The sequence below is a fragment of the Stegostoma tigrinum genome, chromosome 16 (assembly GCF_030684315.1).
Source record: "Stegostoma tigrinum isolate sSteTig4 chromosome 16, sSteTig4.hap1, whole genome shotgun sequence".
NCBI classification, from domain to species: domain Eukaryota; kingdom Metazoa; phylum Chordata; class Chondrichthyes; order Orectolobiformes; family Stegostomatidae; genus Stegostoma; species Stegostoma tigrinum.
Genome location: NC_081369.1, coordinates 30,644,841 through 30,933,198, shown reverse-complemented (window position 1 = coordinate 30,933,198; position 288,358 = coordinate 30,644,841). Strand labels below are relative to the sequence as shown.

Genomic DNA, 288,358 nt, shown 5'->3' with positions numbered 1-288,358 from the left:
TCAATTCATAAGTAGTGGAACAATAAAATAAATATGGAAAAAGTAAACACAGTGGTTAAGATGGACATGAGACACATGCCAACGTTATGGAGCATAGATATCTCTCAGCTGTGAAATGTACCTAGCTCATAATACCAAAAGTTTGTCTTGTAAAGCAATGATTCATTTTTAGGATATGTGCTAAAGCAGGACACTGCCACAGAAAAGCAAAAGCCAAAGAATTATCCACACAGAGGGATAAATGAGGTAGAACAATCTCCAATAGAAGACAAACATAAAACTTTCAGATGATAAATCACTACCCCGGATCAAAGCTTTAGGGAAGTTGACACTTCTGACAAAGGGAAACTATGGGAGTCCCAAGTTAGATACAAAAGCTTTAGTTGACAAAATACCATTTCTAACCAACAGAAGCTCAACTATACAGTCCAAGAAGGGTTATATTTACCATTAGAGGTATATTACAAGCAACTCTCCAACATAGGGGATGTCAAATACTGGGGTTAGAAAATCTGATGCCATATCAAAAGGAATGACTCCCTGATCCATAGTATTCACACCTCCATAGTATTCATTGAATTGTTTTAATTCTACCATTTTGCTTACATTACATTATTACTCTCTTTTAAAATAACTCAAGAAGACCTGTTTGTTTGTGTCTTCTACACTCACACCATCTAAGAAGTTAAGCACAAAGTGAATTAGCAAGCATACTATTAAATAAAAATCTGTTCTAGTCAATCAAGATGTGGGAAGTCCACAGCTTGTCTGATACATCCTCCTCATAACTCTAGCACATGTTCTGTGGTAACACTGCAAACCACACTGGGGCCTGGAAGTTCCTAGCTGTTTTTCTTGGGCTTATATAGGGAAAACCTCAGTTACTCCCAACGTTGTAGAAAGGAGCAACACAGGTGTACAAGAAATCCTAAGTGCATATTATATCACGTATTGATGCAGTTATTGCAACTGCAGATTCAAAACATCCATTAAAATAGAAAGTTGATAAGTTCCTTCCTATTGCTAACATTGCTCATATAAGATGATGTACCACAGAGTCACAGCAATTTGCTGGATCTCATTTGGATCACCTACACTGGTTAGAGAAGAACATGCCAGATACCTTTTCACTAAATTGATCCCAAGACATTTTAGCATTTTTCTCACTTGTCCAAAAACCTATGTAACTATGAAAATTGAATTGCTTTAAAGCTTTAATGTCGCATGTGCTCAAATGGGTGCAATGAAAAGTTTAGAAGTTGCCACTTATAGCACCATCTTATGTACAAGGTACCTAAGTCCAAATTCTTCAGCACAAGTGGATGCAAATCATGATACTCAATCATGGCACATTTCTATGGGACAGACTCAATGTTTCAGCCAGCCCTTTTTTCTACCCTTTCAAATGGTTCTATGCCCTGATATTGAATTTAATGTAATATTAACACACTGCCTGCTTCTGTGCTTTGAGACACATGCCCCTGATAAAAGCTAAATCCTTTGATCAGACACTATACTGTATTTGAGCTGTATTACCAGTTAGATACAGGGAGATCCCTGGAATATGCTTCCAAGCACATTGAAGTGGCTATTATCACAGCAAGGTCATGTAGGAAAATGTGGATTTGTCCATTTTGGTATGGAAAACAAAAGATCAGATTATTTAAATGGAGAAAAACTGCAGAAGGCTGCATCACAAAGGGACTTGGGGGTACTTGAAATACAGAAAGCTAACACAGCATTGCAACAGGTAATCAGGAAGGCTAATGGAAAGTAGGCCCTTACTTCAAGGAGGTTGGGGTATAAGAGTAGGGAAGTCTTACTGCAACTACACAAAGTGTTGATGAAACTAAATCAGCAATAAAGTGAGTAGTAGTGGTCCTTTCCATTAATAAAAGCTATTAGTTCATTGGAGACAGCGGAGAGAATTTCACTGGATATATCCCCATTCTGGAGGAATTTTCTGATGAGCAAAGGTTATAAATAGGTTGGAACTCTACTTACTAGAGTTTAGAATAATGAGAGGTGACCTCTTTGAAACATGTAGGATTCTTAAGGGGATTGAAAGGGTAAATGCTGACAGAGTATTTCCCCTCATGGGAGAGTTGAGGACCAAAAGACATAGTCTCAGAATAAAGGGGCACCAATTTAGATTGAGATGAGGAGGAATTTCTTCTCTCAGAGTGTTGTGAGGTTTTAGAACTCCTTACCACATTGAAATTTGAGGGAAGAGTCCTGATGTATAACTTAGGCTGAGATAGATTCTTGATCGGTAGGATATCAAACATTATAGGGAAAACAGAGGAAAATGGATGAGGAATGTTGGATCAACCACTATTCAATTGAATGATGGAACAGGCTTGAGGGGCCAAATGGCCTACTTTTGTTCCTATTAAGAAATAGGAACAGAAGTAGGCCATCTAGCTCCTCAAGTCTACTCCATCACTTAATTCAATGATTGTTGATCCAACATTCCTCTCATCCACTTTTCTGTGCTTTCCCCGTAACATTTGATACACTGCAGTGTAGGGAATATTTGCTGCGCAACATTGAGCAAGCAGATGTAGACTGTTTACATTTGCACTCACTGTGACTATTATACCTATGCAGAGTGCACTGTGGTTGGCACTGCTGGCTCACTGCGCCAAGGACCTGGGTTTGAATTGAGCTTCGGGTTGCTGCCAGTGGAGTTTGCACATTCTCCCCATGTCTGCATGGGTTTCCTCTGGGTGCTCCAGTTTCCTCTCACAGTCCAAAAGTGTGCAGGTTAGTTGTTTCGGCAATACTAAATTGCTCCATAATGTCCAGGGATGTGTAGGTTAGGTGGATAAGCCGTGGTAAATATGGAGTTACAGGGGTGGGTCTGGATGGGATGCTCTTTGGAGGGTCAGTGTGGACTTGGTGGGCTGACTGGCCTGCTTTCATACTGTAGGGATTCTATGATTCTACATGTGAAACAAAAACAGAACATGCTGGAGGAACTCAGCAGTTCTGGCAGCATTTGAAGGTACAGTAACTGATTCAGCACTTTGAGCCCAAACAATTTCATCAGAAGTAATTCTCCACTTGTTTTTATTTCACACCTCCTACTGAAGCTTGTTTTGTTCTGGGATGAAGACGAACTTGAATGACTTCATGTTTCATGCAGCTTATTTAAGATAGAGGTCTCATTCATGAATTACCTGAATACTACGGGAGATTTGTGAGAAAGTTTCTGATCTAACTGTGTTCTGTCAGCCATTTAGTGGCAGATGTAAATTTGCCTTTGCCTTGTAGTCAGAAAGCACATATTCCTAGGTAGCCGGCAGTCACAAGCACTTACAAAGATTCCAAGTGGAATTTTGAATTTTGACACCTGAAACACACATCCACATTGTAAACTAATTTGTCTAAAGTAGTAGTCATTGAGTCTTTGTGCTTCTGCCCACCCCTGTCAATTTACACAATGAGAATTTTTTTTATGATTATCAGGGTGACTCTCAGGAATGCAATTTTCTGGCTGCTGCTATGAGGCAAAAACCTTGAAGTTGTCAAGCTCCAGTTTTGCTGCAGCAGTTAGCTCTTTCCCCTGTTTCTAATTGCCAATGTTTTTATATTTTAGTTTCATATTCCTACCTTTTCTGCCTCCCCTTGATACCCTTTGAACGACCCACTTGGGAAAGCATGTTGATTCACAGACTGCCACTGCTCCCAAGGTCACCCCAAAACTTAACAATTTAATCAAAGTTTTCAAAGTCCACCACTATACCTGCCTGATGGATACAGATTAATAGAAAACGTTTTTCAGGTTCCTGTACTTAACAAGGAGAATTGTTTGTCACAAACAAATAATTCCTGGCTGCAGATGAGTAAAACTATGAACTAAAATCATATAAATCTACCTGTTGAAACTTTAAACCCCTTTTAAAACCTTTACACACACACATGCACAGATTAACAAAAATGTTGGTGAGACAAACAAGAGGCAGGAAGAACAAAGTAGACCAGGCAGCATCTTGAGGAAAGGAACAGTCAATGTTTCAGGACCTGAAGAAGGGTAATACCGAAAACATTGACTGATCCTTTCCTGCAGATGCTGCCTGACCTGCAGTGTTCTTCCAGCCTCCCAATTGTCTACCTTGGATTCCAGCATCTGCAGCTTCTTTGTCTCTAAAAATGTTGGTGATATGAGTGGAGAAGAAAACACCAGGGAAACACAACTCAATAGCACCAGTCTGCAAGCTTCAACAACATGCTCATTACCAAGACCTTCTGTTCCCCAATCTCCTTGCTTAAAAGTTCTTCCAATTTTTTTGATGAAGGCAAAGGAACTTACCCTTTAATTGTTCAGTTCCACCATCACTGATTAGAGACAAGAGCTTAGAGAATAATTGATAGTGTCCAAGCTCAAGTTACAGTGTTGAAAATATATAGAGGCAGACCCAGATTCTTCAACACTGGGGATCTTCCGTCTCTGCATCATACAGATACGCCACTGTTTATTTTTCCAGGAGTCAAGCCAAGAATTGTCATCAGGTGGATGACTTCTGGCTTCCATAACTGATCTTTTGTTGGTTGAAACTCACTCTGTGCACATCCCTTGGTAACCTGGTTCCTTATCTTTCTTCCCTTGTTGCTGGCAAAGCAACAGTGTAAACACAACTCTAAACCAGCTCAAGGAAATGGATTTTTTTAAGAGCACAAAAATTCCTCCCACAGTCATTTCACCATTTCAATCCGCAACCAAAACTGAAGAAATTTTTTTTTTAAATGAAGTCTAAGCACCCATAGCTAGCAAAAATCTGTTAAGCTCAACCTCAAATATTTCAAGTGTTGGTTAACATTGACTCTGCAGGGTTGGTTTCACTATAAAAAATAATGAGTTGACTGTCACAATAAGCCCCATTTCAGATAAACAAAACGCTGACAACCCTTTGACGCACTATAATCCACTATTCTGTCTTTCTTTGTGTGCGGATGCAGCATTGGACTGTTTAGTCACCACTAGTTACATAACTCCAGAGAAGAAGAAAGTCTTCCAGATTTTCAAGGGACTCTCTAAGTTTTCCACTGAGTAAGTTTAACATGTGTATTCATAGCCAACAGCCATTATTGAACTATCTTAATTAACACAGAAGAAAGGGAATGGCACTCTAATGCTACGATCTGATCTTGCAATACAATATATTTCCTTCCCAACTAAAAATGTAAAATGGTGCATGTACAAAAATTCTCAGAAAAATATATGACTAAATCAACTGTAATTATACTTGAAAATATAACAGTTTGAATTGCATTCTTATAGTTACTGTATCCAGAACCAAAGCCCGCATGTCTGATACTACCAGAATAATTTACATGTAAAAATAAATGTTTGTTCTTAATACTAATATGTGTTTAATAAAAATATTATAATTTGACAAGAAACAACAACAATAACACTTTATTACCAGTTCTAAGGATGGGTCACTGGACCCAAAACATTAACTCTGATTTCTTTCCACAGATGCTGCCAGATCTGCTGGGCTTTTCCAAAAATTTCTGTTTCTGTTTCTGATTTACAGCATCTGCAGTTCTTTTGGTCTTTAACAATTTATTTCTTTCTACTTCCTCTATACTTCCAGTTGGTCTACCTAGCTATTTTCTCTTTCTGCCTGGATTTTTCCCTCCATTCCAATTAGCTTGAGACTGATCTCAAAACATCATTAATTGCTTCAAATCTGAATTTATATTTTTAATTACTAACTCCACTTAATGTTGGTTCTGTGATATTGATTAATTTTTCTTAATGAAAGGCCCCAACACAGTCTGGAACAAGAAGGAAAAATTGCTGTTGAAACTCAGCAGGTATGCACTAACTGCGGGGAGAAAGCAGACTTAATGTTTTGAATCCAATGACTCTTCAATAGAAGAGGAATCTGGAATACTGGGAAACTTTGAGGATCTTTCTGATTTTCAGTCTCTTACTGATTTTCACTGACATCAATAATTCCAGCAAGCTATAAATTGCAAAGCAATCTTGCACACCCGCAATAGTTTTTTTGACAACTTTGGTATTGGGCATAGTTTCAACATTTGTCCACTCTAACTGATCAAATCTAAATACTCTTTCCTTACTACTTCAAAGAAATTGACCTGTACTCATTCCCACTGTTTTCCTATGTTTGTCTTGGGATTGAGGGAACATTGATTGGATCATTTCTAATTATGAGACACACTCGACAACTTTTGACTAATTCTTCTGTGTAACTTTAGATCCCAAAAATAGCTTCTTGCTATTTCTTTCATATGGACTATCCCTGTGTTCATCTAACAATCTCTCTCTTAACATCGGCAACGTAATGGCTCTTAATCCTCCTAGAAGGCAGCCTTAATCTACTACTCAGTTCACTTCTACATTAACAGAAACTCCTGCAATTTCTCATCATCACATTGATTAGGTCAGCTATTCTAACATAATTGAGCTCTTCAATAAGCATCATTCCCTTACACATTTCTGCATTAATTTCTGTGGCAATTGTGAATGTAGAATAATTCACAGATAACTCAATGGTTAGGAATGAATCGATCTTCACACAAAATCCCAAAGGAATGAAGTGATCTGCTGACTTATCATATTTAATATCATACTGATATAAATTCTATCATTTATCCCTCCTTGCTCAAAGTGCTCTCTTTGCACTTCCTCAATGACAGTTGTACTCTTACTGATTCCTTACGTATCTGACTTATATTTTCTTCAAGTGAATTCCACCCATTAAAAGCACAGCTGAGGTCCTTACAAATTTAACCTGCAGCAGTTCAAAAAGGTAGCTTATCACCACCTAAACAAGGGCATTTAGGGATGGGCAATAGTTCCTGTCTCAGCCAGTGGTGCCCACATCTTGTGAATAAATAAAAAATATTGTTTCTCAGAGTCATTCAACAGTCAAAAGTCTTTCACGATCGAGAATAGCCTCGCCTTGTTAACTTTTTAAGTTTGAAAAACTCTAGCATAATAATTTAAAAACTCTTCTTTTAAGTTTCAATGACTAGTGATTCTTACTTTAGTTTTTGAATTATCACCATGTCTTTCAGAAACATCAGAATGGCAGTAACTTGTTATTTTCAGCCTTAATTGCCAACCAAATTTATGGAACAATAACTGAACGAGCAAATAAAAGGAAACACTAAATCTTCAAATAAGAAAACTAATAAAAGCTCTGTACTGACTCATATTTTATAGTATATAGTCAGACGTTTATGTTCACTCGGATGAATCTGGTTAACTGGTTCTCAAAGGTATTATTCAGAACTCGCTTCATAGATTTCAGATCAATACAAAGATGATGGAGAAAATTTGAAAGTTTCGCTACATTAACCTAAAAATTGACAAACAAATGACCAGACTTTCAAGCCAGTATCACTGGTCACTATACGTTTGAGTCCTATTGTTACTTTTGAGTGGAAAGCCTGCTATCAATAAATTTATTGAAGATGTTGTCATGGCAACTGAGCAATAAATCCTACTTTATGCTCATACTGACATTTTTTTGCTGAAATGCTTTACAGGTGGAAATTTGTTAGTGTCCCGATCATTTTGAAACAAGGTCTATTCATTTTTCATGTTAGAATTGTGTTAGCGATAGAAGAAAGGTTCTCAGGGTACTCATATCCTCATATCCATCAAAGAATCCTCAAGAGATTGTGTGCTTTCTTGCCAAATACCAAATAAAGTGGAGCACCCAGAGAATGAAAGATAGTTTGATTTTTTTTAATTGCTTAGAACTTGAATAAGTGGCGTTGTTTAAAACAAAGTAAAATTTCATTTTGTCCATTTTCTGTACAATATCATAGTATATTGTTTATTATAAATGAAGGGCATCCTCAAATCCTAGAACACAAGCTGCACTTCCCTTTGGGTTTTATGTTCAGAGCTGTTTGTGCATTTCAAAGTCATTTGAATTTTAATTCTCAATGGTCCAGAGCTACATGTTTGCACTGGTTTTATGAATTTGATTCCATAAATTACTGCATGGTACAGATAAGGACAGTCGTGAATATATTGTGTTTTAATAGTCATTCATCCATAATTATTTCAATTCATATCCTGGTTGCATTTGCTTATATTGAAATCAGGCTTTTTGCTATAAATGGTAAATGTTGCCAAAACATTTAGTTATTGTATTACTTTAAGACAACCTAGCCTTCTGTAATCTATGGAGCAGATGAAAGTTAATACTCAGAGATTTTATAGGCAGGTCCATAATACCATTCGCAGCAGTTCAGTAAAGGGTTAGGGCGGGGCTGTTGAGAGCCCTTCATCCAGCCAGAGATGTAGCTGGTGAAAAGTCCAACACAAAGGCAATGAACCAGCTGGAAAAAGTAGGGTCATTTTGCCTCTGAATGTTGGAGTGAGCACAGGGGGCACAATGCTCACAGTGACACTAATTCCTTCTCTTCACGTAGCTAACCTTATGAATGAGTCCTGGCCGAATCAAAAAGCATCTAGAGAGATTGGAGATAGCAGTTGAGGCTGCGAGAATTAGGTAGCGAACTTAGCTGGAGGTTGCAGCAGTGACTCAAAATCCCAGGCTAACAAGCCAGGGTGTGTTACGACTAACCTCCCAGAGTGAGCATGTGTCTCCTCTCCTATGTGATGGGTCTGGGAGACCCGTAGCTCATACTGTTAATATTGCAGGTCATCAGCAACTAATGTGTGTTGACTCTGGCTCCATCATTGGTCATAACCTCTGCGCAGACTCCATGAAAGTCTCACCATGAATCCTGACAGTGTTCAATACTGGAATTCTTTGCCATCAAATTAAATATAGATGAAATCTGAGTCTCTGCCAAAGACAAAAACAAAGGATCAGGTTGAAATCTGAACACTATTGCAATTGTTAACGCAAAAAAGGGCCACCTGGCCTTAAATAGTGCAGGAAAAAGTGGTGCCCCCCGTGATTCCAGCTAGTGCTGGAACACTGTTGAAAATGCTTATACCTCTGTATCACCTCTCCAGTGTTAGTGAAGCGAGGTCAATGTGTAATACCACTCAGGACAGAACAAGGATAGAGGCAGAAGGGGCGAATGAAAGATATACCAGCACAGTTAGAGAAAAGGCCACAACCCTGTGCAAATCCTTTTCCCCCAGAAAATAAAGACATTTTAAAAATCAGTGTGTAGATTTTACCTGCCATTCATTCAAGAAATTTTTAGAAAAGGGCATCAGTCGCAGCTCTTACAGACACAAAAGGAATCGAAATTGAGTTGAAAAAGTGCTTTTGAATATCCTATGAATAGGTAGGTATGTTTCGTTCTCTAAAATGTGAATCAGCTGAAATCAGCAGACATCCAATTTGAACTCAGAATTTGAAAACTGCCTTAAAGAGAAAATTGGTAAACAGAAGAGATATTCTGTTCCAGAGATAGTAAAGTGCTGATGCTGGAGAATCTGACATAACTCGGTGTGAAGCTTGATGAACACAGCAGGCCATGCATCATCAGAGGAGCAGGAAAGTTGACATTTTTTCAGAAAATATGATTTACAACTTTCTTCACCCTTTGTCTTTCTTATGAGGACTTTAAGTCCTTCTGTCTCTATTTATTTCAGAATCCCCTTCCCCTCCCCCATTTCTGAAGAAGGGTCCAGACCCGAAACGTCAGCTTTCCTGCTCCTCTAATGCTGCTCAGCCTGCTACGTTCATCCAGCTCTACACCTTGTTATATCTAAGCGTCATTTTTGTCCAGTTACGTAGAGCGTTTTACTGTGCAAGGTCTAGCAAATTTTCTCATGCAGTTATCCCAAACTGCCTCATCAAATAGTTGCCTTGCCTCATTCGTCTGATAGCAGCCAGATTCTCCTACTCAATGTCTCAAAGTAATTGAAAGTACACTCCACTTTCAGGATTTCCCAGACTGCTTGGCCATATTTCAATAGTCAAACACTGGCAGTCCAAGTCTGCCTGGCTCTTGGAGAGATTAGCAAGAAACCTGCCATGGCAGATGGTGAAATTTGAATTCAATACAAATATAGAACTAAGAGTCTAAAGATGACCATGCAACCATTGTTGACACTTGGGATAAAAGCATTTGATTCATTAATATTCTTGAGGGAGGGAAGCTGGCATCCTAACCTCGTCTAGTCTACAAGTGGCTTCAGACCCTCAACAATGCGGTTGACTCTTAACTGCACACTGGCCAATTATGGATGGACAATAAATGCTAACCTTATCAGCGATGCTCACATCCCTTGAATGAATAAAAACACAGCCTTGAAAAACAAGGGAAAGTTGGCACTTTGCAGACAGGGACCTGGAGGTCCTAGTGGATGTGTGGCATAGAGAAGGAATATCCTTTTTCTCCAGGGCTGGTGAGGAGGTTCCAGTCAGATCCCCCCAGTTTGATCTGAGTTTGCTACCACAGCCACTGCACCATAAGAAGGTCAATGACCTTCTCTGCTCTCCAGGGTTAGTGCCATCATCTTCTGTCTACTACCTTACACTCACTCTACTTCTGCTACTGCGCACCCTTCCCACCAAGGCTCATGTTCTATCATTTTCACAACAGCGTGCAGCATCTTGCATCACTTGCTGTCACTCACTCAACCCCCAATACCACTAGCTCTGCATGCCCTCTGTGCTGCTGACTCATTCACACATGAAAACTCAATCCTTTTCCACCATTTGCATTCATATTAACAGCTATGCCACCCACTTTCATCTCGGTCAATCTTCTCTTCATTCATTTCAGGTGGAAATGACCCATAATTGGGCCAAAATTGCCAGAACATGGTCGGGTGTCCAACACACAACTCCTCACTGCCTTTCGGGGATGGATTTGGCCACAATCAAGAGGGCAGTGCTGAGAAGCCTCTAAGGCAGAGATCACAGCTTCCTCACAGAACACACTTGTAAGGCTGCACCCTGCAACACTCCACCAGGTCAGATACTGACACCTCCATGTGAAGTTAAAGATAATCCTGTGAGTATTAATGATGCAAGATTAGATAGAAATGAGGGTGAAAAAGCATGATAATCCCTGTCAAAAGGCCTCTCATCATTCACTGGTGGGAATCTTGTCTCAATATCCAGGACATGGTTGGAAAATGCAAAGACTTGGTCTTGACAACATGCAGGGGTCTGGCTCAACTTCTCACCTAATTTTTCCAAATGTCTGGCCCTAGCTCACATTATTCATGCGCTGGGCCTCGGTTTCATAACCTTTTATATGCAACTTATGATTTTCCAAATATTCTGCATTGATTAGTTCCCCTTTATCCGTGGCACTTGTTAAACCCCTCAGGAACTCGAAGTTTTTCAAACATGATTCCTTTTTCACAAAAAAAGTGATTTTGCCTGATTGTATTATGATTCTCCAAATACCCTACTATTTCCACATTTGGATTCCAGAATTTTCCCAATGACAGAATTTAGACAAACAAACCTCTAATTTCTTGCCTTCTGATTCCCTTCTTTTTGAAATAAGTCATTACATTTTTGTATGTCCAATCTGATGCATCCTTTCTAGAATCTTGGGAGTTTTGTAAGACGACAACCTTAATGCATCCATTATCTTTGCAGTCACTTTGAGTCATAGAGTTGTTTGGAATGGAAACTGTCTCTTCGATCCAACTCATCCATACTGGCCAGATCTCCTAAATTAATCTAGTCCTATTTGCCAGCATTTGGCCCATATACCCCTAAATCCTTATTATTCATGTACTCAACCGGATGCCTTTTAAATGTAGTATTTGTGCCACCACTTCCTCTGGCAGTTCATTCCATACATGCACCACCCTCTGCCTCATGGGTCCCCTTTCAATCTTTCCACTCTCACCTTAAACCTATACCCTGTAATTTTGCACTCCCCAGCCCTGGGAGAAAGACATTGATTATTCAACTTATCTGAAGACTATTACATTGGTGGGCTTGTCAGTCTTTAATCCCATTACTTTGCCTAATACTTTTCTCCCTAGTGATCGGTATTCTTTCAAGTTCCTCCCTCCTTTCTCCTCTTGATTTTCCACGATAATTGGGATGCCTTTAGTCTCCTCCTGTGAAGACATTCACAAAATATTTCTATCATTTTCTCATTTACCACTATAATTAAGATTTAATATGTGTTTAATCTAAGCAAGAGTTCATTTTCTCCACACACACTCCCAGTGGAATAATTGTGTAACCTTGAGTTCATATTGGCCCAAGTTTGCCTGTTGTCAGCTTTCACTGTTACTATTCTTCTGAAACTGACAAAAGTGTTTGTGTATTAGTGCTGAGAAACATTAAAAATTCAGAAACTTCTTTTTTGTCATTTCCAAGGTCCATTGTTTTTGTGTTTTCAAAAACTATGGACTGAACTGAGAAGAAAAAGATTTCAGATCTTCTCCCAGCCCAGAAGGTGTCTGTTCTCTGCAGTCAGAAATTCACTTTAAACCTGAATTAAACTAATTACTTTTCCTGCAGCAGTTGCTGGAAGCTAAAACTTTTGAATTGATAAATCAGAGTTACTTTCTAAGTAATAAAATGTGAAGCTGGATGAACACAGCAGGCCAAGCAGCATCTCAGGAGCACAAAAGCTGACGTTTCGGGCCTAGACCCTTCATCAGAGAGGGGGATGGGGAGAGGGAACTGGAATAAATAGGGAGAGAGGGGGAGGCGGACCAAAGATGGAGAGTAAAGAAGATAGGTGGAGAGAGTATAGGTGGGGAGGTAGGGAGGGGATAGGTCAGTCCAGGGAAGACGGACAGGTCAAGGAGGTGGGATGAGGTTAGTAGGTAGATGGGGGTGCGGCTTGGGGTGGGAGGAAGGGATGGGTGAGAGGAAGAACCGGTTAGGGAGGCAGAGACAGGTTGGACTGGTTTTGCAATGCAGTGGGTGGGGGGGAAGAGCTGGGCTGGTTGTGTGGTGCAGTGGGGGGAGGGGAGATTTTGAAACTGGTGAAGTCCACATTGATACCATTAGGCTGCAGGGTTCCCAGGCGGAATATGAGTTGCTGTTCCTGCAACCTTCGGGTGGCATCATTGTGGCAGTGCAGGAGGCCCATGATGGACATGTCATCTAGAGAATGGGAGGGGGAGTGGAAATGGTTTGCGACTGGGAGGTGCAGTTGTTTGTTGCGAACTGAGCGGAGGTGTTCTGCAAAGCGGTCTCCAAGCCTCTGCTTGGTTTCCCCAATGTAGAGGAAGCCACATCGGGTACAGTGGATGCAGTATACCACATTGGCAGATGTGCAGGTGAACCTCTGCTTAATGTGGAATGTCATCTTGGGGCCTGGGATAGGGATGAGGGAGGAAGTGTGGGGGCAAGTGTAGCATTTCCTGCGGTTGCAGGGGAAGGTGCCGGGTGTGGTGGGGTTGGAGGGCAGTGTGGAGCGAACAAGGGAGTCACGGAGAGAGTGGTCTCTCCGGAAAGCAGACAGGGGTGGGGATGGAAAAATGTCTTGGGTGGTGGGTGGTTACTTTCTAAGTAAATCAGCTACTCTGCACTTCTTAAAAATTGGTAGCAGCTTCCACAGCAAGACATCTGAACAACAAGTGTCTGGCCAGCTATTGAAAGATCATCGCTACATCAGATCAGATGAGCAAAAACCATTGCATTGACTTTCCAATTTTGCGATCTCCACCAATAATCTATTTTCCCTATTTGCTTGTCTCTATGTGTTTGGGGGTGTGGGGCTGTGCTTTATAACGGGATTTGAGTTTTAGTTACTTGTACGAAATAATCATTGTTAGTTATTACAGAAACCTGATCAGTGCTTTCTATCGACCTTTTTATCAACCAGGTAAATTGGGGTACACCACACACTTTAAGAAATGACTTGAACATATGCCACAGCTCCAGGAATAATTGAATTCAATTTATGCAGTGTTACCCCAGTGGGAGTAACAGAGTCTAACCTCTTACTTGGGGTGCTGTATTGCTCTATACTCTACACTCAGAATGATTCACTGAACTGAGCAGCACTGTGGCTCAGTGGTTAGCACTGCTGACTCACAGCACCAGGAATTCAGGTTCAGTTGTAGTCTCGGGTGACTGGGTGGAGTTCACATATTATACCTGTGTCTGCTTCAGTTTCCTCCAGATGCTCTGGTTTCCTCCTATATTCCAAGGATGTGAATGGTAGGTTAATTGGCCATGCTAAATTGCACATATGTCCAGGGATGTGCAGTTTAGTTGGATTAGCCATGGGAAATGCAGTGTTGCAAGGATGGGGTGGGGGGAGGGTCTGGATAAGATTCTCTTCAAAGGGTCAGTGTGGACATGATGGACTGAATGGCCTATTTCCACACTGTGGGCATTCTTTTGATGAAAGCTTCCACTTTAAAACAGAGATATATTTGCAAAAATGCTTTCATTACAATTATATCATAAATTGGTGTTTGTCACTCTATGCTAAACCACATTTAGGAGAGAGATCATTGCTAATATGCCTAGTGTCAACAACTATTATTCTTACTATAAAAACCACCGAAAAAGTTAAAACTTGGTCAAAGAAATGTAAGCAAATTCTTAATGACATTCTATGCTATTTAATTACAACAGAGCAACCTTTTATCCTAAAAATCTAATTTAATTGTGGAACTTTGAATTTTAATGCAGTTATAAAAAAAATCCACCTATTTCATTTTTTAAAATTAGATATGTATCTCAGCTTCCATTAATTCGACGTGTATCTTATTTTTTTAATTTGTTCCCTGTTAAATGGTCTAAAAGGTGAAGCCTAATCAATACTTTAAACTTGCTGGTTTTCTCTCTCTGAGGAATATTCAGTGTCATTAGCTGCTTAATCTGCTTGATGACACCATTGCTGGATGCTTGGAAATACCCTTGACTTGGTGGCAGACTCAAGCTAACATCTGGAAAGATGAAATCCCTGCTTTAGAGATTACTAGACCTTGGTGTGTGATTTTCTTGAGGTCAGTAACAAGTACCATGACTTCAGCATTGTTACCACTAGACCTGTTTCAGGTGAATGCAAACACCTGACCATTGTAAAAAAGACACCATGTCCCACATCATATTCCAAATATTTAAATGAATGGTCAGAAAATAAGTGTACGAGTGGATTTTGTGTGGCTGGGCAGGGAGGCTCACAATGTAGGAAGCTGAAAATTACTTCAGCTAACGATCTCAAAGAATTATCCAGTTTTAAAAGCAGCTAACATGTGTTAGTAATGTTGTGCAGCAGCTTTCCATGTAACATTAAAGCCTGTGACATTTTCTGTGAATGTCACTGTTTATTAACTTCTCAGAACATACATCCAATTGCATAGTCAGATGTTACTTCAGTATTACTTCCACAGTACATGATTTCTATATCCTGATATTTGCAAAACAGCAAAAAGAGTAAAAAGAATTAAAAATGAAAAGCTATGGACTAAGATTTTTATACATGTTGCTCAATGGTACAGGTGAAACCTTGAACATTTTAGAACACTGTAGCTGAACATAGAAAGATGACACAAAAGAGATCATTTTCAAAAAAAAATGGATTGATTTGAAAACCATTTAACACATACATCTTCTGACCAATTGATTTCAAACCCCCCTAAGCGATTTGTGCGGACTGCAGAAATTTGTTTTGAACACCAGCTCATTGCTCACAGCTGGATCTCTGCTCAGGTCAATAATCTATTATTACTGTTTAGAGATACTTTAATCTTAAAAGAGATTACTTGAAATGCCAGACCAACATTGATTTAAAGCTGTTCTTTCCATGAATTGCTAATAAACAAAAATCACTAATTAAGGGAAGTAGTACACTGCAATCAGCATTTAAACTTTTTTTATAAAAATCTTTAGTTGAAGTATTATTCTGTAATTATTTTTCATTTGAATAAGGAAGATTAAAGTTTGTAAATTTTAGATTCCTTAGCAGCAAAAATGTAACAAAAGCTATCTTATAAGATGGGTCCCCATGCTGCCGACTTTGAAAAATATCTGCCTATATTTCCCATTTTAGGACTGAGTTGGGTATGGGTTGGATGACGAAATTGCTCAGAACACTCAGGAAAAACCAAGGAAGTCACCAGCTCCTAACATGAGCTGGGCAGAAACCCCTCCTTGGGCACCAATACTGTACACAAAAATTCAAAGGTCATTTCTCCACCACTCACCCCTCACATTCTACAGATACTCCCACAAGCTTCTCATTCCCCATCCATGCCACCTAATGTCCGCTATCCATCCACATGGCTCCTCATTTCCTCTAAGCAAGTTTAGTGCCTACCTCAACCCATTTTCCTTTTCCTTTACAAATCATGAAAACACAGAAGATCCAAAGTATTCAAGACACAAGAGTAAAAATAAAGCTCTAGAACTTAAACTCCTGTATTGGAGACTATGATGGATTGAGAAAAGCAGACTCTTTCATTAAAAAAAAACATGTTTTAGCTGGTTTTGGCTACGTCAGCATTTCTTGGTATTTCTTAGTACAACTTGACACCTCTTGGCATGCTGACACCTCTCGACAGCTCTCAACATATCTTGACAGCTCTTGACATTTTGTGATATTTACTGACAACTCTTGTCACTACTCAACAGCTCCTGGACACTTCTTGATAGCTGTTGCAAGTCTTGACTAGTTGAGAAGTTTGAAGGGATTTATGTGGCTTTTTCACACAATCCTCTCCTGAGTCAACATTCCCAAAGGGCTTTTGACCCCCACAAAGGGTCTCTGGGGCTACCCCTCAAGGATACCTGACACACTCCCTTTCCTCGAAAAAGATCCCAGTTCTTCACCCCTACAAAGGATCAATGAATCAAACTCCCAGTGTGATCTTTCACTGTAATCACAGGGGTGCTTCCAAGGGATAACTATGTTATGCAAAAGAATTGCACTGAGAGCAAACCTACTTTTACTTAATCTAAACTCTGAGTTTAGACACTGGGGACTCCAGAATCTATTTAGAGTCATAGACTCACAGAGTCATAGAGCATGGACACAGACCCTTTGGTCCAACTTATCCATGTCAACCAGGTTTCTCAAACTAAACCAGTCCCATTTGCCTGCATTTGGCCTATTTCCCTTATTAATGTAATTGTCTAAATGTCTTTTAAATATTGTACTTGTATTGGTTGTACTACTTCCTCTGGCAGCATGTTCCATATACACACCACCCTCTGTGTGAAAAGGTTCCCCTCAGGTCCCTTTAAAATTTTTCCACACAACTTAAACCTTTGCCCTTTAGGTTTGAACTCCCCTACCCTAGGGAAAAGACTTTGGCTACTCACCTTACCTATGCACCTCATAATTTTATAAACCTCTGTAAGGTGAATGAATTATTTATTGTCACTTGTATTTAACAAATAAATACAGTGAAAAGTGTAATATTTAAGTGGGGGCAAATGATCATTTAACAGCTAGCTGCCTCCTTGAACCTTGCATATGTGAACTCCATTTCCATGTCTATGATTATTATAAATTTTTGTTTTGGGGTGGAACGTAGGATTTTGAACACCTTCTGACATTCTTGCTATGGCAGAGCTGGTTTCCATCATGGTGAAAACATGAGCCATAGTCAAGTCTGTGATCAGAGATAATGGGAACTGCAGATGCTGGAGAATCCGAGATAACAAAGTGTGGAGCTGGATGAACTCGGCAGGCCAAGCAGCATCTGTGTTCATCCAGCTCCACACTTTGTTATTCCATAGTCAAGTTTGTTATGCTCTAAAAGTATAAGACTCCGCATGAACAATTTTTGGGCGAAATAGTTTGCCTGTAATGGGCAGATTTTAGGCAGTCTGAAGCACAATTTAGATTTTCCTCTGGTTTGCATTTACTTGACTAGTCCAATTTGCTTGAAATTTGACAAATCCATGTAAAAGAATGAGGAATTCTAAGCATGTGTTTGTAACTCATGTGTAACTCAAGGATCTTCAACCAGGTTTAAAAAGAAAACCTGTTCACAAAACTGGCCACAAACCATGATCAAAGTAGCAAATATCGAGCTAGTTTTCATTGATTATATCCACTTGTGACCAGTCAAGAGGCTCTTTGAGTTAAGCTATTCATTTGTTTTGGCACAAATGCACTGGTAAGGCATGTTTTAAAAGATTTGTATTACTCAATAACAATTAATGTGCTAAAATAATCTGACTAGGGTACACAAGTGAAACTAGTAAAAGTTACAGTATAGCTTTTGAATGTTAATGCTAGCAATTTAAAATCAGATTGTTTACAGGTGGTGAACTATTATTAAAGATTGCTTTTGGTGGTGGACCCAATATCAGTGTACTAATAAAACTGCAACACATTTTCATTTTCACTTCATTTTAAATTCACCAATTAAAATTGTTTAATGCCGGCAAAAACAAGTGAACCAGCTATGTTCTATTTCAGTGTGCTTGTGCTGTCAATCAAAGACCTTGCATTTTTGATAAAAACTGAAAGAACTACAGATGCTGTAAATCAGAAAGACAAACACAAGCTTCTGGAAAAGCTCAGCAGGTCTGGCAGCATCTGTAAAGAGAAATCAAAGTTAACATTTTGGGTCAGTTGAGCCTTCCTCTGAACTAAAAGTAGCTATGAAAACGTTGGTTTATATGTAGAAGGCAGGGTGGGGGAAGGGAATAAGAAGCAAACAAAAAGTAGGGATAGAGCCGAAAGAGAGAGAAGAACAGTTGGACAGACAAAGGAGTTGGTAACAATCTGCCTGGGAAGGTGAATAGCAGTTTTTGTTTTGTTTCACCTCATTCTTTTACAAGACGTGAATATTGTTGGCAGGTCGATCATTTGTTGCCCATTCATGACTGCCCTTTGGAAATTGTTAGTCATTAGCCTTCTTGATTCTCTGCAGTATTCAAATTCAAATTCCACCACCTGCCTTGGCGAGTTTCTTGCTAAAGTCTATACAACCAGGGCAGCTCTGGACTGTGAATGCTAGACCATAAAATATGATGGAGAGTCCAGGATATCTTGAAAGTGGAGAGTACTTCCAGCTGCATGAAGTAGGAGAATCTGACTTTCATCAGCTGAGTCAGGCATGGTATCTGTTTGACGGAGGCAGTTTGGGATGATTACACATGAAAATTTGCTAGGCCTTGTGCAGTAAAACCCTCCATGTAACTGGACAAAAATGATATTTTGCCAATTTCTGGTAAAATTCAGCGAAAGTCAAAATAAATGGATTGTTCTGATGTTGGTCAACTTTATATAGTAGAGTGGCACAGGGCTCAGTGTCAGTGATTCATGACTCAGATGAGGTATAATCAAACTCATGTGAACTGATTAGTCAGGGCAAAGAGAGCTAAGAGGAAAATGGTGGCTCAGTGATCATGGGGGGGCAGAGCCGCAGGGAGCAGCTGTCAGCTCAGTGAAACTGAAATGTTAGTCTGCTCCATGAAGCTGGCAAGTGAGCCGTCACTGGAGCATTCAGAGTTTGAGTCCTGTTGGCTCACCAAGCATGCAGGAAGTAGAAGCCTGTGGAACTATGAGGTAAATTGGAGCTGCTGTCAAAAGGTAATCAGTGGCCAAATCTTTGAAGGAACAGGAGCAGCGATATTCCCATGAGAAAGACAAATGTTGAAGGATTTTGTACCTCATGGTGATCAATAACTGACTGGACTGCTGATTTAGTTAGCACAATTGGCCTCAGTTATATCTGCTGTTGATTGTAAGTGGCTTATGAATTCCTTGTTGTGGCTGAGATTGGAGGGCTATAGTTTTTCCTCTTCTAGAGTTCCTCCTCCACTGACCACACAAATTGTAAATTTAGCCCAGGTGGTGGTGTGACCAATTCTATAGGCCTCAAATGCGCCAGGTTCAGTATTAAGGTAAAGCTGGCCAGGATTCTTTAGTCAATCACAAATAGTTAGTTCATTGGCAAAATAAATTTATTCAAACAAAGATGTGAAGATTGTTGCCAAACATTTTGGATTGTGCAAATGTATTTCTCCCATTGTTTTTAAAATCTAACATAGACACATGTCTGAGGATAAACAAATATATGAACACTCTGCTGAAAGTTAATTTAAAAGTACTTTGACCAGGTAATAGTTAAACTGATGAAAGAAAAGATAACTCACAGATCATCTCAAATAATTATCTGACTCTGAAGTTTTTTTTCCTTTATTCATTCACAGGATGAGGGCAACACTGGCTAGGCAGCATTTATTGCCCAGAGGGCAGTTCAGAGTCAACCACATTGCTGTGGGTCTGGAGTCACAAATAGGCCAAACCAGGTAAGGATGGCAGTTTCCTTCCCTCAAGGACATTAGTGAACCAAATGGGCTTTTCCTGACAATCAATTTATGGTAATCATTAGAGTTTTAATTTCAGATATTGATGGAATTCAAATTCCACCATCTGCCATGGTGGGATTTGAACCCAGGTCCCCAGAACATTACCTGGGTCTCTGGATTAACAGTTCAGCAATAATAGCACTAGGCCATTGCCTAAACATACAGGCTACCACACTGGGGGTGACTTCCTGGCTGAATTGCTGGAGATGGAGGTGAAGACACCCATGAATCCTTTCCAGGGATCCTAAGTAAGTGGTAAAAATGACTTCAGGTTTAATATTTATATCACACAATTTGCTGAGAGCAGATGCAAAAGGGGAGAGAAAGGGAGCAATGGGCTATGCTTCTTGAGCAGTTCTCGAACTCTCTCTTAGAGTGGCCCAAAATACAATAGCCTTATCACAATCAGGATAAAGGAATGAGAAGAAAGAGATGAGAAGAAATTTCTTCTCCCAAAGAACCATGAGGTTTTGGAATTCTGTACCTGGGAGCAATGGAGGCTGGGTCATTGAGTACATTCAGGCTGAAATGCCAGACCATTGATCTGCGAAGGAATCAACCATTACAGTCAGCAGGTAAATAAATAGAGTTGAGGTCAATCAAATTGGATATGATACAACTGAATGATGGAACAGACTCAAGGGAGCAACTGGTCCACTACTGTTGCTTTTCTTTTTATATCTTCTTAAATTCCTTAAAAGTGACTCTGCACCAGTGTATGACTGCACTCAATTGTTGACCGCATGGACGTACCTAATATAATTTTAAATGTACCATTCTCTCGCCACCAAATGCCTGTTACAATCATTTACCATTCAGTACTTCTGCACTACATGTTGAACAATACATCAATTCCTTACACTTTTCTCCAGTTTTAATGTCCTTGTCTCTGAACAAAAATTCAAACACAGCTTGAGGTCAAGCATATAACATGAAATGTTATTGCATTTCGAACCAACTAAGATACCATCTTTCCATTGAGTCTGGAATTCGCTCCATCATCTGTTTGTTACAGTAGTGCAGATGTAAGGTATATTGCATCCAGTTTTTGGCATCTCCCTTTCAAGTAGATGTGACAACATGAAAGAAAGTACCGAAAAGACTCACCTAAATTCTTTAAAGGATGTGGATATTCAGCTACATCAATAGAAAAGAAAATTGAAAGGAGATGTTATATAGGGATTCAAAATCATAAAAGGGTCTTGACAGGATAGGTTGGAAAAATTTCATCCCAATGGCAGAAGGATTGAGAACAAGAGGGTGCAGATTTAAGGTAATTGTCAAAAGAAATAATGAAAACACGGAGGAAAAAAACTCACTCATAGAAAATAGAGCATTACAGCACAGTCCAGGCCCTTCGGCCCTCGATGTTGTGCCGACGTATCATACCGATCTCAAGCCCATCTAACCTACACTATTTCGTGTACGTCCATATGCTTATCCAATGACGACTTAAATGTACCTAAAGTTGGCGAATCTACTAGCGTTGCAGGCAAAGCGTTCCATTCCCTTACTACTCTCTGAGTAAAGAAACTACCTCTGACATCTGTCCTATATCTTTCACCCCTCAATTTAAAGCTATGCCCCCTCATGCTCACCGTCACCATCCTAGGAAAAAGGCTCTCCCCATCCACCCTATCTCACCCTCTGATTATTTTATCCGTCTCAATTAAGTCACCTCTCAACCTTCTTCTCTCTAATGAAAACAGCCTCAAGTCCCTCAGCCTTTCCTCGTAAGACCTTCCCTCCATACCAGGCAACATCCTAGTAAATCTCCTCTGCACCCTTTCCAAAGCTTCCACATCCTTCTTATAATGCGATGACCAGAACTGTTCGCAATATTCAAAGTGCAGCTGCACCAGAGTTTTGTACAGCTTCACCATAACCTCTTGGTTCCAGAACTCGATCCCTCTGTTAATAAAAGCTAAAACACTGTATGCCTTCTTAACAGCCCTGTCAACCTGGGTGGCAACTTTCAAGGATCTGTGTACATGGACACCGAGATCTCTCTGCTCATCTACACTACTAAGAATCTTACCATTAGCCCTGTACTTTGCATTCCAGTTACTCCTACCAAAGTGCATCACCTCACGCTTGTCTGCATTAAACTCCAATTGCCACCTCTCAGGCCAGCTCTGCAGCTTATCTATGTCTCTCTGCAACCTACAGCATCCTTCGTCACTATCCACAACTCCACCGACCTTAGTGTCATCTGCAAATTTATTAACCCATCCTTCTACGCCCTCATCCAGGTCATTTATAAAAATGACAAACAGCAGTGGACCCAACACCGACCCTTGCAGTACACCACTAGTAACTGGTCTCCAGGATGAACATTTCCCATCAACTACCACCCTCTGTCTTCTTTCAGCAAGTCAATTTCCGATCCAAACTGCTACATCTCCCACAATTCCATTCCTCCGCATTTTGTACAATAGCCTATTGTGGGGAACCTCATCGAATGCCTTGCTGAAATCCATATACACCACATCAACCAGTTTACTCTCATCTACCTGTTTGGTCACCTTCTCAAAGAACTCAATAAGGTTTGTGAGGCACGACCTTCCCTTCACAAAACCATGCTGACTATCCCTAATCAATTTATTCTTTTCTAGATGATTATAAATCCTATCCCTTATAACCTTTTCCAACACTTTACCAACAACTGAGGTAAGGCTCACTGGTCTATAATTACCAGGGTTGTCTCTACTCCCCTTCTTCAACAAGGGAACCACATTTGCTATCCTCCAGTCATCTGGCACTATTCCTGTAGACAATGACGAGTTAAAGACCAATGCCAAAGGCTCGGCAATCTCCTCCCTGGCTTCCCAGAGGATCCTACGATAAATCCCATCCGGCCCAGGGGACTTATCTATCTTCACCCTCTGAAGGATTTCTAATACCTCTTCCTTGTGAACCTCAATCCCACCTAGTCTAGTAGCCTGTATCTCAGTATTCTCCTCGACAACATTGTCATTTTCTAGAGTGAATACTGTCAAAAAATATTCATTTAGTGCTTCCCCATCTCCTCCAACTCCACACACAACTTACCACTACTATCCTTGATTGGGCCTCATCTTACTTTCGTCATTCTTTTATTCCTTAAATACCTATAGAAAGCCTTAGGGTTTACCCTGATCCTATCCGCCAACAGCTTCTCATGTCTCCTCCTGGCTCTTCTGAGCTCTCTCTTTAGGTCTTTCCTGGTTACCTTGTAGCCCTCAAGTGCCCTAACTGAGCCTTCACATCTCATCCTAACATAAGCCTTCTTCTTCCTCTTGACCAGAGATTCCACCTCCTTTGTAAACCACGGCTCCCACACTCTACAGCTTCCTCCCTGCCTGACAGGTACATATTTATCTAGGACACACAGGAGCTATTCCTTGAATAAGCTCTACATTTCTAATGTGCCCATCCCCTGCAGTTTCCTTCCCCATCCTATGGTCTCTAAATCTTGCCTAATCTCATCGTAATTGCCTTTCCCCCAGCTATAAATCTTACCCAGTGGTGTACACCTATCCCTTTCCATCACTAAAGTAAACATAACAGAATTGTGATCGCTATCACCAAAATGCTCACCTACTTCCAAATCTAACACCTGGCCAGGCTCATTACCCAGTACTAAATCTAATGTGGCTTCACCCCTTGTTGGCCTATCTATATACTGTGTCAGGAAGCCCTCCTGCACACACTGGACAAAAACTGACCCATCTATCGTACTCGAACTATAGTGTTCCCAGTCAATATTTGAAAAGTTGAAGTCCCCCATGACAACTACCCTGTCTCTCTCACTCCTATCGAGATTCACTCAGCGAGTATTTGGAATGTTGAATGCACTTCCTGAGTAGTACAGCCAGCTTCGACTGAGGCAATGGGATTCACATACATACAAAATTATTTTAAAAACACAAAAGGACGCTGCTACGTTAAGAAATGTGCACATTTGTTGTGTCATTTTGGTCAAGTGTTTTTTATTTGTCATCCTTTCTATTGTTCAATAAAACCCATTCTGAATTATGTGCAAGTCAGAAGAGGTAACAGCCAACAGCTCATTTACAAGGCAAGTAATATAGCACAGAATACATTTACCGAATGACTTTGGATCAGAAGCAAAATCAGGCAATGGACTGGAAATTTGCTATAAACAGATTGTACTTCTTTCAACAAGTAATTGGTATTTCTTTATGATTGTATCAAGCTCCACATACAATGAGGATTCTAGTGGTACAAGAACAAATTATGGAAATGATAAACTACACTTTTAGAATAACTTGGAACAAAACAGTGACAAAGTATTTGGTAACAGCAGACGTTGAATATCAAGAACCCTTCTGCTGGGAGCTCAGGTCATGGAGATAACTCGATATATCCCTCGCAGCTTGCCAGTTAAAGGAGGGAGTGGTTTGCACATGGTGAATGCCATGGTTCTGACTTCAAGACCATCTGCTCTGAATCATGGGTGCAACAGTTTCTATCCCATTGGCCTGCACCATAAAGAGAGATTGCACAGTTCTTCCCATGTACATACCCACCAACCATTTTCTCTGCAGTGCTCCTTTATCTGAGCGATCTTGTCTTCTGAGGAGCTCATGTCATCTGCTGTACTTCTTGAGAAAGGCACAAAAAAGTGGGGCCATGGTGAATTGGGGGAAGAAAAACAAGACCCTGTGCAGCTCATAAAAGATTGTATACTGAGGGGCAAGTGGGTTGCAAGAAAGATTGCATCCATTTAAACCATCACCTTCAATGCTTTCAAACCTCCTGCTCAACACTGTCTCTTTTACAGCCATTCCAATGCTGATAAGCACTATCTTTTCTCAGATGCTGCTCTCTATGATTGTTAGACAACTTGTGTTGTAGGAAAGTGAGAAATGTGTCAGCAACTGTGGTGAAATCTGATGTCGTGATTAAATAGTTAGCAATATATGTAGTCTGAGAGGCCAGTATAAGGCTTACAACATTGCTATGTTTGTAAGGATGAAGTGAAAACCTGAATGTAAGGTATAGGTTGAGGTTGCTAGATATTGTTGATAGGTACGTGAAGCTGGGCAATGAATAAGTCATCTGTGAGCTAGAGGATCATTTGTAAGTGTGCGTCATTTGAAGTTGCCTCACTTCCAACACTTCTCTCAGGTCATTGAATTTCTTTGTGTGATGCACCCAAGTCTTCCAAGTTAAACTGGTACAGTCAAGGTAAAGGGAGATGGGCAGAAAAATGGTGTTGAGGTGCAAGACATTGATCACAGTTGATAATGCTCTTCCACTGCCTTCTTGGTTCTAACTGGAGAGCATCCTTGCTTTCTGTAGATAGGGAAATTTTCTACCCTATCCACTGTCTGACCTTCAGTGCCACACTGGAGAAACAGCGTCATTATCTATCCTACTGCACCATTTTTCAGTGAAACTCAGACATTCATCCTTTATTATTTCAAGCACCTCCTGCAATGAGAACTTCCCCTTTAAGAGATTCCAGCTAGTTTTAAGGAGCCAATAGTTAGTGTGATAATTCCTCTAAAGCCAGTGGGGAATCATTAATTAATCTCCCCTTGGAGCTCATTCAGTATGGGTTCCTTTGGAAACAGGCACTGGCCTTACTGGTTGGAACTCACCTCCTGAGTCTTTTGTAAAGCAGACCCAGGGATTGGCCAGCAGGACTATCTGTCCTGGGCTGGGACTAGCCAATGTATGCCTCGCGTGGAGTCCCTATTTTGGTGTTCAACAATAAAAGATGTTCCTTTCAGTCAGTCTTCCTGAACTATTACCGTTAGCTTACCTGTCATAAACTTGGGTTCCTCCTAAAGCATGCAGCCACTCAACACTTAGCACTGGATGCATGCTACACTCATAGAAATGATCAGATAGCAGAAAGTTTGAATGTAAAAACATCAGCTTCAGTTCATTGAATGAATCTGGAATAGCTGTGGAATCAGCATTGCCAGAAATGAAACTATTGGATTCTTATCTTTAAAGAATCTGATTTGCTCATGGCTTTTAGGGAAGTAAGTTTCTCATCTATATGTGTTCTGTGCTATATTTGACTCAGAGTTTACAGCAATGAGGTTGACTTTCAGCCACCTTATGACATGGTCTGGCAAAGCCAGACAGTTGTCAAAATGACAAATCACCATTCCTCCTTGGGGGCATTAAGGGACAAATAAATGATGCTGCCAGTGATGTTTGCAGTGCGTGAATGATTGAAAAGAAGGGATTTCTTTTTGCATTACTTTTTGGATGTGAGCATTGCTGGCAAGGTTGGAATTTGTGGCTTATCCTTGATTGCCCTTAAGATCAGGAACAGGCCATAACATTCCACGAGCCTGCTCACCAATTAAAAATTAAAAAGATCAGACCTGATCTTGCACCTCAACACCACACTCCTGCCCATTTCCCTTTACTTTGACTATAGCAGTGTCCAAAAATCTATCGCTGTCAGTCTTGAACTTCCACAATAATTAAGCAAACACATATCCCCATGGGGTAGAGAATTCCATTAATTTGAGAACATTATTAAGGTCCTTTGCCTCTGTTCCGGGTTCGATCATCTTTACAACAAACTTTTAATGGCCTAAACACACAGAGATGTTTTTCACAGGTTTCCTGTTCACAGAAAACTTTTAAACAGAAATTTACTCTAAGATGCTAATTATCAATTGCAATAAAATGGAGGTTGCCAGGAAGTCACAGATTAAGGAGTTCATTGTATTTCCTCAAACTGCAAAATTCATTTCTCCAAATCCTTATTATTTTTATTTAAAGTGAAAGCTGTGCTTAAATCTTTTCACAAGAAATATGCTAAGTTGTCTGCTGCAAAAAGTGCCAGAAGGCATTTGCACTAATCAATTTTGCACTATGTCATATGCTTTTTGTTTTGTTATTCCGCACTCAGAGTAATAACTACGCTATATATACACTAACAAATTTGCCACAAGTCAAAATCAATTTTCTATTGTGAATTATTGTGGAACATTCTATTTGTAAGGAAAGTTGCCGACAGGTGCCTTCAATGCAGTATCATTCCAAATCTCACTATTTTCCCCAACGCAGTAGTACTAAGCTTTGCAAATGCAATATGCTGTTTCTGGACTGTGAGCACAAAACTCAAAGACAGCACAAAATGGTACAATTATGAAACAGACTGAAAAGGCTCAAATTTAATAGCTAATGATTGATACTGAATGAGCTGGTGATTTCTCAACCTGCCTACAAGGATCATTGCCATTAAATTTAGAAAATTCAACACAAATTAATAATGTACAACAATTGTACACACCAATGGAATGGAAAACGCTGATTTTCTTTGGGAATCAGTTTCCTTTGATGTGAGGAATAGTAATTTGTGCTGATTAAAATTAAAACACTTTGCAGAAAAAGGAACATCCTAAAATTTACATCAAATTTTACTTTTTAACATGTCAAGGTCATACTTGACAGCAGAACTGAAATTTCCTTGCATCCAAAGAACATTGCACCTCAGCCCCAAAGGAGCTGTGTCCATCCCAGCAGGCTGAAGGACTAGACGCCAACTCGAGGCTGTTTCGATGTGAACTTGTAGCTCACTAGGGATAATTGTACAGCAGCCTGAGGGCCAACTTGTCCTGGCTGCACTTGTAACAGCCTAGAGTCACTATGCCCTTTAACAAAACCTGAAGTAACCCATGACTTTCCAAGGTACTCACAATACTGAAGTTTTACTTTTTATTAGTACAGCTTTGGCCTAATTATTGTGCGACGTGCAATTATGCAATTGTCGTAAAATAAGATTTTTATCAGGCATTTGCCAATTTTTAATAATGATATAATGTTTTGCAGGGCACAATGTGCATCAGCTAGCTCCAAATCTTCCTGGTCTTTTCTGTCTCCAACTCTGGTGAACACCTCGAAACTGATACCTATTTCAAGCCCACCGACTCCCACAGCTACCTAGACACCTCCTCTCACCCACCTTCCTGCAAGAATACAATCCGCTATTCCCAATTCCTCTGCCTCGGGCGCATCTGCTCCCAAGGTGAGGCGCTCCACTCCCAGACATCCCAGATGTCCTCGTTTTCCAAGGACCGCAACCTCCCCCCGTCAGTGTTCGAAGAACGCCCTCGATCACATCTCTTGCGTTCCACTCACCTCAGCCTCACATCCCCTCCACGCCCTTGTCCTCATGTATCACCCCATTATCTGAATTCAATGCTTCATTCTCCGCCACCTGCAATCTGACCCCACTACAAAGGAAATATTCCCTCCCTACCCTTATCTGCCTTCTGAAGGGACCACTCTCTCTGTGACTCCCTTGTCTGCTCCACACTCCCTACCAGCCCCACCACCTCCAGCACCTTTCCCTGCAACCGCAGGAGGTGCCACACCTGTCTCTACACCTCTTCCCTCACCTCCATCCCCAGCCCCAAAAAGACCTTCCATATTAAACAGATCTTCACCTGCACATCCACTATTGTGGTCTATTGTGTCCACTGTTCCTGATGTGGCCTCCTCTAAATTGGTGAGACAAAGTGGAGGCTCAGAGACCACTTTTTAGAGCAACTACTCTCGGTTCGCGACAAACGACAACACCTCCCAGTTGCGAACCACTTCAACTCCCTCTCCCACTCCCTGGATGGCATGTCCATCCTGGGCCTCCTCCAGTGCCACAACGATGCCACTTGGAAAGTGGAGGAACAGCACCTCATATTCTTCCTTGGAACCGTATAACCCAATGGTCTCAATGTAGGCTTTACTAGCTTCGAAATCTCCCCACCCCCAGCCTCATCCCAAGATCAGCTCCCCTTCTTGCCCCTGATTCCTTGACTTATCTGTCTTCCCTCCCACCTATCCGCTCCCCCCCCCCCACCTCACTGGCCAATCCCCACCACTGCCTGCCTGCACTCACCTTTACTAGCTCCTTGATCTGCCCACTCTGCTCCTCTCACCTCACTGACCAATCCCCACCCCTATAAACCTACACTCACCTTTACTAGCTTCATCCCTGCCTCCTTGGCCAGTCCGTCTTCTCTCCCACCTATCCACTCCATTACCTATCTGCTATCACCGTGAACGCCCCCCCCCCCGTCTTTCTATTTATTTCAGAGACCCCGTCCCCTCCCCCATTTCTGAAGAAGGGTCCCGACCCAAAATATCAACTTTCCTGCTCCTCTGATGCTGCCTGGCCTGCTGTGTTCCTCCAGCTCCACGATGTGTTATCCAAACTTAATGCACTAGAGCATCATGTCTTTAGTAATGATTTTACATGCTTCCAAATGAGGTGCAAAAGTGCCGAATTCTATTTAATTATTTTTGATGTATTACAATAGAAAAAATAAGTGTTAAAAATATTAGCTGCTGTAGAAGTCTGTACCTTGTGCATCTCTTGGTTTTCCTCCTTTCTTCACTGCAATCTCACTCTTCTCCTTTTGATACCCAAGAAGACCCTGGAAAATGACCAGCAAGGTATGAAAAATAAAAAGATGGAACGAAATGATGAAGATGAAACCCATCATTCACTCTCACAGCCACCAGCTTACCCTGTGAACAATGCAAAGTGGAACACAGTTGTAGAATCTACACACAGTGAGACACCAGTCAGGGGAAGGGGCTCCCAGGTAACAATATACCTCTGAGTGATAATTACACAGAAATTCTGCTACTGAAGAATTTTAGAGGGGCAGCCTAGAGAAAAAGAACTGATGGGTATACATACTGAAATGCATGGTACCTCAAATGGACTGTGCAAAAGTTAGAAGTCACCAGCAAGGACCATAAAGGACTGTGGCAGCAAACTTGCATAAGTTTGTGTAGAGTTTGGAACTCATCATGTCCTGTACAGAAGTGCTGTCCAAATCCACTAGCAGATGTGTGCACCCAAACATGATGTATTGTCTGATGACAAATGTGTAAGGTTGAGCAAAAATCCCGAATAGCTTATGGACATGTGCTGAAGGCAGAAGCTGTGGAAATTATATTATGTTGGATTAAAGTCAATGGGACTCCAGAAACCGGGGCCGCAACTGAGCCAGGAAGAGGCTGGCAAGGACAGACTGGGAAATACACAAACCCAGGGGCAGATGTCTGGAACAGGGGCTAGCTAAGTGAAACCAAAGGAAACACCTCCATTCATGCCTCAGCTAAAACAATGCAAGCCAGTCTATAGGAAATAAACAACCTCTACCATTTCACATAACAAGGTGTAGAGCTGGATGAACACATCAGGCCAGGCAACATCAGAGGAGCAAGAAAGCTAACGTTTCAGGTCTGGGCCCTTCTTCAGAAATGAGGGAGGGGCAGGGGAATAAATAGAGAGAGAGGGGAAGGCAATGATGGAAGGCGGATAAAGGAGCAGATAGGTGGGAGAAGATGATGGACAGGTCAAGGAGGCAGGGATGGAGCCAATAAGGGTGAGTGTAGGCAGGGAGTTAGGATGGGGGTTGGTCAACTGAGGGAAGATGGACAGATCAATGAGATGGCGATGAGGTTGGTATGTAGGAGGTAGGGGTGGGGGTTGGTCAGTGAGGTGGGCGGAGGAGATAGGTGGGAGAAAAGACGGACAGGACAAGGACGGGGGAGGAGTTGAGCTGGTTTTGGGATGAGGTCGGGGTGGAGGTGGGGGTTTGTCAGTGAGGTGGGAAGAGTGAATAAGTGGGAGAAGAGATGGACAGGTCAAGAGGTGGGGACAAGCTGGGCTGGATTTAGGATGTGGTAGGAGGGGAGATTTTGAAGCTTGTGAAGTCCACATTGATACCATTGGGCTGCAGGGTTCCCAAGCAAAATATGAGGTGCTGCCCTGCAGCCTTTGGGTGGCATCATTGTGGCACTGGAGGAGGCCCAGGATGGACATGTCATTCAAGGAGTCTGATGGAGAGTTGAAGTGGTTTGCAACTGGGAGGTGCAGTCGTTTGTCATGAACCAAGCGTAGGCGTCTGCTTGGTTTCCCTGATGTAGAGGAGGTCACATCAGGATCAGCGGATACATTATCAGATGTGCAGGTGAATTGGACCTGGGATGGGGGTGAGGAGGAGGTGTAGGGGCAGGTGTAGCACTTCCTGTGGTTGCAGGGAAAAGTGCCAGGGTGTTGGGGCTAGTGGGGAGTGTGGAGGGACATGGGAGTCACGGAGAGAGTGGTCCCTCCTGAGGGCAGATACGGGTGGGGAGGGAAAAATGTCCTTGGTGGTGGGGTCAGATTGCAGGTGGCGGAAGTGGCAGGGAATGATGCATTGAATCTGGAGGTTGGTGGGGTGGTATGTGAAGATGAGGGGGTTTCTGTTTTTGTTGTTATTGCAGGGAGGGGGTGTGAGGGATGAGTTGCGGAAAACGTGATAGATGCGTTCGACGGCATCTCTCTCCTTCCTGGATATCTCTGTTTCCATCTCTGGCAACCACCTCGAAACCGATATGTATTTCAAACCTATCGATTCCCACACTTCCTCTCACCCACCTTCCTGCAAAAATGTCATCTCCTATTCCCAATTCCTTTGCATCCGTTGCATCTGCTCCCAGGATGAGGCATACCAGTCCCGGATATATCAGATGGCCTCATTTTTCAAGGACCACAACATCCGCACCTAAGTGGTTGAAAACGCCCTCGACCGTATCCCTACTACGGACCCTAAGAGCAAAGACAATTTTCCTTTCCCACCTTTACCTGTCTTCCAGTGGGATCGCTCTCTCCATGAATCCCTCGTCCGCTCAACACCCCCCACTAGTCCCACCACCCCCAGCACTCATCCATGGGTCACCACTCAGGCAGCAGCCCCAAGCTGTGGAGAACCCCCAGGGGAAGCTACAATCCCACAAGCTGTGGGCAACAAAGACCCTCCCAGGCCAGGTCAGCCCACCTACAGCTTGGGACTCGGGAGGTGCCCAAAGGTGGGGACACCGTGGTCTCCAGGGGCAGAAAGCCAGGCAGCAGCCCTGGGACGGGGACAACCCCTAGGAAAGGCCACAGGCTAGGCAGCAGCCACAGCCAGTGAGGATGTGCTGGGGGACTGACTGATGGGGTCAGCCAAGACACCATCAGGCGAGGTCAGCCGGCCCATAGTTTGGGACACGGGAGGACCCACTGTGAGAAAAGGGAGAAAACTGAGGATAACCCTCTGAACCCCAAAACCAGAGATGCCCTGGTCCCCTGTACACTGGTTGACTAGAGGCCACAGAGGCACAGAACCATCAGATTGTTGCCTGGTCTCTCAGAAGTAGGTGGCATTGTACAGTTTCAATGTATATAGTTCTGAGTAGGTTTCTTTTTAGAGCTAAGGATTAAGTGATTTGGAGGACATGGGCTATTTTAATATGTTCAGGACTGTCAAATGGACGAGGCTTTCGTTGCTGGGTTGTCCAAACAGAAGGGGTGCGGCAGCCCCAATGGTAAGGGGGATATTTCACTAGATGTGTGTCCTGCCACCCCCAGGGGACCAGGGTACAGTTTAGTATTCTGAGGGCAAATAGGGTCACTGGACCATCGACCTCCCTTCCACTAAAGTTTAAAATGAAGTCTCACCAGAATGATGCCCAGAGGAGACAGGGCCACTGCTGGAGATGCTACAAAAGTTTCCACAAGCTAGAATTTGGAGAACACAAATCAAACTGTCATGTACACACCAAATGCATTAGGGGACACTAATCGATTAGGAGAAGCAATTGGAGGGCACAGTATCGAGCCCATAGACCCTGACCTGAGAGAGAGTATATAAGAGGCCGGAGGGGTGTGTGTGTGTGAGTGTGTGTGAGACAGAGAGAGAGAGAGAGATTGTGTTCCTGGAGGGGACTTTTGATGGGTATGCATTTTGTTTATCCTGTACAAAGACAACACATATAGAACTTCACATTCCTAAATTAAGTCCAATATCAGAACCAGGGATCTGGGGGTAATTCGAATCACCTAAAAACCAGCAGATGTCTGATCACAAACCAGAATCCCTACAATGCCTTCACCCATTCGAAATGCAGGAAGTCATCTGTACTGTAAAAGCTCAGAATGAAGCCAGGCAATCATAGTCTCCTGCAAAGAATACTCAGACCAGTGTGCAAAGAGTTTCACAATTTTCCAACAATACTTCCTCCATCATGTTACTTGGGGCACTTAAGCATGTCCCAGGAAGTGTAAGTAGGAAAATAGGACACAAACCTTCCAGCCACTGCCAACCTGTCAGCTCAGACTCCACTCCCTAAGCCAAAACGATCCAGCTCAAAGCTGGACCTTCTAGCAATAGAGCTGAGGGAAGACACCTTAATAGATCACCTGCGATCATCCCCGAAAATCAATTCCAGGGTGGCTAGCTGATTTTGTTCAGAATATTACATGGTTTTATTCATAAAGTTGTTTTGGAATATGTGTTTTATGTTAGTTTGTATTTCATCCACTGTGGCCAAGAGGATGATGCCCTGCAGGACCTCAGAACAAAGGTCGGGTCACCGCCTGATGGTGAGTAAAACATTGAGATTGTGTTCACAAGTACCATAATCAATGAGGTTATAACAAACAAACTCCTGTCAGTTACTCCCTCTGTTCATCCTCCTGCTCCATTTCTCCTGCCCCTTCTCTTCCTTTACCTCAAACCTTCCTTGCCAAATTCTCCGCTGCTAACCGGGCTGTGCTCTCACAATGACAGGATTCAGAAAACCATGAGAGATTGTAACAAATATACTGCTGAACCCTTCAGAGGAAGCCGGTACTCAACCACCTACTAATGGGATGTCTTGTGGGAGAATGGTTCTCACTACATACGGTCAAACAATGTTGGTTTCAGTTGTGGATCATAGCAGAGCCATGGAGAATAATCATGTGCCCTGGCTCTTCTCCTGTGTCTGAGCCCCTTCATCTCCCCATTCCCCAGTTAACCCTCCTCCTCAATCATGCATGTTACAATGGCACAGTGACTCAGTGGTCAGCACTGATGCCTCACAGCACCAGAGACCCAAGTTCAATTCGATTCCACCCTCGGGCGACTGTCTGTGTGGAGTTTGCACATTCTCCCTGTGTCTGTGTGGGTTTCCTTCCTCCCACAGTCAAAAGATGTGCAAGCTAGGTGGATTGGTGAAGCTAAATTCTCCATGGATGTGTACGTAATGTGAATTGGGCATGGGAAAATGCAGAGTTACAGAGACACGGGTGGGATGCTCTTCAGAGAGTCAGTGTGGACTCGACTGGCTGAAAGACCTACTTCCACACTGTAAGGACCCTATGATCTATGTGTTTTTTCCCCTTTTAATATTCCCCAATCAATTCACAAAATGACTACAGAAATTTCCTAGTAAAATTATGTGTTTTACCAACATATGGTCATAAATATCATTCAATATGTGCAACATTGGTCATTAATACAGGGAGCACCAAAAACATAATGTAAAATGTTAGTTTGTGTACACGTTATAGATGACTCCACCATGGATATTAAGCAGAGGGCACAAATTTTACTTCAGCAACAATGTTGCTTATTCGACAAGAAAACGTTCCATTAGCTTATACCATTTTGCAGATGATATTATTACCTAATTAACTGAAGAAGGGTCACCATACTCGAAATATTGACTCTCCTTTCTCTCTACAAATGAACAAAGAACAACATAGCCCAGGAAAAGGCCCATTGGCCCTCCAAACCTGTACCGACACATTTCGCCCTTTCATACTAAAACGGTCTTCCCTTACAAAATCCTTATCCCCTATTCCCTTCCTGTTCATGTATTTGTTCAGATGCTTCTTGAATGCCACTATTGTGTCTGCTTCCACCGTCTCCTCTGGCAGTATGTTCCAGGCGCTCACCATTTTGTGTGGGAAACTTGCCTTGCACATCCCTTTTAAACTTCACCACCATGCCTCCGCGCTCCCGCCACCCCCTGTCCCGCAACCCCACCCCACATCTTGAACCTGCATCCCCTTGTAATTGACCCCTCCACCCTGGGAAAAGTCTCATACTTTCCACTCTATCCACATCATTCACAATCTTATAAACTCTTTTCAGGTCCCCTTATCCTCTTGCATTCCAGTGAAAACAAACCCAGTCTATCCAGAGATAGTAAGAACCGCAGATACCAGTCTATCTATTTTTTTTTGTAGCTAAAATTCCCTATACAAGGCAACATCCTGGTAAACCTTATCTGTACCCTCTCCAAAGTAACCAGACCCTTCAGATAGTGTGGTGACCAAAATTATGCAATATTCTCAGTGTAGTCTAACCAAAGTTCTATAAAGCTGCAACATAACTTGCCTATCCTCATAGACAATGTCCCTTCCAATGAGGGCAAGCATGCCATATGCCTTTTTCCCAACATTATCTACGTGCACTGCCATCTTCAGTGATCTATGGACATGCACACCCAGATCCCTCTGCATATCAATACTCCTAAGTGTTGTGTCATTTGCTGTATAACTTCCACCTGTACTGACCTTCCAAAATGCATCACCTCATCATCTTTGTTTGGATTAAATTCCATCTGTCACATCTCTGCCCATGCCTCCTACAGATCTATATCCTGCTGTCTCCTCTGACAGTTGTCCTAGTGATCCACAACTCCACCAATCTTTGTATTGTCCGCAAACCTACTAATTAGACTAGCTGTGTTTCCTCATTTCCCATCATTTATGTACACCACGAACAGCAGTGGTCGCAACACTGACCCCGAGTCCCAGAACACCACTGGTCACAAACCTCCTCGAAAAAGCATCCTTCCACTTCTTCCCTCTACCTCCTATGACTAAGCCAGTTCTGTATCCATCTTGCTAGCTCGCCCCTGATGCCATATGACTTTACCCTTTGTACCAGTCTGCCACGAGATCTTGTCAAAGGTTTGATTGAAGTCCATGTGGACAACATCAGCCATGTTTCCCTCATCAATCATCTTTGTCACCATCTCAAAAAACTCAATCAAGTTAGTGAGGTACAACCTCCCCCACACAAAACCATGCTGTCTGTCCCTAATAAGTCCGTATGCTTCTAAATGTGTATGGATCTTGCCGCTGAGAATTTTTCCAATAATTTCCTTACCACTGACATGGGACTCACAGGCCTATTATTTCCAGAATTATCCCTGTTACCCTTCTTAAACAATAGGACAACATTGGCTACTCTCCAGACCTCTGGGACCTCACCTGTGGCCAAAGAGGAATAAAAGATGTCGGTCAATGCTCCAGCAATTTATTCTCTTTCCTCCCTCAATATTCTGGGATAGATCCTATCAGGCCCTGGGGACTTAACTACCCTAATGCTTTTTAAGATGGATAACACTTCTTCCTTTTTAATAGCAACTTGGCTTACAAATGTAACATTCCCTTCCCTGAGATCACCTTCCACCAATTCCTTCTTGTTGGTGAATACTGACACAAAGTATTATTTTAGGATCTTACCTACCTCTTCCGGCTCCACACATAGATTCCCTTCTTTGTCTTTGAGTGGGCCAACCCTTTCCCTAGCTACCCTCTTGCTTTTTATAAATGTATAAAAAAAACTTGGGATACTCCTTAACCCTGTTTGCTAATGACTTTTGATGACTTTTTAGTCCTTCTAATTCCTTGTTTAAGTTGTTTCCTACTTTCTTTATACACTTTAAGGGCTTCATCGCTCACATCCTCCTAGACCTTACATATGCTTCCTTTTACTTTCTGACGAAGGTCATAACAGCACTGATCATGCAAGGTTCACGTAACTTGCCATACCAGCCCGTCATTCTCGCAGGAACATGCTGCTCCTGAACTTTTATCAACTGTCATTTGAAATACTCCCACATGTCCAATATAGATTTACCTTCAAACAGCCACCTCCAATCAGAATTCTCCAGTTCCTGCCTAATATTGTTGTAATTTACCTCTCCCCAATTTAAAGCCTATACCCAAGCACTGCTGTTATCCCTATCCATGAGTATCTTAAAACTCACTATATTATGGTCAATACTCCCAAAATGCTCCCCCACTGAAACTTCACTCACCTGGCCAGGCTCATTTCCCAAAACCGGGTCCAGTATAATTCCTCCCCTGGTTGGACTGTTTATATATTGTGTCAAGAATCCCTCCTGAATGGTCCTTACAATTTTTGCCCTATCTAAGCCCCTAGCATGTAGAGTCCCAGTTAATATAGGGGAAGTTAAAATCACCTACCACAACAACCCTGCTGTGTTTATATCTTTCCAAAATCTGTCCACATATTCTCTCCTCTATCTCCCACTGGCTGTTGGGAGGCCTGTAGTTTACCCCCAGCATTGTGATTTCACCTATCCTATTCCTTAATTTTCCCCATTTGCCTTGCTGCATGTGTCCTTTGATGTATCCTGCCTTGGTACAGCTGTGAGATACTCCTTTACCAGTAATACAACTCCCCTGGCCCTTTTACATCCCTTTCTATCACACCTGAAACATCTAAATCCTGGGATATTCAGCTGCCAGTCCTGTCCCCCTTTTATCCAGGTCTCTGTAATCACAATAAGGTCATAGGTCCAAGTGCTAACCAAAGCTCTTTGTTCATCTACCTTGCTTAATATACTTCTTGCATTGAAAAACATGCATTTTAGATCACCTCCCCTGCTCTTTTCAGTGTTTCTCTGCCTGTTCTTGTTCTAACGAATGTTTGCCTTGATTTCTACCTCTCCCTCAATTTACGCATCTACTACCCTACTGCCCTCTTTCACATCCCCCTGCCACACTAGCTTAAATCCCAATAAACGACTCTACCAAGTGTTCTCCCAAGAACATCTGTCCTGGTCCTGCCTAGGCGTAACCTAGTCAGTTGGTACAGGTCCCACCTCCTCCAGAACTGGTCTCAATGCCACACGAATCTAAAAGCCCCTCCCACAATTTTTTCAGCCACGTGTTCATCCTATATATTGTACTGTTTCTACTTTGGCTAGCTCATGGCATTGGTAGTAGTTCTGAGGTGACTACCTTTGAGGTGCTACATTTCAACTTCCTAGTTCTCTATATTCTGTTTTTAGGTTTAAAACCAAAGGGATGAGATCCTATGTCATTACCACAACCACTGGCTGTTAGGTCCTCCCTCTTCAGAATGTTCTGCAGCTATTCTGACACATCCAAGTCCCTAGGACCAGGGAGGCAATACACCATGCTGGACTCCTGTTTGCGGCCAGAACTGCTGAGTTTCTGCTTTTGTTTCAGACCTTTAGCGTCAACAATTCTTTGTTTTATTTTAGCCTAATTAACATTAAACATACACAGGAAAATACTGGGAGAATGATTCAATACCTGTATTTGCAACCCAGATAAACTGTACAGGGTCCTAGAAGATTTTGTCTTGCTGGGCTCATAATATTTTACTGTTTGATTACTTCATTCATTGGATTCTATTTTATCAGAAAAGTCACAGGGTAGAAAGATTAACTGGCTCCTGGACAACAAGTTGCAATAGTTGAATAACATAGTGAAGACCTATCAGTGAGAGGCCTTGGAATCTGTTGATGATTATCAGGTCACCTGTGATCTCACTGAATGGCAAAGCAAACTCGATGGGCTGAATAGCTTACTTCTGTTCCTGGGTATTATGGGGCTCTCGAGGATCTCTATATGTTACAAATTGACAAAGAACCAGAGGAAAAGGACTGAATTGTTTACTATTCTACCTGAGTTTTCTTGATCAGCAAGTCTGAAGGCTACTAATTATTGCTTCTCCCTGCACACAAATGTCTTATACACACAATTTTATCCCGTTTTTCAAAAGCATGAAGTTCTTATTTAAGCACTAATATAGAATGCAATAACAGGTAAATTGATACAAGAACAAAATTGAAATCAATGGAAAAGACTCTTGAGAATCTAACGCAGTGTAAAAAGGTTCCTGACTCATTGAGTCCGTTAAGCACTCCTGTGCTGGCAGGTTCACTCCTGAAAGCTTGGTCTCATTCTAGGCCCTATTCTTATGACAGTTTCATTTCTTTAGTCATCACTTTAAATGTGTGCCAATGTACATTCCTTTCCTGCATTCAGTAAGATTGCTGTAGATGGACAGAATCAACCCTTTTGATCCATATCGAGCCACTCATCCTGCTTTCGCAAATATCATCAATGTGATTCAGATTTTTTTTTCTGGATTTGGGTCTTCAGATCACCACAAAACAGAAAAGAGTTTGGAAGTGACACTTATGCCACAGTGGCTTCTGGGGATAAGGAGCTTGAACATACATTTATGAAAAGCAAGATTTTCTACTCAAAAGTCAAATATGGTAATATTTAGGAGACCCATCTTCTTACTTCACAAGCAACTCCAATCGTGTAACCCTCTCAAAAGTATCCAGTCAGATAAAGCCAGGATTTAGAAGTGTAACCGTGGTATGTAGCGCCCAAATGGAGACTGAGGGTATTGCAGTTCTATTTGGATAAGGGTCCCCAAGTGGGACAGAGTGCATTCACAATACATTCAGCTGCACACAGTCATTATTCATTTGTAGACTTCTACTTATTATCCAAGACCCTAGTATCTTCTTTTGTTGCACTGGGAGTTGATTTGATTAATGCTTCAAAATTCTGCTGTCAGATGGCTGAACCTTTCCGTGCTACCTTCAAAGGAAAATGCAATGAAGAGAAGGAAGCTGGGTGGTTTTACAAGCCAGCAGTAAAATATACATACATTTAAAGTACAACTTCACTCATCAATTTGAATTTGACAAAAATCACAAGAAATGAACAACATAACATGATAAATTGTTAAACAACATGTTATTCAAATCTTAGAAAGAAACCTAAGGATAGATTTATTGATATGAATTCAGTTCTTGTGTTTCAGTGTCATCAATCATCCCTGTAAACGATATAAGTATCTTATTTAAAAGGGAGTTAACTCATACATTTTACTTGTAGAATAATGAGAGTAGGAGTCAAACAACAAAATGCCCCTTGACCTCAACTGGCAAAACATACATACAAAAAATGAATATGCAATACAAGTCATTTTCAATCAGACACTTTCTTGAATTTAAAGAAGGTAATCTGTCCATATTCCTTATGGGTTTGTAATTTTCACTCAAATTCACAACACTCCTTACGCTTTGAATTCTGCACCCTTCCGTCCTCTAAATCTAAGTCAATTTTTACACCAAATTCACAACCTCTTCAGCTTGCCATCTTATGTGTTTTCTCTACAGCACAACCAGTGACCACTGGCTTACCAAATCACTAAATCCTTCACCTAGCTAACTACTTCCCTACAATTACATGCCTCCCATCTGTTATACCCTCATTTCCCTGACACCATTGGTTACTAGATCTTTTTTGATGTAAGACCATACTCTGAAATACCTTATCGTAACCACATCACTGTTGCTCCTTTTATACCTCCCTGTGAGTTTTTTGCTTTGGATAAATTTTGGGGCCATTTTCCCAATCTCTACTTGTTGATTCAACATCTAGTTACATTTTTTAAGCCTCTGTTGAGCAATTTGGAGGGTTATTCTGCACTTCGTAAATGCAAATATCTTTGTTTTACTTTCCCAAGATTTTTGTAGCAAACGATCAAAATCCTCAGGTGTGACACAATTGCACAAAATTGTTCAGTGAGTTGAAATGAGAAAAAAAAAACAAAAAAGGAATTTAACTTCCCTGATTACCATTAACAGAATGTATGAAAATGATGATGTGTTTATCATGATCGTGAAAGGAAGAGAGTAAGAGAAGCAATACAGCTAGGCAGACAGTTACAGAACCACAGAAAGCTAAGTTTCAAATGCTCTACCAATTTTTGTGTCATCATGCAACTCAATAAAAATGTGCTTGAAAACATTTCCAAGTGGATTAAACTGTGGAAACGGTTGATGAATTACAAAAGGTAATTAGCAAAAATATGTTCATCGGGAAAAGATCTTGCCAGTCATCCAAATTCTCCCAACCAAAATCACTAACACATCCACCAACGCCACCAGTCTCACATAGGCGGCTTGATTTAATGGAAATAGTTAGAGGTCCTACTCTAGAAAGGCAATATTTGCTTAAACCTTAGAAAATAAGAAAATAAATGGGACAGAAGAACAAAGGAACCATACAACATAGATGAACATATTGTTACAAACAGCTTGCAAATTAGAAAAATGTTACAAAGAACTGGAATTCAATCTTTGGGTAGAGAATTCAAAAGCATTGAAGTCTTATTGAACAAGGGAATATTTCCATTTGTAGATAAATCCAAAACTGAGCTATAAATACAGGAGTTACTAATAAATCCAGCAAGGAGGCAAGGTGTACTTTTTAAAACTCACAGTGTGGTTAGAATGCAGAACTCGCAACAAAATTTTATCGAGGAAAACAGCTCAGATGCTTTTGAAAGGAGATTAGATGAGTGCATGGGAAATAAAAGGAATAGAACAGCTCATATGAGGCCAATGGAATGGCAGGAATCTCAAGTAGACATCCCAAAAACCAACACAGATTGGGTAGGCCAAATGTCATATTTCTGATGCATATTTTAATGAAATTTTAAGTAATAATAAAGTACAATCACATTAACTGAAATAGATGTACACCTGACGAGAGAACTTGTGCTAGATCCAGCTCGTTCTCACTTACTTCAAATTATTTACAATGTCTAAACAAAAAATGCCACATCACACTTAAATGTAGCACTACTTATCTATCCATGCTAAATCAAGTAACTTACATCAGTAAGAGACAAAGCATGCAGCTTTCTAAATCCTTATTGAAATGATATTCCAATAACTGTCTTACCAGCAGTGCTGAAAGGGAAAGGGATGTAACAAAGTAAAAATTAGGTTTCAACAACTGCGTACTCATATTTAAAATCAAATGCAACCCACACTGATTTATCTTCTAAAGATATTTTACAGATACCTTTTGCATGAATTGGTGAATTTTATATTGATGAATATAGATGGGAAATGTGTGTCAAACTTTTCCACATGCAGAACTCTGTCCACAAGTTATTTCTGTGGAAATTGACAGGATTTGGGAAGCACTTTGAATACAGATTAATTCTCAAAAATCCTTGACTTAATTTCTAAAAGGCAGCAGCTCCAGCCCAACGTAAAATGTTTGCAGAAAACACCTTTGTAATGTAGGTTACAGATCGCTCCGTTCTGAATCTAAAGGACACAGTTTGGACCTGGAGGAAAGACAAGGCTGATCCACACCAACATGTGACTGCGTGGAATCGTCTGGACTCCAGTAAAGCAAAAACAAAAGATTTCTTCCTGGTTTAGAGCTTTCAAGCATCTGGTGTGGAACCTCTCCAATTGTTATTTTACCGCAATTAACATCAACCATTTAAATTTTGTTTGACAGCCCTGTCGGAAAAGCACACAGTCCTCGATCACTTGTCAAATTCCAATATAGTAAGGTCAGGATATCAGAAGTTACTCAGGGTGATGATGTGGATCCAACATGATACACCATGAAGTTTATGGCTCAGAATTTTCATTCTGCACATAAGAGAAAAAGCTTTCCTTGTCTCTGCAGGCAATTTGTGGACTAACCTAGCTTCTCTTTGACTATACGTGACTGCTTTCTGACTGTGTCAGAGATAATGGGAACTGCAGATGCGGGAGAATCCAAGATAATAAAATGTGAAGCTGGATGAACACAACAGGCCAAGCAGCATCTCAGGAGCACAAAAGCTGACGTTTCGGGCCTAGACCCTTCATCAGAGAGGGGGATGGGGTGAGGGTTCTGGAATAAATAGGGAGAGAGGGGGAGGCGGACCGAAGATGGAGAGAAAAGAAGATAGGTGGAGAGAGTATAGGTGGGGAAGTAGGGAGGGGATAGGTCAGTCCAGGGAAGACGGACAGGTCAAGGAGGTGGGATGAGGTTAGTAAGTAGGAAATGGAGGTGCGGCTTGGGGTGGGAGGAAGGGATGGGCACCACACAACCAGCCCAGCTCTCTCCCTCCACCCACTGCATCCCAAAACCAGACCAGCCTGTCTCTGCTTCCCTAACCTGTTCTTCCTCTCACCCATCCCTTCCTCCCACCCCAAGCCGCACCTCCATTTCCTACCTACTAACCTCATCCCACCTCCATGACCTGTCCATCTTCCCTGGACTGACCTATCCCCTCCCTACCTCCCCACCTATACTCTCTCCACCTATCTTCTTTTCTCTCCATCTTCAGTCCCCCTCCCCCTCTCTCCCTATTTATTCCAGAACCCTCTCCCCATTCCCCCTCTCTGATGAAGGGTCTAGGCCCAAAACGTCAGCTTTTGTGCTCCTGAGATGCTGCTGGGCCTGCTGTGTTCATCCAGCTCCACACTTTGTTATCTTGCTTTCTGACTGTAGCAGGTTTCTGCAATGAAACAAACACAGAGAGGTTGGAGAAACTCAACCTGTCTGGCAACATCTGTGAAGAGAGAAAGAGTTAGCCTTTTGAATCCAGTATGACGAGTTCATCTACACTGTCGTATACAGTACTGTTCCCTGTAAGCACCTCTCTCACAAGGACAGACTATTTTGTGCTTTCTTCACAGTCTCTCGCACATGATTAATGTCATTGTTACATCATGACATACATCAGCATCTCACAATTGTGCATGTAATGGGAAAGGATACAAACACTTTTAACTGCTTCATCAAGTATCCTCACTCCACTATAAGGTCAGCAGAGGGATTTTTGGCAATGGTTAGATCATATTTGGTGACTCCTCAGGTGATGAAGCAGTTCCTGCTAACAGGCAAGGTGACCAGCACAACATTCACGTGGGTGCCAGATTATTAATACCTTTAATAATAAAAGATCTAACCATCAAATCCTGTCATTCAAATGACATTATCATCACTGAATTCCTCCAACATCAACATCCTGAGTGCTAGCACTGACCAGAAATATAATTGATTCAGTTAAAAATTCACTGGCTACAACAGCGAAGTCAGTGGTTGGGAATTCTGCTGTGTAAAACTCACTTCCTGACTTCCTATTACCTGTCTATCATCTATAAAAGACAAACCAGGAGTGCGTTAGAATATTTTCCACTTGCCAGTTCCATCAAGAAATTCAACACCATCCTTCATAAAGTAACCCACTTAATCGATTTCAACATTAACCAGTCAACATAGCAATGGGTACATTTACATTCTGAAACTCACCATGGCTCTTTCGACAGCACCTTCCAAACCCACAGACTATACTATCTAGAAGAGGGCATCCTCTCCCAGACCTGCGAAGGACCTCTCCTGTTTTTTATCCTCCGCAGGATTCACAGACTAAACATACAGTTCTACCCAGCTTTACTGGACACCAAAAGCCGTAAGTACAACAAACTCACTGGTTCCTGCCACCTTAAACAGGATTCCTCCACCTCCCAAATCCCCAGCCTGACCCTGCACCTCCCCAACAATGCACCCACCGCCATGGCTGTGTGTGGGGTGTGTGTGTGGGGTGGTTTGGGTCTGGGAGAGATGATCTTTGGAGGGTTGGTGTGTGCCAAATGGTCTCTTTCCTTACTGTAGACATTATCTACCATGAGGCCACAGCCGGTCAACCCACTGATGATGTCAAATCTGCCACTGCCAGGCACACCACTTCCGGGATCGCGAACACGACCACTGCTGTGGCCACCGCCTCCACGTCTACTACTTATACCACCAACACCACCATCACCGCTGCTGCTGCCGCCCACCCCGCTCCGCCCATGGTCGCCGATGCCGCATCGCCCACCGCAGACGCCAACGCATCTCCACCCACCGCCAGACGCTACTCCACCCGCTGTCAACGCAACCCCTCCCACTGCCAGCTACCCCAGAGAAGATAGCCACACTGGGCCCTGCCGCATCTTCACCATCCCCCCAGGCCTCCCACTGAGTGAGGACGAACGGTCAGTCCTAAGCAAGGGGCTCACCTTTGTCCCCCTACAACCACACATCAACGAATACCAGTCACGTTTGGACATAGAGCAGTTTTTCCGCCGCCATCGCCTCCACGCTTACTTCTTCAACCGGGAACCTAACCCTCCCTCCACTGACCCCTTCACCCGCTTCCAACACAAGTCCTCCTTCTGGACACCACCCCCAGGCCTCCTAACCTCCCTTGACCTCTTCATCTTCAACTGCCGTCGAGACATTAACCTCCTCCACCTCTCCACCCCGCTCACCCACTCCAACCTCTCCCCTGCAGAACGGGCAGCCCTCGCTCCTCCGCTCCAACCCCAACCTCACCATCAAACCCGCAGACAAGGGTGGCGCAGTGGTAGTATGGTGCACTGACCTTTACATTGCTGAGGCCAGACGCCAACTCTCCGACACCACCTCCTACCGTTCCCTGGATCATGGCCCCACCCCCGAGCACCAAACCATCATCTCCCAAACCATCCATGACCTCATCACCTCAGGTGACCACCCACCCACAGCCTCCAACCTCATTGTTCCCCAACCCCGCACAGCCCGTTTCTATCTCCTTTCCAAAATCCACAAACCCACCTTCCCTGGTCGACCCATTGTCTCAGCCTGTTCCTGCCCCACCGAACTCATCTCCACCTATCTGGACTCCATTTTCTCCCCCTTGGTCCAGGAACTCCCTACCTACATCCGTGACATCACCCAAGCCCTCCACCTCCTCCAGAACTTCCAATTCCCCGGTCCCCAACACCCCATTTTCACCATGGATGCCCAGTCCCTATACACCTGCATTCCCCATGCAGATGGCCTTAAGGCCCTCTGCTTCTTCCTGTCCCGCAGACCTGACCAATCCCCCTCCACTGACACCCTCATCTGCCTAGCCAAACTTGTCCTCACCCTCAACAACTTCCCTTCGATTCCTCCCACTTCCTATAAGGTAGGGGGTGGCCATGGGTACCCGCATGGGCCCAAGCTATGCCTGCCTCTTTGTAGGTTATGTGGAACTGTCCATCTTCCACACCTACACACGCCCCAAACCCCACCTCTTCCTCTGTTACATTGATGACTGTATCGGCGCCACCTCATGTTCCCAAGAGGAGCTCGAACAGTTCATTCATTTCACCAACACCTTCCACCCTAACCTCAAGTTCACCTGGGCCATCTCCAACACATGCCTCACCTTCCTCGACCTTTCTGTCTCCATCTCGGGCAACCACCTACAAACTGATGTCCATTTCAAGCCCACTGACTCCCACAGCTACCTAGAATACATCTCCTCCCACCCACCTTCCTGCAAAAATTCCATCCAGTATTCCCAATTCCTTCACCTCTGCCACATCTGCTCCCAGGGTGAGGCATTCCACTCCTGCACATCCCAGATGTCCTTGTTCCTCAAGGGCCGCAACATACCCCCCGCCATCTACAATCTGACCCCACCACCCAGGGCATTTTTCCCACCCCACCCTTGTCTGCCTTCTGGAGAGACCAATCTCTCCTCGACTCCCTTGTTCACTCCACACTCCCCTCCAACCCCACCACACCCACTCTTTTCCCTGCAACCGCAGGAAGTGCTACACCTGCCCCCACACCTCCTCCCTCACCCCCATCCCAGACCCCAAGACTTTCCACATCAAGCAGATGTTCACCTGCACATCCGCCAATGTGGTATACTGCATCCGCTGTACACGGTGTGGCTTCCTCTACATTGGGGGAACCAAGCGGAGGCTTGGGGACTGCTTTGCAGAACACCTACGCTCGGTTTGGAGTAAACAACTGCACCTCCCAGTCACGAACCATTTCAACTCCCCCTCCCAATCCTTAGATGACATCATGGGCCTCCTGCAGTGTCATAATGATGCCACCCGAAGGTTGCAGGAACAGCAACTCATATTCCACTTGGGAAACCTGCAGCCCAATGGTATCAATGTGGATTTCACCAACTTCAATATCTCCCCTCCCCCACTGCATCCCAAAACCAGCCCAGCTCGTCCCCGCCTCCCTAACCTGTTCTTCCTCTCACCTATCCCTTCCTCCCACCCCAAGCCACACCTCCATTTCCTACCTACTAACCTCATCCCACCCCCTTGACCTGTCCGTCCTTCCTGGACAGACCTATCCCCTCCCTATCTATATTCTCCTCTCCACCTATCTTTAGTCCGCCTCCCCCTCTCTCCCTATTTATTTCGGAATCCTCTCCTCATCCCCCTTTTCTGATGAAAGGTCTAGGCCCAAAATGTCAACTTTTGTGCTCCTGAGATGCTGCTTGGCCTGCTGTGTTCATTCAGCTCCACACTTTGTTATCTTGGTGCAGTTGGTATGCTCCATTGCAAGTTCCTCTCCAATCCCAGCACACAGATTAGCTGGAAATTGCCAAGGTGGGGGGGGGGTGGTTAAACCTCCTCCACCATTAATTATTCTGCATCTGGAGCTCTCCAAGAATGTCCCAACTCCTGGTCAGTCAAGTACTTGGTGAGTTCTGACTCCCTTATCTGAAGCTACACAGGAAACATTACTGGGATAAAAAGTTGCACTAACTCTAATGCTAAAACTGACTCCTGCACGGTGGCTCAGTGGTTAGCACTGCTGCCTTACACTGCCAGGGACCTGGGTTTGATTCCCCCTCGGGCAACTGTCTGTGTGGAGTTTGCACATTCTCCGTGTGTCTAGTGAGTTTCCTCCCACAATTCAAAGATGTGCAGGTTAGTTGGATTGGCTATGGTAAATTGCTCAGTGTTCAGGGATGTGTCAATTAGGTGGACTTAGGGATGCTCTGAGGGTCAGTGTGGACTCGTTGGACTGATCACAAGTTTTCTGGACTCCTTCCACCACCCACCAACTCAACTTCACTATGCCACTCCTGTGGCCTAACATCCTACACTTTCACCCATTTACCTGGTAATCCTACCCCTTACCCATCTGGAACTCTACCCTGTTACACAGCTGGCACCATACTCACACTTAACTTCTCTCTGTAGCAGGTTAAAGGACTATCAAACCCAGAACATCGCGATTATTTTTGTAAATATGGACACAGCTTGTCCTCCAATGTTGAATCCGCATTGTGCTGAAAGGCACCCAGATCAAGTACGCTATACGGTTCTTCAGGCCTCATGATCCAGTAAGAGGGAACAAAGTGGTCATCCCCCTGTGATGTTGCTGCTCAGAAGCTTTGGTCCATTATTCTATTTATTTCAGGATACTTCAACAATAGTTTAATTTTTAATCGTCCTTGAATTTTCAAGTTGGACACACAATGGCCATTTGTATTACATACAAATGTTAGAATGTAATCATTTCTAAAGCAAAAAGTAATGACAGTAAATGTGGGAAAGGACTACTTTTAACTCTATACCCACTTTTACTCTTAAAAGCTGAATTAAAACACTTTAATATGTCAAAACATAAAGAATTAATACGAATGTGAATTCAAACTTTGTGTGTGGTCTTGAAGATTCACGTACGCATACAGGAAAAGGTTTAGCACCTTGACTTGAGGGTGTCTTGGTCCTGATTACAAGTAAAGTGTAACATGTGACTTCCCCCACGCAGGCTCATTCTAGGTTCTTTAGTACAGCAAAAGAGAACAAGCTGACACAAAAGCAAAAATACTCATCTGCAAATGCAAGAATTATCTTCCAGATTTACAATAAAAGTATGCAAAGCAATGTGGACAGAAATGATAGTTTTTATTGTTACTTGTTGTTTTCCATTCTGCTGTCATTTCCTGTCCTACCGATGGTTATTTTCTGCTAGTTCTGCTGTTCTTTGTCTTTTCACCATTTCCGGCTCTATGGCCCAGTCATCTTCATTACAGTTTCCCACTAACAGCCTCTAATTTATGTTGGTCATTTTGATTTTTGACAGTGTACAACATGGACAATTTTGGTTTTATTTAATAAACAAGAAAGCAGAAACTACTACACTGAGCAATTCCCTCTGTCAGTGATTATAGATATGCTTGGGAGGTAAGATCAATTAGTTTTGCCCCTACACTGCCTTCTGCTTGCCATAATACAATATTAACTCAGAACAATCACAGCTCAGCCAGCCAACGTAACTGACCTTTAGTGATAGGCGACCTATAACCTCTGACATGCAATACTTCATCTCTAAGTCAAGGGCTTTGTTTTTTTTTTGAAATGTCAGAATGCATTGAACCTGAATGCCTTTGTTTTCCAAAGTCATTCATATTTAAAGAGGAATCATCCAGAAACTAGTTTAAAATGCCTCTCCTATTTTCCGCTCAAAAGAGTTGTCGATAAAAATTCTGGCAGCTGCTGGATCCTTCACTGTTGGGCAGGACAGAGCTTAGTTCTTTAATTAATTATCCAAGCTTCACAATAAGATAGTTTGTATGGTTGTGTAAGTTACAGGCCCAAAAGCAAAATAACAATAATGTCAGAAATCTGGAGCAAAGACAGAAAATTCTGAAATCACTCAAGAAGTCAGCAGGATCTAAGTTGGTGGGCTAGGACATGGGTTAGCGGTATGTTTTCCAGCCACCCTAAAGCACATCTGAACCATAATAATATCCAAAAATGGGCCTTTGCCCATCCCTCCTGGCATTTTACTAAAAGCAAGGAATCTACTGCAACGTAGGGAGACATGGCCTCTTCCCATTGGGCTCTGCATGGGAGGTTTCCTTTACTGGGCATACCATAGACCTTTGGAGGTACCCTGTGGTAGAAATGGACACACTGCTGGCAATGCCAGCATCTTCATAACCCTCCTGGCCTCCGCTTGTCTATCTTTGATGCTACAGCCATCAATAAATGGCCTAATGTTGCAGCTACAGACATTGGAACAGCCACTGCTAGCAGTGATATTGCTGAGGCTGTTGAGCTGAAAGTCCTCTTTGATTGAGTCAGCTCAGCAGCTCCTTGGCGTGGGCCATAGGGATCACAGCATCAATGACAGCTACTTAATTGGCCATCACTGGCTGAAGCTGAATTCCTTCACTCACACACCAAATAGGACTTTAAACATGCTCATAAATTCAGCACCGAGTTAATACACGTTAACAAGTTCTGATAGGTCTACAGTCATCTACCTGAAATATTGTTTATCATCCCATATATACCACCAGATCTGCTTGGTTTTCTAGTACTTTCCGATTTTATCTTTGTGCAGTGTATCTGATTTAAAATATCACTCTTCAGGCTTCAACTTCAAAAGTAACTATTTATTATACATGAATAAAATACTACCTCACCACATTATCGTTGACCAAGAGAAGCAGGTAAGGTGAGGACCCCATAATAAGAAACTGCTGGAGATTTTCATGTTTGGGAGACCTCTATATATAAAGAAAATCAGTATTAGGGACCCTCGTTTACTACTGCTCAAAAAATATTTTCTTTCATGAGGAGGTGGTGTCCTATGGACTCAGGCTTTATGGTAAAGCTCCGCTTTAAAATGTTGATGATTATTCTATTAAAGCACATGGGATTGGGGTAGTGCACTGAGATAGATAGAGAACTGATTGGCAATCAGGAAATGAAGGATAGGAAGAAACAAGTCATTTTCTGAGTGGCAATCAGTAACCAGCGCAGCACCACAGATTCAGTGTTTGTACTCCAACTATTCATAATTTGTGTTACTGATTTAGGTGAGGCAACTAAATGTGACATCTCCATGTTTGCGGACTACACAACAGTAGGTTGTGAGGTGAACTGTAAGGGGGATGCAGAGATGCTTCAGGGTGATTTCAGCAAGTGAGTGGGCAAATACATTGCAGATGAAATAGAATGTGGATAAATGTGAGATTACCCACTTGAGGCAGCAAAAACAGGAAAACAGATTATCTGAATGACAATAAAAGTGCAACAATGCTTGGGTGTCCTTGTACACCAGTGACTGAAAATAAGCACACAGGTGCAAGAGGCAGTGAAAACAACCAATAGCATGTTAGTCTCCATAGTGAGGAGATCCAAGTACAGGAAGATGGAGGGCTTGCCTCAGTTATACAGGGTTTTGGTGAGAACACAACTGGGAGTATTGTATGTAATTTTAGTTTCCTTATTTGAGGAACAATAGTCTGGCTATAAAGGGAATGCAATGAAGGCCTTCTACACTGATTGCTGCAATGGCAGAAGAGATACTGGATTTATAACGAAGGTGATATGGGAGTCCTATAGAAACCTATAAAACTCTAATAAGACCTAAACAGGGTACATGCAAGGAGGATGCTCCTGAGGACCAGGGAGCCCAGAGTCAGGGGTCACAGACTGAATTTACAGGCCATTTCAAAGTGAGATGAGAAATTTCTTCACGTACTGGTGAGCCTGTAGAAATCTTTGTCATAGAAAGACACTGAATTTTTCAAGAAGTTAGACATAGATTTTAGAGCTAAAGGAATCTTAGGATATGGAGCAAAAGTGAAAATCTGGCTGAAGGCACCTATGGTGATGCAACTGCAGAAATGCACGAGAATACCACTATTAGCACTAGATAGCATTGATAACTCATCTAGAAAAATCAAAGTAATCGACCTTTATCTTGATGTTCATCATGTGAAGCTAGTTCCCTTCAATCATTCACTTGTTCTTGAATGTTATTTTCCAAGGCATGAATGTACATGTTGAATGGGGAGTCATTTGATCTGATGTTTAATCCAGAAGCTGTTCAAAACCTTATAAATTGTTCTTTCCAAAACTGTCAATTTGATGATCTAATTGATTAATCAATGTTTTTATTTGTTTTTTTTGTAGGAAAAATTGATATAGCTAAATTATTAATATGCATTTAAATATGTTAATTAAGCACTGAACAGCTTCTTGATTCATATTGTACTCTTCATTGAGTAAAGTTGTCAAATTTATGCTATTTTAAAGGTTGCATTAAAAAAGTAGAGTTGTTAAAGTTTCTGCTACTTAAATGCTATTTTCAATATAAAGTTGTTTTCCTTTATCAATAAAGGGGTCTTCAGAAAGAAGACATCTATTTTCAAAATGCTGAATGATTTCCCAAAGATCTGTGGGGAGACTTGGGTGGCTTCTACAATAAGATTCATTTTTTGTTTAACTTTAACAAAGATATCTGCAGTGACATCATTGGTGGCAACATTTTTCCTGCATTTGAGATACTTTTGTACCAAAGTCAATATCATTGCACTCTTTCCTTATCCAACATCTTGTATTTTAATCAATAAAATTGATATAACTTATTTGCCCAATGCAACTTTGAATTTGTTTTTTTTAAACAGACAAAATAATCAAGATTTCACTAACTCTAATACTTCAAACTGGAATTTTTTTTTAAAACTCCCCATTCTTTTCTAACCAACATACTTGAGAACTATATCTGAAGAATTATTTTTGCCAACTTTTAACTTTGATGTAATAAATAATTCAGAAATTTATTAACTCAATATAGGAAGTCATAACTGTGGACTTCAACTTTGATTTTCAAGTGAAAACTAACAACTTTTATACCTCTTCCCTAAAGGGAACAAATTTGCATGTGCGCCTGTTTGATAATCTGCTCTTCTTGGGTATTAAGGGAACAAATCTTAATTTAACAGCTAGTGGGCATTTACTGTTATCATTACTTTTTAAAAGACATGTTTGCCTTGTTATTGCTTGCAATAGTTTTTCATTTTGAAACAGATTGTTCTGGGGACTTCTCTGGAAGAGTTTCTGTTTAAAGATGCATTTATCACAGCTGCTGTTCAGCTCTCTGGCTTTTCTTCGATAAAGATGCTTTCCTCCTAAGAGATATTCCAGATCACAGCAGCTGTAGACAGTCAAACTGGCTAACAACAAACTTGAACATCTGACTAGCTCTTGCCAGAGTCTGACAGCAAGCCAACTGCCTGAGACAAATCTTTCCTGATCAACTGCCTTTACAAAAAACTAATCTAAAATGTTACTTTTATTTTAGCTGGCTCCTTGAAAACTGCATTGTGCTAAACAAGATATACTGATTCACGGTGGCTAATACACACAGGTTTTAAAAGATTTTTCTTTCACAAGGGTACAGATAGATGGATACTCACACACGTACATTTATATACACATCTAAAACACAAACTCATTTAGTGACTATTACAAGATATTTCAGCATGGGGAAAAATACAGTTCTGATAATACTGTTCTTCGACACAGCAAAATTGCTGGGTTCACCAAGATAGAAACTGGCAAATTATTTGTGGTTGAAACATTCTTTTACTTTCCATTTTATTTACAACTATACAATTCAATACACTTAAATTGTCTGAATAATGTTAGACAATCTTATTTTATGAAAGACACAGATGAGATTAAAAGTTATAAATTTCCGTGTTTCATTTTCTGATAGTATCTGCATCTTTTCTAAATGAAAATTTAAAGAAATAAGAAATAAAACAAAAACCAACAACACTTTCATTAAAACTGGAAAAAAAGTGTTATTTAACAATTTTGAAACATCTGTCCACAGAGATTAACATAAACCTCTGTATTCGTGTTACATTGTACAGTTTCTATTGCTCAAAGACGCTGGCTATCGTGTTGGAAGGTCACCCACTGGAATCATCTGAAAGGCCAGATCACATTTGCATAATTTTAGCATATTCAACAGGCACTAATCCAAGATGGGTTGGGCAAGGTAACTGTGATAGGTGTTCATGCAGCCATAAATGTTCCTATAAACATGGGGGTACCAACAGTGAATGGAAAGCATTCTTCCTTGACTTGGTCCCATAAACAATAATGGCACTGCTTTCTTGTTGCTGCAAGGGCAACATCGATGAAGCCAAAATATATCGAAAATGCACTGTATTCTTTGGTACTTGAAACTAGTGTTCTACAAACAGCATAGGACCCAGGCAGCTGCATCTTAATTTAGCAATGTCATTTTTTTTTCATATTCTCAAAGACCATCAGATCCCAGATACACAGTAGGCTAAGTGACAGGAAACAGACAGCAACACTGAACAGTTGTTTACCAGACTGGGAGAAAGGGATCTATCCAACAGTCTGCAAAGAATCCCTGGTGATAAGTGCCAAAATCTTGATGGGCAGAATGGCCAAAAGGTGACACAGGTAAAAATGTAATATGTTGCGAGTGGCTACAATCCAGAATCTACTGCCTGAGAGAGAGATTAGGGCAGATTCGACCACAGATTTCGAAAGAGAACTAGACAAATAACTGAAGAGAAAATATCCAGGATTATATGAAAAGAGCAGGGAAGCGAGAGAGCTAGCATAACACAATGTGACAAAAAGACTCTGCTATAGCCATTGTTGGTTATCCATCAACTATCATCATTGTTTTGATTCGATTTCACAGCCATAAGTAATTATGTTCCGATTTTTAAGTTTGTTTTAAAACTAATTCATGTAATGGCTCATAAATTATCTATGCAATAGATGGTCTTGTTTAAATTTGTTGTGCCCACTAGCTGCAGAATTTCTAGCCGAACCTCAGTGAATTTTCAACCAATACCAATTTTTAGAATAAGTTTCAGCTGTGGGTCTTCTGTCTTATATCATCAATTTTTCTTGCATTTCTTTTCCAAGAGAATCCAACAAATCTTATATTCCAAGCAGGAATATTTGTAACAACAGTCCTCCTGATACAAGCTCCAGTTGTTGAAGTGACAACAGAACATATTACAACAAATCTTAGTTAATATCATGGCACTAGAATGGGAGGGGACCATGAGGAAAGGTGACCAGCATCACAGGAAAAGTATGACTGTGATAAAGCATTTGCTTTCCAATCATTCTGATGTTACTCAACATGTTTTTAATTCTTCATTCCCTCTTCCCCATTCCTATTTATTTCCAACAAGTGAGTTGATGAGAAGTCAGACAATCTCTCAATCTGAACTTGTTCCCACCTATACTCTTCCAATGCCTTGCCCTCCACGTTCTTTTTATTAATTAAAGAACTAAAATTAGAACAAGGAAAGATAGTCTTGAGTAATAGGAGGATCAGAGTTTGAAACATTAACTGTTTGCTTTTCACAAATGCTGCCAGACCTGCTGAGCTTTTCCAGCAATTTCTGTTTTTGTTTGTATTCTGTCCACTTGCCTCTTTCTATCCGCTACATATTGGTGTTAGAAATTGAATTCTTTACCTTAAGATGCAAACCATTAGGACATCTTTTCTAACTAAATAAACCATAGCTGAAATAATTAATCTGCTTCAAAATTCACTGTATTTTCTTTTGAAACATGAAAAAATGTTTCCATGTAAAAAGACGATTTGTGGCATTCTCCAAACGCAAAAGAAAATTATTACCGGCATGTAATCCATGCGCGTATTTGTTTTCATATTCTTAAACATACGGTTAAGCAAAAAAGTCAAACTGAATGAAACCAATAAAATGTGCTTTGATTCAGATAATGAGAGAAGGAAATGGAGCAGAAACTACTGGCATACAAAAGGAGATGATTAGTAGTTTCTTATAGGGGTCTGCGAGATCTGGGTTGTAGCGAGATGCATGGGAGAATCCAGCAATTTATGCAACCAGGCCAATCTCAACAACAGTAGCAACTCACACCATGTTTTATGTTTTTCACAAGTGGCATGGCGAGTTTCTCACTATGCAGCAACAAGTTGCTAATTGACAGGGATTATTAATTGTTAATTCCCAAAAAGGGTCACTTGACCCAAAACATTAACTGATTTCTCTCCACAGACGTTGCCAAACCTGCTGAGCTTTTCTAGCACCTTCTATTTTGTCTCTGATTTACAGCATTCGCAGTTCTTTCAGTTTTTAATCAAAATATTACAATCTGTTAAACCCATAAAGGAAATGTAACATTTATCACAAAATAACAAAAATCATTGCTTGTAATATAAATAACAAATTTACATTACAATTAGTTCGTTAAAAGTTCAGTGTAACTATGCTTTGTTTGGTATAAGGGTTTCAGTAATGAAATCAACAAACATTTCTCAATAATTACAACAAGGCTGTGGTAAGGCCTGAAAACATTGAAAATGTACTGCTATGAGAATGTTAAAGTTGTACTGACAATGCAAATTAAATAAGCTCCATCTGCAAATACAGCTCAAATATTTCTCACCTTCATCCTGTTTTACTTCACAATAAAATACATTTCAAACATAGTAAAATAGGTACTGATCCAGTATTAATGAAAAGTTACATGATTTCACCGAGTGAAATTATCAAGTTTTTTTTAATTCAACAGTGATGTTTGAATGTTCTTATAAAGCAAGTACATTAAAGCAGCATTTTCTTACATAAATAACGCTCCATTATCTATTTTCTACTGAAGATAGCTGTTTTGATTGGAGTGAAACCATAAATGAGGAAAGATTCAAGTTCAGAGTACATAATTATGCAAATAAATGGAGAGAAATTAATGACGTTGCAGTAAAAGATTGTATCTGCAAAATATTTCATTAAGTTTTGGCTTCTTGACTACATCAGGACATTTGGATAGGTTGAGGGGTGATTAGGAAAGGGAAGAAGAGCACCAAGTAAGATATTCCTGAAATTAGCACATTAGTTTAATATTTGGAATCAACAGTTCCAAATACTGGTATGGAAAAATGATGAGTACTACACATAATCCCACTACAAATCTTGCTTTTAAGTGTTATATTTTATACAGCTAACTGAAGTGCAACAAATTAAGTCTCTTTCTGCAGTTTATGGAAATGTCTTCTTAACTTATCGTCAACACTATACAATTCATTGGCAATAAATCAGCTATAATTGCATTGCATTTGAACACAGGTTCCGAGTTGGGCCAATGACAAACTTGATTAAGCACATTAGCTAGTGAAAACACCTTTAGAAGATAGAATTGCCAAAAAGGAATTCCATCAATTCTTCCTTTCATCTGCCAAGCATTGCGATTTTGCCATCGTACATAGACAACTTTAAGCTGGTGAAAAATATTAAGTTATACAGTTGCTTCAAAAAATATGTACAAATGTAATTCACACATCAAGGTTTATATACTACATTGGAGTTAGGAGTACACAATTCCAAAGCTTCCTTTACCGTTTTTCTTAAAGTGATTACTCACAATGGATAGAAACATTTCTTGTGACATTATGTCATCAATCACCCCAGCATCTAGCATCTCATTTAGTCTGCTCCTGGACTGTTCCCTCTTTGTTGCAGAAGTGGAAATTAGTTCACTTGTTATAACTTCATCACATTCAGCAGCATCAGAAGGATTCAATGCTACGGCTTGTTCACATTTGCTAGAACTACACTCAATTAATAAAGGTGGTACATTTTGCATTTCACAAAAGTCAGAATTTAATTCTGAATTATTTTCATTGACATTGTTGTGTGGATTCTCTTTTTGTTCTGTATCGCCTAAAAAATAAAGAGAGTCAGGAGATAAATACTCAGATTTTGTATTTTTTTTGTATAATTTTCTGGTTTCAATTAAAACTGGCAACTGTCATATGTTATTAATTTACTTCTATTTTACTGAGCTGTCTTTCATAATAGTTTATAAGTGTGCTTAGTAATACTTCAAGTTTTTTTTCAGACAAAACAGAATTTTTTTTCCACTAATATTCAATTTCCATAAAAACAACTTGGCTTTGGGTAAAAGGGGAAAATCTCACTAAAGTACAACTAAAGAAAATTTCAAACTCTCAAATATTCTGCAAAGATGTACTATTGTAGTAGAATAATTAGTGATTGCACAGTAACTCTGTAAACCTTTGATTGAGAGAGACCAATTTAAAATATACATTTGTATTTAAAGTGTAGGCAATGGCAAGCCTATCCATATTTGCATCTAAAAGACAGCGGACAGCCAACGTGAACTCTTCTGGTGATGTTCATAAAATCATGTTGGGTATGCAGTTCCAGTCAAGGGTCATATTATCAAATTGACATTTGGCATACAAGGAAGATTCAGGCCAAATGCAAAATGAAAGGTCAGGAAAGTAGTTGGTAGCAGAGAGTCAGTACAAAAACAGGTTGACAGCTGATAGAAGAGAAAATCCAAATTTTCAAATAATCATATTAAAAGTTAAAGGAGCTGATAACAGACAAAAATATATATCTATTGGTGGAAATAAAATACACTAAATGAGTTATCTGCCTCTGTGGCCATCAGGGAACAGGATATTAATAAAGCTATGGTACACAAGGAAGATACGAGGCTGCTGGATGAGATTAAAAAAATAGACAAAATGTAACAACTTAAAAGGCTGTGAAGTGAATAAATCATCTGGTCTTCTCAATTGATGAAGGAAGGAAGGTTAAAAATTGCAGAGATGCTGACCGCAATCTTCAAATTCTCCTTAGATGCCAGGTAGAGTCAAAGAACTGGAGCATTCCAAGTATTATACCCTTATTCAAAAGGGAAGAAGAACCCGATAGTTACAAGCAAAGATAAAATTAACCACCCTTTGCGCAAACATACACAAGTAAAATGAGACACAAAGATTTATTATGAGTAAATACATATTGAACAGTTGGATTTGCATTATTTTTGATGAGGTAACAGAACAGGTAGATGAAGACAATGCAGTTTATGCACCGGTAGTGGAGTCAATGTACTCACGTATTTTCAAATGTTTTGTAACTGAGTACCATATGTTAGGTTTGTTACTAAAAGTCTGTGAGATTAAAGGGATAGCAACATTCTGCCACATGTGAGTGACGAAATAACCATTACGAACAAGACAGAATCTAATTATCTTCCCCGAAATTCAACAAAATTATTACTAACCCCAACCCACAATCAACATCCTGGGATTAACCATTGCCCAGAAACTGAAGTGGATGAGCCATGCGAATACTGCGGCTACAAGAGCATGTCAGAAGCTGGGAAATCAGAAACAAGTTAGTTATCTCATGTCACTTGCCTGGACAAGTGCGGTTTCAATGACAAAAAGCTCAACAACATCCAGGACAAAACACCCCACCTAACATTTTAAAAATTCATGCCCACCAACACATAGTGGCAAGTGTGTATCACGTACAAGTTGCACTACAACAACTCACCAAGGATCCTTAGATGGCATCTTCCAAACAGATGACCACAATTATACAGAAGGGCAAGGGTAGCACGTACACAATATGTGCAAGTTCCCCTCTAAGCCATATAGCATCCTCACTTGCAACTATATCACAATTCGTGCACTGTCACTCATTAAGGTCCTGGAATCCTCTTTCAAAACAGCACAGTTGACATCCTAGTATCAGACCAAATGCAGAAGTGCAAGAAGATAGCTCACCATCACCTATCTTTTCAAGGGCAATGAGTGATAAGCAATAAATGCTAGCCTAACTAGTAAGACCTGTACACTGAAAAAAATTGACAAAACATAGATAGAAAACAAAGTGGTGATAAATGAATGTTCTTCACACTAGAGGGAGGAATACTGGAGTTTATCAAGGTCAATACTAAAATGTCTGCTGTTTGTGACGTACAGACATGGTTGGATGGGAGGTGAGGAGGGTGCAAATATAGCATCAGAAAGTAAAATTAATCTGTAGTCTGCTTTCAGTAGCCATTGTGTTGATAATAGTCTGATCCATTTTACAGATGGAAAACAAATTCTCATGTTCAAATGGTCATTTCTTAGTGTTTACGCATGAAGGCTTTATTTATGATTGATCAGTCCTGGTTGATATGTTATCTTAGTACTGTTGTACATAGAAATAGACTTGTTCAATGATCAGAGTGCAAATCAAGCATGAACAGAAAAGTGAACAGGTCTTTTCCTGAACATATAAAGGAGGGAAATCCTCGAACGTTTCCACCTTTCCTGCGTAAATCAAACGCACTTAACTTTTTAAAAATATTTCACACTGCTAGCCGAAAGATGACTCACTATAGATTTAAAGTGTACAAACTACATAGTATTAATGGCACAGAAACAGACCAAATGTGTTTACATTCCACTTGAGCTACCTCCCATCATTTAACTCGATCAGCATTTTTCTTGCAACCTCATTCAGATCACAAGTAACAAAATTAAGTTAACCAATTTACAAGAATTATTTTCACTTACCTGTTTGTGCTGTGATTGCAAAAGGAATTTTCTTTTTTGGAATGTGTATTGCAAATTTGGCCAGTGTGATGCCGTAGTCTTCATGGTTATGAATCAGATTGTTCATCATTGTTATTTTTGGTACATCGTATAGTTCCTCCATAAAATTCTGCAATAAAATATCCAGTACAAATGACATGGCATTCTATGGCACCATTTCAACTAGTTCCAGGACACTTTTATGCTCATTGTAAAATACCTTTATCAAGCATTATGCATAGGTAGGCATCTCTCATTCCCTCCTCCACAAAATTATTTAAAAGGCCAACCAGCAAGCACAGAGATTACAATGTAGTTACTACACCCAATGGAAGTGATGCAGACAACATGTGAAACATTATGGTACCTGCCAGATCGTCTCCATGAGTCCAGCATGCTCAGTCCTATAAACGTCAATGGTTGCATGCTAACAATGGATCTCACTTCATGTGAAGCTCATAACAATTAAAGGCTACTTACACACAACAGGAACAGCAGCAAAGAAGCAGGAGAGAAAGGCATGGCTACTTGGCCTCAATGCTTGGGCCATACAGTGATCAACATTATTGGCATGGTAGTCACTGAGGCCAGGGCAACTGATGTCACAGAAGCCATCTAGGATGACTTCACTCCTGCTTTATGCAAATTGCCCTTCTTCATACAATCTACCATACTGTACAAGCTGCAAATACTTTTGCGCACCTTCGCTGGCTCAGCTTTTGTTTTACCTATTTCTCATTTGAGAATTGTATTGCAGTTTATTTTCCATACAAAGCATTACATAAATGAAAGCTGCTATTGTTAAATTACTAATTTTCTTAAGTACATTTGGGCTTACCTTAATACGTATTCCCTCCTTGCAGTGATGTATGTCATTGCCAAAAAGCTCACATGTACTGCTCGGATAAATTTCAAGTCCTGCCCCCTGTTAAATAACACAACACTTTAACAGACGGAAGATTAAATCTTCTGTGCAGATCAACTGTTTTTCCCATTAATTCTCTCTCATAAAAGATATTTCCAAAGCATTAAGAAATTTTACACATTTGCTGCAATCGTTAACGTACATACGGTTTTCCAAATTTCTAAGTTTAGAGCTTTAAAGCTCACTACACTTAATTTTTGTGATGTCAAAATACATCAGCAATGAACATCACCAGCTAAGTGGTTCATTTTCTCGTATGTCATTAACATCATCCAGTTTTTGTTTGTTTGTTGGAAAAATATTTCCATAACCAAGTGTGTTATTCAAGATGACACAGGGTAGAGCTGGAGGAACAGGGCAGGCCAGGCAGCATCAGAGCAGCAGGAAAGTTGACGTTTCAGGTTGGACCCTTCTTCAGAAATGGGCCCAGTTTCAAAATGTCAAAATTCCTGCTCCTCTGTTGCTGCCTGATCTGCTGTGCTCCTCCAGTTCCACACTGTGTTGCCCCGGACGCCACCCTCTGCAGTTCTTCCTATCTCTTGTGTGTTATTCTGTTGTTTTTTAATCTTTAATTTAACTATTGAAACAATACTATGCACTCAACAGTTGATTTTATTAGAGTTAACTCAGACGATGGGAGAAGGGAAGGAAGAGGAACTGCTGTAAATTTCCAAAATTTCTCAGGCTTCTCTGATTCAAAAAACCTGGGAAAAATAATCAAGTAGTAATTAGGCATAATTTCAAAAAACACCCATTCCCTCCTAAAGAGTTATTAAAATTGAACAGAGAAGTAGTACACTTTATGGCCAAAAATAATGATGCCAGGAGCCAAAGTATTTTTCTGACAACCTATATAGGGTTATATAGTGAATAATTGTGAAAATCTGCATCTTAATTATTTCAAAGGTGCAATTCACTGTTCGCAGGATCACAATGAATGCTTTGTGGTTGATAAAGCTGTACTTATTTTTCTACAGAGATGTGCTAAATAGATGCACCTGTAATTTAAGATTAGATTTTAATCCTTCTCTGAAACAATTATTTTTTCCCCCAAGATAGCTTTTATTAATGCTGGTTTAAGTATTCAGTTTCATCATGTCAACCAGATTATGACGATTCCTTCAAAATCATTATCAAGTCAATCACCGGCTACATTAAATATGAAAACTACAAAGACTAACTGAAAGTCTGTTAGAAATTATACTTCAATAAGTTTCTGCAACTTGCATGTGCCAAGCTGATATCCATAGTTAGAAAAACTGTCTTAAGATTTTCCCCAGGAAATTCAATAATCTTCAAAAATTTGATCTTTTTGTTTGAAAAAAAAATGGAAAATGCTGCCAAAACATACAAGTGTAACAAATGACAATATAGTCAGAGAAAAAGACGGTATTTTCACTTGGAAGTGAAACTGCTAGATAGCTCTGACTACATCAAGATCATCAGGAATTTCCTGTAATACTGAATGGATTTTTTGTCTTCTAGATAGAGTGTGGAATGCTTGTGTATGTAATAATGCCAAAAATGGAATTGGCAGGCACAATAGGCTTGACAATCTTTACAGATTAAAAATTCTAACTTGAGAATATTCATACACAATGCCTTAAACACAATATTTAATGCGCTTAGCTCAAATTGTATATTATCTAAGAAAACTAAAGATTACAATTACGAACATTTTAATTACAAACATTCTGCAACTTTACATGTTAAACTGCATTTTTTTATAGTAAATCAATTTTAAAGATTATATTCAGCACAAGGTACACACTGCAGTTACAAAACTGTTATCTTTAGTAATAAAAACCGCAGAGAAAATAAAGCCACGTTTTTAAAGAGGTGCTTGCTTCTTTTGGAGGAACATTTCCTGGAGTGTTCTAATTTTTAAACGACACAGATAAATCAATTATACAATGTTCATTTTGAGCACTTTCAGAAAAACCCATTTCAATTTCTGTTTCTATTCTAAATATGTCAGGTCCGGAATTTTGTTGATCTTGCTACAGTATAATTAAGGCAAGAGAAAACAAACTAAGGTCCAGACATAGACTGAGAAGCAATTTGTAAGAAACTATTTTAAGCCAAATGCTTTTGGTTATTGATCGGCAATTCAGACAGAATAAGCATCAAATCAGATCAAATACTGTGCTAAATTCCTTATGGAGCATGACTGGGTTACATTGGTTATGATAAATTTGATTAAAGTAAAATGTAACTAGAGCAGAGATAATTAAGTATGTCTAAATTTTAGTCTTATTATGGTCCTGTATAAAGTACTGAAACACATTATGACTACAAAGGTAAGTATACTAGACATAAAAATGAAAAAAAGAAATACATTGTGTAACAAAGAGAAAAATCAGCATTGATAATCACTGTTCCACCATCCATTTGAAGAATAACTAAAAAAAACTTGAAAGGCAACAAAATAACATTTCAATTTTGGTTCTCTCTACGTCATAGCCTATTATAACATTAGAGTGATTTTTTGCACCAATTATTTATACTTTATTTCCAGTAGCTTACCAACACTAAATTCAATGTTAGTTGTGTTTTCAAGAAGTAAATTCCAGTTGCTTACTAGATCTACTTCTTTGAAAAGTATGTACATATTTTAAATTCAAATCTTTCAAAGAAATGGCCACAAGAATACAATTTCACTTATCCAGGTTTCCCTATATAATTTTAATGCCAAAAGAACAGGCAACATTATTCCTTAGTATTCATCAGCTCTGAAATCAGCCACTGGAAAGTTCACAATTATATCATTTGATGATACAGCCAGATGGAAGAAAGAAAGCACATTTAAAACATACTTGTCTATATCTCACTAGCCACAGCAAGTTGACTACACCCTCTTAGATCATGTCCAGTGTGTACAACAATATAACTAAGTGTGCTAAATGGGAAAAGTAAACGATTTTTGAAAAGCACAGAAAGTGTATTTCCTGATTAAATTTTCTAAAGACGTGGCATTTCTATACATTTTAAACTAGTCTGTTAAGGAAACTGATAGATTCAGATCAAATTCAGACCAAAACTGTGTCCTTCTATTGTGCGTAAATTAGATATTCTGTCTTCTCATTATGCCAAAAAATCCCACAAAATTAAAAAGCACGAGATTATCACCCCAATCCAGTATTTCTGTAGTTCTGAAGATGTGCCATTAAACTATACCTTTGCTCCATATAGGTCACAATTTTTCATATGCAATTTTGCTGATGTTCTTAATACAACTCCTGTAGTGTCACACTGGAATACACAATTCTCCAGAACAGCCTGGCCCTTACGAACACCTGAAGAGTTTTTTAAAAAAGTAATCAAAAAAATTGTATATGTTTTTCCACTTTATTCTATAGCCTAAATTAAAGAACAAATAATTGAATTTACATAGATTGATTAGATAGCAGTGAATAACTGAGATGTAGTTTGCTCATAAAACAAATAAGACTAACCACGAGAAATTTGTCAGTATAAAAATTGAGATCTTTAGCACATAGCAAAGATTCTATGAAAACAAAACAGATATTCTTCCAATATTCAATTGTCAAAGCTTGTAATATCATAGCAAAGAACTTCAGTGTAGGTACAGAAGTGAGTTTGCCTGACACCCAATGTAACTGTTCATTTTCGATATATGTTGGTGAGTCTACAGTCAGAATTATAGAATCTTACAGTACAGAAAGAGGATATTTGGCACATCATGTCTATGATGTACCTTTGATAAAAGCTGTCTGCTCTAATCCCCTATCCCAGTATTTTCTCCATAACTCTGCAAATCATTCATTTTCATCTAATTTGTTTTATGTGAACACTTGGACAGCTTAAAATGAGAATAGTAATCAATCTGCAACACCATTCATATACGTGAAAATCACCACTTCACATCTAACCTTGAAGTCAATACTTCAAAACACAGCACAATGAAGTCTCACAAATTTGTCCATGTACATTATATGTACAGATTTTTATTTCTGATGCATTGAAATATCACAGAATTTTAGGATAAATAGATAAGTGATAAGATTACTTGCGATTGTCTACTAATTCATGCTTGATTTATTTTAGAAGAAAACAATTAGCAGCACCATAATTTATTGCAATATCAACAAAAACAATAATAATTGGCATGCTTCAATATATTTTCTACAAGCAACAACAAAACCACACAAGTTGTTCATGTACTACTGGTTGACAGAACTTTGGTTCTCAAGTGCTACAATCGCCCAGTAAGTGGTCTCCAAGGATATGTTTGTATCAGTTCTCAAGTGCCAAAGTGCTTAATATCACTCCCATGCAAAACCATTAATCAATGCCCAAATTGCTCAGCACACTACAAAAATGGATTGTTTTTAGGGTATCACTTTCTACATTCAGGTACTTAAAAATCAAAGAAGAAATTGTTAATATGTGAATAAACAGTACTTGCATTGTGTTGCCATTGTCTTACCAGACCATAGGGCTGCTCTCTCATTAGAGAGAATATACTGGTGGTGTTTTAACCTGAGGGCTGCCAGACCTGACAAGGGGAGAGGTGGAGGAGGAGCCTTCATGGTAACCCCAGCCAGTGATGGGAATTGAACCACACTGCTGGCATCACACTGCTTCACAAACCAGTAAACACTAACTTGACAGTGAAAACTCTTTATATACTTATATGAAGAAACATTGAGTTTTAAATATGAATTTAATTCAGGCAAAATGTAATGCTTTTCAATAAAAGAAATTGATCTTTTTTATGAATAAATAATTGTCATAAACTCAAACTTTGGTCATTTTTCTTTAAAGAATTGGGAAGATTAAGGAGGACAATGTTTAACTATGCTGGGTCAATGGCCATCTCCAAAACAAAAAATTTCTAATTATCTCCCTTTGCATTCAATTGTATTAGCAATGTAGACTTCCCAATCAGCAACACCCTGTGGGTTGATATTGGCTAGAAATACAGTGACTATAAAGGACACATCAGGAGTCAGGAATTCTGCACCAATAATCTCATGACTCACCAAAGGCTGGCCACCATATTAATATAATGTGTACAGAGAGAGAGACAAGTTAAATGTCAACATATAACATAATAGCATATAATATGGAGAAATATGAGGTTATTTGCTTTCCAATTGTAGAAAAGAATAGTTTCTTAAAGTGTGCAAAACTTTTAATTCTGGATGTTCATGGTAACTTTAGTGTATCTGTACAAGGAACAAAGTTAGCCTACAGGCACAGCAAGCAACTCGGAAGGCAAGTAACACATTGGGTTCTATTGCGAGGGTCTGTAGTACAAGTCTTGCTACAATTAATTGGACTTTGATGAGCACTGGGTTTCACGTAGTCGGTGAGTGTCGATCTTTGAGTCCATGTTGACCCAGGCTTATGGTTACTTAGAATGATACATCACAAGCACACAACTCCTAACTTAATCACACGGTCTTAGTAAATTTTTTTTATACTCTGTTGAACAACCAAACCTAACAGGAGATAATAATTTTGTTCAACTGGATAATCTAGTTAACTAGTGATAGACCCTTAAAGCAGCACTGTAACTAACCCAAATTTTAAAGGCAAACTTAAATTAAAATTGGAGGAATATCTTGGGAGAAGATAATGCACTTAAACCCCTTGGATGCCAACAATAATGGAAGGCCTTAAGGATGCCAGTGGACACCACATACTATCTTTTCCAGGGATACCCAGACACAGATGTAACTTCAAAAGGGAGGTAAGCAGCTGGGTCTCGCAAACCCCTCAACAGCCTGCTACTTGACCTTTCAATGGCCAGCTTGACAAAGCCCAGGAGCAGACTTTTAAGGTTGTCCCCAACATCCCCAGCCCTGCAAGTGTCTTTTTTTTTTAAAAAAGACAGTATTCTTTAACAAACTTACTTGGACATATGACACAACTATGATTTGTGGGACTTGAACCTGGATCTTCTAGACCAGAGGGAGGGACGTTGCCATTGCAGTACAAGAGCCCATAATTTGATTTCTTCTTTTATATTTGCACAGCTGTTCCCAGACAGCAGCTGAATCTTTGCTACAATGGCACTGTTTCAGATCACGCAGAAAATGCCTGGTCAGTTCATATTAATTCCATTCTGTTGTTGTTACGGCATATCTGACCTTATGAATGAATATGTGGATAGACTGGATAAACAACAGTGACACCCAAATACACTCACTGTCTAACACTCAAGGTATTGGAGATAAGGCACATTTAAAGCATAGAGATGAGATTGTGTACAAAGAAATAATTTTCCTCTATCAACCTGACGAGTCTCGAAGTATTGAAGGCATGAGAATAGTGGAACATTTATGATGAAGTACAAGAAAGCATGACAAATAAAGAATGCATAACTAAGTTGAATTGCAATAAAGAAGTGGTTTCTAATAATAATTCATTTAAATTTGTAAAAGCATAGGAATATAAAAGTTATTGTAAAGTACCTTATTCTTACAGATTTCTGTACTTTAGCCAATGCAGCAGTCAACAGTACTATACTTACATAGAATGCCCTCTGTAGCACCGTGTTGAATAAATTTCAAATTGGATATTTTTAAACAATTGGCAGTGCAAGCGACAAAGGCATCTCCTTTACCTTCCTTCTCCAGCACAATGTCATCAGGAAGCCCATATCCTAGACAGAGGAAGAAACTATGTAATGATTTTGTGGACAACAAGCTGCAACAGACTTGTTGGATATTAACAGTCTCTATGATGCTAACAGACAATGCACAAAATGATTTAGATTTTTTATGGTGACAAAGCATTGGTGGAAGTCCAAAATCTCTAGTTCACTTTATTCCTTAAAATCTAACTTTTTAAAACGCTAAGCCACTTTGCTCCATTTCTCTAGATAACTGAGGCAAACTTCCTCTTCATATCCTGCCTTGCCCCCTAAACTTCCATCTTACTGGAATTCCTCTCCCATCTACCTTCACGTGTTCTATCCAAGGGACCAACTTCCTTCACACCCCCTTCCCAATCAAACAGTATTTCCAGTAAACTACTGAACATCCAACTTCCTTTCTTAGTTTCCCTGTAGCTAATATTACTGTGCTCTTCTTTGTGGAATTGTCCTTTCTTTCCTTCAAATTTGCTTTCATCACATCATTGTTCTTAAAAGCATCCACTGACCAAAGTTTTCCAAACCATTACAATAACTTTTTATTCTTAAGTCAGTGTTGTTCTGCTGTCTCTCAAATCCACATCATTTTCTCCAAACCAAAAATGTTTGAATCACTGCAAGCAGGTTTCTACCCTTGCAAGAGGGCTGAAATAGCTTTCAACCCCAAATTCAGAAAGATGAACTATCCTTCTTTGTTTTTCTCAAATTATATATAGTGTTTAACGCTGCTGACCTCGCCACCATAAGAAAAATTAGAGGGAATGGGGAACTGCACAGTCTGGTTCCATTCATATTCAGGTGAAACCAGGAAATCAATTCCAGTGGATGCTTTGCCTCCTACTACAGTTAAGTTTGATGCCCCCAAGGATCTATTCGTGACTCATCATATTTATCATCAACATGTTATCTTTCAGCGACATCCTCTGAAAACACTGAGTTTTTTTACATGTATGCTAACGATAGCCAACTCTACCTCAACACCTTTCGAAATCCCTGTGTCTCTAAATTGTCAAATTACTTTGAGACATTCAGTACTGGATGAAAAAAAAATTCTTCCGGTTATATACTGGGAAAACAGAAACCATTGCCTTTGGTTCCCATCATAACCTCTGTTTCACCTCACCACTTTATAATTATGGTGCGTTGTTCTGGTCTTCATTGGCAGTGGAACAGTGAGCTATCAGCTCACTCATCAGCTTATATTTTTCTAGAGGAAACAGCTCAATATAACTAAAATCAACTACTTCTGGCATTATTCTATTTCATCTTTTTTGAGTATTTTCCACTTTTTCCAAATTATGTTTAAAATACGGAGCCCGGAGCTGACCGCAATACTTCAAAAGCGTAGTCTAATCAGAACTTACACACAATTTTTCCATATTTATGTTTATGACTAACATTCTTGAAAAATATAATTATCTTATTTTATATATCAAATTATCTACTCCTGCTGAGTTTTATAATCTTGTGCCTATATGGAAAGATAAAAGAATATTAAATATCAGAATACAGACTCCAGAAGATCCCTAAATCTAATAACCCAACAGAAAAACTGCTATTAAGTCTTCATTTGCCCAACATGTGCTATTCCCAATTCAGGCAGGCACTTGCATTTCTTTTCTTTGAAGTTCTGTTCTTTATTGCACTTCTCAAAATTCAACCGAAAGGATTTGTGCTTTGCCTTTCCCTCATTGCTTGATCATGTTAAATAAGGCTCCATCTCATCATGTAGTCATATGCGCGTTGGCTACCATTTGGACATCCTGGTCCATTGTTTTGCTTCTTATAACTTCCGCCAGCAATACACAGTGCTTTTGTCTCTAACTTCTACCCTCTCAATATTGTTCATATTTGGTTGTGCTTTGTTGAATGAAACTAGCAGATATATAAAACTTCAGTAATTCATTTGAAATGCTATCAGACAGTTGGAAAGAGATTTAATGAAGCGCAACATCTTGCAATTCTTTCACATCTTCAGAACTCTATTCTACAGTGTCCTGAATTTGCATTAGGCAAACAAAGAAAGGAATAATTCATAATTTTAATTATAAGCATGCACAAGATTAAAAAGAGTTAGCTATATTAAACCATGACTCTTATACGAGTTGGTTAATGTGGTCTTGCATTGACATACCAGGTTTACAGATAAGAAAGCCAGTGTAAAGAATGTAAGTTTACATTTTATCCTTGGAGTACCTACCTTCTACTTGAATGGAATCAGCTATGCTGAAGTAGCCATTCACATAGTAATGGCCAGGACAGATAACAACAACATCTCCTTCAAAACAGGCATTTACTGCTAGAAGTGGATCACTGTGAAACTAAGACAAAAAGTAGCTAAAGTAAAACACTTGCTCCTATTTCAAGGGCATACATTTCATATTTATAAAATAATTTCCTGTAGAAGAAATTTTTAGACTCAGGAGTTGAAAAAAGGATCATAGTTGTATAATTCTTCATTTCAATGTTAACTATACACATGTCCACTGAACTGCATAACTTCAGTTAATGATCACAGGAACCACCACTGAGAGCTTGTTGAATATTTCATGCAAAGAGTTATCGGCATATTTCCTGGAAAATAATTGTGAGGTTCAAGTTTTAAAACTGCACCAGTTAACACAAATGTTTCCTAAATCTTAAACTGACTTGATCATGATGCCACATTAACGAATTTTATATTACACAAGTTTAAATAAAAACTTGAGAATAGCCAAGACAAATCTCAATCAGATTGGCTCCTTTTGCAGTACTATCAGAAGTTTGCAGGTTTAACTCAATTACACAAAGCTCAAAATCTACCTGGCACTCCACTGCAGTACACATTATCAGAGATATCCTTTTGCACATGTTAAACACAAATCCAATCAGCTCATTCCAGGGTTTCTGTTGGACCTAAGAATGCAATTCCTGGTTTAGGTTACTCCCTCACTGAATAACAAGCACTGCCATTATTCAAGACCAGAAACACCATATATAGCAACAGACCACAGCACATATAAAGTAATCAACTCTGGTGAATAAAACAGCTAATTTTTCGTCATGCCATATTTTGTAAAAGGATTACAAATTTGTCCACCCTGCAATTCTTCTGAAAGTAATGGAGTCAACTAACATTTCATACATTAATGTTGTGAAAAATCATTACCTCGAGTACATGCTCCTGAGTCACACAGTCCGGGTTTAGTTTCTCCCTCAGCAGAGACTGCAGCAGAGTAACAGTCACAGAATTTGAAACTACATGAATAACGTTTTCACCTGAGGGACGAGGTCCTTTAGCCTGCTTTGCTGGGAACCCAAAGCCATCCTGACATAGCACATACCTAAAAATAAATGCTCAGTTATTGGTGTTCGCAGCTAGGATTAGAGTTTCAGATTTTTAACAGCTTTAGCCAAATTTCTCCCAATCTTCAGTCATCTCAGTACAGGACATTCTGTAGGAGATCCTCCAGGCAATATTTTAGGCACAATGAGCTTCAGCTGCTTCAATGATGCTTACCTTTTTATATTCTCAGAAATACTACCGGCATTTTAAAATATTGAAATCAAAGATCACTTCAGACTTGTGTTTTAAATCTCATCTTCTACAGGATACACGTCTATATAATGGTCTTCAATTTAGACAAATGAATATGGTACAAAATGTAGACAAAGAAAAAACCCGAATTTTACAATGGTAAATGGTGAAACAATCAAAGTTGCGATCATGAATTCAGAAAAACTGACAATTTTGGGAAACCGTGCACATGCATAGACATCTAGAATTATCTTCTGATTTATTCATGCCTGTGGTTCTTACTGATCATTTTTGATACCCTTGAAAAGGTGTTTTTAGATTAGATTAGATTAGATTAGATTACCTACAGTGTGGAAACAGGCCCTTCGGCCCAACAAGTCCATACTGTCCCTTGAAGCATCCCACCCGGACCCACACACCCCTGAACATTGTGGACAATTTAGTACGGCCGATCCACCGAGCCTATGCATCCTTTGACTGTGGGAGGAAATCGGAGCACCTGGAGGAAACCCACGCAGACATGGGGGGAATGTGCAAACTCCACACAGACAGTCGCCCAAGGCTGGAATTGAACCTGGGTCTCTGGTGCTGTGAGGCTGTAGTGCTAACCACTGAGACACCATGCTGCCCTGTTGCTCAGTTTGCTTCTTAAACTACTGCTAACAATGTGGTATAGGTACACTCAGTGCTATTGGAGACAGGGAGCTTGTAGGAACAACAAAACATTTCAAAGTCAGACAAGAGACTTAGAAGGAAACTTGTAGGTGATGGTGATGGCATTTCTATGCACCTAGTGCCATTCTACTAAATAGCAGAGGTCACAGGTTTGAAAAATGCTTTGGAAGGAGCCTTGAGAAGTTGCTGCAATGCATCTTGTAGATACTGCACGGTGTAAAAATGGTGGTGAAAATTAACTTTTAGGGTGCTGGATGGGTACCAAACAAGTTAAAAAGCAGCCCACTTCACAAGAGTTACAGGAGCAGCAGTCATTAAGTGGAAAGTATACCATCACCAATGAGATTCTACATTTGACGTTGCCACAGACTGGAATCTCAATCAAAATGAAAAAAATCACTTTAAACACTGAGTCTAACAAAAATCTTTTGAAAAAGATACACCTTGTTTAATGAACTGCAGCTGGTGTTATAACTGCATACTAACTTCAAAATGATTGCTCAACACCCTTGCTGATTTAAAAAAGCTAATTTTATACTGGCAGAATATCAAATTTCTCCATGATGAGTCAAAATTTCATGTATTTTTACTAATTTCTTCTAACATTTACAGGAATATTTTAACTTCCAAATCCAATCACTTATTTTGTATGACAATTTAAATTAGGTGAAGGATGAAGTACTTTTAAAATTCCAGATTTGTCATTTGAGAATATTTCAACATGATTGCCTGTTTACTGTAAACCTGCAGCTCCATTGGACTTGGCAAGAGATTTAACCTACCATCTGGAAAAGGGAAAGGCTGCACCAGACATAGGTAAATCTTTGTCAGCAACATTCTTAGAGGTCTGTGGCATGCTCTGCCGCTTCACTGGTGACTGCAAAATCTAGCCTTTTGCTACAAAACTGTTGAACTTTGGTAAGAAGAAAGTAAATAGGTGATTTATATAAAAAAAACCTTCCATTAATTTTAACATGTAATAGAAAAGGCATTGTTTGTAAACAGAAGAGAAACCAAGTATTAATTACCTATAAAATGGGGTCTCCATTACTCGAAGTTTATACTTAAGTTTCTCCAATTGTTCACAAAGTTGAACTCCTTCCACCATGGAAACATTATTCAGTTCAGATTCTGATGCTGAATCACTACCAGATATATTCTCTCTCACTTTTACAAATTCCTTATACGTCTCCTCACACTGGGACAACAGCCGATTATATTCAGCAACAAGATCGGCAGGTACACGATCTTCAAGAATATCATAGTACCTGAATTCAAAAGACAAAAGTGGATGCTTTCTCCAGTAAAACTGTATCCTTAATTTCATAACCAGTACAGGCACACTTCCCTTTATACAAGCGATAAGGGTACTGTTGAACTCATCTTACAATTTGTTTAGTAGGATTACAGATGATTTTGACATCGTGAAAATATTCACGGATATGGATTCATTCAGACTCAATTCTGGTGTAATCTCCGAAACCTAATTAGTTGCAGATGAAAAGAGTAGAGAACAACAGACTACTGTGAATTCCAGAACATTATCACAATCCAATCATTGATAGATTCACCAGTTCAATATTGTCAAGCAAAGATCAAAGTTCAAAGTTCAGTTTGCTTACAGCACCATCTGGTGTCATGAATCAAACACTGCTATCCCAAAACAAGCATTGAAAATGAACAGTGAAATAAAGGATTATTTTACCCAGACTTGGGCAGAATAAGAAACAATTTTTAACCTGAGCAGGATTTCATGAAATACAGGATACAATTATGAAGATCATATAGTCACAATTCACTAGACCATCTAATTTCATTGACAGTTGCATCTTAAGTAAAATTGAACAAGATTTAAAAGATGAAGACAACAAAGAATATGCAAGGGCTATCAACAATGTTCTCTCTAAACTGCACGTCTGAGGATTTGTGAAGATCGGCTGTGCAGATGGCACTAAAATTAGTCAATAATATTAGAAAATACAAAAGCAAAGTACTGTGGATTGTGCAAATCTGAAATTTAAAAAATGCTGAAAATACTCAACCAGTCAGGCAGCATCTACTGACAGAGTAACCAAGTTACACTTCAGATTCATGACTTGTTGAGTATTTCCAGCACTTAATTTCAAAACATTTATACACTGCATCTCAATGCTTTTTACCACATGAAATAAGTGATAAATGGAGTTTCTACAGAACGTTAGCGTCAATCTCATCCTTAACATTTGCTCCATGCTTTTAATAGACCACTACAGATGGAATTTTAAAGGTTCATAAGATTATTTTCTGACAACATGATATTCTGATGTGCTGACATTAGGGCAGAAGGGAAGTTATCCAACATTCCAGAGAATACATATTTGAACACAGTAAACCTGTGATTTCTATTAAAATGGTGGCAGGGCTTAAAGAAATGCCACTACATTTCTAGGAAACACTGTTCTAACTTCATCACCGAATAAGTGAAAATTACATTAACCCTAGAAATGCTGAATGAACTCTAAATATTCCGGAAATTTTCAAAACTTGACCGTGTCAAACTTTGGCAAACCATACTAACAGTTTTAATCTTGGTTCACAACATCTGACAAAATAATCAAAATCATCTTCATCATCTTCATCCCAGCTTCTCCAGATGTGTAGAAAGAAAAATCTACAAAACATGAATATGAAGCAATTTATACTAATTGCAACCAACTGCAAAAATAGTAAAAACACACATGAACTTATTTATATCAGATGTACTGAAAACAATCAAAATTTACCATATAGAGCAGCCAGTGAAATCATTCTTTAAAATCTCAACTAATTATTGAGCAAATGTGGCTAGCAAGAGTTACAGGAAAAAGCTTTCTCAGCAACTTTTCTTCAGTCGTGAGGTGTCTGCTTTGAACAAGCTCTAACATAAAAGCTGGTGCACCTGCTCTGAATCAATTGATCATTTCTAACTTATCAAAAACCAAACAAAATCCATTGTGAAATGAAAGCTACAAATTGGTCACCTAAACAAATGCAAGATTTAAAATAGGGTTGAAAAGTTGGAAAATATCCTAGGAAGCTTCAGCCACCAGATGTAATTTTATAAAATAATTGACAATCAATTATGTTCCACAACTTTAAGTTGCAACTTGTGCAATGCAGAACTGAACAGATGCTTCAATTTCTACATTGTGTTAATGCAATAAAGACCATTGACTGTATAAATCAGTTATATTTCTCGGCCAGAACATTTGCACTAAGCAGTGCTCTTGAGTGTATAGTGATAAATCAACAAAACCATCAATACCCCCATTGAAATGGATAGCATCTTCTCGAGTCCACACATGCTGAATAAAGCAGAAATCTAGAGGTTTTTCTATAGGGTACACCATTGATGCACTATCCTAACCAGAATGCAACACAAAACCTTGCTGAATGAGGTTTAATTGGGTTTTTAATAGCATACTAGCATCTAACTTCTGCTGAATACTTCTTTAAACAGAAGAAAAAATTTGAGACTATAGAAAATTTTATATAAAATTTTTATACAAGCCTCTGAATCTAATCATTTATTTTGTTAACTAAAGATTAATGTTAAAAAAGTGAAGGATATGGAAGGCTTCCTGATTTAATGCAGATTAATACCAGTATCACTGTCATAGCATGCCAAAGCATCCCCTTGATTTAGAATTTCCTAGAATTAGGTTTTCATCCTGCTGTTCGATTTTTGTTTCCTTCACCCTTAAGCAAAGAACCATGCTTCATAATTGAACAAATACTCAAACAAAATTAAAATCCTGCTTGTGTTACAGGTCAACAAACTAGAGCTAATGTCTAACAGCAGCAGTATGTCTAGCAGTAACAATACAAACCACAACAGGGAATGTTATCAAACATAAATCAGCTGTCTGAATCCATACGATTTTTTAAAAATTTCAAAAACAATCAAAATTTATTACCGAAGATGTTCAATGGCAAGAGCAGTTTGATCAAACTCTCCTGACTCATCAGACACCACATATAGTTCTTGCAAAGGCACCAAGTGCTTTTTTGCCTCGAGAAAACTTTCCATTGCTTCTGCATCAAGAGGATATGCTTCAGACTCATAAAGGAATGGTTCGCTTAACTTTACCACAGCTTTGTGACTTGAAGTCTCCACATCGGTCACCTGAAATTATAGGGAGTTTTCTTTTCAAAAATAGAACAAACTCAATGTATGATGTCACTTTTTTCAGTTTAATTAACAAAATTTCAATAACTGGTGCTTTTGAAAAATACTTGTTGCAAGACACAAGTGTCTTTTAAGCAAGTTTACAATGACTGCTACCAGAACAAAATGATGGACAGGATAGTTGGCAAAAATCACAGAATATGTCCCCTGTTGTGAGGCAAGTCAAAAATTTGGTTTGGCTACATAAAGTCAGAAAATGCTGGAAACATGCAACACATACAGTAGCATCTGTGGAAGGAGGAACCAAGTTTTTCAGTCTGCAACTTTTCTAACATTTTCAATGAAAAAGGATATTGTAATGGCATGAGTAAAAGTAAGCAAAAGAAAGACCAGAGAAAATTAGAAAAGGCAAAAATCAACAGACATCATCTGAGGAAAGAGGATCTGAAGTTGTTGAATAGCCTACTGGACTTAATTTCATGACGTATCAAACAGAAATCTAGTTTCTGTTGAGCTACACTGCTCTCATATAGGAGACAAAGGGCAGAGTTGGGCAGAGAATTAAAACAACAATCAACTGGAAACTCATGATTGAAAACTAAATGATTCCACAAAGCGGTCAAAAAGTTGTGTTTGCCTTCCCCCATAACAAGGAAATCACATGACAAATTTTCAACACAGTGCACTAAAATTGAAGGAAATACAAGGAAATTGCTGTTTCATTAGGAAACATTGTGGACCAGGTGGGAAAGGTTTAGATTAAAAAAAGTAAATATTGTACTTTCAAAGCGTGCACGGGATGGTGTAGTAGATAGTATGGTACAAATAGGTTTGTGTTCTTGACAGAAAGTAGTACACACCCATGTCAATAAGCATCAATAATTCATTATTTAACACAACCTTGTGCAAGAGGTGCAAAAGAGGACATCTCTGAAATACTATTCAGTCAGATCCCAGCTCCACATGATCTGATATTATGAAGAAAGAGGTCCTTACCATATGCTCAGTAGAGCTTAAAAAAAGTTAACGTTTCATTCCACATTCTCCAATACACCCAAGTTCTTTCTTAATACCTCTTTTAATTATTAATACTTGACTCAGTATTTCCACCATCAGATTCCCTCACCCAGTCTCCACCGCATGAGGCAATCTCCAACAGTATTTCAACTTTTTATGGGCCAGACCAAACCCCCTCAAAATACAAGAAAGCTTAGACCCTACCTTTTTCCTTATTTTAAAGGCAAGTGCTAGATTTTGCATTTCAAATGTAATTTGATTGGTCAAACTCAGTCTTGAAGGAAAACACACTTTATTCATACACTACAGCTAAAACACAACAAAATAAAGAAACTGGAATAATCTAGCTTTGCTGCAAAATTAAAGGCAGAACAATAGGTTATTTAATTACTAAACAGTAACTGTGCCAATTTAGTAACATCACAAACACACTCTTGGCAAAGGTAAATTCAGTAAAATAGACTGTCTCATGTAATTCTAGCAGCAGGAAGAGAACCACAGCTTTTAGCTGCAACAGAGGAAGGAATAAGAGTTTCCACATCCAGCTTCAAGATCTCAGCAACTGCTACTAAGAGCTAAATCTAAAAAAAAATCCTAGTTCTGTGGGAGCTTGACCTCACCCATTCAGACTGCTTCTATTACTCCAACTTTTGAAAGAAAACTCCTAGGCCTCTCATGATGTTTACTTTATTGGCTTTGGAGCAGACTGCTCAAAGCCTCCTTAACTTTTCTTCATAAAAAAAAAACAACAGGACAAAATACACCTCAAAACCATAGTATCGTCTCAAACTCTCAGAGCACATTTGCAACATAAATGCTCTATTATTTCTTCCCTGAAGATTAATACATTGGAGGAGTAGGATGGCAGCTTCACACAACAGCTGACTCCTGAGTTGTGACATTATGCTGACTTGAATGCAACAGCAATTAACAAAAGAAAAATGGATTCAAAAGGCAAACCTCCAATACTCAATATATCATGACTACTTGATGAGGAAGGCCTTACATGGAAACATATATCCATATCTGCTTCTGCATTGGACACTGCAGAAGAATTTATGCAGCACCCTGAACAGATGAAGCATTTTTAGCTTCTAAAGAAGAACTTACACAGCTGTGTTATCTGTAGCTACTTGCTGAAGGAGCTGTTATACAAATGCACACACAGTACATTGCCTAGGAGTGTTTTTGAGATAGGAAACCTCACAATCTTTAAAAAGTACATGGTTGGCCCCCTGAAATGTTGTAAAATTTAAGACTAAGGGTCAAGTGCTGGAAAATAAGGCTTGTGCAGATTTAGAATACTTGTTTTTGGTCAACACAGACTCAATGGGTCAAAGGGCCTCTTCTGTACCGTATGATTCTTTGAATCATCATCTCTGTGCTGGACCAGTCTGCAACGGCATCTCTTGCTGAGAACTGCCAGTAGGTGGGCTTAGTTCAGCAGTCTATTTCAGGTTTTTCAGTTGAATCTTTATACGCTCGAGCATCATTTCATGCAAGCTTTATGCATCTCTATGGCACTCCCAAGTTCCAGAACACTGCAGTTTATTCCTCTGCCACTTTACTGAGAAAAAAAACATTTTGAGTCTCATCAGTAAGCCATGGAAGTACTTGATCACAGACTGTGGCTGCTACTTATAAGCAGTAACAATTGCTGCACATTCAATATTGGCTGCATTCAACTTGGACTAAACTGTATCCCCTTGTCTAGACAGATTTTCACTAGCTATTTGTAATTATTGAACTACCTCTTGTTTGGCTCCTTCCGAGATTTGAAGTTACGTGTGAATGTATCAAGTTCATCTTGAAGTTCTTAACACATTGCAAAGATGTTGCATACTGCTGATTTCTGCTAATAGAAGTTGCGTACTACTATCCATCCTTCCTGAAGCTTGAATGCTTATGAAGCTATTGAAACTACATGGCCTCAGTCATGATCAGTTTCTATCTCCACAGTTGTGGCTGATCACCTTTGGCCTTGATGCTTTTTCTTCCTACTGTTCATAGCCTCTCAAAGAAGACCCTAACACTCTTCCTGTAGCCCTAGAGGTGGAATTTCTTTAGTGAAGGTTGATTCCCAGCATACTATGTTAATTTCAGTGTCTTCTGCAATTGCTAACTGATTCGAAGTCACACAAGCAGCTCTGCTGAATAACAGGAATAATGATTGGAAATGACATACGAAGTATTAGTGATTTAATCAGTGATTATAGCAAAATTTAACTTGTTTCTGTTCTCTCCGATTTTAAGATCTCCTGTTCCCCAAAACTGAATGGAAGACGTAATTTTCAGTGTCATATGTGGTGTTGCATCTGAAAGAATGCAAATGCTTGCCATGCTGGGCTTGAAATGCATGGTAGTGTGGGCATAAAGCAATGAAGCTCAGATTGAAATTTCAAGATCAGAGAATAGAAGGTCAAAGGGAATAGTAAAAACATGGCAAGTGGTGAGCTTAGAACAAAGGAATGAAGTCAAAAGAGAATGAAGTAGAGTGTGCGCCCAGCTGGATACTGACACACACAGCTGTTGAAGCTCAGTGATCCTTAATGCTTGAGAATAAAAGCTGCATTTTCTTGTTGCATTCGTCAGTATATTCTCAAAAATACCAAATTTAAAATTATCACAATGATTTAAAGTACAGCAGGGAATGCTGTTAGTCGCCTCCTATTGGCTGAGGGGTTGCTATGAAGAAAGCAACAGGGAACTACAGGCTCCTCAAGCTCTTGGGATAATTAAATAAAGGCATAAGGCTTAAGTACATTCCTTTCATTTGCAGATAATGGGTCCTTATGTGATGCTACATGCAATGAATGTGATCTCAGGAAGGTGGCAAGAGCAACAAGCCAAGAAGCACTGAATATCCTTTTATTTGTAATTATAATGGATCAGAAAAATGAAGGGTGGAATTTCTGATGGAATCCACATGGAATAAGTCAAAGCTAGAGCCAGGTGCTGCGCAAGAGATCTTCCTGCGAAAATGAGTTTTGGTGGATACCTGATCAAAGCTATTTAGGGAGAGGACATGGCCTAGTGTAATTATCACTGGATCATTGATCCGGAGACCAAAGTAACGTTCTGCGGACCAGGGTTTGAATCCTGCCACGACAGGAGGTGGAATTTAAATTCAGTAAAAATATCTGGAATTAAGAATCCATTGTCGATTGTTGGAAAAACCCATCTAGTTCACTAATCTCCTTTAGTGAAGGAAACTACATCCTTACCTGGTCTGGCCTACATGTGACTCCAGACCCACAGCAATGTGGTTGATTCTAAACTGCGCTCTGGGCAATTGTGGATGGACAATAAATGCTACCTAGCCAACGATGTCCTCATCCCGTTAATGATTATAAAAAAGAAGAAATGATGATCAGGATAGAAATCAAAATTCCTAATTTTTTTTCTTACAAATGGAAATGATTTTCTCCGTCTATTGAGCAAAAGGAACAAGACGATTTAAAATACAAAAGGAAAACCGCGTTCTTAGCCAAATTCCTAACCTCTTTCCAGAGGTTGGGATTCTGCTGTCCAGAAAATTTCAGGGTTCCAAGTTCAACAACAATATTTTCAAATGCAAAATAAATACATAAATTGACCAAGCAGCATGATTGGATGACAATCAGGCAGCCATGAGTAAACCAAAAGCAGAGCATTGAAACCAAGGGCCCTATGATAAGGCAAGTGACAACCATGATTAGGCTTGCAATTGATTGGAGAGCACGTAGCAAGAGGGGTTCCAGGCTGACACGTACAGGCAACTATAAACAGCATCAAATTTTCTGACGATGTGTCTTGAGACATCGGTAGAAATTATTGAGACCAGAATACTTTGTGCTCTTCTGGTATTACTTTGACCAGGAGAATACCTCTGCTGAAGCTCCTCCAGTTAATAACAAAAGTAACCTGCATCTACTTCCACGCCCGCTTGGCTTGGCTCGGCTCGGAACTTGGCTGTTAACCAAGGCTTCCCCTGCCAATCTGTTGCCATGTGACAGGCTGGCACCTCTGTCAGGATTCTGCTTCTCACCATTGATCAATACCAGCATCTCAATACCAGCTATGGTGAAATATTGCACGAGGATTCCCTATTTTAAACGAGTTGGCCAGCCTATGTATTAGACCTCATGACTCCCAGTGTGCATGCTAGCTGAACCCATTCCTATCCAAGACACTGCGTCCCCTGCACTTGCCAACGGAAAATTCAAAAACTACTCCTTGGAAGCTGACTAACGAACTCAGAATACTTAAAGGGGAGGTATTCAGGTTTTTGAGTCTACTCCCTTTAAAAAAAATTGTATTGTGTTCCTCAACCCTGTAGGAATGCAATATTCAAGTTATGCCTACACTCACCCCCATCCCCACCAGCATTTGAAAATTCAGCCATGGGAAATAGTGAACCAGTGATTTAAATAGCTTTAGTCTCTAGTTAGTCAAATTTAGACAAGTTTTTTTTGGTGTCTGAAGAAAGCTTGAAATACAAAAGGTCATACAGAAGTATTAAGGTCAGCAATTTAAAACTGACAATGGCTCAACATAGATCTAAATCAGCAAATAACGTTTGTACCTTCCTCAAGGTACACCCAAAACATCGCACGTTAAATCAGTATAACCAAGGGGTTGAAGACCAAAGATCGTGCAGAACACATGGTACGTGTTTGTGCAGTACTGCAAGCAGTAGTTAATGTCACCTACATTTATTTAACAGAGACATATACCTTAACAAGGACTTCAAACATATCATTGGACCAGAGTGCTTGCCATCCATATGGTTCGAGGACCTTCTCCAAGTATTCTGCAATGAAATTTTTCACTTCCGATGGTTTACTATCACCTATGTGTTGAAAATCATGAACAGTTAATCCTCAATTACTTTAACATAACATTCCAATCAAAAATTTTACTTAATATTCTGCAAAATGAGTTCAACACAAAAAATATGCAACAAAATGATAGATGCCATTGAGAATGATTTCCATGGATATTGTATTATCTGTTCTATTATAGATATCACCCTAATAAAAAAAGTCTTATTCACTTCACAATTTTAAAAGTTAACTCCATAAACCTAACAATGCAAGCAGAAAAAATAGCTTTGCATTATTTTTTCTAGGTCTAAACTCCCAATTATGTCAAGGACATAAAGTGTCTCTTCCATTTACTTGTGGAATCAATACACATTCCTGTGGCACAGCAATCAACAGTGGGACAGGGCTGAACTGACCACAGAACAAAAAAGCATGAAGAGATATAATGGAAGGAATATCGGGTGACACTCCAGTATGTCACAGCATTTAATGCAAACTGTCTGTCTGTCTGCCTGTCTGCCAGGAAAGCTACGAAGCATCAGGAATCCAGCAGTCGTATCTCAATGAGAACCACATTCTACAGAACACTGAGTGGATGCCATCAATATGTGCAAACTTGCATGCCATCACTTTCGCCATGAACTCCAGGTGGAAATGAGAAAATAAGCTTGGGGTTGGCGTTAGTCTGCACATGTGCCATGTCAGTTATGTAGTCTAGATGTACCTTTCCAGGGAGGAAGACTGGCTTCCTCTTCTATCTGGGGTTGCTCTCCCAGTGGCTCCAGCCCCTCTGCCACTGACATCAGTGTCTACAGTGGCTTCAGGGATAGGAAAAGGTCTGTAATCTAGGCAGGGCCCACCAAGCCTCAGGCAGTTAGAGGCCTCTCCTGTCCCAGAAGTCACTGTCAGCAGCAAGCACAGAGGGTGTACTAAGTAGAAATCAAGGAGAACTAGCTCAAATTGAAGTTCACAGATGAATGAAGCCTCTGAATATTAAGCCTTGCATTGGTTGTGCACTTAATAAAGAATTAATGCATTTCACACTACATCTTTCAATTCTTACTGCATTCGGTACTTCTGTGAACCCCTCTCTCTCTCCCTCTAAAGAGACAGACTATGTCATATGTACTAAATGCTGATATACAATGAGCACTAGGGCGCAGTAACAGAAAATGGGCCGCAACTGGGCTGAAGAAAGGTAAAACTTTAGACCCATCAGATTAGGAGGACTGAATTTCTCAAACACATCTTACTTCACATTGCCTGTGGTCCCCAGAGTCGAATACCTTGCAATGAAGGAACTACAATCCATGAGATCCTTATTGCTCAACACTTCCTCCCTTTCTACAGCAGCTTTTGTACTGTGGACAAAGAGCCAGGACACTGAATGATTTACGTAACGTGGCATTCTGAAAGACTCCACCAAATCAATCAAGGCATCTGAACTACTTCTTTAGAAGTCCTTTTGATGTTCTCTCCAGTTACCCCACAGTTTGTTGTACTTTCCCTCAGCAATAGATGTGCGATTCCACATCTGAGTAAGTAGCTATGTCCCAGTATCCATTCTTGAAGGCATGCAGGGACCAGATAAGCTGTGACACCTGGAGCTGCTGAAGCATGTAGGTCTTACTTCCCAAGAAATATCCACACATCAAAAGGATCCTTTCATAGTGATCACAGTTTTACAATCAAGACGCTGGAAGCCTTCATGTTAAAAAGGCAGCTTGCTGCTCGGCGAGCACCTTGAGGGTCATCTGCACACAGTCACTCAAATTGTGCAACTGGAGGTATCCAGCAATGAGTCTATCAGCTTGAATGTCTGGACTGGTGTGGAAGCAGTGGTCTCAAAAGTGTTTTGGTGACCATCTTGATGCATTGATGCAGTTTAGACGGCAAGATCTTACACCAATCTCCTGTTGATAACTGGAATGACCTGGTAACACAGAAGTTAAATGCCATTGTGATCGTCAGCACCACTGACAGGTAGTTCCAATTCCGACAGGCACAAGCTTACCATACAGGTTGCGACACCAGCAACAGCCTCCCCGAAGTGGCACAATCTGCAGAGGCACTGGTTCTCCAACATCCAAACATAATTAAGCCACAGATGGTAGACCTTTTTGAAGCTGTAGCCTCTTCTTTACACAGAAGGCTGTGTGTGTGGGGTCCTCTGCACTTTTCTGTTTATTGGCCTGATGACGGCACCCTGCCACCTCTGCTTTAACGTCTCACTCTACTTCACCTCTTCAAGAAGGGCTCCAAATCCTTAGAGGGGGGCAATGGAGGTGGTCAGTCAGCTTACAATGACATTTTCCCCACCAACATATTTTTCTGTTCTAGTGCCAAGGGCCTGATGGAATGCCTCCACAATTCTGGGTCCTTTTCCTCTTCTTGGCTTTATATGCTACTGCTCTTGCTGCTCCAACCACTCTGTTACACCATGCTCGCTCTTGCAATGACTGCAAGATGAAACCTGTGCCAAATTCCTACTAGCTTGTTACTTCCTTTTATCAGATGTCACTTTGAAGCCTCTATGTACTGTTACTAAACTGCCAGTGGAAAATCATTCTGCCATCTCTAGCCTGGCTTGTATCCCTGTGCATGTATTAATTCTATTACCAAAGCTAAATATTTTTGAGCGTCTGCATTTTCTAAACTTCTCATTTTCAAGATCTGGATTTATGTTACAATATCACTATCATTCTATTCTACTTATAGCAATATATAATTATATTTAGAAACATTATTTTTTAAAAAAAACTAACCCAAGATGTAATCCTGGTAGGCCCTGTATCGCTCATAATAGGTGAGGTGAGTTGTCTCAATAACTTCCGGAAATTTGGTTGCTCCGGGATTCAACAAATTCTCCTTTTCAGGGCTGTCATGACTGCCCTTAATTTCCACTTGATCTTGAAATACAGTCAGATATAAAATGAATAACATTTGTTGTCAAGCACAATTCCTACACAATTCAAACAGAAGCCCTGATAACAAAGTGTGGAGCTGGATGAACACAGCAGGCCAAGCACCATCTTAGAAGCATATGTTCCTAAGATGCTGCTTGGCCAGCTGTCTTCATCCAGCTCCACAATTTGTTGTCTTGGATTCTCCAGCATTTGCAGTTCCCATTATCTCAAATAGAAGCCCTGTTTAGCTAGTTTCAGTTTTAAATACAATATTACGATATGGTTGTTCTCATGGTATTTAGCTACAGAATTTGCAACAAATCAGGTAGTGCATAAGAGATAACAAAGTGTGGAGCTGGATGAACACAGCAGGCCAAGCAGCATCTTAGGAGCACAAAAGCTGACGTTTCAGGCCTAGACCCTTCTTAGTGCATAAGAGTTACTTTGAAGAATAGCTGATTGAACCTTACAAGATCAACTAGCAAAATACTGCAGACCATAATTCACAAGTTTGAGCTGGTGAGGGCTTTCAAGAACAGAACAATATTTGAAAAAAATCATCAAAATACACAATTGTTTATAAAGAGTGTAAAGCATTATATGTAACATTCCTACAGTTATTATTGCAAAAAATATGGTTTCCTTGAGCTACAGAACTGCGCCATTGAGCTATTGACAGTTCAAATCCTGTCAGACAAGTTGTGAACTTGAATTTTTAAAATATGGTAGTTTAGAGGCTAGCACCATATAACGAGCACGAAACTTACAGGGTTTGTAACTGTCTAATTTGTTGATAGAAGCCTTCAGGCTGGGGAACCTGAACCCTGACCCAACCCTGCTAGACACCATTACACCGTCAATGCACACATTTTACTCTTTAGGATGTCAAGGGATGGGAATAAATACATTCACTTCAATATCCCAAGGAACAAATATAACAAGAAAACACCAAGGGACGGAGAATAGGGCAGCTGTGCCCTCCTCCCGGTGCAGAGAGCCCGGGTCGGGGGTGTCGAGGTCTACTCCTCCCGCCCTCACCTTCTCCGGGTACCGTCGGATCCGCCAGCGCCACCACTATTGCTGCCTCGACCATTCCGTGTATCGAGCCTAACTCCCCGAGGCCGAGGCCGATGCCGATGCCGATAGTAACCGCAGGCCTAGTCTCCTCTGACAGTTACAACGAGCTCCCAATTCAAATTCTGCCGCTTGTTTTTCTTAATTGGTTGTGCTGGCGGCAAGAGCGGCAGCTGACCGAGAGTATCAACACAGTGTCCCGTGCGGCCAGGAAGAGTATCAGCAGGCTGCAAACTGGAGAAGCGATCGCAACCTCAAAGCCAGAAGGTGTGACAGCGCCTCCACGGCAAGGAGGAGTGACAGCATCCCAAAAGCCGGGAGGAGTGACAGCCCATGCCCAGGCATCCAGTCAGAAGTGACAGAAAGTCATGGAGTACAACAAAGTAAGTGACACTTACTAGTGTAAGATCGAATAGATTAACTCTTCTCCCTCCAATTTAAAAGAATGCAATATGAACTCATTAAATTATATAATATTTCAAAGGGGTTTGATGCTGAGATGATATTTTTCTGGCTTTGACGTCTCAGTCTGGAACTGAGATTTGGAGTCTCAGAATAAAGTAGCAGCAATTGATGAGAATTTTTCCACTCAGAGTTAAGAATCTTAGGAATTCGAGAGATTTGAGTACCAAGCGTTCAGTAAATAAAGAATTTTCTTTTAAATACTGGGGGAATTAAGAGAGATGGGGTCAGTGTGGGACACTACAATCAGACATGAAAATCAGCCAGGATCTTTATGAATGGCAAAACAGGCAAAAGGAATCAAAAGGCACATTCCAGTTTTTTTTAATGTCCTGAGAACAATTGTGTTTGAACACCATTATTTCTAAGTTGACCTCAGAGTCACATGTCCTTCTGATTTTGTATATCACCATTTCTCATTGCGGCTGGGCCAATATCCTAGAAATTCTTATTTCAGAGCATAGTGGAGACATTACAGGACTTGAAAGATAAGGCAAACCACCACATTTCAAGAACAAAAAATAATGGAAAATAAACTCTGCCACAGTGTCAACTATATCCAAAGACTTTTTTTTAAAAAAAAGGAGTCTTCATTTTATATCTTCTGCAGTTTCAGTAGGTTTTATGTTGCCTTTTCAACTTACAGTTTCTTTGAGCAAAACAATGCCATGATCACACAAGGTGAAGGACACGTATTTTGCAAATTCCATATACATACACAATATTAAAAAACACTTCTAATTATCAATATATGGGTAAGTTGTAGAGTCGTAGTGTCATACAGCTTGGAAATAGGCCTTTCAGTCCAACTTGTCCATGCCAACCAAGTTTCCCAAATTAAACTGATCTCACTTGCCTGCATTCGGCCCATATCCCTCTCGGCCCGAAACAACAGCTTTCCTGTTCCTCTGATGCTGCTTGGCCTGCAATGTTCATGCAGTTCTACACCTTGTCATCCCTCCAAACCATTCCTATTTATGTACTTATCCAAATGTCTTTTAACTAGTAACTCTACCTGCATCCACCACTTTCTCTGGCAGTTCGTTTCACAAACTACTCTGTGTAAAAAATGTCACCCTCATTTTCTTTTTAAATCCTTCTCCTCTTTCCTGAAAAATACACCCCTGGTTTTGAATTCCCCCATTGTAGGGAAAAGACACTTTCTACATACTTTTTCTACACCCTTCATGATTTTATAAACTTCAATAAGGTCACCCCTCAATCCCCAATGCTCCAGTGAAAAATGTCCTAGCCTATCTTTATAACTCAAATCTTCCATTCCCAGTGCCACAAACCATTTACAAAATATAAAAGTTAGTTTGAAAATGACACATGTATCCATTAATCTCTGTGCTCACAAAAACTAACATTTTTGAGTGAAAATTACTTATCCTAAGGATATACCTACATTGAGTTTGTAGACTTGCTTGCCGAGCCAGCGTGTTTGATTGCAAACGTTTTGTCACCCTGCTAGGTAACATCATCAGTGCACCTCTGATGAAGCATTGGTGTTCCGTCCCACTTGTTATTTATGTGCCTCAGTTTGCTGGGCTGTTTGGCTTCACTTCTGGTTCTGTTTTTCAGTGGTTTGTATATCAGGTTCAGTTCAATGTGTTTGTTGCTGGAGTTCTGGTTGGAATACCAGGCCTCCAGGAATTTCCTGGCATGTCTCTGTTTATCATGTGCTACTATTGATGTGTTGTCCCAGTTGAATTCATGTCCTTCTTTGTCCACGTGTATTCGGGCCAATGAGAATTGGTCGTGTCTCTTGGTGACTCATTGGTGTTCATGTATCCTTATTGTCAGTTTCCTTCCAGTTTGGCCTATGTAATGTTTCTCTAGTCCTTGGAGAGTATTTTGTATTATATTAGTTTCAATGGTTTCGGGTAAGGGATCCTTTACGTTGCTGGGGTGTCGCAGGGTGGTTGTTGGTTTGTGGGCTACCTGATACCTAGGGGTCTGAGAAGTCTTATGGTCATCTCTGACATGTCCCTGATGTACACTAGGGTGACAAGTGTGTCTGGCCATGTTGTGTCCTTTTGTTGTGATCATCCGTGGAGGTAATAGCGAGTTGTACTTTTTGGATATCCATTCTTTTTAAAAACTCCGTATAAGTGCCCTGTTCCAATTTGTGCAATTCCAGGTTGCTACAGTGTGTTGTGGCTTATTTGAATAATGTCCTGATGCAACTCCGTTTGAGTGTTGGAGTCGTTGTAATTAGGTATCTGGTCTGTATGTGTGGTCTTTCTTTATACAAGTCACAATCCACCATTATCTCCGCAGCAGACTACAACAAGGAGACACAACACGACCGAACACACTAGTCACCCTACCATGCATCAGGGGCATATCAGTGATGACCACAAGACTACTCATACCCCTAGATATCAGAGCAGCCAGCAAATCAATAACCACCCTGCGACAGCTTCTGATGAACGAAAAGGATCCCATACCCACAACTATTAGAACTGATGTAATATACAGAATACCATGCAACGACTGTGAGAAACACTACATGTGCCACACTGGAAGAAAACTGACAATAAGGATACACTAGCATCAACTAGCTACTAACAGACACAACCAATTCTCACTGGTCTCAATACACACAGACAAAGAACACAGATTCAACTGGGACAACACATTGATAACAGTACAAGCCGAACAGAGATATGCTGGAGAATTCCTGGAGGCTTGGCATTCCAACTGGAACACCATCAACAAACACATTGAACTGGATCCAATTTATAAACTACTGAAAAACAGAACCAGAAGTGATGCCAACCATCTTAGCAAACCTATGAATAACAAGCAGGACAGAACACCAATGCTTCACCAGAGGTGCACTGACGATGTTACCTAGTAGGGTGACGAAATGTCTGCAATCAAATACACCAAGACTTGGTGAGCAAGTCTACAACCTCATCCACAACCCGAGCTACAAATCTCAAATACTTTAGACCATTATTGGTTGAGAAGATGATGATTGGATCAAATGTCTCTGCGTTAGTGCCTCAAAGGGGAACAATCGTAGTCTCAAAAGAAGTGATTGGAGAAGTACTAACAGAATTAGGAATGTAAATCTGGGCAGCCACCATTTATACATGGGCTAAACTTATTACTGTCTTTGTATTTTAAATAGGTGGATTATTCCAACCTCCAGCTCAGACAACAGCTGGACCTTCAAACTGAAATGTGTCTAAAATAAAGCTCATAAAACAGGTCAATGTATTGTTTCCTGATGAATCCATGATGGTAAAAGCAAATCAGATTATGCTTTGGATAGTATTTCCAAAGTTCTGGGAGGCAGTTTTATATTTGTTGAACTAATGAATCATAGAAATTTATGGCACAGAAGAAAATCATTCAGCCCATCATGTTTGTGCCAGAAAAAGTACTGTCAAGGCTACTCTCAGATACCAACTGTGAGTACATATCCACATACTCTTTAAATACAACGAGAGTTTCTGCCTCTACCACCCTTTCTTGAAAATTAGTTCCAGACACCCATCATCCTCTGATCAAAAAGATTTCTCCTCAACTTCCTCTAATCTTCTCATGAATTACTTTAAGCTATCCCCCCACAAGATATTGACCTCTCTGGTAAATGACTGTCCAGGCTTTACGGGACCCTCATAATTTTATAAACCTCAATCCAAACCTTCCCTCAGTCTCCTCTGTTCTAAAGAAAGGCTCTCTTTAACCAGTTATTTGCTATTGCTAAAGTTTACCAACCAGGGCAAAGTACTCATAAACTGCATCTTTAATACCATTTGGGGAATCACTTAATGAAATAGAATGACTGAAACCATACACTGTTTTGTGCGCTGAACTAGCATTTTATATAATCCCAATGTAACCTTCCAGCTTGTATATTCAATACCTTGACAAAGACAGGAAATTGTCTCACATGCTTTTTTACCTACCTTATTAACCGTTCCAGGCATCAGTTACTGGATGACTGGTTTGCGATGCAAGATGACACCAACAGTGTGGGTTCATTTCCCACACCAGCTGAGGTTATCACAAAGGACTCTACTTCTCAGTGTCTCCCCTCATCCAAGATATGGTGAGCCTCAGGTTAAACCACATCAGTTGTCTCTTTCTGATGAGAGAGCAGCCCTATTTCTGGTAAGACTATGGTGTCTTTACCCTTTATTTACCCTCCAGACATTTTCAGGGATCTGTAAACATACACTGTAAGGTCTCTCTACACTTCCCAGTATTGTCATGACCACAGATCATAACCTTGGATAATTATGGATAGATTGAAGTTTAATTCCAACATTTTTTGTTTTTAAAGAGAATTAATACAGCCAAGATGACTGCTGATATTAATTCAGTGGCTGTCTGGAGAGAAATTCTTGAGTGCCACTCTTACAGAGTCAGGGAAACTTCAGACAAAAAAGTCTAAAAAGGAGCAGATGACGAGAGGCTAACTACTGAACCTGTTCTGAGCAGGCCATTTCCTGCATATCTGTTTGCATTTTACCCTTTCAGCAATAATATGCGAAACATAGGGTTAAAAGTGAATTTCAATCCTGATGTGTGTGACAGTGGCCTGACATCCTAGTGGTTTGGTGTCACATATACTACTAAGGTCATTGCCTGAGAACAGTCATTAGGTATCACTGCACTGTCAAGAAAGAAAAGGAAAAGATACTTCTTTCACTCTGAGTGCGACTAGTGAGCTACTGATTGGAACCAAGACAAGAGAATGTCAACCTGCAAAGCCACAAATCTTGAAATCAATTCTTCAGTGACCGAAGTGAATATTACTGGTGACATTCACTGTAATGGCCACAACATTCTAATCTCCACTCTTCAAAAATGACTAAGCGACTGATGCAGTTATGTTTCAACTACCACTTTTTTTTTTCCTCCAACTCACTTATTCTTAATCTGTGTATATGTCTGTTGCATTATAACTTTATTCTCACATTTAATAAATAATAAATTCCCTTTCTTGCTAACTCAAGAAAGCCCAGTTAAATTGGCTCCTTTTATGCCAAAATTATTTTGGTCTGGTAGAAAGGTATCCACAAGAACAGGATTTGTTTGAAATTGATTCTTAAGACCAAACAAGGCCGAGGGCGAGGAGGAGCAAATAACTAAAGAAGAGGCAGAATTTCATGTAAAATATTGTGCAGAAATTATACATTGCACTTTGGACCATGAAAGGTGAGAAAGTATCCATATTGTCCCGGAAGTAGTAAGAAAACTCTACCTTAGATGCAGAAGGCATGAAAACACTAAGAAATACAAGGAACACCACCTTTATGGTTAAGAAAGTCAGGCAAATCCTAAAAAAAATGGGAAAACCCAATAACCAAGAGATACAGTATTACACAGAACTAGAATTTACAAGTCTTTAACAGTAATGCACATACAGAACAGCATTTAATAGAATTAAAAGCTTTATTGAAGAATTTAATAAAGTATTGCAGTAACACTGAACTTAAAGAATGGCAAAGAAAATGCACCACAGTTTTAAAAGACTGGCAAAACAAATTATTACAATATTGTTGTAGTGCAGGATCCAGCAAACTTTACAAAAACAAATTTTAACAATATTGATTGAATGTAAGAACACAATAGATACAGATCTAAACAGCATTTCGCTAATAAGAATTAATCACATTAAGAGATGAAATGGAAAATGAATAGCACTTTGGAACAGTAAGTCTTATAGGCACCAGGAATGGCCAGTGATGACAAAACAATGTTATATCTGTAATATTGTAAGCCACTTCCAGAAGATGTGTCAAAGTAGGGCAGAGTTACCAAACTGCAAAGAAGGAGGCTATACACGTAAAGAACTCCAAATTTAGAGGATTAGGGGTGATGTAATTGAGGTCTTCAGGTCATTAATTGGGAAAGACAGGATAGATAAATTATTTCCAGTGGTTGAAGATTCTAGAATCGGGGAGCATTGTCTAAGAGTTAGGTCATTCAGGAAAGATGTTAGAAAGCACTTTCACACAAAGAGTAGAAAAGGTTTGGAACTAACTTTCTCAAATGGCAGCTGATGCTAATTTAATTGTTAAATTTAAATCTGACATAGACAAATGTTTATTTAGCAAGGGTATCAAGGGATACAGGCCCAAGGCAGTCATATGGAGTTAGGCCACAAATTAGCCATGATCTTTTGAATAGCGGAGCAGGCTCCAGGGACTGATTGTCCCTAAATGGTTAGGCAAAGGAACAGGAGTAGGCCAATCTCCTGTTGAACAGATAATCAACATATTTATAAGGGAAGTTGCAATCCCAAATGATTCAGTTTTCAAACAACCTATTGTGTCAATGGACATTCTATTATTTTTCAACTGGATACAAATGAAAATGTCACTATCCTATCAGACCAGTTAACACAGCTGAACAATCAGAAGATATACCAACAGAGGGTGAAACTACATGGCATAAATAGAATAACAGTCAAGAGCACAGCATACTGCAAGATATTCTATAAAGCAATACACGCAAGAGAGCTTAAAATCTGTATATAGCTCGCAGTCAACAATCTTCATGTTGGAGCCTGAATGCATATTTTGATGTCAGCTTTCTCTGTAGATTTGAAGGAGTGTGACTACAATCCTGAGATCAACTGGCACAGAAAAAACAAACCTATCAATCAAGAGGTCATTTGGTGCCCAAGATCTCACTGGATTCCCAAGACTTATGGTAGAATCCAAAAAGAAAAGCAACTGTTGAGATCAACATCCTACAGCAGAGAAGTGATCCCTATCTCAGAATCAGGGGCAGCGGTCCTCAAGCAGAAGACCTACCTTTCTGCCAAGTACAAAGGTAGTGTGTTCTGGGAAAACTGTGAAACATCCAAACTACCTCCATCTGAGACTCAGGGCTTTACAGGGAAGATTGGTTTAAATGCAGTATAGCTATATAGACAATTATGAGGACAAAGGCTTGTGAGATGTTGTGTAAAATAATGGCTCTAAAGGAGTTAAATGTTGGAGCTGTGTTAGCTTCCTCACTCTGATGATGACACAATCTTTGGATTGAGACAGTGAGACTGACACTAACCTTCGTAGGGAGCAGATATATTTGTATAGATCCCGACAGTCCCTTCTAATTATACTTGACTAATAACATCCAAGGTACTGACTACCATGATGGGGTGCACTGCTGCCTCAAGGTACCATGGATCCCGGTTGGATTCCACCTTTGGGAGACTGTGTGTAAAGTTTGCACATTCTCTCCATTTCTGTCTGGGTTTTCTCCAGGTGCACCAGTTTCTTCCCACAGTCCAAAGATGTGCAAATTCAGTGAATTAGCTATGCCAAATTGTCCATAGCGTCCAGGGACATTCCAGCTGTATGAATTAGCCATGGGAAATGCAGATTTAAAGGGATACGACAGGGGGATTTGCCTAGATGGACTGTCCTTTGGCGGGTCAGTGTGGGGCTAAATAGCCTGCTTTTACACTGTACAGATTCTATGATTCTAACAAGTAATAAACCATTTGTTAACTAAGATAAGCACCTCTGTTTCAACTCACCGCACATCTATCATTAATAATTAAAACAGATCCCAGATGCAGCACTTATGTAAAAATAATTTATTTATTGGGTATGAATATTATTGGTTAGGCCACCATTTATCACCTGCCCCTTAATTACCCAGAGGGCAGAAAAAAGTCACCTGTAGGTCTAGAGTCACATACAGGCCAGACCAGGAAGGACAGTAAATTTCTTTCCTTAAAGGGCATTAACCAGATATTTTCTTACGCTAATTGAAATGGTTACGTGGTCATCATTTGGCTAGCTTTTTTATTCTAGATTTTTTATTATTGAATTCAAATTTTGGCATCTGCCATTGTGGGATTTGACCTTATGTCCCTAGAACATTAGCCTGGAGTCCTAGGTTACCGATCCAGTCCACATGCTGTTTCTTGCCCCTTACGTTGGACAAAATGAACCACATGGGCTATAATGAGAAATATGGCAGAGTTACATGAAAAATCCAGTGAGAATTATGTTAACATTGGCAGCGACTCTCTGCATCTTTTCTGCAGGGTCAGACTCGTTCAGCACAGAAACCGACTGTTAGGTCCTACTCGTGTGCTGAACAGATATCCTAAACTGATCTAGTCCCATTTGAAAGTATTTAACCAATGTCCATCTAAACCCTTTCTGTGCATGTACAAATGCCTTTTAAATGTCACAATTGTACCCACCTCCACCACCTCCTCTGACAGCTCGTTCCATGCACACACAACCGTCTGTGACAACATTACCCCTCAGGCCTTTTATAAAATCTTTCCCCTCACCTTAAGCCTATGCTTTCTAGTTTTGGACTCCCCTAACCTCAGAAAAGGCCTTAGTTATTCTCTTTATCCAAGCCCATCATGATTTTATAAACCTATATAAAAGTTACCCCTCAGCCTCCGATGTTCCAAGGAAAAAAATCCTAGCCTCTTCAGCCTTTCCCTGTAGCTCAAACTCTCTAATTCTGGCAACAGCATTGTCAATCTCTCTGAACCCTTTCAACTTTACTAAAATTCTGGGCATTGAGGCAAGGAGTGGCAATTTGCCTATTGCGGGGAATTATTGCTTGTTAAAGACATTAAGTACACATTTTGCCTCATCAATATGAGTTTCCTATCCTACCACGCACCACAAGCTGAGAATGTTGACAATGGAAGACAGAGCAGGTACCTGGTGCCTTCAGCTTGCCAAAAAGGTATTATTCAGCTCAGAGTTCCAAGCAGGCCAACTGCCTGAAAACTCCAATCAGAAATAATTGAATAGGACACTGATTCAATGTTGTTAGTTTTTGAAACTGGGACCATTGAGGCACAGCAAGGATGCAAGATGAACAGAGAAGGTATAAACAAAGGATAGTTTGTGGCAGAAAACTACCTCAACCAACCTTAGCCTATGCTACACACTGGCACGGTTGTCATATACCATGAGGTGCCGTCAGTGGGAATATTACAATCTAAGGTGATTCTTCACTGCAGTTCTGAGGGAAAATATTGTCATCGTAGGTGTTGTCTTTGGAGGGATGAGACATTAAACCAAGGAACCATTTTCCAACAAGATGGGCAAGGCAAGATTGCTTTCAAATATTTGAAGAACTGAGGTGTGTGAGGCTAATATTCACCCCTCAACCAACATAGAAAAACAAATTACCTGATCATGATTCTCAGTGCTCTGAGAGATCTTGCGGTGTGAAGATTAGCTGTGTTTCTGAAAATACTCGAAAAAAAATACACAATTGGCCACAAAGCAATTTGGAGATTGAGAAAAGCTCGACATAAATGAAAAACCTCTCTGTCCCTCTCCAAGTAAAAGTCCATTGCAGAAAGACGATGTTCAGTCTTTGAGGACTTGCTGTTCAATTGCAGCAATTGAACTTCTCATTTAAGTGAATTATTTTTCCAGAACACATCAGACATAGGTCCAGCTTTTCAAAATTGATGTTAATTAAAATGTCTTCACAATGAAAAAAAAATTAGAACAATGAAAAGGTCAGATTGTAATGATTATTTCCCTCCTTAATCTGCATAAGTGATACTTTCAAAGACCATTATAACTACACTTTCACCAATTTCCACAGGGAAACTAATTTTGAGGAAGCCAACAGAAATCAAAAAACCACAATGCATTTATCCACCTCCATATCTCCATGATTCAAATCTCATGAATAAAAAGAAGCTAATTAATTAACCAGGTGTTGATATGATTCACTGTCACAATCACGCATTTTTGTTGGACTAATGAATATTTTTCAATGTATTCACAGTCTAATTACAAAAAGCTACTTTGGAGGTTGCACCAACTTCAACACTCATGCTTTTCACTGCCACATGTTATTTGGTAATTTGGTGGACTGCTGTATAGAATTGCATGAATATTTATAATTTAGATGTGGAAAAAGGTAATCTTTTGATTCTATCTAGGTTTTATTATCTGACTAAACATTTTATGGTCAAACTTTCAGAAGATGTTCAACAAAAAACATGACTTGTCAGCACAGGCTTGAGGAGAACTATTCATAGATCCCAGTGTTTAAACAAATTTAAAAAGTGGCTAATTAACACAATAAAGCCAATGATATTGCAGTGTGTGACATTACTTAAAGGGGTATTACATCCTATCCAACTTGGCACAATGGAGATTTTTCAAACAAGTCAAAACAACTACTATATTACGTATTTTCATATTGGCAGTTCCCTGGTTATGGCTTGACAGACAAAAATGGAACCAGGATAGTATAATATGGCAATGGTTGCAGATCCGATACACAGGAAGCTCAACACCATTAAGGACAAAAAAGCCTGCTTGATTAGTATCCTAACATATTCAACCTTCGTTCCTTCCACCTCCAACAGTGGCAGCAGAAGGCACCTTCTACACAAATCACTGCAACAACTCTGAGGTTGAGACACCACCATTGGAACCCACATTTTCAACGAGAAGGCCAACAGATACAAGCCACACCATCTGACTTGTAATTATGTTGCAGTTTCTCCACTGTCACTAGGTCAAATTCTAGAATACACCCTCTTGTAGGTGTACTTGAATCATAGATTGCAGCAGTTTGAGGAAGCAGCTCATAACAGTCTTAAGGGCAATTAGGAATAGGTAGTGATGTACACATAAATAGAAAAATTCCAAGTCAGCTAGATGGCAGAGAGACATATGGGGAACTGGTATGATGAACCAACAAAGGCTGCAAACACAGGTCAAAGGTGAAGAGGAATAATTTTCCTTTGTTACAATCATATCAAAATCACAGTTAACAACCCCCACAAGAGCTTTCTTTGATGCTTGGCAGGTAAGAAGTCACCATCATCCAACCAGACCACAGAGCTTCTCTGTCATTAGAAACACAGCTGGTGGTGGTTTAACCTGAGGATCACCATATCTCCAGCAAGGGGAGGGGTCAGGAAGGAAAGTCGTTCATGGTAACCTCAGCCAGTGCAGGAATTGAGCCTAAGCTGTTGGTATAACTATACAACGCAAATCAGCTGTTGGTTAACTCAGTTGGCTGCACATGTGTAGCAGGAGAGGATGGTTGACTGGTGGTATGGAGATATTCTCAGAATAATATCTCAATCTCAGAATGAAGGGGTGCCAATTTAAGCCTGAGAAAAGAAGGAATTTCATCTGAGGGTTGAGTTCCTCCAGAACTCATTGCAGAGCGCTAAGAGGGCCGAATCCTTGTGTATGTTGAAAGCAGAGCTAGATTGATTTCTTGATCAGTATGGTTACCAGGATTTTGGGAAAAGGACAGGTCCATGGATGTGAGGAATGTTGCATCAGCCATCATCCTAACGAATAGCAAAGCAGGCTTGAGAGCAGAACAGTCTTCTCCTTTTCCTATTTCTAATGGTTTTGCAAGTTTCTGTAATGGAATACTGAGAAAGTGGGGCATGAGGTTTGGAGGAAACACATTCAAGGACTTGAGGGAAGAGAAATTGGGGATGGCCCAACTGTTTCCATACTTTGCCAGTGAGGCCACAAGGATATCACTGAAGAGTTTCCTCTGTGCACCTGGGATGTGCCTCTTGTTTTGGAGCTGGGAGTGGAGCACCTGTTTGGGGAGTCTCATGTTGGTCATGCGGACATGCCCAGTCCATCACAGCTGATCAAGGGTGGTCAGTGATTTGAAAACACTGAAGAGGGAGGAGAGGGTTCCTGTTTTTGGAGGAGTTATTCTAATGGTCCCATTCATGAGGCAGCTGTTTTGATGAGGTAAGAAATGGCTACTTCAATTAAGTTGAAGCTTCAGTTTGGGAAAATTCAGATGCAACCCCAATTCCAGATCTGGGAATTCATACCCTGGGTCTATCTTATACAACATCAGATTGTCAGGCATCAAGTATATCCCAGTTACAGTTAGCCAACTCAGTGTGGAATTTTCAACCCTGGGAATCAGAGATAGCAAATAAAAATTTTAAAATAGGCTTAAACAAAGAGGGTAAATCAAATTGTGAAACTAACTTGGCTATTCAGGGTCTAGGTAGTGCTGCTATAGACTAATATTATTTGCACATAATCTTCAGATTTATAAATACAGATTTGCTGCATGCATTGTGTGCAGTATTTAAAACAAACTCCCAGAAGTGGAACATGCAATCAATTCCATGTCCACTCTAATTAATAAATGTTTAAGATTTTCACCTCAAGTGTTTATGTTGCATACATTGGCTTACTGAAGTGACATCATCTTAACTGTTAATGTTCTTAATCACCATTTATGCTGAATGTTTGTACAATGTTGTACAAAAGTCACTTTGTTTATTAGCCTATTTTGCAAGAGGTTTAACGCAGATCTAAAAATTAGGACTTTGTTATGAAGTCCGAGTAACGTTTGGGTCACTTAAATCTTGATGTAATACAAACAGTAACTGCTACATCACCTAACTCTGCAATAAAATGTACTGGCTCTTCTCCCTGCAGAAGGTGTTTACAGCAATAGCTGTGTAGGATGATAGTCAATTATTTTGAACATCAACTTACCAGCATAAGAAAACAGGCATGTCAATTTAAATATTGTTTAGGAAATTAAGTGTGTTGTGGCTTTGAATAGATAAGACATTAGACAAATTTTAATTTTGCACCCAAGACAGAATCCAAATAACCCATGTCAACACAAATACAGGAGAGTAGAGTATTGTAAAGGGATGCAGTCACATCACAGTTTGAGAAAGAGAGAGAAGGAAGTGCTGAATACCAAAAAAGAGAAATTCTTAAGAGGCAATACTGAAAATTTTAATCCCTTGCTGCAGGGCACTTAGTCAAAACAATTATAATCTGTTTCCAAACTATGGAAGAGCGAGCCCTAAATACTATGGCACTTGAAGCTACACTTCATGGGCAGAAATCCCAATTGTTCAAATATGGACAGATTGTTAAAGTTTGCTTGAGGTGTTGAAACCCTTTCAGGGTATGACGACCAACTAAGTTCAGATGCATGGAAATAGAGAGCGCCCTAAATGGGCAGACAGGAAGCATGGACGATAATTGGACATCAGCACCAGTTCTGCTCGTCTCACTCTTCACATCAGTCTCTGTAGCCATCTTCCTGGTATGTCTTTCATTCATATTTGGTCTTAATCTCAGCTTTAAAATTTCCAATACAGGTTTTCTTACGGAGTTGAAAAAGTATACTGATCAACCAAGTAAATATAATCTGTCTACCATAAAATCGCTATAACATTAATTCTCACTTCTTTAATTGCAGACACTATTCTGCCAAGTGGCATCCAACCACAGTTTAGGCAGAGTATTGTAAAATATTCAGCATGCATTCCTTCAATTTTTTTTTGAAGTTCCATTTCCCAGCACCTTAAAAAGGTATTGATGCAATTAGGCCATAAGATACACTGCTTTCAGTGAATTACTGTTGGACAATTCTCATCATCCTGCTAATCAAGACTTCTCTACCTTTAAAACGTGCAAGTCTCTCACCTAGCTCACCTGCTTGACTGATGTAGAGTACAAAGCACATTCCAAAAGTGTGCCATTCCAAGTGTGTTGCAGCCTCATGTATCTTTTTGCGTTTCAGTTTCACATTAGTTTCCTCTTGCCCTACACCATCAAGAGCAGCTTTGATGGAAATATCACCATTAGAAAAATTTCTATTAATAATGAACTGTTTTGAAAAGCAAAGTACAATGAACACTGAATACTTGGTCAAGCATTTTAATAGGTTTCTTGTTGAATACATTGACCATAATACTCCAGTTAATTTACAAAGGAATTATAAAGCTTACAAGTATGTTACAGTGATTTCAAAAAGTATACTTCATTTCTCAAATTGGGAAATGAATACATGCTTGGTTGCAAGGATACATGTGTACAAATACATCATAAACCTCTGAATACAGCAAACACCACCCTTTTATCAACTTAGCAGCTCAAGATTTTACATGAAGTATGTTATGTGCCTACTTTTAGGAATGATCTTTACAACTACTATAGAATTCAACATTACTGCTACACCTACAGCATAATGAGAAGTAAGCATTCTAGAGAAGCAATATCAATACCTAAAATGAACAATGCAACAGTTTTCACAGATTAAGGAAAATGACTGACAAACGTAAAACAATTAGGGCATAAGATACACTGCTTTCAGTGAATTAATGTTGGACAATTCTCATCATCCTGCTAATCAAGACTTCTCTACCTTTAAGATGTGCAAGAAGTCTCTCACCTAGCTCATCTGCTTGACTGATGTACAGTACAATGCACATTCCAAAAGTGTGCCATTTGTAGACAGTCAGACAATTAGAAAGCTTTAAACAAAAAAAATGTTCTTCAGGTCAAACCTATGCATTGCTTTAATTTGAGAGTCTAGCTTCCAATTTTACAAATGGTTCTCAATGAGCAACTTGAATTGGCTATGGGAAAAAATACACCTTCAGAGAAAAAGATAGGTACAAAATGCTAAACAATGCATGTTGTTAATCCAGGAGTGTAGAAACTGGTCAATTCACCACTTGTCCTAGAAAGGTTGATTTAACACACTAGGGTATATTAATTGTTGTTTTTGGAATCTCAAGCTACAGATTTTCTCCCTTTAGTGATATGCCATTTGCTATTTTGTCAAAATAATTATGACAAAGCAGAACTTCCTTCTCTCTTTTAGGTGGCAAACAGATTAGAAAAGCCAGCAAATAGCTGGGTTATGAATTGTCACACAGGAGGTGCATTAAACAGATTTACTGGAATTAAGGACACTATGTAAAATGGCTGCAATTAAAAAAAAAAATCACCACAAAGAACCTCACATCTGTTAGTGTAATGCATAGCTTGAAAGACAACCTCTATAATTTGACAATCCATACGAAAGCTGGACTTGTTACAAATGGATTAACACTTTTTCCCCCAATCAATCCTTCAGAATGGAGAAGGAGAAGATTCGCATAGCTCTCGACTATTGCAAAGTTCAACCACATTTTCTTTCAGGAGGATGCTCAAGAAAGATAGAAATGAATTTCTATTCAGCTGCATGCATATTTAAAAAAGTTAGTCAAAACAGCAGCTATACTGTAAATATTTTGCCACGTTGATGTTTTCCAATTACATGTTAAAGAAAGGGTACACTTCATGGTACTTCCCTTCCCTGTTTTCTCAACTCTAAAGAGTAAACAGCTTTTAAGTTATGATCAAATTAGTCAAGTCATCTTCCAGTAACCCACCCAAGCGTGCAATGATTGTGTGCGGGCATCCATGGTGAACTTAAGTTGTTATCTGGCTACAGAAGCATCAAATTCCTTGCACTCAAGTCCAAAGAGATGCGCTTCCAGCAGAGATAATAGATAGTTACTTAAATCAGGACACATGGTCTTACTTTCATTTCCTTAATCTTCCATGCCTCAGTTAAACAGCAGAATTTTGACAATTGGTCATGTAAGGAAGTAACCGAACAAACCATTCATATTCTTGATCTGTACACTTACACACTGGGAAGAATTTGTAGAATTTGGGGATTTTGCACCAGTTAATTAGCTTTTACAATATTCTGTGCATGACAAAATAAACCAAACTTGAAAATTTGCAAGTTGAAAGTTCAGTGTGAACTTGCACGTTCTTAAATTTTAATACTACTTTAAAATTAACTTGGTTTCTTGGATAATAAAAAGCTGTGAAAGGTTCACCAAATTCTGTTTTAGATATCATACATATTTGTGTCCAGTAAAAAGTTGAGGCAAAATACTTGAACTGTTCTTAATTAACAGAATGAGGCAAACTTTAGCTAATTTTGCAAGTAAAAAGATCAAGTTAATTTAATGCCAGTTTCAGAACTTTGTCCTGAGCTACAGTACACTAATCTCGATTGGCTAATTTGTTTCACATATTACAATACATTTTGTAAAGTAGGTAAAATGTTACAAATCTTTTAACAGCATATCCAATGAGGGTTAATTTTTATCATTTTAGCTTAGTGTGGTACAGTCAGCGATTTCTGGATTCCCAAGAGAATTTAAATATTATGAACGATTGAGTCCAATTAACAACATAGAAAGTTTGCTTCTAACGTACTAAATACAAATTTAAATAGTAACCTTTGCGTGTTAACTGTGCCCATGTAATTTCTAGCTTTATAATTAACTGAAATTTGTCAATTATAAAATCAGATGGTTATAGCATATGAGGTAATTGGACCTGTTAGCCTACTCCTATATGATCTAATCTGCATACTCACTTCCTTGAAACAATTACTGTTCTATCCAACAGGATATTTTGTAACTTCCATCTTCAACAGAAAAGATTTCATGAGCAAATACGCAGCTGAAATAAAATACTGGCTTTCAAATTAATTGGCTCGAACAAAATGTGGTGAATTGCTAGAGGTTTGCTGAAACAGCTAATTTTCAAATCAGATATAGGGATTTTACATAAGACTGAAAGACAATTTAGTTTATAAAACAGATTAGTGTGATCACTTTCTGCTCAAATCGAACTGTGTACATTAAGGTAAATACAAGTCATACTGTGGAAGATAAGACAAACAATCTCTCTTAAATGACATTAAGTTTTTTAATATCACTGGCTTAAATCAAAGGAAAGTCTTCCTTGAAAGTAGTACTGGTCAATAGATAGGATATTTTATTTATAATACATTTCAATGGCATTCCTATTGTCTTGGCATGTCTAAAAGGCACATTCTATAACCATCCACTACAGAAAAGGAGATGTAATAGGGATTTTGTTTTCTGGAATCTTTATAACTTGTGTGGTGCTGAGCTACAAGACAAGACCTTCATAAATTGGTCCATCAGCTTCAGGTGATTCTCTCCTCAGACGCAGATGCTCCAGTGTGTTGTGAAAATGTTTGTTAATTTGCTCAGTTTCTTCACTGGATTCCAAGTTTGGGAGATCTTCCCTTATTTTTTGAATAAGCTGATTTAAAACTTGAATAGTCACCTGCAAATGAAAGTTTAAGGGAAAGTGTGTAATATTTACATTAACTTTATCCCCCCTTTAATGCTGCACATGCAAATATGTCCAGCTGAGATAACAGCCACATTCAGAAAGGAGCATCAGGCAAACAATTGGATGATATCACCAAGGTAACAGGTAAATATGTGGAAAGATGCATGGTTTGATTCAAGATTGCATAGAGAAAAAATGTACAGTAATAGAAACCATTGTTAGGGATGCTCAGACTATAGTTACATAGTTCAGAACAAGGCAACCTGACTGAATTGGAGGATAATGTTAAATTCAGCTGCATTAACAGTTGTGCAGAGGTCAAAAAAGTCAAAAAATGCAATGTCTTACTGGACTTGAGGTGTTTTAATGTTTAGGTAGGGCAGAAATTATTGCATCAAGTTCAAACTATACTGTTCACATGAAATTCAAAATATCTTCTCAAAATCATTCTGATCCTCGTCTTTAATCATCTCGTGCAATCTTCATGGTGTTCATTTTCAATACATTCATCAAGTACATTTTGTAAAGGCTAAAAATGACATGTATACAACTTGTTTCATTGTCAAATCTCAAAAGGGTTTTGAGATTGGGGGGAACTAGTAAAAGGAATAGAAGATTAACAACGGTGACTGAAGATTGCATTGAAAAGGGTTGATGGGAGGAAAGAGCAGTATCTCAAAACATTAGGTCTCCCATGTGTAGTGGCCTTGAAACACCTAACACAGGCATCCATCATTCAAATAGGAATCAAAAAACGTGACTATCCAGAAATGATGCGAACAGGGAAAGTGGTGGTGGTAATCACAACTAACATGATCCTGTGGATTTCAGGTGAGTTTACTGGATGGGGATCCCGAACAGGAATCATGACTATTGTCCGCTGAAAAATGTGAAGTAACCAAAACCAATTGTTAACTATGTATGCCCCACCTTCATATTGTTCTGACTAGAAAGGAACACGCAACAGGCTTGTCTGCATGTCATGAAAGAAAGTTAAGTGTTGCTGTGTAAAAAAAATTTGAACCGAAAGAGGTCTATGACTGGACAAAAAAAATACTCTTGCTCCCTAATATCATCTTGGGCAGATTTACACCAAGCAGTTTTATTTTCACAGCTTATGACTTTGCCCATCTATTTTCTTCGCTGTATCAACACTTTTTAAAAAAATGCAAAGCCTGGTCATTAAACCCATACACTGTTTTTAGATAAATATTTATGTAGCAAACTTTACTGCTCACTCCATGAGAACTATTCGGATCTGAAGGAAGTCAAATTATTTTAATGTTTTCTACTTAAAACATTAGTGTAATTTCTATTTTCAATGCTGAAGGGCCTGTGAGAACTTTCCAGCAAACGTAGTCCAAAATATGCAAAGCTGTCTCATTATGATAGATGCTATCAATTGAGCACAGACCTTTAAAAACAATACTCACTTAGCTCATTTGACTTATAAGCGGAGAAGTCATCTATTTTGAAAAAAGCCTACACATGCACGCAGATTTGTAGTAAAGTGTGCTTAAAGGCAACTGTCAAAGTAAATAATGCAATAATCACGAGTTGAAGCTTACCGCCTCATTTTCTTTTTCATAAAAGTATATGTATCGATTAAGAATTTCAGTGAAGAGCTGTACTTGTAGTGACGGATCCATGCACTGGTTGGCTATTTTCAAAGCCTTTTTAAGGCATTCCATCACTCTCTTGCCGTCATGAATCTTTGAGGAGAAAATGGAAATTAAACAATTCAATGTGTTCAATTAAGCATCCAAAAACACAAAAGAAATAGTTCAATATATGATCACCGTGCCCTTAGGTTATCCCAAAAGGAATATACATGGAGCACTTCATAATTAGAATATTTATTCTAAGAACAATTTCCTAATATTTCCAAGGTAGAGATTTTAGGAAGTTACATCGTTCAGCCTACACCCATATCACAAATTTAATCACCAATATCAGCAAAGTACACAACATATTCTGGACATAGTGAAATACAAATTTACTGATATGTAGGGCACAAAATCAAATTTCTTAAATGCAGCTCCAGTTTTATGCACCACAGTATTACAATTGCATCTTGAAAAGATGCAAGTGGTGAACAACAATATTATCAGCATTCCAATGCAACTTGAAAATTCAAATTGTTGCATCGTATGGCGACATCAAGGGCAAAACTTATGCCTTCTGAATATGCAGTCAAACTGAATACTCCTTCACTATTTAGATATTACTTATTTTGTAGAAAATAAATCCAGTATTTAATGCAAAAATATAAAATGTTGAAAAGTGAAGTCAGTCTTAGCAATATTTACAATTTTACAGCAAGCTCTTACAACAAGTTAATAAACACAAACAAAAGCCTGATTACATTTAAGGAGTTTATTGATGGCTAAACATTTAAGTCCTTACCTCCTCTCCATTCTTATCAGTATTCCGCCCAGACCAAAATAAATGAGCACAGATGCTAACAGCACGACACTGATCTGGCTTCTTAAGCAACTTTGAAGCAGCTAGTGCACATTGTGTCCTCAAAGGCTCGTGGTTCTCTTCACTGAAGCATTTCATGCGCTCAAATGTCCCAATTATCAATGTAATGGCTGCTAGCTGTGCCTTGGAATCACTGATTTCATCTTCATACAGAGAGAATGCCTAGAAAATTTGTTTCAGTGAAGTGTCATAATCACAAGACTTGGCATGACAGATTCAGAAAGCAGGCTTCAGTATAAAATTACACAATTGTGGCAAAAGCTGGTGTGTTACAATTGTACCAAACAATGTGGGAATTGAGACATGCAGGAGGAAAAGTCAAATATTAATGACTCATTTTATAATAAAACAGTAACCAAAAACTTTGGATCTTATGGTGAGAATTTCTTCCATTTGAACACCTTAAAAATTTCTGCCACACAAAAATGTTAATTCTTACCTGTGACATAAACTCATAAGCCACAGTTTCATGGTTCTCAAATCCAATATCCCCAGCTGCAAGTGCTCCCTGAAGAAACAGACGGAGAGGCAACTCTGCAAGTTCTGCTTTAATTAGGGCACTGATAGTCTGGTGGGCAAAAGAAAATATCTTCTGGCATTTCTTTTCCCATTTTTCGTCCTAGAAGATAGAATAAATAAAGAGCTCAAATTAAGAGGAACTTTGCAGCTAGTTTTTTAAAAAACAGTTTGTTGACTCAACACAGGTCACATTAATAAAATGTTTGGCATAAACTGCAATTAAACTGGCATTAGTCAATCTAATTTTACTTAATGGACTCAGATGAGTTGACTCAAATTCTCAGTATCAATCTGACCAAATTTGGAGCAAGAGCTGATATTGCCTCAAAGAGATACAAATCTTTAATTTGCTTTTATTTTCATACCAAAATGATTTCTTAGAAGAAAGGAAAGAAGGCAGAGAAGCTTCAGAAATTCCAAAGAATAGCGCACACACAGGTGAAAAATCAATACTACAGTGGTCAGGAGCATATAGAAAAAGTCAAAAACAAAACAAGTGAATATTTTGGGTGGAGGATCAGGTGCATAGTGGAAAAGATTCAGCAGGTAGGTTGTGTTGAGTCCCTGCTGAGGGTGGAACCAGTTCTTCGAGGAATCTGAAGACAAGGACTTAAATAGTTCAGGGATGATGATCCAATTCAATGTCAAGGCAGAGCAACATGGCTGACAAGCCAGAACGCATGCAGCATTTTAAACATCAAGATTTTATACAGTATGAAGGACTAAAGGCTGGCAAGGAAAACAATAAAGTAATTAAGCCAGTAGTGTAAAGTGCAGCTATTGAGATTTCTGGAGCAAAAGAATTGTGAAAGGGATAGAAACTTATACATTATCAGCCAGATGGAGAAGATGTGATCTGAAACCAAGTTCCCAGTTGAATAGAATATGATGGATGCCAGTCTGGTTGAGATGGAGGCAGATACCAGCGGGGGCGGGGGGAATCACTGAAAAATTTACTCAAGATGCAATTGGGACCAAATCTAATAAATGTAGATATACCCGTCAAACAGTGGCTGAACACATCTTAACTGCATCAGGTTAAATTAAGAGCCAACAGTGTATTCATATTGCATCAACCTGTGTAAAATAACTGGTGTCAAAGCAAAGCAATGTATGAACTATAAATGTCAACGTATTTACCAATGCAAGTCAGATTTTGAATTAACTTATAATGAACATGAATTCAGATCATGGAATCAAGTAAAATGCTTTGGCATGAATGTTTAGAGTGCCACCCAAATTCATTTATCACGTGCCACATGAAACAGTAAAAGGAAGCTGGACAAATGCAGGTCAGGCAGCACAGAAGCAGAAAGTGAAAGTTTCAGGCCAAAACCCTTTGTCAGGGCAGTCTGGATGCTGTGTGACCTACTGTGTTTGCCCAGCTCCATATTTATTGAATCACTAACAGTCTCCATTAACAACTATTCACCCATCCAGCCTGATAGCTTACAACTCCTTTGTCTGTCCAACTGTGTCTCTGTCCTCTCTCTCTCTCTCTCTCTCTCTCTCTCGGCTCTATCCTATAGTTCACCCTCTACCCCACACAACTCCTATTTTCTGCATATAAACTGACATTTTCCCAGTTGTGATAAAGGGTCACTGGACCAGAAACGTTAACTTTTTCCCTTCAGATGCTGCCACACCTGCTGAGCTTTTCCAGCAACTTTGTTTTTGTCCATGTTTATTGTCTCTGGCTTCCAGCAACTACAGTCCTTACTGTGTTCTGAAACAGTAAAGCTTTTTTGATATGGTTCCACATGGTAGACTAATTAGTAAAGTTAGATTATAAGGGATTCAGGGTGAGTTTGCTAACTGGATACAAAATTAGTTTGACAGTAGAAGACAGAGGGTGGTGAAGGGTTTTTTTGGACTGGAGGCCTGTGATAGAGTGGAAATGCCAATCAGCCATGATTAAATGGCAGAGTGGACTCAAATGACCTTACTTCCACTCCTATGTCTTATGGTCTCATGAGTGGCATTCCACAGGTATCAGTGCTGGATCCACTTTTGTCTGTCATTTACATAAACAATTTGGATGAGAATCTAGGAGACATGGTTACTAAGTTTGCAGATAATATCAAGATTGGTGGTGTAGTGAACAGTGAAAAAAGGTTATCTAAGATTTAAAAGAAATCTTCAATCAGTTCAGTGGAGTCTGGAGTGGCAGATGGAGTTTAATTTGGCTAAAAGCAAGGTATTGCATTTTTGGTAAAACGAAAGGGTAGGATTTACACAATTATGGTAGGGTCCTGGGTAGCGTTGTAGAACAGTGTGTGTCAGGTGTTCAAGTATATACCTGTGATGCATATCACAAAGTAGAGAGGGTTGTTAAGAAAGCATTTAGCATGTGTGCCTTCATTGCTCAGACTTGAGTATAGGAATTGGGATGTCATGTTGAGGTTGTACAGGACATTGAAGCAGCCACTTTTGCAAACATTTTGTACCGTTCTCGTTACCCTGCTGTAGGTAAAATATTTTTAAATTGGAGGGGGTGCAGAAAAGACTTACCAGGATGTTGCTGGAATGGAGAGTTTGAGTTAGGAGAGGCTGAACACAGAAGGTTGAGGGGTGACATTATAGATGTTTATAAAAAGGACAGAAGGGGCATAGATAAGGTGAACAGAAAAAGTCTTTTTCCTAGGGTGGGGGAACTAAACAAACTGCCAGAGGAAGTGGTAGATACAGGCACAGTTACAACATTTAAAAGACATCTGGACAAGTACATGAATTGAAAAGGTTCAGAGGGCCAAACACAAGTAAATAGGACAAGTTTAGTTTGGGAAACTTGGTCATGGATGAGTTAGACCAGAGGGTCTGTTGCCATGCTGTATGACTTCATGATTTGTATTACTCACGACCAACATTAAAAAGTAAAATCAATTTCAATGCTCATTTTGAAAGATGAACGTTTTATAAAAGTATAAACAAGCTTAAACTCAGCTACTAACACAAACATTTTTGCAGCACAAGTTTTAATAAAATGATATTTTTAAGGTAAGTTGATCCTTAACTTTCAGCAGATCAGGGAGAACTTCTATTGGATGTTCACCTTAGTTGAACACCACTTGTGGATGGATTACACAAAGATAAAGCAATTCTTGCAATAAAATTCTCTATTTGTACTCAAAGTCACTACACAGAATGAAAGCCCACTTACAGAAAAGTTAAAGCTAAATGCAGGCCACTAAATAAAACAAATTTAAATTGCAACTCAACAGTAAATATCAATCCAGTTCACAATTTTTAACCTCATTTTTGCAATGGAAATTGTGCAACAATTTTATACTTATTTTGCCTCATCTAACACAACCATCTTTGCTGCCATTGGTGAAGGTGGTCATTACAGCAAGTGAACTGAAAAGGTAGGAAACACTAATGCTATACAGCGAAGAAATTTGAGTGACAAACTCTTCAATGCGGATACATAGAAAACGCTCAACTTATTACACCTGTGCCAGATTATTTTTGGATTGCTTTAAGAATAATCAGGGTCCTGTAAACAAGAACTACAAAAGTCTCCCATGTTTCTCTATACTTCCCCTTTAAGAAAATAACCACATTTAGTATCATCTGCAATTATTAACCTCTTTTCATCCCCCCCCACCCCCGAGGTATTCTATATTGATCTTTCATCACAAACTCTCAACTCGAAAGGTTTTGATAGATAATCTACAACACCTTTTATAATTACAACATTAAAACTTCTTTTATCTTATCTACTCCAGTGAAGATAGTCTCTCACTAACTGTGGTTTGCTTTTCCTACCACTATCCAAGAAAATCTACACAAAATGCATGGTTTTTTTTAAATTAAAAACTATTGAGGTCATTTTTAAAATTTTGAGATTGTACTCCAAGTCTAAGCACTCAAATATGCATTGAATAATTAGACTCCCCACCCCAACTAGATTGATATGAAAAAAATCATTTCAAGCAATATTATAAACACCTAGACCTTCAACTTTTAAATCAAAATGATCAAGGTCATTTATAATCTGGACCTGATGGTCACAAACAGAATAATATCAACAGGTTCTGATAATTCAACAGTAGAAAAGATCCATTCTTCTCATTAATAATAAAAATTAAACACTTATTAAAAGCTTCCAGCTTACCACTTTTGAATTTTCTTTGTAGCAGAAGGCCAGCTGGTAGGCAGAAAAAACCAATGGTGGCAAAGTGAAACGAATCCTTTGATTCCCCCCAGCACCAAAGTGTTTTCTGGCAGTGTTTAAGATCTGGTTAAAGAAAGATGACATGAAACAAAAGCAAAAAATCACTAAGAAATACACTTTCATTTCAAACACAAATATACAACACTTCCTTTGTAGAGATTATTTAATCTGAAGCCATATATCAAGTTTGCACACAATTGTGGGAATGGTAGCAAATTTCCATCAATTTTTGATGGCAAGAGCTTTTGTAGTGACCAAATAGAGTAAGAAGCCTCTAGAATTTAGGCCAAATGAGATCCAATAATCAGATATAATTAAATTTAAACACACAAGTACTTCTATTAACATAAATCTGTTTTAACATACAAGTAGTGTCCCTTCCATTTCCATATCAGTCCTTATGAAAAAGCACTTCTTTAAAAGACATGCAATGTTCAACATTATATATTCAAGCCTCCATTCTTCCTTTGATCAGGAAATTGGAGCACTGGGACAATTTGCTGCAAACATGTAACATAATTAGCACATCCATGCCCTCACTATAGTGCAGACATTCCAGGATATTACAACAAATGGCATGCCACGACATACGTAATGCCAGAACTTGCAGGGTCTTCTGCAGTCCTCCACAAACATTTTTCACACCATCTAAGGATCTAATTACCACAGCTCCATTCTACAACAAAATTGTGCTCTCTGAATTAATGGGGCCATGATTGCCACAGAGATACTGAGAGAATTACAGAATGGCACTGATGGCTTGTTGCAACTACAGTCACTTTGTTTATATTAAGAAGCAACTGTTACCATCCTAAATTGCTTTATCCAGTTTAGGGTAACCGGCACACACATTTCTGGAATGTGTAATCTGCTGGTTTTACATTGAAAATTACTATGTGTGGGTTTTTTTTGGCAGTTTCAGATATTAACCGTCTGCAAAGCAAATATAACTTATTCATGTCAATGTACACATTTACATCTTGTTAAAATCCAAGCAGTAAATCGAGAACAGAGTCTGCCGGTCAACTCATGTTAAGAAACAAAACACTGGTTTCTGATTACCAGCAACTGCAGTGAACAGAAATGCTGTACCATAAAAATCAGTCAGGCAGCATCTGTGGGGAAGAACAGAATTAACATTCAAGTAGATGACCAGAGCTCCAGCTTGGATGAAAGGTCTGGAATATGTCTCTTCACAAGTATTACCTGGTTTGATCAGTATTTTTAGCATTTTTTTTGTACACTGAGGACTAAAAGACACTGGTTTCTTTGTAGAAACTCAACATGAAGGTAACAGTCACTGTTCCAACTAATAAACTAACTAGATTTACTTGAAAATAATCCTCTCGACAGGTCAGCTCCTTCTACTGTGAGTTTGCAGTCTTTTCTCCCCATCTAGTCAACCTTTAAACATTTTAAAATTTTCCATGCTGCAGCAGATACTGATCATTTTGATTACTGCCTTCTCTGCTCTTGAAGATTGTGTCACATTCTAATCAACTTCACTAACAAATTAAGGCACACATTTGCACCAATGAAACAGAAATCAAACTGCTTCACTGACAGCATTCATTAGTATTAATATTGGCTTTTACTCAGCATCGACCAAATTGAATCTTAAACAGCTTTAAATAGATCTCACTGTAACAGCATTAGTCAAGTTACTTTTCACACTACAAATGTAGACAGACAGTCTTCAGCGTTGTAAAGAAGATACCCTCAAGAAAGCCAAAGGGAATGCTGTGCTTTAAGGATGTCTTCAGATGTACTATCTTAATTTCAAAATGTAAATTCTCTCAGCTTTCAACAAGTAAAAAAGTTACAGCATCAGCTGCATGGATTTTAGCCTTGCACTGAAATTTTATTTGTTGAGTGACCTGTTATGATCAAGAAGAAACTGTGTACTTCTGTTACTTAAGCAGTATGAACTTTGATACTGTGGACTGACTGAAATAAGCAAATGGGTGACAATGAGTCACTATCGAAAGCAATAAATGACCAGGTTCAAAATTCAACTTAGCAGGATTTTGTTGTTTCTTTAAAAGAAATCATTAACTTGGAGGCCAATTATTTGCAGCATTTATCCAAAAACATCACAATGAATAACTTTATGGAGTGCAAACTTGTTATCTTGGTAGTGCTAACATATTCCTCAACATTAGTTCGGCAAAATTAATGGACTATGTCTCAACATTTCACATTTAGAATAATACATACTTCGAATTGGGTTAAACTGTAAAACAATCAAATAGGTCAGATAAAGCAATTTACTTTTAGCTTAAATTCACCTGTTGTGTTATATATTACACAACCTCGTCAGTCCACTACTTTTACTTCATGTCAAAACTCAACATATTTCTCAAAACAAAGATATTACACATGGCTCAGATTCAATAGAGAGGAAAATATGGAAGGGAAAGAACTACAAACATCTAATAACACACCGAATTTTCCATCCTTTAAACTGATGGGGATGGATAGGCATTGACAACATAAGCAATTTCCCTTTCCGACGCAACCACACTTCCCTTTGGGATCTACTCAAGACTCAACGCCAAGGCAGTAAAGACAAAAATTTTACCTTACTGATTTGTCAGTAGACAAAATAATCAGACATAACATACTCACCCCCACATTTTTGTACGTATTTTCCATTTTACCAGCGAGCTCTGTAAGCCTTGCACTTTAAGACCACATTTATGCAGTGCAAACATTCAAGACTAGGTTTTGAACAATCAGCATCCTAGGAATATGGGAGCTGAGAAGAAATGGCTCAAGATGCTTTTGTATACTATCAGCTGGCTTCAGACAGCATGGGGTGCTCTTCCAAAAAAAAAATTCCATTATTCAGCAACGGACAGGCTTTGGTTCAGGCAGTCCAACAGGCAGAAGCAATTTGGCTAATTGCTCTGTTCCCAATGCTAGATATTTCACAATTCTGTGAACTGTCAAGTTTAGGCACACAAGTTTTCATAATCCCGTTTGGAACGTCCCTTGGTGAAATCTTGCACTAATTTTACACAAACGAGTGACTGTTGGAAAGTTTTTAAACAAAACCACTGAGAAGTTGCACGTTGGTATTATCTTCATGCTTATGAATATTAACTCAGTTCAGGATTTCCAAGTCCTAATGACAATTCCATAGCATCGTGATCAAAAACTCCAAACTACCTAGTTACACCAGGACAGTGAATCTCATAGCTCAACAACCAAATGCTAGTATCAAAATTGGTTTGTCAGAACTTAGAATTCCTGACAAAGAAAAAAGTCATGGCAAGAACATCAAAAAAGGGACACTTATTTTGAGAGATAAATGGAAGTAAAATATTTGCCATAAATGTCTCAAAACCAAAAGCAAAATCTTTTCATTTACTTACAAAAGGAAAGAATAAGACCTAAAGCCATCAAGTTAACATACCAGATACTGTTGGTCAGGATCTTCAGATTGAAATAAATGAATAAATCTACCAACAAGACTTTGCTCTTCAGCAAAATCTTCTGGGTCAGGATCTTCTGCTGGCTGATCTGGTTGATCCTGAATCAATGTTGACACCAGGTTCAGTATTGCATCAACCTGTGTAAGGAAAATGGCATCTATGAAAACACCACCACTCGACAATGGTACACAAAGTCTCAATTAATATGCAAAACCACCACTGGCCAAAAACACTCAATTCTGCAAGTACTCAGATCAAACAACATCTGCATAGTGAAAATTACTTGATCAATCTGAAACATTAGCTCAGTCTTTCCATCCATAGATGCTGAGAGACCTGTTGAGTATTTCCAGCATCCATATTATTTTCTTGGCTAGATGATCCAATGCATCACTGAGAATCATCATTTTGCCTTCTCTGAAAAACGTAGCATCACCCCTCAGATACAGGAATAGTCTATGCCTAAATGCAGCAAGACCTGGGCAATATCCAGCTTTGAGATGAAAAAATAGCAAGTAATATTCATATCACACAAGTGTCAGGCAACTACCATCTTCAACAAGAGACAGTATACCCATTGCTCCCTGATATTCAATCATTGCTGAATCTATCAATACCAAGGGTTACTATTGACTACAAACTGAACTAGACAAGTAGCTACAGAATTTACATGACAACAGTAGAGTCTAGAAATCTTGTAGTAACACACCTCCTGACTCCCTAAAACTTGTCCATTGTCAAGTCAGGAGTGCAATGAAATCAATGAAATACTCCCACTTGCCTGGATGACTGCAACTCCAACAAAATAAGACGCTTGACACCAAAAAGAAAGCAGCCCATTTCACGGGCACCCCATTCACAAAAGGTACCTCTCAAAAGGTTAAGTCGTAAGCTAACAGCCCAGCATTGCAGGGTGTAGATCAGCATGAATAGAGAATTGGGAGGAAACATGTGGGGAATAAGGGGTTCTTCTCCAGGATGGCAATCTGTGACCAATGGGATTCAATCAGGATCAGTGCTGGGATTGCAACTGTTTACAATATATTAAATGACTTGGAGAAAGGAAGTGAGTGTAATGTAACTAAATTTGTACGCAACAAAAAAGGTGAAAAGGCTGGTTGTAAGAGGGATATAAACACATTGATAGGTTAAGTGGGCAAAAAGTTGGCAAATGGACTTGCATGTGGAGAAAATGTGAAGAGAGATGTTCATTTCAGAAGATAAGAACAGAGCATTGTTTAAATGAAGAACAAACAAAAAGCTGGAAAACGAACTGACATGTGCATGAAACACAAAGCTAGCACACAGGTGCAGCAGGGAATCAATAAGGCTAATGGAATGATGGCTCTTATTTCAAGGGGATAGAGTGTAAGACTGGGGAAATTTTACTGCAACTGGATCAGCCCATTGTCCTATTGAGCCCTAAACTTATCGAAGCTTGATAGGTTGAATGGTCTACTCCTGTTTCTATTTATGGTCTTCATTCCCTTCAGTTCCACATTAGCAGTGACGTGCACCATCTACAAAATGTACCGACGAAATTAATCAAGGCTCTTTTAGACAGCATCTTCCAAACCCACAAAGACAATAGACAAGGAAAGCAGATACATGGGAACACCATGACGTTCAAGCTCCCCGCCAAGCTACTCACTCACTATCCCAACTTTTAATTAAATCACTGTTCCTTCAGGGTCATTTGGCCGTAATTGTACTTTTCGTAATTCACTGAATCCCTACAGTGTGGAAACAGGCCCTTTGGCCCAACAAGTCCACAATGGCCCTCGGAGCATCCCACCCAGACCCACCCCACGATAACCCAACTAATCTACACAGCCCTGAATACTATGGGCAATTTAGCATGACCAATCCATCTAGCCTGCACATCTTTGGAACGTAGGATGAAACTGGAGCACCCAGAGGAAACCCACGCAGACACGGGGAGAATGCACAAACTCCACAAAGACAGTTGCCTGAGGGTGGAACCGAACCTAGGTCCCTAACGCTGTGAAGCAGCAGTGCTAACTACTGAGCCTCTGCGCCACCCCTAATACTGAAATATTTTTTTTTCCCACAATCTTAGGTTAACAGGCATAACTGAAGAAATTAGTTTCTTTTAATGCACTTTAAAAATATTTATTGCTTTATCAAATCTAAAGATTTAGAATTTATATACAGCTTTACAGAACACAATGATAACTCTGATAACTCTCAAAACAATAAATACCTTTGAACCACAACCTTTTAGAGAAAGCCTTTTAATCAAAATTCAGAGTGAAGGCAACTCTGAAAGTTTCAATAGGGGAAAAAAGTGCATTTGCAGTTGATTATGTTAAATCATTATGTGTTGGCTTTTCAAAGCAAAAACAGAGTGCAGTGGAACAATAAAGGAAGTAATGAATAATCTCATGTAAATTAAGTTCTCCAGCCCTTTGACACTTTACATATTTTTCCTCAACTTAAAATGCACCCCCCGCCGCAACCAGCTCTGAGGTGAGAAATTCTTTGCTATGCAAATTAATTTGGAAAGATAGCTAACTGCCTTGGAGGATATTGTTGTTAATACACTTTGGATAATCAGTTTTTGAAAATATTAATCACATTAGGAATTTTCAAAATTGTAAAGCATAGTGTGGTAAATATGCCACAAGCATTTTTTTATTCAAGTGACTGTTTAGAAACATCAATCCAATTTGGATTGCAAAGACAAAAATAAGCAGCTTTGGGAAAGTTGTGAACAAGGTTTTAAAGTACAAGAGGACCAGATTGTTCACCTAACTTCGTCAAAAATTGTACAGCACCAGTATTTCAAGTTAATTTCTTAAACTTTTGGACGGAATGCTATATCCAAAGTACACCTTTCCTAAAAACCCAACATGCCTTATGGTTTTTGCATTACCTGCTTTTGTCATTATTTTAATACTATGATAGATGAAGTGGATCCTGTTAAAGATAGCAGAGTACATGCATGAAATCTTACCTGCTCTTGTCCAATTATTTCAGTATTGTACTCAAGCGCATTGCTTAGTATATAACAGCTCATATTTTTGCGTGACTCGTAGTCAAAGTATTCAAACAAAGGATGGAAGTGTTTCAATTTCAATACAGTCAGGATGTTGTTGTAAGTGTCAATGGGAATCTTTAAAAGCCGAGTTAACTCTTTAGAAACTGCACTGCTAGTTGCGATACTAAATGTGGTGGGGAAAGAAAACAGAAAATTTGATAATGCATTCTTCCATAGCTTTTGAAAGTGAGCATTTTAAAAACACTCAAGTACAGTTGAAAATACAAAGTTGTGACACAGCAATTCCCAACTTACAATAAAAGCATATTTATAAAAGTGAAAGCAAGTACGTACTGTTCGAGATTAAGCTTGTTGAAGATCTCTACAGTTGTTTCAAGAACTTTATCAACATAGTCCACCCTTTCAGGGTAGCATTTCATGGCCAGATTGATAAGAGATACTTGCAAAGATACCACATCTTCAGATGGCATATCTTGTCTTGACTGAAAGTATAAATCAGAACAAACAAGTCTTCTTACCAAATCTTATTTTGAAATTTTTTTAGTAAGTTGACTGTTGATGTTAACAAGAACGGTTAATACTGGAACTAAAGAATTTTAGACAAAGGAAAATTTAAAATAATCTGACAAACTACTTCAATCACAAAATATTAACCATCCTGTTGATCAAGGTATTACATTTCTCTTCCTAATTTAAACAGTGAACAAGGCATTTGGTGAAATAAAGGCATAGAATTTCACATTAGGTATAGCTATCACTTTCCTTAATGCAATTCCCAAGCATGTAACACTGCAAGACAAGCCACCACCTGTGAAAAAAGCTCCACAACTTGTGCATGCAAGGACAAGGCTCATACTAGTACCACACAAGTACATTGAACATTGTGGTCAAATCAGGGTAAAAAGGGAATTTTACTTGACATCGTTCATCTTGGAGTTGGTAATGCCTAGCATTAGTGGCAAGAACATATTGTACACCTCATTGCAATTGAGCAACAGACGTTCACAGTAAAGAAAATGATCACACCCAGCAAATCCAAAGTGCTCTTTGAGTAGATCAAAATTAATCCCACTACATCCTAACACCCTTGTATCTTAGAGTGTCAAATATTCTCCAATTTTCTCAGAGGATAGGAATGGCTTATCTCAAGCAGTGCCGATGGCAAAGGATTCGATATTTTACAATATATCAATAAGTTATAAATGCAGTAAAATATTACAAGGCAAAAATTAGCACCAAGTCTAAAAAAACTATTAGAAATCAGTACTTAAAGCTAAATCAGAAGTTGATTTTTAAAGAGATCTTAAAAGAGGAGAGAAAGATGGAAAGGAGAGAGGGGCAGAAATCTGGGCTTAGGAGCCCAGATAGCAAAATGTGGCTGTCAGCTATGACAAAAGGAAGTGTGGGATTGCTGAAACAGTCTGAATTGGAGAGCTGGCAGAGTGGAAAGCGTGGGTGGGATGTTCTTTGCAAGGTCAGTACAGACTCAATGGGTCTAAATGTCCTGCTTCTGCGCTGAAGAGTTCTTTGATAATGAGACTGAATTTTAAGTAAAGCCTGAAAGAAAGAACAGTGGATCTAAGTCTAATATTTTAAACTCAAAAGGGGAAAACTAAGTGGACATGAAAACTGAGTTAGTTGGAATTAATTGGAAAGTAAGGAGACAGAGCAATGGAAATGCAGTGGCAAACATTTAAAGGTTATGTATCAGAATACTCAAAAAATAAACACATATTCCTGCTATAAATGGTGATTCAAGGAGAAGACACACCGTCCATCGTTGAATAAAGTCATTGAGGAAAGCATCAGACTTAACGAAACAGGAAAATATTGCATAAAAATGGAGAAATCTTATGACACAGAATATAAAGAACAGAGGAGAATGACAAAAGCTAATCAGGATTGAGGATTTTAAGTGCAAGAGGAAACTAGCTAGAAATGTTAAACAGATAGCAAGAGTTTCCACAAGGACTTGAAAAGAGCGCGAAGTTGGCCCATTAAGGAGTGAGAATGGGGAGTAAATAGTGGATGAAAAAAAAAAGTGCACAAAATGAATAAATATTTTGCACGTGTCTTTCCCAGACTTGCCAAGATACAAAAACTGTTTTTAGTGATAGCTGTAAATCTAGAAATGGAAGGAAGAGGGGAAACTTGATGAAATTACAAAATCACTAGTGATGCAAACTGATGGAGCTACCAATTGAAATCTCTGGGTCCTGATGGACTTCATCCTTGTGATCATGATCTGCATTTATCATCCTTTCTGGAAATGGGACGTTCTACAATACAACACTTTTGCATAAGTTAATTACTACATTGCTCTTTGATTCCATCATACAAAATCCTAAATTGTACTGGCTTAATTACCTCAATAAAATTTACTCAGGACACAGTCAATGCTCAACCTATTCAAACAGGAAACTAGGGCAGGCAGAGACAACTGTGACGTGTTTGATAGCTACAGTAATCTGGCAAAAGCCACAATTGCACTCCATGTCTTAAATCACTTCAGGAGGCCAGCAAACAAATAATCAAAAACAGACAACCCATTATAAGCCTTTCTAGCTCTACAAAAAAAAAGAATGCAACACAGACTCAACATATTTGTTAGTCCTGAATTTGCTCTCAAAATAATAGCACACCTAACATCATTACTTATGAGTGAAATGGTATACCATCAGCAGAAAAAGGTGGAGGTTTAAATGCAAATATCTAAACATTTCTGCCCAAGTTATACTGTTCTGCCATTAGCATCACTGCCAGCTGATTTTTATCACGGAATTTCCTGTATTCATCTATAAATTGCCTACTAAAAACTCATTTTATAGAGTCAACAAATGCAAATCCTCCTTTTAATACGCTAAGTGTTAATAATTGTCAATAAACATGTAGGCACTGAAAATTATCCATTTCAAATGCCAAGTTACATTCCTTTATGTTTTTAAACGTATCAAATTCTAAAATATTCCAGGTTTTTTTTCCTGTCTCTTCCTTGCTTCTCTCAATCCAGTCTTTTTCCTTTTATTTTGTACTGGACGAGTCTTTGAACACTTATTTAACCGACCATTTTACCCCTATGGTGTTTGTTTCTCAATCGTCAAATTTCATCAGTTCAGGAGAAACTCCATTTGCTGTCCTGTCCACTCAAACCCAAATGCCCTGTTTCACATGCTTCACTATCAGTTTGCACGTTCAAGATTTTTCAAGCAAAACAGGAGATGGAGGGTGAAAAAATCTAACAGAATACATGTTCGATGTGGTGCAATACTAGTGCAAATTTTGGCCAAAATGTCTCTGACCTTACACTAAGTATGATCCCAATTGATATTACTACTAGACAAAGCAGGTCTCAAATGGAAGGCTGGCTTGATAGATGAGAGGTCTCTGACAAACACGTTAAACAAATTTTGTTCTAACAATAAAACAAGATTTTTTTTAAAATCATCTACTTATAACAGTTCAAAGAATATTAAACACCCAGTCAAAGTATAATCTCAATAATACCAAAACACTTCAAGTTTATAATAAAACTCCCTTGTACAGAACCCAAAAGCACTCCTTATAAAATACTCAAAAAGTTTAAAGTTTTAGCAAAGATTTGTAGCTCAGATTGTGGGGGAGGTTGACTTGCTCGCTGAGCTGGCTTGAAGCATCTGAACAAAAACATCACCATGCTAGGTGATATCAGTGAGGCCTCCAACAAAGCGCTGTTCTCACTCTGCTTGGAATTTACACTGTTCGGTCTGTAATGGTGAGTAGTATCATGTCTGGTTTTCATCTGTATGTGCTAAAAAATGGGGTCCAATTCTGTCTGGTTATGATTGCATCACGGGTGGAGAACCATACCTCTATGAATTCCCGTACTTGTCTATGTTTGGCTTGGTCTGCTATGGTTACCTTGTCCCACTTAAACTGATGGCCCTCATCATAAGAGTGTACTGATATGAAGGAAAGTTCGTTGTGCCGTTTTGCTGCTGGCTGATTTCATGTATTCTGATGACTAGTTTCCTTCCTGGATGTGAGTTTGCTCGCTGAGCTAGAAGGTTAGTTTCCAGATGTTTCGTCACCATTCTAGGTAACATCAGTGAGCCTCCGAAGCACTTGTGTTATATCCCGCTTTCTATTTATCTGGTTAGGTTTCCTTGGGTTGGTGATGTCATTTCCTGCATTGGTGATGTCATTTCCTGTTCTCTCTCAGGGGATGGCAGATTGGCTCCAAATCAATGTGTTTGTTGAAGGAGTTCCGGTTGGAATGCCATGCTTCTAGGAATTCTCGTGCATGTCTGTTTGGCTTATCCTAGGATGGCGGTGTTGTCCCAAAGTGGTGTTCTTCCTTATCTGTATGTAAGGATACGAGTGAGAGTGGGTCATGTCGTTTTGTGGCTAGTTGATGTTCATGTATCCTGGTGGCTAGCTTTCTGCCAGTTTGTCCAATGTAGTGTTTGTCACAGTTCTTGCAAGGTATTTTGTAGATGACGTTCGTTTTATTTGTTGTCTGTATAGGGGCTTTTAAGTTCATTAGCTGCTGTTTTAGTGTGTTGGTGGGTTTGTGGGCTACCCTGATGCCAAGAGGTCCGAGTAGTCTGGCAGTCATTTCGGAAATGTCTTTGATGTAGGGGAGAGTGGTTATGGTTTCTGAGCCCGTTTTGTCTGTTTGTTTGGGTTTATTGCTGAGGAAATCGGCGGACTGTGTTCATAGGGTACCCATTCTTTTTGAATACGCTGCATAGGTGATTTTCCTCTGCTCTTCATAGTTCCTCTGTGCTGCAGTGTGTGGTGGCTCGTTGGAATAATGTTCTAATGCAGCTTCGTTTGTGGGTGTTGGGATGGTTGCTTCTGTAGTTCAGTATTTGGTCCGTGTGTGTTGTTTTCCTGTAGACGCTGGTTTGAAGTTCCCCATTGGCTGTTCGCTCTACTGTGACATCTAGGAATGGCAGTTTGTTGTTGTTTTCCTCCTCTTTTGTGAATGTTATGCCAGTAAAGGGTATTATTGATGGTCTTGAATGTTTCCTCTAATTTGTTTTGTTTAGTGATGACAAAGGTGTCATCCACATAGCGGACCCAAAGTTTGGGTTGGATGATTGGCAGAGCTGTTTGTTAGAGTCTCTGCATTACTGCCTCTGCTAAGAACCCTAATATCGGAGATCCCATGGGTGTACCGTTGGTTTGTCTGTAGGTTTTGTTATTGAAAGTGAAGTAGGTGGTGAGGCACAGGTCCACTAGCTTGATGATGTTGTCCTTGCTGATGAGGTTAGTGGTGTCAGGTGTATGTGTCTTCTGTTCTTCTAATAGTGTCATCAGTGTTTCTTTGGCCAGGTTGATGTTGATGGATGTGAACAGGGCTGTTACGTCAAAAGGAGACCATTATTTCATCCTCTTCTTTCGTGGTGTCTTTGATGGTGTTCAGGATCTTGGGTGGAGCGAATGGAGTGGTGGGAGTCTTCTACTAGGTGTTTCCCCCCCCCTTCCTGTCTGTCCGATATAATATTTGTGGCAGGAGTTGTATGGTATGTTATCAAGAACATATCAAGGCCAGTGTGTTAGGGCGTACTGTGTCCTCCTGTTGTCTGTTTAGTAGGCATTTGCGGATGAAGGTGTGGGGATATCTGTTCATAGCAACAATTTTGTATAGGTGCTCTTTCTCCCTTTCCAGCGTAGAAAGTGTTGCAGTGTGTCATTGCCTTTTTAATGAGTGGCCACTGGCCACACTGCCCTAAATCAAGAATCTATCAACTGACAACAAGACTCCTAAGGCACTCTGAATCACAGTAGAGCACAAGCCTACAGCTACTATACGACAAACTATACAAGGGTTAAAGACCCCATTCCCACAATATGCAGAACCAGCACGGTTCACAAAATACCATGCAACTACTGCTACAAACATTACATCAGACAAACTGGGAAGGAAACTAGCCATCAGAATACATGAACATCAGCTAGCAGCAAAACAGCACAACGAACTTTCCTTAATATCAGTACACTCATAATGAGGGCCATCAGTTTAACTGGGACAAGGTAACCATAGCAGATCAAGCCAAACAGACATGCACAGGAATTCCTAGAGGTGTGGTTCTCCACCTGTATGCAATCACAACCATATAGAATTGGACCTCATATGTAAGCCCATACAGATCAAAACTGGAACTGACACTACTCATCACAAGAGAGGCTGGACAGTATAAATTCAAAGTGGTGTAGAACAACACCACTCCATTGGAGGCCTCACTGATGACGTGATCTAGCAAGGTGATAAAATGTCTGAACAAAAACAGGCCAGCTTGGCCAGCAAGTCAACAACCTCACTCAAAAAATACTTGCCTTAACACTAATAGGTGTAAGGCACACGTGGCTAACTCCCAGAACTGCCCATAATGTAAAACAAAAAAAATTGGGCATTTTGCCTGAACTTCTAAAAAAAATTGTCTAGAAATTTCGAAAACCCACGTGCCGCTAACCCAAAAACCAAAACTAACTCTTAAATGACATTAAAGTAGAATCTCACACCATCTCACATCTCGGCAGCACAGTGGCTCAGTGGTTAGCGCTGTTGTCTCACAGCACCAGGGACTTGGGTTCAATGCCAATGTGTGGAGTCTGCACATTCTCCATGTCTTAGAGAGCTTCCTCCAGGTGTTCTGGTTTCCTCCCACAGTCCAAAGATGTGCAGGTTAGGTGGATTGGCCATGCTAAATTGCCTGTAGATTTCTGGGATGTGTCGATTAGGTGGGTTACGGGGGTATGGGTCTGGGTGGGATGCTCCCAGAGTCGGTGTGGAATTGTTGGGCCGAAGGGCCTGTTTCCACACTATAGGGATTCTATGTACAAATGAACTCTCTGAATCGTGGCTGAAAGCTTTCTAAAATTCAGTTACCCACTCATTTCAAGTCAAAAACATGCATTTTTGTCTGCACTTTACCAGCTTAAATAATATTCACTTTTATTGCAAAATCAACTTACTGACTCAAGGAACATCCCACACAAGGTTTAAATGCCAAGCAAGTTTCATCCAAAGCTAAATAAAGGCTTGGGAGTGTACAGTTTACAAGGAAATGGTACAATAACAACATCTTAAATGAATTGTTAATTCATAAACAGCCATGGACTAAAAAAATTTAAAACAATAAAAATAGTTTCACCTGTATAACTGTAGCTACTTGTTGAGAAAAGATATCAAAGAGTTTTATATCAGCAGGGATTCCAGGGCCATCTTCACGATGTGCAAATAAAGCCAACCTAAAATTGGCAAAATAACCATCGAAAGCAATTTAAGTGAGTGAAATGCAAAAATCACACCAATTATTGAAAGAAACTGCAAAGAAATTTGATGGGATCGAATTCATTCAAATAGTCTCACCGATCAATTAATGCAATGATTATGTTTTTGACATTAACACTTTGATGGAGCTCTGCACAAGAGCGAAGGAATGGATTCAGCGTCTGCAGATGAAACTCATCAGGGAACACCTGCAAAATAGATAACACATACTTTTACAGTTCTTCTAAAAAATGGATACACATTTTAAAAGCAGCATAGAATGATTACACAAAGATAAAATCTTATAGTGCATCCTTAATTGGGAAAGGTATAATTCATTGGTAGCTCAACTAAGGCATTGCAGTTGTTACTCAAAGATCTTGGAGGCTTGAGTATTTCCAGGTCACTAAATGTGGATCCTTTACCTTTTACAAGAAAGAATTCAGAACCCAAACACCTATGGTAAATCTTAAGCAACTAGATACACAGTACTGAGACATGGCACTAACTAAAAATCGACATATACTTTTGACACCAAAAGGTTATAGCATTTTCATCATACACTGCTACTTTCCTGAAGATCTTGCATCAAATTTATAAAGTGGAGTTCCTAATTCACCAAATCTGTATTAAGATCTTATTCAATTCATGGAATCACCAAATTAGTCAGCCTGTGCGCCATATTGGCCAGTGACCTCCAACATGGAAAGTTTGAGGACCAGTGTTTATGAAGCACCTTTCAACAGGATTCATTGACAAAATGGATAGATGTCATCAACTGTGCTCTAAAACAGCATGTTAATCTGTCGACTGAGTACCTGACGTTAAGAACAAAATTTATAAAATCACTTTCTACCTTATCCAATGGAAAAGGAAACAGTTTAAATTCCTTTTGTTTATAGAGATTGTGTTATAGCTGCACTAACCAGAATGTTATCTAGAGAAAAGAAAGCTACAAAAACTATTTTTGGTACAAAGATAACTGAGTCTAATACAAGAGAGAATACATTTAAGGTGAGGGGCTTAACAACTTTAAATGTGGGAACATTGACAAAGGGACAGGAGGTGGTCCCCTGGGCCTTCTAGTCTGCTCTATTATTCAGCAAGATCTGGCTGATGCGGCTGTGGTCTCAAACACACTTTCCTGTCTGCCCACCAGAACTATAGACTCAGTCTATCAAGGATCTAACTCAACTTTAAATAAATTCACTGATAGCACCTCTAATCGTCAAGAATTTTGATCTTAACAACCTTCGGAAATTTGCATCTCCAATGCTGATCCTCCCAATAAATATGATAATCTCAAATTAGAGAGAAGGGAGAATGAGGGAAAACTGTATGTCGTATTGAAAATATTATTTCCGCTCATTTCTTTAACAGAACTTCCTTACAAGTATTACCCAATTGCAAGCAAATAGCTAAACACACAGGGATTGTTCTTTACTGTTTCATCAAACTGTCCTCACAAAAAAAAACTTAAAGAAATTCATTATTTGTAAAACAAATACCTGCAGATCAAAGAGAATTTTACCTGAATAATACATTCCATAAGATACTCCTGAGCCAAGCCATCCCTGCAGTTTACAACTTGCTCCAATATTCCAGTTAACACAATCTAGGAAAGAAAGTCAGTTCAGATTATTGCGTAGGCAGGTGTTGTATGATTGAACCTAAATGCAGACTTTTCAGGTCATAACCTCAGATAACACACCAAGGATTGGATGCACTGAATGTTCAGAGTTAGCCGAGATACTAGAGTGTGACACTGCCTGCTTGTTCTGGCAGGTCAAACAATTGCTCCAGCGTTCTGAATAATATTCATCCCGCAAATCATTACTAACAAAAACTGTTTTTCTCATAGTAGCTCTGATAAAAAAAATAGCTCCCCCCCAATATAGGTCACTGCACTTCAACTTAAACATCCTGGTGAGTTTTGTGTATTAAGAAAGCTACAAAGATAGTATGGTTCTACTTACATTTATTTCAACAAGATTTAATAGTCTCTGCTCTAGTGAGCCTCTGCCTTTGTTACTTGGGAGGAAATGTGGTCAATCTAAATTATTTGCAAGCTATAATTAAAATTCAAACTTAGACAAAGTTAACAGACAGGACAAACAAATAAAAAAGTAAAATATCATTTAAAAATGCCACATTAGTAACTTTTGAAATGAAATCTTTCATCTCATGGGAGATAATAATCCATTTGCAAAGGACAGAAGTGTTTTTTTTCTGCACAAACAATAGTTTGTGGCCTCACACTATTTTTGTGAGGCATTTAAATGTCAGAAAATCTTGAGTGCAAAGTGCAAACACTTCTTTCCAGATCAGGGTTTTTCTTGTGGCCCCCACAAGAAAACTATTTCCTCTCACAGTACTTCTGCGCCGTTGCAGATTTGGGAAAACAGATAAAAAAATCCCCCATATCCAGCTCTACACTTTGTATCAGAGATAATGGGAACTGCAGACGCAGGAGAATCTGAGATAATAATCTCCCTATGGGATTGAGCAATGTGGGAAACCTACAGAAGTTGGTATCATTCAGAGTCAAATGGAAGTGAAGACAACAAAGCAGGAAACTACAGGCTGCTTAGTTGAACATCTGTTATAGGGTGATATTAGAAGTTAAAGAAATTATAGCAGTGAAATAAAAAAATTCAGGATAATCAAGTGGAGTCAACATAATCACGTGAAATAAGCACAGGAGAAGGCCATTCAGCCTCTCTAGGAAGACTCTGGTGAAGGAGCCAGGTGGAAGTCATGTTTACACTTAATGGAAAGGTCCTGGGAAGCGATGCTGGACAGACACCTTGGAGTGCAGGTTCGTAGTTCTTTCAAAGTGGAGACGCAGGTAGACAGGGTAGTGAAGACGGTGTTTGGTACTCTTGCCATTATGGGTCAGTGCATTGAGTAGAGAGGTTGGGAGGTGACATCGTAGCTGTACAGGACATTAGTTAGACCATTTTTGGAATACTGCATCTAATTCTGGTCTCCCTGCTATTAGCAAGATGTTGTTAAACTTGAAAAGGATGCAGAAAAGATTGACATGGATGTTACTAAGAACAGAGGACTTTCAATTATGGGAGAGGCCGAATAGGCTGGGGCTACTTTCTCTGAAATGTCAGAGACTGAGAGGTGACCCAATCGAAGTTTATAAAACGATGAGGGGCATGGATAACATCTTTTCCCGGGGAGGGGGTGGGGGTGCGGTGGAAAGAGTCCAAAACTATAGGGAAAAGGTTTAAGGCTAAAAGGGGAAAGATTTAAAAAAAAGGACCTAAGGAGCAACTTTTCCACACAGAAGGTGGTGCATGTATGGAAAGAGGTGCTTCAGGAAGCAGAGGAAGCTGAGGCTGGTACAATTACAACGTTTACAAAAAGGGAGCTGGATGGGTAAATGAATAGGAAGGGTTTAGTGGGATATGGGCCAAATGGGACTACATTTAGGATATCTGATCGGCATGCTCAAGTCGGACCAAAAGGGTCTGTTGTTTCGATGCTGTACACCTCTTTGACACTGTCACTACGTTATTTAAATTCTTTCAAAGAGTAAGACGCACTACTGATAAAAGGGAAAGTGAACAAGTGAGTGTAAAATGCACAGATTTCCAGAAACTCAAGACAGCAGTCAGCATTGCTGCCTCACAGCATCAGGGACCCAGGCTTGATTTCAGCCTCAAGCAATTATCTGCGCAGAGTTTGGATGGTTCGCCCAGTGACTGCTTGGGTGCTCCAGTTTCTTCCCACAGTCCAAGGATGTGCAGGTTAGGTGGACTGGCTAGGCTAAATTTACCTTGAAGCGTCCAGGGATGTGTAGGTTTGGCGAATTGGCCATGGTAACATGGGGTTACAGGGATAGCATGGGGATGGGCTGCTCTTCAGAGGGTCAGTGCAGACCTGATGGGCCAAACAGCATCTATCTGCAGTGCAGAGGTTCTACAATAAGCTGCCCGATGTACTGAATTGCAGAAATTAGAAATTCAGTGTCAGGGCAACATATAGGTATGGATACAAAATTGGTTAGCTATAGGGAAACAGAATAGGCACAATGTAATTAATAGCATTTGTGGAACATAGGGATCAGTGCTGGGGCCTCAGCATATATTTAAATATGCTGGTGTCTCAGAACCAAGATGAATCTTCTAACCTCAACTCCCTCCCTCCAATGCAAACTCCATTGTGAACCCAGATCCTACATGAAAGTACAAAAGGTGGCCTGACTTCAGTACAAAGTCAGTCATGCATTGCATTTGTATTTTGAAGGCCACAAAGAGCCTGGCATGCATTTCAGAAGGCAAATGCAAAAATTTGGGTCCATATGCTCCAGTTTGGTCAAAGATGCTTTCTCTCTGTAAAAATTAATCTCTCCTTCACATGCATTCTGGGGCATGTCATAACTTCAAGTCAAGTCATTTTTCTGTAGTGTCATACATGCAATTCAGTTCATTGGACAGCTGGTTTGTAATGCAGAATGACACCAACAGCTCGGGTTCAAATCACCCACTGGTTGAGGTCCTTCTCAATCTCTTATCCCTAAGGCATGACAACTCTCAGGTTAAACCACTACCAGCTGTTTCTTTCTAATGAGAGCGCAGTCCTATGGTCTGGTAAGAAAACAGCAACTTTACCTTCATCTGAACTAGCTCCTAAGATGCTCAAAGCACCAGAAAGTGGCCTGAACTTTCCTGGATTAAAAAAATTCTTCCAGAAGTACAAATCTAGATCTTAATACTTGTTAAGCTATTTATTCTGGGCACATTAAGTGTGGGAAAAAAAAAATCAATAAATTCCTTTTTCCCTGAAAATCAACCTAATCCAGGAATCTGAGTAAATACTACAATAAGATTAATATTCAATTATGAAATTATTATATCATAATATGCACAGAAGTCTCACCTGTTTGTACCTCTCCACATTTACTCCTTCCAACTGACTAAGCCGGACTAAGTTCGTACCAACTAGGATTCGTAGCTCCTGACGTTCACGTTCACGTTTTTCACGGTCTCTACTGTGACCCTGGTGTTGCATGCGCACCCAGAGTTTATTCATTTCTGCGAAGTTCAGCAGCACGAAGTCCATGGAGTCATTGATATCTCCAGTTACAACTTCCCTGAAATAGAAAAACCAGTGTTGAAGGATGCATTTGGATATTAGAATAAACTTCAATACACAAATTATGCTTAGTTATTAGTTTGATTCTGAAATTTTCATCTTGAAAGTTTAAAATTCCAACTATTCTCAGAAGATTATACATTTTTAAATACAATTTAATAGAAATAAACAAAACAGGAGGAGTGTTTTGTATTTATAAAAGTACTTTATTCATGGATTGTTTGAGTCATGAGTCAGAAGCAGGCTCAATTTGTGTTAAATGCGTGAAGAACACAGAAAAAGGTCATTCAGTCCATCTCCTCCAAACAGATCTCCATTCTCCATGCAAGTTACCAGCAACCCTACATCAGCACATTCTTCCATCTCTCTCTTTCATTGGTTTATCTAGCTCTTCCTTAAGTGCACTAACGCTTTATCCTCATCTGTTTCATGTGAGAGCGTGTCTAAAAATCTTCCTTCTATTTAGTAAAGAAAGTTTCCAGAGTTCATAAAGGATTACTCATAACTATCTTACCATAATGACAACTTAATGCTGTTTGACCAATAAGTGCCTGGATGAAGTAGAGCAATATATGGATTACAGATAGATTTACAAGTCACTGTGCAAAGTTCTGGTCTCCATATTAATTAGGAGCAAAAAGCTCACAGCAGTGAGATGGGAACAGAAACAATATATTTATTAGAAAGGGCTAAACAAGGTTTTTGTTACCCAACCCCCATCCCAAAAGTATCAGGACAAGCAGAGACCTTTTAATGCCCTTCAGTGGTGGGCAGAAGTTTTCAATCCTGTTAGTTTATTCACATTTAAACAATATCTTGAACTAAAGGACAGATTTAAGCTCAACTTGTTACACAGGACAAGATTCAAGAAAGAACTGGGTTACATTTTTAGGCCAATGTGCGGGTCTGTAACCCGGAATTTTTAAGAGTATTAGTTAACATCAGAAAATACAGCAGACTGACTTCATTTAGTGTAACTGTTTTAAAACATTGTGGATTGAATCAGCTACAGTGGTAGAACTTGTTGCAACTATGCTCTTTTTTGATAACTTTCAGGACAGATTATGGGATTTGGTTTGAACGGAAGACTCCTTGGTGAAACAAACTGACAAGGATTTTTTCAGTTTTGCATTTAGCTTCGATCAAGCCAAGAAAAATCTGAAGCAGGAGCATATAATTGTAGCTGTACTGACTTAACAGAGGGTGGTAGATATATGCCCTTGACTGAATGTCTTCTTCATTGATAATGAGACTGCTTGTTTGCTAGATTACACAGAAGATATTTCTACTTGAGGGTCTGTATCTGTATCTATTAGTTTCTCCAGACATTATCCAATTAGTTCTCATTCCTCTTATCAAAACATACATTACATCCCTTTATATTGAAGTTAGCTTGCCATTTGTACATCCATTCAGCAGGTTTCTGAATGTCTTCTACTCCCTTTTGTTTGGTACCAGTGTCGAGTTTAGTTACACTTAAAGTTTGAAACTGTATATCCAAATCTTTATTAAGAGCGGTCCCACAGAACTGGTCATTTAGTAGGGAAGAAAGTATCATTGTGGAAATGTCACTAAACTAGCAATCAAGAACAATTCAGGTTAATCCTCTGGGAACAGAATTATATTCCAATATGGCAGCTGGTGGAATTAATATTCAACAATAAAATCTGGATTTGAAATCTAATCTGAGCAATTTGGTTGATGAAGTTATCAACTGTCACAAAAACATATCTAGTAGCAAAGGAGATCTGTCACTCTTACCTGGTCTAACCTGCATGTAACTCCAGGCCCACAGCAATGTGGTTAAGTTGTATTGGAGAAATTAAGCATAGACTAGGTGACTGCTTCACAGAACATTTACATTCCGTCCAGAAAAAAGGCTGAGCTTCAAGTTGCTTGCCAGTTTAAGACGCCACCCTGCTCCTGGCCAATGTGTGTCTCAGCCCTGCTGCAGCATTCCAGCAAAGCTCATCATGAACTGGAAGAGCTTTGGAACCCAACAACCCTGCAGACTCAATATGAAGTTCAATAATTTTAGGACCTGAACTCTTCCATGTCCTAGCCCTTAACCCTACACTCCAGGCCTCATCTATAGCTGGCCATTACACACTATTATTAGCCAGTAACAGTTATTCAGTCTCTAGCCAGATCATTATCCACTCCTTTGTCTGTCCAACTGCTCTCCTCTCTTTGGGTTCTATCCCCACTTACTCTTCACCACCTCCCCCCACGCTATCTTCCATATATAAACCCACATCTTCCGAGCTGTCGGTGCTGAGGAAGGGTCACATGTTAACTGATTGCTCTTCACAAATGCTGCCAGATTTACTGAGCTTTCCAGCAACTTCTGTTTTTGTTTGTGGTTAACTTTTAATTGCACTCTGAAATAGCTTAACAAGTTACTAAGTTCAAGAACAATTAGCAATAAAATGGGCCTGGCCAGTGATGTCTGTTCCCCAAGAAAGAATTCAAAAACTACATCTGCTGCACAACTTTTCCCCACTTATTTCTGATATTTTGATCAAAAACAATTTGATACGGTTGGTTAAGCATACGCTGATCATAGTTTTTTTTTAAACATGCCAAAAAAGAGTTAAGAGTTCCTCCTCAATCTCAGGCCTTACGTTAACTCGTCCAGATTTCCACAGTTTTGTGCCAACCGGTTTTTAAATACAGGCTCTCTGGTACTTCCCTTTTTCTTATATATACACACACATACCTGGATAAGTACGTATGTCCATATATACTTATTAGTTAGCTACAGCCATCTCCCAGGAACCAAGTAAACCTTTGATGCAATTCCTTCAATGCAAGGATGGCCCTCCAAACACAAACCAAACTGGGCAAAGTACTCCAGTTGTGATCTCACTAAAACCTTATACAATCACAGCAAGGCCTCCATATTACTGTACTTTAATTCTATTGCAATAAAAGCCAACATACCAGTTTTCTTCCTTTTTTTGCTCCACCTGTACTAACTTTGTGATCTTCAAGCAAATACACTGAAGATCTTGAGCATCTACATTTACAAATTTCAGGCTTTAGAAAAAACATCCTCTTGCATTTTTAGTACCAAGCAAATAAGCTCAACATTCCCACATTACACTCCACCTGCCACTTTGCTACCAGTCAAAACTGGATAACATTTGAGAAGATTTGTAGCTCAGGTCGATGAGATTATAAGCATGCTTGCCAAGCCAGTGGGCTCGGTTGCAAATGTTTCATCACCCTACTAGGTAACATCAACGCACCTCCAGTGAAGCTTGTTATTTATATGCTTCAGTTTAATGGTGTGTTTGGCACCATTTCTCAGTGGTTTATACACAGGGTATAATTCAGTGTGTTTGTTGATGAAGTCCTGGTGAAATACCAGCCTCCAGGAATTCCCTGGCATGTCTGTTTGATTCGTGCTATTATGGATGCGTTGTCCCAGTCGAATGTGTCCTTCGTCGTCAGTGTGTAGCGGGACCAGTGAAAATTGGTCATGTCTTAGTGGCTAGTTGGCGTTTTCTTCCAGTTTAGCCTATGTAGTATTTCTCACAGTCCTTGTACGGGAGTCCAGAACCACGCAAAGCAGGGCAGGAGCACCTGTACGGAGTCTTCAAAAGGGAATGGATAACCCAAAAGCACAATCCACCATTATTTTCCAAGTCAAACCACAACAGGAAGACAACATAACCAGACTCACTAGTCACGCAACCATACATCAAGGGTATTTCAGATGACAAGAATACTCAAACCCCTAGGTATCAGTCGTCCATAAACTAACAACCACCTTACGAAAGCGGCTGATGAACATAAAAGGATCCCATACCCAAAACCAGTGAAATATACAAAATAGCATGCAAGGAGCATGAGCAACACTACATAGGCCAAACCAGAAGAAAACTTACAATAAAAGGATACACGAATGCCAACCAGCCACCAAGAAACATGACCAATTCTTACTGGTCTCACTGCATTCTGACAAGGAATATGAATTTGACTGGGACAATACATTGATAATCGTACAAGCCAAACAGTGACATGCTGGGGAATTTCTGGAGGCCCGATGTTCTAACCAGAACTGCAACAACAAATATTATATACAGGGCCTAATTCAATCCACTGAGAAACAGAATCGGTAGTGGTACCAAACATCCCAACAAACAGAAGCATATAAACAACAAGCGGAATAGAATACTGATGCTTCACCAGAGGCACATTGATGATGTTACCTAGCAATTTGATGTAACATTTGCAACCAAACCCACAAGCTCAGTGAGCAGGTCTACAACAACAACCTGCTAATGTTTCCTTCACTGCGTCAGTGCCATCCCCACACTAACATTCCCAAATTTTACCCGGTTTAGATACACAATTCTCAGTACCTTTGTTCAAACAATTACAGATTTTGAGTAACTGAGCACAAAGCACTGATGCTCAGGACATTTCAGTACTTACAACTTAACTTGAAAATGCTACTTTGTCCCTTCTTTGCTTCTTGTCTGTTGACCAATTGTCAACACGCTAATATTACGCACACTTATTTCTGTCAGGTGGTCTCATCAATGGAGTGAATACTTGGGTGTAGCATTTCTGGCTTCTGAGAAACAGATGCGCAAATCATTTAGCGCTATCCAACATTCTTTGACAAACACGAGTGTGCAATGGGCCAGGATGTTATTAGACAAGCTGTGAAGCCCCAAATAGTGACTACTGGGTAGGCATTGACAGATCGTTGGCTAAAGAACAGGTCAGAGCGTGGCAGTCAAGTAGAAATACTTAGCAATTTTTTAGATTTTTTAAAAGTTAGCGGTTATTTTTAACTTTTATTCTGCATTTATTAGTTACAAATATGACTTTAGGAACGTGCATTTTTTTTTAAAATTGTCATTTATAAGGCAAGTCTCTTTCAAATGAAGAAGTTCCTGCAGATCCCTAGTTGCACTTTCAGAAATTCAATGATGACATGGAGTGAGTAATTAATCTCTCAACATTATTAGTTTTGCAGGAATTATGCCGTTTTAACATTAAGGCAAAAAGCAAAACATACTCTGACTCCTCTCCTTCATCTGGCAAAATATTTCTAGTGCACTGAAGTAGGTAGTTCCGAAGGAACAGCCCGCGCAATGGATGCTGCACCCCACGACACATCTCCACCAGATCCTTGAGAATATCCTTCCTGGACTGGGAAAACGACTTAATGTAGACAACTCCAACAGTGATGAGCAGGTAGCTGAACAAGAAAAAAAAACTCAGTTTGGTTAAAATAACTGCAACAATAAGACAGGGACTTTTCAAACTTCTACAAGCAACATATTAAGTCATATAAAAACAAAAAGAACTGTTTCAGATCTCCAGCATCCATGAAGAAGAAACTGCTCGCGAAACTCAGCAGGTCTGGCAGCATCTGTGGGAAGAAAGCAGAATTTACACTGAAGTGCTACCGGACTTGAAACATTAACTCTATTCCTGCAGATGCTGTCAAACTTGATGAGTTTCACCAGCAATTTCTGTTTGTGAAAATTCATAACAACACTTCTTAAAAGTTCAAGTGATCTAAATTGCACAGTACATATAAACATTAAAAAGCAACCAATGTAAACTGAACATTTTTAATCAAGGATTGCCAGCATCCCTATATTTGATTAATTTAGTCTGGGTTAAGTTCTTCTGGTGACAAAGAGATTGGCTATCAAAACTTCACTACTGAAGGCAAAAAACAATGCAGTGCATCTTGCAAAAGCAGATGTTAATACAGTTAACTCAGTTCATCAGATCCTGTTGCTCAAGTACAGAGCTCTGCTTTTCCACTGACTGTCGAATATTAAAAGTAGAACATTACTTCAAGTTCCCAAAAGTCAATCCTGCATTTCAAATTGTATCAGTTTGTCACACCAGCAAAACAGAACCAATTAAAAGTTTGGCATCTGCCTTGTGATGTCAATTAAATGTAGAATTTAACATATAAACAAAGATCACTTTAGAACCAGCTGCCAACATAATGCAGTTTTAAGACTGCAAACAGAGAAATCTGGCTGTATTTGAAGTATATAATCCACTTGTCCATTATCTGTAGAATGGAGAGTACTTACAGCCTTGGAATTATATTGCCCGCATACTGAACAAGTTCATACAGATCAGCCACCTTTCTTCCTTTGGCAAACTCATCAGTCAGATAAACTTCCAAATAATGCAATTCGTCTGAAATGGCCATGTCTATTCTTAAGTTAAGGGCTACCCTCCGCTCAAAGCAGCTTTATACACAAGAACATAAAAACAGATGTTGCGAGACAAAGTACAGTGCTCAAATGATAGTTGAACAGCATATTTTTGCATGTGTTCAGTACAAATACAATAATTAAAACAAACCAAAACATTATCAACCATGAAAATGTGGGCATGTGTGGGGAGCAGGCTAATAATCTGTGTAAACACCATCCTCATGCTGAGCAATCTCTGAAGATCATCAGGTAACCCTATTTCAAATTTCAGAGATAATAAATTGCATATTGCTGTGCAACACTTGTGTTATGGGAGGGGGGGGTTTAATTAAGTGAATTGAAGATCAAATACAACTCATGGCAACTCACTTTTCTTGATGGACAAAGCTATCACTTACTACTTCATCTCTTTGCTAGCTTACCACTTCTTTTTCAGACTAGTAAAATACTTGTCCACCATATCTGTTCAACATCTGTTCCATTGGAGTTTTTATTAAAAAAAAATTTGTGATCTTCAAGCAGTACTCCAAAATTCTCTTCTCTCTGGGGAGCACAGGCCAAGATGAGCAACTGTATTCTTGGGTCTCAAAATAATGAGCCAAAATTTCAATACAATACGCTACAGCACAAAGCACACACACTGAAGCCATCATAGTAGTTTCCAATTGCTGAAATGGTTCACATCAAGGTAAGACAGGAAGCAAAACAGTCGCACATGCAATTAAATTGAACAAAATAGCTCAAACGGATGCTAGTTTATATGCTCTGTTCAGACACCAGTCACATGTATCATGTTTGTTTTAAATATATGTCCAGTGACAGTCAATCGGTTGATGAATATCCAACAGAAACCCTTTAGTTATGTATGTAGCGCACCCTCTGCATGTACCCATTGACCATTACATTCAGTAAGAAACACGGTGAACCCAACAATTCCTCAAAATCATTGTCAGTGCGACTCTTCACACAGTCATACTATGTGCAGTTTTGTCTCCTTACTTGAGGATGGATGTTCTGGCACTGGAAGGGGTGTAGAGGAGGTTCACTGGGTTGATTCTAGAGTTGAGGGGTTGGTTTATGAGGACAGACTGAGTAGATTGTTGAATTCCAATGATTATTATACCAATGAGGGGGAGATCTTATAGAAACATATAAAATTATGAAGGGAACAGATAAGATAGAAGAGAGGATGTTCCCACTGGCAGGTGAAGCTAGGACAAGAGGGCATAGCCTCAAGACTAGAGGGAGCAGATTTAGGACTGAATTGAGAAGGAACTTCTTCACCCAGAGGGCTGTTAATCTAGGGAATTCCTTGCCCAGTGAAGTAATTAACGCTACTTCAGTAAATGTTTTTAAAGCTAAAGTAGATTTTTTTTGAACAATAAAGGAATTAAGGGATATGGTGAGAACGCGGGTAAGTGGATCTGAGTCCACAAAAAGATCAGCCATGATCTTATTGAATGGCAGAACAGGCTCAAAGGGCTGAGTGGCCCACTCATGCTCCTAGTTCTTATGTTCAGGATTATGTAGCAAACGTTGGTAATCGCAGGATCTAAACAGCTTTTGGACACTTGAGTTTTGCAAGTCCAGGCGGGTTGCATATGGTCAGTGCCTCACTTATTACAAACAACTGAAGTGATATGTTTTTTGACAACTTGCTAGCTGGAGATGTACAGCCTATACACATAGATTTACATCAGCACTGACCGTCATATCCCATATTACTTCATTTGTGTTTCCACTTGTCATAAATCAATGTTCTTCTCTTCAACAATTTAGATATCATTTTATGCTTCAATTCATTTATCTTGCAAATTGCACTAATGCTTACAAATTGAAAAGTTCTGACAATGTATCTTTTCATCAATTCACAATAAAAGTTTGAGTTCAGATTTATTTTTCCATGCAAATATAGCAATCTGCATTACATGCAAAATTAGCATTGCTACAAGAGCGTTTAAGAAAAAGTGTAATTTGACTTATTTGTTCACCATAAGTCATTATCCCTGATAAAGCAGCACATATCATATTCCTTAACTAATTATGACTGAAACTCAGCAAATCCAATGTTTAAGTTTCCAGCCATACAAAGTCTCAGGCTCAATTTTACATCAGTACTAAGCATTGGTCTTGCTGCAGTCACCATATAATCTCACCTAGTTAGTGTATAAGAGGAACCTATCTTTTGGAAGAACAGCCTCATTCTACAATTACACATTTTAACAAGCATATTTTGAACAACCACAGATCACTTCCTTACATCCCTTTCCATGTATATACACCCTTCCAAGCTCCAAAAAAATAACCAGGTCATTATCCCTGTAGAAAAACTATCCTAATTCACTTTCAAAATTCCAACTGTTTCCATTCTTCACAATTCTGCAATTACAGATTTATTAAACTACGGCATTATTGCAATTTCTGATGCCCTTGACACCAATACGTACTCGCCACGGTCACCACCATTGTGTAGCTCTTTTTCACAGTCAGAGGGACAAAATCTTTAATGGTGGACAATTGGGTTAGACAGATCTTAGCGAATGACACGGCCACAGAAGACTATCAGGTCCTCTCCTCACTGTCCCTACATCATTCTAAAATGCAAAGATAACCCCCAACTATTCTCTGCAAAAAAGCAGCTTCTTAAAGCTCTCACCAAAACAAATACACAAGTTTGTTGTACTTCTTTGTCAGAGATCAAAACCATCCAGGTCAACCACCTGACACTTCCCTCACTCACCCCTCTGCCAAATCAACCCTTAGCCTGAAGCCACCCCTCTTAGGTCATATTCATCCTGTTTGACTCCTCTTGCTAATCTAACAAAATACACTTCAAAACTCTGCCACATAATCTGGCAAGTGTTTTGATATTAAACTAAATGGCTTGAAACTGTGACATCTTATTTGATGCTGAAATGAGCTTTTAAACACATACCCTAATTAAGATAGTTTATTTCCACTTCTGCAATGTGGCCACATTGAACTGTGGTGGAGGGCATTTACTGCTGAAAATCTCTTATGTATTTGGCACTTCGATAGGACTTCTCAAATGCTCTATGTTCTGTCCCCCACAACCTTGGTTAGCCAAAACAGTTGCCTCTGTCCTTAATCTCAGCAGGTTACATCCACCTCCTCACCCCACAATCTTCCTACGCTGTCTAAAGGTCATGGGACATGTAGATTTCAACATTCTGATCCCTATTGTCATAATCCTATTTTGCCCATTCCATCTTTACAACCTTTCCTGTGTTACAGTTCAGTTAAGTTACTTGTAGTCATCCAATTTTGACTTCTTGAACATAAAGTTTTAACTGTCCCATTACTGATCGTCGTGTTTAGTTGTCTAGAATCCAAGCTATAGATTACCTTCATAAACCAGTAACTATTTTTTTCTTCATGACACTTAAAACCTACCTCTGGCCAAGCTGTTGGCCATTGGTCTTAATGTGTCTTATCTGGCTTAGGTGTCTAATTTTGTATCCTAATGTTCCTATGATGTTGCTGATAATGTCTTATTACATCAAAACATTATATAAAATACAAGTTGTGTGCAAAATGTTACTAGATTTCTACACAGTACTAAAAGGATACAGAGCTCATAGTAACTCTTTGGTGACAGCATCGAAGTTCGTAATTCACCAAGCATATTTGAAGCATGTTTTAATGCATCCATCAATTTATTCTTGTCCTGAAGTACAAAATATAAAATTAGTCATCAGAAATTGAGCAAATAGTGATTAATTTTTATTCAAATTTAAAATAACAAGGAAGCCTAAACCTCTCGACATGCTATCGCCATTACTTGTTTTGAATTCAAAGGAACAATTTTAAAATGTGTTTGAAAACACATTAGCGTCAAAGTACCCACATATGCTGGTTAAATTAATAGAATTCTTTACAACATATTCAATAATTTCAGTAAGTTTAAATACAATATCAACCTCTATAACCAACAATGCTTCAATTAAAAGCACATACAAATCTTTTAATGCTAAAATAATGTTGTGAATGATAATTGTAAGGGTCCTCTTAACTAACTTTATTCGACCATATTATGCATTTACAGAATATACCACATATCCAACAGCCCTCAGTTTGAACTTTTCCTCATATCACCAGTCAGATTAGTTCACTCAAAAAGAAGCTAAACTTTAAACCCTAATGTGATAAAACTAATTGTATCAGTGATAATGGGAACTGCAGATGCTGGAGAATCCAAGATAATAAAATGTGAGGCTGGATGAACACAGCAGGCCCAGCAGCATCTCAGGAGATGCTGCTGGGCCTGCTGTGTTCATCCAGCCTCACATTTTATTATCTGTGATAAAACTAAGTATGTTTAAAGTAAAACGTTTTAGCACCAACGCTCCCAACAGAAAATTCACTGGTTCAGTCACTGGCCATGGATTATAATCTGACCATAGCACCTATACCCATTGCTCAGCTAACTCACAAAAGGACAAGAACAATAGGTCTGAGGACTTAAAGAATCACTGCAGGTCAGGCAGCATCAGAGCAGCAAAGCTGACATTTCGGGTCAGGGCCTTCTTCAGAAATCTTTCTGAGAAACCCTCTCTGAAGAAGGGACCCAGCCCAAAATGTCAACTTTCCTGCCCCAATGTACTCCTTCAGCTCCACACTGTACTGTCTGACTCCAGCATTGGCGGTTCTTACTATCTCCGGGTTTTAGACAACTTGTTTTGTTAGTGTACCTGTAGAAACAAAATAGGGATGATTGCAGAAGATGATAAATTGAGAAAAAGAAATATATGACCTTTTAAAAGCACAGATTGAGGAAAAAATATATTGGAACAGTTTTTTTTATAGCAAGAGATTTAAAGCCAATAAAGAGCTAAGAAATAAAATGGCTCATATTTATAACCGCCAAGCAAAAAGTAGATACCAAAAAGTAATATACATACTTAAGGATGGCGACTTTTATCTCACGGGAAATGGAATTCAGAAGAGAGAGAAAACACAAGTTAGACCTGATCAGGAGCACTGATCATTTCATTTTGGGCATCAGGTGTCAGGAATACAACTTAGTTAACCAAAGTGATATGTGATCTTAAAAGGAAGAAATCATCAGGGAGGGCATATAGACGTCTAGCAGGCCAAATATTCTTATTTTAGACAGATAACCAGAAATTGCCGGAAAAACTCAAGGGGTCTGGCAACACCTGTGGAGAGAAAGCAGGGTTAAGATTTCAGATCCAGTGATCCTTCTTCATCTAATTAACCTGTTTAAAATAATTGAGAGAGAGATTTGATGGGCAGATACAAAGAGAAATTTTTTTCTCAGCTAAAAGTAGCTTATTTTTCAATGTAAAGAAAGTCTGGAACTCGGGCCGTAGAAAGGCTTCATCAAAACTGATGTAACGGAGTTGTGGAACAGGCCCTAGTTCTTCAGTCTGTTCCACAACTCCATTAGATCAACTTCAACAGACTTCACATTCACAGCCTTTTGGTGGTCTCAGTCCAGATTTTATCAAGTTCTTGAACCTGATTTGGGATCCTGGACAAAGAACTACAAGCAGAGTTTCTTTTTCAAACTTCATTCATGCATGATACTGCTTATGCAATTATATAAAATCACAATACCAATAAACATTTGTCACCATGGCATATCAAATGCCTTCAAAAGAGAGCTAGCAAGTATAGTATCACAGGTTACTAATAGCTTGCCTAAGACATATTAAGAGTAAAGATTTAGTCAATGCGAAATATTCTGGCCCACACAAGTCCACACTGCCCCAATCCACCTAGTCTGCACATCAGCATGGTCAATCCACCTAACCTGCACATCTTTTGACTGTGGGAGGAACCCAGAGCAAACCCACGCAGACAGAGAATTTAACAGTCACTTAAGGCTGGAACTGAACCTGGGTCTATTGTGTGGTGAGGCAGCAGTGCTAACCACTACGCCACCCAAATGACGAGGGCTTACAATGCTCATGTCTGGGCATCCGTGTGCCTGAATTGCAGGTACAGCAAGTAAACTTTCTGGATGTTATCAGGAAAACTAATGTTACATTCAAAACCTCTCTCAATAAAATGTAAGAGTAGGGAGGTTATGCTTCAGTTATACAGGGCATCAGTAAGACTGCAGTAACATTAGTTTTCCTGATAACATCCAGAAAGTTTACTTGCTGTACCTGCAATTCAGGCACGCGGATGCCCAGACCAGTCGCCGTACAGATGGAATGATGTTAATACTTTGGAAGCAGTTCAAAAGGTGGTTCACTAGACTGAACTGTATTGAGCAGATTGCCTTTGAGGGAAAACTAGACAGGCTAGGCTAGGCTTTGCTTGTATCCTCTGGAATTTACATTGGGCAAAGGTGACTTAATTGAAATGTACAAGACCTGAAGGGACTTGACCGTGTGTTATGTGGAAAAGGTGTTTCTTCTTGTCGGATAATCTAGAACAAGGGGTCACAGTTAGAAAAATAAAGAGGCCATTTAAGACAGACGAGGATTTGTTTTTTCATGCAGAGTTGGATGCTTTTGGAATACCCTTCCCCAAAAGTGGGTGCAGTACTTTTAATTATTTTTAAAGGCAGAGGTAAATAGATTCTTTGATTACCTCAAGAATGACAGATTAATCAGGAATATTCAAGAATACAAATTATTGAGTGATCACATTGAATGGTGGAGCAGTCTCAGGACACAAGTGGTCTATACTTGTTTTTTGTTCTATGGAGATCACCCTTGGGAAAAACAAATTTCAAAGCTCCTTCCCAGAATTAACACATTGGGCTGAATAAAAGATATTAAAAAGAAATGTTTAAAGTAATGACAAATTTGGCTCCTATTCATGTCAACAATTGTATTAACTGTAGGATACTGCAGCACCCAGTTCAATTACGTTTCTTGGAACATTTCTCGCTTGTACAAATGGATATTGATCTGGAGCTTCCGGTATAACATTATCTAACACCAGGATATATTTTGCCAAATTATCACCGAAGGATCTATAAATATTTTCTTTTATGAGCCAGTAGGCCTTCTATAAAAGCTGCTTCAGTTTCAGTAAACAATAGCTTGGTCTCAAATCCAGTCATGGTACCACACTTCAACAAAGATAGAATGCTGTTATTAGAGTGTTAAGGAAAGATTTATCAGAACAGTTCCAAAGATGAAGGACTTCAATTATGTGGATAGTTTAGGGAATCCTTTGTAGTCTCTCTGCAGAGAAAAAGACTTGACAGATTTAAGAGATGAACCAACAGACAAAACAGAAAGGGAGAAATTCACTCAAAAATTGCCAGGTCTGACGTGCCACAGTGACAAACCATAATGACCTCCTCAGATGACAAACATAGGATATGATGACAAACATAGGATATGACCGATAGAGTACCCTGTGTTGTGCAGTACTTCCCTGGAGTGGAGAGATTGACATCTTCAAGGCTGTGAAGAACATGGCACAATGACGACGAGCATCTCACCAAGATCATCCGTACGCCACCAATTCACACCCTCAAATAACCATCAAACTTAAACAGACCATTGGTCACAACAAACTACTCAGCCTTCAGGACAATGACTGCAACACCACATAACCTCTGAAAGACATGCTAGATCATCAACATGGATACTAACATCACACGTGGGACCACCACCCACTGCATACGCAGCTAATAGTCATGTGACTTGGCCAATGCAGCACCTCATGCACTGCAGGCAAGGACGCCTCCAAGCAATGGTATATCAGCAAGACCATTCAGACGCAATGACAACAGAAGAATGAACACCACACAACAATTGCCAGACAGTAATGTTCCCTCCCAAATTGGGAAACACTTCAGTGGTCAAGGGCATTCAGCCTCCAATATTCAGGCAAGTGTCCTCCAAGGCAGCCTTTGAGATACACCACAATACTGAATTGCCGAGCAGAAACTGAGCCAAGTTCTGTACCCATGAAGACCAGCCTCAAGCGGCATCTTGGGAACATGCAGTACTACATGTGACCCCATCACACTTGTGTATCTGTAAAAATCTTCCTGTCGTACTTTAACATCACCTTGAAAAATTGTTATAAGCACTCTACCTTAATTGATTTGCACACTTTAGAATTACTTATTACTTTGGTTAGACCTTTCGGCATGCGACTTTTATACTGTTTTAGTCATTTGGTTTGTCTCAAGCACGACTTTATATTTTTGTAATCATCTTTCTACCTCATTTAATCCCTTCGCTTGCTATTCAGCTGTTCTAATTTTACACTCAGTCTGGCACCTGCAGAGATTTATTATTCAATACGCCATTCGCACCATTTGTACGATCTTTTGATCTCGCTGCCTATAAATTCCGTGCACGCACTCCTCTCACACATCACCTGAAGGGACTCCATTCCAAAAGCTTGTGATTTGAAATAAGCCAATTGGACTATAACCTGGTGTCATCCGATTTCTGATCGAGCAGCAGAATTAGGCTGAGTGTGTTCCATCATCCAACGATGGCTGATGCATTTCTCAGCCTCCCCTTGCCATTCTCCAGACTTTCTACCCCCAATCCTTGATCGCTTTACTAATTAAGAACCTGCACCTTTGTTTAAAAAAAAGTAGGTCCATGACTTGGCCTCCAAAGCCTTCTGCTGCAATAAATTCCAGACTCAACAACCTCATCTCAGTTCTAAAACGTCCTCCCTTCATTCTGAGGCTGTGCCCTTGGGTGCTAGTCACCAGTAGTGGAAGCATCACCTGCACACGCTCTGTCCAGGCCTCTCACTATTCTGCAAGTTTCATCAGATCCACCCTCATCCTTCTAAATTCCGTTGAATACAGATTCAGAATCCTGAGACATTCCTCGTATAACAAGCCCATCATCCCTGTAAACTTCCTCTGGATCCCCTCCAACACCTACACATTCTTCCTTTGATACAGTCCCCAAAACCGGTCACAATATTTCAAACTTGGTCTGACCAGAACATTATACAGCCGGATTAGTACATCTGTTCTTGCATTCTAGACCTCTTGAAATAAATGCCGCCATTGTATCTGTCTTCTCAACTGCCAACTGAACAGCATATTAACATTGAGACAGTCCTGAACAAGGGTTCCCAAGACCCTTCATAATGCAAATTTCCAAAGCCTTTTACCATTTAGAAAAAGTTAATGCCTTTATTCTTCCCAAAGTGCATGAACATTTTCCCCCATGTCGTATTCCATCTGCCATTTCTTTGCCCACTCACCTAGCCTGTCCATATCCGCCTGCATCCTCCCCACTTCCTCAACTACCTGCCCTGCCACTTGTGACACATTTTTGCCTACTGTTTTCTGCCCATCAGCCAATTCTCTATCCATGCCCAGTATCTTACCCCTAACATAGGCTCTTATCTTATTCAGCAGCCTCCTGTGCAACATAGTGTTAAAGCCTTTCTGGAAGTCAAATACATTATACCCACTGTCTCTCCTTTGCTTAATTTGCTTATTACCACTTCAAAAAATTCTAAGATATTTCAGGCACGACTTCCCTTCGCAAAGCCATGCTGACTCAGCACTATTTTACCATGTCCATTCAAGTGCTCTGCAATTTCGTCCTTTATAATGGACTCCAAGCTGTTAACAATGAGCAAGGTCTGGCTAGCCAGCCTATAGCTTCACGTCTTCTGCCTCCCGCCACATCTTGAATAGTGGCATTCATTAGTCATTTTCCAGTCCTCTAGCGCACGCCCTGACTCTAGTGATTCCTGAAAGATCAGAGCCTCTACAATCTCCTCCGTATTCACTTTCAGAGCTCTGGCTTGTAGCACATCTAGTCTCGATAATTTATCGACATTCAGACCTTTCAGATTGCCAGTATATTCCTCTTAGTGATGACCTCTACACTCACCTATCTCGTGACTCTCAAAGTTTGATGATGTCTTTCACCATGAACAGTGATACAAAGTACCTATTCAGTTCGTCTGCCATTTCTTTGCTTCATTGTTTCTCCACCCTCATTTTCTAGTGGTGAAATGTCCACTCCTGCCTCTGTCAGCTTTTAAAGTCTCCCATGATTATTGCAGTGGTGCTTTTCTTACATGCTTTTCCTATATCCTGACTTCATTCCCCACATCCTAAGTACTGCCAGGAGGTCTGCACTCACTACGGTCTTTTGTTACTTTGCAGTTGCTCAACTATACCCAAACAGATCCTATGCCCACTAACTGTCTACCACGTACTATCCATTTAATTTAATTTCTTACTACCAATGCACACTCACCCCCTTTACACATCTGTCTGTCCTTTTGCTCGGATGTATATCCTTGGATATTTACTTTGAAGCCCTGATGCCTTTGCAACTATGTTTCTAAGATACCCACAATATTGCACATGCTAATTTCAATTTGCATTGAAAGCTCACTTACCTTGTTTCATATACTGCCTGCATTTAAGTACAAAACCCTCAGTCCTGCATAGACTGAATGTGCCCGAAGTTAGTATGGAAAGGATCAGGAATCTCTGTCCTATCACTTGATCGAGATTAATTTGTAAGAGCAAGCGACTAATGCAGATCAGTTTTCTTTTCCCCCCACCTTTCATTCAGAGGATGAGGGCATCACTGGCTAGGCAGCACTTCCTGCCTGTCCCAAAATTCCCAGAGGGCAGTTCAGAGTCAATCACATTGCTGTGGGTCTGGGGTCCTATGTAGGCCAGACCAGGTAAAGATGGCAGTTTTCTTCCCGAAAGGACATTAGTGAACCAGATGGGTTTTTCCAACAATCAATGGATTTATGGTCAACATTAGATTCTTAATTCCAGATCATTTATTGAGTTCAAATTCTACAACCTGCCGTGGCAGGATTCGAACCAGGTCCCCAGAACCTTATCTGGATTTCTGTGGCAACAGTCCAGCGATAATGCCACTAGGCCATCACCTCCGCCTTGTCATTAACTAGACATTAGTGGTTCATTTGGTAACATGCCAGATAGCACTCTTGTAGCCTAGTTGTGCAACTCTACTTCTGAGCCAGGAGGCCCAGGTTCATGTTCCACTAGCTCTAAGAGAGGTGTCATAACATCCCTGAGCAAGTTGATGAAGAATACTTTAAAATGTACCAGAGTTTCTGACGACCATGAAAGTACGTAAAAATAGTTATTTTAGGAAACTGTGCCCAATGATCCTCAACATAGTAGATGAAAATGATTTTATTACATGGTCCCTTTCTACTTTTGAAAATAATTCATTCCAGACAATTAAGCTTTTCCCATTTTTGTCATAACACCACAGGCAGACAAAACATTTGAAAACAGTAAAGCAGGGTCAATAGAAAATTTTAAACATACATGAACAGAGCTTCACAAACTCATGCACAAGCAGTGAGATTTGTCAACTATTCAATCACCAAATTTGACATTTATTTTGAAAAATTTGAGTGGCTTGACAACCATGTTCAAAACATCTACATAGTAGTCACTAGAGATCAAACCTAGAACTACGGTCAGTTTTCCACTACCTCAAACAAAGACGATGACCAAGAGGACTTAGGAACACTTAAAATGACAGGCAAGTGGTGATTCCATCTTCCCTGGGGTTGCCTATTATTACATAGGCTGGCTGGCGTGAGCCTGCATACTTCACTCTCGACCTAACTGGCTCCATTGTGCAGATAGGCATGCCCTTGATCTTCATAATTTTCATACAGGCAAGTCAACTTTTCAAAAAAGGCATGGCAGAAGCAGGCAATTCAGTCATTCATTCCCGATTAGCCATTCAATACAATCATGGCTAATCTTATCTTGACCTCAAAGCCATTTTCCTACAAGCTGTCCATAACCTTTCAATGCACTATGAATTAAAAATGTCACTCTCCTCAAATTTACTCATGTCCACTGCGCTATGAAGTAGTGAATTCCACAGATTCCTGATCCTTTAAGAGAAGTAATTCCTCATCAGTTCTAAATCTGCTACCTCTTATAGTAAAACTACGACCTCTTGGTCTCGAATGCCCAACAAAAAGAGAACCGTCTGTGTATCTACTTTGTCTATGCCCTACAAGATCTTATATAGCTCAATTAGATCATCTCTCATTCAAGTTTAGGACTGTGTACACCTAAACTGTTCAATCTTTCTCCAAGACAGACCTTTCATCTCTGGAAAGAATCTGGTGAACCTCTGACTGCCTTCAATACAATTACATCCCTCAGGTAAGGGATATACAGAAACTCCAGATACAGTCTTGCTAATGCCTTAACAATTGCAGCAACATATTCCTTCTTTCACACTTTATTCCTACTCAATTCTTTTCATCACTTCTATTACCTGCTGTACCTACATACTGGTTTTCTACAACTCATGCATGAAGACCTCCAGATCCCGCTGTAACAAAGCCCACTGAAGTTTCTCTACATTTAGATATGAAGTAGCCTCTCTTCATTCAACTATCATGGATAACCTCACACTATTACCTGTTAAGCTCGATACACTAAATTTTGGCCTGTTCAACCAACCTATTCATATCCACTTGTAAAACTTGGATTTCTTCAGTGTAACTTACTTTCCCAACTATTTTAGCAGACATTAACTGTAGAGAATAGCTGTAGAATGCCAATGTGTGAAGTGAGTTAGAAACTTTTGCACATGAATCACAAAACATCAATCTGAAGGACAGCACATAAATTGAGACAGATAATAGGCTGCTATTTTTAACACAAGAGGAATTGAACAGAAAATTATGGGTCAACAGCATCTGTGAAGAAAGAGAGTTAGCTTTTTGGGTCCAGTGACCTTCTCAGAATTGATGGTAGCTGGGAAAATGTCAGTTGATGTGCAGAAAGTAGGGAGGGGGTGGGGTAGTGAATAAACAATAGAATAAAGGATAGAGCCCAGAGATAAAGAGCTGAAGGAGGGTCTAGGCCCAAAACGTCAGCCTTCCAGCTCCTCTGATGCTGCTTGGCCTGCTATGTTCATCCGGCTCTACACCTTATCTTAGATAGAATATCAACTGCTTTATCTATCTAGGAGGGTGAATAGCTGTTAATGGAGACTGTTAGTGACAATAGGTAGTGCGTAACGGCAGGCTATGTGATAACAAGGCCTGGTGTGTTGGGTAGGGGGCTAGGACATGAGAGAGTTTAGGCCCTAAAATTATTGAACGCCACATTGAGTCCAGAGGACTGCGGGGAACCCAGACAGAAAAGGAGGTGCTGCTCATCCAGTTTGTGTTGCGCTTCGCTGAAACACTGCAGCAAGCCAGTGGCATATGTTGGCCAGGGAAGAGGGTGGTGTATTAAAGTGGCAGGCAATTGGAAGCTCAAGGAGTTTACTTGCAAGCAGAATGTAGATACTCTGCGAAGCAGTCACCCAGTCCACACTTCGCTTCCCCCATGTAGAGGAAACCACATTGTGAGCAGTGAATGCAGTAGACTAGATTCTGGGAAGTGCTGTGAAGTGTTGATTCACCTGGAAGGCATGTTTGGGCCTTTGGATACTGGGGAGGGAGGTGGTAAGTGGGCAGGTGTTGCACCTTTGCCGTTTGCAGCGGAAGGTGCCGTGAGCTGTGGCAAAGAGCTGGGGCGAAGGAAGAGTGGACCAGGGTGTCCCAGAGGGAATAGTCCCTGTGGAAGGCAGAGACGGGAGGGGAGTGGAATGTGTCTGGTGGTACCATCTCACTGGAGGTGACAGAAATGGTGTCTGATGATCTTCTGGATGTGGATGATGGTAGATGCCACCAATATGTCCATCTTCCTCCTCAACTGAGGATTCCCCAGCACCACTGGTGACAGAGCCCTAAACCGGGTCCAACTCATCTCCTGCACTTCCACCCCCTTTCCCTCCTGCAACAGCGATAGAGTTCCCTTGTCCTTGCCTACCATCATCCACATCCAGAAGATCATCAAGCCCCATTTCTGCCACTTCCAGGCAACATTCCCCTCCCCTCCTGTCTGCCTTCTGCAGGGACCCACCAATTTAGCTCATCCCTCCCCAGTACCCAAGGGCCCACATACACCATCCAGGTAATACAGCATTTCCTCTGTACTTCCCAGAACTTAATTTACTGCATTCAATGCTCACAATATGGTCTCTTCTGCACTGGGACAAAACAAAGCATAGACAGGGTGACCGCTTCGCAGAACATCTACATTCGGCTCACAAAAAAAGACTGAGTTTCCCATTACCTGCCATTTAACATGCCATCCTCTTCCCTGGACAACATCTGTCTCAGGCTTGCTGCAGTATTCCATCAAAGCTCAATGCAAACCGGAGGAACAATGCCTCACTTTCTGCTTGGGAACCCTGCAGCCCTCTGGACTCAATATGGAGTTCAATAGTTTTAGGACTGAAACTCACCCATGTCTTAGCACCCTACCTCACACACCAGGCCTTTTTGTTATTACAGTCACTAACAACAGGTAATGCATAATGGCTGGCTAACCGTCCCAATTAACAGCTATTCACCCTCTTAGCCAGATCATTATCAACTTCTTTGTCTCTTTTCTAGCAACATTGCTTTTGCTTCTCTCTCTCTCTCTGGGCTCTTCCTTAATTCTACTGTTTACTCCCTACTCCAACCCCCTCGCCCTTTTCTGCATATAAACCACCACTTTCGCAGCTACCATCAGTTGAGAAAGGGTCACCAGACCTAAAACACTAACTTTCATTTCTCTTCACAGATGCTGCCAGATCTGCTGAACTTTTTCAGCAACTTCTGTTCTTGTTCCTGATTTACAGCATCTGCAGTTCTTTTCAGTTTTTACAAACAAAACAAAAAGGTGTTATACTTCAGTTATACAGGGCATTTGTGAGACCACATCTTGAATTCTGTGTATGGCATTAGTTTCCTTATTTAACGGATGGACAGAAATGCGTTGGAGACAGTTCAGAAGATGCTTACTGGACTGATACCTGGAAATAAGCAGGTCACATTGAGGAAAACTTGAACAGGTTGGCCATGCTTCAGAGGTAAAGAAGTGATTTGGTTCAAATTTAAGATCCTGAACAACCTTGACAAAGTGGATGTGAAAATTGTTTTCAATCTCATGGGTCAGTCCAGAACTAGGGGAAACCTAAAATGAACTGTCACCTTTTTAGGGCAAGGTGAGGGAATTCTTTTTCGCCAAGAAGGTTGGCCAACCTTGGACTCTGCCTCAGATGGCAGGGAGGTGGGGTTAATGAATATCTTTATGGTCAAGGCCAAAGTATTATTGTTACACAAGTGAATTGAAGGTCACTGGGGACAAATGGGAATGTGGAACTTAGAACACAAATAGATCAGCCACAAATCTTATTGAACAGCAGAAGGAAGGAGGTTTCCAAGATAATAAAATGTGAGGCTGGATGAACACAGCAGGCCAAGCAGCATCTCAGGAGCACAAAAGCTGACGTTTCGGGCCTAGACCCTTCATCAGAGAGGGGCATGGGGAGAGGGAACTGGAATAAATAGGGAGAGAGGGGGAGGCGGACCGAAGATGGAGAGTAAAGAAGATAGGTGGAGAGAGTATAGGTGGGGAGGTAGGGAGGGGATAGGTCAGTCCAGGGAAGACGGACAGGTCAAGGAGGTGGGATGAGGTTAGCAGGTAGATGGGGGTGCGGCTTGGGGTGGGAGGAAGGGATGGGTGAGAGGAAGAACCGGTTAGGGAGGCAGAGACAGGTTGGACTGGTTTTGGGATGCAGTGGGTTGGGGGGGGGGGGGGGGGGGGGGGAAGAGAGAGAAGAGAAGAGCTGGGCTGGTTGTGTGGTGCAGTGGGGGGAGGGGACGAACTGGGCTGGTTTAGGGATGCAGTAGGGGAAGGGGACGAACTGGGCTGGTTTAGGGATGCAGTAGGGGAAGGGGAGATCATCCTCCGACACTTCCGCCGTTTACAATCCGACCCCACCACCCAAGACATTTTTCCATCCCCTCCCCTGTCTGCTTTCCGGAGAGACCACTCTCTCCGTGACTCCCTTGTTCGCTCCACACTGCCCTCCAACCCCACCACACCCAGCACCTTCCCCTACAACCGCAGGAAATGCTACACTTGCCCCCACACCTCCTCCCTCACCCCTATCCCAGGCCCCAAGATGACATTCCACATTAAGCAGAGGTTCACCTGCACAACTGCCAATGTGGTATACTGCATCCACTGTACCCGGTGCGGCTTCCTCTACATTGGGGAAACCAAGCGGAGGCTTGGGGACCACTTTGCAAAACACCTCCACTCAGTTCGCAACCAACAACTGCACCTCCCAGTCGCAAACCATTTCCACTCCCCCTCCCATTCTCTAGATGACATGTCCATCATGGGCCTCCTGCACTGCCACAATGATGCCACCCGAAGGTTGCAGGAACAGCAACTCATATTCCGCCTGGGTACCTTGCAGCCATATGGTATCAATGTGGACTTCACCAGTTTCAAAATCTCCCCTTCCCCTACTGCATCCCTAAACCAGCCCAGTTCGTCCCCTCCCCCCACTGCACCACACAACCAGCCCAGCTCTTCCCCCCCACCCACTGCAACGCAAAACCAGTCCAACCTGTCTCTGCCTCCCTAACCGGTTCTTCCTCTCACCCATCCCTTCGTCCCACCCCAAGCCACACCCCCATCTACCTACTAACCTCATCCCACCTCCTTGACCTGTCCGTCTTCCCTGGACTGACCTATCCCCTCCCCACCTATACTCTCTCCACCTATCTTCTTTTCTCTCCATCTTCAGTCCGCCTCCCCCTCTCTCCCTATTTATTCCAGTTACCTCTCCCCATCACCCTCTCTGATGAAGGGTCTAGGCCCGAAACGTCAGCTTTTGTGCTCCTGAGATGCTGCTTGGCCTGCTGTGTTCATCCAGCCTCACATTTTATTATCTTGGAATTCTCCAGCATCTGCAGTTCCCATTATCTCAGAAGGAAGGAGGTTTCCTGCTGCCCCTAATTTTTATGTTTATAAACCATAGCCTGCATGACAGAACTCCTCATGCCAAGCTATGCGCCTTCCACCCAACATTACATAACGCGGTGTGGCTGAGAGCCCAGACATGCGAGAGAGAACTGAAACACCTGAGATCTATGGAAAAGACTGATTACTTGACCATTTTAGCTTTGATTGCTTTTGCCAACTCGACAATGTTTATTTTTGCAATATGAAGTTTCAGGTGCTTTTAGTTTCTATTAAATTTTAAATGAGATGATATCTCCACTTACTAGCCAAAAGTATTAAGTAATGAACAAATGACTGGTTTAAATTCTACTTTAAATGAACAACTTACTGTCACCATGGGTTTCATTATTTCAGTATAGCATTTTATCGGTGAATGGGCATGCAAGTGTCATAGCATTAGGGCATCATGAGTCTTTAGGGGAGAGTCCAGAGTGTGAAATAGACTGTGAGACTAACGGAGCATAAAAAGAGTGCAGATTAAGGAGCGTCAACTTTTTGACAAAACTAGGACGCAGCTCTACTGTACCAAGGCAGGCCTTTTAAACATCTCTTCTGCATTCAGCAGTCCTGTGGCTGCCTCCAAACTTCTTCTCTGGTCGACATAGACAATTACAGCACAAACCTGCCTTCCAGCCACCACAGTCCAAACATACAATGGTAACTGCACTTCCACAGTCTCTTTCTCCTGAGGCTATAGACTGAGCCAGGAATTCCTCCAATTCTGCCAAGGCTAGAAATCCAGGATGTTAACACCAATTATAACATTATCAAATCAACAGACATCAGCTAACTCAGCAGCTAGGACACCTTTCTGATGTCTCTGGATAAGGTTTAAACTATTGGACACGGCCATGTATTTTATTCTCTCCATTTTGCAACACTAAGTTATGCAATGATAAACAAAGCATCTTTCTTACCAAGCATCGCTTCATCTGGAAAGACTGGACCTTAACAGTCTGAACTGCTTCATCAAGAAGCTTTTCCTGCTCATCCTGAGGTGACTGTTGAGTTGTAGGCTGCAGAAAAGAACAGAAAAGAACACCACTAGTCAAAACTAAATGTACTTGCTCAAACATAAGTAACTGCATGTATTGTGTGGAAAATAAAGTTTGTAATACTAGTAGTTACAGTCAGGAAACACATCTTCTAAAATCCCCTCTAAATAGAGAAAATAGTAAGCACTTGTTCAACTTAAAAATTGTGTGCTAAGGATCTCCAAACAGTTGTTTCTACAATTTAGTCGAAATGTTGACTTTTTAGAAGAGTCTGAAATTTTACAAAATACATTTATAGAAAATCCATAAGGTTTTCTGTAGCTCATGACCATTTCACACAAACTAGTTTCTCCAATTAGCATCTTAGTTTTGAAGATGGCAAACCAATAACAAAACATACATATTGCAAAACAACCATAGGAAGCAGCTTTGTCCAAGTGTCAATTAGTACCCCAAATAATCCAGATTTAAAATTTCATAAATTAGTTATGGTTTAATACTTTTGGTCTTAGTCCAGAGATACCCCATAGCATACCTGTTGTTTCACTGACTTACAGGAGACTAGGATGAACACAATCAAATCTGTCAAAACCAGAAATATCTGAATTCTCCACCAATTACAACAGCAGTATATTTTTATAAGTTTGCATATACCAAACAAACATCAAGTAGGGGGTCTGATTATAAGGTGGTTGATCAGACCCTTAATCATGGAGTAAGTCTTGACTTTGTGTGCCAGGCTAAAGTTTGTAGAGGGGATATGGTGTAGAAACAGAAAATGACAAGCAGGCCATTTGGCACTTTAGGTTTGCTTCACCATTCAATATAATCATAAACAATCACTTAACTCAGTACCAGGTCTTGACCAACCTTTTCTTCACTTCTCCAATGACCTACTAACTTAACCCAATGTCCTTCCTATCAGAGTACACTTTTCATTGACCAACATGAAATGCAGGTTGGTGTTCCTCAAAAATGTGAGCTTTTACAATTCTATGAACCGAAAGAACAATTTTACACCTGAAGAGAAGTGCATGGGCTATATACAACTAATCTCTATCCTCTTCGTTCGATATGTTAAGAAAAGCCCAGTTAGCTTATTAGCAACTGGCTGAGTAATTAATTGTATCCATTGGTCTAGGTTTCTATGAAACTTCTTCAGGGCTCTGATGAACAGTCACCTGACTTGAAACATCGTTTTCTCCCCACAGATGTCAGACCTGTTGAGTTCCACCAGAAACTTCTGTTTTTAATTCAGATTTCCAGCACCACCAGTTCTTTAAGATCTCTAGATAGTTGCTGCTTTTTTCTTTCTAAGACACGCACAGAGGTATAGATTTAAGCCATTTGGCCCATTGAGTCTGCTCCGCAATTCAATCTTGGCTGATATGTTTCAGAACTCCATTCTCCTGTATTCTCTCCATAACCTTCAATTCCCTTACCAAGAATATTTGTCTAAAATACACTCCATAGCCTGGCCTCCAATGCCCACTGTAATGAGTTCTGGCTGATGACATTCCTCCAAAGGGCCACCTCTTCACTCTGAAGCTGTGCCCTTAGGTCCTAATCTCTCGTATTCGTGGAAATACCTTCTCCACTTCTACTCAACCACGTGTCAGTATTCTGCAAGTTTCCACAAGATTCCCCCCAACATCCTTCTAAATGCCATACAGTACAGACCCAGAGTCCTCAACCACACATCTACTCCAAAACCTTAGACATAATCATACAAGCTCTTCATCACCAGGATCATTTCGTAAACCTCTTCTGGACCTCTGACAAGACCAGCACATCCATCCTTAGATACAAGGTCAAAATTACTCAATAGTCCAAATGTGATCTGACGAGCGCCTTGTACAGCCCCAGCAGTACATGTCTGCTCTTATACTCTAGCTCTTTTGAAATCAATGCTAACATTGCATTTGCCTTCCAAACTACCAAATAAACCTGCAGGCTAACTTCAAGACAATCCTGAACTAGGACTGTCAAGTCTTTTTGAACTTAAAATTTCTGAAGCCTTCCCCATTTAGAAAGTAGTCTTTGCGTCTATTCCGAGATAATAGGAACTGCAGATGCTGGAGAATCTAAGATAACAAGGTGTGGAGCTGGAAGAACACAGCAGGCCAAGCAGCATCTTAGCAGCAGGAAAGCTGATGTTTTGGGCCTAGGCTGCTTGTCCTGCTGTGTTCATCCAGCTCCACACCTTGTTATCTCTTTGCCTCTATTCCTTCCACTGAAGTAAATAAGTTTACGCTTTCCCACCTTGTACTCTCTTACTTCTTTAACCACTTTCCAAGTTGTTCTGCAGGCTCAACATGACTTGTCCATGCACCTACCTTCGTCATCTGCAAACGGAGCAACAATACCCTCAGTTCCTTTGTCTAGATTGTTGGATAACATGGATGGCTGTAGTCCAAACACTGATCCCTACAGAACGAGTAACCAGCTGCCATACAGAAAAAGGCCCCTTCTATGCCTTCTCTGCTTTCTGCCAGTCAGCTCTATCCATGCCAGTATCTTGCATCAAGTCACACAGGCTCTTATCTTATTTAGCAGCCTCCTTGCAGCACCTTGTCAAAGCCATCCTAGAAGCCCAAATATAATCTCTCACACACTAGCTCTCCTTTGTCTGACTTGTTCATTACTTCCTCAAAAAAAATTTTAACAGAATTGTCAGGCAATGGCGTCCATTTGATGAAGCATGCTGACTCAGTCCTATTTTACCATGCACCTCCAAACACACTGCAATCTCAGCCTTAATACTGGACTCCAAACTCTTACCAATGAGCAAGGTCAGCTTAACTAGCTTTCTACCTCAATCCCTTCTTAAATGGGATTTTACATTAGTCATTTTGCTGTCTTCTCAGCACACTCCCTAACTCCAGGTGATTCTTGAAAAATCACCATGAAAGCCTCTACAATCTTTTAACTCTGGCATGTAGGGCATCTGGTACGGGTGATTTGTCCACCTCCTCCTTAGCGAGGACCACCACGCTTGCCTGTGCTCCCTGACTCTCCAAGTTCAGTATACTTCTGTCTTCCACAGAGAAAACTGATGCAAAATACCTATTCAGTTCCTCCACCATTTCTTTGCATTGCAGAAATGCCTCGCTAGCCTCATTTTCTGGTGGTCCAACGTCTACTCTGGCCTCTCACCTTTTTAGGTATTTAAAAGAACTTGTGCCATCTTCTTTTCTATCATTAGCTAGCTTATTCTCAAATTCCATCTATTCCTCCGTTAATGCTTTAAGCTATCCTTCGTTTTTAAAAAAGGTTGCCCACTCATTGTCACCACACTACATGGTTTTTTCCCCCCCCATTTGCTTTTAGGTGTCCCTGCCTTCCCTTATCAGCCACAGCTGCCTCATTCTCTCTTCAGACTGCCAATTTTCCTAATCCACCCACATAGTGAAGTTCCCCATGATTATTGTAACAATACCTTTATCTCCTGGCTTATTTTCTCCCTACATCATGACTATTGTGAGGAAACCTGTACGCAACACCTATCAGGGTATTTTTTGTTTCCTCTTTCCAGTTCTTCAAACATACCCACAGTACGTTTACACCTTCTGGCTCTAGATCACTTCTTGTCCATCCCATTGGAACAGTTCTTCCTTCTCCAGTTCTGGAGAGAATGTCCATGAATTTGAACCTGTCTCTCCCACACCAGTAACCTCTAAGCTTTCTAACCCCACGCCAAGATGCTTATGGTTCAGGTAATAATTCAAAAAGATTAATGCCGTTTTTGTTCTGCTTTTTAATTTAACCTCTACCTTCTCATATTCCCTCAGAACCTCCTTCCTTATCTACAAATATCACTGGCACCACTGTGGGCCACAAGAACTGGTTCTTTCCCCTCCCACTCCAAGTTCCCCTGAACTCCGAGATACCCTGAGCCCAGGCACCTGGAAAGCTACACCATCCTGGCCACAGAAAAAGTGTCTATTCCCCTGACTACACTATCCAATTACAACTACAAATCAGTTCTGATATAACACAATAGAATGTGAGATTGTACCAGAGTGGAACTAAAAATTGCTCAATAACTGTGGCACTCAAAGTGATGGGGATGGAATCACGTTATAGCCAATACAGGTAGGGAACATTTGTATTCTTCAAAATACAATTCTTTAAATTTTTTAAATTACATTAAAACCAATTCAATTTGAAGAAACACGCATTATAATCAGAACTGACCGAACATTTCTCTTTTCTCCTCTCTTGAATGGCTCCCCATATTATTGGGCTATGGTCAGTTCACATATCCTTTCAGCCACGCTCTCATCCACAAAGATAGCAAAATCTTAAACCTGTTAGACAAGGTCAAGGATTGAGGCCCCCTCAGCATTAACTCCTGGATCCCACTACCCGTCTTGCTCCTAGTCACACCCTCCCCTCCCTTACCAAATTCGATGTAGTTAATCTCATGCACGTGACTGCTTCCTTAAACACAGCATTCAGATAACTCTCCATCTCCCTGACATGTCACAGCGTTTGAAGCTCTCACTCCAGCTCATCAATTCCAAGCCAAAATTCTTCATGCAACCAACAGCTGCTTCGGATGTGGTCAATATGAACCACAATGGAGTCTCGATACAAGCAGTGAGTATACTTCAAGGAACATATATAACTCCCTACCAGGGAGTCATGGTGCAATGGTAGTATGGGGTGGCAATGGCCTAGTGGACTGTTAATCTAGGAGGGCCAGGTAATGTTCTAGGGGCCCAAATACGAATGCCACCGCAGCAGATGGTAGAATTTGAATTCAGTATGTTTTTAAAAAAAAGAGAAATTAAAAGTCTAAATGATAAGTCTATTGCCGACTGTCGGAAAATCATCTGGTTCACGAGTATCCTTTACGCAAAGAAACTGCAATACTTAATGTTCTGGCTGACATGTGACTCCAGACCCACAGAAATGTGGTTCACTCTTAACAGCCCTCCAGAGATGAAAAATAAATGCTGACCTAGTCAGTGATGCACTGATTCTTTGAACGAATGAGAAAAGTGCTCCGATCTCAGCCGGAAGGCCTGGATTCAAGTCTCACCTGCTCCAGAGGTGGATCATAAAACGTCTGATCGGGTAGCTTAAAAATACCTGTAACTCACTAACAGGATTTACCCACACACTTGACATAACAATAACTTTCTAAATTGAAGATAACAAAGAGTGTGACGCTGGATGAACACAGCAGGCCAAGCAGCATCTCAGGAGCACAAAAGCTGACGTTTCAGGTTGACAGACATACAACAGGTTTCACATCCTATTTCCTTAACCACAATTATTAAATACATCAAGAGATTTAGAAAGCAATCCTTTTAACATTTAAATAAAGTCTAAAAACTTTCCAACAAGTAATTACTGCAAATCAATATTATGATGAAATAATACAACACCTCAGGATTTAATCATTGAACAGATATTATAATAGTGAAGAAACACAACCAAATTCATTCATCTGAGCAGATATACCAAGTTTATTGACTAACACCTTCAGTTCTTAGATGTAGAATGGAGAGCACTATGTTTCATGTTTCAATTATAAAAGAGGAAGATAGAATCGTAACATGACTGAAGTTATGTCTGACATTGCACTGTTTCGTAAGTAAAAGAATAATAAACCGAACACATTTTGTATGTAGTAATTGAATGTCTCTTTGAAGCTAAAAAATGAGTAATATGCAACAAATTCAGAGGCAATTGAAGTGTGCATGCATTCCAACCTCAAATGCAAGTTTGTGTTTGCTGCTCCCTAGTACTTCAAAAAGATGACAGAAATCGAAGCAGGCATAGTAAATGCATGCTATAGTCGCATACCAATTCCCCAACGGCACTGCTAACAATAACTAAGATGTCACAGGAGTTTTGAGCATTGCAATGCACAACAAGTTTTCTTCCCCCTACAAAAGGTCACAAGTTTTATTGTTATTAGTGGGGGAAACAACATAGATTGAAAGTGTTTCAAGTACTATACCAGAACAGTATAGCATTATGGCTTAACAAACCACTAAAAAGTTTCAGATCTGCAATGGAAGTGCTGTGAAGATATTTTATCAGGAACCTGTAGAATTGTTTATAATGCTCACACTGTTGCAAAGTAGTGCAAAGAAGAGATTGAACTATTCCCATGGAGGAATTTAGGAAGAAAGTTACAAAGACCTTGTTCATGAACAGATGAAGTGTGTTATGATTAATTCCCCTAAAGTCATCACTACACATTTGATTAAATCAACTGGCACAAAATAATGACTATACGAGAAACTAGAGAAAGCTGTGTTCTGTTACAATCACCTCCTCTCAGTCCTAAGTGAAAGCAAATAGCTAACGGCCCTCTAAAGCATATCAAAAGAAAAAAGTATCCTAGATCAATTTTATAACTTCAGAACACATGCTACAAATTTTACACTCAAAATTTGAGGAAACAATCATTGCATTCAAGTTATTTGTTCCAACAGATCCTAGACCCTAAGTATGGTTGATAATAGTTATAAATTTATAGAAAATGGGAACAAAGCCCAAGATAAGTTGCATAATATTCTGCTTTCATCTGTAGGTTAGGTCTGCTACAATTTTGCAAACATTTGTCATTGGACACCACATCATTTTCAATCCTGAATCAAATGTACAAGTTTGCTCCACAAAAAACAAAGTACAAAGAACAAAAGAAAATTACAGCACAGGAACAAGCCCATCAGCCCTCCAAGCAGATGAGAAGGAAACAAAAGAGTTAAGAAACTCAGGCATGACCGTAATGAATGACAGTACGCTTAATAAGCCATACAATACAGAACTGATTCTCTTCCTTAAATTGTACTCTAGGAGCCTAAAACAACCATTTTGTGGACACACATGCATTCTAAACTCGTACAGATTCAAATACAAGAATAAAGAGGAATGAAGGAGCACAAAAATTCTCAATGCAAAGATCATCCCATCTAGACGAACTCCTGCTCTGGCTTGAATCATTTTTTTAGAAGTGGCAAAAGATAAAGCTCCAACAGTACAGTGCAAATTAAGTCTCATCATCAACACTCAATGTGTCCCTGGACTGAATCCTTCCTTGTCCCAATGACTCACGTCAGTGGACTGTATAGATACAAATCAAACATTAAAATTAAATTATTCGCCATGTTCGATTCAGCCCACTCTAACATAAGACTGAACCTATGATGCTGTGATTTGGTGAGGGGAGGGAGACATTTTGATGAGTGAAAACGATGACTTAGAGGACACCCTCTCAACAAACATATTATTTTATTAACGACCTTACTGAATTTTAAAGGAGGGAAAGAAATCAAGGAAGACGTCCTGCTGTATGAATGGCAGCACGTTGGAAATTAAGACATCACCTCCTGATTCAGGATTCAGGGGCGAAAGTGGTTTAAACATTAAATCTAGGCACAAGACAGACACAACCTCGAGGCCTCCATCTGTTATCTCCACGGTCGCAGCTTCTGCAAATCAACCATTCGCAGTCGAATCTCAGGTCCCGGGCTACTCGTCACTGTCAAGAGTGAGGCAGCTATCACTTAAGCAGGCCCAGGCGAAGCCTAACAACGCCCATTCACAACTTTCTCCCTCTCTCTGCAAACCAGGAGTCTGACTGCCGCTCCCCACAGCGAGACTCACTCTTGATTAAAAGTCAATCCCGAATCCTACAGTGTTGAAACTCACCATGATTTAACGTAGCACGATTCAGCCAACACAAGCCCGAGTCAGCTGACACTCCGTTCCTCAGTGCCTCCAGGACCAAGCCGGAATAACCACCAAAGAGGCCGTTCCACCACCTCGATTGATTGACGCTGGCAGCGAACCAAAGAGAAGCCGCCGCCGCTGCCGTCGCCGCTGCTCACGTGTCTCCGGGTTCAGAGGCGGGACCGCGTTCGCGGCTCTGGATTGGGCGACCGTGGCAAGTCGTTCCGGTGGCGTTCCATTTAACCAATGAAAAGGAGGTCCTTGTCGCCACGTCCTATGATTGCTATCCAGAACTTCCAATCAACAGCGGGGTCAACTCAGTTTCATCGCCAATGAACGCTATTGGCACCGGAACGCGCGGAGTTTGGAGGGACGTTGTGGGGGTTGGTTGGTGGCATCAGGGAGCGCGAGCAGGTTCAGGGAGCGCGCGCGGGACGGGTACTGATACGGATTGTGAAAGCGCCGAAGGAGACCTTTCGACAGAGTTGTGTTTATCTGCGATTTAGTGCCGCTCTGTTGTCCTGCTCCCAACCCTGCACACTGTTTCCATTCAAGTAATCATTCAGTCCAGTGAACTCTGAGGTGTCTCTCGATTGAGATCGACCACGCATTTATGTTTAGAAATTTTGGAATTGAGACGTTTGAAGATGGATCGAGGGATAATTGTGAGGCTGTCTGTTAAACTGGGGATCGAATCAAGGAAAGTGATCCAGTGAGTATGCAATCCTAACCGGATTAAATTTGCCAGTCAAGATAACAAAGTGTGGAGCTGGATGAAACCTGCAGGCCAAGCAGCATCTCAGGAGCACAAAAGCTAACGTTTCGGGCCTAGACCCTTCATCAGAGCCTGACATCCTGAGATGCTGCTTGGCCTGCTGTGTTCATCCAGCTTCACACTTTGTTATCTTGAATTCTCCAGCATCTGCAGTTTCCATTATCTCTGATATATTTGCCAGTCTCCTTTTTGAAGCGGTCTCAATGTGGTGTTCTTTTCATCAGCCCTACTTCCTGGGTTTGAACACAGCTGGTGCCTGCAACCAGTTACACTGAAGCTGTTGCTGTCCACTCTTCACACTCACCTTTGATCAGATTTATTCTGTAAACAGGGAAACACCTGAAATGCTGAGTGTTTTGCTCTTGTCTCTATCAAAGCATCACAATCTCTCTTCCTCCACACGCTGCCCCTGCCCAAGCTGACTAGTCAGCATAGTACCAGAATTTTCCATTTTGTTTTGATCCAGCAAACCTGTTTGGTTATCTGTGATGAGAGATAAAGGGAACTGCAGATGCTGGAGAATCCAAGATAACAAAGTGTGGGGCTTGATGAACACAGCAGGCCAAGCAGCATCTTAGGAGCACAAAAGCTGACGTTTCGGGCATAGATCCTTCATCAGAAAAGGAAGATGGGGAGAGGTTTCTGAACTAATTAGGGAGAGAGGGGGATGCAGACTGAAGATGGATAAAAGAGAAGATGGGTGGAGAGGAGAGTATGGGTGGGGAGGCAGGGAAAGGGATAGGTCAGTCCAGAGAGGACAGACAGGTCAAGGGGGCGGGATGAGGTTAGTAGGTAGGAAATCCTGCCCAGCTCATCCCCGCCTGCCAAATCTGTTCTTCCTCTCCCTATCCCCTCCTCCTACCTCAAGTCGCACCTCCATTTCCTACCTACTAACCTCATCCCGCCCCCTGGACTTGTCAGTCCTCCCCGGACTGACCTATCCCCTCCTTACCTCCTCACCCATACTCTCCTCTCCTCTCCAACTATCTTCTCCTCTATCCATCTTCGCTCCGCCTCCCCCCCTCCCCATTTATTTCAGAATCCTCTCCCCATCCCCCTTTTCTGATGAAGGGTCTAGGCCCAAAACATCAGCTTTTGTGCTCCTAAGATGCTGCCTGGTGTGCTGTGTTCATCCAGCCCCACGCTTTGTTATCTTGGTTTTGTATGATCTTCGCTGACAATCTCATCTTTCTTCTCGGATTCTTCAACCTAATTTTGACACTTCCGTGTTTACTGTCATCTTCATGAGATATCATAAAATTATGTATGAAATCTAACATGGGTTTTGAGAACACTTTGGCTGTGTGTGTGTGCGCGAGTGAGAGCTTTGGCTATTGCTACATAGTGTCCTGAATACAACACACATTCAATAACTGACAATGCGTGTACATAAATCATGATGAATGGATTGCTTTTGTTGGGCTTGTGATTATCTAACTTTCCCATTATTTCTCATTTAGTTCATTCCATGGAGGGCTTTGCTAATCTTGTTAGTGTACATAGCTCTATGTGCAGGTGAAGCCATGACTTCATAAATCTTGGTAAGGATGAGGATTAGAAAATCTCACTTTGTAAGAAGTGTTTTCTTAAAACGTTAATTGCATTCCACTATAGGGTCTTTTCGGTACTGTCTCAGGTCAGACCTAGTGAGTGAGTCTTTTAAACCAGGCACTCAATGAACGTGCTGATAAATCGTTCCTGTGTTTCAGTTATGTTCCATGCAAAATAAGCGATGTTGTAGCTTATTTGTTGCATTCTGTCAGGTGTCTGTCATTTCTTGGTGGTGTGAAATGTTACACTCAAGCTAAATGCTGAATGAACTTAAGGTAATTTTGCCAAAAAAAGTGTTGACATAAGTCAGGTTAGAAGTGTGTTACCATGTGGGGGTTTTTTTGATAATATTTAAATATGTTTTTTTTCTAGGAGTTATTGCATTGCATCATTTTATTAAAAATACTAAATAAATTGCGCCTGAAATTTTAATATTTAGAAAGCACAGATACAATGAGCAGAATGACCTTCCGTGGTTCTATGAAATGAGCCAGATCTTCTGATATTTAAGTTCAGGAATGTGTCTATTGTCATTAACTTTAAAGATTTTTTTCTAGTTTGTAAACCTGAAGTGATTTAGTTTCTTCATACTAAGTGGAATTTAAGCATTTTTTAATTTCTTTTAACTATTCTGTTAAGAATAAAAATATTAATTTCCAATGAGCAGGCAGATATTGAACTTCAGTATGAAAGGTTTTACTTCCTGTTTTTATTCGTCTGGCACTAGAGAATCAATGACATGCCTTGTCTTATGTTTCAGGAAAGCAGAAGAATACTTGCGTCTGTTAGAGGTGAAGTGTACAGGATTTTCTGCCCATGTTACAGCAGCCAGCAGCGCAGTGATGTGTCTTGACCTTGCAGCAGCTTCTCTTAAATATCCGCTTGACAAGGTAAACTCAACTAAATAAGACATTTGAAACATTGCAGGTTGTATTTAGAACTGTCTCTCAAGGAATTGTCAATTGTGTCAACTAACTGCTCCATAACTGAAGTCCATCAACTTATTATTGATTTGGTTTTATTCTGGTCTTAGCATCAACTGTTTGTTTGTCTGAAATCCCGTATTGGATGAACAGCAATTACAATCCAAATCCACAAATTTTTTTTTATTCCCTGCCAAAAAATCTGCACTATCTGTCCCTCTATCTGACAAACAGGCTGAGGTTGAATCTGACTATTTGCAACTTTGGTGTCATATTTAGCCCTGAGATGAGCTTCTAAACACAATCCTTAGCACTATTAAGACTGCCAACTTCCACTTCTGTACCATTACTCACTAATGAACACTTGTATTTGTCTATTCTAATTTTGGATTTGAAAACTCCAGTGTACTCCTGGATCTCCTTCAGCTCCCACCCTACATAAACATGAGGTCATTCAACATAGCACTGTGTCTTTTATAAAGGTAGATTTAGAAGATAATTTCCAACTTGTCCGTCACACTTTGTTCACTGACCTGCATTGACTGCCCATTAAGCAATGCCTCATATAAAATTTTTACTCTTTGTTTTCAACTTCTTCTATTGTCTTTTTTAATATTGATCTCTAATTCCATCCAGCCTTACAACCCTCTGTTTGTGCTCTTCTGGCCTGTTGTACATGTCTGCTATGTCTAAGGATTAGAATTCTTCAGAACGTTGCAAGTAAAGGAAATATTTTTGGTTAATATTGTTGTTTGTGATTTTTAAAGAACATGCTGTTTTAGAAACTACATTTATGCTGTGCGTTTCATAATCTTGGAGTGCCCCAAATCGCTCCATAACTAATGAACATACTTTTAAAGTTGTAAAATATGAAATCCAGCAACTAATTTGTAGATGACAAACTCCCACAAGCATTAATGAAATAAATAACTAAATTATCTATTTTCAGTTTTAATTGAGGTATAAATATTGGCACGGCTATTAGGATAACTCGCATGCTCTTCTTTGAGTAGTGTGGGATAAAATGGAAGTTTAGAACAAGTGTATCAATTTGAATTCGTAACTCATCCATTTTATTAAATTATCTTCTAAATCTACCTCTATAAAAGACACAGTGCTCTGAATGTAGTCCCAGTCCGGGCCTTGAACGCAAGAGCCAAAGTCAACACTCCAGTGAAGTACCGGTGGAGAATTGCGCTGTCAAAGGAGCAATTGTTTAGATGAGACATTAAACTGAAGTCCCATCTGCCTGCTCAGCACAATTTCAAAGAGCAGAATGGTTATCCCTAATGTCCTGCCCAATAGTTGTCCATATGTCAACATTACATAAAGAGCTGTCGGTTTGTGGAAGTTTGCTAAGTGCGTATCATTTTCTATATTTCCTCTATGTCAACTGTGATCCACACTTGTATGTGGTTGTAAAGTGCCTTAAACCATCAGGTGTCAGTCAAAAACAATATATAAATTAAAATGATTTTCCTTTCATTTCTCTATGGCTCTGCTTGTAATTTAAATTTTTACATATCTTCAAGGATTGTGCTCTAAAACTGGCTGGCTTGACCAAGAAGGCTTATCAGGTTCATTTGAAAGCATTGGAGAGCATTCTTGGATTGTACTCACAGCTAGGGATCCGAGATCTAGCAGTTCAATATGGTTGCACAGAGGCAGTAGATGCATCAGTCAAGATTCTGAAGAGGTAAACTTCTCCTTTAAAAAATGGTGTAAAATGTCTTTGAAAACTAGCCGTCTCTTGGAATTTAAGTAATTTAAAGGTAGTTGAAAGAAATTTAATTACTTTTGCTTAATTTTGTAAACTTGTATTATACTTGAAAGTGGTGTCTCCATCACAAAAATATTTCAGTCTTAATGTAATATATATTTAAATATGTTTGGTCACTTCAAAGTTGTAATTTTTTGCTTAGAGTCTGTTAATTTGCTTTCCCTTTTGAGGTAAATGCAAACAGCATGATCAGTGCTGCAAAGGTAGTTTGTCATGACTATTTAGGTATATAATGTAATGGGGAATTAATTCCACATAGGTAACAATAACTTAATATTGTTCACCAGGCACAGGAGCCATAGCTCAATAATATGTATTTATTAAATCATGCGATCAAGACTGGAAGTTTTGTTTTATCCTGAATAACAGATGAAAGACTTAAAGTATTTTTGAGGAGAGTGACCTATTTTTGGTGAATAGTTCTATAGTTGATTGATTTTTGATACTGAGGATAAAAATGATGGCATTCTCCAGTTCTTCAACCCATCAAAGCCTTAGAATGGACACTGAAGATTCCATGGTAGCCAGATGGAAGTTCATAAATCAGTTTTGTATGATGTGTACTGGATAAAAGTTAAGACTTCTTTGAAAATTAGTCATATCTTTTCATCTTTGAATACATCACAATGAAGTGACATCTGTCATGCTGATATTCTGATATCCCCTTTCTTTCTTTTTAAATGATTTATTATTACTCATAATCAAATAGCAAAATATTTTGTGAACAGTGGGAAATGTTGATTTTTTTTTTTAAAGGGGCTCAAGTGCCCTAATACATCAAGTACCCATCAGAGGAGACACTGAGTAAGCCTGTATTTCCTAGACTTTAGGGGAAAAAAGGGAAGCGATCTCATATAAAAATAGCAAATTCTTAAGAGGCTTAAGAGAATATGTTTTCCCTGGTTGAAAATTCTAGGGGCAAAATCTTAGAGGCTTGAACAATGTGGACTATGGTGAGAAATGTGCCAGAATCCAGCAAGGAGTCCAGTGAGGCCTAACTCAATGTTGGAACAACTTGCTGCCTCTTTTAACTGGACATTGCTATACAGCAAATAGAAATGCTCACATAGCACCTACAGCATGTGATATTGCTGTGGCAAACATGCTGCACATTTATTCAACTAAATGAGGGTGCCAGTCATGTGTACAGTATGCACATAGTCCATGGTCTTAGCTACGATTAGTTGTCAGCTGAGGCCAGCCATTGTTAGGGAATATATCTGACTATAGCCTGGGCATTGGGCAATGATCAGCCCTATAGGGCTGTCATCATCAGTCAGGGGAATTGCCAGCTTGCAAGCAGCAAAGACAACTTTGGGCGGTCAAAGTTGGTCAGCATGACATTCTTGGGGGTATGTATATTGATTGTTGAGAAAGGACCCCGGGGAGGGCTCATTGCCAAAAGGCGATGAGAAGTCAAACCAGCTAGCAAGGGACAGTAACGTTGATGTTGGGGCAAGGGACATATGCAAACAGCAGCAGAGCGCATGGTGAAATAACAGAGGATTTGTTATTGGCAGTGACCACCACTGTGGCCTCTGCAGGAAGTGCAGAAAAAACCAGGATTGGCATCGTTTAAAATGTAACATTAGGGCTTGGGGCAGGGAGAATGGTTGAGGGCAAAGTTAAATGTGATTGTTTCCCACCTTGGGGTGGAATGGGTGGAAATGGACTGTTGGGATAGTGTGAGATAAAAGTGGACGTGGAGATTCTGGGGTGTGTCTGATGACTAGACAAGCCAGAGTGGACAGTGTCCATTGCAAGCTGTGTTCCTGTCATCACTTGCTGTTCAGTAGATGATATATGCAACTAGAAAATGGCTGGGATAGTTCTCAGATTGAGCAGAGTCAGTGTCAATTTGATGTGCAAAAGTGTGGGATTCATGTCTCCTGAATGTTAGAGCATTGATGATGCAAATACGTGATTGCCGTTTGCAGCTATACTTCAATTTTAATTATTTCATTGTCCATTTGCAATGCATAGAGTGAATGTCCTTGGGGGTTGAAGGATGATTTGCTCCCCGCTATTCATGCTTGTAAGTTTGTCTCTGGCATCTCAATGATGCAGACGTTCATGGCAATTTCTTTAAAAAGAGGGAATAATGCAATGTGGGAGCAGGCCATTCGGCTCACCAAGTCCTGACAGACTCTGAAGACCATCCCATACAAACTCAACCAGCATTTAACCTCATCCCACCTCCTTGACCTGCCCATCTTCCCTGGACTGACCTATCCCCTCCCCACCTCCCCACCTATACTCTCCTCTCCACCTATCTTCTTTTCTCTCCATCTTTGGTCAGCATCCCCCTCTCTCCCTATTTATTCCAGAACCCTCACCCCATCCCCCTTTTCTGATGAAGGGTCTAGGCCTGAAACGTCAGCTTTTGTGCTCCTGAGATGCTGCTTGGCCTTCTGTGTTCATCCAGCTCCACACTTTATTATCCAGCATTTAACATGGGCAGACATCAGCAGACATGACTGCGATTTTACAAGAAGGTACTTTAAGTGCAAAAAATTTAAATAACTTCAGCTTATCAGGACTACGTATCCAACCAGCAAGAGTTTTTGCATCCTATCTACAAATTTATTACTTCCACACTGCTGGATAAGGCCCTTGTAAATAGGATTTATTTGCACTTGACACTGAGTTGAAATGGTCCTGCAGAGTTCAAGTTTCACAGGTGGAGGTAGAGTCCCACTCCCATCTTGGAAAACTTGTTTCTGCCAGATATTGGAATGGGATTTCCAGATCCATAGTCTGTCTGCCTTTTTGAGTATGGAAATTCCTTCCCAGAGTCCGAGAATTCAGTTAAATATTACATATTTAAAACAGTGTGTTTCTGCTATTTTTTGACTGTGTTGATTTGTAGTTGGTTATTTCTGTTGAATCTTATAAATAGAAAATTATTTTCTTCTTTCAGATATGAAACCAGTCTGTCAGAAGCACAGCAAAGTGATCTTGACTTCTCAAAACCCCTTTTCACCACTGCCGCTTTATTTACTGCATGCAAGTGAGTAGATATGGGGTAATTGAGACCTTGCTAATAATGTGCTTCCTGCTTGGTCAAGGATAGTACATTTTTAAAAGTCTTCTGTCTGATATTTGATTGGCTGTGTGGAGGAATTTAGTGCAAGGAGAAACTATTAAAATTCTCTCAAGCATTTTGAACAACCTGCAGAGATGCTGCAAGGATGTGATTGTGTTGTGGACACTATTCTGCACTTTTTCTATTGATTCATGAAGTATACCATAGTTAGGTAGAATAATCAAACAGTAATCAATGTTACCAAGTATCTGTGGAAATTGTTTTAATTGTTCCACATCCCCAATGTATTTGTGACGGTTGGTTCCTTTGCACAGCCTCTCTAATTGGCGTGCATTTACCCTTGAGTGACATGTCTAGTGGAATGCCTATGTTGGGTGGTAACAGTACTGTCAGGAAATGTGGCCCATTTTGGAATAAGACTTTTGTTCAGTGACGTTTGCATAAACATTGAGTCCAGAATGCTCTGCATCTGTCAAACACCCGGTCGTGTGCCTACAAGAATGATGAAACAGGGATTATCAATGATTTGAATGTGATATTGGATTGGACTTCATTTCAGAGTCTTGGGTAGTAGATGTTCAGTAATAATTTTCCAAAGTTGTCTAGATTCAGGAAAGGTTTCATCAACCTGGAAAATAGCAAATCTAACACCTCATTCAAGAAGGGACGGGTGCAAAAAACAGGAAACTACAGTTTGATGTTTGTTCTGGGAAAAGTTAAAATTGATCATTAGAGTTAATAGCTGCACACTTTGAAAAAATTGAGGGAATTGAGAAGGATCTGCACGGTTTCATCGAAGAAAATAATGTTTAATCGCTTGAATTTTGTGAAGAAGCAAAATGTTGTGGCAAAATTCAGAAATTTCTGAAGAAGGGTCTAGGTCCAAAACGTCAGCCTTCTTGCTCCTCTGATGCTGCTTGGTCTGCTGTGTTCTTCCAGCTCTTCACCTTGTTATCTCAGATTCTCCAGCATCTGCAGTTCTACTATCTCTGAAATAATTGGAGTTGCAGACAGCTTGAGTGAGTAGGCAAAAAACTAGCAGATGGGGTGTAATGTGTTCACAAGTGAAATTGTTTGCTTTGACAGGAAGAGGAATTGAGTACAGGAGGAGGGATGTTATGCTTCACCTATTCAGAGCATTAAGACCACATCTTGAATACTGTGCAGTTTTGATCGCCTTATTGAAGGAAGGTTGTAAATGCATTGGACATGGTTCAGAGGAGGTTACTGAATTGATACCTGGAACAAGCAGGTTAATTTATGAGTATAATTTGGACAGGCTGGGTTTGTTTCCATTAGTGTTTAGAAGACTGAGTGACTTGAAGTGTATTAGACCGTGAATGATCTCAACAAGGTAAACATTGAACTGATGCTTCCTCTTGTGGGTCAATTCTAAACCAGGGGCACTGTTTTTAAAAATTAAATCAACCTTTCATGTCAGAGATGAAAAGGAGAGGGATGTCTGACTTCAGAATTCCACTTCAAAGGGCGGAGGAGGTGAAGGTTAGAAATTTTTAACACTGTTGGATACATTCTTTGTCAGGCAGGCCTATTGGGTGTTATAGGGTCTTGGCAGGTATATGGAATTAAAAACAAATAGATTAGCCATTGTTTTGTTGGATGACAGAGGAGGCTCAGGGGAATAGTCAGCTTCTGCTCTTATTCCATAGGCACTTGAAGGATGTAAATTTCAGGGTAGTGGAATAGCGTAGGGAAATGGAATTGGCTGCTTTCCAATTGTGGATATGGAACGTGGCTGAATGGACTGCTTGTGTACCATTAGGTCTACAATGTGGGCGTTATGCTCATGTTCTAGAAGCTTACATTTTATATTTAAAAGGTCTTTTCACCTGCTTTGACTGTCGGTGTTGATAAGATTAGTACAGCAAATCCATTTCTACCATTTTGAATTGCTACCAGATGGAATGCCTCTTAATCACCTTTGTTTTATCTTACTAAAGAAGACAGAGATAACATTTGAAAATAAAATAGTATCTTCTAATTTAAGGCATTTAAAAAATCAGTGATGGTTTTAAAGTAATTAAAGTAATATGATTGTTTCATCTTTGATGTTTAAATAATTTGTTCTGGTGCTCTTTAGATGTTTGAAAATTAAGATTGACAAGTCCAAACTCGTTGCCTCATCGGGTGTGAAAAAGACCATCTTTGACCGACTCTGCTCTCAGATGGAAGTATTTGGACAACTTATTTGCAGTAAGTACTAATTCTTGCTTTGGTGCACTTTCAGAGTAATTGTGAGGGACAACATGACCATTAGTGTATTTCAATAACTATTATTGTTTGAATTATTTCACAGATGAACCTTTTGAACAATCGAAACACCTTAAGAGACATAAGCCATTGGTGGAAAAACTAGAAAATGAGGAAGGTATGAACTTGGCTTAGTTTTTTATAAATATTTGTGTGAAAGTTACTTAATTGTATTTAAAAATCCAATCCATTTTTCATTTTAAAAACAAAGAACTATGGATGCTGTAAATCAGAAACAAAAACAGAAATTGCTGGAAAAGCTTAGAACGTCTACAGCAACTGTGGAGAGAAGTCCATTAACGTTTCGGTCCCAGTGACCTTTCCTCAGAACAGGCTCTGAGGAAGGATCACTGGACCTGAAACATTAACTCTGATTTTTCACCACAGATGCTGTCAGACCTGCTGAGCTTCTCCAGCAATTTCTGCTTTGGTTTCCCTTATTTGTTTTGCTTTCTATACTGGAGTTAGAAGTGCAATAGCAATTTTTATTCCATTGAATTTCATCCTTCTGCCATGTAGACTCCTTAACCCACCCCCAAAATAGCTTTTTACCAGAAGTGTCATTTAAAAAAAAAAATTCTCACCTGGCTGAAAATTCTTTAATGATACTAGTATCGGTTAATGTGTCTCAAAATATTTAAAGCTTTACTTCACTGCACATCTGTTCATGAACAGGTTGAAATGATCTGCTGTATTCATGTTTCTGAGTAACTGAGCTCATAAACTAATTTAATTCAAATGGGGCCTTGCATCTTAAGAAAACATGTGAAAGAAATGTTCATTATGACCAGTCGTTATTTCCTTCAAGATGACTTGCCAAATTCCTTAATTGTGGTGATCTTGAATTGTCATTTGGGCAATATTAATTTGAATGAATCCAGTTAAGAAACTGAACTAATTGAATTGGACTTGTTTTTCAAAGTCTAAGTTGCTGTTACTTTTGACAGATGAAGATGTTGCAACAGAACCCAAACGAGAAAAACCTGAATCTAAAGCAACCAAGGAACAGGAATATGAAGAGTGGAAAAGGCAAATTCTAGAAAATGCCGTGAAAGTCAAGCAGAATAATTTTTAGTACCTCCTTTTTAATTTTTCAAAACTGCAACCCTCATTTGAAATTATTGGTGGCAGAAATGAAATCTTCTGCCAATTGAACTGTTTGACGTGGTAAAATCAGAATTTTGATTTCTGTTGACTTTGTTTTTAGCAACCTAATCTGTGAACTTTGACCTACATAACATTTATCCCTGTCTATAAATATGAAGCCTGACTGTCGTCATAGAAACTATTCAAATACACAGCTTAAATCAAGTTTGCAACTACTGGTGCTTTTATGGTACTGCAGTCCACCACAGAAGGCATGAGGAATTTGTGGCTACTGAAGAAACTGAAACTAAAACTAAATAGTAAATCAAAAGACTTCGTAATTTTATTTTGAGAAGTAACTTTTTTGGCAGTTTAATTAATTTTCTGTATACCTTACAAAATTGTTGCCTTTTAAACTTATAATTTTTATGTGTTGAAGTAGAAATTCTTTGGCTTAAGAAGTTTAAAATTTTTCTGGGTTTTCTCCTGCCTGTACTTAGAAGCCTCTTTCAAGGGACCACCAAAACCAAATGCCGCATCTTGTGAAAATAAATACGTCTTGGGCTTGAGGGCAGAGTTTCCATTTTTCAAGCACAGCTAATATACATTGCCCATTGAGCTAAACTCAGAAAATCATGAGCCTGCAATTCTGATGCTCATGGCAAGATGGGCCTCTCCCATCAATGTCATGTGGCTCATTTTAATCCTACCAGTAGAGAGAAAACTATTACTATTTAAATTTCTGTCAATTGTTGATTACAAAAATAATTACATATAATTGTTGATATACCAAAGTTGACTTTGTCAGTTGTTGATAGAATTATGAATTTGCAGCTGTGAATACAAGAAAATTTTCAGATTACATTTTTGTCAGTTTGCTAGGAAGAACATGTAGAACCTTGCATGAGGGAATGTAGATGTCACTAATAAGCTGCTTCTACATGATGTTCACATACACTCTCCAGCAGGAATAGGAATCTGAAGCATAAAGTCTGTTGTTTTGTTTATTTGCTCTTTGCCATGGATATTGTCTTTAATGTCAGATGAGATTTAATTAATTTACAATAGACTGACATCCTGATATTTTATCCTTGTATATGAATGTGGTCTTGTGCAAATGGATCAGAAAGTTTGAATTTGATCCTCAACCTGTCCTTGGTAAATGTGACCTTGGAAGGCATGAAAGATGCCTAACTTTTAACAAACACTTGCTTTTATCCAGAACTTTCTTAATGTAAAAAAAATTGTTCTGAGGCTGCTTTGCTGTGCAAATTAGAGTACACTTTAGTTTAACCTTTCCTCTTCAAAGCTGTTATTATGATTTCACAGGCCTCCCTATCGCCCCATCATTCAGATTAGATCAGTGGGGATTCATGACTCAAATCTGTCTTTCTGCCTTTGCTACATACCTTGATACCATTTTCTCAAAAAACTCTTATTGATGATAACCTTGACAAGATTAGAATGCCCATGTTTGCAGACTTGCTGGGGAGTGTTCTAAATTTTTATTACCTTTTGTGTGAAAAGATGCTTCATGGTGTCATTCATGAAGCTGTAATTTTGAGATTATATCTTCTGTTTCAGAGCCAATAGTTTATCTGCATTAACTCTATAAAGTCCTTTAATAATAATCTGGTCATCACCAATTAATCTTTTATGTTCGCGGATGTAAAAGCCAATTTTCGACAACTTATCATAACTCATAAATGGTACATTAAATCCTGGTAATATTCTGGTACATCTTCACACTTTCACACTAATATGAGAACTGTCTGTTCATTCTCACTGGCATTTGTTTTTTCAATGATGATGATATTGTATTTTAAATATTGTTGCTATGTCACCCATTCTTTCCACAGACATTTAAAGCCTTAAGTATTAAGCTACTGTTCCCCCCCCGCCCCATTTGGTAGCCAGGTCTCTGGTTTGGCTACTACATCGTACTCCTTGCAGTCAGTTTCTTAGCGAGACAGAAACAAAATCTGTTGTTAAATTTAAATAAATATCCAGTGTGAGATATTGTTTGTGAAGTGTTTATTTCTGAATATTCTTACATTTCAAAATGAGACAATGCAATAATATCTCACCATTGCATTCACTGATAAAACAAGCATAGCTATTTCTTAGTATTTAATTTTGCCTTCATAGAAGGTGATTTGCATGCTGTGTTTTGTACTGTAGTATGGAGGCAATGATGGCTGAAAACACATCCCATTTTCATTTACGAAGCATAAATTTCACACTGTTCACATTATAATTCTCAAAATTGGAACAGCCGTTCATGCAAAAACTTTCAGTTTTTGTAAGGTATTTGTTAGAACTGAAAGATTTTTCCAAGTGCGTGTTTAAACTTTTGAAAAATACTCAAGCTAAAGCATAGCTTCTTCTGACAAAGAAGCAAATCTTGCACTCTGTTGCCTCATTTTCCACTCATTATGTTACCTCATACCTGAAATTTAGAAGGGGGTCGTGGAGGAGGAAAACATGCTACTTCTCCATGTTAAAGCTATTGAATTGAATGTACGTTTTTGGATGGCTGCAATGAAACAGTAGTAACTATTTGTTAATTCAAAGAAAGGAAGCTCAGATTTGTGGAAGAATACCATTTTGCACACAATTACAAAACATATGTAATTTCACAGTTCTGTTATTACAATCCTTAATATTCAGTTTGTTGCATATTTTGCTATTCATCAGAGCTTTGAGTCCTGAAAATTTATACAAGTATATGTATCGACAAAAGCCGCTGTAATTTACTGGCCTGAAGAAGGATGAAATGCACTTTGCAGCCTAAAATATTTATTCCCTGCATTTCTAAAGAAACAATGCTTCTGCAATTTGCTCCTATCCTGACCAAAAATATTAACTGTGTGCTACAACTGCAGTTGTGTACAATTTTCTTTCTCAATATTGCAAGGTATGATGCTGATGCACTTATGCCTTGAATTTCCTTGGGGCTTGCCGAGTGATTAATCGAATGAGGACCAAATGGGTCTTTCACCTGGTAGTGATGTGTTGATTTTGCAGGAATGGTGAGACACAGCAAAGTATCAGAATTATGCATGATGAAGCAGCACACTGGGACCAGCTTCCCTAGTCAGCAAAAGGGCCAAATTCTGGAACTCTACTTTCTTGGATACATATAAACCACATTGGCATGAAAACCGGGTCTTGCATAAGCAGAACCCAGTGGAGAATCACAAAAACCACGTAGAGACAAATGACGGTGTCTGAGAATGCTACTTTGTTTACACTGCACCCTAGGGGGAGTTTAAAGACCTGATGAAAGTGAGCATAGTAACAGGACCACCCACAATTCACTCCAGCGTATGCATGACCGAAGAATGAAAGTGCAGTGAGTATTAGCTATAACCCCTCAATGCAGTAACCAAACTGTTGAATCTGTCTTCTCTAAGTGGACCATGCATTTCCTTTTGCTCTTCTTTCCCAGATTGTCCAGTGTGTAAACAGCAGCGTAACTAGTCTTTTGCCTTTGCCCAAAATAAGTCATCCAGTTTCCTGCTCACTAGCTGAGTTAACCCCAGGGAGATAGTGGAATGAAGAATTAGCACTAGGAGAGTTTCAAAACACAAGGGAGCCAGAGGATGAAAGAGAGCACTACCTTTTTTTTTGTGAAAGGTGGAGGACCTGGGGCTTTGTAATGTTTTAAAAAATGGAGATCTTGTATATGTTTAGCCATGAGGTCCATATCTTATAATGTGCAGCAGTTGGTAGGAGTCATAGTGAAATCTATTACCATGTGCAGCAACATTAGGGGAGCATTTCCTTTTCTGCAGATGCCAGTGAAATGTGACAGCTTTACTACATGCTAAAGTTGGCTTTCTCCTACAGACGTGGCTGAGAACAAATTAGGACATAACTTTCAGCATCAGAAACAAACCACTCTAGGCCTTGGGAGACTTAATGGGAGTAGATTTAATTCCAAAATGCAAACAGTTCAAGTCAAGTTACAAAATAATCCTCAGAAATGGAAACAAAGATGTTGGGGAAGGGAAGGGAGGAGTTGGGAAATGGACAGATAAAGGTGAGAGCAGAGCGGAATTTGGAAGTGAATTCCAATTCCGGATGGGTGAGGAAAAGACCATCAATTATGTCATCAATGTACCAGAGAAAGAATTAAGAGAAGGGACCTGAGCAGAACAAGGAATGTTCCACGAATCTCATAATGAGACATTATGGCTTTAGTCTTCTTTTCTGTTGATGATACCTACAGAACCTCAACTACAATTTGGGTGTAGAAGCTGGCATGTGTTGTATCATCCAAAACAATCCATGCCTTTTCTAAGAGCTTAGACCTACAATTTTGATTGACAGAGAATATAAATTAGCCAATCTTTGACTTTTCCTATTCTATCCCACTCTTCTGAAATGTATTCTCCTATCTGTTCCTAAAGGGAAATGCATGATGTTAATTGAAGTCAAAAAGTTGTAGATGACAACTACCTCTCACTTTGCCATATCAAAAATAAATTAATAGCTTCCCAGGGAAGATAGCATTTAGACCTCATTTAGTTCAAATACTTGCATCTGTGTTAAATAATTCAAATGAACCACAGTAAGGGTCTTATACCAACTTATACAATATAGAGTACAATAGTAGGGGTGGGAATTTTTAATGTATAATCTTATGACCGAGTAAGTTTAAGAATAGTATGAGAAAAGGGTAGACTTCTGCCTCATGTCCTGTCTTATAGCTATTAATACCACCAAAGTTCAGCAATGCTAAGAGTCTTTGAATATTGCCGTGATCCAATTTGTTATTTTACCATTTAAGCACATTCATTCAGACAAGATAGATGTAGATTTTCTGGTGCAATGTATATTTGAATTTATGCTTAAGTTAGTCACTGTTATCATTCACTGGTAATTTTCTCTGCTGTAATTGTGGCTTCAAATTTATAATATCAATGTGGAACAAGGATCAAAATGCTGTTGACCACATGGCTTTTTAGTAAAACTGTCATAGAAGATCGATTACTAGAATTTCACAACACACCATATAGGTTGGTTGAGCATGTGCTGAAGCTGTGCTCAGATAATGGGGTGGAAAACAGTATCATTTGGCTGCTGGGTTGGTGAAACTTGCTCTGGTCTGCTGTTACGGCGACTGTGGACAATGACATTATTGAAAACTCGGTAATGGTACAAGCAGACCAGTGATCTTATGGTATTATGGTCAAATTATTGCAGTGATCACAAACACAAAGTTACTGGCATTTTCATATGAAGACTTCTCAGACGACAGGCAGAAGTACATTTTCTAAAATATTGTTAATGTTATAAAATTAGCAGCTAACAAAAATTTAACTCCAGGAAAAGAACATTTTAAAAACATACAATAGTCCTTACACTCACCTTTATACAATATAAAGGAATCTTGAGAAACAACAGCTACAGCTAGCTATTCACAGTAGTAATAGTAACAAATATTTAGATAATAATGTCTAATATTTTTAAGAATCAAAAACAATAAAGAATTAGTTTGTGTGTGATTCATCCCTTAAGAGATTTCATTCCACTTCACACTAAAAATTTGTTGCTATTTGCTTGACATATATTTATGACACTTTTTCAACTTGCTACATTGTAGGATGAAACATACTTTTTGGAAAACAGTCTTACACATTCTCACTTCAAAATGTCAAATGGGTATATTTGTCAGCAGTTTTTGAGTTCTTCAGTGTAATTATATGATATATTTTGTGTAGAAAATACCAATTACGTTTCAATAGAATGATCAAGATACTGCTGCTAAATTGAAAGGAGATATTTCTGTAGTTTATAGGTTATATTTGTTACTTCTATCATCACTTTGGCTGTAAAATTAAGAACAGTATCAAATGTTTAAAGTGCAGCATCTTGATGCAGGCAACAACAAAATGGAGTAAATTCGTTGACCCTTCACTTCTCTAACAATAATAAGCCGCATTTTCTAATTACCAGTTGGCTCCATTTCTACTGTGTTTGGATGTCAGTCCAGAGCTAAGCATATTTTTGCTGGTTGAGCTTCTTGAGCCTGTTTACAGCAGTAACTGCATAATAATTTTTCTGCAACATAAATGAAAATGTATTCTTTAGCTTCTATGCTCTTTAAAAAACAATGGAAGCATTTTTATTCCCACTCACTGCCTTTATTATGAGGCCTCATACTCATCAAAGACACAATACAGTTTCATCTCCAAATGTGCAAGTAGATAGACTTCTTTGGTTTTATTTTACTTAAGTGTTGTCATGATAATTGTGCAAGAATAATATTTCATTACTATGAAATGGTGTTCTTTAATTTCATTTTATGCCATTGTGAAAATAGTAAATACTCCCATAATTTCCTGTCTTTGGAATGATACAGGGAGCACATTCTAATGAGAATAAGTTATAGAAAGTCATTTTCTCTATTAGAATGTTGTTATTGTATCATTTCTGGGAATGCTTTATAACAAAGGCAGATTTCTGGGTTCAGTATATCATATAGTTTTAAAATTCACATCGCATATATGTATACAGTTATCTGGAACAATAATTACAGCCATCAAGAAATTGTCTGACATCTTGGTGAGTAAATGCACTCATTATGGAAGACAATCTGAGGAGGTTTGAGCCATAAAATAGACTTTATCAGTTGATCTTGCCTGGGATAGCAGTGAGAATACTCACTTTCCTAGGTCAGAGTGGATAAACAAGCACAATTTTCCAATGATCTCTGGAAAAGTCAAACTTGTTGAAATTATGAAAAGATAGGATTAAGATGGACTGTGCTGCTCCCCATGTGATTTGGTGCATATCTGGCACAGATAATAATTAATTGAATAAAACACTAAAGATTGTCTAATTTGGAACTGTATACTTAACACCTGAAGAAGAAAGAACAGAATTGGGAAACCAATCCTTAACAACTTGCTCAGTAACATTTGATTACAGTAGAGGATTATAATAAATTCACAGAATTACTTCATCTGTTTTAACCAATTGTCTCATCTTGTCTGTGCTGGCTCTCTGAAGGAGCAATTTACCAGATCTTCTCTATGCAGCTCTTCACATTATTTCCATCTGAGATAATGATCCAATCTGTTCTCGAATGCCTCATCTGATCCTGCCTTCACCATACACTCTTGGGCAATCCATTTTGGACCCCAATAAATTGCTGTAGGAAAAAGCTTCTCCTGTCTCCATTGTTTCTTTTGTCATATAGTTTTGTATAAAGTAGAAGGTGTTTCTTATTACAACTCACTCTAGGTTAGGCTCCCAAAGAGGATTTTATCCTGTAACATCTGCTTTATATATATTTTAATGTAATTTATCTTACAGTTCGGATTTTGAACTGGTGGATCATGGTTGTTGGTCTATGTATGAGGGAGTTTAATGATTAATTTGTCAGTATTTCTGGGACCATTTTTTTTAAGAGAGAGCGTTCCTAGAGAGTTTAGAAGAATTTTTTTGCATTTGTGAAGTATGACAAACAGTCAGAGTAGTCTCCTTCCATTAAAGGACCAATGATTGATTTTTACTTTGTTTAGAAGAAACACCGATAGCTTGAAAAGCATTTAGTTCAGCTTTCAGAATTCCTGATTAGAGGGGTAGGGCCAGACTTAAGAGAGCAAAAAAAGATATGAGTCAGCATTGGCGAATGAGGTTTCAAAGTGATTCCAGAAGTATATTAAGGGCAAAAGAGCAACTAGGGAGAGAATAGCGCCTCTCAAAGATCAATGATGTTGTCGGTGTGTGAAACAACAGGAAATGGTTGAGATATTAAACAAACATTTCACATCAATATTTACTGTGGAGGAAGACATGGAAGCTAGGGAACTTGGGGAAATAAATAGTGAAGCCTTAAAAACAGTTCACATTACGGAAAAGGAGGTGCTGGAGGTCTTAAAATGCATAAAGGTAGACAAATACCCAGGACCTGATCAAGTGTATCCCAGGACATTGGAGGAAGCTAGGGAAGAAATTGTAACACCCCCCCCTCCCAGCCCTCACTTGCAGAGATATTTGTATTATCGATAGACAGGGTGAGGTGCCAGAAGACTGGAGGGTGCCTAATGTTTTGCCTTTATTTAAGACAAGCTGCAAAGAAAAGCCAGGGAACTATAGACTGGTGAGCCTGACATCAGTGATGGGTAGGTTGTTGGAAGGGATTCTGACAGATAGGTTTTTACAAGCATTTGGAGAGGCAAGGACTGATTAGGGATGGACAGCATGGCTTTATGCGTGTGAAATTATGTCTCACAAACCTGAGTTTTTTGAAGAGGTGACCAAAAGGATAGATGAAAGAAGAGCAGTTGACATTGTTTTTAGCAAGGCCTTCAACAAAGTTCCACATGATAGACTGATTAGTAAAGTTAGATCACATGGGAGCCAAGGAGTGCCAGCCATCTGGATTAAAAATTGGCTTAACAGTGGGAGACGGAGGGTGGTGGTAGAGTGTTATTTTTCAAACTGGATGCCTGTGACCAAAAGCATTCCACAGGGATCAGTGCTGGCTGTGCTGTTAATTATAATTTATATAAATGATTTGGATGAGAATATAGGAAGCCTGGCTAGTAATTTTGTAGATTATACAGTGGACAGCAAAGAAAGTTGTTTCAGAGTACAAAGGGATCTTGATCAGTTGGGTCAATGGGCCAAGGAGTGATGGATGGAGCTTAATTTACATAAATGCAATGAGTTGCATTTTGTTAAGGCAAACTATGGCAGCAGTTACACAGTTAATGGTAGGGCACTGGGTATGTTGTCGCACAGAGGGATGTAAGGATTCAGGTACATAATTCCTTGAAATTGGCATCACAGGTAAACAGGAATGTGAAGAAGGCATTTGGCATGCTTGCCTTCTTTGATCAGAGTATTGAGTATATGAATTGAGACTTGCTGAATTGGTGAAGCCCCTGTTGGAGTATTCCATACAATTCTGGTTGCCCTGCAAAAGAAAGCATGTTATTAAATTGGAAAGGGGGTAGAAAAGATTTACAAAGATGTGACCAGGACTAGAGGGTTTGAGTTAAGGAGAGGCTGGATACGCTGGGTCTTTTTTTCCCTGGAGCATAGGAGGTTGAGGGATGTCTTTATTGAGGTTTATAAAACCATGAGAGGCATAGATAAGGTGAATAGCAAAGGTCTTTTCCCTAGGGTGGGGTTCAAACCTAGAGGTGCTAAGTTTATGGTGATCGAAGAAAGATTTAAAAAGGACTTGAGGGACAATTTTTTTCACACAGAGAGTGGTACATATATGGAATGAACTGCCAGAGGAAGGGATAGAGGCAGATACAGTTACCACATTTCAAAGACATGAGTAGAAAAGGCTTAGAGAGATATGGGCCAAATGCAGGCAAGTGGGAAACTTGGACAAGTTCGACCAAAGTGTCTGTTTCCATGCTCTATGACTCGATGAATTTAATGCAGTTTTCCTGGAGCAATAAGCTCATTCAGAAAAGTTAGACATAGGCTATCGCAGTGTAAATGTTTAGTTTGAAAGAAGTGTTTAGTTAGAATCCTGAAGGGGTTATTCAAAGCTGAAAAAATCTAAGGTCTGTTATGTGAATATTTGAGGAAGTATGAGACTCAACACTGGGAGTTGAAAGCATAGTTAAGCCAAACATATAGATATGATAGAGAAGAATATTTTGAAAACTGTAAAGGGACACTGTTGGGAAGATAGGATTTTTATGCTACTGCATGTTTAGAAATCTTTCAAATTGTGTGATTTATGAATAGCTTGGTTTATTCTATTTTATCATCTTTACCTTTAATACTTACCTATTTTATTATTAATACCAGATCTACAGTATTGCATGCTTATGTTTCAGTAAAAGACCACTCAGATCATATTTTATTTTGTTAAATAAAACCAATCAAGCTAGATTTCAGTCTACAATCTGACTTGTTTGGCAATGATATCAGTTGGGATCTTAACAATTGGGATTCTTGCAAAGCAAAATCACTGTTTTTGAAGGGGATCTGACTTTTCCAGTAATAAAATAATCCCAACTGATAACAACACTCAATATTTACTGACTGTATTAATATGTTAATGATATTGTGGTGAAGTGGTGATGTCACTGGACTAATGCTCTAAGAACACAGGTTCAAATCCTACCACTGAGGCTAGTAGAATTCAAATTAAGATAATAAAGCCTGGGATCAGAAAGCTAGTCTCAGTGGCACTGACCGTGAAACTACCATCAATTGTTATACAATGTAACTAATGTTCTTGATGGAAGGAAATGTGCTATTTTTAACCAGTTTAGCCTACAAGTGATTTTAGACCTGGAGCAATGTAGTTGACTTTTAATTGGTCTCTGAAATGACCTTCTCAATCCACTCAGATCAAGGGCAATTAGGAATGGGCAACAAATGCTGATCTTGCAAACAATAATGACATCCATTAAGGAACTGCTTTTAAAATCCTGACCCAACTGTGAAAGGAGCTTAAGAAAATTGGCTTTAGGTATTTGCTGTAGATAGGAACCTTGCACTAGTTACTGATCTGAGCCATAAATGGATTACTTGTAAATTTGTAAGTATGTTGCATGTTGTAGGGTTTACTATTTAATGCACACACCATCAAGATGTCTTGAATGAAAATAAATCAAAATATTACCTTCCATAAGCGTTGTGTGATGTACTTCCGCAGCATCACTTGAGATCTCAGTTGAACCCTACACTTCTTTGCTTTTTCTGGTAAATTGTTAAGCCAACTGTGTTTCAGACATTGTCCTGCACTGAATCTGTTACTAGTAATGTTGAAAATATACATTATTAGTATCGGATAGAAATACGTGCTGGCCATTTTGTAATGTAGACAATTTTGCAAAGTGAAATCTAGATTTGTTGAACATGTCCTTCTTCTAGAACATGCTTGTGCCAAACCACACAGCTTGCTGTAAAATCAGTAAAATAGAAATCCAATGAAAGATTCTTGTCCTTCATTTGAAAAGCATTACAACTATTTTTGTAGATACACAATAGCAGAGGAACAATTTTAACTTGCAACAACAGCAGTCTGGAGGCACCTTGTTGGATGCCTGGCAGATTTTCACTGTTGGACCTCCATTGAACACCACCAGAAAGCTGCTACTGTTTTGAACGGAAAGTGTCTACACAATGTAGAAATAGAATGGGCCACATGCTACTTGCCTGTCTCAAGGAAAAGGTCAACAATCACGTGATCTTGTCCATCCCAGTCCAACACTGGCACCTCCACATCATGTATCAAGGAAAGATTGTTGGTGACCAGGTTACCTTGAACTGGTGAAAGTGGAGCCTCGGTGATCAGGAGTATGCCTGTTTTTGCCCCATGAACTTTACCAATGATAAGTTTTGTTTTCTCCTTCACCTTTAAATAAATGCTGACTCCATAACAGCTCTGGCTGGGGACTTGTGGTCACTCCCCTATTTAGGAATTGGTCAAAAATCCATCAACGTGTCGCATCCAGCATAGAACACCAAACTGCATTTATTAATGAGGCTTCTGTTGGAGGTTGACAAGAAGCTCTTTTGTCAACAAAACCATGCATTAAATTAGGGCGTTGCTGTCGTTGATTAAACAAAATTTTAAGTGTATGTCTACTCCCTTTTAAACAATTGAGGGAAATGTTAAAACTCTTCCTCTTTTATGAGTTTCAGTGCAAAACAACATCTGCAATTCTGAGAGGATTCGTTAACAAACTCACCACTTATTGTGGTTGTGTGGGTGGAAAAGTGAAATTTCTAAATTAATGAACAGATAAAACAACTCCAGTGATTGTGTTACAATGAAATAATAACTCACTGGAAATCGCTGACAGGAACCCTTGAGTAGGCTTAATTGGCACCATTATACGTAAAGTAACAGGGAAAAGACCTAGTTCTTTTATGTCTGGAACATAAATCACTTATTCCTACCAGATTATTTTCCTTCATTACCTAGAGGGAAGCTTGCTTTGCTCACAGGTTTTCCATTTAACACACTATTGGGCTTTCAGACCAGCACTCAAAAGAAAGTCTTAGCCCTTCAGACCATCAAAGCTCTAAAGAGGAAATACTTGTGGTATCCAGACATTTCAGTATTTTCTTTAGTATAACATTTTCCAGTAACTTATTTCAAGCAGTCATGCTACAGCAAACTGGTCAACTTAGGAAACTGGAGAAATTTATCTTGAAAGTCTATTGTATTATCTCAAACCCACAACAAATTTGAATTTAGTCCCTCATAAATCTTAAAAAATCTGCAAGCACGATTATATTTTATTTGTCATACCCTTTTTCCTTAACAAGAAGGTTTGAAACAAAATCCTTTGCTTCTTCAGAAACACTTTCAAATCCTTCTGCGTCAAAGTCCCAGTTTGCAATGATAATATTATTCATGGTTTCAGTGTCATGATCACCCAGGAAAGGGGACAAGCCACTCACCCTTGAAAAAAAAGACATTTATCATGTAAGTAGGCATAGAATCAACAATTTTATTAATTTTAACAACTAAATATTGGCCAAGGCTATAGACCATTTTCTGGAAAATGGGATGAGAATAGTTAGGAAGTTGTTTATGACCGGTGTGGACATGATGGGTCGAAGAGCCTTTTCATGTGTTGTAAATTGCTGATTCTAAGACTCTGAATCTGGGTCAATGTGATAATGACCCCAATAACATTACTAATAAAAGAGAAACTGCTGTGGATGCTGACAATCTGAAATAAAAAACAATGGTGTTGAAACACTTAGCCAGTCTGTGAAGACAGCGTCAATGTCTTGAATCTATACGACAGGTGGGGACTGTTCTCAACAGAGTAATACGGACCTGTAACACCACAGATGCTGCCAGGCCTGCTGAATTTTTTCAGAAAAGTCTGTTTTTGTTTCAGCAACACCAATCTTTTGGCCATTACTCGCTGCTTTGGGGGCAAAGCAGTGTCTGAGCTGCATGCACACAGCATAGAGTTCACTGAATGTCATACTTGTGGGGGTGTAAACAGGGAATAGCCAGTGAACGTATGTAATATGGATAGCTATGATGTCAACAATCTGCAAGATGGTTCTAACACTGGCTGGCTATTTTGGAACTCAATACTCTGGCCCACGCCATTTTTTAAATGGCCCAGCTTGTCATGTGTTCTGTTCAGGAACGATTCCCACACAAATGTTGTCTCGGGGATTTGTTTCTTTTTCATTCATAAATTGAGGGTAACAGTGGCTGGGCCAGCATTTGTTACCGATGCCTAATTGCCCTCGAGAAGGTGGTGGTGGGCTGCCAAATTGAACCACAGGTAGGCAAGCCCACAGTGTTGTTAGGGAGGGTGTTTCAGGATTTTGATCCAGCAACAGTGAAGGAACAGCAGAATAGTTTCAAGTCTCAAGGATATGCAGGAGGTAATGCTCTCACGTATGTACTACTTTTATTCTTCCAGTGGCCACAGATTTAGAAAGTTTTATCAAAGAAGGCTTGGTGAGCTGTTATAATGTAATTTCTAAATCGGTGGTGCAGGGAGTGAATGTTGAAGGTGTTAAATGGGATACCAATCAAAATGTCTGCTTTATCCTACGTGGTTTCAAGAATCTCGGGTTTTGTTGATTTGAATTGATTTATTATTATTGTCACATGTACCTAGATACAGTGAAAAGTTTCATTTTGCATGTGGTACAGGCAGGTACCAAGAGCATTAGGAGTAATAGAACAGAGTGAAGAATGCAGAGAAAGTGCAGAAAGAGTGAGATCAACACTATATTTAAATGGAGTACTGACCATCATATCATCCACTTGATCTTCTTGCAAATTTATATATTCTACACAGCCTTGTGGTAAGTGAAAGACTGCTCACTTTCAGTGGTGGAGGCTGTATGTGACTGGCCTTAGAATGATGCCTAGAAGGTCTAAGCTTATAAAAGCCAACTGCAGACTGTATCCAATCTGCCTGGGGAACAACAGTCTAGGGCTAAAATTGTTTCAGAGATAGTAGGAAATGCAGATGCTGGAGAATCTGAGATAACAAGGTGTAGAGCTGGATGAATACAGCAGGCCAAGCAGCATCAGAGGAGCAGGAAGAAGCTATTTTCTGAAGAATGGTCTAGGCCCGAAACGTCAACAGTCTAGGGCTGGCTGGGTTACAGGCAACAGCAAAACAGACTGGCAGACTGTCAATGCTGGAAGGACCCCTTTTGTTCTTTTGCTTTCAGCTGGAACTTGTTCCTAATAATTCTACTTCTCCCACTCCCACATCATTTAGCTACATCTTTGTTTCTTGTTCCCATCGCCATCTCCTTTTGCTTTTGCTGGCTCAACCCTTTTGTCATTTAGAATTTCTTGCCTTCCTTTCCTTATTATTCTTTCTGTTCTCTCCCTCTTTTGTCTCCCCTCCTTTCTTTCCTTAAGACCTCATTACATCACATGTTTTCCAGTTCTGTTGATAGGCCATGAACCTGAAGTTTATATACTAACAAAGTTGCTGAGCATTTCTAACATTTTTCTGGTTTTACTTCTGGTTTGCTGAACTCATTGCTGAGCTTAGCTTTAGAATCTGGCAGAAGCAAAATCATTGGATATTTTTAATACAAGTAGACACATTCTTGTTAGGCAGTGAAATCAGTGGCATAAGGTGTAGATGGGAATGTGGAGTTTGAAATACAACAGACCAACCATAATCTTGTTGAATGGCAGAACTGGCTTATGGGGCCAAATGATCTGCTATTTCTTATTTTCATGCTTACCCCATTCATTTGCATTTTCTACTTTAACTCTTTCCCTTAGCTCTGTTTTATTAACTCTTTTTTATATATATTGAAGTACATACAAAGGAGTCATGAATTTGAATGTGTCACCCATCAATTGTATTGTGAGAATCTGCATAACATAGTGCAAAAGCTTGCTGCCTGTAATAAATGGCTGCAGTGCCTGAGAAGTACTCCAACTGCCTTACACAGACAGACATTGTAAAGTAAAGCCACATGACTTGCTATTAGTAAGCAAAACAGTGGCGTACACTGCTTGGAATGCCTGAGGAGGGACGGCATTCCTAGATTCACTGTAGGTACTTACTTTTGAGCTTAAGCTATAAATTTGCAAATAACACAGCTCAGTGGAGTGGTTTTCACTGATGCAACATCCGTGCTGCAATCACAGGACTACAGCTTTCCTCAGAACCTAGTGCAATATAATTGTAATCTTGCTGCCATACATTTCTATAAAGATTTACAATAAGAATAATCCACATGCTTAGAAGTGAGATCGTGGCATTAATGATGTCGGATACCTAAACAGCACTGAACGGAGACTGACATTCATCACAGCAGGAAGGTAAAGCTTCTGCACTCTACTGCATTGTGCAAGGCTTTTCATGATTACAAAAGGAGTTATCTGTACAGGCCAATTACCGCTTTCCTAAATTGCCCTTTCTTAATATGTGGAGATTTCCTTTCCAGTGACTTCATGAACACCGATTCTACAGTCCAGTGTTCCAATTAATGATACTACAAATGAAAATGTCAGAAGCCTGAATTTTGTGATGAGCAGTGAAGCATGAACATTCCTTGCTAACCTCAAAGTAAGTTGCCCACAAAAATCTATTAATCTTTGTGTATGCCCTTTTCCTCTCCCGATGACTGTTTAAATCTGGTGTCGTCAAGGGACTTTAGCAGTGATAATATCTCCAAGGTAACGAACAGAATGTTTTGAAATATTTACACGATACCAAACCAGAAAGATAAAAGCACTTAATCCTTCATTTTTGTTTAAAATTTTAGGTAGCGAAATCAATGATTATTATTGGTTTAAGGTAGAAATTAAAATGAAGGTGGTAAATCAAATGCAATTATTTCCCAAGTGATTCTATGAAAAGGATTTCTGCAGTTCTTTGTAAAGATTACAATGGTAGGGCCATGGGTAGTGTTGTGGAACAGAGATGCCTGGGAAGTCCAGGTGCATAATACTTTGAAATTTGCATCACATGTGGACAGGGTGGTTAAGAAGGTGTTTAGCACGCTTGTCTTTATTGTTCAGACATTTGAGCATCATAGTTGAGGTTGTACAGGGCGTGGTAAGGCCTCTTCCGGTGTACTGTATGCAGTTCTGTTGCCATGTTATAGGAAGGATATTAATAAACTGGAGAGGGTTTGGGAAAGATTTACCAGGTTTTTGCCGGAATTGGAGGGTTTGAGTTGGGATTTTTTTCATTGGACCTTAAGGGGTTACCTTCAGAGAATCCCTACAGTTTGGGAACAGGCCATTCAGCCCATTGGATCCACAACAACTTGCCGAAGAGCATCCCAGCCAGACCTACCCCCTCCCCGATCTCTGTAGCTCTGTATTTCCCATGGCTAATCACCTCACCTGCACATCCCTGGACACTATGGGCAATTTAGCATGGCCAATTTACCTAATCCACACATTTTGAACTGTGGGAGGAAACCGGAGTGCCTGGTGGAAACCCACGCAGACAGGGGGAGAATATACAAATTCTACACAGTTGACCAAGGCTGGAATTGAAGTCAGGTCCCTGGCAGTAAGTGGCATCAGTGCTAACCACAGAGCCACCAAGCTGCCCTTATAGTGGTTTATAGAATCATAAGGGGCATAGATAAGGTGAAAAGCAGAGATCTTTTCTTTAAGGTAGGAAAGTTCAAAACTAGGCAGTATATTTTTAGAGTGAGAGAAGAAAGATTTAATAAGTGCATGAGGGGCAATTTTTTATACAAAGTGTGATGATTGTATGGAATGAACTGCCAAAGGAATTGATGGATGCAGGTACAGCCACAACGTTGAAAAGGCATTTAGATGGGTACATGAATAGGAAAGATTTGGGGGGAATATGGGCCAAATGCAAACTAGTGGGGCTGGTTTAGTTTGGGAACATGGACGGCATGGACTAGTTGGGCTGAACGGTCTGTTTCCATGCTGTATGACTCTATGACTTGATAACAGATTATCTAAAATTGCTCCTTGTGATCTTCCCCAATCCTTTGAAGACATTAAGAAAGATGAGAAGCAGTGAACAATGTTACCTCACTCTTCTCAGTGACCTTGTTTAGTGAGCTCATCTGTCATGTGGAATTTAGGACTGATCAAATAAAGCCTGTTTGGCTCAGATTCCTGATGAAGTTTGTCTTTCAGGGCACTAAAGATAAAGTACACACTCATATAAACCTACCTGTTCCAATAGTCTAGATCTAATTGACTTAATTGCCCTGTCTTTACTGTTAAATTGACTGTTTCACCAATTTTTAACTGGATTCACTTCTGCACATATTCTTACAAGATTTGTGAGATTGAAGATTCTCTGAAAAGCACTTTATACATACAACATATAGGTGATGACGCCCACACTCCACATGTCTGTCGGGAACGAAACATAGTCATAATTCACCACTTCTGGAGCAAGGAACTCTGGGGTACCAAAATGAACTTTCAGCTTCTCTCTTGGCTTATACCTAAAATCAATAAAAAGTTAGCGAGTTTTGAGAAGATTCGTAGCTCAGGTTGAGGTTCTGGATGTGAGTTTGCTCGCTGAGCTGGAAGGTTCGTTTTCAGACGTTTCGTCACCATTCTAGGTAACATCATCAGTGAGCCATCTGACGAAGCGCTGGTGTTATGTCCCACTTTCTATTTATCTGGTTAGGTTTCCTTGGGTTGGTGATGTCATTTCCTGCATTGGTGATGTCATTTCCTGTTCTTTTTCTCAGGGGATGGTAGATTGGCTCCAAATCAATGTGTTTGTTGATGGAGTTCCGGTTGGAATGCCATGCTTCTAGGAATTCTCGTGCGTGTCTCTGTTTGGCTTGTCCTAGGATGGATGTGTTGTCCCAATCAAAGTGGTGTCCTTCCTCATCTGTATGTAAGGATACGAGTGATAGTGGGTCATGTCGTTTTGTGGCTAGTTGATGTTCATGTATCCTGGTGGCTAGCTTTCTGCCAGTTTGTCCAATGTAGTGTTTGTCACAGTTCTTGCAAGGTATTTTGTAGATGACGTTCGTTTTATATGTTGTCTGTATAGGGGCTTTTAAGTTCATTAGCTGCTGTTTTAGTGTGTTGGTGGGTTTGTGGGCTACCCTGATGCCAAGAGGTCCGAGTAGTCTTGCAGTCATTTCGGAAATGTCTTTGATGTAGGGGAGAGTGGTTATGGTTTCTGAGCCCGTTTTGTCTGTTTGTTTGGGTTTATTGCTGAGGAATCGGCGGACTGTGTTCATAGGGTACCCACTCTTTTTGAATACACTGCATAGGTGATTTTCCTCTGCTCTGCGTAGTTCCTCTGTGCTGCAGTATGTGGTGGCTCATTGGAATAATGTTCTAATGCAGCTTCGTTTGTGGGTGTTGGGATGGTTGCTCCTGTAGTTCAGTATTTGGTCCGTGTGTGTTGTTTTCCTGTAGACGCTGGTTTGAAGTTCCCCATTGGCTGTTCGCTCTACTGTGATATCAGCCAATGGGGAACTTCAAACCAGAGTCTACAGGAAAACAACACACACGGACCAAATACTGAACTACAGGAGCAACCATCCCAACACCCACAAACGAAGCTGCATTAGAACATTATTCCAATGAGCCACCACACACTGCAGCACAGAGGAACTATGAAGAGCAGAGGAAAATCACCTATGCAGCGTATTCAAAAAGAATGGGTACCCTATGAACGCAGTCCGCCGATTTCTCAGCAATAAACCCAAACAAACAGACAAAACGGGCTCAGAAACCATAACCACTCTCCCCTACATCAAAGACATTTCCGAAATGACTGCAAGACTACTCGGACCTCTTGGCATCAGGGTAGCCCACAAACCCACCAACACACTAAAACAGCAGCTAATGAACTTAAAAGCCCCTATACAGACAACAAATAAAACGAACGTCATCTACAAAATACCTTGCAAGAACTGTGACAAACACTACATTGGACAAACTGGCAGAAAGCTAGCCACCAGGATACATGTACATCAACTAGCCACAAAACGACATGACTCACTCTCACTCGTATCCTTACATACAGATGAGGAAGGACACCACTTTGATTGGGACAACACATCCATCCTAGGACAAGCCAAACAGAGACACGCACGAGAATTCCTAGAAGCATGGCATTCCAACCGGAACTCCATCTACAAACACATTGATTTGGAGCCAATCTACCATCCCCTGAGAAAAAGAACAGGAAATGACATCACCAATGCAGGAAATGACATCACCAACCCAAGGAAACCTAACCAGATAAATAGAAAGTGGGACATAACACCAGCGCTTCGTCGGAGGCTCACTGATGATGTTACCTAGCATGGTGACGAAACGTCTGAAAACGAACCTTTCAGCTCAGCGAGAAAACTCACATCCAGAACAATAAAAAGTGATTAAACAAACAGTAAGAGTCAGATCTTCTTTGTGTATTTGAATAATTTCACATGTTCTGCTGCTGCATATGTAGCATAATGTTGTGGTCATGGAATATTGTTAAAGAAGACAGAAGCCTTGATGCTCCACAAGCTGCACTATACTGTTATGATTGGATCTAGGCTGTTGCCTGAACTCCCCACGGTTCATGTACTGAATTCTGCCGTACTATAACTTGTTAATGTCATATAAGGCGGGTAAAATTACAAAGTAAGTATTACTAGAATATCTCACAGATTGACATTGAAAGAGGCCTTAAAATAACTTACCTCGACTTGGCTGGAGAAGAGTGAGTGTTTCAAAGAAGTAAACCTATTACAGATTAGATCTTTTTTGCTCCTTAACTGAATTTGTAAAGTGAGCAATCAAAATAAGACCTCTATAACTGAAACAAGTTTTGTTAATCAGCCCATTGTCATGAATATATTTGCCAAAGTTTTAACTTTGTCATAGATGTTGCAATATTAATGCTGTCCGATACTGAACCATTTGTTCTATCCTATCAAACAAAACAATTCCTATTACAGCTGGGAAAATAAAACGTGAGGCTGGATGAACACAGCAGGCCCAGCAGCATCTCAGGAGCACAAAAGCTGACGTTTTGGGCCTAGACCCTTCATCAGGGTCATTCAGACCCTATTACAGCTGGCATTGCATTTGCTGATATGTAGATTTAAGTTTCAGTTTCTTAGTACTGAATAATGATTATGAGGTTTAAAGGGGTGGAGCCTTTATGGTAAACTGTTGGTATACTTTTGTTCTGGTTTGAGAAAGTCAAAAAAACCCATGGATCATTAACATCGCAAGTACTTCACTGCTGTGTGTTCACCTGATTTGTATTTTTAACATTATGTTATGGAAGCAAACACCTAAAATGTGATGAACATATTTTTCATAAATGTAAAGATAGAAAGTATAGGCATTTATGTCCCTGTTATATTCCTGAATCATGACATTGGAAGCAGTGTAGTTAAAAGACAAGTTTCTATTTTGCTAAATCATCCCATTTGCTGTGGGATAGATTTGCACCAACTTAATGAGCGTTCCAAAGTTACAATTCTGACATTAATAATCATGCAGACCTTGTCCATCTGTCAAAGATGAATGGTATAAATACCTAAAATGTTTCACAAGAGTTCCACCTGTCCACAATCAGTGCCAAAGTGGTTATCCTGACGTGAAATTGTGCTGATGAAAGCTGTTTATATTTAACTGTCTCTGGAAGTTCACTTGACGCATCAAGTGAAAATTTAGACCCAGATCTTCCAGTCCTTTGAACCCTATCACCCCCAACCCCGGACCACGCTGACAGGTCCTACTTCACTCAGCTCTCCCTAACTTCCCCTCCAAACGTCACACTTCTTCCTGACTGATTGACTCTCATCTGACTGATCATATTAGCTCACACTATCCTCCAATTCTGACCACAACTTGACCCACCTCACCCATCTGCTATCCTCAGCCACCTGCCACCTTCACCCATTTTCAATCCTCACCCACCTATCATCCTCACCCACCTGGCTCCTATCCACCTACCATCCTACTCACTTAATTAACCCACTTACACATACAGTTTCTCGCCTATCCCTTTATCTATCCACTCATACATTCTACTCACTAAAACAATGAAAAGCTGTTTAAATGTCCCAAAGTTTCAGAATATATTACTGAACACCTCTAGAAGATAACAGATATTGCCTTAAGCACTGGGTGAGATTTGCCTTCTCCTGCCGATCCAGCACTACCAGGAAGATATTCAAAGGAAAACAGCTCCACATTTCTGTAAAAGTTGGATTGGAAAACAAGGCCAAAAATGCAGAGCTTCACTGGGTCACAGAAAAGTAGAAGCAGAACTGCAAGCTGACACTGATTGCTGGAAGATCTAGGCTATACTTGCAGCAGATGATCACTGCAAAGCCTAATACATTATAGAATCCCTACAGTGTGGAAGTAGGTCATTCAACCAATTGAGTCCACACTGACCCTCCAAACAGCATCCCACCCAAATCCATCTCCCTATCTTATTCCTGTAATCCTGCATTCCCCAGGCCTAATCCCCCTAGCCTGTACATTCATGGAGACAATAGGCAATTTAGCTTGGTCAATCTGCCTAATTTGCCCATCTTTGGACTGTGAGATGTAACCAGTGCACACAAAGGAAATCCATGCAGGCGCAGGCAGAATGTGCAAACTCTACACAAGCAGTCGTCCAATGACAGAATCAAACCCAGGTACGTTGCACTGTAAACAAGGTCAGAAATCACACAACACCAGGTTATATCCAACAGGCTTATTTGAAAACACAAGCTTTCGAAGCCTCAGTCTTTCTTCAGGTGTTAGTGGGAGAGGTAGCCTTTTAGGTTTGTTTAGTACATCCTCATCAATGGTGCGAACCTTTGCTCTCTTACTGATAAATTCTGTGTCTGATACTACCTCTCTCACTAACACCTGAAGAAGGATTGAGGCTCCGAAAGCTTTGTTTTCAAATAAGCCAGTTGGGCTATAGCCTGGTGATTTGTGATTTATGACCTTGTCCATTCCAGTCCAACACCAGTACCTCCAAATTGTTGCACTGTGAGGTCGCAGCGCTAACCACTGAGCCACTGTGCTACCCCTGACATTGCACAGAAAATGTCATTTCATATCTCTCTCTATCCATGGCTGATCAATTGGATATTCTTTTGTATGTAGGAGCATTATTGTCAATCCTGATTCTGTCTTTAGTCACACATGTGCAATTTCTAGCACTAGTCACTAGATGGCAAGCAGGATAAGGAAATTTACCTGATTCTTTTCATTAGAAGTTCTGAAACCAATTCTAACAATTTACTACTTACCTTTATTCAGTATGAAGCAAGGTTCAAATATAGGACCATCTCAGTCAGAAAATTTCAATCCCAGGCTAGTTGGTGTTCACACAAACTGAATGATGAGGCATATGGGTGTTTGTAAAATCGTTCATATTTATTTAGTTTTGATGAACTATTTTTCACATTATGCCGATGATTACTAGATTATTTATGGATTAACATTGCCAAATAGATTTATTTCACTGTAGATTATTTGAATCAAACAATTTATAAATATTCTATAGTTCTTACCTTCTAGCCAGACCAAAATCAATAATTTTGATTTGATTTCCTGTGTTGTTTACACACAAAATGTTTTCTGGCTGCGAGAAACAAGGAAGACATTTCAACAAAAACACAGATTCTGGTGCATACAGAAGTTTCATCTGTGTTGAGGCATCACATGACAACTCAAATGCCAGCACGGTCCAACAACCACCCATTACACAAAAACACTTGAGTTTTTTTTCTGTGACATTGTTTTCCATCCCAAATACTCAGCCAAAAGGCCAAAGGTTAACTCCTAAGCCAGTGTCACTCCATATCTGACAGGTTGCAAGACCCCCAAGATGACCTAAATGCGCATATTGCCCACAAGGACCCATGTGAGATTCAAGGGCTGGCTGTACTATAAACACGTGAAGCTTTTTATCACCACTCTGTGGAAATATTGCCTTTCAGGAAATTATCACTACAGCATTAATAGGTAAACTGACTTGGTTTTAAGTAAGTTTACAACATTTTACACAGTACAGCACCCTTTCAGTTATGAACAATTGCTCCTGAATCAAGACGTTGTAAGTATTACAAAAATGGGTACAAGGATAAGCCCAGGAGCTCCAGACTAGCTTCTGTAACAGTGGTGGGAAAGCTTTTAGGAACAATAATTCAGGGCAAAATCAGCAGTCATTTTAATAAATGTTAATTCAGGAAAAACAGCATGGATTTGTTAGGAGTTTAACTTGCTTGAGTTTTTTGAGGACGTAACAAGGGAAGAATTTTTCACCTAGTTCACATTTACAGCAATATTGTCAGAGCTGCTTAAAGCCAAAATGTGTCGAGTGCTGTTTTGTTGTCAAAGACGATCACTCTCACCTCCCCTCTTGACTCCAGCTCTTTCATTCATAATTGTTCCAAGGCTGTAATGAGTTTGGAAGCCAAGAAGCTCTGGCAGAACCTAAACTGAGCGTCAACAAGCAGATTACACTGTGAGATCACCCATGTTTGTATCAAATGTCAGAGCAGACACATAGGGCTGAATTGCTTAGTCCTTCTCCTAAATTTTTAAGCAGGTTCCCCTTGATAGCACTGCTGACAATATTCCATCAACTTGCAGATGATTCAGAGAAGGCTGATGCGACAATAATTGGATTTGTGTTACATCTGTGGACATGACATCACTGCAGTTTTCTATACTGCCATGTCGATGTCAGTAGTGTTGCTGTACAGTGAAGGGTGGCTACTGGCAAGGCTTGTTCTGAAGAATAAATCGTCACTATGGCTGGAGTATTGTCAGGGCCCAGAAATATTGCAGTGCCCAGTGCCTCAGCCTCTTCTTGATTTTGTTTTTATTCATACATGGCACGTGGAGTCACCGGTTGGGCTAACATTTATTGCCGATCTCTAATTGACATTGTGAAGGCAGGTGATGAGCTGCCTTCTTCAACTACTGCAGTCTATCTGGTTAGGCAGACCCACGATGCCATTGGGATGGGACTTCCAGGATTTGACCCAGTGAACGAACTGCAATATATTTCCAAGTCTGGATGATAAGTGGATTGGAGGGGGACTTGCAGATGGCTATGTTCCTATGTTCCCTTGTCCATACAGTATTTGTTGGTTTGGAAAGTGCTGTCTTCAGCTTTGGTGAATTTCTGCAGTGCATCTTGCAGATGGTGCACTCTGCTTTTACTGAACATGGAGGGAGTGGAGAGATAATGGGAATTGCAGATGCTAGAGAATTCAAGATAATAAAGTGTGGAGCTGGATGAACACAGCAGGCCAAGCAGCATCTCAGGAGCACAAAAGCTGACGTTTCGGGCCTAGACCCTTCATCAGAGAGCGGGATGGGGTGAGGGTTCTGGAATAAATAAAGAGAGAGGGGGTTGCGGACCAAAGATGGAGAGAAAAGAAGATGGGTGGAGAGGAGAGTATAGGTGAGGAGGTAGGGAGGGAATAGGTCAGTCCAGGGAAGACGGACAAGTCGAGGAGGTCGGATGAGGTTAGTAGGTAGGAAATGGAGGTGCAGCTTGGGGTGGGACACTTCCGCCATCTACAGCTTCGTCGGAGGCTCACTGATGATGTTACCTAGAATGGTGGCGAAACGTCTGAAAACGAACCTTCCAGCTCAGCGAGCAAACTCACATCCAGAACCTCAACCTAAGCTACAAATCTTCTCAAAACTCGCTATGACATGTCCATCATGGGCCTCCTGCAGTGCCACAATGATGCCACCCGAAGGTTGCAGGAACAGATACTCATATTCCGCTTGGGAACCCTGCAGCCCAATGGTATCAATGTGGACTTCACAAGCTTCAAAATCTCGCCTTCCCCCACCGCATCCCAAAACCAGCCCAGTTCGTCCCGTCCCCCCACTGCACCACACAACCAGCCCAGCTCTTCCCCTCCCCCCACTGCATCCCAAAACCAGCCCAGCCTGCCTCTGCCTCCCTAACCTGTTCTTCCTCTCATCCATCCCTTTCTCCCACCCCAAGCCGCACCTCCATTTCCTACCTACTAACCTCATCCTGCCTCCTTGACCTGTCCGTCTTCCCTGGACTGACCTATCCCCTCCCTATCTCCCCACCTATACTCTCCTCTCCACCCATCTTCTTTTCTCTCCATCTTCGGTCTGCCTCCCCCTCTCTCCCTATTTATTCCAGAACCCTCTCCCCATCCCCCTCTCTGATGAAGGGTCTAGGCCCGAAACGTAAGCTTTTGTGCTCCTGAGATGCTGCTTGGCCTGCTGTGTTCATCCAGCTTCACGCTTTATTATCATGGAGGGAGTGGATGTTTGTGGATATGGTGTCAATCCAGCATGCTGCTTTGTCCTGGATGCTGCCCTTGAGTGTTGTTGGAGCGGCACTCGGCCAGACAAGTGGGGAGTAGTCCATCACACACCTTACTTGTGTCAAGTATATGATGGACATTATTAGTTGAGTTACTTATTGCGGGATTGCAGTGTCTGACCCTGCTCTTGTAGGCACAGTATTTATATGTTGAGTCCAGTTCAATTTCTGGTCAAAGTAACATCCTGGATGTTGTTCATGAGGGATCAGTGATATAATGGTATTGAATGGCAAGGAGCAAATGTTAGATTCTCTCTTGTTGAAGATGGCCATTGCCTGGTACTTGTGTGGTGCAAATGTTCCTTCATGTATCCCTTGGAGGGATTTGAGTTGGCTGAAGATTAACTACTGTGATGCCAAATACCTCAGGAGGACGATGAAAGTATCATACATTCAGTACTTCTGATTGAAGTTGGTTGCAAATGTTTCAGCATTGCCTTTTGTATAAATGTGCTAGGTTCTATATCATTGAGGATGGGGATATTTATGGAACTTTCTCCCCATGTTAGTTATTTAATTGCCCACCATCATTCTCAACTGGATTTGGTAGGACTGCGGAGATTTAACTTAATCCATTGTTGTTGAATTGCTTAGCTCCAGCATGTGCTTCTTCCAATGTTTGGCATGCGTATAGTCCTGTGTTGGAGCTTTACCAGGTTGGCATCTCATTTTTAGGTATGCTAGATGCTGTTCATGGCATGGCCTCCTGCACTCATCACTGAAGCAAGATTGAGCCCTTGGCTGAATGATAATGATAGAGCAAGGATGTGCGGGGTCATGAGATTGCAGATTACAGCTGAAGACAATTCTGCTGCTGTTAACTGACCACAGACCTCAGGGAAGCCCAGTGTTGAGTTACCAGTGCTGATCCCAATATATCCAGTTTATTATGGTGATAGTGGAACATGACACAATGGAAGATATAATTTAGTGTGAAGACATGACTTGGACTTCACAAGGCTCATATATTGGTCACTCTTACCTACGCTATCATGGGCAGATACATCTGCAGTAGATAGAATGGTGACGATGGGATCAAATAGGTCTTTCCTTCTTTCTTATTTCCCTCACCATTTACTGTTAACCCAAACAAGCCTTTAGAACTTGGCCAGTTCAGTCAGCATTGGGAATCCCAAGCAACTCTTGGTGATGGCCATTGACATTTCCACTCAGAGTATATTCTGTGCCCTTACAACCCTCAGTACTTCTGTTGAGTGGTGTTCAAATGGAGGGGAACTGATTCATCAGCTGAGGGAGGGCAGTAGATGGTAATCTGTAGAAGGTTTCCTTGGCTGTGTTTAACCAAATATCTTGAGAATTTCATGGGGGCCTGGAGTCAATATTGAGCACCATGCTTATACCTTATACACCACAATGTTGCATCATTTGCTACCCAGACAGACCCAAGGATGGTGATGAGGATAGAGAAGTAGGACTTGATGAGATTTTCTTACAGAGAGCCAGTACAAACCTGACAGCCCAAATGGCCACCTTCCGTTCTGCAATCATTCTATGATTCCATACCTCTGACTAGTTTATAGTAGCGAGGTTGATAATTAAAAGTAAAATTCAAATTCACCAATCATAAATTTACATATAAACAAAATGGTTCAATAAAAAATCATTTAGTTGTGGTTTTAGGAACGGAGGCATGCCTGTGGATATAAAACATACCTTAAGATCCAAGTGAAGGATATATTGTTGATGTAAATATTGAACACCTTCGCAGATCTGCTTCACAAAGATGATTGTATCCAGCTCTGTCAGATTATAGTTTTCATCGATAATTCGGTCAAACAACTCTCCACCTCCAACACTGCAATCAACACAATGTTATAAAGTATTTTAAATCATAGCATCTCAATTACTTTTCACGTTTTATAAGCAGATATTTTTAAATAGTGCATGGAGATTTGTTCCTAATGTTTGCTTTTTAAGTGTTTGGCAGTATTATGGCAGTACGTTATTGATATTCCCTCTCTTCTTTGCATATATTTTCCCTGACAACTTATTTCTTATTTGGTACTGCGGGAACTGTTACATGCAGCAAAGAGGGAAAATGTAGACTTGGCTTACTATCTCAGTAAAAATTCTGACTTTGTTCAGCACCACACTCACTGAGTCCTGCACCAAAATACCAATTTAAACATTCTGCTCAAATCTCCACATCAAGATTTGACTTAATAACCTACTCATTTAGATAGAAGTGTGCTTAAACTGTGCTGAGGCTGAACACTGACTGTAGACATGCGTGAGATATAAATGTATCTGCAATCACCAACACCCCTTTGTGACTACCTTATATCTAAAACACCATGAAAAAGAACTCTCAATTTTGTAACCACCCCACAACTGAGGGAACACTCAAGTTCATGGAGTCACTGAGATTGAAAATCAGGTGGCAAACATCCGGAAACTTCAACTTAGACAAAAAAATGCCTTTACATAAAAGTGCTTTAAAAAAAAGCATGTTGCATAAAATTAAAGCATAAAATAAAGTATCAGCATTTGACAGATTTTGCAGAAGGTTATGTAGGGTATTATGTGTAAGCTGCAATTAAATCTCCATCTAATTGAGTATCCTTAAAATCCATGCATGACTTAATGATAAATCAGAGGTCAGGATCAGACAATAAAATATTAAATATCTGAATTGAACATACTGACCTTCACCTCCAATTCTTCACTTCATCCTCCCATCAAGCCAGGCTCAACGACAGATGAGAAACAGATTGGTGAAGATTAACTCTTGCCTTCATATCTGATTGTTTAGATTTTGTTTTAGACATTATGTTAATCATAATGAAGCTAGTTCCTGGCTTTCTGATTAGTTCTGACATGTTTCATTGACAGAGCTATTTACCAATATATTCGGTCATTTGACAGTGTCCCAATCAAACAAGATTACACGACTTTGTTTCCAATGAAGTAATGTGTAAGACCAGAGGCTTATGGATTTCAGGTTGTAAGATATTGGCTTTGGAAAAGTAGTTAGGGAGTGAAATTCAGAACTCCTGGAAAGTTGTAAGAGTTCTGCAGCTCCACCACCACTCAGAATCAAAGGCCTCAATTTATAAACTGTCCTATTAACAATAGCTGTGTCAGCTGTACTTGATACAATATTTTTGATTGTGTACACATGATGCCGCAAGTGATGTGTTGGGGTTATAAATAATAAAGGAGCAATGAGTTTTTAAATCTAGGGTCAAGGCCCAAAGGCCCTCAAAGTGTTGTTCACTGAGTCTCAGAATACTAAAGATGTTTCCTTTTATTTGTGAAACTACCAAAACCACTTACTATTCCATAATCAGTGTGACATTGTTCTTGGCTTCAAATGCATCATAAAGCTGGATCAGGTTGACGTGACTTAACTGATTCATGACAGTGATTTCATTTTTCACTTCCTCCTAAATCAGAAGAGAAATCAATTACCAAGGTTTTAGGGACTGATTAACTCAGGAAATAAGTTAGGATATTCTATTTCAAAACTGGGAATACACACTTCCCTAACTTACCCTCCCTTATTTCCCGAAGGTGTTGATTCAAGTTGGGGTCAGACGCTTTCCAATACATCACGTTGTGTGCCAATGTGTAATGAGAGGAGAAATGCATAATTATCAAGGCTGCAAACTTACCTGACCCTTTCTTTCCAGAACACGGGAACTATACCATTTACAGTGTCCTTACTGCTATCTTTGACTAAATCAACTCAACTGACTGAGCTTAAGCCAAAACCTATACCTGGTGCTTTCATATTATTCTATTCCACCTTAGGCAGAGCACCAACCAAACAAGGAGCCCTCTGCTGAAAGGCCTAGGCCTGAAACATCATCTTTTGTGCTCCTGAGATGCTGCTTGGCCTGCTGTGTTTATCCAGCTTCACACTTTGTTAACAAGGAACATCTTTATTTTTTGCAGTATTTGAAAAATTATTAGTTTTGTCAACGCTCAAATAAAAATACCTAAATGCTTTCTGTAGTGTGAAATACCAACATTTAGATTGACAATTTCCCGTATTTAACTTGTTATTTGTGGTGAGGTATCTGATCTCAGTTTGAATTACAGTGAATTCACTAATATTGATCTCTAGGCTAGTCGGATGTGGAAAACTTCTACACAGGGACATGACGGGAAGATGGAGATTGACTCCAGTTGTCCATTTATCTCATAATCAGACAATCTGCTGACACTCATTCTCTTGCATCACATTGCTGTGTAAGATAGAGAAGGGCTGGTAGATTCTGTGAATGGTATATTACCCTCAAGAAAGAAAACAAAATGAAAATGCACTTAAAAAGGAAATCATTTGAAATTCTTTCACTGTTAACAGAATCTATGCAGAAGAGTAGACTGCACTACCATCTGCAAACACCAATATGTCAGCAGTTTTCATTCAAGATTCAAAGCAAATTTTGATGGGCATGACAATAAAGTGATATTGATATCTTTGTTCTGATGTATATGACGGGCAAAATGGATTTACCCTTCATATGCCAATTGATTCATATCAGCTATCTTATCAGCAAAGAGTAGGTAGTTTACCAAATAAACTGAAAATAATCACAAGAATTCAATTGTATTCTTCTGATGCATCTACTGATAACCAAATACAAATGGCACCCATCAAGGTATGGGACTTAAGTATGTATGTGCCATCTCTGCAAAATATTAAGATGCACCAAATGTGGACTTAACAATAGTCAAAGTAATTGTTAAAAATGGGCATTGACTTGGATAGAGCACACAATTTTCCAAAAAAAAACCCACCAATGTTGCATTTAATGTTGCAAAGGTACATACAGAACTGCCTGAATATACATTCATATTCTTCATTACAGATAGCAATCCTGGCAGGCAACCGTGCTGGCTAGGCTCAATTAAGGGGAGCCAAGCTAGTTATGTAAAAAAAAACAAAGCTGTAAATCATTGCAGCATCTACGTCATTTGGCAAGCTTTCAACATGAAACATCCCCCAGGTGACTGCAGTTAATCAAAATGAGGCAAGTGACAAGTCATGTTGACAAAGTTATTTTAAGTAAGGAATTTACCCTGTCCTTTGGTCCTTTTACTTTAATTATTTTGGCAGCAAGTTCGAGGCCGGTTGACGTTTCTGCACATTTAAGAACTTGGCCAAATCGACCCCTGTCATTAGAGAAATATAAGAGTGAAAATTTAATGTACATACCACAGGAAATCACCAAAACAAATTACAGCTAATCTTCCTCTCCAGCTCATCGCTGAATATTTCAGAATTTACTAAGGTAACTGTAAGGTCTGTTATATTTATCGTGAGTATAGTATGAAATAATTATTTCTCTAAGAAAGTCCCAGTGGAGTAGCAAAGCTATACTGTAAGCAGTAGAACACAAATGGCTACTTTGAAATTTATGCTGTGCTAAGCACGTTTCAGAAAAGTCCTATTGATTCAACCAGTATTATGTTTGTATGTTATCCAACAACAACATCTTAAAAATATAACAATGTGTGCAATGAGATTTTTCCTAGATTTTGCTCCTTTTCTTACCATCCAGTCTGGAAGCTCTAGTTCTTAATGGAGTGACATTCCATTAGTGCTGTCAGCCCTCCAAAGCCTGATTCAAGTGGTCATTATGGAGCCTGGTGATAGCAGCAAGCTATTTTAAGATTGCAGTGGAGGTAGGGAGGATACATAATAGCACATACTGCCTTAATGTTCACTTTTCATGTACATGTATACACTTCCAGCATAAACTAAGAGATAGAACACTGATCTGTTTGCCTCCATATTGGCTCAAAAAAGATCAAGCCAACTGCAACAATCTCCCATACCCAAACACCTATGGCTCATATCAGCCCAACTAGTTTGGGCCACAGAGTGAGTCTGTGTTCTTCAGTGCAACAGTCAATTTACCGTAAAGGTACCAGAAAAACAACTGGGCATAAACTCTGTGCACCTCAGTGACGTTACACTCATACTATTAAAAGTATAAAATTACACCAATTTTAAAACGCCAACTTGAAACATTCAAATTATAAATGTACCATAGAAAATAATTATTAATGTTTCACCATGAGCTTCTGAGAGATGGACAAATGTAGGGATCAATTGGCTCAACAGTTGGTTGTAATGGAGAGTAAAAGCAACAGCATGGGTTCAATCCCTGCTCTAGCTGAGGTTATCGTAAAGGATTCTCCTCCTGAACCTCTCCCCTTCCCTGAGGCATGGTGACCCTCAATTAAACTGCCAACAGTCGTCTCTCCCTTATAAGAGAGCAGACCTACAGCTCTCTGGTTAGAATGTTGTGACTTTATTTTTACCTTAGATGTATAATTAAGTGAAATACCTAAAAAATATTGACTGGAAGCAGTTATATATCTATGCTTTCCAATTGTAACAAAATAATTTGAAAGCTTTATACTTGGCTTTATTAATTTGGACTGCATTGCACATCTTTACGTAGCTACTGTTCTCATTTTCTTTTTATTTATTCATTTGTGGGACCTGAACATCACAGGCTGGCCAGCATTTATTGCCTGTACCTAGTTGCCCTTGAGAAGGTAGTGGTGAAAAAGAGACAATCTAGCCATCTCCCCTTGGCATTCAATGGTTGCCATCTCTGAATCCCCCACTATCGTCATCCTGGGTGTTCATCCTGCCTTCTTGAACCGCTGCAGTCTATTTGCTGTGGGTTGACCCACAATGCCATTACGGAGGAAATTCTAGGATTTTGACCCAGCGACAGCGAAGGAATGGCAATATATTTCTAAATCAGGGTGGTGAGTGGTGGCTTGGCGGGGAACTTGAAGGTGGTCGTGTTCCCATATATCTGCTGCCCTCGTCCTTCTAGATGGAAGTGGTCATGCTGTCTGAGGATCTTTGGTGAATTTCTTGTAAATAATACACACTGCTGCTACTGAGCATTGGTGGTGGAGGGAGTGAATGCTTGTGGATTTTGTGCCATTCAAGCAGGCTGCTTTGTCCTGGATGGTGTCAAGTTTCTTGAGTGTTACTGGGGCTGTACTCATCCAGGCAAATGGAGAGTATTCCATCACACTCCTGACTTGTACCTTGTAGATGGCGGGCCGGCTTTGGGAAGTCAGGAGGTGAGTTACTTGCTGCAGTATTCCTAGCTTCTGACCTGCTCTTGTAGCCATTGTGTGGTGAGTCCTGTTGAATTTTTGTTCAATGGTAACACTCAGAATGCCGAAAGTGGGGGATTCAGTGATGGCAACTATTGAATGCCAGGGGGATGTGGCTAGATTGTCGCTTTTTCTTGATGGTCATAGCCTGGCATATATGTGGCATGAACCTTACTTGCCACTTGTCAGCCCAAGCCTGGATATTGTCCAGATCTTGCTGCATTTGAACATGGACTGCTTCGGTATCTGAGAAGTCACAAATGGTGCTAAACATTATGCAATCATCGGCGAACACTCCCACTTCTGACCTTATGATTGAGGGACGGTTGTTGATGAAGCAACTGAATATGGTTGAGCTGAGGACACTACCCTGCTGAACTCCTGTAGAGAAGTACCAGAGCTAAGATGATTGACCTCCAACAACTAGGACCATCATCCTATGTGTCAGGTATGACTCCAAATACCAGAGAGTTTGCCCTCTGATACCCAATGATTCCAGTTTTGCTCGGGCTCCTTGATGCCACACCCGGTCGAATGCACCCTTGATGTCAAGGGCTATCACTCTCACCTCACCTCTGGAATTCAGCTCTTTTGTCCGTGTTTGAACCAGCCTGTAATGCGGTCGGGAGCTGAGTCGCCCTGGTGGAACCCAAACCAGGCATCACTGACCAGATCAATGCTGAGCAGGTGTTACTTGATAGCATTGCTGATGGCACCTTCCATCACTTTGCTGATGATCGAGAGTAGACTGATGAGGCAGTAATTGGCTGGGTTGGATTTGTTCTGCTTTTTTAATGTACAGGACATACTTGGGCAATTTTCCACATTGTCGGGTAGATACCAATGTTGTAACTGTACTGGAACAGCCTGGCTGGGGGAGTGACAAATTCTGGAGCACAAATCTTCAATACCATTGCTGGAATGTTGTCAGGCCCCGAGGCCTTTGCTCTATCCCGTGTCTCCAACAGTTTCTTGACATCATATGGAGTGCATCGATTTGACTGAAGACTGGAATCTATATTGTTGGGGACCACTGGAGGAGGCCAAAATGGATCATCCACTCGGCACTTTTGGCTGAAGATTGGTGCAAAAGCTTCAGCCTTATCTTTTGCGCTGATGTGCTGGGCTCTTCCATCATTGAGGATGGAGCTATTTATGCACCCTCCTCCTCCAGTGAGTTGTTTAATTGCCCACCACCATTCATGACTGGATGTGGCAGGACTGCAGAGCTTACATCTGATCCTTTGGTTGTGGGTTTGCTTAGCTATATCTATCACCTGCTGCTTATGCTATTTGGCTGTTTGATGACTTCACCAGGTTGACATTGCATCTTCAGGTATGCCTGGTGCTGCTCCTGGCATACACTCCTGCACCCTCCATTGAACCAGGCTTGATTCTCTGGCTTGATGGTAATGGTTAAGTGGGGGATATGCTGGGCCATGAGGTTAGAAGTTGTGCTGGAATACATTTCAGCTGCTGTTTAAGACCCAAAGTGGCTCATGGATGCCCAGCTTTGAGTTGCTAAATCTGTGCGAAGTCTGCCCCATTTTGCACAGTGATAGTGCCACACAATACGATGGAACTCAAAGTGAATGTAGAATTTCATCTACACTAGGACTGTGCAATGGCCACTCTTACTGATACAGTCATGGACAGATGCAACTGTGTTATTAAATTATGTTATTAAACCAAAAGTTCTGAGAATGTACTTTGTAATGCTACGCAATGAATATTTGCAAAATAATCAAGACCTTCATAGTTATTCCCCCTCCTTGGCCTTTTATATTTTGTAGTTACCCAAAATGACTAAAAGATCCAATTGATAACTTACCCTCCCAGCACCTCATTGTAATGAACTGTGTATGAAGAGGTTACAAGTATTTTCTTAGTCGTCACTATGCGATGACTGAAGGGGGCTGGAGGTGACGGGCTATCATCTGAGAAGGAAAACCAAAACTTCACAATTGGCATAACTTTAAAGTTTTACAAATAGGGTTGAAAGTGAAATATTGGATGTTGGAAGGAATGATGGGATGAGGAAAGCTAACTCACCAATGATGATATTGTGATTTTGTGGTTTCTCAACACATCCCTTGATGTCTTGTCCCTTGGTTGTTATTTCTGTAGAATCTGTTTCCTTCTTTGCCAAAACATTCATTTCTGTGATGTTCGCAGATTCTTTGCTTGCTTCCTGAAGTTCTTTCGAATCCTTTAATTCACTGTCTGGACCTGATTTGCACTTGTTTTCTGCTTTATTTTGACAACTGTCGGCACTTTTCTGGCCTATTTGAATTTTGGTGTCTTTTAAACCTTTCTGCTGGGTTACAGATGGTTTGGATAATTTGCAGATTTTTTCATCTTGAGCTGACTCTTTCTCCTTTGCAGTTTTCTGTAGTAATGTAGCCTGCATGTCTTCTTTGGGCTTTTGTTGTGCTTTGTGCTTTTTATGAGGTTCCTTCTGTCCTTCACATGATGCAGTCACAAGCTCCTTGGTGGCTGTTTCCTCTGAATGGACCTTTTCTGTTGGACTGACTGGCATTTCCTGCATTGTTTCAAAAGCCCTGAAAAAAGTTGCAGTACTAATTAAATAACAGCCATACTTTTAGTGATCACTTACTTGTACAAATGTAAATCCTCCTTTATTAGTGAACACCTGAAACAAATCTCCTTACATGCAAAGTTCCTGGATCGCCTAGCTTGAAATCAAGGATAAGGTAGCATCAGAACAACACACAGCTGCATTAAGTCACTATTAAGTAAATTTGCAAAGCAAGTTTTTGAATTACTACATGTACGAGTGTGTGTATGAAAATGAGTTGATGCTATAATTTGCTCGAGACCTAATTTTTGTCATAATTTGACTCTTAGAATGACAATTTTCTTTCTTAAAATATGGGATATTCGATTTATTTGGAAGTTATTCAGCAACATAATTCAATGTTTTTGTGATCAAATCTGTCTCATATTTTCCTGTTTATATATCAGAATGTGAGTTGCATATTTAAAGCAATAGACTGTTAAATTAATCAGTTTGCATCGAAAGAATTAATTAATATCCTAAGGTAAATTCCACACATCAGGCTACAGAGGATCATTCCTGGGATAAGCTATTCTGTTTTTCAAGGCTGAGCTGGAAGACTTTGTGTGGCATACTTCCTGATTTAGTATCAATAACTTAGACTAAAGGAAGAATTAGAATCCTCACAAGGCAGTTCCAATGGTTCTGGTAAACTAGACCTCAAAAAACACCATACCAGCAGAGCTAGGATCCAAAAATAACCATAAACCTTCAACAAAGGAAATTGGGGTTCAGCTGTATCGTGGTTAGATCAGATCTGGTCACTGAGACAGAACAGAGCCATTTGAGCACTGGAGTTAACAGAGAAAAGGAGTCATAAAGTTTACACGCTGTGGCTGAAAATTTCAGTTGTGGCAAAGGGGATGTTAAATATAAGGTCTACTGTCTGGAAAAAGAAAGAGAATAGTCCAGTAACGGTAACATTGTCCTTGGTTGTCCAGTGACAAAACCATGCCAAAATTTGCTAGAAAATGGTAGGAATACCATGCAGTTTTTATAATGAGGTATCATAAAGTGTGATCTATTTCGCGGCCCCGTTCAAGAGCACGGGAGCGGAAACAGAATGAAAGAACAGGTTATTAATGGGCAAGTTTACGAGAAATGAAGCCTAGCCATTTTTTAACCAAAAGAGGCTATCCATGCTAACCATGTACACAATTTCAATAAATGTGAAAATAATATCAGTCAGGAAAATCTCAGCATTTGAAACTTTATTTTATGAAAGAAATGGTTGGAAGCATTGGATACTATAAAGTCTATGAGCCCTAACAACATTTCAGCCATAGTACTGAAGACTTGTGCTCCAGAACTTACTGATTGACTAGCCAAGCTCTTCCAGTACAGTCACAGTACTGGCAATGTGGAAAATTGCCCAGGAATGTTCCTTAAACAAAAAGCCATAAATCTACCTGGCTAATTGCAGCCTTATCAGTTTAATTTTGATCTTCATTAAAGTAAGGTAAGGTGTCATTAACAACTGCATTTGATCAACAATAATCTGCTCTGCTCTGCTCCAGGTCATCTCTGCAGGAGTTCCTCAGGATAGTATCCTAGGCCCAACCATTTTCAGCTGCTTTATCAATGACTTTCCTTCCATCGTAAGGTCAGAAGTGGGAATGTCCACCGATGATTGCACAATTTTCAGCATCATTGATGGCTCCTCAGATATTCAAATACAGGATCTTGACTATAGAGATAGTGGGAACTGCTGATGCTGGAGAATCCGTGATCAGAAGGTGTAGAGCTGGATGAACGCAGCAGGCCAAACAGCATCAGAAGAGCAGGAAAGCTGACATTTCGGGTCGAGACGCTTCTTCAGAATATAGATTATCTGCAGGATTGGGCTGGCAATTAACATTCATACCGCACAAATGCCAGACAATGACCATTTCCAATAAGAGACAATCTAACTATCACCTCTTGACATTCAATGGTTGAATAAATAAAAAATTGAATTGAGGACTAGGAAAGCAACGAGAATCCCAGAATAGCCCCTGAGCTGTAACTACTGATTCAGTTTCCTCTGGTACCATTCTGTGTCGCTGTTCTTGCCTGTATTAGTCAAGTGACATTGTTAATTCACTAAACATGATATCACCACTGATTTTAATAGGAGTGGGGCAATTAACTTTTCTTTGTGGAGTAAAGCCCAACAAGGTTTGGAATACTGTTATAAATTATTCATCATAACTTTCAAGAATTTCTCCATCTTAAGAGTAGTTGCCGATAAGTATTGCGGATATTTGGCAAATTGCAGCTCATTAGTTTATCTTTGAGGTTTGTAAAATAGAGCATCAAGGGAATATAATACATTCAGGGACTTCAGTGTTCACCACCAAAATTTGCTCAGTGATACTATAACTAACTAAACCTTCAGTAGGTGGTCAGGAAACCCACAAGAAGAAAGAACATTCTAGAACTCACTCCACCAATTTACCTGTTACAGGTGCATCTGTCCGTGATAATACAGTTGGAGTATGCACCTCAAAGTCGTTATGAAGACAAAGTCCCATCTTCACAGCGCGCTTGCCCCCAACATGTTGTTTGATACTACAACTGTACTAAATGGACTAGAGTCAGAACAGAGCTAACAGCTAAAAATTGGACATCTGTGAGATACTGTGGACTCTTAACTGCAGCAGAATTGCATTCAATCATAGTCTGTAACTCATTCTACAATTATGCTCAAATCAGGAAACCATCCCTCATTTAACGAAAAGCGTAGAAGCTACAATACAGAATTGCATGCTCACTAAAGAGAGGCACAACTTGCTAGAGGCCAAGCTTCGTTATAACACAGTCAGCAGATCAAATCAAAGCTCTGCAATCCAGCCACATCCAGTCATGAACAGTGATGGTAAATTAATTAACAAAGTTAAAGAGGAGGCACTGTATGCATTATGTTATTAATGATGGTGGACAGCAGTGCAAAATGGAGACATACGCAACCACTTTCAGCCAGAAGTGGATGATCCATCTCAGCCTACTACTGATACCCCCACTATCACAGAAGCCATTCCTCAGCAAATTCAATTCATTCCATACGCTATCAAGAAATGGTTGAGTGCATTACAGCCATAGATCCAGTTAACATCCCAGCTGTGCTGAATTCTTAAACTGTAGAACTAGCCAGACGTCAGTGTATTCCAGAACAACTACAACATTGGTATCTGTCAACAAGGAAAATTGCCAAAATATATTCAGTCCACAATAAACAAGTCAAATTCAATGTAGCAACTACTGTCCTACCAGTCTACTGTTGTCATCAGTGCTACCAAGTGGCATCAAGGAACCTTAGCCAAATTAAAATCAATGGGAATCTGGAAGAACTACCTCATTGGCTGCAGTGATACCAGACAGATATCCCAACATGGGACTCTGCTGACGGAACTCGTGGATCAAACAAAAAGTGTTATATTGTCATCCAGTGAGACCTGTCAGCACCACTGCTTCTGGACCTCAGACCATGCCAATAGCTCTCAGCCCCTAGCTTTTGCCCATGGCCCCAGCATTTAGCCTCCAGCCCTAACTCTCAAGGCCCCGGTTCCAGATCTTACTGAAGGCTCTGGCTTTCAGTCTCCAGTCCCAGCTTTCAATTTGAGCTTTCACCCCCTCCCAGCCCCATCTGACAACCCCTGACCCAGACCAGCATTACCCCTGGTCCTACCTCTCAGGTCTTGCCCCAGCACTTGGCACAGCCATCACCACCCCAGGTACTTTTGCTCCTGGTTCCCAGCAAAAGGTTCTGCTTGAAAATCCTCAACACTGTACTGTCAGTATTCATTTTCCTAGCTGCTCCTTCAATCACCGGCTTCTTCTGAACTAAGGTAGCTTGGAAGGGTTTACGAGTGGGTTTACCAATAACAAGCATGTTACAGAATGAACTCATGATTGGAAGGGCAGCTCCTCACCAGTGCATCCATTCTGTTTACCAGGGCAAATTCTCTCTGACTGGTCACCTCTGTGAGAGAATGTTCATGGGTAATTTAGAGACTTTTGGGAGTGAATTTGCCCACTGCCATGATGTATTTTGTTTGTTGCTCCCAAGCCATGAAATAAATTGGTATAATGGGAAAATTTTAGAATCTTTTAGAGTAGATTAAAATAAAATGGGCCAAATGGAAAACCTTGACCTTATTTACCATGTAATAAGCAAGGGCAGCACTGTTTTTTGTTAAAGTCAGATAAAAATATGCTTTTGGAAGGAAACTTATGAAACCGAAATATAGTTTTTTTAAAGACGGCAAAGTAGCCATCATACAAAGCCTGGATATTCAATTTCTTTGTGGTAACTGGTTTAAACAATGCGATTGGAATTCATCTGTTGAGCTCCATGATGCTCATTTATAGACATTTTCTGGTATAACTAGGTTTCATCAATGACAAATCAATGAAAGAAAAGCTGAAGTTTGAAAGATGAGGATAAAACAGAGGTTGAAAGGTCATTGAAATTTAAACGTACCTCTCTACCAGTGATGGGGAGTTTCCGTCAAGCTGTGACTGAGTTGCGGCCAGACTGACCTCAGGAGGTTCAGTTGTGATTTTGTCAATCTCTTTTCTCTGGCTTCTTTCAGTTCCATGTATTTTATATGCCTCATTATTTGCGTTGGTTTTAGTTACTTCTTTCAGGTTGCCTGCTGTTGAGTTCTGACTCTGCACGCACTTATTTTCCTGTGGAAGTTCCTTCACCTTTTTTGTTATAGTAGAAATCTCTTTTTTGCAGACACCTCCAGACTTATTTGTTGTTGCTGAAGCCCCCGGGGGGTCTTTGTGTTTTCCAGCTGTGTCTGGGGACTGGTGCAGTGATTTATCTCCTTCAGAATTATTTGTTGCCTGTGGTTCGATTAGAGTAGCGTCATTTGCCTTCGCGAGTTTATCTTTATCTTTCTGGACATTTCCATTGGTTTGGATGCCTTCACTATCATTGGCTTCTGAGCAATGATGTGAACAAAGAAAATTATATATTGTAATACTTTAACAAGACCGATCATTTTGTAAAATTCTATTTAACATTCAAAATTAACACTGTTACTATTATCCAATCATTGGTTACTATATTGGATTAATTATCCTGAGTAGAAACCTACAGGTCATATACCTCTTACACAATACTCAATTCGCAAACATTATGGGAATGATTTTAAAAAAAATAGAATAAAATAGGCATATTTCATTAGTAAATTAAGTAAATGAAAAAAAGTACAGTTCAACACGTGTTGCGTCCTGGTTGGACAGCGCAGTAGAACTACTAAATAGAAATACTAAATCAGCAGAACTAGCCAAGTTATTTTTAACAAGTACTTAAGTGTGTTACAATAAATCAAGGGCACAAAAGTTAATAGTAGTTTCAAATTTTTATTTATTTAAATTATCGTGTAATAAGGGAAGTGTAGAGTGTTCTGTTACTCATTTAGGTCATGGAAGGGCTTTGGAGAGTCATGAGTCCAGTCTCTGACATGCTCTTGTCATGTGAAGACCATATCCTTTTATTGTTCTGTATTTTTGATTGTTGATACAATTGGGCAAAGTATTGATTTAAAAGTGGATAACTCGTCTGTAAACCAGCATTCCCTCTAATTTTCTTTCCAGTTTCACAGGCTTCTGAGGTGTGTGTGTGCAGCAGTGACTTTCAGAGCCAGAAGTCCTGACCGTGACTGATATATCAATACTGATTGCCATGCACAGAACGTTGGAGCACCTGCAAGTACCATTACCATGCAGCTTGGATGGAACTTTGCTGCGGACGAGGGACCAAATATTGATGACAATGATCTCCTGCCTGCTAACAATGATGTGATAGGCTCCCAGGTAGCTGAACAGCTTAAGGGTTTACATGTTTGGGCAAACGTAATCAAATCTCTGGAAGGGAAGGAACTGTATTTTCTGTGCAATAACAAGTATAATCCTGAAGATAGCCAATTTATTTCCTCTTCTCAGTAACTGTGAATTTTAATTAATAAGTCAGAGACCTTTATACGTGTGACCCCATCACCCTGTGCCTCCTGCATAGTATCTGTAGAAGGAAGATCGATAAGCTACATTGTGATCACCATCTCAGCAAACCCTGCAGACAGGGACCAATGAACTGCCTTGCCATTCTTTCCCTCCATCCATAACATCAATTTTTTCATGTCTGTCTATGTAGAGAAGGCTAGAACAAAGAAAAAAAGAACAAAGAACAATACAGCACAGGAACACAGCCTACCATGCCTGTGCTGACACATGACTTCTTGCTAAACTAAAATCCTTTGACTCTACATAGTCCATTTCTTTCAATTCCCTATTTACGTATCTGTCAAGATGCCTCAAAAGTTGCTATTGTATCTGCTTCTACTACCTCCTCTGGCAGCACATTCTAGGCATTTACCACCTACTATGTAAAAAAAAACCTTCATCTCACATCTCCTTTAAATTTACCTTCTTTTACCTTAAACCTATGTCCCCTAGCAATTAACAACTCTAACCTCGGAAAAAGACTCGGACTATCCATTCTATCCATGCTTCACATAATTTTGTAAACTTCTGTCAGGTTGCCTTCAGCCTCCAATGTTCAAGTGAAAACAAATCAATTTTGTCCAATCTCTCCTCATAACTAATAACATCCAAACCAAGCAAAATCCTGGCAAACCTTTACTGTACACTCTCCAAAGCTGCCACATCCTTCTCGCAGTTGACCAACTGTATGCAGTATTCCAAATGTGGCCTAACTAAAGTTTGATACAGTTGCAACATGACTTACCGATTTTTATGCTCAATGCCTCAATTGATGAAGGAAAGCATGCCATATGCCTTCTTGACCAACTTATTCACTTGTGTTGCCATTTTCAGGGAACTGTGGACCTATACACCTCGATAGCTCTGAATGTTGATGCACCTAAGGATTCTGCCATTTACCAGATGCTTCCCTCCCGCAATAGATCTTCCAAAATGCATCACCTCACCAAATCACTTGTCCAGATTAAACTCCAGTTACCATTTTTCCACCCAGGTCTCTAAACTATTCATATTCTGCTGTATCCTCTAGCAAACCCCCTCACTATCCGCAGCTGGTCTAATCTTTGTGTCATCAACCAAATTACTAATCAGACGACCTTTATCCTCATCTGAATCATTCATACATATGTGTCATGAACAACAGGGTCCCAGCATTGATCCCTGCAGAACACCACTGATCACAGATCTCCAGTCAGAAAACCACCCTTACAACGGTTCACAGTAGACAACTGCACCTCCCAGTCGCGAACCATTTGAACTCCTCCTCCCATTCCTTGGATGGCATGTCCGTTCTGGGCCTCCTGCAGTGATATAATGATGCCACCCATAGGTTGCAGGAACAGCAACTCATATTCCACTTGGGAACCCTGCAGCCTAATGGTATCAATGTGGATTTCACCAGCTTCAAAATCTCCCCTCCACCAACTGCATCCCAAAACCAGTCCAGCTCGTCCCTGCCTGTCTAACCTGTTCTTCCTCTCACCCATCCCCTCCTCCCACCTCAAGCCGCACCTCCATTTCCTACCTACCAACCTCATCTGTTTTTGTTCCTGATTTACAGCATCCACAGTTCTTTCGACATTTATTTGGCCCCTTTCTAAGTCTGGTTTCTTGTACCGTAGTCCTGATAAGGTTAAGAGTACAAAAACACTGGAGGGAATCTGCATTTTTGAAAAATATGATCATCAAAAAGCACAGCATTAAGTCTTCAGTGGAAAAATAGGAGATCTACACCCAGTTATGTCCTTACAAGCATGGCCCTAGTAATGATACCAGTTGGTGCATGTAATATCTAGGCTAAAAGGTCAGTTCAGAGTGAGGTTGCTACACACACTGTAACAGATTTGCTTCATAAAATGACATGGGTCTGGTATTTACAATGATAGCATGCGTAATAACACTGGTTTAATATTCATATCCTATAGGCACATCTGATGTGGAGGTGCAGGTGTTGGACTGGGATGGACAAGGTCAGAAATCACACAACATCAGATTATTATCAAAGAGGATTATTTGAAAACATAAGCTTTCTGAGCCTTACTCCTTCATCAGGAGCTCGTGAGAGAAATAGTATCAAACGTAGAATCTATAAGTAAAAGACCAAAGGGTCACACCACTAATGACGATGTATTAAACAAACCTAGGATTTTGTTAAATCTTTCATCAGTTAGAAGATTTTCATTGATTAATATGTACATGTAAATCCCCAAATTCTTTTCAAGCCACTTTCCTGAGAGAACTAAAGGTGTGTTCAGTGTAAAGAAGTGACATTTTAAGCCATACTATGCATGTTAGTGTAAGACCATTTTTAGATTCTGTTTGTGTTTTGGTTCAGAGTAAGATTGGTTTTATTTCTAAAGTAAGAATTTATAGGAGGCCACATTGTCTGTCAATAAATTGCATGCCTTTTGTACAAAATAGAACATATCTGCCAATACAAATTCAAATCACAGATATGGGTGTGTGTGTGTGTGTGTGTGTGTGTGTGTGTGTGTGTGTGTGTGTGTGTGTGTGTGTGTGTGTGTGTGTGTGTGTGTGTGTGTGTGTGTGCGTGTGTGTGTGTGTGTGTGTGTGTGTGTGTGCGCCCATGTCTGTGCGTGTGGGGCAAGGGGTCACATGGATGTATGAATGTGTGTGAGGGAGAGAGAGAGTGTGTGTGTACATGTATATGCGCATGTGCTTGTCTGCGTGAGTGTGTGATTGTGTATGTGTGTGTGTGCACATGTGTGCGCGCGTGTGTGTGTGTGTGTATAGTGTGGTGGGATCACCTGTAGTGCAACATGAACTCAAGATCACGGTTTAGGCCATCCTCATAGGAACCGAACATGGCTATCAGCCTCTGCTTGGTGACTGCATTGTTGTCTTTCCAGAAGTCTGCCTTGGAGGACGCTTACCCAAAGATCCAAGGCCAAATATCCTCGACCCACTGGGAGGGAATATCCCTGTCCGGTGATTGTTGCACAGTGTCCATTCATCTGTTGTCACAGCGTCTGCATGGTTTTGCCAATATAGCATGTCTCAGGGCACCCTTGCCTACGTCGTATGAGATAGAAAACGTTGGCCAAATCACATGAGTATCTGCATTGCACATGGTGGGTGGCATTCCCACGCATAATGGTAGAACCCATGTCGATGATCTGACATGCCTTGAAGAGGCTGCAGTGTCAGGGTTGTGTAGCATTATGATCAATGTTATCCTGAAGGCTCAGTAGTTTGCTGTGAATGCTGGTCTGTTTAAGGTTTGGCAGTAGTTTAAAGGTGAGAAGTGGAGGCGTAGAGAGCATCTTGGTGAGGAGCTCATCATCATCAATGATGTGTTGAAGGCTGCGAAGAACATGGTGTAATTTCTCCGCTCCCATGAAGTACTGGACAACAAAGGGCACTCTTTCAGACATATCCAATGTCTGTCTTTCGAGGAGGTCATTACAGTTTTTCACTGTGGCACATTGGAACTGGCTTTCGATGAGTTGAGCGTCGTATCTTGTTCCTACGAGGGCGTCCTTCAACACCTTCAGGTGGTTGTCTCGTTCCTCCTCTTCCGAACAGATCCTTAGTATTTCTAGGGCTAGTCTGTAGGGGATGGTTGCTTTAATATGTTTAGGGTGGAAGCTAGAGAAGTGCAGCATCATGAGGTTATCCGTGGGCCTGCAATAGAGTGAGGTACAGAGGTGTCCATCCTTGATGGAGATGCATGTGTTGAAGAATGAGACTGATTCTGAAGAGTAGTCCATGGTATGTCTGATGGTTGGATGAAACGTGTTGCTATTGTAAGGTAATCATTTCAATGATTTCTTGCCATGAGTCCAAAGAAAGAAAATGTCGTCAATTTAGCGTTTGTTTAGTGTTACTTGGAGGTTCTGTCCAGCAAAGAATTCCTGTTTGAACCTGTGAATGAAAACATTGGCATACTGGGGAGCAAATCCGGTCCCCATGGTTCTTCTGAGTGTCTGGATAAAGAACTGGTTGTTGGAGGTGAAGACATTTTGGTCAAGGAACAGCCACAGAACAGCCATGGGGACCGGAGACCATGGCTGTTCCTTCACCAAAATGTTTTCACCTCCAACAACTAGTTTTGCTCTCCAATATACTAACGTTTTCATGCACAGGTTCAAACAGGACTTCTTTGCTGCACAGAACCTCTGATCAATACTATATTGCAGATACAAACACACACACACACACACCACCCATGAATCTGTATTTGCAGATACATTCTATTTTGTTCCTACTTTAGAAATAAAACCAGTCTGACTCCTGACCAAAGCACAGCCTTACACCTAACATGCATTGTCTGACCTAAAATGTCACCTCTTCTTTACACTGATAAAACCTTTAGTTCTGACTGGACAGAGACTTGAAAAGAATTAGGGAATTTACATATACATATTAATCAATTAAAACTTTCGAACTGATTGAAGATTTAATAGCATTTTAGGTTTGTTTAGTACCACCTCATCAGTGGTGTGACCCTTTGACCTTTTACTTATAGATTCTGTGTCTGACACTACCTCTCTCGCTAACTCCTGAAGGAGTAAAGCTCAGCAAGCTTGTGTTTTCAAATAAACCTCTTGGGCTATAACCTGGTGTCGTGTGATTTCTGACCTTTAGGCCTGTACATTGAGGTGTAAATATGCATCAAGGCAGACTCAATAAAATAATCACAACTGTTCACATCTGCTCAGAAAATGAGTAATGTTTCTGTACCTTCCAATGATTCTCTGTTAATTTGTGCTTGGATCCCTCTGTTGCTACATCCATGCTTTGGTTTGGCACCTTTCTCGTCAGCTTTATTATTTCCCTGTTAAAAAGAAGTTTCACAAAATTTTAAATGGTCATAAGAAGTATTAGTACACAGGCATCTAAGTGATACAAAAAAGCAATCAAATTTGGAATAATTTCTGAATTAGGATTGCATGACTATCTGGTCAACATTGTTTCTTATCTATTGTGGAAACATGTAGCTTCTGTCAATTTAGACACATATATATTTACAAAAGGGCAAAAAAAACTTTCCAAGTATTGTGTGTGATAAAGCACTGTAGTCTTGAGATCACCAGTGGCTTGCTAGCTCTGGCAATCTCACTCTTAAAGCATTTAGTTCTATTTATCAGTTGCAGCTTGGCTTCATTTTAACTTTATCAACCTGAATCTTTGGAAAGAATTGTTTAGTTTGTCTGAAGGAGAACACCAAGATTGGTTACCATTGAAATAACTCCTCAGAGGTCACTGTCCTGTCACCAAGTCATTCTTTATTTACACTTAGAGAATCCTTAACACTGATCCAGCTTCCTCAGACCCAGCTTTCAAAGTGGGCAGAACCTTTGACAGTCCTTTTTATATCTGTCAGCCAGGGCTCCCTGATTTGACCAGATTAACAGCCCCAATCAGGGAAATCAACTGTATGAGGCCCATCCGGTTGACTTCATTACAGTCACAATTACTGGTGCCTGACATTTGTGCAAATTAATAACAACATTGATTTAACAACAAACCTGCATAATACAGTAAAAAACAAACTCTCCAGCACCATAGAAACTTAAAACTCCACCTACCAGAAACTTTGATATCCTCATTATGAGTACAAAGCATACACCTGAATTTTTTAAACTTTCTTTTGAGGATGCTATTCTTGATTTAAAACTATTTATTTTTCTTTTCCTGTTTTTTTGTATCTTATTCCTACTTTAGCCAAAATGGTCTGCGATGCATAGGAGTAACTCAGCATAACAAGTGCTAAGCAGCTTTGTCTTCCAAGTGTATCAGAGATAATGGGAACTGCAGATGCTGGAGAATCCAAGATAACAAAGTGTGAAGCTGGATGAACACAGCAGGCCAAGCAGCATCTCAGGAGCACAAAAGCTGACGTTTCAGGCTAGACCCTTCATCAGAGAGGGGGATGAGGAGAGGGTTCTGGAATAAATAGGGAGAGAGGGGGAGGCGGACCGAAGATGGAGAGAAAAGAAGATAGGTGGAGAGGAGAGTATAGGTGGGGAGGTAGGGAGGGGATAGGTCAGCCCAGGGAAGAAGGACAGGTCGAGGAGGTGGGATGAGGTTAGTAGGTAGGAAATGGAGGTGCGGCTTGAGGTGGGAGGAAGGGATGGATGAGAGGAAGAACAGGTTAGGGAGGCGGAGACAGGCTGGGCAGGTTTTGGGATGCAGTGGGCCCACTGCATCCCAAAACCTGCCCAGCCTGTCTCCGCCTCCCTAACCTGTTCTTCCTCTCATCCATCCCTTCCTCCCACCTCAAGCCGCACCTCCATTTCCTACCTACTAACCTCATCCCACCTCCTCAACCTGTCCGTCTTCCCTGGACTGACCTATCCCCTCCCTATCTTCCCACCTATACTCTCCTCTCCACCTATCTTCTTTTCTCTCCATCTTCGGTCTGCCTCCCCCTCTCTCCCTAATTATTCCAGAACCATCACCCCATCCTCCTCTGTGATGAAGGGCCTAGGCCCGAAACATCAGCTTTTGTGCTCCTGAGATGCTGCTTGACCTGCTGTGTTCATCCAGCAACACACTTTGTTATCTTGTCTTCCAAGTGCCTATTCCTTTTCAATGCTGTTAGCAGCAATTAATTATTGCTTTCTCTGCTAAGCTTTATAGAGAGTGTCTTTGTTATCTGCAAGTACAATTATCTGAGGAATTCAAAAGCATCACTCCATAAATAGTCAGACAAAGGGATTGCTGACAGTAGACAAGTTATCATTTTGGGGGGAAAGGGAAGTGCAGGAAATAGGTCAGACATTGTGAACCATGATTGCAAGGAACACTCAGTTGAGGGAAAAAGTGGACCTGTCTGAAGCCTCCCTGTGGAAGGTGGCATCACCAGAATACATGCATTGGAAATGGAGAAACTGGGAAAATAGAATGGAATCCTTATAGGAAGTAGGGTGTGAGGATGTGCAGTACAGCTAGCTGTGGGAATTGGTGGGTTTGTAATGGATATTGGTGGCCAACCGATCCACAAAAATGGAACCAGAGATGTCAAGGTAAGGAAGGGAGGAGTCGGAGATGGACCAGGTGAAGGTGAGGGAAAGACAGAAATTGGAAGCAAAATGAATCTGTTTTTCCAATTCCAAAAGCGAGAGGGAGGCAGCACCAAATGATGTCATCACTGCACCAGAATAAAAAGAGTTGTGTGGAGGGACTTATAGAGGCCTGGAACAAGGAATATTCCACATCCCCCATAAAGTGTGAGGTATAACTGGGTTGATGCAGGTACCCATGGCCACACCTCTGACCTGAAGAAAGTGAGATGAGTTAAATGAGAAGTTATGCAGAGTGAGGACTAGCTCAGCCTGGCAAAAGAGCGTGGTGGGTGATGGGTTGGTTCAGAAAGAAATGGAGAGGCCTGAGACCATTGTGATGATTGGGGATGTATATGTAAAGGGTTTACTCATCCATAATGAGGAGGAAACAGCTAAAGCCTGCAAACTTGAAATTATGAAACTGACATATAGCACCAGAAGAATCACACGTGGAAGTGAGAGGACACTGGACAAGAGAAGAAAAGAAATTGAGTCGAGTTAGGGAGAAGTAAGTTCTGTGGGGCAGGAACAGCAGTCCTGATTGCAGATTTTGGGGAGAAGGCATAAATGGGCTATAGGGACTGGGCGGCTCCGAGCTGGGAGCCTGTAGTGTGAAAATCCCCAGATGAGATGATGTTGGTTTCTGTCGGAGAATACAATGGCCTGATGCTCAGTAGTGGGGAGAGAAAGGAGGAGGTGTCCAAGAGCTGGCTTTTAGCCTCTGCAATGTAAAAGTCAGTACACCAGACAACAGCAGCACAAAGTCAGGGTTGGATCTGAGAGAAATTAAGGCGACTGTTGTCACATCAAGAGTTCTTGATGACCAGGTCACGTATACATAAGAGGCCAGAGGGAGAGGTCCAGGTGGTGGAAGAGACTGGAGGTGGTGCAAAGAAATGGGCAGAGAGGTGAAGGCAACAGAACAATAGCTTGATGTCATGTTATGTCTGAAACTTGTTGAGGTGGGACACAACGGGCTAAAGGCAAGTCCTTTGCTGAGTACAGAACATTCAGCATCAGAGAGCGGAAGTTCAGAAGTTAGCCAATGAATGTATATCTGCAGTTAATGTTTGGCTGTATGATTCTTTTAAAAAGTACTTGTTGGATCTTACAAGTTCATTATGTTCTTTGTTAATTTGTGGTCATGACAATGGGCACAACCCAATACCTAAGGCATTGACCCTACAATGGGATCAACAAGCTGTACTGTACCTGAGATAATACTTCCAGACCATAGGAGCTGAAACAGTCCATTTGATCCGTTGAGACTACTCCACCATTCAGTGAGATCATGATTGATCTGATAATCCTCAGCTCCACTTTCTTGCCTTTTCCCCATAACTGATTCTATTACTGATTAAAACTATGTCTACCTCAGCCTTGAATATACTAAATAACCTAGCTTCAACAGCCTTCTGTTGTAAAGAATTCCACAGCTTCATAAACCTTGGAGAGAAGAAATTCCTTCTTGCTTCTGTCTTAAATAGGCGACTCCTCACTCTAGTTATGTTCTCTAGTCCTAGACAGCCCTACAAATGGAAGCAACCTCTCCAGATCTATCCTGTCAGGCTGGCTATGAATTTTATGTTTCAATAGGGTCGCCTGTCAGTTTTCGAAGCTCCAGTGAGTACAACCCTTACCTACGCAAAATTAAGAAAATCCTGGAAAAACCCGCTCCAGACTGCCACCTGTGCTTTCCTGGGTAATGGAATGAAAACTCTTCACAGTATTCCAGCTGTAGTCCGACTAGTGCCTTGTATAGCTTAAGCAAAACTTCCCTATTTTATACTGAATACACTTTGAAATAAAGACCAAAATTCCATTTACCTTCCCTATTTCAAGCTGAACTTTGATGCTGGATTTTTGTGATTTATACAGGTAAAGAACTCTTTCAAATTCCTCTGTGCTGGAGCTTTTTGGAGTCATTCTCCATTCAAGTAATATTCAGCTTCTCTATTCTACCAGCCAAATTGCATAGCATCCAGCATTATATTCTATCCACGAAGTTTTTGCTCATTCATCCATATCTTAATGCAGATTCTTTATGTTATCCTCACCACTTGATTTCTCAGCTATTTTTGTGCCATTTGCAAACTTGGCAATTATACATTGATTGTCCTCATCCAAGTCATTAATATATGTTGTAAATAATTGTGGGCCCAGCACTGATTCCTGTAGCACACTAGTACTTACAAGTTGCCATCCTGAAAATACCATCTTTATTCAGCTCTACGTCTTCTTTCAGTTATTCTAATATATTCACAATATACTGTAATATATCTAATATGTATTCTGATATACAACCCCAAGGCCATGAGACCATAACCAATTAAGTACCTTTTATGCAGGAAAGAATTATCTTAAACTTTTAACAGTAAGTGTCTTGGTAATTTGGTGTAGACATTCTGATAACAAGCTGGTGAAAATAAAATGACTCTACGTATCCGTTAAATTGATGTTGTTTGTGCTTGTCAACTACACAAAGAAAAGAGATCTAATTAGTGAACAACAGTTATTATTTATTCACATTGAATTACCATCACCAATTAGGCACTGGCCCTGCAAATGCCAATTTAGCTGCAGCTGCCATTTACCTGTCACCATTGCACTTTGGACATATTGGTGTGAGAACTATATTTTCTATGTCAGTGCACCAAAGGGATTTCCTTGGGTTTGCTGCCATTGCCTCATTCACATTAACAGTGTACTGCCAGAATAACATACATCAAATGCCAGGAGCACAGGAGTTCAAGTTTTTATAGGCAGTAAATCGACTGGTGAAATTTGTGGTTTGTTGGCTCGCTGAGCTGGTTCATTGTTCTGCAGACATTTCATTACCCTGCTGGATAAAATCATCAGTGCAGCCTTCAATGAAGTACCACAGACTGCACGAAGAAAACCATCAACACGTACAACTCGACCCCATAAACACTCCATTGCGAAGGAAAACCAGAAGTGAGCTAATCCAGCTCAATAGACTCCAGAGTTTAAATAACGGTTGGAAAACACAACGGCATATAAGCGGAGGCTGCACTGATGATGTTACCCAGTGGGCCAATGAAGCATCTGCGGAACAATGAACCAGCTTGGTGAGCCAACCAACCTCAACATACAGAACCCAAGCTACAAATGGGAATGGAGGGTTTGGGTTATAAGAAGAAGCTAAATAAACTGCATCTTTTTTCACTGGAGCACAGAAGGTTGAAGGGTGAACTTATAGACGTTTATAAGATGTGGAGCATAGATAAGGTGAATAGCGAAGTTCTTTTCCCAAGGGTTGAGGAGTTCAAAACTAGAGGCTATAATCTTAGGGTGAGAGGAGAAAGATTTTAAAGAAAGCTGAGGGGCAATGCTTTCACACAGAGGGTGGTTCCTGGGTGGAATGGACTTCCAGAGTAAGTGGTAGATTCAGGTATAGTTGCAACTTTTAAAAGACATTTGGACTGGCATAAGAATAGGAAACGTTTAGAGGGATACGGACAAAACACAGGCAAAAGGGACTAATTTAGTTTGGAAAACTTAGTTGGCATGGATAAGTTGGACCAATGGGCCTATTTCCATGCTTTATGACTCTATAACTCAATGTTAAGCCACTGGTTATGCATTTTCTGTTGAGTTTTGTGTTCAGTGAGACAGGGGTCTCTTAATATGGGAAAGTGGGAGGACAATCTAATATTTTGTATGGTGGCTTCAACTGAAAGTCAAGTAAATAACCACTCCATAGAAAAAACCACTGAAACGCAAGCACTGAAACAACATCACTAAACTAAAAACATTGAAACAAAAGCAATATCAAAGCATTGTTTGGGTATTTTATAACACATGGCTTGTGCTTGCAGGAGTATGGTTTGCTCTTTCTGTTGAAGGCTCACATTATTGTACCTCCAACAACACCCTCACCATCCCCTCAGCAACCCATCCCTCATCAAAGTGGATAACAAAGTGTGAGGCTGGATGAACACAGCAGGCCAAGCAGCATCTCAGGAGCACAAAAGCTTACGTTTCAGGCCTAGACCCTTCATCAGAGAGGGGGATGGGGAGAGGGTTCTGGAATAAATAGGGAGAGAGGGGGAGGCGGACCGAAGATGGAGATTAAAGAAGATAGGTGGAGAGGAGAGTATAGGTGGGGAGGTAGGGAGGGGATAGGTCAGTCCAGGGAAGACGAATAGGTCAAGGAGGCGGGATGAGGTTAGTAGGTAGGAAATAGAGATGCGGCTTGAGGAGGAAGGAAGGGATGGGTAAGAGGAAAAACAGGTTAGGGAGGCAGAGACAGGCTGGGCTGGTTTTGGGATACAGTGGGGGGAGGAGATGAGCTGGGCTGGTTTTGTGATGCAGTGGGGGAAGGAGAGATTTTGAAGCTTGTGAAGTCCACATTGATACCATTGGGCTGCAGGGTTCCCAAGCGGAATATGAGTTGCTGTTCCTGCAACCTTCGGGTGGCATCATCGTGGCACTGCAGGAGGCCCATGATGGACATGTCGTCTGAGGAATGGGAGGGTGACTTAAAATGGTTCATGACTGGGAGTTGCAGTTGTTTATTGCGAACCGAGTGGACCGTCATAGCACCTAGAACTGCAGGAATAGTTTCATCATAGCCCAACCAAGAGACCAAAGCATGTTCTCTGTGCCCCAGAATGAAAAATGTGTAAACAGGTTTTGTACAAAAATCAAAGTTCCAGGTTTTCCCTTTAACAGTATATTCAATATGCTAACAACACAATTAAGTCGAAGACAAACTTCAGCCCCTTTCCAGATGAACAAGACATGTTGCTCATCCTCAATGGTTTCAGTTTACATTTCATTTGAAGACTACAGTGAAAACTTTGATAACTAGGTATAGAGCGGATGAACACAGCAGGCCAAGCTGCATCAGGGCTCCAGGAAAGCTGACGTTTCGAGCCTAGACCCTTCTTCAGAAAATCATTTTCTAGGCCTAAAATGTCAGCTTTCCTGCATGTCTGATGCTGCTTGGCCTGCTCTGTCCATGCAGCTCTACACTTTGTTATCTCAGATTCCCCAGCATCTGTAGTTCCTACTATCTCTGAAACAGTGAAAACTTTGTTCAGTTCCATTACAACAGTGTAAAAGACATTGTTACCCACATTGCTGCTGGAGATCTCAGAAATATCTCAAATGAAGAATAAAATTAACACAATAACAGTTATATATTGCATTACATGATAATATATTCGTAACATCCATGGTATAGCTGGAATACACAGTCCTACAGTTGTCCTGTAAGAGAACACTGTTCTAACCTGGGAACAGGCATTAAAGGCTGCAATCTGATTTTTAAAAACTATTCCTTCAGAAGTTACTGATCTTTATACAATAGGGCTTGGTTTCAATGCTTGAATTTTAAGAGCACGATGCTGACATTCTGATTTACATCTCCAGCCTCTGCTTTTGTGAATAGCAGGTAATTGGAGAATTTAGCAGGGATCAGAGGAGTACAGAAATTGTACAGTCATGAAATGAATTTCATTGCAAAAACTTTTACAATAGTATGAAAAGTTAACGTGAGGCACTAGATTTAATGCAGGTAATTTTCACTTTTTGTGATGAGTGTCAAATAGGTCCAATTTTACACAATTGCACAAAGTTATATTGCCCATGCTGTGTCTCTACTACTTTACACTTGAGCTCATATACACTTTAATTAAAACTGCATTTTTTTTTCAACATCAAAAGCAGGGCATGAACAGATAGTTATTAACACAGGCTTTCATCCCGGGAGTCACCCAGTAGATCATTATTAAAGTATAACCCTATTATAATTCTATGTATTTTTTTAAATCTAAGTTTGCTTTATTTGGTAAAACTGACCTCTGAAGATTCTATTAGGCATTCCTTTTTCCAAGGCACAGTTCCTTTTAGAATAAACTGCACAATGTGGGAATTTTTGAAGATTTCACCCACAAAGTGAATGGCTTTGTCCACAGCTGACACCATTTTTTCTATGCCATCTAATTTTTCTTTTTGTTTTGTTGTATCTTGATGTACAGTTGTCACCATTTTGAACAGTTCCATGAATAAGAGCTTCACCTCAGGATGATTGAGGCTGTCAGTATTTTGCAAGTATTTAACATCACTTGTACCGTCTACCATTCCATTGCAGTCTTTTAATGATTTCAGTGTTTCGATGTTCTTTTCTAAGTCACCCAATCCTTGAGACATGTCTTCCAATTTCTTGAGAACTTGTCCTTGAAAGTTTACTATTCGATCGACTTTCTCATTAAGAAGATTCAACTTGTTGTCCATTGTACTTAAGTTATTGGCACTGCTGCTTTGATTTGTACCAGCCGGCTTTTTCACTTGGCCAACAGACCCACTTTTATTCTGAGAGTCAAGACTACCTCCTTCGTACATTTTGGCCAAACAAGTGGCCAATGATATTGGCTTGCTCATTTCTTTCAAAACTGAATAAATTAGCTCAGATCTTATGATATCTTCTTCCTCTTGAGCAGTTCCTCAAATAAAATAATCCATTCAGTTCTTTGAAGAATCTCTTTGCTTGCTAAAATACGAAAGACAAACTTTGCATCTGCTTTAGTTTTGTCATCCTATCTAAGCTTCCCCCTCTGCCATCATTGTTGCCTCTCACACATTTTTAAATAACCCAACCAGGTTGATGTACTGTGCATTCTTTTGTGCCTCTTGACGTCACAGAAATGTTTCTGTGTGATTAGCATATTTTTCTTGAGAATCCAATGATAAACATGCCATTTTTAAAAATAACAAAGCAGGGAGCTTGCATTTATTCAGGTTGTAACTTTATGCACATATAAAATAATGATTGCAACCTATTTCATTAATTTCAACTGCAGGTTGAGAACTTGGAGTACAAAGGATTAGTTGATTCATGCATGCAGCTATTTACAACTGATGGAGAGTGCATGTTCTCAAATGGTAATGCGTCTAGTGGCTTGCTACCAGCTGTCAGATGAGACAAAAATAGACTGTGATGACAATGGCATCAGTATTGCTTTCTTACACATGCCTTTAACATTTCAAGCTCTGTTGTAGGATAAAGTTATATTAAATGGCATTCTAAGCATTACCATTAGGCTCCTTTGAAATAAGCCATAGACACCAATCCCATATTTGAACATAACCTTAATCAGAATGAGGTATAACTTTTAGTGCTCTTTTGAAATCATTCACAATGGCCTTTTTCTGAAAAACAATTAAACAGTTCCTGAATCAGTGTAACATTTTTTAATTTACTTTTTTAATTTAATTTTTTAATATCATAACTAATAATGAAATATTTCTTCCACTGCCTCTCCAGTAACAGTAAGAGTTCAGCCATGATGGATACTATCCAAGACTAAAATAAGTTTCAGGGATGTGCGCCTTTATCAAATAAAATTCCTTAATATTCTGAATCAATTCCAACTTCCTTAGCTGGAAAACCTAATCACTTTTTAGCTCCTTTTCTTGGATAAGATTTGCTAACTACCTTCCCTTTCTTTCTGAGCTTCAAACAACTAGCTGTTTTTTTTTGGGTCTGAGGCTTTATCTTCATTTCAATTGCTTGGTTAGTCTTCCCTTTCTTTCTGCAGTTTAATTTTCAGAATTCCCAGCTATATTTGAGCTAAAAAATCATGGTCCAATATGCCTTTTGCTGCCTGATCTGCCTGCACTAAATTTAAAATATTTAGCCAGCATCAAGAATCCCTGTATCTTTGTCTTACTGGGGATGTTAAATCGTACCTGTTTAGCAATAGCTTTTGGTTGCCTATGTTTAAGAATGCTTTTTTCTGTTAATTTAAATCCTTCTTACTGGCAAACTCTTGTGCATCAGAAGTTTCTGTCTTTATTTACTTACTTATTTTACAAACAGAGCTTACTACCAAAACTGAGACAACAAGGCATAGAGCTGGATGAACACAGCAGGCCAGGCAGCATCAGAGGAGCAGGAAGGCTGACATTTCAGGCCTAGGCCCTTCTTCAGACCAAAACATCTTACTACCAAAACTCCTGGCTTGCTTTCAAATCATTTGAATCTGATGTTTCCTTCTAATTCTAATCTATTTCCCATTCAAATTTTGGTTCCTTTCACAATGGTTTAAACACCGGCTTTTAGTATAAGTTTGAATTCTGTTCATTTTGAAATGGGTACAATCTGGGACAAGAGACCCCAATTATAATGACAACATAACAAGGCATTTCCTCAAAGTGATCCATGGTTTAGAAATTTGTGTCTGTTTATTAATTGTGTAGCTCAATTTAAAATTAAAGAGCTCCAAAGCTTTAGATTTAAACAAACTAAAGGTTAGTTTATTTTAAAACACTGCTTTAAGTTACTCAAGTGAAAGCAATAATATTACCATCTAAATACATACATACATTAAATGCGAATGAAGATTAAAAGAAAGATTTACAAAGATGGAATTTTGCTCAGTTCTTTAAGATAACATTACAACCTGTAACTTTTAGTTCAAGTATTGGAATTCCGGACAGAAGGGTTGAAGTTGAAAAGCTGTGCTCAGCAGCAATGATGGCTTCTGTAGCCAAATAGTCACAGTTTTCCTTCGTAGGGTAACGCAGAAAGTAGAGCTGCATCATGCAGTGAATGAAGGACCCTTTTACTTGATGATTTCACCACCTTCATCCAGAAAAACTGCCTGGATGACCGCCGAACAGGGATGATTTCTAAATTTTGCTGTAACTCTGCTGTGTCAAAGAGAAAACTGACTTGGAAGAATTTATATTTTCCCTACCTCCTGGTATTTTCATTGTGTCAGGCAGGTTTACAAGCCTTACACTAACACACTTTGTTTGATAGTTCATGAATCTTGCAAAGACACTTACTGAAGAGTCGAGAACATTCTGACAGGTAAGAGCTAAAAGGTTTGAATGCTGCAAATATTAATAGTTGCTCTATCATATGTTAAGTTTGTTTTTACTGCTATGATTGATCATAGGGATCTGACTGTAAAAATCACTGGATCATTGTAAGAGTGGAAATACACTAAAATACTTCCGCTATTGGAAAAAGCGCAATTACGTACTCAAATCAGGATAAAAAGGAGTTGAAATACTTTACATCATGTTTAAATTTTGATTTGTGTGTCTGTAGCGCTGTAAGTTTGAAAAGAAAATGTATTTGCAGCTTTCCAGAAGCAAAGAAAAGCAGCCACCCTTTGACCCAGAACTGCTTTGATTGACAGAGGTAACAGGTTGAGCTTAGAAAAAAACATAGCCATCTGTTTTTGCAGTTTCAATAGGATTCATTGTTTGGAGTGGCAATTATTTATTTTGACAACTGAACACACAATTAATACTTGAATGAGTTTCAAAGGAGGTTAAGATATTTCAGTAGCTGGTTGTATGCACAGTTCAATTGGCCAGTTCAGTAAGTTATTAAATAATTATCAGTCATTGATTATATTGTTTCTAAATAGACATTTATTTTCACAACTCAACTGAATTTACTTCTTTTTCATAAGTTTAGATTTTTAAAAAAATGAATGATTTTGTTTTCATTGATAGATCCATTAGAATGTTAATGATGTACTTTTATCTCAAATTCAAAGAATATCATATAGCTACGAAGTGACTTCTGAAAACTGAAAGCGAGTAGCATTCATAATAACGTAAGTTCATTGGCAGTGCACACTCAAGAGAATACAGACAATCTGATTGTCATAATGGACACTTAGCTGCAGTGTGACAAGGATTGGATCCTGAATATTGAGGGACATATGAATTCAAAAAGGATTGGAAGCCAGTCAAAGGTGGCATTGGTGCCATAGTTAAGGATGACCTTGGTTCAGGAGATCAGATTGCACAATTAGTTTGGGTGGAGATGAGAAATAGTAAGGGAAAGAAGTCACAAAATGGATAGACCTATGGGCCAGCTAAAATTAATTACAATGTAGAATCAAGAGTCAAACAGAAAAAAAAATTATGATAAGGGGATGGTAATAATCATGTGTGATTTTGTTCTACATATAAACTGGAAAAAAAACAAATTTGCAAGTATAGCTGGATGAGGAGTTCATAGAATGGTTTTGAGATAGTTTGTAATGGCAGTACCTTCTTGAACCAACCACACAACAAATTTATGTCAGTCTGTGTTTTAGGTAATGAGACAGGATTTATTAATGGAAACCTAAATAGCAGAGATCACAATGTGATTAAAATTTACACAAAGTTGGAAAAGGACAAATGCGCCCAAAGACAAGAATTTTATAAATTGGGGCAACCAAAGTGTGGTTGGTTACAAATCCCATCGAATCGCATGGAGTGGCAGTTAGAGACAATGTGGAATTTACAGGAGCTAGGGGGTGTAATGGATGGCAGTTACAAGGAGGTAGGAAAGCCGCAGACACAGTCACGTAGATGGGTTACCTCCAGGAAAGGTTGTGCAGAAGTCCCCTGTGGCTATTCTCATCTCAAACATGTATACTGTTTTGGAAAATGTAGGCGGTGAGGGACTCTCCAGGGAATATAGCACTGACAGCCAAGTTTCTGGTACTGAGACTAGCTCTTATATAACGAGGGGTACATCAGGTTCCAAGCAATTGATTGTGATAGGGGACTCTGTACTCAGAGGCACAGATAGACATTTCTGCGGCCAACAATGAGACATCAAAGTAGTGTGTTGCCTTCCTGGTGCCGGGATCAAGGAGAACTCAGAGAGGGTGCAGAATATTCTCAAAGGACAGAGGGACCAGCAGGAGGTTATTATACATATTGAAACTAACGACATAAGAAGAGAAAAGGACGAGATTCTGAGGAGAGAATATAGGAAGTTAGGCAGGCATTTAAAAAGAAGGTCCTCGAGGCCAGTTGTATCTGGATTACTCCCAGTACCACGAGTTAGTGAGGGTAGGAATAGGAGGATAGAGCAGATGACTGTGCGGTGGAGGAGCTGGTGCTGAGTACAGTGCTTCACATTTTTGGATCAATGGAATCTCTTCAATGGATGTGCAGGCTAAGTGAATTGGCCATGATAAATTGCCCATAATGTTCAGGGATATATAGATTAGATGTGTTAGCCATGGGAGATGCAGGGTTACAGGGATAGGGTAGGGGGATATGCCTGGGTGGGATGCTCTTTGGAGGATCAGTATGGATTTGTTGGGCTGAATGGCCTGTTTCCACATTGTAGGGATTCTATGGTTCAATGATCTATATAAGAAGGATGGATTGAATTTGAATTGGAATGGGATTAATATATTGGTGAGGAGATTTGCTAGAGCCGCTCGGGAGGATTTTAATTATTTGGGGGCAGGTGGGACCCAGGGAGATAGTGAGGAAAGAGATCAGTCTGAGACCGGTGCAGTTGGGAAAATGAGTAAGTCAGATCGTCAGGGAATGCAGGAACAGAGCAGAGAGTGAGGTAAGACTGATAAATTAAACAGTATTTATTACAGTGCAAGAGGCCTAACAGGGAAGGCAGGTGAATTCAGCCATGGTTGGGAATATGGGACTGGGATATCATGCCAATTACACGGATGTGGCTCAGGGATAGACAGGACTAGTAGTTTATTTTTCCAGGATAGAAAGGGGAGCAAGAGAGAAGGCGGAATGGCATCTTTGATAAGGGATAACATTATGACTGTACTTAGGGAGGATATTCCCAGGAATAAATCCAGGGAAGTCATTTGGGAGGAACTGAGAAATAAGAAAAGGCTGATAACTTATTGAAATTGGACTATAGACCCCCTAATAGCCAGCAGGAATTTGGGAAACTAATTTGTGAGGAAGGCTCAGTTATCTGTGGGAATAATTGATAACCAATGGCATCTCCTGGACTTCCCAGGCACATGCAATGGTGAAGAGTAAATGACAATGCTTCTTCTTCCTCAGGCAGCTCAGGAAATTTGGCATGTCCATAAGGTCCCTCATCAACTTCTACAGATACACCATTGAAAGCATACTGTCTGGGGGCATAATGGCCTGGTATGGCCAGGGCTGTAAGAAACTACAGAAGGTGGTGTGCACAGCCCAGACCATCATGGAAGCCAACCTTCCATCCATGGACTCTATTTACACTGTTGTTTACACGCCTGCCGGGAAAGGTGGCAAATATTAACAAAGACCCATTGCACCCTGGTAATGACCTCCTACAACCCCTTCCATCAGGCGGAATATATAAGCACAAGCATATTCAGTAGCACCTTCTTTCCAGCCATTATCAGACTGTTGAATGGACTCTAGCCTCAAATACTGTAATTGGCAATGTAACTTGCATGCCTCTAATTCTTTTTGATCTGTACATGCTTGTTGTGATCTTTCTGTAAAGCTCGTTAAAAAAAATTTCACTGTATTTTGATACACATGACAATAAAGTCAATCCTAAAGATCCTAAAGATAATAGAATGATTATAATAGGGGATTTTAACTTTCCAAACATAGATGGGACTGCCATAGCATTAAGGACTTAGATGGAGCAGAATTTATTAAGTGTGGACAACAAAATGTTCTGATTCAGCATGTGGATGTCTCTACCACAGCTGCAAAACTTGACCTACCCTTGGGAAATAAGGCATGGCAGGTGAGTGAGGTATTAATGGGGGAGAACTTTGCTACCAGTGATCATAATTCCATTAGTTTTAAAATAATGATGGAAACGGATAGGCCAGATCTAAAAGTTAGAGTTCTAATTGGAGGAAGGCTAATTTCAATGGTGTTAGGCAAGAACTTTAAAAAGTTGATGGGGGTGGATGTTCACAAATAAAGGGATAGTAGGAAAATGGAAAGCCTTCAAAAATGAGATAACCAGAGCCCAGAGACAGTATGTTCCTGTTGGGGTGAAGGGCAAGGCTGGTGGGCATAAGAATTCTGGCTGACTAGAGAAATTGAGGCTTCGGTCAAGAATGAGAAAGAAGCATGAGTCAGGTATAGACAGCAGAGATCAAGTGAATCCCAAGAAGTCTATAATGGCAGTAGAAGTTTATTTAAGAGGGAAATCAGGAGGGCAAAAAGGGGACATGGGATAGCTTTGGCAAATAGAGTTAAGGAGAAATCAATGAGTTCCTACAAATTCATTAACAACAAAAGAGTAGCTAGGCAGAGAATAGGGCTGGAACCACAGGAGATGAGGGAGATGTTAAAAAAGTATTTTCCATCAGTGTTTTCTTTGGAGAACGATATAGAACATAAAGAAATGAGGGAGTCAATAGCGACTTCTTGAAAAATGCCATGTCACAAAGGAAGAGATGCTGGACATCTTAAAACGCATAAAGGCGGATAAATCCCTGGGACCTGAACAGGTGTCCCCTAGAACTCTGTGGGAAGTGAGGGAAATAATTGCTGGGCCCCTTACTGAGGTATTTGTATTATGGATAACGACAGGTGTAGTGCTGGAAGACTGGAAATTGGCTAATGTGGTGCCACTAATTAAGAAAAGTGACAAGGAAAAGCCAGGGAACTATAGACCAGTAAGCCTGATATTGATAGTGGGCAAGTTGTTGGAGGGAATCCTGAAGGACAGGATTTACATGTATTTGGAAAGGCAAGGGACTGATTAGGGATAGTCAACATGGCTTTGTGCATGTGAAGTCATGTCTCACTAACATGATTGAGATTTTTAAAGAAGCAACGAAGAGGATCGATGAGGACAGAGCGGTGGAAATGATCTATATGGATTTCGGTAAGACGCTCAACAAGACTCCTCATGGTAGCCTGGTTAGCAAGTATAAATCACATGGAATGCAGCAAGAACTAGCGATTTAGATACAGAACTGGCTCAAAGGTAGAAGACAGAGGGCGGTGGTGGAGGGTTGCTTTTCAGCCAGGAGGTCTGTGACGAGCGGAGGGCCACAAGGATCAGTGCTGGGTCCACTGTTTTTTTTGTCATTTATATAAATGATTTGGATGTGAACATGGGAAGTATGGTTAGTAACTTTGCAGATAACACTAAAACTATGTAGTAAACAGCAAAGAAGGTTACCCTGGATTACAACTGGGCTTGATGAGATGGGCCAATATGCAAATGGAGTTAAATTTAGATAAATGTGAGTGCTGAATTTTGGAAAGGCAAACCAGGGCAGAATCTATGCAATTAATGGTGAGGTCCAGTGGAAAGTAGCTGAACAAAGAGACCTTGGAGTGCAGGTTCATAGTTCCTTGAAAATAGAGTCTCGGGTTGACAGAATAGTAAAAGTAGTGCTTGGTATGCTTGCCTTTCTTGGTCAGTGCATTGCATATAGGAGTTGAGAGGTCACTTTGAGGCTGTGCAGGATGCTAGTCAGGCCACTTTGGAATACTGCACGCAGCCCTGGTCTCCCTGCTTTAGGAGGGATATTGTGAAAGGTGAAAGGATTCAGAGAAGATTTACAGGGATGATGCCAGGGTTGGAGGGTTTGAGCTACAGGGAGAGGCTCAATAGGCTGGGGCTATTTTCCATGAGGCTGAAAGGCAACCGTATGGAAGTTTATAGAATCATAAGCGACATGGATAGGGTGAATAGCCAAGGTCTGTTCCTCAGGTGGGGGGAGGGGGAGTCCAAAACTAGAGGGCATAGGTTTAAGGTGAGAATGAAAAGATTTAAAAGGGGCCTGAGGGGCAACATTTTCATGCAGAAGGTGGTGTGTGTATAGAATGGGCTGCCAAAAGAAGTGGCAGAGGCTGGCACAATTACAATATTTACAAGGCAGCTGGATGGGTATATGAATGGGAAAGATTTAGAGGGATATGGGTCTGATGGAAGAGGTTGGAAAAGTGTATTACTGGGCAGGGAGGGGGTTTTGATGATGATGGCAGCCTTTCCATGGCAATGAGAAGTGTAAATGGAGTCTATCAGTGGAAATTGGCTTTCATGATGGTCTGGGCTGCGCACACAAGTTTCTGTAGATTCTTCCTGATGTCAATGGTCAGTTCTTTTTCTTTGCTGACTTTGAGAGAGAGCTTGTTATCATTGCACCATGACATCAAACACTCTATCTCCTTCCTGTTTTAGAACATAGAACATAGAACATAGAACAGTACAGCACAGAACAGGCCCTTCAGCCCACAATGTTGTGCCGACCATTGATCCTCATGTATGCACCCTCAAATTTCTGTGACCATATGCATGTCCGGCAGTCTCTTAAATGACCCCAATGACCTTGCTTCCACAACTGCTGCTGGCAATGCATTCCATGCTCTCACAACTCTCTGTGTAAAGAACCCACCTCTGACATCCCCTCTATACTTTCCTCCGACCAGCTTAAAACTATGACCCCTCGTGTTAGCCATTTCTGCCCTGGGAAATAGTCTCTGCCTATCAACTCTATCTCTGCCTCTCATTATCTTGTATACCTCAAATAGGTCCCCTGTCCTCCCCCTTTTCTCCAATGAAAAATGTCCGAGCTCAGTCAACCTCGCTTCGTAAGATAAGCCCTCCAGTCCAGGCAGCATCCTGGTAAACCTCCTCTGAACCCTCTCCAAAGCATCCACATCTTTCCTATAATAGGGCGACCAGAACTGGATGCAGTATTCCAAGTAATCTGATTCATCATTGTTTGATATCTAGCCTACAATGTTGGTGTCATCAGCGAACTTGTAGATGGCTTTCATACACAGTCTTGAGTGTACAGGGAGCACAGTAGGGAGCTGAATACGCATCCTTGCAGGATCACGGTGTTAAGAATTATTGTGGAGGAGGAGCTGTTGCCTATCTTCTCTGATTATGGTCCGTGGGCCAGGGAGCTGAGGATCCAGTTGCACAGGATAGAGCCACAGAGCGAATGACTAAAGGTTTATCAGGAGGAAGATATTAAAGTATGAGAAAATCTAGCCAGAAGGGCTAAAAAGTAGTAAGAGTTTCCATAGGTATCTGTTAAGGAGAAGAGTAAACAAAGTGAATGTTTGTCCTCTACTGAATAAGAATGGGGAATTAGTTGTGGATCAAAGGAAATGACAGCTGAAGTGAACAAATATTTTGTTTCCATCTTCACTATAGAAGAAACAAAAAGCATCTCAATAAAAGTTATATATCAGTAGGTAAAGAGGGGAAAGACCGAAAATAGGAAATGTATTTTGTGAGAAAGAAGTTGGAATCAATCATTCAAGCAATTAGAGCTAGGTGCTTAGAAAACTTCAAGGTAATCAGAAAGAGTCAGCAGAGTTTAATGGTAATGAAATCATATCTAACTAAGTTACTGGGGCTCTTTGAAGCAATAATATTCATAGTGAATAAAGTGTAGCCCATTGACAGCCAGTACCTGGAATTTGGTAAGGGCCCACATAAAAGGTTATTGTACAAAATAGAAGCTTATTGGGTATGGAGGTAATATACTAACATGGGTGGAAGATTGGCTGTCAGGCCGAAAACAACGTGTAAGCACAAATGGCTCTTTCTTTTCATTGGCAAGGTCCATCCAATTTTTATCAATGACTCGCTTGAGGGGAGTGAAAGCATGCTAGGATTGCAGATAACATTAGAAGTGAGGAAAGTATGTTATGAAGAGACATAATAACAGACTGATCAAGAAAGAGTAGGTGGACAAAAGTCTGGCAGATGAAACATAATATGAGAAAATGTGCAATTGCTCACATTGGCAGTAAGAAATTAAAGAGCAAAGTATTATCTAAACAAATAATTACTACAGAATTCCAAGGTGCAGCAGGCTCTAGGTAGTGTAGTGTATGAATTGCAAAAGATTAGCGCACAGATGCATCAAGTAATGGAGAAGGCTAATGGAATTAGCTTCCATTATTATTTGAGGAATTGAACATTAAAGTAAAGATGTTATGCTTCAGTTACACTGGGCAGTGGAGAATCCACCACAAATACTGTGAGCAATTCTGGTATCATTATTTAACGAAGCATGTTGATGCAATGGAGGTGATTCACTGGAATTTTGTTAGATTGATGTTAAAATGAGCAGATGGTCTTTGAAGAAATGTTGGACAGAGTGGTCCTGTTTTCAGCAGAGTTTAGGGAGTGAGTGGTGACCTGTTTGAAGAATATAAGATTCAGCATTGTCTTGACATGGTGCTGTGAAAATAATGTTTCCTTGTGTGGCTGAGAAAAGAACTAGAAAGAACTGTTTTAAAATTAGAAGCAAAATGAGCACTGCTCCTCCATCACCAACTCCACCAGCTTCAACTGGAGTCCGCGCTGGGCTTTGACCAGAGTCCGCACTGGGCCTTGACTGGAGTCCACGCTGGGCCTTGAACGGAGTCCACGCTGGGCCTTGACCAGAATCCATGCTGGGCCTTGACCAGAGTCCATGCTGGGCCTTGACCAGAGTCCATGCTGGGCCTTGACCGGAGTCCACACTGGGCCTTGTCTGGAGTCCACGCTGGGCCTTGACTGGAGTCCACGCTGGGTCTTGACTAGAATCTGCACTGGGCCTCACCTCTAGTCTGCATTGGGCCTCAACTCGAGTCTGCGCTGGGATTTCAATGGAATCCATGCTGGGCATCACCTGGAGTCTGTGCTGGCCCAACTTGCTGCCACCAATGTCATTCGAGGATGAGAGGTTGGTAGACAGAGAAGAAAACAAGAAAAGAGAGAAAAAAATTAAAGAATCAAAGCGGTCTCCACGTCAGGAGCCCTATTCCACTGCCACATTTCCTGATAATAGCTGGTTTTGTTTTATGGTCTTTTTCCACTCTCTTCCAGATCCTAACTATTCATTTCCTCATATTACCACATTGTTACTTTCAACACAACAACGAGTTCAATAAAACACAAAAAATGCAGAAGAAACTCAGCTGTTCTAGCAGCATCTGTAGAGAGAGAAACAGTTATCATTTTGAGTCCAATATGACTTTTCTTTAGAACCGAGTTGAGGCGGTTGCTCAAAGAACCAGTGCTGACATGAGGACAAACATTTTTACACAATTGAAATCTGGAATACGCTGCCTGAGAGGGTAGAGGAGACAGATCCAATCAAAGCTTTCAAAAAGGAATTGGATAAACATCTTTTTTTTTAAATGACATGGCAATGGAGCAAAGGTGTGGAAAATTCAACTAATTGAGACTCTGACCAAGAACTGGCGCAATGGGAAAGGCCAAATGGATTCTTTCAGTGCTATCACCATTCTATGAAATTAGGTCTGCTGATATTCCATGAGCAATGTGTGGAATTTCAAATTATGTTTTTCAATTATATGTTGAATTAATGGCTTTGGCTTTGGAAAAAATGTAAATTTGTTTTCAGAACAAAAACAACATATATTTCTATTTTAGTGCGGTGCAACGTTGAGGGCACTGTGCAGTACTGTTTCCAAACAAAGTCTGTCACCAAACCATGAATGAAAATATTATGAAGATCTTGAGACAAGTGACATTGTCAAAGAAGTGGATCTTAAAGAGTGTCTTCAGGAAGGGGAGTGAGGCAGAAAAGTAGAGAGCTGTTGGGATGAAATTCTAGAACCAAGTGCTCTTTTTAGACAGTCTCTTAAGTCCCAGGATAACTTCCTTCCACTCTGACATTGTGCATTTACAGTCTATGCTGCTGAAGGTGTGATGTAAGTGCCACAAACATTGGTAATATGCAAAAGGCTAAAGTTTCAGAGTGCAGAGATTTCTGGAGGAGTTTACAGGGACAGCAAGGGGCCGAGCCATGTTTAGATTTGAAAACAAATATGAGAATTTTAAAATTGAGACACTAACAAACCAAGAACTGACATTGGTCAGTGAACATTGCGTGCAGGGCTGAATGAAAGGTGGTAGGAGTTAGAGTAGGTACAACTTCCCTTGTTCTCAATATCCAGTTGAATATTTATCCCTTAATAAATATCTCTAAAACAATGAATCATATCTAATTCTTGCTTGCAAACTGGCTTTCTTGTTTCCTGCATTACAACAGTAAAGGTACTTCAAAAGTACTTAAGTGATTAATTGGCTGTGAAATACTCTCAGAGATGTCAAAGATCTGGAAAATACTATACAAACGCAAGTTCTTTCTTTACTTCGGTCCAACTTCTCTTACACTTACACTTCTGAGCCAAGAGAAAGGCATGGGAAAAGACAACAAACTCATTTAAAGTCTGAGCCCTGCCGCATCTTCACCATCCCCCCAGACCTCCCACTGACTGAGGACGAACGGTCAGTCCTTAGCAAGGGGCTCACCTTTGTCCCCCTACAACCACACATCAACGAATACCAGTCACGGTCGGACATAGAGCAGTTTTTCCGCCGTCTTCGCCTCTATGCCTACTTCTTCAACCGGGAACCCAACCCTCCTTCCACTGACCCCTTCACCCGCTTCCAACACAAGTCCTCCTCCTGGACACCACCCCCAGGCCTCCTACCCTCCCTCGACCTCTTCATCTCCAACTGCCGTCGAGACATCAACCGCCTCAACCTCTCCACCCCTCTCACCCACTCCAACCTCTCCCCCGCAGAACGGGCAGCCCTCCGCTCCCTCCGCTCCAACCCCAACCTCACCATCAAACCCGCAGACAAGGGTGGCGCAGTGGTAGTATGGCGCACTGACCTCTACATCGCCGAGGCCAGACGCCAACTCTCCGACACCACCTCCTACCACCTCCTCGATCATGACCCCACACCCGAGCACCAAACCATCATCTCCAACACCATTCATGACCTCATCACCTCAGGGGACCTCCCACCCACAGCCTCCAACCTCATTGTTCCCCAACCCCGCATGGCCCGTTTCTATCTCCTTCCCAAAATCCACAAACCTGCCTGCCCTGGTCGACCCATCGTCTCAGCCTGCTCCTGCCCCACCGAACTCATCTCCACCTATCTGGACTCCATTTTCTCCCCTTTGGTCCAGGAACTCCCCACCTATGTCCGTGACACCACCCACGCCCTCCACCTCCTCCAGGACTTCCAATTCCCTGGCCCCCAACACCTCATATTCACCATGGACGTCCAGTCCCTGTACACCTGCATTCCGCATGGAGATGGCCTCAAGGCCCTCCGCTTCTTCCTGTCCCGCAGGCCCGACCAGGCCCCCTCCACCGACACTCTCATCCGCCTAGCTGAACTCGTCCTCACACTCAACAACTTCTCTTTTGACTCCTCCCACTTCCTACAGACTAAGGGGGTGGCCATGGGCACCCGCATGGGCCCCAGCTATGCCTGCCTCTTTGTAGGTTACATGGAACAGTCCCTCTTCCGCACCTACACAGGCCCCAAACCCCACCTCTTCCTCCGGTACATTGATGACTGTATCGGCGCCGCCTCTTGCTCCCCAGAGGAGCTCGAACAGTTCATCCACTTCACCAACACCTTCCACCCCAACCTTCAGTTCACCTGGGCCATCTCCAGCACATCCCTCACCTTCCTGGACCTCTCAGTCTCCATCTCAGGCAACCAGCTTGTAACTGATGTCCATTTCAAGCCCACCGACTCCCACAGCTACCTAGAATACACCTCCTCCCACCCACCCTCCTGCAAAAATTCCATCCCCTATTCCCAATTCCTCCGCCTCCGCCGCATCTGCTCCCACAATAAGACATTCCACTCCCGCACATCCCAGATGTCCAAGTTCTTTAAGGACCGCAACTTTCCCCCCACGGTGATCGAGAACGCCCTTGACCGCGTCTCCCGCATTTCCCGCGACACATCCCTCACACCCCGCCCCCGCCACAACCGCCCCAAGAGGATCCCCCTCGTTCTCACACACCACCCTACCAACCTCCGGATACAACGTATTATCCTCCGACACTTCCGCCATTTACAATCCGACCCCACCACCCAAGACATTTTTCCATCCCCTCCCCTGTCTGCTTTCCGGAGAGACCACTCTCTCCGTGACTCCCTTGTTCGCTCCACACTGCCCTCCAACCCCACCACACCCGGCACCTTCCCCTGCAACCGCAGGAAATGCTACACTTGTCCCCACACCTCCTCCCTCACCCCCATCCCAGGCCCCAAGATGACATTCCACATTAAGCAGAGGTTCACCTGCACATCTGCCAATGTGGTATACTGCATCCACTGTACCCGGTGCGGCTTCCTCTACATTGGGGAAACCAAGCGGAGGCTTGGGGACCGCTTTGCAGAACACCTCCGCTCAGTTCGCAACAAACAACTGCACCTCCCAGTCGCAAACCATTTCCACTCCCCCTCCCATTCTCTTGATGACATGTCCATCATGGGCCTCCTGCACTGCCACAATGATGCCACCCGAAGGTTGCAGGAACAGCAACTCATATTCCGCCTGGGTACCCTGCAGCCATATGGTATCAATTTGGACTTCACCAGTTTCAAAATCTCCCCTTCCCCTACTGCATCCCTAAACCAGCCAGTTCATCCCCTCCCCCCACTGCACCACACAACCAGCCCAGCTCTTCCCCCCCACCCACTGCATCCCAAAACCAGTCCAACCTGTCTCTGCCTCCCTAACCGGTTCTTCCTCTCACCCATCCCTTCCTCCCACCCCAAGCCGCACCCCCAGCTACCTACTAACCTCATCCCACCTCTTTGACCTGTCCGTCTTCCCTGGACTGACCTATCCCCTCCCTACCTCCCCACCTACACCCTCTCCACCTATCTTCTTTACTCTCCATCTTCGGTCCGCCTCCCCCTCTCTCCCTATTTATTCCAGTTCCCTCCCCCTATCCCCCTCTCTGATGAAGGGTCTAGGCCCGAAACGTCAGCTTTTGTGCTCCTGAGATGCTGCTTGGCCTGCTGTGTTCATCCAGCCTCACATTTTATTGTCATTAAACTCATTTAAAGTTATTGTTTATAATAAATTATTGATAAATAATTATTGTCCATGATTGCAGTTCCACCATTAATAAGAATGTTCATGAATGCTGTATCATTTACTATCTTCCATGTTCAAGGAGGAATAATGTATTCGGTAAGTTATTGCAGCCTGTTTGAATGTACATTGCCACTTTATTTATTACCTTTATTAAACCAGTTCATGAATTATTGCTGAACCCACGTTCAAATGCTTAATTTATTCTCCTGTTTTCCAAGGTTTAGGAGGTCACAAGAAACTTATCCAATAAGGTAAATGCAGTCACAACAATTTTTGTTTATTCTCTCAATCACAACATTACCAGAAAGATAGTCAGATTTCTGTGGAGAGAAGGATCACTCACTATGGCAGTTTTGAGTAGAAAAGAAATATCTGAGGAAAATCTGAAATTGTACCATTTTATTTTCTATAAGCAAAGACATGTTGATGTAGAAAGATATATATAGTTATAAATTCTACTCTATATACCTATTGGGGCAGTCCAGTCCTGTAAATGTCTTGAATATCTTAGTTTCATGGGAGTTAATGATTCAGGCTGCCCTAATTTGACTCTCACAGTAGCAGGACACAGAGAGTAACAATAGTACACTGTGACTTGGGCCACATTTTCATGCCTTTTAACTGCATACTGCTGTAATTTTCCCAAAGTCAGATTGAACAATACTTATTGAGACATAGCTGCTTACAGTTAGTTAACCTGCTTTATTTCAAAGTGAGTAACTAGGTAGAGCAACAATTATGATCAAATTAACTTTGTTCAGGTGCCACAACTTGCATAATAGAACAAAATTAATGAGCATTTTGAACCTTGTCACATTAATGGAATGCCTTGATTAAATGAAGTAAACTATTTTCAAACAACCCAGGCATTGTATCCTTCCTGCAGGTATGTTTGCGTCCTTGCTGATTTACAGCTATCAGTTTCTGAAACATGTCAGTGTCATATACCATTTCTGTATTTTAGTTTTATTATTATTATATTTCATGAAAGACCTTCCAAAGCAATGGCTGTGAATAATTTTGTTGGTTAAGGATGACATTTTTGCATTTGTTTAGAGCCTTGCATGACCACAGGATATTCCAAAGTCAGTTAAATACTCAGAAGTTGTCATGAAGAGTCACTGGCCTTGAAACATTAACCTTGCTTTCTCACCAAAGATGCTGCCAGATCTGCTGAATTTGTGCAGCAATGTCTGATTTTGTGTGACCAATTGCCTGACAGTCTGCTGTTCAGGGCAAAGGCAATTCAACCAGATTTCATCGTTAACACAAAATGACTTTATTTATGGTAAAAATACTTAGCCTTACCAAATGGTGGGAAAAGAAAGAATTACTAATCTATTACATTGCAATCCAAATTATACCCCCGTAAAACTCCAAATATACACAAACACATTTCTGAATAAAAAGGCAAAGGACAGTTGTTTGACACAATTGTTATGGGTGGAAAAAAGGGGAAACAAAATTTTGAAGATCTGAAGGAGGCTTAAGTTGTCTCTCACAGTTCCATTTGGTTATTGAATAAAAACTGAAAGAATGCGGATGTTGTAAATCAGAAACAAAAACAGAAATTACTGGAAAAGCTTAGCCACTCTGGCAGCGTCTGTGAAGAGAAATCTGAGTTAATGATTCGGGTCTGGTGACCCTGTTCTGAGGAAGAGGCACCAGATCTGAACCGTTAACTCTGCTTTCTCTACACTGATGCTGCCACACTGGCTGAGCTTTTCCAGTAATTTTTGTTTTTGCTTTCATTTGATTTTTGCTGATGACACACTCTTGTCGGCAAAACGATGATCTTCACTTCAATAATTGATTCAGTGGACCTAGGTCTTTCTTAAAATGTTTTTTGCTAAGTTTCTCGGTTTTTCTGCCTTCTCACACACGTCAAGAGAAGTGGGAAGCAAGATATATTTAATCTTCGAAGTCGCGGAATGCTTCTGGCTGCTCTGCACAGGGATCTGGATCAAACTGCAGTTGAGTCAATCCCTGGGCTGTCATCAGGGGGTTTTTCCTCAACTCAAATACCCCTAATGCCACTCAGACTCAATAATGACACAATCTCATTGCTCCAGTGGCAATATTCAGCAATATCCACAGCTGAAACTGTTCACCACTGACATTTTCCAATTTGCAAAGTTTTCTTGCCATTTATTATTTAGCAATATACAACATCCATTCCAGTACATAGTCCTAAAACGAAATAAAGGAAAGGATGTGAGTTTGCTCGCTGAGCTGGAAGGTTAGTTTTCAGACGTTTCGTCACCATTCTAGGTAACATCATCAGTGAACCTCCGACGAAGCTTCGTCGGAGGCTCACTGATAATGTTACCTAGAATGGTGACGAAACGTCTGAAAACTAACCCTCCAGCTCAGCGAGCAAACTCACATCCAGAACCTCAACTTGAGCTACAAATCTTCTCAAAACTCGCTAGAAATAAAGGAATCCCTTACAAAGTGTAAATATTGTTTTAATGTGGAAGCGTAGAAGCCAACTTGCAGAGTACTGTAAGCTCTCACAAACGGCAATGTGATAAGACCAGATGATCTGTTTTTGTGATTTCAGCTGTAGAATAATAATTCTAGGTAGTTCTGTTTGCTGGGATATGGTGCTTCATAGTGCCAAGAGGACAGCTTCAGTTCCCAGAATGGCTTAGGTAGTTCTTGACGCTTGATTGTCTCATTGCAGTATCATTGAAAAATATAACCATAATTAGCAACCCTCAGTTAATAGGGACACTACAGAAAGAGGGAGAAATTGGATGGATATTTATTCAGGAAGATGCTGGGGTTAACTGTCATGCTCACCTTTGCAATAGATTCCTTTTCATCATGGTGGACAGGGCCTCGGATAAATCTCTTATTTGAGAGACAGCATCGACAAGAGTAGAAAATTACCACAGGATAAAGCAAACTGCACTCACATCCTGGAGTGAGCCTTGATCCCTTAACCTTCTGGACAAGAATGTCACCAACTGCTCCAAAATTGACAATGCTAAGACAAGCTAATAAAATGCTGATTTCTTAAATACAACTACGAGCCAGTATAAAAACTAACAACCAGCGTGAAAACTACATATTTTCTTGAATCCTATTTTATTTTGCATGAAAATAACTATATTTTGGAAACCATAATAAAAATAACATTTTCTCTACTTTTTTTCGTTGGAAAATGGTCAGGAAGAAAAGCCTGGCCAAGCAGCATCAGACGAGCAGGAAAGCTTGACGTTTCAGGCCTAGACCCTTCTTCAGAAATGGGGGAGAGTAACGGGATTCTGAAATATTTGGGAGACAGGGAGAGGCGGATAGAAGATGGATAAAGGAGAACATAAGTTGAGAGGAGACAGACACGTCAAAGATGCCAGGTTAGAGCCAGTGAAGGTGAATGTAGGTGGGGAGTTGGGGAAAGGATAGGTCAGTCCAGGGAGGACGATCAGCTCAAGGGGACAGGATGAGGTTAGTGGGTAGGGGATGGGGGTGGGGCTTGATGTGCGGGGAATGGTTAGGGAGGGGGGGACTAGCTGGGCTGGTTTTGGCATGTGGTCGGGGGAGGGGAGATTTTGAAGATTGTGAAGTCCACACTGATACCCTTGGGCTGCAGGGTTCCCAAGGGAAATATGAGGTGCTGTTCCTGCAACCTTCGAGTGGCATCTTTGTGATAAAACAGGAGGCGCAGCCTGGACATGTCGTCAGAGGAGCAGGGGGCGGAGTTGAAATGGTTCGCGACTGGGAGGTGTAGTTGTTTATTGCGAACTGAGCATAGGTTGTCCGCAAAGCAGTCCTCAAATGATTCGCGATAGGAGTGAGAGAGACAGGGTAGTTGTCATGGGGACTTCAACTTTCCAAATATTGACTGGGAACACTATAGTTCAAGTACTATAGATGGGTCAGTTTTTGTCCAGTGTGTGCAGGAGGGCTTCCTGACACAGTATGTAGATAGGCCAACAAGGGGCGAAGCCACATTAGATTTGGTACTGGGTAATGAGCCCGGCCAGGTGTTAGATTTGGAAGTAGGTGAGCACTTTGGTGATAGCGATCACAATTCTGTTATGTTTACTTTAGTGATAGAAAGGGATAGGTGTATACCACTGGGCAAGAGTTATGGCTGGGGGAAGGCAATTACGATGAGATTAGGCAAGATTTAGGGAGCCTAGGATGGGGAAGGAAACTGCAGGGGATGGGCACAATAGAAATGTGGAGCTTATTCAAGAAAAAGCTCCTGTGTCTCCTAGCTAAGTATGTACCTGTCAGGCAGCGAGGAAGCTGCAGAGCGCGGGAGCCGTGGTTTACGAAGGAGGTGGAATCTCTGGTCAAGAGGAAGAAGAAGGCTAATGTTAGGATGAGATGTGAAGGCTCAGTTAGGGCGCTTGAGGGCTACGAGGTAACCAGGAAAGACCTAAAGAGAGAGCTCAGAAGAGCCGGGAGGAGACATGACAAGTTGTTGGCGGATAGGATCACAGTAAACCGTAAGGCCTTCTATAGGTATATAAGGAATAAAAGAATGACGAAAGTAAGATTAGGACCAATCAAGGATAGTAGTGGGAAGTTGTGTGTGGAGTTGGAGGAGATGGGGAAGCACTAAATGAATATTTTTCAACAGTATTCACTCTAGAGAACGACAATGTTGTCGAGGAGAATACTGAGATACAGGCTACTAGACTCGGTGGGATTGAGATTCACAAGGAAGAGGATAGATAAGTTCCCTGTGCTGCATGGGATTTATCCTAGGATCCTCTAGGAAGCCAGGGAGGAGATTGCCGAGCCTTTGGCATTGATCTTTAACTCGTCATTGTCTACAGGAATAGTGCCAGATGACTGGAGGATAGCAAATGTGGTTCCCCTGTTCAAGAAGGGGAATAGAGACAACCCTGGTAATCATAGACCAGTGAGCCTTACCTCAGTTGTTGGTAGTGTTGGAAAAGGTTATAAGGGATAGGATTTATAATCATCTGGAAAAGAATAAATAGATTAGGGATAGTCAGCACGGTTTTGTGAAGGGTAGGTCGTGCCTCACAAACTTTATTGAGTTCTTTGAGAAGGTGACCAAACAGATAGATGAGAGTAAATCGTTGATGTGGTGTATGTGGATTTCAGCAAGGCATTCGATAAGGTTCCCCACAATAGGCTATTGTACAAAATGCGGAGGAATGGGATTGTGGTTGATATAGCAATTTGGATCGGAAATTGGCTTGCTGAAAGAAGACAGAGGGTGGTAGTTGATGGGAAATGTTCATCCTGGAGACCAGTTACTAGTGGTATACCGCAAGGGTCGGTGTTGGGTCCACTGCTGTTTGTCATTTTTATAAATGACCTGGATGAGGGCGTAGAAGGATGGGTTAGTAAATTTGCAGACGACACTAAGGTCGGTGGAGTTGTGGATAGTGATGAAGGATGCTGTAGGTTGCAGAGAGACATAGATAAGCTGCAGAGCTGGTCTGAGAGGTGGCAAATGGAGTTTAATGCAGACAAGTGTGAGGTGATGCACTTTGGTGGGAGTAACCGGAAGGCAAAGTACTGGGCTGATGGTAAGATTCTTGGTAGCGTAGATGAGCAGAGAGATCTCGGTGTCCATGCACACAGATCCTTGAAAGTTGCCACCCAGGATGACAGGGCTGTTAAGAAGGCATACAGTGTTTTAGCTTTTATTAATAGAGGGATCGAGTTCCGGAACCAAGAGGTTATGCTGCAGCTGTACAAAACTTTGGTGTGCCCGCACTTGGAGTATTGCGTACAGTTCTGGTCACCGCAATATAAGAAGGATGTGGAAGCTTTGGAAAGGGTGCAGAGGAGATTTACTAGGATGTCGCCTGGTATGGAGGGAAGGTCTTACGAGGAAAGGCTGAGGGACTTGAGCCTGTTTTCATTAGAGAGAAGAAGGTTGAGAGGTGACTTAATTGAAACATATAAAATAATCAGAGGGTTTGATTGGGTGGATAGGGAGAGCCTTTTTCCTAGGATGGTGACAGCGAGCACGAGGGGGCATAGCTTTAAATTGAGGGGTGAAAGTTATAGGACAGATGTCAGAGGTGGTTTCCTTACTCAGAGAGTAGTAAGGGAATGGAATGCTTTGCCTGCAACGGTAGTAGATTCGCCAACTTTAAGTACATTTAAGTCGTCATTGGACAAGCATATGGACGTACATGGAATAGTGTAGGTTAGATGGGCTTGAGATCGGTATGACAGGTCGGCACAACATCGAGGGCCGAAGGGCCTGTGCTGTGCTGTAATGTTCTATGTTCTATGTTCTAAGCCACCCTTTGGTTACCCCAACGTAGAGGAGGCCACAACGGGAACAGCGGATACAGTATATCACATTAACAGATGTGCAGGGCCTGGGATGAGGGTGAGGGGGGAGGTATAGGGGCAGGTGTAGCACTTGCTTCGGTTGCAGGGAAAAGTGCCGGGGGTGGTGGTGCTGGAGGGGAGTGTGAAATGGACAAGGGAGTCACAGAGAGAGTGGTCTCTCTCAAAAGCACATAAGGGTGGGGAGGGAAAAATGTCATTGGTAGTGGAGTCAGATTGCAGATGGCGGAAATGTCGGAGGATGATGCGTGGATTTGGAGGTTGGTCAGGTGGTACGTGCGGACGAGGGGGTTTCTGTTTTGGTTATTATTGCAGATAGGGGTGTGAGGGATGAGTTGCGGGAAATGCGGGAGACACAGCCTAGGGCATTTTCAATCACTGTGGAGGGAAAGTTGCGTTTTTGAAAAAAGGACATCTGGGATGTTAGGGAGAGGAATGCCTCATCCCGGGAGCATTTGTGGCGGAGGCAAAGAAGTTGGGAATAGGGAAGGCCTTTTTACAGGAAGGTGGGTGAGAGGACGAATATTCTAGGTAGTTGTGGGAGTCAGTAGGCTTAAAATGGATGGATGGTGGATGCCAGAGATGGAGACAGAGAGGTCCAGGAAGGCGAGAGAGGTGTCAGAGATAGTCCAGGAAAACTGAAGGTTGGGGTGGAAGGTGTTCGGTAAAGTGAATGAACGGTTCGAGGTCCTCGTGGGAGTACAATGCGGTGCTGAAACAGTCATCAATGTAACGGAGGAAGAAATGGGGGATAGGGCCAGTATAGCTTTGGAAGAGGGATCATTCCACATAACCTACAAAGAGGCAGGCATAGCTTGGGCCCATGCGGGTACCCATGGCCACCCCGTCTGTCTGCAGGAAGTGGGAGGAATTAAAGGAGAAGTTGTTGAGGGTGAGGACGAGTTCAGATAAGCGGATGAGCGTGCCAGTGGAGGGGGACTGGTCGGGTCTGCGGGACAGGAAAAAGCGGAGAGCTTTCAGGTCATTGGCATGGGGAATGCAGGTATATAGGGTCTGGTTGTCCATGATGAAAATGATGTGTTGGGGACCGGGGAATTGGAAGTTCTGGAGGAGGTGGAGGGTGTGGGTGGTGTCGCAGACGTAGGTAGGGAGTTCCTGGACCAAGGGGGAGACAATGGATCCAGATAGGTGGAGATGAGTTCGGTGGGGCAGGAGCAGGCAGAGACAATGGATCGACCAAGGCAGTCAGGTTTGTGGATTTTGGGAAGGAGATAGAAGTGGGCGGTGCCGGGTTGGGGAACAATGAGGTTGGAGGCTCATCACCTCAGGTGACCTCTCACCCACAGCTTCCAACCTCATCATTCCCCAACCCTGCACAGCCCGTTTTTATCTCCTTCCCAAAATCCACAAACCTGATTGCCCTGGTCGACCCAATGTCTCCGCCTACTCCTGCCCCACTGAACTCATCTCCACCTGTCCGGATTCCATTTTCTCCCCCTTGGTCCAGGAACTCCCTACTTACGTCCGTGACACCACCCACACCCTCCACCTCCTCCAGAAGCTCCAATTCCCAGGTTCCCAACACCTTATTTTCACTCTGGACATCCAGTTCCTATACATCTGCATTCCCCATGCCAATGACCTAAAAGCCCTCCGCTGCTTCCTGTCCCACAGACCCAACCAGTTGCCCTCCACTGACACCCTCATCCGCTTATCCGAACTCGTCCTCACCCTCAACAACTTCCTCTTTAATTCCTCCCACTTCCTACAGACAGACGGGGTGGCCATGGGTACCCGCATGGGCCCAAGCTATGCCTGCCTCTTTGTAGGTTATGTGGAATGATCCCTCTTCCAAAGCTATACTGGCCCTATCCCCCATTTCTTCCTCCGTTACATTGATGACTGTTTCAGCACCGCATTGTACTCCCACGAGGACCTCGAACCGTTCATCCACTTTACCGAATACCTTCCACCCCAACCTTCAGTTTTCCTGGACTATCTCTGACACCTCTCTTGCCTTCCTGGACCTCTCTGTCTCCATCTCTGGCATCCACCATCCATCCATTTTAAGCCTACTGACTCCCACAACTACCTAGAATATTCGTCCTCTCACCCACCTTCCTGTAAAAAGGCCTTCCCTATTCCCAACTTCTTTGCCTCCGCCACAAATGCTCCCGGGATGAGGCATTCCTCTCCCTAACATCCCAGATGTCCTGTTTTTTTCAAAACCTGCAACTTTCCCTCCACAGTGATCGAAAATGCCCTTGACCGTGTATCCCACATTTCCCACAACTCATCCCTCACACCCCCATTGCAATAATAACCAAAACAGAATCCCCCTCATCCTCACGTACCACCCCACCAACCTCCAAATCCAACTCGTCATCCTCTGACATTTCCACCATCTGCAATCTGACCCCACCACCAAAGACATTTCTCCCTCCCCACCCTTATGTGCTTTTGAGAGGGACCACTCTCTCCGTGACTCCCTTGTCCATTTCACACTCCCCTCCAGCCCCACCATCCCTGGCACTTTTCCCTGCAACCGAAGCAAGTGCCACACTTGCCCATGTACCTCCCCCCTCACCCCCATCCCAGGCCCTAGGAAGACTTTCCACATAAAACAGATGTTCACCTGCACATCTGTTAATGTGATATACTGTATCCGCTGTTCCCATTGTGGCCTCCTCTACATCGGGGAAACCAAACAGAGGCTTGAGCACCGCTTTGCGGAACACCTACGCTCAGTTTGCAACAAACAACTACACCTCCAAGTCGCGAACCATCTCAACTCCCCCCCCCCCCCAGCTCCTCGGACGACATGTCCATCCTGCGCCTACTGCATTATCACAATGACGCCACTTGAAAGATGCAGAAACAGCACCTCTATTTCAATTGGGAACCCTGCAGCCCAAGGGTATCAATGTGGACTTCACAAGCTTCAAAATCTCCCCTCCCCCGACCACAAGCCAAAACCAGCCCCGCCCCCGCCTACCTAACCATTCCTCCCAACTCAAGCCCCACACCCCCCTACCCACTAACCTCATCCCATCCCCCTGACCTGTCCGTCCTCCCTGGACTGACCTATCCCCTCCCTAACTCCCCACCTACATTCACCTTCACTGGCACTAACCTGGCATCTTTGACCTGTCTGTCTCCTCTCAACTTATGTTCTCCTTTATCCATCTTCTATCCGCCTGCCCCGTCTCCCTATTTATATCAGAATCCCCTTCTCCAACCCCATTTCTGAAGAAGGGTCCCAGCCCAAAACACCAAGCGTTCCTGCTCCTCTGATGCTGCTTGGCCTGCTGTGTTCATCCAGATTCTCACCGTGTTATCTCAGATTCTCCAGCATCGGTCATTCCTACTACCTCAAGAAAAAAAATGCTGACAATACAACAGAGATCCATTTTGATCATGAAACACAATATAGAGTGAGGATATAAAGCCAGTACCCTATTATAAAATAATTTTGCGCTAGTTAAACAGAATGTCAAGTAGAGCTATAAATTGGGTAACCTTCAAGCACAGTGTTTTTGGATGTTGAAATTCATATTGTTTAGCTTCTATATCAAAAATCTGAACAACATGTTCTGATGCGCTATCAGTGAACCATGCTTTCCTGCAATGTTTGCCTTCCATTGATTGTGTGGTTTTCATTCTCCAATATTCTCTCCACAAACAACTCCATGTTTATCTCAATGTTTCGCATTGCTGAGGGCTATAAAATGTGGCAAACAGCCAGGCTTGGCCGTGAAGAAATTTGTTGACCATTTGCGAATCACATGCAATGGAGACCAAGCCAGTTAGAATTGGACTGATGTTCATTCATTTGCACTACTATCAGCATGATGAAGTGGACACAGCCCAATAATGTCAAAAGAGTTAAGTGTGATGTCCAAGTAACAACAGCATTGGGCAGAGCTACAATGATTTTCTTGATTGTTTAGTCTTTTCACTTATTTCCTTTGATTCCGTTACCCAAAAAAATCTTCTAGGTGGAGAGCAAGAGTGTGCCAAAGCAAGAAACAAGGAGTGCTGCAGTGCTCAGAACTCAGGAAAAGAGAAAGATTCAGACTTTACACCTCCTCCCACCCACCCTTCTGCAAAAATTCCTCCCCCATTCCCAATTCCTTCGCCTCCGCCACATCTGCTCCCCAGGATGAGGCATTCCACTCCCGTACATCCCAGATGTCCTCGTTCTTCAAGGACCGCAACATTCCCCCGGAAGTGGTCGAGAATGCTATCGACCGCGTCTCCAGCATTTCCCGCACCTCATCCCACACACCCCGTCCCGGCACTAACCACCCAAAGAGAATCCCCCTCATCCTCACATACCACCCCACCAACCTCCGGATACAACGCATCAACCTCTGACACTTCCACCATCTACAATCCAACCCCACCACCAAAGACATTTTTCCATCCCCATCCTTGTCTGGCTTCCGGAGAGACCACTCTCTCCGGGACTCCCTTGTCCGCTCCACACTCCCCTCCAAGACCCACCACACCTGGCACTTTCCCCTGCAACCGCAGGAAGTGCTACACTTGCCCCCACACCTCCTCCCTCACCCCCACCCCAGGCCCCAAGATGACTTTCCACATCAAGTAGATGTTCACCTGCACTTTTGCCAATGCGGTATACTGCATCCGCTGTACCCAGTATGGCTTCCTCTACATTGGGGAAACCAAGCGGAAGCTTGGGGACCGCTTTGCAGAACACCTCCGCTCGGTTCGCGATAAACAACTGCACCTTCCAGTCGCAAACCATTTCAACTCCCCGTCCCATTCCTTAGACTACATGTCCATCGTGGGCCTCCTGCAGTGCCATAATGATGCCACCCGTAGGTTGCAGGAACAGCAACTCATATTCCGCTTGGGAACCCTGCAGCCCAATGGTATCAATGTGGATTTCACAAGCTGCAAAATCTCCCCTCCCCCCACTGCATCCCAAAACCAGCCCAGCTCGTCCCCGCCTGCCTAACCTGTTCTTCCTCTCACCTATCCACTTCTCCCACCCTTTGCCACACCTCCATTTCCTCCCTGCTAACCTCATCCCACCCCCTTGACGTGTCCGTCCTCCTCGGACTGACATGTTCCCTCCCTACCTCCCCACCGATACTCTCCTCTCCACCTACCTTCTCCTCTATCCATCTTCACTCCGCCTCCCCCTCTCTTCCTATTTTTTTCAGAATCCTCTCCACATCCCCCTTTTCTGATGAAGGGTCTAGGCCCGAAACGTCAGCTTTTGTGCTCCTAAGATGCTGCTTGGCCTGCTGTGTTCATCCAGCTCCACACTTTGTTATCTAGGGTCTTTGTGTATTAGATTATTTATTACACTCATAAATTTCTCTGGTTCATGGTGCAAATTGTGCACTTTCACTGAAACGACAGAGTGCTGACACAGATATGACTATGTACAAAATCAAAGCAATGTTGGTGGAATGGAACCATTTTGTAGCAAAACAGTATTTTATCCGTAAATTACTTGAAAGACAAGGAGCTTGGTTGGCCTGACCTGACTTACTTGTCACTGTTCCACCACCTATTATAAAAAGCTACTGCTATTCAAAATTGCAGGTTAATCTTTCTTGCAAGTAGGAGTCACATCAATGCAAGAGATTCAAAGGGTGTATTACTGATGTGAAAGAATTTCACACTAACTGCAGCAAGGCAAAGATGTGAGTATGTTTGAAATGAGACTATTCAATTCATGCAGTTCTTTAATTAGCCAGCCACTCAGAGGTCAACATTCTTATCTTACTGGAGAAATAGTTTGAGAATGCAGAATCTAAACCACTTGCATTGACGTGACTCCTGCATTCCAGCCTGAATGATCTGAATGTTCACGCTGGAGGCAAATCCTTTGAAAGGTCCCAGGCGATTAAGAGGAACCATCAGGTTTCAGCCCTCTGCAGTAGTGACCTGCCTACTGTGTCCATTTTTATGTACTTAGAATTGTCCAACCGAAATCATTAGAGTTAATTCTTCAGACCTTTAACTGAGCTCAGATGCTGCAGGCCAGTATCTGTAATGAAAAGAGCGATTATAAATAAATCACCCATCCCCCTCTCTTTTCCTCCTCTGAAGTTTATGGTTCGATCGCGAGTATTGGTAGCGTCACAACTACAAGCAATTCTGTTTTTATCTAATGTGATCCCATGTATAGAATTCCTGCAAGAATTGAAGGAAAACACTTCAGTCAGCTTCACGTTACATTTTGAGAAAGTGGTGCTATCCTATCATTCCATCACTTGGTTCAAACTTAACATTTACATTATTACATTATCCATGAAGAACTAGAAACTAATTAATATGTGAAGATATACTTCAGGGTGGTTGGTCTTGCGGACGGTGGTAATACTCCTATTTCTGGGCCAGAAGGTCTGGGTCCAAGTTATACCTGCCCCAGAGATATGTCATAACATGTATGAACATGTTGATTAAAATAATTATGTGCTGAGGTTCCATTTTCACTGACACACTGTCATCATGTGCCAAGTTACAATGCCAAGGCTATTAGTTTACCAGCCACAAGGAACACAGCAATAAATGCATTCAATGAAACTTCAGCATTTTGAATCATAAGTATGGTTATTTCTAACTTCTGGGTGCCAGGAGAGATTACGTACATCACCCCTCTTATACTGCACAGGGGATTCATCGAGGGGGCAGAACCCATCTGTTGAAAGACAGACAGGATCTTTTACAAATTTGATTGCACACCCACTTGCTCTCATTCTCCATTGAATTTAGTATTGCTAACTCTCCAGGAATTGACCTGGAGTCTACAAAAGTAAAAACATTGAAAATGGGAGATACAAAGGTCTGTTTGGCTGACTATTAAAAGACATCCAATTAAGGGTTGAATCTTTTTTCCTTTCTAACTGATGTAGAAAGGTTATGTATTTTATGAATGCATTCATTGCCAACTAATGACTTGAGATTGACGGCAAGTTATATGATGAAACAAATAATCACAGTTGGCAATCCTATTTGAACTCAGTAGAGATTAACAATGATTATAATTATCTGTACGCCATGTTAACCCCGAAGTTGAATTGGAAAAGTTGTTATGGTAAAAGTGCCTACATTCTTAAAAGTAACTCTTACTCAATTACACTCCACCAGCTCTAGTTACAGCAGAAGTAGGTCAGAGAATAGAGACAAGAGTGATGGGGATTCTGTGTGGTGTGCCACAACTAAAATCTTTTACGGAGACTGCATCCTTCCATTTTAATAGCAATTTTATTTTTAACAGTTGGAAAACTGAATTCTCAAGTCTTGAGAGTCTGTTGCGTAAATAGGAGACAAATAAGGACTGTTTCCATGAAGTAAGTACTTTCATTCCACTACTTCTAGGTCAGAAGGTCTAGGGCTGTTTCCTTCACACCCGACAAGCTAACCTCCTTCATGATTACAAAGTGTGGAGCTGGATGAACACAGCAGGTCAAGCAGCATCTTGTGCTCCTAAGATGCTGATGGCCCGCTGTGTTCATCTAGCTCCACACTTTGTTATCTTGGATTCTGAACATCCGCAGTTCCCATTATCTCCTTAATGATTAGCTGACTAGCTCCAACACATGCTGTTTGTTGTGTTATGTCTCGTAGTCAATACGTTCGGTCGCTGGAAGCTGCTGCAGCAAAAGGTCTGAGCGTGACTTTTCCAAAGAAGAGTTGCCAGAGAGGGTCATTGAGATGCCATTGCCTCTGCAGCAATCAAGCTTTTAGAAAGGATATTTGGAGAGAGTAAAGGGGCCTTACTATTGATGCGTCACTTGAAGATAGTCACAAGTATGACAGATCAAGAACAGTTATATGCTTTACGTAGAGTGAACACTATTGCAAATGGTCAGCAAAGTGCACCAAATCAATAAAATCTTTAATAGATGCTGTTTGTCGTACCTACCCAAAAGCTGTCAAGATTTTCTTGATATCTGTAAAACATGTGGCACCAAGGGCCTTGGAGACAATAAAAACTGCAGACGCTGCAAGGCAGAGTCTATAGGTGTGAGGCTGGAAAAGCACAGCGGGTCAGACAGCATCCAAGGAACAGGTACATACTATCTGACCTGCTGTGCTTTTCTGGCACCAAGGGACATTGAGCATGTATACACCAAAGGCCAAGGCAAAACCCAGAACAAACACAGTTGATCAACTAAATGGTACAATGTAACATCTCTAGTAGCAAGGGAAGCATTAAGAATATGCACAAATGCAAACACATCAATGAGGTCAGAGTGAACTACATGGAAGTTAACTTTCTAAAGATGACCAAAAATTCCATGCTGTTAACCTTACATATTATGTCAATGGTATAAGATGATTTTTTAAATTGATTCAGTCACAGAATGTGAGCTTTTACAAACATTAATGTTATTTGCCCTGTAAAGGCAGGATAACACACTCTAAAATTGACGTAGGAGCTCGAGCTAACATATTACAAGGATTCATCCTGAAAATCATGTACCTGAGAAAATAACACTCCTAGGCACAACTGACAAGAAACCATATAACTGATCACCTATTCCGTGCATTGGCAGAATTACACTACAGTCCAATATACAAGCTCATCTTGGCTTTGCCAAGTCATGCACCTGTGCATACCAATGACTTAGCAGTGGCAGTGCACAGACCTTAGTACAGTCATAATTCAAGAAATTCAAATTGCAAACATTGGAGGAACAGGCCACAATGTGACACAAATCGAATAAGCCAACAATCTGCAAGAATATGACTTCATTGTGAGGTACAAGGCAAGTACCAAGTTAATGTCTGACAGAGTCAATAAATTACACAACCTACACATGGACCAAGATATTCCACTTGATCTACACATTCATGCTATAGGCTACGAAGACATTCTGCAAGTTGTTCTGTTATACTTAGGCTGGGGACAGTGTGAACAGCTGTGATCAGCAGCTGCCAGAATGAGCAACCACAGAAGTTGCAGAATATATTTATCCAGGGATGGTCTGAGAGTATTAAAGAAGTACCCGTGACGGTTCAAAAATAGAAATTGTCAGAGAAACTCAGCAGGTCTGGCAGCATGGGTGGAAAGAAAGCAATATTAACGTTTTGAGTCCTATGGCTCTTCATCAGAACCAGACGCAACAGCGACAAACTTGGTAAATCGCAACAAGTCATTTCCAAGGACAAACAAATCCTAAAATAAAAGAGAAAGACACCATGCCAATGTTACACCAGGGAAATCTGAAAATTGATCACATGAAAAATTACTCAAGATATTCAAAGATTTATGAATTCACATGAGGCCTGCCAAATGTATCACTCACAGCAGCAGAGGAGCCTCTACGCCCACACAAGTTTCCATCCACACCTTGGTCGAAAGTAACAACAGACCTATTCACAGTCAACAGGAAAGATTACATCCTTGTGAAGGGTTCTTCTCTAAATTTACATTGTTCATTGACTTGACAACACAAGTGCGAAATAAGCGTTAACTTTAGTTCATTTGGTATCCTGGAATGGATAATGTCTGACAACAGACCACAGCACACTGGCAAACTGTTACAAGGCATTTATATGCACTGGGGAGTGACCCATAACACAACATTGCCCCATTCTCCACATTGTAAGAGTCTTGCAGAATATATCGTGTGTGCTATGAAATCAATGGTCATTAAGTATCAAGCAACAAAACAAGCATTGCACTGCAGCATTTTCAGGCATCGCCAATATTGAATGGATAGCTATTCCCAACACAATTTATGTTTGGAGAATAAGTGCAAACAACCTTGCCCAGCATCAAGTTATCTAAGGTAACAAAGTGTGAAGCTAGATAAACACAGCAGGCCAAGCAGCATCTTAGAGGCACAAAAGCTGACATTTCGGGCCTAGACCCTTTTCTGATGAAGGGTCTCGGCCCGAAACATCAGCTTTTGTGCTCCTAAGATGCTGCTTGGCCTGCTGTGTTCATCCAGCTCCACACTTTGTTATCTCGGATTCTCCAGCATCTGCAGTTCCCATCATCTCTGATCAAGTTATCTAACCTTTCCGGGGCACAGGATGTTCTGCTTCAAAGATGGAGGAGAATGAAACAGATAGATGACAAGCAACTACCGTAATTGCCCACAAGGGAGAATGTGAGAGAGTTCGAAATACAAATACAGATACCTGAATACCGACAAATTTTTGAAAATATGCAATTCACTCAAATTATACAAAGTCATTATTGATCATGGTGCTACATTACAAAGGCACAGAAGCCAGTTCAGGCCAATTTATAACTTACCAATCATGCATGAAAAGATAGTTAAAGAATGCTCTGATGATGTTGATTGTGTTGTAATGTGGTGTGAAAAGAACCAGAAGTAAGGCTAAGTTGTGAAACAAATGAAACAGAGAACAATACATACCTTTCCAGATATATATAATCACCAGATTAGGTCAAGTTATCAAACCTCCAAAGCATTACATTCAACTTGAAATGAACTCTTGTAAACTCTGTTTTAGCTGTTTGCATAATTATCAACTGACAACATATGCCTATGAACAACTGTAGTAGCTTCATGCCTGCTAAAACACATGTAAGATTGCCAACTTGGCCAAACAGCAGGGATTCTGGGTACGGGATACATTGGCTAAGTAAAGCTCTGCAAATTGCAAACTCAGAAATTAGATACAGTGCAAACATAGCAGCCAAGTGCTAATGACTTTAGCATCATCTGAAAGGACACATCTCATCAACAGTTATTAAAATGTGAGGCTGGATGAACACAGCAGGCCAAGCAGCATCTCAGGAGCACAAAAGCTGACGTTTCGGGCCTAGACCCTAAGGGTCTAGGCCCGAAACGTCAGCTTTTGTGCTCCTGAGATGCTGCTTGGCCTGCTGTGTTCATCCAGCCTCACATTTTATTATCTTGGAATTCTCCAGCATCTGCAGTTCCCATTATCTCTCATCAACAGTTATCCTGGACAGATGTATCCTTAACAATATATCAACCAAACAAAGTAAGAGTGCAAATTTTCAGTCAAGAACCAGACAGAAAGACACTCAGGCCCTGCTACACAAAGAAATAAACATTAGCAAGATATCTAAATGGTTGACAATGTTTCAAACTAATAAGCAAGTTCCCCTGATTGGCCAGAACTGTAGAAAGTTCCAGAAACCAATCCAAAAATGTATAAGAACAGGACTTATCTGCAGATGGATTTCTTGAACCCTCTGGAGACAAAGAGGCAACCAGCGTGGCAGAGGCAAAGACTGATGAACTGCCCGGAATGTGACAGAAAGAGAATAGCAACTTCACAAACCTGACTAAAGTTACAAACAACTCTGGAAAGTACTGTAATGACTAAGGGGATAGGGCAGGATTAGGAATAATATTGTTAGTGTTAAAGTCTTGCTATTACTTATTCCTTAGTAAAGTTGTGACAGTTTGCATCGTTACGAACTTTGAGTCTATAGTAATATGACCATTGTGGTATTGTGGGATACCTGAGTAAATTCATTTATAACTTATTCGTTGAAGTGTCTGATGGGTCCTAATGGACTTGGTACTACAACCATGTACATCTAATTGGGATTTTCTTGTGTTTGGTAAAAGGGAGATATGTTGCACCTGATAGTGAGCTTATCTTTAAGCGATATGCTCATAGCACCATTATTGTATCATAAGATGTGACCTGGCAGGATAAAGATCACATAATATGGTAACTCACATCACTTGAAGCATGAGATGCTCATAGACCTATGCTGTTCTTCGTACCTACTAGCTTAATGAAAGCCCAGGCACTCTCTCTCTCCTTGTCTTACATTATTTTATTATTACACTTATACATCTAACAGAGAGAGATATATTGCCTAACTTTGGTCCCCCAGAAGGAGTTTCATCATGACAGTATATTAAAAATTCCAACATGTGCTGATAATGGGTGGAATATCTATCTCTAAAGTCCATTTACCGGAAAATGGTTCGCTAGAACTATCTAGGCCACAATCTTTTCATTCAGTAGTACTGATTGGTTAAGCAGTGAAACATATGCTTCTTTAAAATGAGAGTGAGCAAGTCACTTTTCTCCTCATAAAAGATAAAAGATCTCTTATCAAATCTCATTTCAGCAATCCAACCAAGAAACCTGGTATACTTTGATTTTTTTTTTAATTTCTGGACAGTACTGTTTCCATTGAAGTGATTTTCAAAAATAAACACTTTTTTTTGCAACATTCTGTTCTCTGATGACAAATACACATACTGGTTCTCCAATGATTAAGGGATGTGCCAAGTGCATTAATTTAGTTTATGCATTGCTTCAGAACTATTTATCAAAGTAAAGTTATGAATTATTTGCTGTGTTTGCTTTTGATCTTGCAGGTATTCCCAAGATTGGTACAACAAAAAAGAAATTTAAATAGCAGAGAAATACTAAGAAGTCTGATCGGTTATAGAATTCAGCCTGAGCTCCAAAACTAATTTCTGGTAGCTTATTGATGGACCAGCATGGTAATGATTTAATTTGTCTCTGAAGGAACTGAGACTGAGTTGAAGAGAAATATTAACAATGCAATGGATTGAAAAGGATTGTAGAATTGTTGGAGGAGAGGAAATAGGTATTTATAAAGTAACAGTCATGGACTTTCCGTCCCTTACCTTATAGGACATACTGAGACACATTGGAAGGGAAAAGAACAGATCTGGCTGGGCTCCAGGAAGCCTGGATCTCCCTATAGAGGAGACGTCTATTCACGTTATTCAGCTAGTCGCAAAGTGGTTGCTGACATCTAGTCTATAACCGAAGAATATTGATGAGAATGGTATGCTTCCGACTTGTGTTTCTTTCTAGTTTCCATCTCAGCTTCATTCTGTCATCTGCTCTGATGAGTAAGCTGCAGAAAGTGTGACTATGGATCTCTTGCTTCCCAACCCCACTTTGCACAGGCCAACACTTCCCTCTGAGTTCCTGCTTTTGTCGTTAGATATTAGCTTGGAAATTAGCATTGAGTTGGGAATAGCATTTATTGAGTCATGCAGATTTGAATGGACAGAAGCCAGCCTGGGGCAAAGGGTGACCTGTTTTGCCAGCGTGGATAAAATCGCAGACAAATTCTGCTGCATTGAGGATCTTGATGGGGTGATTTATAGGATTGAGCTAATAGGAAAGCCAATCAGGATACAGAGTACAATGGCCAGCCTGTTAGGCAGCTTGCTGTCTCTGTTAAGGGCCAGACAGCAATTCGGATCCAAATCGGCAGAGAAAATGGCACAGGCTTTTTAAGGCTTTCTGCAGCTTCTGTTTTGTCTTCCTATCATGATACAGATCCAAAAGCTCTGGCACAGCAGCCTGTGTGTCTGTTGCAGCCAACTATTTAAGATGTTCATTAAAGCTGATCTTTGTGTATCTCCTAATACTCCCTTTTATGACCTAATAACTAATATTGTTCAATATTGCTTCAATGAAACGGCTTGGGACAACTCACCACATTACCAGTGCTGTATAGGTACATGTTATATTTGGATATGTCTATTGAATTGGGCTTAAATTTGCAAAATATTTTCCTGGACCTATTTTCCACAGTTCAGAACTGAGGCTGAAGTGAAATCAGGATCTTTGTTCAAGATATCCTGATTTAGGTGATTCCAAAGCAATATATGTTCAAAATTATCCCCCCTTCTGCAAAGTGTCCTTTTCCATCAATGCCAACTCAAAATCTTACGTTCACACTGACAAAGGTTTTTAAAGGACCTGGGCACTACCTCCAAAAATCAGGATAGCCCAACTTTTAATCCTTTACATTCAGATGTATTTGAATGGAAACTGTATTTCAAGACAATGGTGAGAAACAAAACATGCTAAAAGTTACATATCATTTTCTGTATTACACAAAGAAAATTTGACTTGACAAAGCACCCCACAAGCATGCAAAACAACAAACGCTGGAGATCACAGTGAGTAAAGCAACCTGACCAGATGAGATCTCCAGCATTTGTTGTTTTGAATGCAGACTCCAGCATCTACTGTAATTTGCTCTAACTACAAGCATTCATGCTGTTTCACATTAGTTTTTTGATCACATAAGATTGAACACAGCTAAAAAGAGAGACATCAGGGTCTGATTTTTACTGATTAGGGTAAATACAAGAATGTTAAATTTCAAATCACCACACCAATTCATGCTTTAGGAAGCAGCAGTGCTAATTCATTGGCAAGTCGATTCTGATTCCCATAGCATTGCAACATTGGCAATGAAGAACTTGAGACTCCTCCAGCTATTTTGCAGTTTGCTCTCTATCCAAGGAAGGTAGAAACAGTAAGAGTATTATTTCACTGGTAACAGTTTCATTAAAATAAATTATTTGACTTTATTTTGTATTATTGGTTATTCAGAGTGTAGCAATTATTAGTATCTAATAGCATTCATAGATTTTAAGAACTTGAATTTGTAGCCACAACTGTAATTCAGTAAAGAAAATGTCCTGTAATATCAAAATGGTATTTTTCATTTAAAACATTTCCATAGAATGCCTTATGTATTAAGTGCATGAATGTTGAAAATCGTGAGGTTCTCCTGAACATAGAAGAACTGACCGAGGTAATGTCAATATTGCCATAATTCCATCCATGGGCTTTGTTTATCCTGGACCCTAAGGTGTAATGTAAAAGAGTTAAACCATTTACTGTTTTATGAGAAATAAGTTTGTTTCCTGACTCTTGAATTGTGAAATATTGCCTTCCTCATTTAGATCAGACCATTGTAAAGCTTAGCCTTCTTTTACCATGATTTTCAACTAGCAGTAGGAAGAAAATGGTAAATGTACTTCAATTGTCCTTTGATTACAAATTAAATATCCAACCACAGGATGAAAGCTGTTTTAGGATTCTTGCCAATATGACAAAAATGTGACTATCTATGACAGGGACTATTTTGTACCCTTTTAACATAGAAACATAGAAAATAGATGCAGGAGTAGACCATTCAGCGCTTCAAGCCTGCACCATCATTCAGTATGACGATGGCTGGTCATGTAATTTCAGAATCCCATTCCCACTTTCTCTCTATACCCTTTGATCCCTTTAGTCACAAGTGCCATGCCCAGCTTCCTCCTGAATATATCTAATGAACTGGCCCCAACAACTTCCTGTGGGAGAGAATTCCACAAGTTCACAACTCCCTGAGGGAAGAAATTCTTCCTCATCTCAGTCATGAATGGCTTACCCCTTACTCTTAGAATGTGGCTCCTTGTTCTGGACTTTCCCAACACCAGGAACATTCTTACTGCCTCCAGCTTGTCCAGTCCCATGAGGACTTTATATAAATATTTATCAATGAGATCATTTTCATTCTTCCAAATTCCAGCAGGTACAAGCTCATTCAATCCAGTCTTTCGTCATGGGTCAATCCTGTCATCCAGGTATCTGTGTGATGAACCTTCACTGGACTCCCCCAGTAGCAAGAATGTCCTTCCTCAGACTAGGAGACCAAAACTGTACACCATATTCAAGGTGTGATCTCACCAAGGCCTTATATAACTGAAGCAAGACACCCTCACTCTGATACTCAAATCCTCTCGCCATGAAGGCCAGCATACCATGAGCTTTCCTCATTCCCTGCTATACCCGCATGCTGACCTTCAGTAACTGTTCCACCATGACTCCAAAGTCTCATTGCATCTCACCTTTTCCTAAACCGCCACCATTTGGATAATAATTTGCCTTCCTGTTTTTGCCAGAAAAGTGGACCTGATATGTATCCACATTATATTGCATTTGCCAAGTATCTGCCCACTCAATCAGCCTGTACAAGTCACCCTGCAGTCTCTAAGCATCCTCCACACACGACACTCTGCCACCCACCTTGGTCTCATTGGAAAATTTGGAGTTATTGCATTCAATTCCTTTATCCAAATTGTTAATGTATGTTGTGAACAACTGGGTCCCAGCAATGAATCCTGCAGTACCCCACTTGTCACAGCCTGCCACTCTGAAAAGGACCTGTTTATTCCAACTCGCTGCTTACTACCTGCTGAACCAGTTCTCTACCTATGTCAATACATTACCTCCAATACCATGACCTTTAATTTTCCTTACCAGTCTCTTGTGTGGAAACTTATAAAAACCTTTTGACATCCAGATACGCAACATCTACTCATTCACTCTTGTCCACTCTACTGATCACATCCTCAAAAAATTCCAGATTTGTCAGGCATGATTTCCCTTTGATGAATCCATGATGACCAGGACCAATTCCGCCATTGCTTTCCAAATGCTCAGCTATTACATCCTCAATAACTGACTCCAGCATTCTCCCCACCACTGGTGTCAGGCTAACTAGCCTAAAATTCCCCATTTTCTCTCTTCTTCCTTTATAAAAAGTGGGTTACATTTGCTACCCTCCAGTCCATTGGAACACTTCCAGCATCTACAGAATGCTGGAAAATAATCATCAATGTTTCCCCTATTTTTAGGGCTACTATTCTGGGATGCACAGCATCAGACCCTGGGGCTTATTGGGTTTTAATCCCATCAATTTCTCCAATACCATTGTCTGCTTAATAAGGATTTCCTTCAGTTCCTCCTTCGTGCTTGATCCTCTGTCACCTAGCATTTCCTGAAGGTCATTTGTATCTCCTTAGTGAAGACAAATCCAAAGCATTTATTCAAATGGTCTGCCATCTCTTGGTCGTCCATTATGAATTCACCTGATTCTATATGAAATGGGCCTACATTTGTTTTTATCAGTCTGTTTTCTCTTCACATATCTGACATATTGACAGGAGACTGAAATCTACTTTCTCATGCAGTTTGGAAAAGATTGTCATCAGCTACTGGCATTTGTAAATTGCACATTGCGTAGCGGTTTGAAGTTAATTATGGTGCCTGGAGCATGTATACTCAGTACCTGCACTTTGTCATGACAGTAACAAATTCAAGAATTTTGGGACAAATATAATATTAATAAGTGTAAAATAAATTAAATCCTAACAAATTCCATTATAAACACATTTTGAGCATTTGCAGTTCATTCTGAATTATTCACAAAGATTGTACTGATTTTCAGCATGCTATATAGCAACCGATAGGAGATTTCCGGATTTTTACTATACTGTGGAATTATATATTTAGTACTTGAACAGGTTTGAAACCAATCACATGTCTCCTTCATTAAAAAAATGGACTCTACTATTGAAAACAAATCATGTATTTATAGTTATCTGCTTCAGGAACTTTACCCACTGTCATTCTCTCAAATAGCCATAGGTTCACTCTGCGAGCAAATAAATAAAGGCATACAAATATAGGATATTTTTCATGATTACTGAAAGTCCGAAAGTTTTTCAATCACTGTACTTTTGCAGTGTAGTCATTGGGTTAATTTCCACACAGCAAGTTATGATTGGTAATGGTCAGATATTCTGTATGAGTGGTGTTGATGAATGTTTTTTTCAAGAAACTGAGGATATTTTATTCAAATTAAGTGCCATTGTATTTTACAACCAGCTGAGCGGGAAGATGGGGCTTTGGAAGTCAATATCGGTGATGTTCCCTTGCTTGTGGGTGATGGAAGGAAGCCTTGTTACCATCCAGTCATCATTGTCTTAGTATTGTTTGGCTGATCTGCAGACCAACTTGAACACTGTTTTTTCAAGACTGGAGGTCATGTCTTGAAGTGTGTGCAGTACACTAGCATTGTCATCGGTGAAATCCAAGTCTGTCAGTCAGTATTGTTAGCAACACGTACCAAATGCTGCTCTTGTCTCACAATGAAATCAGACAAGAAATAAGCAAGATGCTAATCGGAGAAAAGATCTTATGACATGAGGTTAAAATAAGGTAAAGTGGCCATAGTACCATAGGGCTGCTCTCTCAATAGAGAGAGAGAGAGAGAGAGAGAGACAGGCAGAAAGACAAACAGTGATGAGATTAACCTGAGGGTTGCCACAACTCAGGTGAGGGGCAAGGTTGAGAAGCCAGGACTTTCATGATGACCTCAGCAGGTTCAGGAATTGAACCTGTGCTGTTGGCATCAATCTGCATCATAACCAGCTGTTCACCCAACTGAACTAACCAACCCCCATCATGAGGGACAACATATTTGACCAACTGAAGAAGGGTCCCGACCCGAAACGTCAGCTTTCCTGCTCGTCTGATGCTGCTTGGCCTGCTGTGTTCATCCAGCTCTACACCCTGTTATCTTATATTTGACCAATTAATGGGTTGAATCTTACTTTTTATGATTAAAAATTACTAAGGTTGGGAAACCTTGACATTCGGTGGGTAATGTTCAAAAGAGGGATTAAGGAAAGTGCAGAAGTTACCACTGGGCAAAATAGAGGAACCAACAAAGAACAATTGATCACTGACTCAAATGGAAGTTGATTGATGAAAGCTGGCAAAGAACTAAAGAAACCAGTAAAAGAACACTAAGCAAAGACAAGAAAGCAATGAGAATTAGGGAAGACTCACTAAAAGAGCTCCATTAGAGAAAAGTGAAAAGGCTTGGAGTTTAAACAGGGGTACACACAAGAAGCTGCAAAATAGAACAACTCTGAGGTGCTGAACAGGATTGAAGAGGGTCTGACTGGTGCAAGAAGCAATTTAACACTGTCGTTGCTAAGATGATGTCTTCATCCCAAGACCGTTGCCAGGGAGAGTGATGCGTACAGCTGCATTGCTATTCTTATCCAAGAAATTGAACAACTTTGTACAACCTGCACAACTCAAAATATTTCATAAAATAAGATGGTAGTGTTTTAGATAGCAAAATAAAGCCTAACATTTTGTTAGTGTTTTACAGCTTTTGTGTACTTATCTGACAATTAATATGTCATAATTATTAAAAATTGACAGAAATTCACAATATAGGCACAAGCATGCGGTTGTTTCTTGATACCTAAAGGTATTCTAAATTAAATGGTCCCAATGAAATCCAACATCCAGAAATTATGAATGTTCTTGTACAGATATATGATAATCTGCTACTGCTTATATTCTGAATGGAGTGTCCAAAATTTATATTAAAAGTCAAAATACAAGACCATTTCAGCTGACTGAGTACTTCGCAAACATTTCTACATGCCTAATGGAACATGAAAATGTGCAGAAATGGATGTTAAGTTCAAATGCTACCATATATCATTCTCTCTCACATCCACCATTGCATCATTTGGTAAAAAGAAACATATCTAGTTCCCTCTCGAATTTGCCATTCAAAAAATTGGATGCACACATGCACACCTGCTCAGTATGACATGATTAAAATTAAACTGCCCACCTTTTATCTTCTGAGCTAGGGTACGTGTCCCACAATGATTTAATTATATTGATTCATTATGAGATGTAGTTGTATTTAATGGATTATACCATCAGCAAAATATTATGGCCTGTGTAACCCAGTTTATATCACTTACTGTTTTGCTCAGGACAGAAATACTGTAAAAGGGTCCAAACTGTGATGTATTACTTTCTGCACTGTTACAGGAAGGATTTTGTTTTTTTATAAAAAGTTCTTTTCACTGAATGTTATGTTCAAAAGAGTTAAATCATTGTTGCGGATTTGTTTACTCGTCTAGTTTCGCTTCAATTAAATTATTCCTTCAGTAAATGTCTAATTTCTTGATTTCTTCATTAATGTTATGCTTTTATAGATAAGAGAGCTACTTCTTGAGAGAAGTAAATCCTGTGACCCACATCTACTCCAGTCCAGTTTATTCCATCTCAATCTGCTGTTTCAGAGTTGGCAGAACTTCAGATGCTGGAGAATCTGAAATAACAAGGTGTAGAGCTGGATGAACACAGCAGGCCAAGCAGCATCAGAGGAGCAGGAAGACTAACGTTTCTGGCCTAGACCCTTATTCACAAATTTCTGAAGAAGGGTCTAGGCCCGAAAGGTCAGCCTTCCTGCTCCTCTGATGCTGCTTGGCCTACTGTGTTCATCCAGCTCTACACCTTATTATCTCAATCTGCTGTTTGTTGGCTGCTTTCAGCATTGCCATGGTAGGATGTCATTAAATGCCTTTGTCTTTATTCTGAAGTAAGTTTCCAGCAGCAGAGAAAAAAACCCATTTGTCAAGCATTATGTTTCAGAATGACACATCCACTGCAGGAGGCTCAAGTTGCACAGACCTCTTAAATGGTACAGATTTCAGGCTGTGCCCTCATATTGTGTGTGGGATTTCATTTTGTTTTCTGACTCTGCTACAAATGTCTTAAGAATTATTGCACACCATTTCTATACATTGATCTTCATTTCTTTATAAAGTTTCTAATCTAAAATGCTAATTTCAGAGTTTAATCCCTGCAATCTTTTTTTCCTGAGATATTAGGAACTGCAGATGCTGGAGAATCCAAGATTACAAGGTGTAGATAATAAAATGTGAGGCTGGATGAACACAGCAGGCCAAGCAGCATCTCAGGAGCACAAAAGCTTACGTTTCGGGCCTAGACCCTTCATCAGAGAGGGGGATGGGGAGAGGGAACTGGAATAAATAGGGAGAGAGGGGGAGGCGGACTGAAGATGGAGAGAAAAGAAGATAGGTGGAGAGAGTATAGGTGGGGAGTTGGGAGGGGATAGGTCAGTCCAGGGAAGACGGACAGGTCAAGGAGGTGGGATGAGGTTAGTAGGTAGATGGGGGTGCGGCTTGGGGTGGGAGGAAGGGATGGGTGAGAGGAAGAACCGGTTAGGGAGGCAGAGACAGGTTGGACTGGTTTTGGGATGCAGTGGGTGGGGGGGAAGAGCTGGGCTGGTTGTGTGGTGCAGTCGGGGGAGGGGATGAACTGGGCTGGTTTAGGGATGCAGTAGGGGAAGGGGAGATTTTGAAACTGGTGAAGTCCACATTGATACCATATGGCTGCAGGGTTCCCAGGCGGAATGTGAGTTGCTGTTCCTGCAACCTTCCGGTGGCATCATTGTGGCACTGCAGGAGGCCCATGACGGACATGTCATCTAGAGAATGGGAGGGGGAGTGGAAATGGTTTGTGACTGGGAGGTGCAGTTGTTTGTTGCGAACTGAGCGGAGGTGTTCTGCAAAGCGGTCTCCAAGCCTCCGCTTGGTTTCCCCAATGTAGAGGAAGCCACACCTGGTACAGTGGATGCAGTATACCACAGTGGCAGATGTGCAGGTGAACCTCTGCTTGATGTGGAATGTCATCTTGGGGCCTGGGATAGGGGTGAGGGAGGAGGTGTGGGGGCAAGTGTAGCATTTCCTGCGTTGCAGGGGAAGGTGCCGGGTGTGGTGGGGTTGGAGGGCAGTGTGGAGCGAACAAGGGAGTCACGGAGAGAGTGGTCTCTCCGGAAAGCAGACAGGGGTGGGGATGGAAAAATGTCTTGGGTGGTGGGGTCGGATTGTAAATGGCGGAAGTGTCGGAGGATGATGCGTTGTATCCGGATGTTGGTAGGGTGGTGTGTGAGAACGAGGGGGATCCTCTTTGGGCGGTTGTGGGGGGGGGGCGGCGGGGTGTGAGGGATGTGTTGCGGGAAATACGGGAGACGCGGTCAAGGGCGTTCTCGATCACTGTGGGGGGAAAGTTGCGGTCCTTGAAGAACTTGGACATCTGGGATGTGCGGGAGTGGAATGTCTTATCGTGGGAGCATATGCGGCGGAGGCGGAGGAATTGGGAATAGGGGATGGAATTGAGCTGGATGAACACAGCAGGCCAAGCAGCATCTTAAAAGCAGGAAAGCTGACGTGTCAGGCCTCGACCCTTTCTTTTGTCAGCATTTACTAATCAGCAAATTAAGACAATTTTATTTCACACATATACTGACCAATGTGAGTTTGCCTCCAACAGACTATTTTACCTGACGGGCCAATAAAATGCATAAAAATCATTTGTACCAAACAGCATGACTGATATGCCTCTAAATGTGAAGAGGTGGCAGTCACCAGAGTGTTGGTTTGTAAGATTGGTAAGGTTGAAAGTCCAAATACAAATTGGTTTAGATTTTTTGAATGGAAGTTTTACTATCAATCTGGAAAGCATCTATTAATCATTGCACACAGTTTTCTGTCAACCAGCCAATTTCATATCCATGTCATTACTGTCTCTTTTATCTATGAACTTTAATTTTGTTCACAGCTTTATTGTGCAGCACTTATACCTTTCAGATAAAAGTCCTTCTACAGCCTGGTGCTTATCAAATTGAAACACAGACCTCCTGCCTCAGACCTCCTCCTTAGCAATAGTAAATGCTTATGGTGTATTAATTACCTCCTCTTTCAGCACAACCTGTACAGAATTCTCTACTTTGGTAAAAACAGAGATAATGTATTAATTTAATGAGCCAGCCATGAACTGGTCTCTAATCCGCCAGCTCATCCAGAAATTTCAGTGTCACTTAATTATGCCCAAGAAAGCAGCAGCTCAGAAAATGGCACCTTCTAAAGTTTAAATGTTGACATAGGCAGATCAGCACTGCATGATTCACCGAGTACAAGTGTGCAAGAGCATTAGAAAGTGGATAGGATGGAGGAAACTTTGCACCTCAGCCATGAAGCAGAAGACAACAATGCTGACTTCTGGGATCCAATCTACTATGCTGGTGTTAAAGCATAATCACTATTGTGGACTGGACAGCCTGCTATCAAGCTTCCAATTTGCCTGGAGTCTTCACTTCACACCTTAAGTTATCAATTGAGTGAATATTCAAATCTATCAGCAGTTTATCAGGACTCACAAGGATGACACTTTCGATGGCAACTATCAACCTTGGCAGAATTTCAGACTTGGCAATGGATCAAGTTTACCCTTTGACCTGCAAAGCATGGTTGGCAGCATTGACAGAGATTTTCAGAGCAACTCATCTGTCCTGTCCTCTCATGCAGAGCAAGCATTCTGAAATGCAGCCAAGAATGTCATTAATTCTTTGTAAAAGACAAGTATTTATCAGCATTTATCAGAAATCACCAAAGTGCACTCTCCTAACATTTAAGATTCTTGCAAAGCATCATGAAGGTTAGTACACCTTTAAATAGTTCTTCAGCAGAATGTTTCCAGGCTGGTAAAACACTAACTTCCTGTTGAAGTAACGCCTAGATTATCGGGAATGTACATACATAGATTTAACTAAATGGGTCTTTATTCAAGTACCCAACAATCATTATCAATGTTTTGCATCCTGTACATCTCAGGGCCAATTTAGCAGATATCACGAAGCACATATTAATTAGTTCATCTTATTATTAAATATGTCATTTGCTGAATTTTAACAAATCAAACTGTATATCATATTCTTTTCCAGTTTGCATTAATTAAGTTTCACTGATTGAAGCAAATGTCATGTTCTTGATCACTTTTTCTATTTGAAGTGAATACATGAAGACATATTATTAATCCAGTATACAGTACTGCAATAAGACAATACTGAATCAACCAACTGCATGGCTCAGCAGAGGTTTTTTTGGCAAATAAAGTCACATAAAATAGTATAGATTGATCAGCAAACTTTGTAGTTGTATTATTCTATAAATTCAGTTAGCTTACAAACAACATAACACATATTTTTAACAGAATCTTCAATTATATTCATTATTAATGTGATGTAAACTTTGATGACCTACCGCAAATCTCTTTATATAGTCAGAGACATTAAATCCTCCTGTACTGAGGCGAATAGATCTGTACAACTGAGAGTCTTTATGCAGCATTTCCATTAGTCCTTTTGTGTTCATTAACTTGTGCAAGCCAGACAGAAAACTAAAAGAAAACAATTCCCCTTTACTCCATGATGGATGGTTACTCGATTAGTGCTAATGTGACGCATCAAGTATTTCATCTTATCAGGCACTTTATTTGGCATTTCAAAAATCCTGTTTAAATATTGTCAGGCGTAAGTGAGTCAACTCATAGCTACAGCTCTGATATTTCCTTCTCTAAGAGAGATCTTGAGCTTATTTAAACCATTGGAAAGCACATTGGGAAATCTAAGCACAAATAATTTGCATGGGTTAATGCCTGGTCTTAAACATGTGAGATTCGAAGGATCCATTCCGTATGGTCACATTGGGGAATTTAGGCCCTGCTCATTGGGAATTCAACATATAGTGGCCAAGACAGACAATTTATTATTGCATTCCCATCTTGTTAGTAGGCAAACTAACAATCTTAAAACTGTTGTGGCAGTTCCTGTCCATTAAGTCATCTGTATTAATGGAGCAATCAAATCCACTGACTTTCTAGCTTTCATTCATGAACTATCTTCTTGTATAGCCTCTTCTTTTCATCCTGGTCAGCATCAGAAAACAAAACTGGGACTATATATTCTGAACAACAAATTTGTTTGAGATTTTCCACATTTATTCATGCTAATGTCTCTGGAAACAATGGGCAGAATTATGTTTCTTTGAGACTCAGGGTGAAGGTGAACTAAAGAGGCACTTTCACTGCAGAAAGGTCAGGTTTTCTCACACAATTATGTACTACACAGCTCAATACATAGCCACATAGGGATAAAACCCTAAGTTTTATGGGCAAGGCAGCAGGTTCTGCCCCCTGCCGGGATTTTCTGAGCTCCCAACTTATGGACACAATACTTAAAAGCAACCTGGACAACGCTCCATTCTCTGCATCTCAAGAGCAGTGCTCAAACTCTCTCATCACCACCATCCACCCCTGGAGCTATCAGAGACCAGGCAAAAAGCAGCACCACATTTCAGCCATGCCTCCCTAAAAGGTGTCCTCAAGACTGCTCAGGAGAGAAGGGAAGCATTTTCCCCGAAGGATGGCAACATGTGGTCATCTTGACTGATGAAGGCAGCCTGGACAGAAAAGGTGTTGGAGGTCAGTGCCCAAGGGCACCTCAGAAAAACTTGGTTTCAGTTCTGCAGGAGGCAGAATGATCTGTTGAACTCTGTCAGCTTATGTGCCACTGTCTGCTCAAATCTTCATGACCTTCTGAGTGAGAGTTAGCATTTTAAGCTTGCTGTTGCACAGGACTGCCGCACACAAGATCAGGAGCCAGGCCTCTCTGTCAGTTGGCTTGTGCGCAAGTAATGGCTGCCATGTCGTTTTGCAGCTACTAATATATCACTATCTGCACCATAGTGTGCCTGGCTCTCACAAATTTGCCAGCATTCACACTTAAAACATAAAAAAAACTACCACATTCAACATCTCACACACCCTCAGCTCACTGACCTTTCAGCACGACTGGGCGAGTCTGCGAATATTTTAAGGCAGAGGTGGATAAATTCTTGATAAGCAAGGAGGTGGAAGGTTATCAAGGGTGAGTGGGAATATGGAGAAATCAGATCAGCCATATTGAATGACAGAGGGGCTGATTGGCCTACTCCTGCTCCTAATTCATATGTTCATATGTTAGAACGTAAATTTAAAAAATTACAGCCACCATCTCTCTCTTAAGTCACTTCACTAAAGAAGGCTTTTCAAAAAGTGTACAGTGCAAATCGGAGGGGCCCAAGTTCTCTATGCATGTATTTCTGCACAACGTCAACACTGCCAATGAAGGGAATCAAAACAAGAACTGAAAAAATACTCAGTTAAGGTCTTAACATTGAAAGGAAGCTTTCATTGCAATTTAAATATGTCTGCTCTATCAGGTCATACCAGCATTCCAGCTATGTCCTGTGATTTATTTAACACTGTAAAGGAGGGCATCTAACACTGACCAACAGTGGTGATGCTGGGATGAGGTTATTTCACATGCAGGAGCATTTACAGGCTTGTGTGTGCAGGCGTTAAGGACATGGAAATAATGCCAGATGTTGATGTCAAAGTTATGGGGTTGTATTGCAGGGGAGGGTGAAGGACACCAAAAATCAGATTGGAGTAATTTCCACATGCATAGAAAGTAATATTAAACAAAAAACAAGGCTACAAAGAACTTGCACATGTGGAGGAGGAAAATCAGGTCCTGGAGAATGCGCTATTGTCGTGGAAATTGTAGGGCAGGCTTTCACTCAACACATGAGCAGCTTGATAAAGGCCAAAAAGCTTGACCAATTCAAGATCATAAAAGAAAAACTAACATCTAATTCCTGCTATTTCTTCACAGATCAATACTTCTATATAATATGTTTGGTAAACTAATATTAGTATTGAGAATCCTGAGTGAAGAAGTCTATAATTTTGTTTTTGGTTTTTGAGGCATTAATTTGGTTGTACAATCTTTAACAATTGCTTAGTAATATTTTATTGTAAGCATCAAACCTGAACGACATTAAAGTAAATAACGGTAATAATATAGCGTGTAGGCTACTTAAAATAGTCAATTCATCTAGCAATAGGTGTTTAGTAGTGAAAACACTTGGAGATAATATTGATTGTGTACATTAAACTGGAAAGAACTGTAACATAACAAGTCCACTTAGCGTTGCAACACAATTTTTCAAATTCACCTAAAAATACAGAGGGTATACAATAAATAAATTATATTTACAATCCCAGTGTAAATGTGTTAGTTTTTTTAGGAACGTTGGAATAGGAGTTAGCTATTCAGCCCATTGAGCTCTGCCATTTACTTCAATCATGGCTGATCGAATACTTCAATGCCTTTTCACCCATAACTCTTTATGCCATCAGTAATCAGAAATTTATAAGCCTCAAATTTAAATATACTCAAAGACTGAGCTTCCAAAGTCCTGTGGGGCAGAGAATTTCAAAGACTCACCACTCGCTGAGTAGAACAACTTCTCCTCATTTCTATCCTAAATGGCACTCCCCTTATTTTAAATTGTGCCCCTGGTTCTATGGTCCTCAACAGGGGATACCATCCTACCTGCACCTATCACTTTAATGTTTTTGTAGGCTTCAGTGAGATTACTTCTTATTCTTCAAAAATCTAGAGAATACAGGCCCAATTTGTCAAATCCCTCTTCAAAGGAAAATCCTGTCATCCTGGGAACAGGTCTGGGGAACCTTTATTACACTCCCTCGATGACAATAATACATATCCTGAGATAAAGGGCTCTAAACTGGGCACAGTACTCCAGGTGTGGTCTAACAACACTTCCTATACATATGAAGGAAGATTTATGGAGCAAGACTACTTGTCTTGTGATAAAGCCTAACATTCCATTGGCCTTCCTTATAGCTTGCTGCACCTGCAGGTTAGCCTACAGTGAGTTGTCAACAAAGATGCCGAGATCCCTTTGTATATCTACATTTTCAAACCTCTGACGATTTAAGAAATATTCTGCATACCTGACTTCTTACCAAAATGGACTACTTTATATTTTTTCCACATTAAATTCCATCTGCCATATTCTTGCCCAATCACGAAACCTGTCCAAATCATTCTGAAAATGTTTTCCATCTTCTTCAAAACACTGACTCTTGTGGTAACCCAATAGTCTCAGCTGCCAAAGTATGAATGACTATAGAGTCATAGAGCACAGAAACAGACCTTTTCATCCAACTGGATGTGCCAACAGGCTATCCCAATCTGGCCTAGATTCATTTGCCAGTATTTGACCCACGTCCCTCTAAACTCTTCTTATTAGTACATCCACCCAGATGACTCTTAGGCGCTGTAATTGCACCAGCCTCCACCACTTTCTCTGGCATACATGCACCACTTTGAGTGAAAAAATAGCCTCTCAGATCCTTTTACAATCTTTCCCCTCTCACCTTAAACCTTTGTCCTCTAGAGTTGGACTCCTTCACCCTATCCATGTCCCTTGCGTTTTTATAAACCTTTATAAAGTCACCGCTTAGCCTCTGACACTCCAGAGAAAAAAAGCCCCAGCCTTTTCAGCCTCTATCACTAAGTCAATTCTCCAGCCCTGATAATATCTTTGTAAATCTTTTCTGCACTCACTCAAGGTTAACAACATCCTTCCTATAGAAGGGCAATCAGAATAGTGTATGAAAGTGGCCTTATTGATGTCCTGTATGTCACAACATGAAATCCCATCTCCAACACTCAAGTATGACCAATGAAGACATTTGTGCCAAATGCCTTCTTCACCACCCTGTCTACCTACAATTCCACTTTGAAAGAACAATGTACCTGCACTCTTAGGTCTCTTTGTTCAGCAACACTCCCTGTGCCCAATCATTATCTGTATGAGTCCTGCCTTGGTTTGCCTTACCAAAACGCAATACCTCATATTTATCTAAATTAAATTCCAAGTGCCACTCCTCGCCCAATGGCCCCTCTGACCAAGGTCTCGTCGTACTCTGAAACACCATTCTTCACTGTCCACTACACCAACTAGTTTAGTGTCATATGCAAACTTAATAACTGTATCTCCTATTCATCTATATGAATGATGAAAAGCAGTGGACACAGCACCTAACCTTATGGTACACTGCTGGTCACAGATCTCCAGTCTGTCTCCTATCTTCAAGCCAATTTTGTATCAAATAGCTAGCTCTCACAGATCCCATGGCATCTAACCTCATTAACCAGTCTACTATGCTGAACCTTGTCAAACTTTGCTAAAGTCCATATAGACAACATCCACTGCTCTGCCTTCATCAATCTTCTTTGTCACCTCTTCAATAAGCTCAATCGAATTAGTGAGATATGATTTCCCACATGCAAATCCAATTTATTCCTCATCTGTGGTTTCTGTCTGTTAACCAATCCTTAATCCATACCAGTGTATTACCTTCTAATAACATGTGCTTTAATTTTCTAATAAATTTCCCATGGTGTATGTTATTAGAAAACTTCTGAAAATCCAAATATATTACTCCATTGCCTCTCCTTTATCGGATTTTTGGTAACATGCTTAAAAATCTCCAATAAATTTGCCAAACATGAATTTCATACAGAATATGTCCATTCAGACCATTTCTTTAATCCAAGTGTTCATTTATCATGGTCTTTAAAACAGAGTCAAATATTTTCCCTACTGTTGATGTAAGGCTGATAGATTTGTGGTCTACTGTTTATTCCTTTGCTCCCTTAGATCAAAAATATGAACCTGTGGGACTCCTTTCCTAACATCACTGTATATGTGCCTACTCCACATGGAATGCAGCAATTCCATGCAGCATTACAACCCTCTCCAGAGCAAATAGGGATGGGCAACAAATGTAGGCTCACCTTTGAAGGTTAAGATGTAAAAAATGTATTTAAATAACCCACTCATCGGCAAAATTTTAATTCCCTTTGTCTGGTGGAAAATCATAGAAAGCTTACAGTACAGCAAGAGGCCATTCACCCCATCATGTCTGCGCCAGCTGAATAAACAAGCGACCCATCCTAGTCTCACTTCCCAGCACTTGGTCCATTGCCTTGCAGGTTACAATGGTTCAGAGATAATAAAAAGGGATTGAGGGTTTTGCCCTCAAGCACCAAACTGGGAAGCAAAATCCAGAGAGCTCCACCTTCCTCACACACTTTTTTTCAATAGTGGTACAATGTTCACACATCTCTTGTTATTTGGGACCTCATTTGTGTCTACTGAGGATTGGAAAAGTATCCTTACAGCATCCACTATTTTCTTCCTGGCTTCATTTAACAGCCAAGGAAACAGTTCAAAAGGGTGAAAGCCAAATTAAAATCAAAGTGATGAATCAAGGTATTGCCCCACAACAATACATCCAGTCTTCTGATCCGCAGCAGAAGTGTTTACCAGAATCAATAGAGAGCTTCATTAATCTATGCAAATTAGTCATGTATTTGAGATGCCTATGTTAATTTAGTGAGTGAGTTCTTTGTTTAGTAAAACTCTCATAACAAAGGATGACACCAGAATAGCTCAGAGCTAAAGTTTTGTTTGTGTGGCAAAGGAGCAAGTGTGCTGTCCAGATTTCTGCAAGAATAATGTAGCACAGCCAGCATGGGCTCCCCCTTTTCCCCAACTGCAAATATCTCCCTGCTCAGGAGTTTCCTTTTACTTATAATAAAAGCAGAAAAAGTTGGAAAATTGAGATAACTAGGCGTAGAGCTGGATGGACACAGCAGGCCAAGCAGCATCAGAGGAGCAGGAGGCTGACATTTCAGGCCTAGGCCCTTCTTCAGAAATTCTTCATCCTCTGATGCTGCTTGGCCTGCTGTGTTCATCCAACTCTACACCTTGTTATCTCAGATTCTCCAGCTTCTGCAGTTCCTACCATCTTTGGAAAATTGAGATAATAAAATGTGAGGCTGGATGAACACAGCAGGCCAAGCAGCATCTCAGGAGCACAAAAGCTGACGTTTCGGGCCTAGACCCTTCATCAGAGAGGGGGATGGGGGGAGGGAACTGGAATAAATAGGGAGAGAGGGGGAGGCGGACCGAAGATGGAGAGTAAAGAAGATAGGTGGAGAGGGTGTAGGTGGAGAGGTAGGGAGGGGATAGGTCAGTCCAGGGAAGACGGACAGGTCAAGGAGGTGGGATGAGGTTAGTAGGTAGCTGGGGGTGCGGCTTGGGGTGGGAGGAAGGGATGGGTGAGAGGAAGAACCGGTTAGGGAGGCAGAGACAGGTTGGACTGGTTTTGGGATGCAGTGGGTGGGGGGGAAGAGCTGGGCTGGTTGTGTGGTGCAGTGGGGGGAGGGGATGCACTGGGCTGGTTTAGGGATGCCGTAGGGGAAGGGGAGATTTTGAAACTGGTGAAGTCCACATTGATACCATATGGCTGCAGGGTTCCCAGGCGGAATATGAGTTGCTGTTCCTGCAACCTTCGGGTGGCATCATTGTGGCAGTGCAGGAGGCCCATGATGGACATGTCATCAAGAGAATGGGAGGGGGAGTGGAAATGGTTTGCGACTGGGAGGTGCAGTTGTTTGTTGCGAACTGAGCGGAGGTGTTCTGCAAAGCGGTCCCCAAGCCTCCGCTTGGTTTCCCCAATGTAGAGGAAGCCGCACCGGGTACAGTGGATGCAGTATACCACATTGGCAGATGTGCAGGTGAACCTCTGCTTAATGTGGAATGTCATCTTGGGGCCTGGGATGGGGGTGAGGGAGGAGGTGTGGGGACAAGTGTAGCATTTCCTCCACACTGCCCTCCAACCCCACCACACCCGGCACCTTCCCCTGCAACCGCAGGAAATGCTACACTTGTCCCCACACCTCCTCCCTCACCCCCATCCCAGGCCCCAAGATGACATTCCACATTAAGCAGAGGTTCACCTGCACATCTGCCAATGTGGTATACTGCATCCACTGTACCCGGTGCGGCTTCCTCTACATTGGGGAAACCAAGCGGAGGCTTGGGGACCGCTTTGCAGAACACCTCCGCTCAGTTCGCAACAAACAACTGCACCTCCCAGTCGCAAACCATTTCCACTCCCCCTCCCATTCTCTTGATGACATGTCCATCATGGGCCTCCTGCACTGCCACAATGATGCCACCCGAAGGTTGCAGGAACAGCAACTCATATTCCGCCTGGGAACCCTGCAGCCATATGGTATCAATGTGGACTTCACCAGTTTCAAAATCTCCCCTTCCCCTACGGCATCCCTAAACCAGCCCAGTGCATCCCCTCCCCCCACTGCACCACACAACCAGCCCAGCTCTTCCCCCCCACCCACTGCATCCCAAAACCAGTCCAACCTGTCTCTGCCTCCCTAACCGGTTCTTCCTCTCACCCATCCCTTCCTCCCACCCCAAGCCGCACCCCCAGCTACCTACTAACCTCATCCCACCTCCTTGACCTGTCCGTCTTCCCTGGACTGACCTATCCCCTCCCTACCTCTCCACCTACACCCTCTCCACCTATCTTCTTTACTCTCCATCTTCGGTCCGCCTCCCCCTCTCTCCCTATTTATTCCAGTTCCCTCCCCCCATCCCCCTCTCTGATGAAGGGTCTAGGCCCGAAACGTCAGCTTTTGTGCTCCTGAGATGCTGCTTGGCCTGCTGTGTTCATCCAGCCTCACATTTTATTATCTTGGAATCTCCAGCATCTGCAGTTCCCATTATCTTGGAAAATTGAGATCCTGTTTCTGAAATTACATTAGACAATGGCATACACTGAGGGCAGAAACATCTCTGTGAAAAGGTACCAGAAGCTCAGGGTCATGCTCGTGGAATAAATGAAAGTGTTCTATAAAGCAGTCACCCAATCTGCATTCAAGCTCCCCAATGTAATGGAGAGTACATTGTGCACAGTGAGTACAGAAGAGTGAATTGAAAGTCCACATACATCAGTGCTTCACCTGGGAGGAGTGTTTGGGCCTTTGGATGGTGAGGAAAAGGAGATAAAAGGACAGGTCTTCTGACTCCAGTGATTTCATGCTTTGAAAGGTGTAATAGGAAAGGGAAGAGAGTAAAGGGGGTGACCGAGGAGTGGATCAGGAGTTCACAGAGGCAACAGTTCCTTCCAAATGCTGAAAAGGTGCTGGCAGGGAACACAAGATGTGCTTGGTGGCAATATCACAACAAAGATGACACAAATGGCAAAAATTAATTTGTTGAAGATGGGAGTTAGTTGTGTGAAAGGTGAAGACATAAGGAACTGTATTGAAGTTCTGGGAGGGTTGAGAAAAGGGTAGAGTAGAAGTGCAGGAATTTGGCAGGCACAGTTGAAGGCCTTGTCAACCGCGGCAGAACCTTAGTAGTGCTTCTGAGATGGCTTTTTCACTCAACTGGAGATGCTACTGCCTCACTCTCCGTGATTGAAATGTCCTCAGACCTCTTCTTTTTGTGAAGCCCCACTGCATAAAGTGCCAAACAGACAATTAACTAGGCATCAAAGCCTCTTATGGTGTCCAGGTTGAGGGTCCCATTCACTGAGAGCTGCCAAACATCAAGAGGGACACATCACCACAACGATGGTGTCTGCTCATGGTGATGAACACAAGTGAGGCCAGGATCTCCAAGGGCTTATTGTCACAAAGTAATGATGGGAATGGGAATCACAGGGTGGAAGGTGGAGGAGAGGAACAGAGTTTACAGCAAGGGTAGGGAAAGATCTCAGCATGTCCCTCGCTTCCCCATCCCAAGTTCCTTGATCATGAACTCTTTGAATAAGCCAACAGGATTTGTTTTTCATTCAGGCATCCTGTGTGGCAAGCTCTCGCCTTATCAGCAACAATGGGATCAGGCCCTTAGATATGCACTAATTGACTACATCATTGTAACAGGAAGCTTTTAACTAGAAGAAACAAGGAGGTCATGAGGTCCCAGCAGACACCCTCACCCAAAATTAACTACCACACACGACACCACCAAACCCATCACAAGGGAAGGCATTAAATTGTGCCAAATTGTTTAAATTAAAATATATCAAGGCATCCTTGTAATACAATGTTAATGCCCATGTCTATGAACCATAAGATCTCAATTCAAATTGTATCTCGGGATATGATGGACCAAGAAAGATAGTGAGAACTTCAGATGCTGGAGTCAGAGCTAACACAGTGTAGGGCTGGAGGAGCACAGTAGGCCAGGCAGCATCAGAGGTGCAGGAAAGCTGACGTTTTGGGTCAGGACCCTTCTTCGGAAAAAAATGTTCCTCTAGTTTCACACTGTGTTATCTATGTGATTGTCCACCATGCCCAAAAGTTTGATTCAAGAGAATATATCACTTTTAAATGCTGGACATTAGTTTCAAGTCCCATGCAACACCAAGACTTGAACTCGGTTATCAATGCACCCATTCCCTCCCGTTCCCAACAGGAAAGGAGAAAGTACTCAGCCATCCCTTCAAATTCACCTATACCTCTCCTGACACCTCTGTTGATTCCTCTGTCTCTATCTCTCTCTGCTGTGAGTAGAGAACCCAGCACGATATGTTTGTTCTCTTACTCCATTCAGATAACCACAGCTGATTTAATACCCAGCAGCAACATCACACCCCTTTCCCAAGGCCCGTTTTAGTTGTCAGGGCAGTCCCATTGGTTCCCAACTGCTGTCCTCTGCCACAGATGTGTCTGCCAGCCACCAACCAGCCTGTCAATTTAGTGGAAAACAAAATAATGTCCTTCCATTAGGATCAGTGGAAGCCTATGCATGTGTCCTAACCAGGGCCTTTGACTGCTAAGATAATAAAATGTGAGGCTGGATGAACACAGCAGGCCAAGCAGCATCTCAGGAGCACAAAAGCTGATGTTTCGGGCCTAGACCCTTCATCAGAGAGGGGGATGGGGAGAGGGAACTGGAATAAATAGGGAGAGAGGGGGAGGCGGACCGAAGATGGAGAGTAAAGAAGATAGGTGGAGAGAGTGTAGGTGTGGAGGTAGGGAGGGGATAGGTCGGTCCAGGGAAGACGGACAGGTCAAGGAGGTGGGATGAGGTTAGTAGGTAGCTGGGGGTGCGGCTTGGGGTGGGAGGAAGGGATGGGTGAGAGGAAGAACCGGTTAGGGAGGCAGAGACAGGTTGGACTGGTTTTGGGATGCAGTGGGTGGGGGGGAAGAGCTGGGCTGGTTGTGTGGTGCAGTGGGGGGAGGAGACGAACTGGGCTGGTTTAGGGATGCAGTAGGGGAAGGGGAGATTTTGAAACTGGTGAAGTCCACATTGCTACCATATGGCTGCAGGGTTCCCAGGCGGAATATGAGTTGCTGTTCCTGCAACCTTCGGGTGGCATCATTGTGGCACTGCAGGAGGCCCATGATAGACATGTCATCTAGAGAATGGGAGGGGGAGTGGAAATGGTTTGCGATTGGGAGGTGCAGTTGTTTGTTGCGAACTGAGCGGAGGTGTTCTGCAAAGCGGTCCCCAAGCCTCCGCTTGGTTTCCCCAATGTAGAGGAAGCCGCACCGGGTACAGTGGATGCAGTATACCACATTGGCAGATGTGTAGGTGAACCTCTGCTTAATGTGGAATGTCATCTTGGGGCCTGGGATGGGGGTGAGGGAGGAGGTGTGGGGACAGGTGTAGCATTTTCTGCGGTTGCAGGGGAAGGTGCCGGGTGTGGTGGGGTTGGAGGCCTTTGACTGCTTTCAGATTTTGCCTCATTTCCTGCCTGTTAATATCTAGGCTTCAGTGTCCTCGAAGGAATATAGGTCATGGAACAGTGAGAAACCAAACATGTTCATTGCACGCAGTGTACATTTCAGAACTGGGAGGAAATAGAAACCAGAAGATCTGTATAATTTAATACTGTTTAATATATAAATATATATATAGAACAATCAATGCGTCAACCAAATCACTGCAGTCAGGAATCCTCAATGAAAAACAGGTGCCAGATCAGGCTCGATCATAGTTAGTAAGATCTGGTTACAGTTAATACTGATATTATTCATTTTTGGAGGCATGAATTGGCAAGATTAAGCTGACACACTACTACAAAATATCTGGCAATGACTAATTGATCTGCCATTCACGTAAGAACATGCCTGGCATTTAGAGTTGCAGCCTCCAAAGTAGGTCTGACAGCATTTTATAGAGAAGGGAAATAATTGACTGTACGTGTGTTATCAAATTCAACCTGAACTTTCCTTCAATTACAAAATGTTAAAGTATTGAAATAAATGAAAACAAAATAATTATTATTTGCTCCCTGTTACATGTGGAAGACTTCAAATGCATTAGCAAAAGTGAAATTTAAGTACACTGGCTCTATAATAAGTCTGTTCATTCCCAACACCAGTCACTAGGCTGCTACTGGTATATTTTGGTATCCTTCTTCAAGCTCCTTCAACTCATCAACAATCAGATGCAAAATAGGCAGAGAGACTGGCAAGGAAACAGCAAGATTTCAATGACAGAGGTGCAGCAAAACAAACAAGATTCCAAGCAAAGCAGGGCAGACTTTGAAGAATGTGCAGAGGGAGAAAAGAGTGGGACATCATGCACAGCAGTGCCAAAAAACAATGAGTCCATGAGGGGGGTGCTTAGAGCCTGCACACAGCTAGGCGACAGAGCAAGGTAGGAAACAATGAGATTTTAAATAGAGTCAACCAAAAAATAACAAGAATTCAAGGAAATCAAAGCCAGAAAACAGGTTGATTTCAAGAGCAATGCCAGAAAATGGTGAGGTTTCACACTGAGCAGAGGCAGATAGTAAAAGACAACAAGGAGGATGTGTTCAGAAGACAGAAGAAGAGTGAGAGGATTGTGAGAAGAGTGGGGCCAGATAGGAGTTTAAGAGTCAGGCTTCAAGGAAAGTGAGACTATAAACAAGAAGACTTTGTGGATGAGGTGAGTCAGAAAACAGCAAGACCTGGACAAGAGTAAACACCAGGAACCATGAAGCCTATATGTTCAAAACCCACGCTCGGAATCAACATCAAGAGTTGTGGCATCACAGTAAAGAATTGCCGCTTTAGTTTTTCTATTTATTTTACTTAAATGCAGGAATTTCAAATGTACTAAGAGCAATATTAATTGAAATAAAATGAGTATAAGCACAAGCAAGACTTGAAGCATTGATTACAATTTAATTACAAAAACAAATAATTAAAACAAAACAAAGGTGACTGAGAAGGTGATATGTTGCACCTATGGGACTGGATGGATGATCAGCAAATATGTCTCTAGTAAGTGCTTGTGATTCAAGGAATTTGTTTTAGAATTGTTGAAGTGGAATCCAAATTGCAAATGCTGTGCTGCATCAGGGAGGGGAAATACTATCTGGACACGTTGTTCTAGAGAGCAGTCGCACCCTGTATGTTATGGTAATCTGATTTGGTGTATGGTAAGGAAGAGAAGGTTATGACCGCAAGTGTTTTAGTAAAACTAAGTTTAAACTGCCATCCTTCGTTTCTCACAGTAACAGCGCCTGAATAAACCAAAGTGCCTTTACATAATATTCTACAAGGCAACATGGTAATAGCTTAATGTGGAAAGCAGAGGTTCACCTGCACATCTGCCAATGTGGTATACTGCATCCACTGTACCCGGTGCGGCTTCCTCTACATTGGGGAAACCAAGCGGAGGCTTGGGGACCGCTTTGCAGAACACCTCCGCTCAGTTCGCAACAAACAACTGCACCTCCCAGTCGCAAACCATTTCCACTCCCCCTCCCATTCTCTAGATGACATGTCCATCATGGGCCTCCTGCAGTGCCACAATGATGCCACCCGAAGGTTGCAGGAACAGCAACTCATATTCCGCCTGGGAACCCTGCAGCCATATGGTAGCAATGTGGACTTCACCAGTTTCAAAATCTCCCCTTCCCCTACTGCATCCCTAAACCAGCCCAGTTCGTCCCCTCCCCCCACTGCACCACACAACCAGCCCAGCTCTTCCCCCCCACCCACTGCATCCCAAAACCAGTCCAACCTGTCTCTGCCTCCCTAACCGGTTCTTCCTCTCACCCATCCCTTCCTCCCACCCCAAGCCGCACCCCCAGCTACCTACTAACCTCATCCCACCTCCTTGACCTGTCCGTCTTCCCTGGACCGACCTATCCCCTCCCTACCTCCCCACCTACACTCTCTCCACCTATCTTCTTTACTCTCCATCTTCGGTCCGCCTCCCCCTCTCTCCCTATTTATTCCAGTTCCCTCTCCCCATCTCCCTCTCTGATGAAGGGTCTAGGCCCGAAACGTCAGCTTTTGTGCTCCTGAGATGCTGCTTGGCCTGCTGTGTTCATCCAGCCTCACATTTTATTATCTTGGTATTCTCCAGCATCTGCAGTTCCCATTATCTCTGGTTGCATAACATGCCTGTTCTATGGGTCAGCCTTCTCATTAATCCTGAAAGCACCGGCCTAAGTGTTCTCTGATGCAGGAAATACCATGACCAGGTAGCTCATAGTGTCAGTACAGTAAGAGTTAAACTGCAGAATGAGGTTGATCAATTAATTAAGAGGCCGAGTAACTTTAATAGAGAAATGGTAATACTAGGGTGGACAGACCTCTGTGACTGTGTAATCAATGAACTAAAATCCACTAAGAAAAGGTGTCTTGAGTTCTATTTTACCAAAAGTCTTAAATTTGAATTGACACAGCAGACCCATGTACTTGAACCAAAATTCCATTGTATAATGCTCAGTCTCCATGTAACTCCCCGTGGGTACAGATAGGATTCTCTCAACTCAATCTTGTGGACCTCCATACCCTTATATAATTGCATTCAGGCAACAGAAATATCTATTGTACAAGCACTTCAGGTGAATCCTCTTTGATAGTTACAGTGAAAATCATGCACTGAGTAAAACAGTTTGTTGGCCAATCTTAAAGCAACCTTAATGCAATATAGAATGATCTGCCTTCCCAGGAGCTTAAATTGCTGTCAAAGCAACAGAACACAATGGGAGATTATAAATAGAAAAATATACAAGGTACATCAGTGACAATGACACTACAATTGTCCCACTCAAATACAAGTATAAAGAAAATGACACAAGGGAGATTGCACAATCCATATTCTATTAAAGTTGTGACTGTTACTCAGAAAGAAATGAAGCAAGTGCTGCTTTAACAGTAGAAATAAAGTTGAAAATAATGGGCACAAGAAAACCATCTGATGCCCTCTAGACTATTATCTTCAATGATAATTATAGCTACAGCAAAATAATTAAACTCAAGAGCATACTGCTTAATGTCAAGAATAGGCACAGAGCAAGAACACTATGACATGTTCAGTGATGTGAAAATGTACTGCACATTAATAATATAATGCCGCACATTAAAAAAAGTAACTTCTTCTATTGGAACTTAGAATCCGTTTAATATATCTTCCAACAAATAATAAATTACATTGAACTATATAGAATCTAGACCACTGGAAAAGGTCGTTCAGACCAATGATCTGAAAAATGAACAAATCACCTAGTACCAACTCTAATCGCTGTTAGAGTCTGCTGTGTCTAAACTGAAATAGAATTTGGTGGGAAAGTGAGGGAAGACAGCATATCATTGCAGCCATTCTGTGGGTGCAAAATAGATGAAGCAATGGCAAAGTGTGCTAGCTCATGTTCAATTTAAGCTTGCATTTAGTTGCCTGTTAAATTTGTCAGCACCATTCTTTAGATGGCTCTGGGAGCTGCCCATAATAAACACTGGACTCTTTGCATATGTTAATGGGAGACCTAACGTCTCTTAAAGGGCATCTTGGAGAAATTTTTCATGCAGGCTTTAAGGAGGATTCTGCCTAAACTTCCACACCTAAGAAGCAGAGATAATGGGAACTGCAGATGCTGGAGAATCCCTGATAACAAGGTCTGGAGCTGGATGAACACAGCAGGCCAAGCAGCATCTCAGAAGCACAAAAGCTGATGAAGGGCCTAGACCCTTCATCAGAGAGGGGGATGGGGAGAGGGTTCTGGAATAAATAGGGAGAGAGGGGGAGGCGGACCGAAGATGGATAGAGGAGAAGATAGGTGGAGAGGAGAGTATAGGTGGGAAGGTGATAGGTCAGTCCAGGGAGGACGGACAGGTCAAGGAGGCAGGATGAGGTTAGTAGGTGGGAAATGGAGGTACGATTTGAGGTGGGAGGAGGGGATAGGTGAGAGGAAGAGCAGGTTAGGGAGGCGGGGACAAGCTGGGCTGGTTTTGGGATGCAGTGGGGGGAGGGTAGATTTTGAAGTTAAGAAGCAGGTCATTTTGATGGACTTTAAAGGAGCTAGGAGGAAAATGAACCAAGGAATCCTCATAAAATTATGGTAGGAATAAGAGGGCAAGCTGTCCAGTCACTGAAATCGGTGCTGGCACAAAGGAAAGTGACAAAGGTTGCCAAAGGGGCAACAGCTTTGCCACTGTATTTTACTGCAGGAGTTCTCTAGGCAAATTCCTGAACACCACTATTTTTGCAACTTCATCAAAGGCCATCCCATAATTTCAGGTATGTGATCATTCACTAATGATTGCACATTTTCTCATTCATAATTCTTCAGAAAATGAAACAGACTTCATGCGTGCAACAGAATATGAGCAAAATCCAGGCATGAGCTGATAAGTGTAAAGTAACATTCACATTCTGCAACAAGAGCATAACCACCTAGGACATGGCATTCACAATGTCTTCCAACATAAACATTCTGGATGTCATTGTGGAGTGCATCTGTCATGTAAATATCAAAACAAATGATATCAGGTCAGATACTGGGTATTCTGTGGCAACAAACTAATCTCTGGATTGCTCAAAATCATCTTCACTAATTAGATGTTTGTCTGATCAAGCAAGCTTCTTTAACTGAATAAGATTGAATTTCTTGAATATTATTGGATCTGCACTCATCTAGGTCATTGGAGAGTTTTACATCATATTCTTGACTTGTGTTTTGTAGATGTTGGATAGGTTTTAGTGTTTCCAGTCTCTAACTCTCTCAAACACACGGTATGTATATGGCTGGCACAGTTTAGTTTTTGGCCAATGGTAACCCCAAGGATACAACAATTCCAGGTTTTAACTTAAAATTTCAACATCAACCATGATGAGAATCGAACCTATGTCGCTGGAACTTTGGTCTGTGGGCCTGAATTGTTAGTCCAGCCATACTATACCAATGCTTTCCCCAAAATAAATGCACAATTTTCTGAAGGGGCTTGATAAGGTAGACACTGAGGCGCTGCTTCCCTTTTCTGGCGAATGTAGAACCCAGCCGACAGCCTTAGCATAAGAAGTTAATAGTTTAAGAAG

The 288,358-nt window shown here is 40.6% G+C and overlaps 4 protein-coding genes across 8 annotated transcripts; 1 reads left to right on the top strand and 3 right to left on the bottom strand.

Annotated features, from left to right (window-relative positions):
• Positions 1-53,179: 53,179 nt before the first annotated feature.
• On the bottom strand, positions 53,180-85,747 carry shcbp1 (SHC SH2-domain binding protein 1). Of its 2 annotated transcripts, XM_048547194.2 has the most exons (13): positions 85,566-85,747; positions 84,387-84,530; positions 81,532-81,647; positions 75,588-75,796; positions 74,210-74,302; positions 72,681-72,920; positions 70,609-70,783; positions 69,661-69,781; positions 67,338-67,469; positions 64,013-64,131; positions 60,749-60,835; positions 59,893-60,040; positions 53,180-57,229 (listed from the first exon to the last, which is right to left on the bottom strand). In XM_048547194.2, exons 1-13 carry the CDS (start codon positions 85,618-85,620, stop codon positions 56,874-56,876), a joined length of 1,995 nt encoding a protein of 664 aa, XP_048403151.1. In that variant the 5' UTR covers positions 85,621-85,747; the 3' UTR covers positions 53,180-56,873. The 2 variants fall into 2 exon arrangements, with proteins under 2 accessions (XP_048403151.1, XP_048403152.1); XM_048547195.2 differs by lacking the exon at positions 72,681-72,920.
• Positions 85,748-99,722: 13,975 nt separating this feature from the next.
• On the bottom strand, positions 99,723-160,844 carry vps35 (VPS35 retromer complex component). Its single transcript, XM_048546450.2, has 17 exons — positions 160,695-160,844; positions 152,943-153,041; positions 138,780-138,876; positions 135,060-135,183; positions 134,018-134,200; positions 128,767-128,980; positions 125,405-125,488; positions 123,973-124,082; positions 123,755-123,851; positions 116,949-117,097; positions 116,571-116,778; positions 113,575-113,730; positions 110,097-110,219; positions 105,900-106,079; positions 105,383-105,622; positions 104,545-104,688; positions 99,723-102,967 (listed from the first exon to the last, which is right to left on the bottom strand). Exons 1-17 carry the CDS (start codon positions 160,695-160,697, stop codon positions 102,788-102,790), a joined length of 2,391 nt encoding a protein of 796 aa, XP_048402407.1. The 5' UTR covers positions 160,698-160,844; the 3' UTR covers positions 99,723-102,787.
• A 238-nt stretch (positions 160,845-161,082) lies between these two features.
• orc6 (origin recognition complex, subunit 6) lies at positions 161,083-174,164 on the top strand. 2 transcript variants are annotated; one of them, XM_048546658.2, is made up of 8 exons: positions 161,083-161,427; positions 162,951-163,031; positions 163,802-163,931; positions 165,497-165,660; positions 168,665-168,754; positions 170,892-171,004; positions 171,108-171,179; positions 172,009-174,164. In XM_048546658.2, exons 3-8 carry the CDS (start codon positions 163,884-163,886, stop codon positions 172,134-172,136), a joined length of 615 nt encoding a protein of 204 aa, XP_048402615.1. In that variant the 5' UTR covers positions 161,083-161,427; positions 162,951-163,031; positions 163,802-163,883; the 3' UTR covers positions 172,137-174,164. The 2 variants fall into 2 exon arrangements, with proteins under 2 accessions (XP_048402615.1, XP_048402614.1); XM_048546657.2 differs by lacking the exon at positions 162,951-163,031.
• A 48-nt stretch (positions 174,165-174,212) lies between these two features.
• mylk3 (myosin light chain kinase 3) lies at positions 174,213-271,725 on the bottom strand. 3 transcript variants are annotated; one of them, XM_048547200.2, is made up of 13 exons: positions 271,556-271,725; positions 217,814-217,907; positions 211,578-212,046; positions 206,590-207,098; positions 206,369-206,474; positions 202,467-202,560; positions 200,716-200,825; positions 199,093-199,234; positions 194,603-194,673; positions 189,428-189,556; positions 184,401-184,553; positions 182,763-182,895; positions 174,213-178,216 (listed from the first exon to the last, which is right to left on the bottom strand). In XM_048547200.2, exons 1-13 carry the CDS (start codon positions 271,664-271,666, stop codon positions 178,151-178,153), a joined length of 2,187 nt encoding a protein of 728 aa, XP_048403157.1. In that variant the 5' UTR covers positions 271,667-271,725; the 3' UTR covers positions 174,213-178,150. The 3 variants fall into 3 exon arrangements, with proteins under 3 accessions (XP_048403157.1, XP_048403155.1, XP_048403156.1); XM_048547198.2 differs by lacking the exon at positions 271,556-271,725 and adding an exon at positions 225,967-226,713; XM_048547199.2 differs by lacking the exons at positions 182,763-182,895; positions 271,556-271,725 and adding an exon at positions 225,967-226,713.
• Positions 271,726-288,358: the final 16,633 nt, after the last annotated feature.

Excerpts from the sequence above, each read along its gene's own strand:
- shcbp1 (XM_048547194.2), bottom strand. The coding sequence starts at position 85,620 with ATGGTCGAGGCAGCAATAGTGGTGGCGCTGGCGGATCCGACGGTACCC. Across the intron at positions 72,921-74,209 it reads TGTGAACCAAGATTAAAACT|GTACTATGATATTCTTGAAG; the intron begins GTTAGTATGGTT and ends TTTTGAATTCAG. Across the intron at positions 57,230-59,892 it reads TGCAATCACAGCACAAACAG|GCGATACAGAACAAAAAGAG; the intron begins GTAAGTGAAAAT and ends TTTATTTTTTAG.
- vps35 (XM_048546450.2), bottom strand. Across the intron at positions 138,877-152,942 it reads TCCAGATGAAGCGATGCTTG|GACAAGAATAAATTGATGGA; the intron begins GTAAGAAAGATG and ends TTTGTACTTCAG. Across the intron at positions 134,201-135,059 it reads GGCAATATAATTCCAAGGCT|CTACCTGCTCATCACTGTTG; the intron begins GTAAGTACTCTC and ends TTTCTTGTTCAG.
- orc6 (XM_048546657.2), top strand. The coding sequence starts at position 161,363 with ATGGATCGAGGGATAATTGTGAGGCTGTCTGTTAAACTGGGGATCGAA. Across the intron at positions 161,428-163,801 it reads GAATCAAGGAAAGTGATCCA|GAAAGCAGAAGAATACTTGC; the intron begins GTGAGTATGCAA and ends CTTATGTTTCAG. Across the intron at positions 163,932-165,496 it reads TTAAATATCCGCTTGACAAG|GATTGTGCTCTAAAACTGGC; the intron begins GTAAACTCAACT and ends CATATCTTCAAG.
- mylk3 (XM_048547198.2), bottom strand. The coding sequence starts at position 226,548 with ATGAGCAAGCCAATATCATTGGCCACTTGTTTGGCCAAAATGTACGAA. Across the intron at positions 207,099-211,577 it reads TCCCCATCACTGGTAGAGAG|GGCTTTTGAAACAATGCAGG; the intron begins GTACGTTTAAAT and ends AACTTTTTTCAG. Across the intron at positions 184,554-189,427 it reads GGCGTCATCACCTATATGTT|GGTGAGTGGCTTGTCCCCTT; the intron begins GTATGTATAAAG and ends TTTTTTTTCAAG.